Here is a 214,428-nt window from a genome sequence, read left to right as displayed (position 1 = left end):
CCCACTAACCTAACCCTACAAAAACCCCAATCCAATAAACTGTCCCCCAACCATACAGCAACCTGCTCCTCCAAACACCCCAACCCACTGACCTGTCTCCCACCACACACAAAACTGTCCCTGCAAACACACCGCACCGTACTAACCTGTCCCGCCAACCACACACTAACCTGTCACTCCAAACACCCCACCCCCCTAACCTGTCCCCCACCACACACTAACCTGCCCCTCCAAACACATGCTAGCCCACTAATCTGTCCCCTGACCATACACTAACCTGTCACTCCAAACACACCACCCCACTAATCTTCCCCCCATCATACTAACTGGCCCGCCAAACTCACCCTAACCCACTAAACTTCCCCCCAATCACACACTAACCTGCCCCTCCAAACACCCCACCCCACTAACTTCCCCCACCACACACCTGCCTTTACAAAACCCCCAATCCAATAAACTGTCCCCTCACCGCACACTAGCCTGCACCTCCAAACACCCCCCATCCACTAACCTCTTTCCCTCCACTTTAAATTATCCCTCCAAACACCCCACCAACTTGCCCCCCAACCAAACACTGCCCTGCCTCTCCAAACACCTCACCCCACTAACCTGCCCCTGCAAACACACTCCAACTCACCCCACCAACCTGTCCCCCACCACACACTAACTTGCCCTTCAAAACACACCCCAACCCACTAACCTGTCCCTCCACCGCACACTAACCTGCCCCTCCAAACACACCCTACCCCATTAATCTGAATATGCAAGCAAAAAATCGAACGTACGTAACCTCTCAGGTCATATCCCCTCACCACACGCTGCCCTTCTTTAACCTGATCTAAGATCTGTTCCCCTCCATCAGCATACACATACGCAGCTCCTTTCACTAAGCATATATTGGATCCTGCAGAAAGATATGAGTGTTGCTGCATGTTCTGAATGTAGCAGGAGCTGGGCTCAGCCTCCCAACATCTCTGTTGGAAACTGTATGGCCAAGGTGTCTTCCACTGAGAAAGGCTACCCTAGGACTGCTGCTGAGTATTTTACTTTGTGCACTGTCAACCCTGCATCAGGGCTGCATGTGTTCTGTGGACTGTGATTCTTTCACCATGGGATTTGCTACCAACAGAGTTGTGCTCTAAAATCTGAGCTTTCATGTATGTCTCTGTATGCGTTATATCCACAAACACGCTGTATATATATATTTCTAGCCCTTATAAACAATATTATCTTCTTCAGTCTATAGGCAGCCTGAAACAATAGTTTTGAGAGATGCGAACTCATCATTTCACTTAAGGAGTAAGTAAAAAATTGAAAACAGAGACATTGTAAAATCAATTGAGTTTACCATAAAAATGAACAACAGCGGATACTGTACAGATTATTTAATCTCAGGTTTAATTAAAAACCTATATCTTTTACTCTAAATGAATCTGCCACAGAATTTTCATTCTGCCACACTAGAGTACCGCAAAATCTAAGAATCTTGCCGAAGAATTGAGTCCAGTTGCTATAGAGTACACAGGACATTGTCAGCAGTGTCCTAGTTAATATGCCATATATGTGTCTTTAACACAACAAAGGTCCAGGGCCGGCTCCAGGCCACAGCGCGCTAAGTGCATGCTTGGGGCGGCATGCCTTGGGGGGCGCTCTGCCTATTGCCGGGAGGGCGGCAGGCGGCTCTGGTGGAGCATCCGCAGGGACGCCTGTGGGAGGTCCACCGGAGCCGCAGGACCACTGGACCCCCCGCAGGGAAGCCTGCGGTAGGTCTACCAGAGCCGCAGGACCCGCGAGCAGCAGAGCAGCCCCCACGGCGTGCCGCTGTGCTTGGGGCAGCGAAATTGCTAGAGCCAGCCCTGTAAAGGTCTAGCCCCACTGAGAATTTAAAGGTCAGGATTGGAAACAGATTTGAAATTGAACAGGGAAAGCCAGTGTAAGATGCTGGACACCCATGCTGTTTTTAGCCTGTTAGCAGTAATACCACTATCTGAATATATTCAAAGCAGTGGACAAATATTCCCCTTCTCTTTCCCCAAATTCTAACATGTCCAAATTCACATTGCTCCCTTTTTTCATTCTGTTTGGAATCTACTATAACAATGATTCTTTGGTAAGTAAATTTAAATTTAGGGCTAGTTTACATGGGGACAATTGGTAAAATTCCCCTGGAGTAATCCTGGAATAAGGATTTCTTTCAAAATGGCATAAACCCTTAGCTGTAAACAAGCCCTTAGCTTCTGTTTTAATAATAGTCTAACACAGGGGTAGGCAACCTATGGCACGCGTGCTGAAGGCGGCACACGAGCTGTTTTTCAGTGGCGCTCACACTGGCCGGGTCCTGGCCACCAGTCGAGGGGGATCTGCATTTTAATTTAATTTAGAATGAAGCTTCTTAAACATTTTAAAAACCTTATTTACTTTACATACAACAATAGTTTAGTTATATATTATAGACTTATAGAAAGAGACCTTCTAAAAATGTTAAAATGTATGACTGGCAGGCGAAACCTTAAATTAGAGTGAATGAATGAAGCCTAGGCACACCACTTCTGAAAGGCTGATGACCCCTGGTCTAACAAATATTCTCCCAGTTCCTAATTTCTATGTTAACATCTGAATCAGCTCTCCAAGTTAAAATGAACAGATCTGTTGACACAGATGAATCTGTTCTACAATTAATTATAAATATTGGGCACTGATTCTTTAGGAACAGTAGGGAATTCAAAAAACTAAATGTGGGTGGTTGTACTGGGATCTTGCTCTGTTTGAACATACTCTTGATCTGAAAATATCACCAGCATTGCTTCCTGAGTAAATTCAATGTTTCCCATAACTGAGAAAAGGGAGGAGGGACTTGCCCTATAACTCACTTATGAATATCTTTCCATTATTTACCTATTTCCTGGCACACAACAACTTACTAGCCCTGACACACATACTCATGAACCCACATATTGAGTCACTAGCTTTATTCCCACAAAACATATAGTTACTTACTAACCCAACCCTTAAACATCCCGCTCGAATACTGGTTTCAGAGTAGCAGCCGTGTTAGTCTGTATCCACAAAAAGAACAGGAGTACTTGTGGCACTTTAGAGACTAACAAATTTATTTCAGCATAAGCTTTCATGGGCTACAGCCCACTTCATCAGATGCATAGAATGGAACATACAGTAAGAAATATATATGCATATAGATAGGGTGACCAGATGAGAGGGAGAAAATATCAGGACACATGGGGTGGGGAAAGTCCGCCGAAGGAGCAAAAAAAGAAAAAAAGGCGAGTGCTGCTGGTGAAGCAGCAAATAAATAAATAAATAAATAAGGCGAGTGCTGCAGGCGGAACGAAATAACGGGACAAATTGCATTCAGACCAAAGATTGGTTGGGATGTGGGACAAACACCTAAATATTGGGACAGTCCCAATTTTATCGGGACGTCTGGTCACCCTACATACAGAGAACATGAAAAGGGGGAAGTAGCCATACCAACTGTAAGAGGCTAATTAATTAAGAAGAGGTATTATCAGCAGGAGGAAGAAAAAAAAACCTTTTGTAGTGATAATCAAGATGGCCCATTTTAGACAATTGACAAGAAGGCACTTCCACCTTTTCATGTTCTCTGTATGTATTACTCCAATTATTCCTGTTCTTTTTCCCTGAATACTCAGTCACTTATTAGGATTGACACATCACTCTCTGAATACAGTCACTCAGCTTCTCCTTCGCTGAGACATACTATGACATGCAAACACACACCCTCAAGATGTACAGACACTGGAAGATTTCAAGCTGCAATACTGAATACAATGCATGGTCAAGCCAGGAGATCTGAAGCATTGCACTGGTCACTCCTGGTCTTCTAGACTATGCTTAGACACATAAAAGCACACATATGGTTAATGGGAGAAATGCCCCATACTTTGGTATAAATATAACCCAAGGCAAAGGGAGAAATGGCAGTAGACTCTACTAAAAGAAAAAAAATCACTTATTTTAAATCTAGAAACCTACAGCACAAAACAAACAGAGAAACGTAGCATGCCTGTACATGAAGATTATGGTAAGGGGATGATTACCAATGTCCATTCCTGTGGTCAGACATGGGGAAAACATACTGAAACAGAACGTTCAGAGAGCAAGGGTGTCTCAAGTGCCTCACCTTCAGTTTCCCCATATCCTAGACTCAGTTACACCATTCTCATTGTAAATGTGGCCTAAGGATATGAAATTCTCTCTTACACATGTCATGGTGAAAAATAGTTCCTCATGCACAGACAAAGGCAAAGAGAGTTTTGTCTCCCACACATAAACTGAATAGGACATGGTTGAATAAGTGCCATACAAATAGCATACTCTTTAAAATGTGACCATAAATGGGAATGCTTCAGTTTTAAGCAGATTTAAGAAGCTTTTGATACTACTGTATTGTTATCATATAAACTGGTACTGTATCTTACATATGATAGGAAAACAGTGCCATCTCATCCATTTCCTATTCTCTTCAGTTGTATTATACAGACACTGAGCCATATTCCTCCTTGGCATAGCTTCACCCAAGTTAAAGGACTTCGGAGGTCTGTTTGTTCTATGATGGGTATGGGTCCTGCTCTGATAGCTGCTTTTGAGAAAAAAAACTATACTAAAAGTTAGTGAATAAACCACAGCACATTCAGCTTAGATATATGTCTCAAAATCCTTAAATTAAGGGATCAGCAGCTGGGGGGCCCAGGGGGCACTTGAAGACTAAATAGGAAGGAAGAATTGAATTAACTCAATATGAGAAAAAAGTTCAGCATGGTTCAGTTCTGGGGTGAGGGGAAGGTCCTGGCCCATATTAATTGTTTCTAAGCCAATAAAGTGAAAATGTGTTCTCTTCCGTTTCAGCAGGATTTAATCATATAAAAACATTTCAGTCCATTTCATTTTTATAATTTTGGACAGATTACTTTTCCTTTTAAATTAGAGATAGGAGAAGATCACCAGTAGAGCAATTTACATCACAAGAATCTAGCCACCTATATACTTACTTTAGGGTTTTCTATAGACCTGTCACCAAAATATTTAAGTGTTCCCTAGATATATTAGTTTTGTGTGAAACTAGTACCATTATTTATAGGGCTGTTAAGAGATTAAAAAATTAATCATGATTCATCATGAGATTAATCACACTGTTAAAAATAATAGTATACCATTTATTTAAATATTTTTGGATGTTTTCTACATTTTCAAATATATTGATTTCAATTACAATACAGAATACAAAATGCATAGTGCTCACTTTATATTTATTTTTGATTACAAATATTTGCACTATAAAAAACAGAAGAAATAGTATTTTCCAATTCATCTAATACAAGTATTGAAGTGCAATCTCTTTTTCATGAAAGTTGAACTTACAAATGTAGAATTATGTACAGAAAAGATCTGCATTAAAAATAAAACAATGTAAAATTTAAGAACCTACAAGTCCACTCAGTCCTACTTCAGCCAATTGCTCAGACAAACAAGTCTGTTTACATTAGCAGGAGATAATACTGCCAATGTCTTGTTTACAATGTCACCTGAAAGTGAAAACAGGTGTTTGCATGGCACTGTTGTAGCCGGTGTTGAAAGATATTTACATGTCGGATGCACTAAAGATTCATATGTCGCTTCATGCTTCAACCGCCATTCCAGAGGATTTGCGTCCATGCTGATGACGGGTTCTGCTTGATAATGATCCAAAGCAGAGTTGACCGATGCGTGTTCATTTTCATCATCTGAGTCAGAAGGTTGATTTTCTTTTTTTGGTGGTTCGGGTTCTGTAGTTTCCGCATCTGAGTGTTGCTCTTTTAAGTCTTATGAAAGCTTACTCTACACTTCATCTTCGCAGATTTTGGATGCCTCTTCAGATTCTTAAATCTTGGGTCAAGTACTGTAGCTATTTTTAGAAATCTCACATTGGTATCTTTTTTGTGTTTTGTCAAATCAGCAGTGAAAGTGTTTTAAAAATGAGTCATCATCTGCAGGGGCGGCTCCAGGCACCAGCATGTTAAGCGCATGCTTGAGGCGGCAAGCTGAGGGGGGCGTTCTGCCGGTCGCTGTGAGGGCGACAGGCAGGCTGCCTTTGGCGGCATGCCTGCAAAGGGTCCGCTGGTCCCGCGGCTTCGGCGGACCTCCAGCAGGCTGCCGCCAAATTCGTGGGACCAGGGACCTCCCACAGGCAAGCTGCCGAAGGCAGCCTGCCTGCCGTGCTTGGGGCAGCAAAATGCCTAGAGTCACCCCTGATCATCTGAGACTGCTATAGCATGAAATATATCGCTTATGGGCAAAACACAGAGCAGGAGACATACAATTCTCCCCCAATTCAGACACAAATTTAATTAACGCATTATTTTTTTAACGAGCATCATCCGCATGGAAGCATTTCCTCTGGAATGGTGGCCAAAGTATGAAGGGGAATATTAATGTTTAGCATATCTGGCAGGTAAATACCTTGCAATGCCGGCTACAAAAGTGCTATTCGAATGCCTGTTCTCAATTTCTGGTGAATTGTAAATAAGAAGCATCAGTATAAAGCAGCAGCATCTCCCATAAATGTAAGCAAACTTGTTCAACTTAGTGATTGGCTGAACAAGAAGTAGGACTGAGTGGACTTGTAGGCTCTAAAGTTTTACATTGTTTTGTTTTTGAATGCAGTTATATAACAAAAAAATCTACATTTGTAAATTGCATTTTCATGATAAAGAGATTGCATTATGGTACTTGTATGAGAGGAACTGAAAAATACAATTCTTTAGTTTATCATTTTTACAGTGTAAATATTTGTAATAAAAAATAGTAACATAAAGAGAGCTCCACTTGTGAGAAATAGTAGCAGACAGAGTCAGTACCCAGGAAATGTGCCAGAAAGGCTGAGGCAGAAACCAGCTCTGCAGGCTGCTGAGGCTCCAGAAGCTTAACACGCCCCAGGAGATCCAGAGCATCAGAAGCTTGGATTCCCCTCACAGCTGTCTAGCGGGTGGACAGCAGGGATAACTAGGATCTGTGATATCTGAGTCTTTTTATATTTTTGATTTTAGAAGCCAATAATACATTATCTGTCTGTATAATTTAGTCAGGTTCTGTCAAATCATACTTTGAATATACCTGGAGATTAAAAATATACTAACACACACAGCATAATGAGTAGCTCTGTACTAATGAGGAAGTGCAGTTACTCAGTTGAATTCACACAGGCAATATGAATTGTTCAGAGAACTATTTTTTATATTTTTGGCATCTGTGTTTGCACAATTATATATAATGATAAGGATAAGGGAAAAAAGGCAGAACTAGCATAGTGTTCAATCCTGCAGAAATATTTTGCTCATGAAGATTTGTCACTTCAGAATAGCCAAAATGGAATTCACAGTTTGTCTTTCCCATTCGTGAATTTCATTGGCTGTGATTTCACAGCACTGTTCACAAACTAGACTGTTTATTGGCAACCTTCACACTCCAGGCAGGGTGGATTAGAGACATCTGGCCAGGTTATTTTTCTTCCCCTAAAATGTCAGTGACTGGAAGATTTTAGTGCCTATTCCAAATCGTAGTTCTCAGTTGAAAAGGTCATTTTCTTATTGGAAGACCTTGATTTCCATCTCTCATGTCACTCCTTCAACTGTATTGATTCCTTGCTTCAAGCCACATATCTTCTCACTCCTAACACTTTGAGAATCACTTAAATTCACTTCAGGAAGCAAATTTTCTCAAGGGAAAGTAAGCATAAATACAGATTCTGAGTTAATACCAAATAACCTTACTCTCCTACAAGAGTTGTTAGGATTGAAAAGGAGAGGAAGCAACTTGACAAACAGAGAAAGATGGATAGATCAGGAGTGGGCTATTGTGGAATGTTATAAAGCTTAATTGTCAGCCTGTACTTGACTCTCTGACAATGGGGGAAGATACAAAACAGCTGGGAAGGAGGATACAGGATTGAAGAAACTAGATGTGTCCTTTATGTAGAGAAAGCACACCAACTGTAGCGCAACATTTGTTTTATCCTGTGCCTAAAGAAAATCTTCAAATTGTTTTAAGCTAAATAACATCTGTGAAGCATGGCTTGAAAGAGTTAAACATCCTGCAAAATAAATAACCCTCAAAAGATATGTGGGAAGACAATGTTTGTGTTTTTGTATATTTACATATGTCTGAATAGGGTCCACAATGTAATCACCAGTCCCTGTCTATGCTGTATTCTGATAATTCAGTGGTCAAAAGAAGATCCTAGCATTTAAATGAATTGTAAACATGAGATATTTCAGTATTCATCTCTCTTTGAATGAACTGTGAATAGTGGAAGAACAAGCAAATGGCCTTATGGTAATTCGTATAGCTAAGTACCAGTGATGGACTCCTTCAAAGTCATCTTAATTACCTTTTGTTCCCTGAGGAAATTCCAATCTGTCAAAAGACATGAAATTGTATAAAAGATCCTTGGATCCTGATTCTTTCATCTCAGATCTGCTCAGACTTCATCAGGGGAAGTTTGAGTTACAAGACTGAGGCCCCAGTTATGCTGGTGCGCCATGAATATGAGATTTGGACATTGGACTATGAAATATGAACTATTTTTGAAAGAACTCCTTGCAACTACAAAGCTCAACATCTCTGCTGCGAATCTGAACCTCAAGAATTGAACTCATGTCTGTATGTATATTGATCTTTTACCCATACTCCCTCTCTTTTGTTTTGTAATAAATTCTGGTTTAGTTAATAAGAATTGGATGTAGCATATATTTGAGTAAGATCTGAACCATTCATTAACCTGGGAGATAATGTGTCTGATCCTTTGGGATTGGTAGAACCTGTTATTTTATATGATGAAATAAGATTTACTGAAATTTTCATCATATTTGACGTGGGTGCTGGATGGAGGCCTGAGGCTGGATCACTTTAAGGGAACTGTGTTGTTTGGACTTGTGAGTAACCAGTAAGGTAATAAAAAAGCTATTTTATGCTGGCTTGGTAAATCTAAGTATTGGAATATCCACCAGCTTTTTGGGATTGTCTGCCCCATTCTTTCAGTTCACCCTAACTGAGTGACTACAGTTGGCTCCCCACTAGGACGCCGGTCACAACATCTATGTAGGAGAACTTTGAAAACATTTAAAGTGGGACTGTGCTCTGAAAAGTTACTATGAAAATGGCAATTTGGGCCTCAGTCCACTTTACTTTGAGCTGAAATGTCTGATTTCCAAGTGCTCAGATACTGTGTGGAGGTGGTTCCCATACTGTAGTCCACAGACTACCAATGGTTCATGGCACACATGTAGACTATATGAGGCAGTCTCTTCCCTGTTTTCAGTTGCTAAATTGAATTAAAACAAACATGAAATACTTCCCTCCCTCTTATTCGCTTGCCACGTAAGCAAATGCTAGAGCTGCCACAAGGACGTTATTTGGTCTACAGTGAGAGCAGACATGGTTCATGTAATCACGAAGGGGAGGTTCATGTCTGTAGGGGAATTTCTTCATTAGCATGTGACACAGATAGTGAAAAATTTAGATACAAATATTGTATAATCCCAGTGAATTTCACGTAAGGGCCCATTCACCTCTGAAACAATGCATGTGTTTCCCCAATCTATCCTACGTACATTCAGCACATTTACTAAAGCATTAACCTTGGTACAGTTCCAATGAGAGTTTAATCCTTATAACTAACAATAACCAACCTCTTCTGCCAAACAATTAAGAGCTTTAAGTACATTGTGAGCAGGCTGGCATTTTTTTTTCATCAAAATATTTTGTATTTACATTCTTCATCCATTTTTAGACAATTCTTATTTTGAAACCACATGGACTGTTTTCTGATGTGCGAAATCAAAACCTATTCATGCTTCTGTTTTTATAGTCTGAGCTGAAGAGGTTATTAATCCTTTGATAAGTACACTTCAAACCAAATTACAACTCCAGTTGAAGCAAATAGGTCTTTTGAGTGACTAAGGTGTGCTGGATTTGTCCAGTAGTGTTTTTATATTGTCAGTTTAAAGATATACTGAAACTTCAAGAGAGAAAATAGTTTTCAGTGTATTTACAATTGCAGAACTGGCACTATCTCAACTAATCCTTTGGTAGATTTATATGACATCAGCAATTGACCTACCTATGCCCAGTAATGTGAGCATTAATAATAAACCTTATGATTTTTATCTTCATAGATCATAGACTTTAAGGTCAGAAGGGACCATTATGATCGTCTAGTCTGACCTCCTGCACAATGCAGGCCACAGAATCTCACTCACCCACTCCTGTATCAACCCCCTATCCTATGTCTGAGCTATTGAAGTCCTCAAATCATGGTGCAAAATTCCTTCCTGACCCCAAATATGGTGATCAGCTAAACCCTGAGCATGTGGGCAAGACTGACCAGTCAGACACTCAGGAAATAATTCTCTGTAGTAACTCAGATCGCATACCATCTAATTTCCCATCATAGGCCATTGGGCATATTTACCACTAACAATCAATAATCAATTAATTGCCAAAATTAGGCCATCCCATTATACCATCCCCTCCATAAACTTATCAAGCTTAGTCTTGAAGCCAGATATGTCTTTTGCCCCCACTGCTCCCCTTGGAATGCTGTTCCAGAACTTCACTCCTGTGATGGTTAGAAACCTTTGTCCAATCTCAAGTCTAAACTTCCTGATGGCCAGTTTATATCCATTTGTTCTTGTGTCCACACTGGTACTAATCTTAAATAATTCCTCTCCCTCCCTAGTATTTATCCTTCTGATATATTTATAAAGAGCAATCATATCTCCCCTCAGCCTTCTTTTGGTTAGGCTAAACAAGCCAAGCTCTTTGAGTCTCCTTTCATAAGACGGGTTTTCCATTCCTCGGATCATCCTAGCAGTCCTTCTCTGTACCTGTCCCAGTTTGAATTCATCCTTCTTAAACATGGGAGACCTGAGCTGCACATAGTATTCCAGATGAGGTCTCACCAGTGTCTTGTAAAAACAAGGAGTCCAGTAGCACTTTAAAGACTAACAGATTTATTTGGGCATAAGCTTTCGTGAGTAAAAAACCTCACTTCATCAGATGCATGGAGTGAAAGTTACCGATGCAGGCATTATATAATGACACATGAAGAGAAGGGAGTACCTCACAATACACTGTCTTGTATAACGGTACTAACACCTCCTTATCTCTACTGGAAATACCTCGCCTAATGCATTCCAAGACCACATTAGCTTTTTTCACGGTCATATCACATTGGTGGCTCATAGTCATGCTGTGATCAACCAATACTCCAAGGTCCTTCTCCTCCTCTGTTACTTTCAACTGATGCGTCCCTAACTTATAATAAAAATTCTTGTTATTAATCCCTAAATGCATGACCTTGCACTTTTCACTATTAAATTTCATCCTATTACTATTATTCCAGTTTACAAGGTCATTCAGATCTTCCTGTATGATATCCTGGTCCTTGTCTGTATTGGCAATACCTCCCAGCTTTGTGTCATTCGCTAACTTTATTAGCACACTCCCACTTTTTATGCCAAAGTCAGTAATAAAAAGATTAAATAAGATTGGTCCCAAAACCGATTCCTGAGAAACTCCACTAATAACCTCCCTCCAGCCTGACAGTTCACCTTTCACTATGACCTGTTGTAGTCTCCCCTTTAACCAGTTCCTTACCCACCTTTCAATTTTCACATTGATCTCCATCTTTTCCAATTTAACTAATAATTCCCCATGTCGAACCGTGTCAAATGCCTTACTGAAATCGAGGTAAATTAGATCCACTGCATTTCCTTTGTCTAAAAAATCTGTTACCTTCTCAAAAAAAGGAGATCAGGTTGGTTTGGCACGATCTACTTTTTGTAAAACCATGTTGTATTTTGTCCCATTTACCATTGACCTCAATGTCATTAACTACTTTCTCCTTCAAAATTTTTCCCAAGACCTTGCATACTACAGATGTCAAACCAACAGGCCTGTAGTTACCCAGACCACATTTTTTCCCTTTCTTAAACATAGGGACTATGTTAGCAATTCTCCAGTCATATGGTACAACCCCTGAGTTTACAGATTCATTAAAAATTCTTGCTAATGGGCTTGCAATTGCATGTGCCAGTTCCTTTAATATTCTTGGATGAAGATTATCTGGGCCCCCTGCTTTAGTCCCATTAAGTTGTTCAAGTTTGGCTTATACCTTGGTGTGGTAATATCTACCTCCATATCCTCATTCCTATTAGTCATCCTGCCACTATCTCTAAGCTCCTCATTAGCCTCATTAAAGGCTGAGGCAAAGTATTTGTTTAGATACTGGGCCATGCTTAGATTATCCTTAACCTCCACTCCATCCTCAGTGTTTAGCAATCCCACTTCTTCTTTCTTGTCTATCAATCAATCTTGCAGATAATAAGCGTATTCAAATAAATGTCTAACATTTAAAGAAAAATCTTACTATGTTTTCCCACTAAGTTATTGTCTGCAGCAGTAAGTAGTCTAGATGAAATTAATGTAATGCAGGTGCACAACTGGTTGAAAGACATACTCAAAGAACGGTTATAAATGGTTAGCTGTCAGACAGGAAGGATGGCTGTAGTGGATTCCCATAGGGGTCAGTCCTGGGTCTAGTATGATTCAATATTTTCATTAATCCATTGGATAATGGAGTGGAAATTCTGTTTATAAAATTTTCAGATTCAGAAAAAGGGAAAATCAATGAGGAATAACTGTCTAGCTGTAATACTGCTGAAAAGGATCTGGGGGTTATAATGGATCACAAATTGCATGAGAGTCAATAATGTGATGCATCTGTGAAAAAGGCTAATATCATTTTGGGAGTGTTGTAGCTAAGATATGGGAGGTAATTGTTCCACTCCACTAGGCCTTGGTGAGGTCTCACTTGGAGTATTGTGTCCAGTTCTGGGTGCCACACTTTAGGAAAGATGTGGACAAATCGAAGAGAATCCAGAGGAGAGCAACATACATGATAAAAGGTTTAGAAATGTATCCAATGAGGAAAGGTTTAAAAACTGGGCATGGTTGGTCTTGAGAAAAGAAGACTGAGAAGAGATATAAGTCTTCCAATATATAAAGGACTATTATAAAGAAGGTGGTGATCAACTGTTCCCCAAATGCACTGAAGGTAGGACAAGAAGTAGTGGGCTGAAACTGCAGCAAGGGAGATTTAGGTTAGATATTAGAGAAATTTTTCAACGATGAAGATAATTAAATACTGGACTAGGCTTTGAAAAGAGGTTGTGGAATCCCTATCATTGGAGGTTTTAAAGAAAAAGTTAGACAAACACCTGTCAGAGATGGTGTAGGCATACTTGATCCTGCCTCAATGCTGGGGGCTGGACTAGACAACTTTCTGAGATCCCTGCCAGCTTGACATTTCCATGATTCCAAACACCACAGATTTACAAAACTTGAAAACATAGGCATGGCCCAATAGCTAAATGAATACTTTTCATCTATTTTTTCTATTTTACTGCTTTTCACACCCTTCTCTGACAGAATCAACTCAATTCACAGTTCTTCATCAGTCACTCCAAATACTCTGGGTCTCCGCTCCTCAGGGTAACCTCAAGCCCCCCCCTCCCCTCATACCCACCTTGCCTCAGTGGCTACTGCCAGTCATCATTTTGCCCCCTTTCCCTGGGGCAGACTGCAGTCTGTAACGGTCACTCATCACTGGCAAGGGGGTTGGACCAGCAGCCTCTGCCTACCCAGGCTGCACCTCTGCAGCCCCAGTACCTCCTTAGGCCTTTACCAAGGCCTCAGCATGGGGAGTTGCCAGGCTGGAGCTCCCCAGCTCCTTTTCCTTTCCCCAGAACTGCTCTGCTTCAGGTACCCTTGTGTTACAGGCAGCTAGACCCTTCTCTCTCCAAAGCTAGAGAAAAACTGAACGAGCACCTCCCTGAGCCCTTACAACAGGGCCAGGTCTGGCCTGATTGGGTGTGGCCACAGCTGTGGCTTCTTCCCCAATCAACCTATCTCTCCCCCACCCCCCTGGGAGCAGGGTAACTGCCCCGCTACATACACATAATAACCCGGACACCTGCCCCTTCTGCGGCGTGAGGGAGACCCTGGCGCACGTTTACTTAGAGTGCGCCAGGTTGCAGCCCCTACACCGGCTCCTCACAGCCATCCTCTTACGCTTCTGGTTACACTTTTCCCCTCACCTCCTTTTGTATGCACTCCCTATCCATGGCCCCACGAAGTCCCACGACCTCCTGGTCAACCTCCTCCTCGCCCTGGCGAAAAAGGCCATCCACGCGACCAGGGAGGGGAGGTTGGCCGATGGAGACTCCGGTGACTGTGGGGCTTGCTTCCGCTCCATGGTCCGATCACGCATCTGGGCGGAGTTCCTCTGGGCGGCGTCCACTGGCTCCCTTGACGCCTTCGATGAGCAGTGGGCACTGTCCGGGGTTCTCTGCTCGGTGTCCCCGTTAGGTTCCCTCCTTCTGACCCTTTGACCTCACTCCTGTCCCTGTTCTTTTATTAGTTGTCCCCCGCACTCAGTGGGTTCTGTGGCCCTGTGGTTCCTCCCCTTAGGCTGGGGGAGGATCCTTTAGCAGTGGGCGGGCAAAGCCCGCCCACTTCCCAGACACCCAATAGGTACATACACATAATAATATATATTGTGGTATAGATGAAGGATATCTGAGTCTGTGAAGGCTTAAGATCCCTCCTTCTTTCTCAAGATTATTAGGGTCAATCAGTTATCTCCTGGATCTCATGGTTATCTCTGGGAGCTACTCTCTTTGCAGCTGAGAGAGGGAGAGAATTCTCCTATCATCCATCAACACACTCGATCTCATATATGTTCCGGATAAGGAGAGCAATGAATGTCCCAGAGCAACCAAGCCCTGCCTCTTCCTGTCTTCTCTCTTTTCAGAATCCCAGGGTGTGTTTTTCCCCTTCTGGTCAATCAAATATCTCCCCCTGTTGAGATGGGGAAGCTGCCAGTCTACTTCTCCTCCTCCACATGTGAAGTGGTGAGGCCTTATCATCTCCAGCCCCCTTATGCCCCCATCAGCAGCGCTGAGCCAGTGCACCTAAAGAGGAAGTAAGCCATACCAGGAAAAGGGCTAGCATGGCTTACATCCGTTTGAGAGAAAGGGAGAAGCATGAACTGAATTGTAATGCTGGGTCACAGTTTGTTCCCTCACCTGCTCATTCTTTCTCTTATTTTAAGGAAGATTGCAAGGGGCCAGTCTAGCTACAGCATTTTACATCTACAAAGTGCTATGTAAGTATTAACCATGAGTACAGTGACTGTCTTCTATCAGAAGAATGATTAGGTAGCTGTGTCTATATCTCTTCAGCATTCAGATGATTGCCCATATAACTCTTTTACTATTATTTTGGAACTCTCTTAGTCTTTGGGCTGGCCTACATTGAAAAAATTACATCGGTATAGCTACATCTCTCGGGTGTGAATTTTTCACACCTGACAGGGATGTAATTAAACTGACCTAAACCCTCACCCCACCAGATGTAGACCTAGCTACTGCCTCTTGGGGAGATGGTGTGTCTACACTTAAAACACTAAAGCAGTGTAGCTGCAGCAGACATAGCCCCTTCATTTTTCGGTTTTCTTTCACTCTTACAGGGTTTAATCCTGCACTCACTGAAGTGAACTGGACAGTGGCAGTGTCTTTAAAGTGTGCAGGTTCCAGGACTAAGACTGTTTAATTTGATCGATTTAAATCCAGTTTTGTGTCACTAATACAATATGCTACAAGGCTTACTTGAGAGTGTAATTCTGATCTGTTTTATTTATATGGAGTCGTGTCATTAAAGGGGACCCTAAAATGGGGAAAAAATTGCAAAAAATTTTGTGATCCTCTCCCAGTCTCATTTTTTTTCAAAATGTTTTTTCAATGGAATTTTTTTCAGCCAGTTCTTATTATTAGACATGTACATCATAGAAGTCTTGGTAAACATTTTCTCAACATGGGGCAGGATGTTATTAATACTGAGTCACAGTTGAAGCAGGTTTCTATCTGATAAGGTCACTTAGATTAAAAAAATGCAGGAGTGTAGTTGATTTACATTTTACAAAAACATTGTGTTGTGAAACAAAACTTGCTACCTTTGCCTTCCAGGAAATTTTATGTGAAGTATTTCAATAGGCTGTGGAGGAGGCGATGAGTCATTTTAGATTAGACAAGACAGCTCAGTATTCAAGAACAAACTGCAGGGAACAATTGTGGGTTGGCCAGAGGGACAGATAACATGAGACAATATGCTTTCATTTTTAATGTCCATGGTGATGTGAAACTTTGTCAGTGTTAGGAGTTTAGACATACTGTGTAGATGTATGAACGTTTTGTATATACTTAAAAGAGAACTGGATAAATTCATGGAGGTTAAGTCCATTAATGACTATTAGCCAGGATGGGTAAGGAACGGTATCTCTAGCCTCTGTTTGTCACAGGGTGGAGAGGGATGGCAGGAGAGAGATCAGCTGATCATTATCTGTTAGGTTCACTCCCTCTGGGGCACCTGGCATTGGCCACTGTCGGTAGACAGGATATTGGACTGGATGAACCTTTGGTCTGACCCAATATGGCTGTTCTTATGTTCTTGGTATTTTAAAAGTTTCCAAAATGGTGTTTGCACACAAAATGTGTGTACCCAAAATGTGTACAGCTTCAGGGGCTCTTTTGAAAATTTGGCTCTGGATGTCAGATATTATATCGTTATTTTAGCTGCAGTAATTTCATACTTAATAATGGCCGAAATTTCCTTGCTCTCATAGTTTTGCCCCAATGCGTACTTCTACAATACTTTCTCTATCCACATGACAAACACCTTTGCTCTCATATTATGGTTTGTTCATATTGCCGAGGGAGCAACATTATATCAAACAAACAAAATAGTAAACCAGGCTGGAAACATTGTTATTATTTATTGATAAAATATATGGAACAATTTTACAGAAGAAAAGCAAACATGCAGAATTTAACAGGTTTTTTTTACAATTCCCTCTCTTAAAAGGTGTGCAAAATTTCCACAGTTATTACTGTTAAGTGGTATAATAAACAGTGGTGCTCTCTTCTTTGGTTTCCTCCCCTGCCACTACCGATGGCCATGTTTTGTTCATATGCCCTGCTTGAACTATTTTCCAAGATACATCTTTTTTAAAGTCTATAGTAAGGCTCTAGTAGAGGTGTGGTAGCTGAGTGGTTGAGGCAGTTGATAACCATCCTGAAGGTGGTGGGTTTGTGTTTCGCTTACTCTCACATTGAAAGGCAGCCTCTAGTTCACCCACCTGCAAAACAGGTATGTGATTCCCAGGGTTAGACAAGTTAAAGATGATTGGATGTGATATTAGCCACGTCACTCTCTGGTGTACCACTGATGTGCCTTAAACCATGTCAGCCTAATGATCCATCTGTGACTTTGACTGAGGTTCTAACTCCTCCCTAAATATATGGTGTTTGGGAAAGAGGGCTTTTGCCATCGTCATAAGCACAGTATGGTGCCTTTCATCAGCATGTAGTGTTCTTTAGCTGCCTCACGCAAAAATTTTGTGGGATAAGATCCCCATCAATAGTAAAATAATAAGTCAAAAAGCTGGAAAATCTCAACTAGTAGTGGAGGAATTTAATGCTATGTGACAGCAACGAAATTTCAGGGCAGATTAAAAGAAACGTATGAGGTCAGTTTTTCAAAGACTGATGCTTAAGTTGCATCCATAAAAGAACTGCATGCACTCCCTGTATGTGCAAAGTATGCATTTGCATGTTCAAAACGTCTTGTCTGCATATTTGATAGTGTGCATTAGGAATCAATGTAAAAATGTTGCCTTTAATTACAAACAAATATTCATGTTCCAAATACTTACTTAGGCAGGGGTAAATACCCCGTTGATGGAATGGAACTATGACAATTTACACCAGCTGATGAACTGTTCACAAGTTTATGAATAAATGAGGACATAATTAAAAATCCTACATAATGATTATTTTTCTTTGGGTCTACTAAAAACATTATTATTAATCATTTACATTGAGCTGAAAGAGTACATAGTGCTTTAACCTGTGTGATGGACTCATGGCATAAATCCAGTCAATTCTTCACATTTTCAAGTAATGAGAAAATGCACAAGTTGGATAAAATTGGGCCTGGGAGAAATTTTCACGTAAAGTTTCTGATAAGGTACATGCATTTGCAAGAGCTCTGTTCTGTTCATATGTGCATCTTTTTGCCTTCACTTTTAGTTGAAAATAACAAGCAATATAAATACAAAATAGGTTTTGTAGCTAGGATGATCCTGTATGCAGTATTTGATAGAAGATTTGAAAAATTAGGTTGTGCAGAAGCATAAAACTTAAAACATATAGCTCACCTTGGTGCAATTCTTATCCCTGCTCCAGCCTCTGTATGCCAGGCAAAAACACTGGACCAGTGAAGCCAGGCCTCCAAAGCCCTGGGTCCATCTGGAAGACTCCCGTTAGTGCAAGCACTGCAGAAGACAGTCATAAGGCTGCCCACTGAAGACCTCTTTGTGAGCCTTGGTATAGGGTTTGGGATGAGGGCAGGGCCAGCCAGGAGTGCAAGTAGGGTCGTACACTCCAGTATGCAGTACTGGCAAGAGATTTTTAGTGGGTATGGGGTACTGGAAAGACTTGGGGAGGCTAACCCCCACCCACTGAAGCAGAACACAGCTAGCCCCCACCTTAAAGGAGCAGAACACAGCTAGGGAGGACGTTCATTCTTTAATATGGGTTTAACAGCACAATACATTGCTAACAAATTTAAACAAAGACTTTGTGCTGTGTATTGTGCTGTTAAGTTGGCCAGGAGTCCTGGGGGGTGCTGGGACAGAAATTGTTTAAACAGTGTTTTTGATTCCTGCTCCAGACTCTGGACTATGGATATCTGCTGTTGGGAGCATTCTAACTAAGGGACTGAGGACTTCAAGGTAATCTGGAGCCTTCATATTTCCTTTGCAGATGCAGTTATGCATTGTATATGGTACAAAGACTGTTCTAGCCTCATTGATTGTGATTTCTCCCTTGCAATGGACAAAGATCAGACGTCTGCTGACTTTCTCACATGAGTCAGCAGCCTTTGGTACCTGTGATATAAGCAACGTAGCCCTTGCTTGAGTGGTTTTGTTCTTTCCTCTCCAAATGTCAAAGCCTGTTCCCATTTAACTCAATAGTAAAACTTCTTTTGATTTCAATGGGAACAGGATTTGGCCCCAAGAGATCAGAGAATGTGATTTTGATGAATTGCTTGTCTGTCCAGAGACAGTTCTCATTCATGTTCTGCCAGGCTGATTTTGATTGCCCTGCCTGTATGTCATGCTGAGGAAAATAATAAAACAATTTGGGCTGTAGTTCTATCAAGATGCACATGGCACACACAGTTCTATGCCTCTTTCCCATCAAACCCCGATGGTGCAGCATCTTTGCTTTCCTAGTGCCTGGCGGAGAGCAATACTTGGGCCTTGTCTACACAGCCATTTTACAGCACTGAAACCTTCTCACTTAGGGGGGTGAAAAAAACACCCCTTCAGCGCTATGAAGTGGCAGTGTAGACCGTGCACCAGATGCAGTTGTAAAATTTTAAGTAGGGATGGGGGATGTCGGTGGGATGAGGACAGCGTGGGCGCCCCAGGCTGGGGAGGAATCACATGGAGGGTCATGTGGGGAGGTCACGTGCCCCCACCCTTGTGTCCCTCCCATGAATGCAGTATCAATAAGAAATGATTTCTACTTTGCACTACTGGGGCCAGCAGTAGGTGGAGTGTGTTTAGGGTGAGACCAGAGTGTGCTGCACTCCTGTAATGTTGGGCAGCACTGCAGCCTATGAAGACTTCTAAAACATCCTGGAACAACCCAGAACTACAAAAGGGAAAAGGTGGTTTAAAGCAACCTTAGCACTTCTTCCCTTGGGCTATGAGTTCTGTGCTATATCTCAGAGGCACAACACAGAATTTCACCCTTTAAATTAGCCTATAGAACACGAGAATAAATCATCTCTCACTTATCATAGGTCCCTATCCTGAAAGATGCTCTGTATGGATGCCAATAACTTCAAAGGGACTCTGAAGACGAAGGATTCCTTGTGCACAGGACTGGGGCCCTTAGTCTTCTAAAATTGTATTGACCAAAAGCTTGGTATATACACCAGCCCTGATGTTAAACTTTTGTTTTAACAAAAAAAGTCCCAACCCACCAACTGTTAATTATTAGAATCATCTTGCAACTTGCTGCTCCTTAATATGTGAAGCAGAGTATTTTTTTGTAACCTTTTTAGTAGATGCAGAATGTCAGTGAAATGTTTCTGATATTTGCACCCACTGGTTTCAATGGGGTTTTCTATGGTTTGTGTAATCAGAGTAATAGTGTTTGTGTGATGGTGTGCACAAAGATTCTATGGAGTAGAAATGGTGCATTGCTAATGCAGGTTATGTGATAAGGAAGAATTCCATGGCAGTACTTACTTTACATATTATTATGTTTAAATCATTTCTTTTTTTAAATTGAAAATCTAAGAATGAGCAGGAAGAAAGCGCCATGGTACAAACAGAGAAGAAAGGCAACTATATAAAGCCTATTATTGCAAGTATGATGCAAAGTGTGACTAGAATGCGTGGAAATGTTCTGTACCTAGGAAGAGTACTTTAGTACTCTTTCTCTAGGGAAATATACTATATACAAAAACTAACATGGTTGCTGATGCGTATTAGTCAATAACAGCATTGCTCAGAAATTAAATGTAACATTTCATTAAAAATGCTGCTTAACAGATCATCGCAGTTGCAACATGAAGTGCTTAAAAGTCAAGACATGCTATAGTTAAAATTATGTATCTTAGCACTGCCCCATTATATTATAACATATGAATTTTTATACAGCAGTTAATCACAGGTGGGGAAGAAGAATAGCCTTGGGGTTAAAGCACTAGACAGACATTCAAGAGACTGAGGGTTCAGTTCCTGCTCTGCCACAGACTTCCTGTGTGACCATAGGGTAGTCACTCAATCTCTCTGCAAAAATAGGGATAATAGCACTTTCCCCATCTCCCAGGGATGGTATGAGGATAAATACATTAATAATTGGAGGCAGACAGATATATGGCCCTCATCACCATACTAAGTACCTCAGACAGATAACATCATTGCTGTGTGGCCATGTCTATCTACAAAACCTGTATTCCTATAGCGTGCAAACTGGACTGTAGACAATGAAGCAGCTGTTTAATATTTATCTACACTGTGCAATGAGTGGACCATTTCATCATTCAGCTGCTGACTAGTTTCACACTGAATGAAGCAAGAGTTTTTTACATGCCACTTTTTGAATTCTAGTTGCATTTCCATTCAGGTTCTTATATGGTGTCCATCACCACGACAACAGAGCACCTCTGCATCTGAGGGACTTCTGCTCTCAGTTATACCTGTGTACCTTTGGAGTAAATCCATTGACTTTGGTGGAATTACTCTGAATTTCATAAACTCCATGGGACAGCAAAGACACAGTTATTTATAAAGTCTATGTTGAGACTCTGCCACACTTTCTAATGAATTATATCCATTAAAATACTAGACATGGGCAATTCCAGTCAGGCTATGATTGTGCAATCATAATTTTTCTTGCATATGAAAGAAAGTTTACAAACACTTTCAAACTAACTCATACTTGCTATATTAATGAGTCTCAACCCATCCCAGTGACTATCATATAAACCAAAAAGTAGATACAAGGGATTCCATGATTTACTCCCTGATATCCTCTTTCAAATATGAAGCACCTCCTAAATTTCCAGAGCTCTATTTGCCAACATATATAATTCAACCTACGGTCACTTTTTTTGAAAAATAGACACTCATATTAAGAAGTAACAGTATACTTGACAAAACTATTGTCAAAGACTAGAACAAATATGCCTGACGTTATGTTCTTTGGAAAAACTGCAGTGGTTTTTGCATTTCAGTGAAATTTGTACCAAGGAGATGAAAAAACTTCATTGTCTAAATGCTGGGCTACTTTTGGAAGATGAAGGCATATCCACATATGCTCATTCTGTAGAAGGAAGGTGACCCAGGTGAAAGAAAGAGGCAGCTTTATATTAAAAATGATTAGCATTCTAAATGGGTTTAGAGAAATATAATTTTGTATCTATGTTTCAGTGTACTATATAACATTTTAAATCTTTGATACAAATAAACATCATTTGTTAAGTGCTTGGTCAGTGAACAAATTTTGCATCAGTTCTTAAACTTGTAAGTAACAAATGAAGTGTGGTTTGTAATACAAAAAGCTTCTCAGTGCTTTTCTAACTGCTCTTTTGATAAATTCTTTGGTTGGGCACTTTTAACCTACTGAATTAAATAGCTACACAGTAACTGTTCATGGATAGCTCAAGAAGCAACCCCACTGGCTTCTCTAACATACACAGTGAGGGGCAAATTTTCAGGGTGCCTCTAGAAAACACAACACTTACAATATTGCTGGGCACATCAGTTCGTGAGTCCAAAGGTACATGTGCTTATCTGAAACAATGTGCAATCAGCTGTGTTAGTAATTATTGTGAGCAAAATTTTACAGGCCTGCTAAAAGTTAGATTCTGGTTCAGACACTTGTATGACTTAAGGGATCAATCCTGAATAGTTTTGTTAATAGAAATGTATTTCATGGAATGGCCTCTGTACATCTGTATGAACTACATTAAGAGGGAAGAAAAGCCCTTGGAATTGCAAGTTTCATGCAAACTCTGCAGTTGCCCCTTTCCTCTGGATTATCCCTTTGTCAAATATACTTGACTGTATTTGGTGCATGCTCAAGATTTGAAAGCCTGGCTTAGCCAATTGCCAGTCCATTATGAGAAATGACTTTTGAATACTTTGTTCTTTTGAAAATACAGAACGTGTGGTAAAGAGATTATGACTGCTACTTACAACTTGGTTTCTTGCATAATTTGGGCTGAAGAATTACTTAATTTGATAAAAAAATATCAATGGACTATTTTCCCTATGCAAAAGAACCCAGAATTTTAAAAAGGAATTACTCTCCAAAAATGAGTAACAGCTTAAAATACAGTATTTCCTAATATATTACAAAATACTATAGGGTTGTTGTTTTCCCTTTTTAACATCCACCTATATACTTGATTTGTTTGTTATTGTTTTTTCTCTTTTTAAAAAACAACACCTTGATTAGTCCATGATGGAGTTTAGAAAATGTTGTGACCATCACATTTATAACTTTACAGTCATATATTTGAGGCAGACCTGAGAACAGATCATTGTTTAATTGCAACATATTCTCCTTTGGTAGAATTCTTCATTTCTCCATTTTCTTCTTTAGTGGCCTTTTGAAAAATCCAACCTGTATATGGCAGAAAAAAGAGGAAGCAATTCAAATCTGGAATTTTAGAAACATATGAGACAATTTGGCAAAGCTTAAATGTTGTTATTTACTGTTTTAATGCTTACAGATGATACAAATTCACTTATCACTGAAGTACAATGTTGCTTTAATGGATTGGAACAATAATGACATATCTCACACTAACAGACAAACTGAGAGCAAAGTTAATGTACAATGATTGCTGAATCATTGTTATGCTGAGGGAAAGTGTCAAAGATTTGTCAAGTCTTCAAAAAAAAACTAGAAGACTGTTGAATAAATATTAGTTTACTGTTTAAATTCCAGATTTTCCAGTGGCTATACATACTAATTACTAACATACTGAGTTTTGGCTTTGATAAGACTGCCCACTTGTGGCAAAATATTTAAGTACAGCAGTAAAACAGAGTGTATCTGTCTTTAAATTATAATATGAAATTTGAATTGCTGAAGAATATCAAACCTGAAGTCAATAAAAAAATATTTTTATAATGCTACACTCTTCATTTAATTTTTCAGCTAATAAAAAATATAATGTTATATTTTTCAGTATTGATGAGGGCAACAGACAGCTAGTTATACAGCGTATTTATTCCACTCAGAATCACCACTTGACAGGCCAGTTTTTGTTAACCTGCAACATGGCACAGACAAAACCTGCTTTTGTGCATGAAAATCTGGTAATTCCATGTCTAAAATTATCTGTGAATTTTAGATGTGTAATCTTGAAGATGCAAAGGTAGTGGGGGCCACTTTTGAAAATTGGCCCCAACATGTCAAGGTATTTGTTAGTTTTCTATTAGTTCTGCTGATTTTGTAAATATGTAAGCGCTGGAGGTATTTTTATCGTTACTTAATTTTAATTCTGCAATGATTAAGAATCAATTAATAGGCACTAATGACACATAATATCTACATTTTGAAATTCACTAGTGATTTTGGTTGCTAAACTCGACACCTTAAAGGGGCCTGGTTTTCAGATAGTGGATGCATAGCACTTTCTGACAATCAGGCCCCTTTAATGGTCTGAAGTCGGGCACCCAAAAATCACTATTCATTTTTGAGTTTATTGCCTAATTCATATTTTTATACATATATCATAAAAATAAAAGGTTGAGCTCAAAAGAAATAAGCAAAATGTTGTGCCTACCAAGACTGTACATGCAAATCAAGTGACAGTGTGTGTGCAAATGGCTAGCTAAGAATGTAATCAGTTTACTTATATGTTCAAATGACTGTACATGTGCAGTAGTATATCTGCATGGATGAATGTGTGAAATTATATGTGGATTCTTGGATATGGACCTCAAGACTCCCACTTTAAAAAAAAATGTAGTCTAAGGTATACAGTTTTATTGTTAAAAGAGAAACCGGTTATGAATCAGTACCAATACTAAAAATTTACCTGCACCATCTCTCTAAGATACAGCTGTAAGGTATAAAACGGACTGGCAATAGCAAGTGGACTTTATGGAGTTGGACTCTTCTCCCTTTTCATGGTATAGAAATTTTGCTTGGGAAAGTTAGTAACTCTAATCTTAGTTTACTATTTATGGTTACAACAATGGTCTATTTCAAGAGGTATTAGAAATGGCTTTGGATCATTAAAGGTCTTGCAAGGTTTTAAATGCTTATTGTGGGATGCTGAGAAACCTTAATTCCTACTGAGTTGACTGAGAGTGGAGGGCATCCAGCACCTTCAAGAAGTAGACTCATAACTTTTCAGGATCAAACCATACATACCTGGAGTTAATGCATGATATCTGTGAGTAGGTATTTAGGGCCTGACCCTCAGAGATGCTTTGACTTTCCAAATGTTTAAGAAATTTTGAGACTGTATTTCAGCTTAAGCAACCCAAAATTCAAGGAACTCAGGAGAAACCTGGCATGGTTAGCTAAAATTATTTACCATTCTGTATTGTATGCCTTAACTACTTCACTGTGGTGAATCAGTGTTAGAATTCCACAGAGTGGCTCTAAGGTATTTCAGCAAAGCTTTCATTATTTTGATTCTTTGAAGCATGACCAGACTGAACTGGCTTAGAAATGATTTCACAAGATGGAAGAATTTCTTGTTAGCAGGACAAAAGAGCAAATCAGCACTTTTTCTAAGCATAACTGTGTCAGAACCCACTTTTTTTCTGACAAGAACTCTAACTGAATCTAATTTTAATGAAACCTCACTGCTAGAAAACTGGCACATTTTGATTGTACCCAAGTGGTTAGAATTTATTTTACTTAGGGAAAAATGAAATTTAATGAAGTATTTATTATGATATTTTACTAATTTAGTGATTTATTATGTTTGTCAAGTTCTAATGGCAAGAACATAGGACTGAGCCCTTAAACATCTATGTAAAAATCTAAACACAAAAACAAATAAATGTGTAGCTTACCTTCCACAGTGCAAATATAAGAAGTGCAAGAATCAAGAGTCCAGCAAAGGCACTCAGTAAAATGACCCATAAAGGGATGATGCCAGGGTGAAGTTCTTTTGAAACTATAACCATGATCTGTGAAAATTATTCAAAAGGTAAATGGTAAAAAAAATATTTTCTCTTGGTAACAAAGTAGCATAACGTGTATCACCTACTGTAGATACTGTAGTATGACTTTCAAAAGAACCCTATAGTTTCATTTTGTGGTAGAATTTAAAGAAAGAGAGAATTTAACTCTCAGTGTGAAAATTGATATTTATGTAAAGTCTCACAAGATGTGTAAAATTCACACAATGGGCCAGTTTCCTCAAAGACATTACAAGCTTCCTCCAGAAACTCTTCAACATCAACAAACTCCTTCATAATACGATCCCAACCACCATGGATATCATCTCCCTATATACCAACATCCCTCACCATGATGGCATCACTGTTTGCCTGAAATACCTATAAAATAATGAACACTCAGAAATCCACCCCAAATGCATAGCCAAACTCATTATCACCAACAACTACTTTATATTTAACACCAAACACTTTGTCCAAACTATGGGAACAGCAATGACTAGTAAGATGGCAACCTCTTTATGGGACACCTCATGGAGGAATTTCTGAAAAAATGAACCACAAAAATCAGTGATATACCTGAGATACATCAATGATATTTTGATCCTCTGGACAGATGACCTAAACTTCCTCATAGATTTCGACAAAAACTCCAACCACCACCACCGATCCATCAAACTCTCTCTACAACATTGTCACACCAGCATCAACTTCCTGAAGACCATGATTGGATTCAACAATGGAAGCCTACAGACAATTATATACAAGAAACCCACGGATCACTACATTTACCATCACAGATCCAACAACCACCTCAGACATGGCAAGGAATCTGTTATCTACAACCAGGCACTCAGATACCACAGAATTTGCTCCAAATAGGAAGTCTGGGATACACGTTAAACACATTTAAATCTGCCTTCACTAAACAAGGACACGCCACCAAAGAAGTAGATTGTATCATGGAATGGGCCACCCAAATATCCAGAAGAACCTGCTTCAATATAGAGGAAAAAAACCTCACTGACTGCACTTCTCCAGTTGTTACCTATCACCCCACATCATCTAACAATTATAACCCATACTTGATGGGGACCACATCCTGAAAGAAATCTTTCCCAGACCCTGCCTTCTAGCCTTTAGACAACACACAACCTCCCCATGGACCAGGACATACTAACTGAAAGTGTGACCAGACCCTGCCAGAACAACAGATGGAAAACCTGTGGACATATCTCCACTGCTACAATGATTGGTAGCTCCAGAATAAACCTTTCAAGATCCATGGGTCCCACACATGCCTATCACAACATGTGGTATACCTCAGAGTGCATCAAATGCCCCAGCAACAATTATGTAGGTGAAACCAGATAACTGCTACTCTCTTGAATGAAATCACACAGAAAAATGATAAAAGGCAGAAATATTCTATCATCTCTGGGTAAACACTTTTCTCAGAATGATCACTCTGTATCTGACCTTTCAGTCCTCGTCCTCAAAGAAACTTGGCCAAAACCATCAAAAAATGAGCCTTGGAACTTAAATTTGTAACTTTGCTGGACACTAAAAAACAGACTTAATAGAGACACTGTTTTTATGGCCCTTACAACAATTTGTAACACACCCTACTACTTGCTAACTCTTAATTGCTCACTTCATTTTAAGTGGTCTCCTACAGCATGTGTGAATCCCTTATGCTTAGGGTGACCAGATGTCCTGATTTTATAGGGACAGTCCCAATTTTGGGGGCTTTTTTTTTATATAGGCACCTATTAGCCCCCACCTCCATCCTGATTTTTCACACTTGCTGTCTCGTCACTCTACTTATGCTTACCAATCTGTCCCACCTTGTATTTAGCTCAGACACTCTTGTTTTTTCCTCCAAATCTGAGGAAATTCTGAGAAGCTTGAAAGCTTGTCCCTTCCACAAACAGAAATTGGTCCTATTAAAGACATTACCTCACCTACCTGGTCTCTTTCACATCCTGGGACCAACATGGCTACAAAAAACTGCAAAGTACCTTCTAATTAGCAATCACTGTTTTATTTATCACAATTCTGCTATTAAGTGACTGTAGTATTCTAATGAACTATATTTCCTGAAGTGTGATGGGGTGCACAAACCCCAGACTGAGCAACCAGGGGTTAAGGAATTACTCTGGGCTCAGCCAGCTTCACCCTGCCACACCTGTAGCAAATGTACCAACTGGAGAAGGAACTAAAAGGTAGGAAAGCTGCTAATTTGGGGGCAGACTAGGGAGAAGAGCAGACCTGCTACCAGCAGCTCCGGGGAGATGAGCTGAGGGAAAGGCAGAGTCTCTCCCAAAACAACTGCTCAAAGGCCCCTCCCTGAGGGAAGGGAGAGCCTGCTGCAGAGACATACTGAGAGAGAAACATTGTCCTCTCATATGGACTCTGGACTAGACTGATCCCCTTAATTTTTGTTTGAACTATCCCAACAGGGGAAAGCCTTGGACTGAGCTGGCCCAGGAGGCTGGGCCATACCTAAGGAAGAGGCAGTTGCCCTCACGCTGCCTTACCCCAGATGGCGACCTTGGGACAATTGCAGGGAAGTGGCCCAGGGAGGGCTGCCTTAAGCCTCCCCAGCTGTCAGAACACGGATAGCCCTCAAAGGGCCACGGGTTGGAGCCCAGTGGAGTGGGAGGGACAGGTAGTGTGACCAGACAGCAAATGTGAAAAATTGGGACAGGGAGTGGGAGGTAATAGGAGCCTATGTAAGAAAAAAACCCAAAAATTGGGACTGTCCCTATAAAATTGGAACATCTGGTCACCCTAGGGCCAGGGCTCACCTACCAACAACCTCTCTGCAAGTCACTAACCTAACTACTAGGCAGCGCTCCCCTACCAACCAATCCCGAGTGAGGGCTGTCACAAAAAGTTTATAATTCTGGCATAAAATTTCCCTGGTTATCAATGGTTGTGATTCTCAGAAAGGATTTTTAGTAATACAGGGAAATATTTATTTTATTTAAGTTTGTGTTAAGCTCCTAAAAAAGAGATGTGTTCATTCATGAGTACTGAAAATGCATGTGGAAAAGCTTCACACTATGGAGTGTCTACAGTACTTGCTCCATGATTCAAAAGAGCATGTTAAGGGCTTAGCTTCATGAAAAAGTTGCAGTGGTTTAACTAAATTTGTGATTTTTAAACCAATTTAGTTAAATCAATATAAAAGTCTGTGTAGAAAATCTTCTCATTCTAAACTAGACTTATTTTGTTTTTCCAGTTTTATTTGTAATTGGTTTAAGCTGAACTGAAATAATTGTCCACACAGGACCTTTCACCATTTTAAACTTAAATTGGTTTAAAAAACTAATTTAAGTTAAAAGAGTGTAACTCTCTTGTGCAGCAAGGCCTTAAAATTTGTAAACTAAATATTTAATTTCAATAACTTCTTATAATTAAAACAAAGTATTTCTGATTCATATGACACTGTAGAGATAGCTCCGTTTATCTTCAAGAGAAGCCAAACCGCATTTTAGATTATGGTTTAAATTTTAATCTGTGTTTTAAAAGGAATGTATATAGTAAAAGAAAGAAAAAGCTCATGGCTCATCACTGGCATGTAATCAGTTTGTAGTTCTCAAAGCAATATGTACAAGAACTAAATCATTCTGAAGGTCATTCTTTCAGAAATTCTTGGGGGCACTGCACAGAAACATACAGTAAGCTTTTTACCCAGGGTTACCAGTGTAGTTATCTAATACATTATTACACAATCCAGAAATTACCCTAGAAAACAATACAATCAATTTATTTTGTATAGTTTTATGTAATTTATTCTAAGATGTTTTAAAGAGTTAAATAAAAGTTACAAACTTAAAAAGATAGGATAGCAGAGCTGATTATACCAGCTCCCATTAACAGGCAATGTACTTTAATAGAAGCTAATCAGGCCATAGGAGCTATTGCAAATGGGGATTGCACAGCCAGGATAGATGTAGCTTTAGGAAATAAAATCTTATTTTCATATAAATATTCTTAGTAATGAAGAGGAGGAAACAGAATTAGAGGAAAATATTGCATATAAGCAGAATTGTTTCTAAAGGACATTTGTTTTTCCAAGACTACCTAGGACAGCTGCTTTTTAAATTATTAATGTTTTTAAAAGATTCATTTTATGCGTCTCATATCCACATGGATAGGGGAAGCACTAATTTACTGCAATGGTTAGCTTCAGATTAGGTACACTTCATATGTAAATTGATAAATAGCATAGTTTTTCCTATCATTCAATATTATTTTAAGCTAGTTCTGACCTTTTTTTATCCTGAATAGATAGAAAATTATAGACCTCTTCCTCAGAGAAGTGTGGTTCGCTGCGGCAGGTGACATATCAAACATGTCATTAACAGGGTAAATTCTACAATGGGTGTCAGAGAATAGGGTCGCACATACCTCTTGCTTTTGATTGGTTCCTCTCAAAATCAGTGATGAGTTTTCACTCTGAAGTAATGCTCTTACAGTGAAATTTAAACTGTGAATATTTGCCTGGAAGAAAACAGACTCCGCTGTTTATGTTAAATATTTTTAAGACTGAAATTCCAGAGATGAATAACAGCATAGAACTAGGTTCAGTCAGGGTAGTCCTTAGGCATAGGCAACATAGGCAGCTGCGTAGAGCACCTGAAAATTTGGGGCACCACTGGGTCTTAGTGTCCACCCCCTTGTTTTCCTATCCCTGTTCTGACCCTTCCTGCAGGCTCCCACAGATGGCTGTTCTAGCCTGGTGAGTCTTCCTTCTGAGGGAATCTAGTAGTTAAAAGTGAAAAAACCTCCAGCCTGCCAGACCTATTAGCACAACATTGAAACTGTTAAAGAGACATTCAAGGGGTAATAAAGCCATTTAACAGGCATTTGCCAACCCCAAGGTATATACTGACAGGTTTCAGAGTGGTAGTCCTGTTAGTCTGTATCAGCAAAAACAAGGACGAGTCCTTGCTTGTCTACATCAGAAAGTTGCAGCGCTGGTGAGGGAGTTACAGCGCTGCAACTTAGGAGGTGTACACATCTGCAGGGCACCACCAGCGCTGCAACTCCCTGTTTGCAGCGCTGGCCGTACTCCCGTTTTGTCTCGGGTGTAGAGGATCCAGTGCTGGTGATCCAGCGCTGGTAATCAAGTATAGACACTTACCAGCGCTTTTCTTGACCTCCGTGGAATAAGCAGGTATCCCAGCATACCTGAGGAAGCCTCTGGTAATCAAGCTGGTCTCCTTCCCCGTCTTGCTCTCGCGTTCCCCGAACCCCGAGCAAGCAGGTCTCCTTCCCTGAGGTTTGCTGGGTGGTTCCGGGAACGCGAGAGCAAACCGCGGCGAAGCTGGTCTCCTTTCCCGGTTTGCTCTCTCGTTCCCCGAACCCCCGAACAAGCAGGTCTCCTTCCCTGCGGTTTGCAGGGTGGTTCGGGGAACGCGAGAGCAAACCGCGGCGAAGCTGGTCTCCTTTCCCGGTTTGCTCTCTCGTTCCCTGAACCCCCGAGCAAGCAGGTCTCCTTCCCTGCGGTTTGCAGGGTGGTTCGGGGAACGCGAGAGCAAACCGCGGGGAAGCTGGTCTCCTTTCCCGGTTTGCTCTCGCGTTCCCCGAACCCCCCTTGAAGCCGCCCAACAGCGCTGCAGTGTGGCCACATCTAACACCACTTGCAGCGCTGGTTGCTGTAAGTGTGGCCACTCTGCAGCGCTGGCCCTATACAGCTGTACTAATACACCTCAAAGACTAACACATTATTTGGGCATAAGCTTTTGTGGACTAGAACCCATTTCATCCGATGTCCATGAAAGCTTATGCCCAAATAAATTTTTATACTGTCAGTTTCTGACTTTACTGACAAAAACAGTTGTGCATTAATGCAATATTTACATAGAACATGTCAGTCTACAGGACCTTAGTTTAAAATTTGCTTTAAAAATATTTCATTAGTGAGCTGGTGAAGATTATAAAATCACATTTCTAAAAAATGCTTGCATAGAGTTTTAGATGCACAATCATCTTTAGCCTTAAATGCGTGGATCTTCAGACATACAGTTTTTTAAATAAATCCTTCAAAAGACCTCCCTTATCTAAAATACACATTTTAATTACTATAGTTAAAAAAAAAAGTGCTTCCAAGTCTTCCTGTCCTTTCTGTCCATCCCTTCACCACTTCTCCCTCCACTCCCCACTGAAGAGAGCCCTTAAAGGGACAACAGTCCTTCCCTTCCAGATAGCTGGACAAAGAGTTTCCCTTTCTTTACTTCTGACTATCCGACGAACTAGTTTTAAAAGAACCCTCCAGCAAAATCAGTACCTTAGTAAGACAAAATCCTTGTTATACCTAAAATCTTTGGAAACATATTTTTTTAAAGTTGGTGAAATTTCATAACCATGTCTCTTGTTATGGAGATCACACAAAGTAAATTACTGTTCCCTTTTTCTAAAAGCAATGAACATTGTTATGAACACACTAAACCTCTCTGATTAATTTAAAAGAATGTCTTTGTTTCAGTGAGTTAAATATGTAATAATCTGGAATGCTGGCTTAAGATTTGAGTACATTTAAAATATAAATTCAATTTAGAAATACTGAATAAGAAAATGTAAAACAGAGAAGAGCTGCATCATGTATTCCATTATATGTAATGTTGTATTCAGCAGGACAGCTGACTCACCCTTACTATGAAGTTTTTGCAAATAAATCTCTGACAAACTTCAGGGCATATCAAAAAACCTGTGACTGACATTTTTTATTCCCAAATTTTAGTGCTTTTAATTAGGTACTTTCTTCATGTCCATTCTGCATTAGGGAGAGAGCATGGAAGTCTCTGCGGGGAACTGTGACTCTCTGCCACCATGAGGCAGGCCGGGCATCTCATTATCCTTTGCTGTCAAGTCCCTCCTCCCTCTCCCCCACCAGGCTGTGAGCTTGGGCTGCCATCCGGCACAGGGGCACCAGTTTAATAATACTGCGTAGGGCCCCATAAATCCTAAGGACGGCCCTGGGTTCAGTTTGTGAGGTGGTAGGAGAGCAAAATGGACTGATAAATAGAAAAATCGCAGAGAGGAATAGTGGGATGCTACTAGAATAATTAAGTCAAATCTTATTGAACAATTTTATTAATGAATCTAGATAAGTGGGTAAACAGCACATTAATTCTCCACATGATGCTAAAGTTTCAAACAACAGTGAAGACAAAGAAATAATGCACATGGACCTATGGTCTGATCCTGCAACATGCCAGGCACTCTCAGTACTTGTAGGATTGAACCCCAAGTATAGTTAAAATTATGGGAAAGAAACAAAAAAATATGAAATGAAGACTCACATATTTAAAGCCCTGATTCTGCAAAAATTGCACATGTGAATACCTTAAGCATGTAGGTATAACAAATGAGCATCAAGTTCAGTGCATACATAGCATTTGCAGGAGTGGAGCCTAATTCATCTCCAAAAAACAAGGCAAAGCTTAGATATTTAAAGGGAAATGGAGTCTTGAAAAACTGAATTGCTGAAATATGAGTATGCAATGTGAAATGTTAGCTAAAATCTGAATGCTATTTTGGGTCATATACACAGAGGCAGCACATCACATGTAGGTAATAGTTCTTTTCTATATAGCTCTGGTGAAAATGCATTTTTAATTCTGATGTTCTGAGTACCTCAGTAACAGAATATATATAGGTTAATTTCAAGGGAATTCTTAAAATAGTAAGGAAACAATTTCAAGTACTAGAAGACTGAAGATTAAAAAAATATAACTGTCTAAGCATTATATTTGGCTTAATATTGTTTCAAACCCATAGTTATATTGAATCTGTAGAAGTCTTACTTACTTTTATAAAGGTAGGTTTCCATAATCTTAATGAAATGTTCACTTGAGTTATATCAGCTGGGGCCAGAGTACAATTAATGGATGCATAGTTGTATGTAGCAGAGTCCTGTTTAAATGTTTATGGACAGGAATTAGTAATTAAACATTTTAATATGACTCTCTAGAATAAAACATCCTATGTATAGACTAGTGATTTGTAATTTGCTATAGTTTAGTTATATGTGCTATTAACACTAAAAGAATATTGATTACTGGAGCTTGGCTAGACAAAAAAAGTTACACAGAAATAACCAAACTTACTTTTTAATTCACAGTTTTTGGCAGATTGATTTTGCAGAAATTTGCAACAATCTTAAAATGGAGGGCCTAATCACTTTCCACCTTACATAGCCATTTACATCCGGGTAAACTGCCTGGCAAATGTAACAGATCAGAATGCCTCATAGACTTTGCATTTATCAACGCTGATTTTCATCTGCCAATTTTTTCATCTAGTTTTGCGAGATCCCTTTTTAACTCATCGCGGTCTGCCTAGGATTTAACTATCTTGAATAGTTTTGTATCATCTGCAAATTTTGCCGCCTCAATGTTTACCCATTTTTCCTGATCATTTATGAGTATGTTCAACAGTAATGGTCCCAGTACCGACCCCTCAGGGATACCACTATTTATCTCTCTCCATTTTGAAAACTGATAATTTATTCCTACCTTTGTTTCCCATCTTTTAACCACTTACTGATCCATGAGAGGACTTCCCTCTTATCCCATGATGGCTTACTTTTCAAAAGTCAATTTACATTAAATACATTTTTTTAAAAAAATTATATTTTTTTAGAAATCTAGACCTGTTAGGTGGTTTGGCGTAACTTGCATTATCCTTATGTTAAATTTGCATTATCCTAACAAAACATTTACTTTATTTATATCTCTTTTATATATCTCATTGGTCCTGACACACACCACCTGTAAATTCAAACACCCCCCCAAATTTCAATTCCTGGGGAAACCACTGGAAGACACTATCATCATCAACTAGTTCGACCTCCTGCACAACACAGGCCACAGAATCTCACCCACCCCTCCTGTAACAAACCCCTATCCTATGTCTGAGTTATTGAAGTCCTCAAATCATGGTTTAAAGATGTCAAGGTGCAGAGAATCCTCCAACAAGTGACCCATGCCTCATGCTGCAGAGGAAGGCAAAAAACCTCCAGGGCCTCTGCCAGTCTGCCCTGGAGGAAATTCCTTCCTGACCCCAAATATGGTGATCAGCTAAACCCTGAGCATGAGGGCAAGGCTCACCAGCCAGCACCCAGGAAAGAATTCTCTGTAGTGACTCAGATCCCACCCCAGCAAACTACTTTGCATAGTTGGAAATGACTAAACAAAGTGGCCAGGAAGTGGAAGTTCAGGCCTTTAAAATATTACTTAATATTTATTTCATTAGACTAGAAGGATGAGGATAAAAGATTTACACTGATGTAAATAGGCATAGTTCCACTGAAATCAACGGAGCTATAATGATTTACACAAGTCGAAGATCTGGTCCAAGGATGTGTAGTTCAGCTTCATGTGCAGCTTTTGCAGCAAGAGCTAATAAAAATTATAGCATGTTACCTTTAAAGGTAACATCTTTAGCTATTAAAATATACTAGATGAAATTATATGGAGCAATGTCTTAACCGTATTTATTAGAAATATTCTACTCAAAACATTCCAGGTAAATACTGCAATGAATGCACAGATTTTAGACAGGCTTACCATAACTGTATCTTTTGTAGGTTCTTTTTTTTTTGCCAGCTCAAACTGCATCCCAGAGTTGAATGGATTTATAGGGTGACTGGTTTGGCAGACGGCATTCTGTTAGAAAAAATACCATCTCTCTTACTGCCCAAAGGTCTAAAACAATAATATTCAAAAGCTCCAGAAATAGGTCAGTATTCCTAAGATTTGGCAACTGTAATAACAAGATCATTTTATAGTATACCCATTTCTATACATTTGTTAATAACCAGAGTGTAGAAGAGCAAAATGAAGGTGACAGCATATTATTTATATTACCTTTCTCATTACAAATATGACACAGTCTTTTAATGAGGTAATTTAGGCTACATCTAAACTGCACACCATTGGCGGTGGTAGGTATTGTGCATGTAGCTACATGCTTCAGTAAAAAGCAGGATGCTGCTGAAGCCTTTCAGTGCCCTAACCACTACGCCACACTCTTAACAATAAATGAAATTAATCTTGATATCTTCAAATTATTGTTGAAACACCATTAAAAAAAGCTAGGCAGGCATTATTCTGTGAATGGCTACATTTCTAGAAATTCTTTAAGAAGGTTTACCTCTTATTCCAAATCCAGGTTATCATTTAGATTGCAAGCAAAGCTAAATTTAAACACCCATATGTAATCAAATTGAGTCTTTCATTTTCTGACACCAAGCACAAAAAAGGAAGAAAAACATTTAAATTTTAAAATAAAATGAAGGTGAATTCATGTTTATAGTCATAACTTACATCTGAAGATGACAATCCAGTTAGGTAGAGAATGGGGTTTTTGGATGACGTCAAGATGGGGAATGAAATCTGCAGAGTGAGTTGTGGCACTGGAAAGTGTTCACCTTTTTCAATCTACAAGAAACGAGAACAACTCTGTATTTCCTGCTTTCTAGTTAGCACCTTCCTTATCTTATTGGTGTTTGACTGTGGGTTGTTCCCTCCCCCGACCCAGAATCATAGAATATTAGAGTTGGAAGAGACCTCAGGAGGTCATGTAGTCCAATCCCCTGCTCAAAGCAGGACCAACACCAACTAAATCATCCCAGCCAGGGCTTTGTCAAGCCGGGTCTTAGAAACCTCTAAGGATGGAGATTCCACCACCTCCCTAGGTAACCCATTCCAGTGCTTCACCACCCTCCTAGTGAAAAAGTGTTTCCTAATATCCACCCTAAACCTCCCCCACTGCAACTTGAGACCATTGATCCTTGTTCTGTCATCTGCCACCACTGAGAACAGCTTAGCTACATTCTGTTTGGAATCCCCCTTCAGGTAGTTGAAGGCTGCTATCAAAACCCCCTTCACTCTTCTCTTCTGCAGACTAAATAACCCCAGTTCTCTCAGCCTTTCCTCTTAAGTCATGTGCCTCAGATCCCTAATCATTTTCATTGCCCTCCGCTGGATTCTCTCCAATTTGTCCACATCCTTTCTGTAGTGGGGAGACCAAAACTGGACACAATACTCCAGGTGTGGCTTCACCAATAGCGAATAGGGAGGAATAAACACTTCCCTCGATCTGCTGGCAGTGCTCCTACTAATACAGCCCAATATGCCATTGGCCTTCTTGATAATAAGGGCACGCTGATGACTCATATCCAGCTTCTCATCCACTGTAATCCCCAGGCCTTTTCTGCAGAACTGCTGCTTAGCCAGTTGGTCCTCAGCCTGTAGCTGTGCATGGGATTCTTCCTTCCTAAGTGCAGGACTCTGCACTTGTCCTTGTTGAACCTCATCAGATTTATTTTGGTCCTATCCTCCAATTTGTCTAGGTCACGCTGGACTCTATCCCTACTCTACAGTTTATCTACTTCTCCCCCCAGCTTAGTGTCATCTGCGAACTTGCTGACGGTGCAATTCACAGGGGTGGCTCCAGGCCTCAGCATGCCAAGCGCGTGCTTGGGGCCACAAGCAGCGGGGGGCGCTCTGCCGGCACTGCCAGGGCAGCAGGCAGGTTGCCTTCGGCAGCTTGCCTGCGGAGGGTCCGCTGGTCCTGCAGCTTCGGCGGACCTCTCGCAGGCATGCCTGTGGAGGGTCCGCTGGTCCCGTGGCTTCGGAGGACCTCCCGTAGGCATGCCTGCGGGAAGTCTGCCAAAGCCGCAGGACCAGTGGACCCTCCACAGGCAAGCCACCGAAGGCAGCCTGCCTGCCGTGCTTGAGGCAGCAAAATACCTAGAGCCACCCCTGGCAATTCATCCCATCATCCAGATCATTAATAAAGATGTTGATCAAAACTGGGCCCAGGGCCGACCCCTGGGGCACTCCGCTTGATACCAACTGCCAACTAGACACTGAGCCATTGATCACTACTCATTGAGCCCGACAATCTAGCCAGCTTTCTATCCACCTTATAGTCCATTCATCCAATCCATACTTCTTTAACTTGCTGGCAAGACTACTGTGGGAGACTGTATCAAAAGTTTTGCTAAAGTCAAGATATCTCACATCCACTGCTTTCCCCATATCCACAGAGCCAGTTATCTCGTCACAGAAGGCAATCAGGTTGGTGAGGCATGACTTGTCCTTGGTGAATCCATGTTGACTGTTCCTGATCACCTTCCTCTCCTCCACGTGCTTCAAAATGAATTCCTTGAGGACTTGCTCCATGATTTTGCTGGGGACTGAAGTGAGGCTGACCAGTCTGAAGTTCCCCAGGTTCTCTTTCTTCCCTTTTTTTAACATGGGCACTATATTAGCCTTTTTCCAATTGTCTGGGACCTCCCTTGATCGCCACGAATTTTCAAAGATAATGATCAATGGCTCCGCAATCACATCAGCCAACTTTCTCAGCACCCTTGGATGCATTAGATCTGAACCCAGGGACTTTTACAGGTCCAGCTTTTCTAAATAATCCTTAGTCTGTTCTTTCACCACTGAGGTCTGCTCACCTTCTCCCCATACTGCTGCACTGGGCAACACAGTCTGGGAGCTGACCTTGTCTGTGAAGACTGAGGCAAAAAAAGCATTGAGTTCTTCAGCTTTTTCCACATCATCTGTCACTATGATGCCTCCCTCATTTATTAAGGGTCCCAAACTTTCCCTGACCATCTTCTTGTTGCTAACGTACTTGTAGAAACCCTTCTTGTTACCCTTCACATCTCTTGCTAGCTGCAACTCCAGTTGTGCCTTGGTCTTCCTGATTTCACCCCTGCACGATCTAGCAATATTTTTATACTCCTCCTTAGTCATCTGTCCAAATTTCCACTTCTTGTAAGCTTCCTTTCTGAGTTCATAGGAATGGCTTGTACAGACTAACTGGAGCCATTGCTCTGCCTAGGGAGGGGGCTTCTTGCTTCTTTGTTTGGCTCCTTTGTTCAGACCCGGGCTCGGTGTGGGGGGCATTGCCCAGAAATGCAAGACCTGAAGTGGCCAACTAATTAAGCACCTGAGTCATACCTGTGGTTCAGAACATGCCCAGGCATGCCTATGCTTATCTGCAGCCTTTCCCTGCCTTCCCTCCTCCCCTGTATCAAGAGGAGCCAATCAAAAGTACTAGTGGGAAACTGCCTAAGTTTGCCTTTAAAGCCAGACATTTTCTGATCAGACCGCCGAGGAGGTCCTTGCTTTGCCACCTGGTCTGATCAGCTAGCGGTCTTTGGGGGGCCCTTTCCCCGCTCTCGTTTGGTTTTGAGCATACCCCCGTTTTTAAACTCCCACGAACAACGAATTTGTGCCTGGAGATCTCCTGATTATTGTAAGCGAATCGAGTCCTCTCTCCATCCTCCAATGCTACTGCTGTTCCTGCCTCTGTGCTTGCTGCTGTCCTGGGGATTGGTAAGAACTCCCTCTTGCAGACTCCCCCTGTCCTAGCTGCTGGCCTTGTTTCCCCAGCAGACAGACCCAAGCTAACTCCTTGGTCTGTATCTGTAATCTGTTTCTTGCTCCGCAGCACCTTTGCTGCTAAAAATAAGCCTGTGCCGCTGCTAAGCTGTGCCTTCCTGGACTGTATCCTGGGCTGCCGGCTTGCAGCCACCCCACTGCTGCAGCCACCTGCCCTTCCCCACCGGGGGCTGTACCCTGGGCACACACCACTCTGCCCTCTGGAACTGCTCCCCCTCCCAATCAAAGAATCGGCATAGTGTAAGGTGCACCTATTAGAATCAGGTTCTTAGTCTAGATAAGTTGTAATTTCATTTTGCATAGCTGTGGTTTAGTTAGGTTAGGTTAAAGAATTGTTTGTATTGTGCTCTGTAAGTTAGGTTTAAAAAACAATTGTTGCATTGTGTTCTGTTACTTGCTAATTTGTGTAGTCTTGGTTAAGTTAGATCATAAATAAGATTTTGCTGTGTTCTGTATAATTGTGGTTAAGTTTGTCTTCCCGCTGCCCTAACCCCGCTCCCCCAAGCTTGCCCGTGTCTCCCCCCGAGCTCCCCAGTCACTCATTGCAGTCTCTCTGCTGTTTAAACTTGCAGCCTGTCTGCTCTCTGTGTCTCCCTGAGTTTAAATCTCCCTCCGCAGCGCCTCTGCCTTTGGTCTCTGCTCCACCACATGCTCCTCTTCCCCCATCCCCCAACCTCATTCCTGTACCACTGCCTTTCTCTCTCCCTCTCTCTTTTAATCCCTTCCCCCACGTGTTCACCCCGCTCCTACTGCTGCCAAACCTCAATTGTATTACTGAAGTCTAGCATAAAACCCCACTGGTTACCCTTTTTCTCTCTGACACACCTCACATTTTACATTTACACCACTGTGACACATTTTTACCTAGAGTTGTTGGTTATTTAACACATTTTACCCATAACTGTTAGTTGGTTATATGCTGCTGTGACACACCCTTTACATAGAAATTGTTAGCTACCTGTTACATTTATACTTCAGTGTTAATTGGTTACCAACTGTATTGTACCCCACTATTGAAACCCCCTATACTATTTACTAAAAGAAACTCCTCCCCAATTGTCTACCTTAACAAACCCCATACCCCTCACTATTGAATTTTCCCTGTTTTTGCATTTTCTTAATAAAGTTTATTTTGCACCCCACCAGTGCAGTAGTTGTCCCCCAAGATCCCCTACCTGCTGGCAGGGTCAAGTTTAAGTTCACTGAAGATTTCTTTGTTAAGCCAAGCTGGTCGCTTGCCATATTTGCTATTCTTTCTGCACATTTGGGATGGTTTGTTCCTGTGCCCTCGATAAGGCTTCTTTAAAATACAGCCAGATCTCCTGGACTCCTTTCCCCTTCATATTAGCCTCCCAGGGGATCCTGCCCATCAGTTCCCTAAGGGAGTCAGTCTGCTTTTCTGAAATCCAGGGTCCATATTTTGCTACTTTCCTTTCTTCCTTTTGTCAGGATCCTGAACTCAGCCATCTCATGGTCACTACTGCCTAGGTTGCCACCCACTTTTACTTCCCCTAGCAATTCTTCCCTGTTTGTAAGCAGCAGGTCAAGAGGAGCATGGCCCCTAGTTGGTTCCTCCAGCACTTGTACCAGGGAGTTGTTCCCAACACTCTCCAAAAACTTCCTGGATTGTCTGTGCATTGCTGTATTGCTCTCCCAGCAGATGTCAGGGTGATTGAAGTCCCCCATTAGAACCAGGGCCAGTGATCTGGAAACTTCAGTTAGTTGTCCGAAGAAAGCCTCATCTACCTCATCCTTCTGATCCCGTAGTCTATGGCACACACCCACCATGCATCACTCTTGTTGCTTTCACCTCTAACCTTAACCCTTCATAATTATATAGTCAGCCAATGGTGAAAGGGAGCATGATGTGAGCTCCATTACTTTTATTCCAGCAGCAGACAGGTATTAATTCTTCTCCTGAATTAGTAAATACAGTTTACTGTGTGTCTGATGAATAAATAGGCAGATGCAGAAAGAAAGCAAGAGAAAGAAAGAAAGAAAGGATTCAGTCCGAGTTTCTATTTTGAAATGTTCTACATTTCTTGTCATTCCTTTGTATGGCTCATCTGCTTTCCTTTAGGACTTGTATTACATGAGTTCCTAGTGGCTTTTCTTTCTCTTTTGAACTCCGTGTTCAAGTCCAAAACAATGCTCTAACTTGGGAAGCAGCGAAGGAGCCATTGTTGGGAAAAGGAAATGGCTTCTGGCAGCAGTACTGGCTGGCTCAAAGGAACATTCTTCCCCAAAGACTCTTAGTGCAGCTCTAAAGCAATAACCTTCTTGCAGCTCCACTCCTTCCCTATCTCAGCTCAGTCTGACTTGTTTCTGATATCCCCATGGCTTCTCTCTTTCTCAATCTCTCTCTCTCTCTCACACACACGCACACAAATTTCTGCTCCTTCTGAATTGGCACTCTGCAGGAGTGGGTGGGGAGGAGAACTAACACTTACAAGCAGGGTCCCAAGCTAGTAGCAGGGACACTCTAGCAGATCTCTGACTACTCGCTCTGCAGCCCTTCAGCTCCTGCCTTTATTCAGTCAGGTAGGGTTTAGAAATCAGACAATCCCACTTAAAACATTCTCTTAATTTTAACATTAAGACAAAGATTGGAGAATACTGTATCTAAATGTTAATGTTTAAATAGTATGAGTGGGTAACAATGACATAGGTGGGATATAATATAACAGAGGGATAACAATTTCACCTTTGTAATTACTGTATAGAAAGTGTTAATCCTTTCCCAAGGCCCATCTATTACAGACAGAAAGCTGCTGATTCAGACTTTTCAAATGGATAGGACTAATATTCAATGCTAGATTTAAAACTGGGAAACAGGGATGTTTTAAGGATAATTAAAATCAGTCCTGCTACAATGTGAGGGATTTATAACCCACTAAATGTCTTTTCCAGCCCAACTATTCTACTTTGCCATCTTCATTTAATTAGAAATGCAAAGTCCTTAGAGCATTGTACTTCCTTTCTTCAAAGCTGGCTGGTTTCTGGAAATATCAATTCTCAACAATAAATGCAAACTGTAATGAATTAAGGGCAGCTTCTAGTTTCAATGGCACATGTTTTCCCATTGACCATCTGGAATGGCTCCATGGCCCACAGATCACATTTGAATACTGCTGATATATAATATTTTGAAAGCAAAAAGCACAAAATGCTGCTGTAGGAGATTTAATATGTTGCATATGTTAATATGTTGCATACTTAGGTAATAGGTTAGCAAAGAACATAAATGCATTCAACCAAGTTCAAAAACATAGAACTAGTCCCTTTAAAATGCCACTGTAGCTCCTGTTACTTACCGTATAGTTTATGTTAACTTCATCCCCAGTGCTCTGAGTTGTATTAATATAAGCAGAAACTGTATCATTTGCTGCAATTATAATATGGCATTCTTTGGGATCTTTGAAATTACTGTGGGTTAAAAAAAATAACAAAACCTTTGTAATCATGCACTCAAAGTTAATTATAAAGATCTTTTTGTTACTTTAAGTTAATCCTCCAGGGCTACTTTTGTTACAGAAGTGTGCTACTATTTCCATTAATGCAGAAGTTATTGGTTTTCTATGAAGTGCTTGTCTTTTTAAATATTATGTACATTACAAATCCCTTGTTTAGTTAAAACTATATCAGAACAATTCATTCATAAAAGAAAGATGGATTCAAGGCCTGATTCTACACTGCCTTGCTCAAGTTGAGTAGTACTTCATGCCAACCCTAGTGCCATGCAAAATGGGCACAAACCTAGTTAAAAAAATAAGAAAAGAGCAAGGAGGATAAAAACAGATGGGCCAAATTTAGCTCTATTCCATATGGGTAGAACTTATATTCAAAGATAGATTTGACATCCATTTATTAGAGATGATTTAAGTCAATGAAGTAACACAAAGAGCGGGAAATGCTCAGAAACACAAAAGGGAATTAGGCACTTAACTGCCTTAACAATCCCAGTTGGAATGAATTTAGCCTAATCATTTACATATACAAATATACACACAGCACATTCCATATTGATATATGTAGACATACTCTGTACACATATTTCTAAGGATAGAACTCAACTGAATTTCAACTGCTCCTGAGAGCAAAGAATATACCTTTGAGTTAAAAATATATATGTGAACTGATAAAAGGCTTTTGAGAATCTGGAAATTAAGGCTAATTTATGAAATCTTAAAAATAAAATACAAAATGCTAGTTTTCACTGGGAGGGGAAAACTGTGCTTTCTAATACACCTGACACACCTCTGAATGAACAGCAAAACCTGTTATTGCACTAGTCATCTTATAAATCACATGAAAATAAATAAAAAGTGGCTGCAGTCTGCTACGGACAGTGACTGGTCCATTTCAATAAACCCTTTGCCTTTTATTCACGAGGCCAATGTTTGTCTTTTGTGTACATTACCAAGTACAAGCTAACATAGTCTCTTTAAATGGTTTGCTGTATCCCATACTAGAAAATTATGTGCAGAAAAACATTAATACCTGAAAAATTTTAATCCTATTTCATATTTTACTGGGATTGTAATGTCTCCTCCATTGTCAGTCAGGGTCTCAAGTGGTTCTTCACTATCACTAGAACAGAACAACACACACCACTCTGGTCAGATTATGATATTCCTCAGTATACAATACGTATAGTTGGTGGGGAGGACTCTGAGACTGAAATACCTGCAGCTGTGGATATAAAAAACCCCACTGGCCACTTCAAGTTAATTATGGTCTTTTAAAAATAAATTGAAATGGCTCTTTCCAGTAAGTAAAAAGTACATACTGCATTAGGCCAAAGTCAAAATTACACCCTTGTAGAAATGAGAATACAAACTGCTGTAGATTGAAAATAGCTACATTATATCAAGTAGGGACCATCTTTATCACACAATCCCTGTAATTTCCTATGACAGCATATATTACAGGCAGGTGCAGAACAATTTACCCATGCAGCTATAGCAAGGCACCTCAATCTTGACTTGCTGCAACACCATTGCTATTTGAGGCCTAGGCCTCTCTCCTGGGCAGAGACTGCAAATTGTATTACAATATACGGTAATTTTGTGATCAGAACAGATGTCTTCTGTGGTTGAGGCTAGCAAATCTAAGTCACTTGTGTCTCACTGGCCTCTATGAATGAATGTCCATTTATTTAATCCACCTCATCTGATAGCCTCAAACCAACCAATAGTTCTGTACATCTCTAAAGCGGGCCATTCTAGACATTCAATATTCTCTTTTGAACAAAAATAAATAAATAAATGAAATCTCTGTCATACCAGCTGGAGTGCAAGCTATACAGTGACTAAAAGGAAAGCTTGAGATATAAAAGCAGTAATTTTGGTAACTAACCTTGTTACATACACCTGAACAGTAGCATTTTCCAGAAGATAAGAAGCATTGAATTGGAATACTATTCTGAAAGAAATCTGGGGGAGAAAACACATTTTAAAAAGATGCTAAGAAAAGGAGAGTAAAACTCAGCTAAACATTAAAAGGTATTCAGATGAAAACTGGCTAAATTCCTAAGTCAAAAATCTTGGAGTCCATACTCAGTTTTTAGTCTCTGTAACTGAATGAGTAGGACTTCAGGTTTTTGTCCAAAATGAAAAGGAAATCCAATAGCAATCAGATTATTACACTGCAGGGCCAATTTTTCAAAACTGGTGACCCAGAATAAAATTGAATATATAATGTGTGTAAAAAAGGTCGTTAAAATAAAATTCCATATTTAAATTCCATTTTGTAAATTTAATTTCCTTGATTTAAGAATCCTACATCTGTTGATCCTGAGAGCCTGATACAGCAGCTATCAGGCCTTTGCGGATGGATCTGTACACAAAGCTTGGTAGTAAAGCTGGAGTGGGCTGTTCCCCTTCCTCATTTAGAAGAGGCTGCTGGATTTTCATTTGTTCATACTAATGTGATGGCACTTTTAATATATGGCAAAGGTGCCAAGAGTGATGAAAAAGCATTTTTTAAATCTATTGAATAAATCTAAACAAATAAATAATCCTGAATTTTACAACAATTTACTGATGAGTATAATTAAGGCCAATATAGCCTAACATGGTCACATGGAAGGTTTTGGAAGCTCTGTTCTAAATGCATCTTGCAGCATCACTAGACAAATTACACTGTAGCAGTTTTGCTTTGGTTTAATGGAAATGTAGCATTAGGTAATTATGTGATATAACAAACTTACAGTTTGTTAATCTTAAGGAGTTTGAATTCAAGCTCTTTATTTCTCATTGGTTTAATTGTGTGCACAACTTTGGTATAAATGATCCAGAGGACAATGTCTGGGCAATTTGAGCATATAAGGAAGTCAGGAAGAGGCCTAGAACAGGAATTTGCTGGGACTGTTTACCAGCCAATTAGATGAATTAATATCAGAATCCAAAGGAGGGTACGAAACATCTAGGTTTTCAGACTGAGTGGGAATTGAAGGACTCTAGCCACAGACAAACTGGCAATTTCAGTTGGAAAGTAAAATGAGAAGACTCTCAAGCTGTGAATGCGAACACTAAGTAGTGGGTTTTGTCCTGAGTTGTCTACATGGTAAGAACAGCTTATCTAGTTGCTACCAGTCAGAGACTGGAATTGGAAAAGTGTGTATGTTGGTGTGTGAGAGAGACTCTAAAGTAATGTATTATATCTGCACAAGATTTGACGTACCCCAAACAAATAAGATATTTTATCCTAGAGCAACTTAAATGCAATTTATTGTCCTTATTTTAAGCTACTTTACAAACATTGAAGTCCCAATTTAAAATGCTGCATTTGGATATTTGATTTAAACATCAAAGAATACATCTGGGCTACCAGAAATTTATTGGTAAAATAAAAATAAATTGGTTACAATTGTTTAAACATTTTTCTTCCAGGTCTCTAGGCACATTTCTTGTGCAAAATGCTGCGGTTATAGAAAATTTTCTTTCATCTAGCTAATTTATATTTTATAAACTCAGCCAGGTCACTCATGGAATATATGAATATAGTTTTCCACACCACAAACAGAGCAATGGGCTACATCATTAATATAGAGGTTATAAGCTGCTCTGTGCTGGAGAACTGCCTTGAACACCATCTCTAGAATTGATGCTTCACTTCCAAGGAGCCAGGACAAAGTTAGTAGGGACCTGGAGCCAGTGCAGCAGTACAAGGAGTGGGATTCACAAGGTACTAGGGGATTAAATTTCAGATTTAGGTACCTAAATCTCTAGTTCAGGCTCCACTGTGATCCACAAAACTCCTGATGAACCTTTAGGTATGTAAAATTAGCCCTCGTCCAGACTAACCCGCGGCATCGGCGGGTTAAAATCGATTGCTCGGGGATCGATATATCGCGTCTAGTCTGGACGCGGTGTATCGATCCCCGAGCGCGCTTACATCGATTCCGGAACTCCATCAATCCGAACGGAGTTCCGGAATCGACGCGGAGAGCCGCGGACATCGATGCCGTGCCGTCCAGACTGGTGAGTACCTCAATTTTAGAAATTCGACTTCAGCTACGTTATTCCCGTAGCTGAAGTTGCGTATCTAAAATCGATTTTAATTCCTAGTCTGGACGTGGCCTTAGTGCCTACATTTCCAGAGTAAAAGCTCTCTCTGGGCATGTGCACTACTGCCTCACTAGAAGAATCCAGACACCTATCTCTTGAGTAAGCCCCAGAGCAATCTGTGAACTGGGGAAAGTTTGACGTTTGCCTATCTCGCATGTGAGGTCTGATTCAGTAGGTGTGCTCAAAGGCTGATTATCAGGTTGGATCCCATTTAAAATAGAGAAGACGGTGGTGGTGGTGACAATGTTATAACTTTTAGCTCAGTGGTTAGCAGACTCACTGGGGATGTGGGGGACCCAGGTTTAACTCCCCCTCCTGCCTGATGGGGATATTTCAATGTGGAGCTCCTTCAGTCTCTCCCATTGGAGTTTTTTCATTGTGGATAAATTCTTAAAGAAGCACAGGGCCAGAAACAGAGAGAGAATGACTCTGTAGCTTGCTAGCTAAGGCATACACCTGGAAGGTGGGATACCCAAAGCACAGTGCCCTGCTCTTTAATTGAGTGCCATAACCACTGAGCTAAACGTTATAAGGTGGGTGTCACCTTAACCTCCTGTTTTGTGTGGAGTGACGCCCACACCTAACTCATTCTCACAGAAAACAACTTAAGTGGCTACGCTGCCTGATTGCAAGAGAGGGGTTTCTGTTTCTGGTTGACTAGCAAAGCCAGGTATGTCGCTGCATCCTGGAATGAGACAACTATCTCCGTGAGAAGGGCAGGGTTTAGGACACATCTCTCTCACATGGCTTTTGTGAATCACATTCTAAGATACCTATCTCTCCCCATTCATTATAGAGGAACCTAGGCTAGGTTTCTTCTGTGAAGAATTGAGGTAAGTATGCAGGGGTGGGGGTGGGGGCACACACATCATGGCATTTCCTGGATCCCACATGACTATTTCCATAGAGAGACAAGATCAAGACCTTTATTAGAAAGGGGACCTTTTGAGTATTATTTTAGGGAAGCACATTGAAGCTGAGGGCGGGGAGAGAGAGATCTTTTTTCATTGACATGAGTTGTTTGAGATTTAGATTTTAGATTTATTTACATCTAGAAACCTTAATTGGTGCATAAATACATAACTGATCAGGATGGGCAGATACCATACAGGGCTGCTGCTCGCTCCAAAAATATTCCATTAACAGTTTCCTACCTCTTCTCCAGACTTTAGGAAAGGGTATCCCACTTTACAGGTAATATTGTGATTGGATTCACAACTATCTTTCTGTATACCCTAGACAGAAAGAGTCACAGCATTACAAGAGTGATTTCACTTTTATCTGCAACATTTTTTAAAAAGTTTTAATTAAAAATTAAACAGTCCAGAAGTACATCACATATTCTTTGTAATAATTGTCACTTTCCATCATCATCATAATTTAAAATTCAAATTATTAATGGATATGACTTTCTACATTTTTGTTTCATAACATGTCAAATATTTTTATCATAGTATTGTTATATAAAGTTATAGCAGAGTTACTATTATTGTTTATCAGTGAAAATGTACAGAGAACTTCACAAAATGCATAGGGCTCGCGTTTAAAATCTGTCCACATGCAAAAGAATTCTTTTCTCATCCCAGAGCATCTTTACAAATATGGAGAGCAGTACAGTGTCACCATACAGTGATGGGGGACTTCAACTACTCAGGCATCTGTTGGGAAAATAACACAGCAGGGCACAGAGTATCCAACAAGTTCTTGGAATGTATTAGAGACAATTTTTTATTTCAGAAGGTGAAGAAAGCTACTAGGGGACAGGCTGTTCTAGATTTGATTTTGACAAATAGATTTGATTTTCAGCTTGAGTGAAAGTGATCATGAAATGGTGAGTTCAAGATTCTAAGGAATGGTAAGAGGGAGAACAGCAAAATAAAGACAATGGATTTCAAGAAGGCAGACTTTAGCAAACTCAGGGATTTGGTAGATAAGATCTATGGGAAGCTAGTCTAAGGGGAAAAACAACTGAAGACAGTTGGCAGTTTTTCAAAGAGACATTATTAAGGGCACAAGAGCAAACTATCCCACTGCATAAGAAAGACAGGAAGTATGGAAAGAGACCACTCAAGCTTAACCAGGAGATCTTCAATTATCTAAAAATCAAGACTCTTACAAAAAGTGGAAGCTAGGTCAAATTACAAAGGATGAATGTAAACAACTAACACAAGTATGTAGGGACAAAATTAGAAAGGTCAAGGCACAAACAAGATCAAACTAGCTAGTGACATACAGGGTAACAAGAAAACATTCTACAAATACAGTAGAAGCAAGAGAAAGAAAAAGAACTGGGTAGGCCCGTTACCCAATGAAGGGGAAAAATAATAACAGAAAATGTGGAAATGGCAGAGGTGCTTAATGACTTCTTTGTTAAGGTTTTCACCAAGAAGGTTGGTGGTGATTGGATGTAACATAGATACTACTAGTGAAAATGAGGTAGGATCAGAAGAGGCTAAAATAGAGAAAGAACAAGTTAAAAATTGCATAGACAAATTAGATATCTTCAAGTCACCAGGGCCTGATGAAATGCATCCTAGAATACTCAAGGAGATGACTGAGAAGATATCTGAGCCATTAGTGATTATCTTTGAAAACTCATGGAAGACTGGAGAGATTCCAGAAGACTGGCACTATATTTACCCTTTTCCTATCTATAAAAAGGGAAATAAGGACAACCCGGGGAATTACAGATCAGTCAGCTAAACTTCTGTACCCGGAAAGATAATGGAGCAAATAGTTAAGCAATCAATTTGAAAACATCTAGAAGATAATAAGGTGACAAGTGATAGTCAGCATGGATTTGTCAAAAACAAATCATGTCAAACCAACGTGATAGCTTTCTTTGACAGGGTAACAAACCTTGACAGGGTAACAAACCTTGTGGCTAGGGAGGAAGCAGTAGACGAGGTGTATCTTGAGTTTAGTAAAGCTTTTGATACTGTCTCACATGACCTTCTCATAAACTAACTAGGGAAATGCAACCTAGATGGAGCTACTATAAAGTGGGTGCAAAACTGGTTGGAAAACTATTCCCAGAGAGTGGTCATCAGTGGTTCACAGTAATGCTGGAAGGATATAATGAGTGAGGTCCCACAGGGATCAGTTTTGGGTTCAGTTCTGTTCAATATCTTTATCAATGATTTGGATAATGGCATAGAGATTACACTTATAAAGTTTGTGAATGATACCAAGCTGGGAGGGGTTGCAAGAGCTTTGGAGGATAGGATTAAAATTCAAAATGATCTGGACAAACTGGAGAAATGGTCTGAAGTAAATAAGATGAAATTCAATAAGGACAAATGCAAAGTACTCAACTTAGAAAGGAACAATCAGTTGCATACATACAAAATGGGAAATGACTGCCTAGGAAGGAGCACTGGGGAAAGGGGTCTGGGGGTCATAGTGGACCACAAGCTAAACATGAGTCAATGGTGTAATGCTGTTGCAAAAAAACCCCAACCAACCAACCAAAAAAACAAAACCAACCACTTCATTTTGGGATGTATTAGCAGGAGTGTTGTAAGCAAGACACACGAAGTAATTCTTCTACTCTACTCTGTGCTGATTAGGCTTCAAGAGGAATTTTGTGTCCAGTTCTGGGCACCACATATCAGGAATAATATGGAAAAATTTGAGAGAATCCAGAGAAGAGTGACAAAAATGATTAAAGATATAGAAAACATGACCTATGAGGGAAGATTGAAAAACACTGGGTTTGTTTAGTCTGGAAAAGAGAAGACTGAGAGGGGACATGATAACATGATAACAGTAAAAGGTTGTTACAAGGAAGAGGAATAAAAATTGTTCTTCTTAACCTCTGTAGATAGGACAAGAAGCAATGGACTTAAATTGCAGCAAGGGAGGTTTAGGTTGGACTTTAGGAGAAAACTTCATAACTGTCAAGGTGGTTAAGCATTGGACTAAATTGCCTAGGGAGTTTGTGGAGATTTTTGAGAGCAGGTTAGACAAACACCTGTCAGGAATGGTTTAGACAATACTTAGCCCTGCCATGAGTGCATGGGACTGGACTAGATGACCTCTCGAGGTCCCTTACAGTCCTATGATTCATTCCTGACCATGATTTGTACCTCCGCGAAGCCCAGCTTGGTCATGTCCCTGCATATGATGTTCCATCACCAAGTCTCTGGTCATCCTCCAGGTCTCGCTGACCCTGGTTATGTTTTGCATTATTTTCTTTGGCTTTCTATCTACCATTTATCTTGTCCAATGTCCCCACCATCAGAATATTTTTTATTGCAGCCAATCTCATAGCAATCTCCAATTTCACATTCTACTCTCCTCCTAACTTCATTTCTTTTATCATCATCCCACTTTATACCTGCCATCTTTCAAAGAACTCTGATCTCTCCTGCCTAAAGCCTTCTGATATTCATTTCATTTAATGCAGCTTCTTCCAGAGTTCTACTATTAATAAACTGGCTTGATAAATTTTCACTTTGGTAGCCAAAGTACATGTTTTAACATCAGCCTTGATGGAATCATCGACAATGATCAAGCTTCCTAGGTACACACAAGATTTCACTTGTTCTGTGGCTTCACTACTGCTGCATTTCAACACTTCATCTATAGTCCGCTTCATCTTCTTGGCATTTATTGTAAGTCCAAGTTGACTACACCAATTTTCCATGGTAGTGAAGAGTATCATATTTAAATCAAAGGAGTCTGGCAGTTGTACAATGTCATCTGCATAAGCTAAAGAACTTAATTCTAGATCACACAACGTCACACCCTCCATCTCATCTACCATTCTTAACATCTAATTTAGGAACATGATAAAAAGTGATAATTATTCCATGCCCTCTTGTCTTACACCTCTCTAACTTGAATCAGATGCTTAATCTTCCACCAGAAGTACAGGAGACTTCATACATAACCTTTTTCACTGCAGTTATCCTAGTTGGAACTTCATATAGATTTTACTGCTTTCCACAGTGCTTCACTCCAGACCAAATTAAATGCCTTTGTGAAGTTGATGAAAACAGCAGACATCTTCAATTCACATTTCCACTTTTTTTTTCCTATCAACTGTCGGATTGTAAATATCTGACGAATGCAACTTCACCCTAGTCTGAAGCCACATTTCCTCCTTCCTTACCTACTTCCTCTAAAACTTGTCTTAATCTGCTAACTATTATTTTCCACATTATTTTTCCCCAGTACTGATAATTAGCTTAGACCTTTATAATTATTTAGACTGGCAAGTTCTCCTTTCTTCAAGATTGGCACAACTATTGCCTTTAACAAGTCACCTAGTTCTTCCTAATGCTCTGATAGCACTTGTCCCACTGGTTTTAGCAGATCAGCTGTTATTCTGCTCATTTCTGCAGGTTGCCTGTGTTTAAGCTGCTTCACTGCTCTTTCTATTTCTTCTTCTGATGGTAGTTGTGATATTCATTCTGCCTTGCTAGCTGCCCTGTTCAGCTAGCATATCCGTCCAGACTTTCATCACCTCTTTGGCATTTGTTGTTAGTTCACTGAAGCCTTTCTTACAACTTGCATTGTTGGCTTGATTGTGTTTTTATACAACTTAACCTTTTTGTATATCATTTTCATATCTTGCTTTGTTGCTGCTTCTGCCAGTTGTTGAGCCTCTTCATTCCAAGACTTTTCTTGTTCAACATTTGTGATTTCCTCACTGCTTTGTGCAATGCTTTTACTTCTTCTTCTTTCCCAGCTGTCTTGGCTTGTTTACACTTCTTCTGTAATGTTCTTGTTTCGTACTCAGAATGCACAAAAATGCATGCACAATGACACCTACTTGCAGACACAATTACCATGACTCCACATAAATCTAGCATTTACTTAGTACACACCAGGAATTGTGCAATCAAGCACTGGATCCAACTGGCCATTTGCATGCACAAATACTTCATTTGTACACATAATGGTGGAAACTGTACACCACTTAGGCATATAATTACATGCACATTTTTAAAAAGCAAGCCCATGATAAAGAGATGAAAAACATTTTAAATTCTTGGCATCTAATCAAACAGGTCATCTTGGTAACTTCAGAATTGTTTATCATTAACTTTCTATAGCCCTGAGGTCATCATGTTTATTATTATTTGTTTTAACTCATAAGGTGCTTTCTCATACTCCTGACATCAGAATGTCAGCAAAGCACATATTGTTATTCTCTCCTTCCTGTGCATTCCATAAACTCCCTCTTCCCAACTGTTGCTGATGTAGGTGCCCCTTCTTGCTCTTTGACTATGATGACTTGATGCAGAGCCTCCTCCAAGACTGCATTCATGGAAATGATTTCTCCTCTCACTGATATCAATTAATATGGTCCCTTTAAGTCAAAAGAGTTACACTGTCTTCCTGATTTAAGTGAATTTGCTTTGCTGCTGTTGCTGTGTTGATCCCAGGATATAAGAGAGACAAGGTGGGTGAGGTAATATCTTTTATTGGACCCACTTTGGTTTATGGAAAGGATGAGCTTCCAAACTTCACAGAGCTCTTCCTCAGGTCTGGAGAAGATAACCAGGGTGTCGAGGCTAAAGTTGAGGAACATGAGGAGAAGCTCTGTGAAGCTTGAAAGCTTGCCCCTTTCACCAACAGAAGTTGGTCCAATAAAAGATATTACCTCACCCACCCATCTCTCTGGTGTAAGTGAAGGCAGATTTAGGCCTTATGTATCTTCACTTCTCTGACACCATCTTCAATTGAACAGTACCATTTCTCACCCTTTCCTTAAAGACCATAATGGTGCTTGGTTTGCACTGGCCTAAGAAATTTTAGTCCCATGATAATTCTCAAACCGATGTCCCTAGTTTAGCAGATTAATACAGCAACTCCCTCAAATCTCTCCACCAACCCAGATTGTGATAAATTGAAAAAATCTATACCTCAATTCCAGCAAAAATAATGTTTGGAGAGTACTGTACTAAGACTCTGGTATTATAGGCACTGTCTTTTTTATTCCTGACAGACAGTAACACGTTGAACTTATCATTGCTTGACTTTATGATGAATGGAGAGGAACTGTAAAATAAAATAAAAGAGTTGTGTTAATTATCTTTACTTTCCAAACTGATAAAAAAAATTAAAAAATGGAACTTTTTCCATGTTCATACTGTTTTGTCTTTGATTGACAAAACACTAATCACCGGTATTCTATTAGAGCACAGAATCTTTATTGTATTAGTATAGCAGCTATATTAAGTTTCAGTATAGTTACCTGTCTCCAGCTGTTATACTCAGAACCAGATCTGTAATACATTTATTTTTGATTCCACAGTCTTTTGTGAAAGGAATCTGCAACAATAATATTGATAGTTATATTCACATTTGGTTATAAGTATAATCAAAATCTAAGTATCAGCATTTCAAGTCATTATCATATTTTACATTATAAAACACCTTTTGTATGACTGTCATAGAGACCTTTGTTGGTATTAGTTAATGAAGCCTCCCTCCGCCCTGTGAAATAGTTGGGTGTTATTACCCAGCTGCAGAAGAGGGATACCTATAAATGGGTGAACAGAAAGGTTAAGTGATTTACCCAAGATCACAGAGTGAGTCAGTGGCAAAATTGTGAATAGTACAAATGAGTCCTGACACATTCCCCTGCTTTAGTTTGTGGATTAGATATAGCTGCCTCCTTTCATTGAGTGTCCTATGTGGGCAGGTCACTCACCTTTAAAATTCAGTTAGAGCTTCACAACCTGATTCAAATCCCACTGAATTCAAAGTCCCCACCAATGGAGGTTTCATGGAGAATGCATCTCCCAGCCTAGCCCCTCCACCCTCACTGACCAGCCCTAGCCAATTTAAGGACTAAGCCGTCCAGCTCTGGGCCTTGCAGGAGCTGTCTGGAGAGGGGTGAATCTCATCTTAAATACTCTAGATATTAGCAATGAACCTTAATGTCTTACATATTCATACACTGCATTCGGCTGGTCGCTGTCGAGAACGGGACCATTCTCTGGGTCGGAAAAATTGAACTCCAACAAAAACTTTACAGAGTCCTGAAAATCAGGCTTGTCCTAGAAATAAAAGAAATGAAACTGTTATGAAATTTTCCCTTAAAACCATTATTGGTATGGAAGCTGCTAAAAGAGAATAAATATGGAGAACCCCCCAGGTGCAATATTTTTCAGTCATATTCTCACCTGAACCACAGTGTAGGAAAAATATCTGAAAAAGGAACAACTTGGTGTAGTTAGCTAATGAGGACAAACCAGCATGTTTCCAAACAAAAACCTTCAAAATACATGTCCCATGGGAATCTAATAGGTCATCTAGTCCATCCCTTTACCAATGCATGATCATTCAAGATCATCTTAAAAGCATCAACATTTATAGTTACTTTTATTCTTCTCAATGAACCAAAGGCAGCCCTGGAATAGGCAGATATGAGGCCCACTGACATGAATGGAGTGGACTTTTGTGCCAGGGATGAATTTGCGCCCATTATTCTTACACATATTGCACATTCAAGCAAATCTATGTGTTATGCATCAGATACCAATAGGGGTAATTTTTTCAGCAAGCAACTGTGGAGTTGCTAGGATCTGGGTGCGCAAAAGGAGTTAGGCACCTAAGTCCCTATGTTAGGTGATTAGGTCCCAGTTCTGGGATCACTGTGATAACACAAAACTCCCAATGACCTTGTACGCATTTAAACTCACCCACCACCTGAGTTTTTGCTGTAAAAGCTCCCAAGACACCTGTGTTTCTGAGCATGTGCACTGCTGCCTCCCTGTGAGCGTCCAGATGCCTATCTCCCACCTAAGACCTTGCATGATTCACAGACCAGGAGAAGAAAGGTGTTTGGCCCCCTAACTTGCCCAAAAGGCCTGATGCAGTAGACGTGCTCACAGGCTGCCTAATGGATTGGGCTCCCATAGGTGAGCTTACACAAAGCAGCTTGAGGGGTGGAGAGGAGGAGGAGCTGCCACCTCTCAAAAGAGTGCTCTAACCATTAGGCTTTGGGATATTCTGGTATAGGGAGCTTCGCTGTCTCTTCTGTTGAATATGTTGCACTGTGGATAAATAATGAAAGTATCACTGAAGCAAGGGGACTGGATGCTGTGTCTCCCACACCCTGGGTGAGCACTCCAAGCATCAGGCTACAGAGACATTTTCATGCTTGTGCTCTCATTCTTTCCCGAGTAAAGAGTCAGTTGGGCCAGTCACTGGACTCAGTGTCACAATGCCTAAATCCTTTTGAGCAGTGAGCGCTAGATGTTTTAAGAATAGGTATCAAATAGTGTAAATCCCTAATGATTCTATAAAACCAATGATCATAATGGACCTTTCATACTAACTGCTTTACATTTCTTTTTTTATAGTCAAGAGGTCTAGCTCTGGTCATCTCACACATGCTCTGTCCCAACCCTAATTATGGAGATTTAGAGTTACATGTGCAAATTACACATTCATCTCACATCTTCCAGATGACTCTTTTGCCCACATCTAAGTCATCCACCATCCTTTAAGTGGCTGATGAATTCAGCCCAATTGTGTTATTCAGCTTTTAAATATAAATAGCAAAGAAATAAAAATTGAGCTAGGAAAATTTAATATATAGTCAAAGAAATATTAATACACCTCTACCCCAATATAACGCGACCCGATATAACATGAATTTGGATATAACGCGGTAAAGCAGTGCTCCGGAGGGTTGGGGGCAGGGCTGCGCACTCCGGCGGATCAAAGCAAGTTCGATATAACATGGTTTCACGTGGTAAGGCTTTTTGGCTCTCGATGACAGCATTATATCTGGGTAGAAGTGTACTATGAAAATGGATTAATAATGTGTATACTGGCTATTGACAATGATTGTGACTGTAAGGAGCCTTTTTAATCTATCTTAGCATTAATGCACTAAAAATGCACTTAGAGATAACTGTAGCGTAACAATGAGAAAATATAGCCACTTTATATGATTTACTTGCCAACACGTAGAAGTTATGTTTAATACATTCTGACCCTTTGACAGTGATATTTTTTTGTATCTTCCTTTCTTGACTTTCCATGAACAAGCTTCGAGGTATCTGTCTTTGTGAATCAAGTGTAGCCCAATACTGTATACCTGCAAAGATAATTGAAATAATACAACCTATGTGGATAGGATTATAAGCAATAGACATCTCCCTACTCTTCTCTCCCAGTTTGTTTTTGTTTTTTGTTTTTTTAAAACTGTAACAACATTTTAACCATTTTAATTTTGTTATAAATTTTGAATACCAAACTTAAAAAATAATCATTTCATAGTTGCATGCTGTTTTTTTTGGGGGGGAGGAGGGAACCCAAACCAACCTACCAAAACCAAAAAACAAACCAAAACAATAAACAACCCAAAACAAACCCATCAAACCCAAATGCAAATAGAGCAGGTTTTCATGCAAAGATTTGATGACTTGGTGCTGTCTACTTACTGGTTTCATATATTATATCTTCTTTAGACTTTAGTCTGACTTCAAAACAAATTGTGGCATTTATGCATACTGTTTCTTTTTTATCCATATTACAATTTTTCTTTTGGATATTGATTTTGTTGGGTATGAAATTCATGGAAACATTTACTTCAGCTACATCACGAGACCTGAAGAAAACACCAATGGGAAAGAAGACTCTTAAATAATAATGTAAATCTTTTAGCATTTTAAAAACAAAATTGTCAAACTATGCAATACTGTACATTACTGAACATACATGTAATGATATAGGCAGATAATGACATATGCTTTAAATACTATTAAGGTATACTATATAATGAGAAAGGAGCAATTACTGGAAAACTCTTCAGACCTTCCATAGACATGCACAAAGGATAAGATTTTCAGAAGCAGCTAAGTGACTTAGAAGTCTAAGTCCCATTTTCTAAAGAAATTGTTAGGTACTTAGGAGCCTAAATCTCATTGTAAGTCAAAGGGAAATGGGACTTAGGTTGCTAAGTCATTTTGCTGATTTTGAAAATTTTATCCAAAATGATTTTTACTTCTTACTTTTCTGATGTTTGCAAAATATGTAAAAGCCAGCAAATTAAAATCACACTGAGGCAACATAAAATATATTAACAGCAAAAAATAAAAGTAGTTCTAAGTCCAACATTCTGGTTGGTAAAGTCTTGGGAGAAGGATTATTTGTTATGATGATTTCTGTCCTTTGTTTTTAGAAGACGACACTGATTTGTCTATGGAAACTTTCATTGACTTCAAGGGTTAAATCCAGCCAAGTATAAACAGGCACAACATTCATTGGCTTCAGAAGTTGTATCTGCTTTCACTATTATGACTTAACATATCTAATGTTATAGTACCTAGATGCCTCAGCCAGGTCAGGCCTCCGTTGTACCAGGCATATACAGTAAATGACTGTCCCCATGCTGCCAAGTCTTAAGATTTTGTCATGAGTCTTGTGATATTTGGTGTTTTGCTTAAAGCTCCACTCCTGGAGATCACTGATTAGGTAAGAATCTTAGCTGTCATTTAAAAGAAAAAGTAAGTTTCTAATCCTTTTCTAGTCCTAGAAAAGCTTGAAAATGTAACCCAAGGGACCTTAATGGTTAAAAACCCAAAATGTAAATAAGACGACCCCATACTTACCATTTTAAAATGTTCTTATGATTGTTAAGAAAATCTGATGATTTTTGGAGCCTGACTCATGATTTTGAACATTTGGGGTTAACATTGAGTCCCTGCCCCAAAGAGAGACAGTCTAAGGCCCCTGATCCTGCAAAGACTTATACACATGTTTAACTTTACCCAGTGAGAGTTGTTTCATTGTGAAACTGGGGCCTAAAAGACAAGACAATTGGATGAGACAAAGAAGTAGGTTGGAAGGGGGAAGAAGAAGAAAAATGGGAAACAAAACATAGGATCTGCTTAGAAGAGACTAGCTGTCATTCAGATAGTAATCACAACTCATCACCAATACTGAATTTAGTCTCAGGTGTTCATTTAAATTAGAACAGGATTTTATATGTTTAATTACTATTATTACAGGAAGTGCGGGATTTGTTATTTATTATTTGACCTTGGATGTAATGTATGCTTAAGTTTGCCATTACATATTAAGCCACAGTTAGTTCAGTGAAAATGTAAGTTCTATTTTGTCTACATTCTAAAATAATAGGGTCTTTTTGTTTAGATAAAAAATATTTAAAATTATGTTTACTTTTATAATATAGCAAGTTTCATTTTTTCATTATTCCTCCTCTGAGGGAGACATTAAAAATATTAAGATCCATAGATAATACTAAAATATGAGATGAAACAAGTCCAAACACAGGTGAGATACATTGTTTTCCTGCAATAGTCCACCCTTCAATCTGGAGTGTGCATATTAATTAATTAGCAAAAGTTAAGCACCTATTATTATTTTAATGGAGACACACACACACACAACTATAATAATTGGGCCTACAAATTTACCCTAATTGTAAGGTCAAATGTAAAAAGTAAGCGTAAGTTTAAAAGATGTCACAGTAACCTATAACAAATGTTGAACGGAAAAGGTGCCATAAGGCGACAGAAAAAATAAATTAGTCTGAGCAAAAAGACCTATCAATATAACTCAAGGAACATGTTAAGATCCTGTTTGGTAAACAAGAAAAGTGTAGAACTGAAAATCAGTAAACCAAAATTGGTGTGCTAGAAACTAGGCCTAATAAATGGACAATATTGAGAGAAGAGGCTAGTCTGCTCATCATTCCCCTTTTGGGGTCTTCAAAAAGCGACTGTGAGGGGAAAAGCTAGCTATTGTGATGCTGGTTGACTGGGAAAGGAGCAAGCTTCTGTATCATGGCTGCTACCTGTACTGTCTCCTGGGACCCCAACCTTCTTCATACTAATCCTGAAAGCTGTCCTGGCTAGACTAGACTTGAGAGAGGGAACCAGATTACATCATCACCTCCACTGGCTTTGGATTAATCCCAAATACTACCTGGGAGATGTGAGACTTGTATGTTCTTTCCTTTCCCCACCTTATTTCTTCTTTTTCCTATCCCTCTCCTTTTTTCCTTCTGTCTAACAAGAATCTGGCTTAGTTGGTCAACACTATACACTTTGCAACACTGGTCTAAACCTCTGACATGAAACAGGAAGATAAATGCAATGCCCTAAACTGCCCAATGTTGGTACAAGTTTGCCAGGTCTTGCAGTGACTGACAAGACAATGAGCAGTGCTTATGTCTCTCCACCAGTGAGGCTGCAGGTGAGAGAAGTGTATTTTCTCTTTGCTATTTTTTTCTCTCTCATTTTTGTGTGTGTGTCCAACTTGTTGTGTCTTCTAGGAAATGGGAAAGGATGGAAAACAACAGCTCCAGTTCCAGCCCATCTCTTTTCCCAAAGAGAACAGTTATTACTATCTATAAAAATGTCAAACACGGTGTGGAAAGGGGTGGGGTACAGGTGGGAATTCCTTCTAAAGACTCTATCCAGGGAACAAGGAATGTTGTTAAAATGAAAACCTTATTTAATGCTTTGCATTTCAAATGCTTTAACTGCTTTTCCTTATTTTTCTGTAACTTTAATAAGTGGTTTGTTTGCCATTGCACGTACTAAGTAGGCTGAGGTCTCTGTATACCAAACCCTGAACCTTGTTTAACTCTGTTTAATGTTGCAAAGTTTCAGGTCAGATTCATGCCTATGACTCTTTAGATCCTTTTATTCTATCTAAATTAATAAAACGCTACAGGGAATAAGGAAAATAGTCAACATGAAAACTTTAGTCTACCAGCAGAGAACAGCCAACGATCTACAGGTGATTTAGGCTTTTCCCCTTTAAACAAATGCTTTCAATATACATACCAGAAGAGGGCAGCACCACCAAGTCCTCCAATGGTGACATCCGTTAGACCATCACCATTTAAATCCATTTCTCCATGTATAGACTGACCAAAAAATTTCACTTTTTCCCCATCTCCACCTGATGGAATACGCTGTGAAAAAGAATTAATCACTTTATTTAGTATAAAACATTTCATATAAATAAATGAAGGATGCATGAGTTGGGTGTGAATAGGCTTTTTAGAATTTTAACACTGGATTTTCATTATAGACCAGGGGTGGCCAAACTGGGGCTTGTGAGTCACATGCGGCTCTTTTTCCATTAAAGTGAAGTTCGCAGAGCCCCCCATGCACCTTCCCATTCTCCACCTACCAGACTGGGGGGAACGAGGGGGAGAGCTCAGGACCTCTGTCTTACAGTGGGATGGTGGGGTTGGGGCTTCTAGCCAGTGGGGAGCGGAGTCTCAAGGCTTCAGCTCTACAGGGTACACCTGCCAGGGCTCAGGGCTTCAGCAGGAGCAGGGCTGAATCCCCGGCAGGTACCTCCCGCAGGGCTGAAATCCTGAGCCCCGGCAGCTGCACCCTGGCTCTCGAACTTCTGAAGATTGTCTTATGTGACTCAGAGGGTCAGTAAGTTTGGCCGCCCTGTTATAGACCTTCTAAAAGAGTTACCATGGTGATGTGCACTACATACAATATCCAGCTACATCACTGGATCCTTTAGGAATTGTTAAGTGTCTCCTTTATTTAAGTGTCTCTGTATCCATACAGAGCATATTTAGAAGGTTTCTAATGAAAACACAATAGATGACATGATAAAAATAAGAAAAAGTGTTTTATAACAATAGCTCATAATAGTCATATTTAGTAACATCAGAATGAGTTTAACTGTACTTAGCATTCTTAAAAGGAAGCCATCGAGGTTGCTGAGGTCACAATTTGACCCTACTGAAGTTGGTGAAAAAACTCCCATTGATTTCATTGGGGCCTATCAAACTCTGACTGAAGTCAATAGTTACAGTTACAGTGGACTGAGTGCTATGGTAAAGAAAGTAAGGATTTAATCCAAAGTAAATTGAAAGACTTCCACTCATTTCAATAGGAGTTGGATCAAGCTCTAAAGGAGCAGGGCCACCCGGGGGGGAGGGGGGCGGAGAAAGTGGGGCAATTTGCCCCAGGCCCCACAGGGGCCCCCATAAGAATATAGTATTCTATAGTATTGCAACTTTTTTTTCTGGAACGGGCCCCCAAAATTGCTTTGCCCCAGTCCCCCTCAATCCTCTGGGCAGCCCTGTAAAGGAATAATGACTCCACCCTAATGAAAGGATGTCTGTTAAGACGCACTGTTCTTATAACTGTGCTAATCTATATGTTTGACTCTGTAACAGTCCTCACTTGGGGAGTGTAGCCTATTGGCTGCAACTCCTGACTGCCAAGGGGATTGCAGGGAGGAGAGCCCAGGCTCTCCCACTCCACCAGGCTCCAACCCAGCACCATTTGGTCTACCAGTAATCTGAAATCCCAGGCTGCTTAAAGCTGTCCTCCCTGGGCTTCTTCCTCTCATCCCCTCCCGGGATCAGCTTAGTCCAAGGCTTTCCCCTGGTGGGGAAACCCAAATCACAATAAGTAAGAGGGGGTTACCAATGTCCAAAGTCCACAGGATACTTCCCTCACTGGTTGTCTCCGGGATGGGTCCTCCCTTTGCTCAGAGAAGACCCCATTGAGCAGCTGTGTCAGAGTCTTAGACTTCCCTCTGCTCTACTGGAGCTGTGGGCTGCAGATCTGCCACCCAGCTCACCTCCAGATCTGTCACCTAAATGAGTTAATTCTCTGCCTTTTAATTCCTCCAGCAGATGGAGCATTTGCTGCAGGGGTGGCAGAGCGGGGCTGGCTGAGCCCCAAATAATCCCTTAACCCTTGTAGCCCAGTGGGGGGTTTCTACACTCTATCACAGACTCCTACCTGGGCATATTCTTTCCTTATACTACTGCCAGTGCCATGATATATGTACACAGCTCCTCGGTGATCATCTTCTAAAGGAGCTCCTATTACAATGTCATTAAACCCATCAAGGTTGAGGTCCTTTACTGGAGCAATTGCAGTCCCAAAGCGTGCACCACAAGGTTCATTCTTGTGATTTTTGCAGGAGCTGTGCTTTAACAACGAACAGCAAGTTTGCTTCATAGGTTCAAGGCTCATCTGATATTCAAATGTTGTCTGTGAAAAGGATAAATGTAATGTTTAGGGACTGCCATTGACTTTACAGCAAAGCAGGCTTTTAAAAGCAGGTGGACTCAAGACAGATACATTACACAAAGTTAAATTGCTTAACAGAAACCATGTGGTGTTAAAATATTATTCTATATATGATGAAAAGCTGTGGTTCTTAAACTCTGGCTCCCATGCTGACTTTAAGCAGGAAAGGAGAGACGTGCAGTGTATTTGTCTGTCTGTGACAGCTGTCTGAAGTAATGGACCACAGAAAGGCACAGCATCCTAATAGTGTCTGTATGGTACTTTAACTAAACCACTTAACCCTTTATGGTGCTGCAAGTATTCTCTCCAAAATAAGTTCCCTGAACCGGAAAGATACAGCAAGGTTTATTCTGGATCACAAATTCAGTTGTCCTGAATATTGTAATTCCAGTCTTGGTAAGTATGGGTTGTTTACTAGCCCTGAAATAGTCGCCCTATGCATGTAAGATTGGATTCTTTTGGTCATCAGGGTCCATTGGGGCTGTTCCAGGTTCTAGATGTCCTCAAGCCTCCCTCCCCCGCACCACACACACACCTGAGGGCATAAAGGGCAGAGCATGCCCAACCATCCCTCAGTTCGTTTGTCAATACAGAATGCCAGAGGAGTAGGTCTCTACAGCAGCAGGGAATGAGGGAAGGTTGTGGAATCCATGTGGACAACGTATCTCAAAGAGTCACAGTTACTGTAAGGGATGTAACCATGCTTTCTTCTTCAAAGGATTGTTCATATGGATTCCACTTGTGATGGCCATCAAGCAGTTTTCTGTTTGTGTAGAAGTGGACACTAGGAATCCTGCAGGACAGTCCTACCAAAGTAGGTATCTGATTTTGAAGCCTGTCTCAAAGAATACCTGTTAAAGTGTGGACTGAACTCCATGTTGCCAGCCTTATAAATTTCACAAATAGGGAAATTCTTCAGTCAGATAGCAGAGGCTGCGTGACCTCTAATGGAATAAGCTGTAATGTGGCCAGGTGGAGCTAACCTGGATAACTGTAACATACTCTTATACACTTAGAGACCCATACTGATACTTTCTATGATGATATTGTGAGATCCTTAACCCTAAAAGCAAAGGTCACAAACAGCCTACGCATGTTCCTGAATGATTTTGTCTTGACAATGCCCTTATTACATCAAGTATAACTTCCCCTAGGGTGAGTTAACCTCATGGAAGAAAACTCGGAGATTAATAAATTGGTTCATATGGAATTCTGAAACAACTCCAGGCAGGAAGCTGTGCCTGAGAATAAAGCGGTCCTTATGAAACACTGTATAGAAGAACCAACCTATGGACCTGAGTTGCCCCTATCCTTCAAACTGATGTAATGACTACTAAAAAAAAAGTCTTCATAGATAGGTGGTACAGAGAACAGGTTGCTAAGGGCTCAAAGGGGGGAAGCCATCAACCTTATTAATACTATGCTGACGTCCCAAGTGGGATGGAGCTCCTGAACTGTAGAAGAAACATGAAAGAGGCCTGTAAGGAATCTGGTCACTGCAGAGTAAGAAAACACAGTGTGGCCCTGGATAGGAGGGTGATGCAGAGATACTGTTGTTGGATGGATCCCTCTGAAACTAATAGAAGGTCAATTGTTTCAGGGCCAGGAAATAGTCCAATATTGCTGATATGGGCATTGTTGGGGACCTGGTGATGAGAAGCCCAAATAAAAGACTTCTTCCACTTAGCTTGATAAAAGTCAGTCTAGTTCAGGCTTTCCTGCTTTGGATCAGAATGTTCTGAACTTCCACCGAACACTTTCTTTCAGTGGATGTCGGATAGCCAGTTTCCAGGCTGTCAGGTGTAACAATACTGGATCTGGATGTAGGATCTGATTGTTGTGCTGTGTGACTACGTCCAGCAAAGCAGGCAACGTAATCAGTAAGAAAAGATATGAATTTAAAGTGGATTAGCTAAACCGGATTAAACCCCTGTGTGGACACTTTGATTCAGAATTAAAGCAGCCTGAATTTGATTTAGCTTAAGCTAAAGGCCATTTAACTTCTGATTCAGAGTGTTCACAAAGGGGCTTAATGTGGTTTAACTAATAATCTCCTTCAACCATTAATTTAGATTAATTTCCGTGAGTGTCCCCATGTGGACAAGCCCAGAGTCAAGCAGGAAGTATGTGGCAGAGCAAGGAACTGAACCCATTCTCCCCCGACCCAGGCTAGCACTCTAATCATCCTTCCTCTTTAAGCAGGAAGACCCAACCAGTTCCATCCACACTGCAGTTGTAACTACCTCAGGAAACGCAGGTACAGCAAGGTTTTTTCTAATATGTTGACAACCTGGTTGAAAATTGAAGTATGAATGAGGGCTGAACTCAGTTTTCACCCAGCTCTACTGACGATGCCTTTCTTAGCCATATAAAATACTACGTTAGATTCCCTGGAACCACTCTGTATTGTGTGCTGGTAATTTAACTAGATTTGTCATTAAAAAAATATTTTTCTTCCTCCTCTTTTTGTAGGCCACCTCCCTCACCTCCTGTCATTTGAGTATCCCCAAGTCAAGGTTTTAGTCAAATTATTTGTTCAAATAAGGCAGGGGTAGGAAACCTATGGCAAGTGTGCCGAAGGTGGCACGCGAGCTGATTTTCAGCGGCACTCACACTGCCCAGGTCCTGGCCACCGGTCCGAGGGGCTCTGCCTTTTATTTTAATTTTAAATGAAGCTTCTTAAACATTTTGAAACCTTATTTACTTTACATGCAACAATAGTTTAGTTATATATTATAGACTTATAGAAAGAGACCTTCTAAAAATGTTTAAATGTATTACTGGCACGCAAAACCTCAAATTAGAGTGAATAAATGAAGACTCGGCACACCATTTCTGAAAGGTTGCTGACTCCTGAAATAAGGGATCCAAAGAAACTAATGAGCATATCCCTTTTCCCCAGCAAATAACTGAATCGCTGTTACCTTGTTCAAAGAATACAAATACACTTTTCCTTGTTCCTCTTTTTCAGTTCCCATGTACATAGGAGCTCCAACTAGCAGAATGTCTGTAAATGAGTCTTTATTGATGTCAATTGTAGTAATAACACTCCCAAAGTATGACCCAATCTGGAATAAAAACATATGATATATTTATTATAGGTGAGACTGATAGCACTGCCTAATATTTTGGGAGGCTCAACATTTCCCATTATAAGACCCTGTTTTCAGTTGCATATATCTTTGTGGGACATTAACCATTTGAGCTTAAATTTTACAAGTGAGGTTTCTGCCTTAAGCTGAATTTTATGGAAAATTTCAGCTAAAATGGTTCACCAATTTCTGAGAATCCAACTAGAGAAAAATGGTTTTTTGCCCTTTAGAAAAAACGTGGGGACCTTTTCCTTGAACTGCTGTAGCACCCCCCTTGCTTTAGGACAGGGAATTGAAATTTGATAGAGGGTGGCCTTTCTGTCAGGGATGTGCCTTTGGCTCTTCCTGTGAAAATCTGCCCAAATGTGGACAAGTTATAAGCCTTTGAAAAATATCTGTTTTTAGTTTTAATAGAGAATTAGTTTAGTGCTCCACCCTCCATAACTTCTATGTGTGACCAGACTATTCATACACCATCCCCACAAATAAAATGAGCATGCTGAAGCCCAGGGAGCAAAGCTAGACATTCCCTATAATTGCTGCTTCTGTCGCTGTGGAATGGGTTGTTCTGGAAGTGACAGTGAGGAGCCTCTCTCTCTGGTGCTCTCAGTGACCCTCTCTGCTGGTACCCAGACAACATGGAAGAGGAAGTTTTCTGACACAAATCCAAAGGGCACAAAAGCCAGACTAGGGGGAAAGGAAAGGAGCAGCTTAGAACAAGGAGCATCATGAGGCAGAAGAGAAAAAACTATGACTGGGAGCTGGGGGGAGAGTCTGGTATTTGTTGGGTAAGGAGAGTAGGCCTGGAGGCTGGTGTTGGGGGAGCTGGAGGGGAGGCTGGCACTTCTTGGACAAGGAGACAGGGAGACAGTGAGGAAAACTCTGTATGTGTGTGGGGGGATGGGAAGTGGCACTGGGATCCAGTTGGGACAGGTCAGATGTGGAGATGGGAAGAGAGGGGAGCATGGTGCTGGCTTGACAAAGAGACTGGGAATAGCACGAGAAGCCTGAGGAGTGGAGACTGGGAAGGCAAGGAGAATGGGATGGGATGAGGAACTAGGGGTGGCGGAAGAGTAAAGACTGGGACAGGTGCAGATGGGTGGTGAGTCTCATCCCTCTTCTGTCATCAAGTATCTATGACACCCATTGGCAGTGTATGTTCTCATCCCCCTCTGGGGCTGCTCTGCATAGAGGATGACAACCTGCTATTGCTATCCTTTACTCCATTAGTCAAGAGGCTGAAATCTGTACAGTGGATCTAAAGGTCCCAACTCAGCTGATGAACCATGTGGATGTCAATATGATGCCATATGATGGAATTTCTGATTTTTTTTTTAAAACCTAGGAAATCCTCTCTCACTCCCCCCCCAGCCCCCCCCCAAAAACCTGATTAAAGGCTGTTAATAAGATTGCAATGCCAAGCACTTAGAAGTTAGGAAATGCCAGAATTAGGGTTGCCTGTGCACCCTTAATTTGGCCCCTTTGTGCATTTGTATTTTAATATAGTCTTTAATTACATGACCACATACTAGTTTTTCCAGAGGATTCCTGCCCCATTCAGTGCACCAGATGGATCTGCTCTAAGGAAGGATCAGGGTTGAGTAGTGACCCCTCTCTTATTTGCGGCAGAAGTTGGAAGATGTATAGTGAATGAGGCTAGGGATTACAGGATGAGAAAGGAGTGTCTCATGGTTAAGTGTAAGATTTAGCAGTATTTTTAGTAAAAGTCATGGGCAGTTCACGGGCAATAAACAACAATTCTCGGCCCATGACTTGTACTATAAATACCCCTGACAAAATCCTAGGAGTCCTGGGGGGGCTCCAGGGTGTTGCTGCTGCTCTGGGAGGAGGAGGTGCTCTGGGGTGTCACTGTTGCTCTGGAGCAGCAGGGGTGTGTGCTCAGGGCACTGCTGGTGCTCTAAGGCAGGGGTGGGTGACCTGGGCAAAGCTAGTGCTTGGGGGTGGAGTGGCCTGGGAACCGCAGCTGCTCCGGGGAGGCCTGGGCACCGCAGACTACTCAAGCAGTGGCCAGAGTGGCTGGCCCCAAGGCTGCCCAAGCAGTGGCCGGTGTGGCTGGCTCTGGGGCCACCTGAGCAGCTGGCCCTGGGGCTGCTCCAGCAGCAACCAGGGTGGCTGGCCTGAGGTCGCCCGAGCACTGTCTGGTGTGGCTAGCCCTGGGATTGCCCCAGTTGCTCGGGTGGCCCTGGGGTCAGCAGCACCAGCTGCTGCAGAAGTCACGGAGGTCGCAGGAAGTCACGGAATCCGTGACTTCCATGACCTTGGTGACAGACTTGCAGCCTTACACCTGGTTAAAGCAGTTGAATGAGGTCCTGGAAAATTGGGGTTTGAGTAACATATAATAAATAAGATATGGGGCCACACACTGAATGAGAAGAAAACAAAATATTGAATAGCTGTTCATAAAATGAGCGACATCCATCTTGTGCACTGAATGAGGCAGTGTTTCTGTGGAGAAAAAAATGTATGCAATCATGTAATTAAAGACTGTATCACAATGCATATGCACGTAGAGCCTGAATTAAGATTGCACAGATAACCTTAATTTGGATAAGCAGCAAAGAGTCCAGTGGCACCTTATAGACTAACAGACGTATTAGAGCATGAGCTTTTGTGGCTGAATACCCACTTCATTGGATGCAACCCACGAAAGCTCATGCTCCAATATGTCTGTTAGTCTATAAGGTACCACAGGACTCTTTGCTGCTTTTACAGATCCAGACTAACACGGCTACCCCTCTGATACTTAATTTGGATAGCTCTTAAATTTTGAGTGTGTAACTTCGCAACTTAAATGTTCTTTTAATGTAGGGTGTTTCTGTGTTTATCTCTGTGTGTGTGTGTGCACATCTAAAAGAAGATTGCATGACAGACCTGAAATTGTGTATCAAAAATACACTTAGACTGTAGCATTCTACTAAACTAATGTATTACAAGTTTAATCATAATAGAAGTTCATTGTCATGACATGGTATGAAATTTGGATGAGTGTTAAAAAGGTCTCTCTTGCCTTCAATATACAAATATCACAATTCTCAACCACATCTGAGCTGTTCTCAGGCATACTTGACAATAGCAGCAGTGAAGCTGGTTGTGATTCCCTGGTCTCTGGCTGCCCAGTCCTGGTGGCAGTTAAAGCAGCAGGGGGCCTACTTTAACTTTCACCAGTAGTACAAGGTGCTGCAGAATTTGTAGTAGTGGGGAGAATTTAGCTCAGTCACACCCCTGTTCTGCCCTGTCATACCTTCTCCTCTCCAGGGATAGGAGTAGCAGCTAGTGTAGGAGGTGGCTATGCCACCTCCACTAGCTATACATTGGCTGAGATTCCCTGTATGCAGGGAAATCTCCTGGGGAAATATCTGGTTGGTTTAAGTCTATTTTGCATTCCTTAGCAGATAGGAGAATCCTGTGAGCATGTTAACATCTTATACTTCATCAATTTCCCTAAGATGCTTTTCTGATCCATAGTTTTCATTCAAATTACATTGTGAACAGATTTCTTTACTACATTCCACCTACATTTGAACTGTGAAATATATACTTACTTGGTCTCCATTTAACCGCTGTAGTATTTTTACATCTCCTCCTACTATTTTGTAAATGATAACTTGGCCTGTGTGATTATAACGAGGTTGCCCAGCAATGTATAGCACATCTCCAGGTGTCGACGCTGAATTTACAGTGTATCCTAGGAGAAGTAAAATAATTCAAGGTGTAACATTTACAGACTGCATCAGTGATAATTTCTGTGATTCAAAATCAAAATCTTAAGGTCCAATACTGCAAAAACACATACAAGTGTAACTTTGTTTCTTCCGGGGTGTGCTGTTCTGTCCCATCTAGTGGCACCAAGACCACTTAGAGAGAGTTAAATGGGTCTGTTCTACAGTCTTAGCTAACAGCCAGTTGGCTTTTAGCTCACGCTGTAGAGGCTCATGTACTAAGCTCCAGAGCTCCCCTGTTCAGTCCTGCCCGCTGATGATTGGGGTCTGTCAGCATTATATCTACACTGCAGCTGAAAGTGAGCCTCCTAGCCCAGGTAGATGGACTCTTGTTACTTTGGCTCAGCTCCCCTGCGTCTGAGCTCAAGTGGTTAGCCTGAGCCTCTGCTGGCACTGCAATGTCCACACTGCTGTTTTTAGCATGTTAGCTTGAGTCAAACTAGCACGAGTCAATCTGCTCAGGCTGGGAACCTTGCTCTTAACTGCAGTCTAGACTGACTCAAAGGGTTTGGATGTTTCCTGGTCTACACTGACTGCAGAGTTATGGTCATATTGTGTTCTCTAACTCGAGTGGTCATACTCAGATTCTAATATGATAAAATATTATATCTTCCTGGCCACTTGGAAGCCAGGACTGTATTTTGTAGGGAATATCTTTTTGGAAGAGTTTTAGGGGGAACACACAAAATTCATAGGTCAAAGGTTTCAGCAGGATCATGTATCTTACCTAGATAAGCTGCAAGAGGTTCATTTCTTTCTGAAGACTTGTCACGAAATGTATCATTTCTTGGCATTAAAACCATGCTGTTTTTTTGCATGACTACTGTCCCATTCCAGTCATATGCTCCAACTGCTCCAAGCATGATCCAGTCCTTACATACAGAAAAAAAAACATTGCTCTTTACAGGAATCATAATCATCATCTCTGGATTTTCTTTGATAGTCTTTGATTTTTGTTTCACATATACTTGCAATATTTAGCCTTGCATTTCATACATTAGTAGTTCCTCACAATCATAAAGTGAAGTCACTTTTCTTCCCATTTTTATTAACAACTTTGGGCCAAAGGAGTAAAAGCAAAGTAGAACTTATTCCACTGAGGGATGCAGAGCCAGATAGCATAAGCAAGACAGCAAAAGTAGCCAGGGCAAAGCCAGCTGGGAAATGTACTCATTTCATGCCATTCCTGGGTAGCTTCTTAGTACAGTGCTTGTATTGATCTCTAGATGGATTTTAACCCCCTGGGAGTGGGTCTGCTTATATTTTGTGCCTGCAGGAGTCAATCTGGCCTTCCAGAAAAAGTAAAGGTGTCCCATTTCCAGTCTGCTGAAATAGCAACAAATCCATTCCTGCAATGAGGTTCTGATCTTGGCAGTTCAACCCTTTGGCTACTGAAACCATATACAGTACCAAATGGATCTTAAGTCTTCCTTTGGCTGGCAGTCTGGATAATATCTGTGTGCAAGGGCTAATGATCTCTCTGAATCATAATTACTGTGTTATATTTTATATCCCTCAATGTAAAAGTGGAGAGATCATATTTCTGAAACAGTATTTGTGCAAAGTCAAATTAAACAAAGGCTGTTGCTCAGGTTTTCACCAATGCTAAACTCTAACTGCATTGAAACCTGCAGGGGAGGGAAAGCCTTTTCACATGGGCCAGTTTATCTAATGAACTGGCCAGTTCATTCTCTCTCTCTTTGTATTGTTTTCCTTTGCCTCTATCTTTTTTCTTAGGGTAGAAGTCTTTCCATCCGTTGGGCCTAGTATTTCATTGACATTTTAATTTTGTACATTGTCTAGATCATCACAATGGGCAAATTATTATTTTCTAAAATAAATAAAGAGTTAATGATTTCTGGTTACTATCAGTTTTCAGTATCCTGCACTGATGTTCCATTAATATTTACCACTGAGAATTTATGTATTTGAAATAGTCAATGTATTAAAAATACTATACCTTTAGTAATACAGAACTTATATATTTCAGTATTTTATGGTTAAAACTGTTATTTAATAATATGAAATCCTTCCAAGAGATGGCATAACATCTCTTACTTTTAAAATACAATAACAATTTGCATTTATAGAAAACCATTTGCTGATTTCTTGGTGCTATGTGAGCATTAATTAATTTAGATTCACAAAACACTGTGCAGGAAATATTCATTCTTATAAATATTTTTACATCCATTTTACAAATGACTTGAGTTATTGAGAGCTCCAAAATGTGATACAGCAAACCAGTAACAAAACTGTGCACACAATTCAGGAATTCTAATTCCAGATCTATGCATTAAGCAATAAACAGCTGTTTCCCTTCTAAAAATATTTTTTACATCTAAACAGTCCATTTACCTGGGAATAATGAGCACTGAAGCCAGCTTGAGACATTTCCATTTCAAACGAAGCTGCCAGCTGGTCTGTTGTAGCTATCAAACAGGACATTTTAAGTTTTAAACATGTTATGGGTTTCAGTATAAAATAATATAATGAAAATTCTGACCTGATGGGATGAGATGATGCAATTAACTAGACCGTTCACTAAGAACAGTTTACGGTGCATCATTATTTAATGAACATTACAGACTTAACGCCCTGGGTAATTAGTGCTTCTGTTAAGAACAAGAAGCTGTTTCCACTCTAGTGCATTATATCCATTGTAACATATTGTACTGTAATTTGTTTTAAAATAATGTTTGGACTGACCTCAGCCCAATGGTAAATATGTTTGGTATGTCTGATCAAAACTGGTCCAGCTATTTTTCACTTGAGCTAAGTAAACCGTAAAACCCGCATTTGTGCAACCTTTGTTTTGCTCTCAAATACTCAAAAATGGTAGGAAGCTTTAATGAAAATGTAGCAAAGTTGCCACTCCAGGGTACAACTTGTGGCCGGATATAGTAATGCAGCTACGCTGCCTCGTTTTCCCAAGTGCCTTCTTTGGCTTACTCTGGCCAGAGAAGTGTTCTGGCCCTCTGGTCAAATCACTTTATAAATCCAACACCTTCCAGGGCCTCTGAGCCTGTTACCAAAATCCAACAAAAAGATTAAAAGTAGGGCTGTCAAGTGATTAAAAAAATTAATTGTGATTAATTGCACTATTAAAAACATTAAGCTTCATTAATCATGCAATTAAATCACTAATTGTGATTAATTGCATGATTAATCATGCTGTTAATAACAGTAAACCATTAATTTTTTTCTGGATGTTTTCTACATTTTCTAATATTTTCATTACAACACAGAATAGGAGGTGTACAGTGCTCATTTTATATTTATTTTTATTACAAATATTTGCATTGTAAAAAACAAAAAATAGTATTTTCCAATTCACCTTATACAAATACTGTACTGCAGTATCTCTTTATCATGAAAGCTGAACTTACAAATGGAGAAATATGTACAAAAAAAACTGCATTTAAAAATAAAATAATATAAAACTTTAGAGCCTAGAAGGTCCACTCAGTCCTATTTCTTATACAGCCAATTGCTCAGACAAACAAGTTTGTTTACATTTGCTGGAGATAATGCTTCCTGCTTCTTGTTTACAATGTCATCTGAAAGTGAGAATGGGTGTTTGTAAAGCACTGTTATAGCTAGTGTCACAAGATATTTACATGCCAGATATGCTAAAGATTTATATGTCCCTTCATGCTTCAACCACCATTCCAGAGGACATGCGTCCATGCTGATGACGGGTTCTGCTAGATAACGATCCAAAGCAGAGCGGACCGACGCATATTCATTTTCATCATCTGTGTCAGATACCACCATCAGAAGGTTGATTTTCCTTTTTGGTGGTTCAGGTTCTGTAGTTTCCCCATCAGAGCGCTGTGCTTTTAAAACTTCTGAAAGCATGCTTCACACTTCGTCTCTCGCAGATTTTGGAAGGCATTTCAGATTCTTAAACCTTGGGTCAAGTGCCATAGCTATCTTTTTAGAAATCTCAGATTGGTACCTTCTTTGCATTTTGTCAAAACTGCAGTGAAAGTGTTCTTAAAATGAACAGTATGTGCTGGGTCATTATCTCAGACTGCTATAACATGAAATATATGGCAGAGAGCTGATAAAACAACAGGAAACACACAATTCTCCCCAAGGAGTTCAGACATAAATTTAATTAATGCATTATTTTTTTAACGAGTGTTGTCAGCATGGAAGCACGTCCTCTGGAATGGGGGCCGAAGCATGAAGAGGCATACAAATGTTTAGCATACCTGGCATGTAACTACCTTGCAATGCCAGCAACAAAAGCACCATGCAAATGCCTGTTCTTACTTTGTAAATAAGAAGTGGGCAGCATTATTTCTTATAAATATAAACAAATTTATTTCTCTTAGCAATTGGCTGAACAAGAAGTAGGACTGAATGGACGTGTAGGCTCTAAAGTTTTACACTGTTTTGTTTTTGAATGCAATTATGTAACAAAAAATCTACATTTTTAAGTTGCACGTTCACAATGCAGAGATTGCACTACAGTACTTTCATGAGGTGAATTGAAAAATGCTATTTCTTTTGTTTATCATTTTTACAGTGCAAATATTTGTAATACAAATAATAATATAAAGTGAGCACTGTACACTTGAATTCTGTGTTGCAACAGAAATCAATATATTTGAAAATACAGAAAAACATCCAAAAATATTTAATACATTTCAATTGGTATCCTATTTAACAATGTGATTAAAACTGCAATTAATCGCAATTAATTTTTTGAGTTTTAACTTTTTGCAATTAATTGACAGCCCTAATGAAAAGCAACCATTTCTTCAGCCCAGCCAGGCTCAGCCACCTGTTCCTCAGTTTCTACCATTTTCATTACACCTTTTTGCAGGTTCTTGTGTCTCAAACACCACCACTGTCCAGGGGTTAGTACACTCCTCCTCATGCTAGTAGTCCTGGTAGGCTGCAGCTCATCAGGGTTGCTGTCTCCAGGCAGGCTCCTTGCCTTCCACAGGACAGACTGTCTGTACCACTTTCCCCATCAGCCTCTAACTGTTGGGCTTCCCCTTTTTAAACTCTCCTTTCAAGCTTAGTGGCCAACTAAGATGTGATAAGGTATGGCTAGTTAAGCCTCAGATTGCCAGTTAACCCTTTCCAGCCAGGGACAGGGTTTAAATGCCCTATCAGAAAGGAATAATTAATGTTAGAGCCATGTGAACCTTCCACACCAAAACCCTAAACTGGGATAAACACAATGGATTTTGAATCCCAATCCCCCTAAAAGATTCACTGAGCTTCAGGTAAGACTTGGCTGACCTGGCTTCAGACAAGGGCTGGGAGCCTTATTCTTTTCCAACAAGCTACAAGAACACCCCACTCTTTCTTTTAGATGGCTTTGGATAAGGAGCTAATCTGGTGGCCTGGTATGGTGCTGCATCTTTTCAAAAGACCAGGAGGCAGTCAACTTGCCTCATTTTAATTTTTGAAGGACTGCTGTCAGTCTAGCTTCTGTTACCTGCAATGTTAGGGGACTGGCAAATGCCTTTGCTTCCTCACTCTGAGCAGCACAGCAAATATCCTCAGTGGAATAGTCTGTCCGGTCCCCCTTTCATCAATGGCAGGATTAGAAAGGCTTCCTGACCCAATGCTACATTCAACTAATATCTTTACCTCATTCCAAGGGTTGATACATCCCAGAGAACAACTCATGATAACAGAGAAAAAGGGGTTGTAAAACATGAGGTTTGCTTGGCAAGAGCCCCCTTTTTGCCTGTAGTCTGAGAACCTTAACTCCAGGCAAACCTCAAAGAATGGGAAACAAACTCCTTTGTAAGAAACCATCACCACATGCATATTAGTCACCAAAGGCATCAGAGGAAGTTCAGCTTGTGAAGTTCAATGCATAAAACACAGGTGTCCATCACTTGAGCAAAAGGAGTAATTTTTTTTTGTCAGCAATAAGCTATTAATTGCTGAGGTCAGCCACGAGAGGGAGACATGATCATGGGCACTATGTTGATGTATTACACTTGCAGACACAGCCCTGTAGATTGCACAAGACCTAAATATTGTACTAAGTCTGAAGAAAACGGGTAATTTTTAAAAGCAGAAAATTCTAATGTTACATATTAGCTAATATTTAATATTTACCATGGGCAGCCTTAAACTCCCCATGCTGGCCCCTCTGCAGCCAGTGGGGTAAAGTGGGATCCTCCTGTTCTAGTGTAGATGATTATATTACAGTTACCACTGTGAATATAGATTAGAGAATGGTGCCCACTCTAATTTTCCATTTGTTTTTTTAAACTGCAAAACATTCTATAAAAGATGTTTTGTGCAAAAACACTTTGCCAACCTAAAGGTTGGGTAAAACAGAAAACTGCTGTTAAAACCACAGTCCAGGCCATGAGACTTAGAGTCATACGAAAAAGATTATGTACAAAAATGCATTTTCTGGAACAGAATTGAATTGTGCAGTGTTTCTTGGCTTTGTGTTTTGCATTCTCTGTTTTTTTTCTTTGTCATATTTTTATAAACAAACAAAACCCGCAAGAAATACAATGTAAGATTTATGTTAATGGCATGCTGGTTAGACTTAGAATTTAAACACATTAAAGTCAGGCGCTTCAAACATTAAGTTTCATGCTGTGCTGCAGAAGATAACTCAACCATGCTGAGCACATTTAGCAAACCTTTTCTAGCCAGCACCAAAACCAAGAAGCGGTGTTTGACACAGGGAAGCTACCTTCCCCTTCCCTAGCAATATTGAGGCAATGGTTGATGCTGCAGCTCTGAGACTGGACTAACTCCAGCTGTATCTTCGGCTCTGTGTGAGGCAATGACTACAGAATCCACAATCCACCTTGTCCAGCCCCCCCACAGACTACACTGCACATTGGTGCACAGGGATTCCCAGGGAACTGGGCTTAGTGCATATTCTGCTGTTTCTGAGCAACTGCACTGCACTGCTTCTGCTGAGTTTGGGGAACTCCCATGCCAAGGAAGAGGGGGCAGGATTTTGTCCTTAGTATTTTCAAATTCTGGTTTTATTATTAAACATACTTCCTCCAACCCCACAAATGTCTTAGTCAATGTTACTGTAGAACCTTGGTCCATACCCTCAGCCCCAAGCAGGGCTGGCTCCAGGCACCAGCTTATCAAGCAGGTGCTTGGGGTGGCAACTCTAGAGCGGGGCGGCACTTTCAGGTATTCAGCAGCAATTTGGCAGAGGGTCCCTCACTGCTGCTCGGAGCGAAGGACCTCCCGCTGAATTGCCACAGATAGCGATCGCGGCTTTTTTTTTTTTTTGGCTGCTTGTGGTGGCAAAACCCCTGGAGCCGGCCCTGGCCCCAAGCCCAGCTTCCCTAAAGGAGCAGCAAAAGCTTCTCCGTAGTGCAGATGGCATAGAGCATAGCCAGCTCCACTCCGCCATTATTCACCCACCCCACAGACAGGAAAATGCAGCACAACCAGTGCTCTGTCTTACCCTTAGAGGGTATGATGAAGTCCTTAGGGGACTTCGGCAGGTGATGTAACTCAGAACAGGCCTTGGATTTCAGCCTCTGGCCAGCCCAGAATCAGTGGGTTGGAAAGAATTTTCAGAGCCACCTTCATCCCCATCTCTCTAGCTGCACAAAATATAAACCCAGCTCAGATGAGGATTGATTCAATTTTTCAATTCCTGACTTCTTTACGTTTAAATTATTAACCTTAATTTTGCCTGAACATCATTTTTGCATACAAGAGAAAGTTTACTTTTCCTGTGTCAAACAGGAGCTTATTTTAAAAGTCTTTTTGTATCACTTTGAAAACATTCAATATCTTGATCCAATGTACGTGAAATTAGAAAACTGCTGGAGAAAAGGCTACATTTTCTTTGAGGTATGTGCAACATATGATATGTTCTCTTGTGTTTAGATAAACCTTAGCCTTTTGAAGGCCACTATTTCACCTTCCTCAAATAAACAAAGCTTAAAAGTGAGAAAATTAGAAGTCTTCAAAAGCCAAGAAAGGAAAACAAGAAAATATAACACTTAATTGAAAGAAGCTGTCTAATATTTTAAAACAATCCAGTTAAAAATATTGGTACTTTATCCAGCTAAATGCTTTAATAACAACAAGCTGTCTAAATGTGTCTAAATAGTGGGAATTCTAATTTAAATGTTTTTATAAATTATTTCTTGTATTTATATTATTTCTTGACATTAAAGTTAATATCTTTTGGTCTAGCCATAAATAATCTCATTCCAATTATTTGGAAAGTTGAGAAATTGAAATGTGAAGTATATACAGATGTCTTCCCTGCTCTGCATGGCAATGTAATCCTTTTGAAAAGTGGCTATAATTGAAGATGAATAAACAACTTGGTGTTCTGTTACTAGCCACACACTTGAAACACAATATTGACTGATTGGAATAGAGGATGTGGGCTGATTTGGATGGCGGATGTGGCAGCCATTATTACACAAAAGATCTTCTATTAAAAATCTGGACTTCATGAACATTTCCAAAAGGAAAGAATAGTTTGGTGCAGCTCTACTTCCTTGGCCAACTATCTTGTGTGGCAAAGTAATGGCAAAAAAGAGGTGGATGAGGCTTTTTTCAAACAACTAACAAAATCATCCAAAGCCCAAGATTTGGTGGTGATGGGGGACTTCAACTATCCAGATATATGTTGGGAAAATAACACCGCGGGGCACAGACTATCTAATAAGTTCCTGGACTGCATTGCAGACAACTTTTTATTTCAGAAAGTTGAAAAAGCTACTGAGGTTAAGCTGTTCTAGACTTGATTTTAACAAATAGGGAGGAACTTGTTGAGAATTTGAAAGCAGAAGGAAGCTTGGGTGAAAGTGATCATGAAATCATAGAATTTGCAATTCTAAGGAAGGGTAGAAGGGAGTACAGCAGAATAGAGACAATGGATTTCAGGAAGGCGGATTTTGGTAAGCTCAGAGAGCTGATAGGTAACGTCCCATGGGAATTAAGACTGAGGGGAAAAACAACTGAGGAAAGTTGGCAGTTTTTCAAAGGGACACTATTAAGGGCCCAAAAGCAAGTTATTCCGATGGTTAGGAAAGATAGAAAATGTGGCAAAAGACCACCTTGGCTTAACCACGAGATCTTGCGTGACCTACAAAATAAAAAGGCGTCATATAAAAAATGGAAACTAGGTCAGATTACAAAGGATGAATATAGGCAAATAACACAGGAATGCAGAGGCAAGATTAGAAAAGCAAAGGTACAAAATGAACTCAAACTAGCTATGGGAATAAAGGGAAACAAGAAGACTTTTTATCAATACATTAGAAGCAAGAGGAAGATCAAGGACAGGGTAGGCCCACTGCTCAGTGAGGAGGGGGAAACAGTAACGGGAGACTTGGAAATGGCAGAGATGCTTAATGACTTCTTTGTTTCGGTCTTCACTGAGAAGTCTGAAGGAATGTCTAGTATAGTGAATGCTTACGGGAAGAGGGTAGGTTTAGAAGAGAAAATAAAAAAAGAGCAAGTAAAAAATCACTTAGAAAAGTTGGATGCCTTTGCAAGTCACCAGGGCCTGATGAAATGCATCCTAGAATACTCAAGGAGTTAATAGAAGAGGTATCTGAGCCTCTAGCTATTATCTTTGGGAAATCATGGGAGACGGGGGAGATTCCAGAAGACTGGAAGGGGGCAAATATAGTGCCCATCTATAAAAAGGGAAATAAAAACAACCCAGGAAACTACAGACCAGTTAGTTTAACTTCTGTGCCAGGGAAGATAATGGAGCAGGTAATCAAAGAAATCATCTGCAAACACTTGGAAGGTGGTAAGGTGATAGGGAATAGCCAGCATGGATTTGTAAAGAACAAATCATGTCAAACTAATCTGATAGTGTTCTTTGATAGGATAACGAGCCTTGTGGATAAGGGAGAAGTGGTGGATGTGATATACCTAGACTTTAGTAAGGCATTTGATACAGTCTCATATGATATTCTTATAGATAAACTAGGAAAGTACAATTTAGATGGGGCTACTATAAGGTGGGTGCATAACTGGCTGGATAACCGTACTCAGAGAGTAGTTATTAATGGCTCCCAATCCTGCTGGAAAGGTATAACAAGTGGGGTTCCGCAGGGGTCTGTTTTGGGACCGGTTCTATTCAATATCTTTATCAACGATTTAGATGTTGGTATAGAAAGTACGCTTATTAAGTTTGCAGATGATACCAAACTGGGAGGGATTGCAACTGCTTTGGAGGACAGGGTCAAAATTCAAAATGATCTGGACAAATTGGAGAAATGGTCTGAGGTAAACAGGATGAAGTTCAATAAAGATAAATGCAAAGTGCTCCACCTAGGAAGGAACAGTCAGTTTCAGACATACAGAATGGGAAGAGACTGTCTAGGAAGGAGTATAGCAGAAAGAGATCTAGGGGTCATAGTGGACCACAAGCTTAATATGAGTCAACAGTGTGATACTGTTGCAAAAAAAGCAAACGTGATTCTGGGATGCATTAACAGGTGTGTTGTAAACAAGACATGAGAAGTCATTCTTCCGCTTTACTCTGCGCTGGTTAGGCCTCAACTGGAGTATTGTGTCCAGTTCTGGGCACCGCATTTCAAGAAAGATGTGGAGAAATTGGAGATGGTCCAGAGAAGAGCAACAAGAATGATTAAAGGTCTTGAGAACATGACCTATGAAGGAAGGCTGAAGGAATTGGGTTTGTTTAGTTTGGAAAAGAGAAGACTGAGAGGGGACATGATAGCAGTTTTCAGGTATCTAAAAGGGTGTCATCAGGAGGAGGGAGAAAACTTGTTCACCTTAGCCTCCAATGATAGAACAAGAAGCAATGGGCTTAAACTGCAGAAAGGGAGATTTAGGTTGGACATTAGGAAGAAGTTCCTAACTGTCAGGGTAGTTAAACAATGGAATAGATTGCCTAGGGAAGTTGTGGAATCTCCATCTCTGGAGATATTTAAGAGTAGGTTAGATAAATGTCTATTAGGGATGGTCTAGACAGTATTTGGTCCTGCCATGAGGGCAGGGGACTGGACTCGATGACCTCTCGAGGTCCCTTCCAGTCCTAGAGTCTATGAGTCTATGACTCTATAAGTTGCAGGGGGGAGGTTTAGGTTGGATATTAGGAAACACTATTTCACTAGGAGGGTGGTGAAATACTGGAATGGGTTACCTAGGGAGGTGGTGAAATCTCCTTCTTTAGAGGTTTTTAAGGAGAGGCTTGACAAAGCCCTGGCTGGGATGATTTAGTTGGGGATTGGTCCTGCTTTGAGCAGGGGGTTGGACTAGATGACCTCCTGAGGTTCCTTCCAACTCTGATATTCTATGATTCTATGATTCTATAATATGTTATAATTAAGGCTATGCATTAGTGATGAGTATTTTTAGTAAAAGTCATGAACAGGTCATGGCAGTAAACAAAAATTCACGACCTGTGACCTGTCCGTGACTTGTACTATACACCCCTGACTAAATCTTGGGTGGAGGATGGCCTGAGGGGCACTGAAGATGCTGGCAGGGGGGCATCCCAGGGGCACTTCAGGTGCTGGGGGAGGGTGGCCTACGACCCCTGCTGGTGCTGTGGGGGAGCAGGCGGCAGTGCATTGCCCAACACCCCTGCTGGTGCTGGGGGGGCAGTTGTCAGGGCTGACAGGCTTGCTTCCTGGCTCTGCACCTCCCTGGAAGAGGTGACATCACCCTCCCTCAGCTTCTAGGCAGAGATGTGGCCAGGCAGCCCTGTGCACTGCCTCCACCCTGAGCACTGGCTCTGCAGCTCCCATTGTCTGGGAACTGTGGCCAATGGGAGCTGAAGGGGTGGTGCCTGCGGGTGGAGGCAGTGTGCAAAGTTGCCTGGCCATGCCTCCGCCTAGGAGCTGAGGGATGTCATCGCTTTAGGGGAGCCTTCCTGAGGTAAGTGCCACCCAGAGCCTTCACCCTGTCCCATGCCCCAACCTCCAGCCCTGAGCCCCGCTCACACCCAAACTCCTGGTGGGGAAGGAGCTGCTGGTGGGGAGGGAGTGTTGGTGGCCCAAGACTGCCCCAGCAGCAGCCAGTGCAGCTGGCCGGGGACAGCCTGAATGGCACCAGCTGCTGCAGAAGTCCTGAAGGTCCTGGAAAGTCATGAAATCTGTGACTTCTGTGACCTCCGTGACAAACTCACAGCCTTAGGTATAATCAATAACTAACCAACATTTAGGAAGTAGTCAGATACTACTGCGTGGAGAGGCACTACAGAAAAATGTTGGTTAGACAGACATGGTAAAATATTTCACCCTTTAAATCAAAATGCACTCCTTTCCCAATAGTTTCCAAAACTCACCTTGTACCAGCAAACACCAGTGAAATGTAAAATGAGACCTGGAGAAATTTAGAGATCCATTGAGTCTTATATTGTATTTAATACTTCAAACTATAGGTAAAGTTTCAGAGAAACAAATCTAGGAGGAAGAGATTTGGTACTGTTGGTGTGTTATCACAATGGTGCTTAATATAGTGACCTTCTTTACTTATTCCAACTACTGTCTCCATCTACTCAACCTCAGAACATAGCATTTCACATCATCTACCCTTACTGGTATGTACTGCAAGACAGTTGTATGACCAGCATGCTAAAAAATGAACATATGTATTGTACTTTACCCAATAAAATACATCCCCAAGAGTAGGGATGCATTTTACTGGGATTATTTACTTCAGTCATAATGCAAGGATACATTAAAATTTAAAGAAATTTCATACCTTCTAGGGCAAATATTCTCTCTCCAAGTGCTTCAACAATACTAAGAAGAGCTAATTCATCTGAGACATTGAAGAAATGCTTTTCAGTAGGTTCACTTGCAATTGATTTTATTTCCTCCACAAATTTCTCTGTACTTAAATTTCCTCTGCTGTAGCTACCAAGAATCTAAGGCAATAAAAAAATGTCAAGAATGTATTTCACACATATTTTAAAGACACATTTTAGGCAGATTGTCAGTACATACCGGGAAATAGTACCTTAGCTTAATTCAATCCACTTAACACTAGCCCTAGAGTGTCAGAAAAGCACTTTTGGTAATGTGAGATCATGAATATTAACTTTAAAGTTTGTCTAGAAGTTGACACAAACTCTCATGTTCCCTTCAAAACAAACAAACAAATAAACAAAAAACAGATTCGCACAAACGTCAAATTTAAGGGAAAAAAAAAAATATATATATATATATATATATATATATATATATATATATATATATATATATATATATATTCCCTTAAATTTATATATATATATATTTTCCCTTAAATTTATATATATATATATATATATATATATATATTTTCCCTTAAATTTGACATTTGTATATATATATATATGTGTATGTGTGTGTGTATTCAGAAACCTCCGTAGAAGTGTGAATTTAGAGTGGGGTTTTCAAAAAAGCTCAACTGTGTTCCCACTGCTATCTTCAAGGAGTACACATTTAGTTAGGGTGACCAGACATCTCATTTTTAAAGGGACAGTCCCATATTTAAGACCTCCTGGCAGGGGCGGCTCTAGGCATTTTGTTGCCCCAAGCACGGCAGGCAGGCTGCCTTCGGTGGCTTGCCTGCGGAGGGTCTGCTGAAGCCCGCCTGCGGGAGGTCCGCCGAAGCCGCAGGACCAGTGGACCCTCCACAGGCAAGCCACCGAAGGCAGCCTGCCTACCGCCCTCGCGGCGACCGGCAGAGTGCCCCCCGTGGCATGCCGCCCCAAGCACGCGCTTGCTGTGCTGATACCTGGAGCCGCCCCTGCCTCCTGCAGGTGTTCTGACTTTTTCTTAAAAACAGGCAAATTGTTCCATATTTTATGTCTCCCCCCATCAGTACTTGTGGGTCCTGCTGCTGGCTGGAGAGTGTAGGCAGGTGCCACGTGGTGGCTAGTTACATGTTGCCTCTGCTGCCCACTCATCAGCCCTTTACGTGCTCCTCCTCAAACTGTCCTCTCCCTGCTTTGCCTCTTCATCCCTTCAAGCCCCACTACTCCTCCATATCCCCCCACCCCCCACATCTCAGCTGTGCAGAGAACCAGCCCTTGGTCGGAGTGCTCAGCTCACCAACAGCCTGGCAGGCAGGCTTCTTCCTTCCCCCACTGCCTCTGGCTGGGCCGGCGCCCCAGAAATCCCCCATATCCTCTGGCCTGGGGCGCTGGCCTGGAGGAGCCAAGCCCTGCATGTGCCAAAGCCCTGCCCAGCGGTGGCACAGGGAAGCCTCTCCGCCCCACAGCTAAGTGCTGGAGTGGGGGGGGAGGGGGAGTGATTTCCAGCCTGTTTGTGCCCCAACCGTGCAGGCTCCACAGCAGCTCCCCCACCACCCCTGGGCAGGGGCTTAGCACCCTCTTCACCTGCCCTCCCCCTACCCTGGGTCCTGTCCTGTGCCTAGGGAGCATGGGGCTGCTTCCTCCCCTAGGCACTGGGTTCGCTGAAGCCCCTGCAGTCGCAGGGCCCTGGTGCACAAGGCATTCTTAGGTTTAACCCCTTCCTGCCTGCACTGTAGCTGGAGGACCAGAGGCAGCTGGGTTATGTCAGTGGCCAGCAGCAGCCTGGAGGTGTTAGACACTGTGCAGGAAGTAAAGGACAAGCTGTTTCCAGCCACGGGGGAGTGTGTGTGTGTGGGGGAGAGATGAGCTCTGCAAAGACAGAGGCCAGTTCATCTCTTCCTCTCGCCCCTCCCCTGTGGCTGGAAGCAGCTCCCGTCCCTTCCCTTACCTCCTGCACAGTGACAGAAAACTGCTGTTGGCCACATTCTGGTGTGAACCCTGGCAGAAATCTTAGTATAGGGGGCATGCGATCCTGTGCCCCTCCTTCCCACACATGTTGCCTCGGGAAGACACAGAGCCAGGTACCAGGAGAGACGGGTCTGCCCTGGGGGCCCAGCCAGACATTATAACTGCCGTTACCCTCATCCTTCCCTATATCCTATAACATTTCTAAATCACCCATCGAGTTACATCGTAATTTAGGCCACAACCCTACATGGGATGCACAATTTTAGTGAGGTCCTGTACGGGTATAAGGGTCCACCAGCTCATATCACATTGTGGTATCAGGGCCATAGATTGTATGCCCTTTGGGGCAGGAGTACTCTCTTCTATTTAAGTGTCATGAAAAGTTATGGAATTATAAAAATAAACAACAATAAGGGGCACCTCTATGTAGTGCTAATGACTAGATTCTACAGAATGGTACTGTTTCCTGCTCTGTTGCCAACTTTGTGAGGTCATTGTTAATTATGTAACCTCTCCAGGGGCAGCTCCAGGTACCAGCACGCCAAGCCCGTGCCTGGGGCGGCAAGCCATGGGGGGTGCTCTGCTGGTCGCTGCAAGGGTGGCAGGCAGGTTGCCTTCAATGGCATGCCTGAGGAGGGTCCGCTGGTTCCGCAGCTTCGGCAGACTTCCCGCAGGCGGGCAGCTGAATCCATGGGACCAGGGACCTCCTGCGGGCAAACTGCAGAGGGGAGCCTGCCTGCTATGCTTGGGGAGGCAAAATACCTAAAGCCGCCCCTGAATCTCTCCCTGCCTCAGTTTACTCAACTGCAAAATGGGAGACTTCCTTAATTCACAGGGATGTTGAGAAGGTTAATTAACTGAACTTTGTAAAGCACTCTTAGATTCTTGGATAATATTTTCCTCGTGGATTACAGTATTATTTACTACTAGCGATGGGTCAGAAACTTATCTCCAGGTCCTAATTCCTCTGGCTATTGGGGAAGTACAGATCCAGATAGAGACCTGAATTTTGCTAGAGCCCATCAATAACTATTTCAGCTCCACATGGGATTTTTAATTTGATGAACTCTTGCTAAATGAAGGAAACCACCACCAAAGCTTCATGTGTTACCATCTGCCACTATTAAAACACTGGCAGCCTAAAACCAAATATTGTTTTCTTCTTAAAAACCTGTGATTTGTGCCTTTTAGTCACACTGATGTTTAATATTTGAACAATTAGCAGTGAGCTGCTTGGCCTTGCAGGAAGGGTATTTCCTGATAGCATTGTTCATGAGTGGGGGTAGCAGGGAAATGGATTCTTGGATCTGGCAGTTATCTGCTCTGCCTACAAAACCTGGAAGCAATACAACTGTGGTGTTCCTGTTAGGAGCAGTAAAGAGAAATGTGATCCTGAAGAGGGATTAAAAATAAACCAAGTACTTTTAAAAAATCAACTAGTTAAATATAATTAAACTAATTCTAGTGTATAGTTACAGTAGATAATTCACACACAAAAATATTTAAGGACGTCATGTTTCTCTGCATAGGTTATTTTCACATAGGAAATAAAATCTCAGATTTCATCTTCATTCCCGCCTCTATGAGACAGCAGCTTCGGTATCTTAACTGCATAGATCAATGAGGAATAAAATGATTACAAACCTGATAGAGTCTCTTAAGAAGTTGCTGGATGATTCAGACTAACCCACTCAATTCGCTTTTGCTCTTAACAAATAGATTTTACATTCTTCCTCTCCTACACACACACACACACACACACACACACACACACACACACACACACACACACACACACACACATGGATTGATTGGCGTTTTCTGATGTGTTATAAAATTGGAAAGATATATTTTATGTTCTTTAAGTTTCTTTTATTTCCCCCTCTCTCTCGAGCAATTATAGCTCCATAAAGATGCTGTGAAATAAACTTTTTAACAGGCATTACAATTTAAAAGATGAAATATTTCCCTGTATTATTTCACTTACGGCAATAGAAAATCTCTGAATGTTTTCATGTTCACAGTCCTCAATCACGTTTGCTAATTTGTAGTTGTCATGCGATTCCCCATCAGTCACAATAACCATTACTTTCTTTACTCCTCTTCGTGCACCACGAGCCTCAGTGAATGCCTCTTGCCTTTAGGCAACATGCATAGAATATAGAAAAGCAAATCATCACTCTGATTTCACAGAATTTTTAAAAAATGGATCAGAAACTAAACTACTTGTTAGCAACGAATAAGCAGAGGGGAGGCATAAATGCTTAATCTGATCAAATGTTAATATAAACGCCAATTATTATTATAACAGTCTTTAGCCAAAGATTTTTACAAATTAATTAATTATTCATTAATTAATGTTTCATGGTGTAATAAAACCATAGGGACAGCACAGTCATCAACTAAACTCATCTATAGGGGTGCTTGGAAAATGGAGTCAGGACTTCCTGTTCCAAAACCACAGGTTTCTCCGGCTCGTATCAAAGGAGGATATCTAATAAATGCACTGTCCCTTGTTTGCAGCCACAGATTCTTGAAATAGGCGAGAAGGTCACCCAACTATCTAGTAATTACTTGCCAATACTTGGGTCAGGTAATCAGAATGAGATTAATAGTCACACCAGTAGCACAACATGGCTGTCTGAAGATGGGCAATGAATTGTTTTATAAGAATATAGCAATTTTGCTATGACAGAAAAACAAATATCAGACAGAAAGGAGAAGAGAAGAAAGAAGAACATAATGGATGGAATTTTCAAAAGTTCTCAGCACTGGCCTAATTCTGATCCTATTGTATACAATGTATTTTGTTATGGCAGCATTGCTGTATTCTTCTGAGAAACTGCATAATCCATCTCCAGCCAGCTATGTTGTGCCTCTATTGTTATTGTAAATCTGTTTCTAATTACCTGACCCAGACCTGTTGGGCGACCTTCCTACCCACTGTAAGGTATTTGTATCTGTAAATAATATATAACATGTTCACCAGCTATTCTTCTTTGAAGTATGTAGCAGTATCCATTGTCTTCAATGAGAGCAAAGCTAGATCAATGTTGAACACTTTTGGAAATCTCACCCCTACATTATTTTCTCTTTCTTTTAGGTGTACTCTGAACTCTGTCTCTTTCAGTTACCTCACAGCCTAGCCCGATGGATTCACAGTGCTGTTCAAACAGCTGTCCACATCAGTTGTATGAGAGTCTCATTTTGCATTTATTGTCTATCCAGCAGAAGCCAGAATTCATGTATTGCAGGTAAGGGAGGATTCCTAAAGTAGCAGTATTCATAAAAAAGGACTTTAATTCTCCCTGCGTGCTCAGTGCTTGAGAGCCAGTACTTTCAGAAGCTTCTGATGCTCAGCATCCAATGGAATCACAGGCCTTGGCTACACTGGCACTTTATAGTGCTGCAACTTTCACGCTCAGGGGTGTGAAAAAAACACACCCCGAGCGCTGCAAGATACAGCGCTGTAAAGCCTCAGTGTAAACAGTGCCGCAGCGCTGGGAGCGCGGCTCCCTGCGCTGCAAGCTACACCTGTAAGGGATGTGGTTTACGTGCAGCACTGGGAGAGCTCTCTCCCAGCGCTGGCGCTCCGACCACACTCACACTTCAAAGCGCTGCCACGGCAGCACTTTGAAATTTCAAGTGTAGCCATACCCACAGATTCTTCTAAGTTTGGGTCTGAGGGTATGGCTACACTTACAGTTGTACAGCGCTGGGAGTTACAGCTGTCTTCGTACAGCTGTGTAGGGAAAGCACTGCAGTGTGGCCACACTGACAGCTACCAGTGCTTCAGTGTGGCCACATTTGCAGCATTTGCAGCGCTGTTGCGAGTGGTGCATTGTGGGCAGCTATCCCAGCGTTCAAGTGGCTGCAACGTGCTTTTCAAAAGAGGGGGGTGGGGGGAACGTGGGGGAGAGAGAGAGAGAGTGGATTTTTGGATCTGTCAGCTCCCTGCCTTGCAAGTTCTAAGAACTGGAACATACACATCACCAACCTGCAATCAATTTAAAAGTTTCAAGCCCTTCCCCCACCCCTCTCTTATTCACTAAATGCAAATTATGCACTCCTAAATAGCCTTCAGACCACATAAGCAGCTGCTCAACACGGATTCCCCTCTCCCCCTCTGCCGTGTGACTTCTCTTCAAGCAAACAGCTGTGAACCTTCCAAAGCAATTCCCCTGCCTGCCTCCGCTCGATCGAGCAAACAGGAGCTGTGTTTGTTTTTTAGATAAGTAACTCGGGGGAGCTTGGAGTTCAGCCATTCTTCCGGTTTGTTGTGAGCAGGCATTCTGGGATACCTCCTAATACCCTGGAGGCCAATACCAGCGCTTTTGGTGGCCACACTTGATGAGCAGCGCTGCATCACTAGCGCTGCAATCGTTACACCCCAAGCAGGCCAGGTGTACAGCCAGCGCTGCAGCCAGGGAGTTGCAGCACTGGATGTGCCTTGCAGGTGTGGACAGTTACTAAGTTGCAGCGCTGTAAACCCACCACCAGCGCTGCAACTCTCCAGTGTAGCCAAGCCCTGAGAGAATGGCTCTTACAGCTTTCTACTACAGGATTTGTTTTACTGAAGAGTACCACAGTACTGAGCAGAGCAATAGAAGCAGAAACATCAGTAACAAATCCCTCTACCACTCAGCTTTAGAAGTACCCGTGACTGTTGCTATGATCATTAAACCTTCCCTTCAGTGAGGTTGCTTCCTCCTTCCCCCTCTCCCATTTGAACACTTTGATCCTGACTGAAATAGGATGTTAAGGTCTGAGGAGAAGATGACGTCTGAATAAACTACAGAAGAGAACAAAATAATATAATAAATTGCATTGCCAAGGGGCTTTTTGGTAGATTGTGATATTGTTAAATACAAGAATAGAACAATTAAAGCAGATAGTGTCGCTCTGGGAGCAATATAAACAGACTAGTTAGATAGGTAGATCTGTGCCATGTCTGCAGGTAGAGAGGGAGATAAAAAGATAGACAGACAATGAATACTAAGTATCAGTATTCAACTCCCATTTTTTCACCCAAATTCCCTCCACACTTAACAAAAATAAGATATAAAAAACAAAGTTTATATAGGAAAAAATAAAAAGAACATTTACCACAGCATGGGAAAAAATAAAAATATAAATCTTTCATATACACAAAGTTGCATAGGTTAAACAAGCATAAGAATGTGTTAAATAGAGCAGAATAAAATTTTTAGCTAAAACTATTTTTCAATAAATAATGCAGCTCTGGTGACATCACACTATTTTGTGAATTCATGTGAATTTTGCTGACTTGTTCATTTGGAAAAAACAAAATTCTGGAAAAATCAAAATGTTTCGTTTTGACATTTTTTAAATGAAATGTTTTAATTTTTCAGTTTCAAATGCATTTTTGTTTCTAAATTACCTTTAATTTTATTTTAAAAATTCAAAAACCTTTAAAAATGGTCAGCATCAAAACAAAATATTTTCATTTTGTCAAAAATTATTTTTTTTAAATTTCCTATTTACTGAACAAAAATTGTTTTTGGTTCTACTCTAAATTTACTCCTTGTTTAAATTAAATCTACTACTAAAAAACTCCATTATTCATATACCTTTAGTATTAAACCTAAATAGAGAAAAAGCTAGAAATGATCATCATACCAGAAGTAAACAGAACAAACGCATTCTAATAAATATGAAATTTCTCCATCTTTCCGTCCTTCCAAAATTAGGCAAAACCCAAAGCAGCCAGCTAATGAGCAGATGGATGGAAAAAGGGGAGATGCATAAAAGGAACTTTGAACACTTATTTTACTATAGATACAAAGGTAAATTTTCAGCACTATAAAGTATATACTTCAGATGTGAAACCTCTAGACTCCTTGGAAATTGCAGGTTCAAATCCTGGTAGATTCAATTCATCCCTATGTCCTTTTGAGAAAGTTAAATTAACACTACAATTAACCCTGTAATTTACTGTATGGAAGTATTTTAGACAAGACTTTAAAAAACAAATTAACCTGTTCTGCATGGTTATGAAAGATCCCTCTGCACTTTGATTAAGATTAGGGGGTTATTCAGTGGATCTTCTCTGTGCTGGTTCACTGCTCCCCTCTACCCAAGAGATGGCTGCAGTTGTGAGGGACTGCAGGAGAACTGTTGTAAAGGCAGGACAAAATCAGGACTTTTTGTCCATCCCTCCTTCTAAAACTTTGCTAGTACAAATACAATGGAACCCAGATGCAAACTACCCTGGATTTTGAAAATTTTGCAAAATTTTGCAAAATCAAATTCTATACAAACCAAATCTACAAACACATCTGATTGTATTCATCTCCACCATAACTTATCCTCACTTTATCAAATGGTATGCACTTACCTTGCTGTATCTATTCCAAGGGCTGTCATAGTTTGTGCTCCACCTCTTTGCTTTATCGCCTTGGCTGCAATCAGTACATCATCTGTTGTCATGTAAGTATTGAGGTTAAATTCATGGACTACTTCTTGCCCATATTGTACAATTCCAACCTGAAACAAACAAATTCAGTTAAAAAAAATCCCTCAATAATGAACGTTTGTGATTATCAGTCTCTCTCAATGGGTTAAATACATGCCTGTGCTGAAGGCCAGGGCAATGGGTATGCACAATGCAAGCCCTGGGTAGATCTGTGTGAGTAACTGTTTGGCAGACAAAAAAATCAGGAAAAAAATTCATTTCAGGTCAACTCAAAATGAAAAATTTTCAAAATTTCCAATAAAACAAAAAAGGAAAAATAATTATTCAGGTCTAATGAAATGTTTCATCCAACTCCAAATTAAACATTTGATTTACTTTTTTGATGTTTTAAAACCTTTTTTTACAAATAAAATTGAATCATTTTTAGAGAATAATTTTGAATAAAAAATTTGAAACATTTCATTTAGAAAATGTCAAAACAAAACATTTAAACTTTTTCAGATTTTTTTTTGTTTCAGCCAAAACAATTCAGTGAATTTAATGCATATTCATGAGATGTTTAGGTTGATCTGAAGATACTTTTTTTTTTGGCAAAAAAAAATTCATCCAAAAAATTTCATTCGTCCTGGCATGAATTTCTCCTAAGATAAATACATAGTTTGTGTGTGAGTAGATCTGGTTGGAAAACAACTATTGTGTTTCATAAAACATACTGAGGTTTCAAAATTTGATTTTAGAATCTTTCACAAAAGGGGAGGAGGGGATAGTAGGAGCAAGACCCACCCCAGTATAGCTAATAGCCTGGTGATTAGGCCATTTGCCCAGGGGTTCAGAGACCCAGATTCAAGTCTGAAGTGGAATAGAAAAACTTTGGTTTGAATCCAGAGCCAGGCCAGTGTCTTAATTACCACATTACAGAGAGTCTCCTTCTCACCAGTTTTGTTTAAAAAACAATTGTCTAGCTTCAGGGGCACTTTCACAACTGCCTGTGGAGTAAGAGGACATATTTCACATCCAATAATACTATAATGCTTTTAAAATACATTTCAGTTATATCCAATATAATATCTATACTAAAATTAGAAGTATCACTGATGTTTCCAGGCCCCAGTAGGAGATGAAAATCACAGTGATCTTTGCTCTCTGATTTAAGGGACAGCAGGGAGGGTAGTCCAGGCTCAGGCCATTCTCCCAGCAGGAGGTAAACCAAACCAATAGTTTCTTTATGCTTGACATGTGCCAGAGGGGGCTGCTACTCTGAAACCTTGAATAAAATGGTGGCTACTGTAAAGAAGGGAAACCCAGGAAGACCTCAGCTGGACAAGTCTGTGTGACTTGACACACTGAATTACAGCCAATCTGCAAGTGCCTGAGGGAACACACTGCAAAAACAGAATGTAGAATAAAAAAAAGATAAGCAGTATTCCTAAATATTAATTAATTTCCCTCATTCATCTCAGTCTCTTTTAATGTTTTGGTAGGTTCTTGACTGTTTTTCTGGGAAAAATCCACACAATATTCCATTAGCATATTTCAATTTTATGTTAAGCTTTACGATTTATTGGTGTTATTTAGGGTAATGCACTATTATGTGACATATTTATATTTCATCCATCTATTATTAAAAGCGCTGTAACATTTAGGTATTGAGGATCAATAAGACCTCTATAATGTTTATACAGTCATATTACTTTATAGGTGGCTTGGTGTGTGTTTTAGACTTGCTTTATAGATGTGTTTCTGAGACAATTTTATAACATTTTCCTCAGCTTCTGAAAAGTTTTTGTTTACTAGCATTCAGACTGATGATGCTAGTATGGGATAAATATCCTATACTGTGATAAAATAAACACTGACACTGTAATAGTCTCATTAACCCCATGGTCCTGCTAGGGGTATGAATGATTATAAAGGGATATGACAAAAACAGAAAATCCTAACATCACCTTTAACTACTGCATCTCAGATTTGCTTGCTTTTTCTAAAGGAAGAATATACATAAGTTCACCCCATTAAGATAAGTTGCACCCTTTTAAAATTGCCTCTAAAAATGTGCCCTTCTAATCCCATAATGAGGAATATCCTGGGGCTGTGTGTCCCTGTGGATTCACAAGAGACTGAGGCACACATGGCATTTACTGAGGCACACGTGGCATTTAGGAGACGTGAGGCTAAAACTGTATCCCTTGTCAAAGATTAAATTCTGAACCCCTTGTCTCCAATGCACCTAATTTTGTGGCATGTGTTTTAACCGCAGTTGAAGAAGAAATGTGCCCAGTCTAAGGAAGCTGGCTTTCAGTGATTTCTTCTTCCTAGGGTATGTCTACACTACGAAATTAGGTCGATTTTTTAGAATTCGATTTTATACAGTCTATTGCGTATGTCCACACTAAGCGCATTAAGTCAGTGGAGTGCGTCCTCATTACCGTGGCTAGCATTGACTTACAGAGTGGTGCACTGTGGGTAGCTATCCCACAGTTCCCGCAGTCTCTGCTGCCCATTGGAATTATGGGTTAAGCTCCCAATGCCTGATGGGGCATTGTCGCGGGTGGTTTTGGGTACATGTCGTCAGGCCTCCTTCCCTCCCTCCTTCCATGAAAGCAACAGCAGACAATTGTTTCACGCTTTTTTCCAGGGTTCCGTCCTCCGGACCCGCTCAGCCTGCTGCCTGCCTGGATGATCGGAACCCCCAGCAGGAGTGGGCTGAGTGGGGCTGGTCTAGGGCTCCGTCCACTAGCTCCTGCCTGCCGGGGTCCCACTCAGCCATGCTCAGTTGGCAGACCTCAGCAAGGTCTGTCATAAACAGATAGTTAAGGGTTAATGTCTCTTTTACCTGTAAAGGGTTAACAAACAGGGAACCAAAAACACCTGACCAGAGGACCAATCAGAAAACAAGATACTTTCAAATTTCGGTGGAGGGAAGCCTTTGTCTGTGTTTTTTTGAGTATTGATTTGTTCTCTCTGGGTCCTGAAAGGGACTAGACGTGCAACCAGGTTTCTTGCCAATCTCCCTGCTACAGTCTCTTATATATTCAGAATAGTGAGTATTAAGTAGGAAAGGCAGTTATAGTCTTTTGATTGTTTTCTGTATTTGCAAATGTGTAGTTTGCTGGAAGTATTTTAAATTGTATTTTGCTGGGGGGAGGCTTCTCTCTAGTGGCTATAAGCTGAAAGACCCTGTAACTTTTACCATCTAAATTACAGAGACAACTTTTACTTTTTTTCTTTCTTTTTATTAAAAGTTTTGCTTTTTAAGACCTGTTTGATTTTTTTCCCTTGTTGAGGCTCAAGAGAATTGAGTCTGTACTTACTGGGAAAGTGGTGGGAGACAGGGAGAAAGAAGGGAGGGGGAAAAGGGGGAATCCCTTTGTTTAGATTCACGGAGCTTGAATCTGTCTATCTTTCCAGGGTAACCCAGGGAGGGGAAGCCTGGGAGAGGCAACAGTGAGGGAATGGGTTTACTTTTCTTGTGTTAAGATCCAGAGGGTCTGGGTCTTGGGGGTCCCCGGGCAAGGTTTTGGGGGGACCAGAGTGTACCAGGCACTGGAATTCCTGGTTGGTGGCAGCGTATCAGATCTAAGCAGGAAATTAAGCTTAGAGGAATTCATGCTGGTACCCCAATTTTTTGGACTCTAAGGTTCAGATTGGGGAAATATACCACGACAAGGTTGATCGGGGTGCCCGGACAGACATGGTTATCCTCCTCTTAGAGGACCCAATGGGATTGACTCCAGGTCACTCTCTTCTTTAAGTTTCGTCTAATGGCGACTCAGTCCTACCTGAAATATCATGCCAGCTGGAGGCTTCTGCCTCAGGCTGCTCTCCCAGCCGGCATTACCATGCAGTTGCACCTACCCCAGCCTGCCCCTTGCTCCCATGGCTCATGAAGCTGGACAGTAGTAGGGAGCAGTTCAACTTGTGGAATGACAAATCCAGAATGAAGGATTGCAGTCTACGGGCCACATTAAGATTATTTCAGAGTCCTAAATAGCATTTAGTCCCTATAAAAAACTTCATGAAAAATTTCCCCTGCCCCTAACAAAAATGTTAATTTATCAGAGCAGCTGAAAGGGTAAGGAATCCAGGACTATAACTTAGAGAAAGCTTCCATATTATTTAACTCATAATTGATATAATTCAAAGTAAAATTTCACAGTGCGGTCTGTTCTAAGACTAAAAATGCAGGAGGGGAGTCAGAAAAAGGAACAGTGATCTGTTTCCATCTGGTTTTGAACCAGGGACGTTTTGCATGTTAGGTGAACGTGGTTATATACAGGGCTTTTGTGTGTTAGGTGAACATGATAAGTTATAACCACTATGCTGCTGGCTTCTCTTTTTTTGCCACAGACTTTCCAAATGCACTGGAATGTATTCTCTAGCTACAGAAGCTACCTAATGCAATGTCTATATCTACGGTCTTTCTGCTCACAAAGTGGTCATGCCCCCGCCCAAGGCTGACACAGTGTGGAGTGCATGTGACACAGTGTCCTGGCTCAGTCAGGATCACTAGCGAGGCATGGTGCTTTTGGTATTAAGCAAACACAGCAATTCTTTCCTGGCCTCTGCCACTGAATGCCTCCATGCATTACGCTGTGCCCTATCAGCGCATGAGCTTGGAAAACATGTCATTGCGAGTGTGTTTTTTTCAACTTCTAATCTGCAATAACCTCAGGGATGGAGATGATACGAGGAGCGTAGAAATATTCTGGGGGGACTGCATGGTCACCTGTGCTGCTGAGTTCGCTATGCTGGCTTTGTCGTGTGGATGAGTGCAGGGTTAAATCAATCTAACACTGCTAAACTTGACCTGAACTCATAGTGTAGATCAGGGCTTAGATAAAACCATTAAACCCATGATGGAGCTTCATCCTTCTTATCTTTGATTTCATGTAGTAGCAGCCAATAAATTGGTACAGGGAAATTAGTGCTATTCAATCATGATCTGGCTCTTGCACATAAAATAATTTCAGGTACTGTGAATATTTTAACAAGAGGCTCTCAAAACTTTACCCGTTCACCTGTGATAAACTCAAAAAGTCACATCCCTGTTCCCTGCTTGGTTGTATTTTCATTGCTTTAGCAGCACAAAGGGGACAGAGGCTTATTTCAGCAATCAGCTGTGGATTCCCTTGTGTTTTAAGGAATCCCTGAGTGGCAAAAAGCTGGTCTAGTCAGCTCCATGCCATCTGCTCTTGGTCCTTCTAGTGCAGGGGATAGGCCAAGAGCATGCTGGGGCCATGAATGAGTATAGGCAGAGCAAACTGCATTCCAGCAAACCTAGACTGATGGAATGATTCCCAGGAGACCATTACTACCTGCACAAATAAGATCACAGCATTCAAGCATATTGGGCCCTGGCTGCTCTCGGGATCAGGGAAGCTGAAAGGAGGCTGGCTGCCACATATATCACCCCATCCCAGGAATGTCCCATGTATGTGTATGTGCTTGTTTTTGCAGAGAAGAGGGGCAACAGACTAAGGAATTGATTCATTTGTTTTCCCTTTTTAAAGAAAATCATGCCCATAACTATGGAATGAAACAACACCTCTTGAGAAATGTATACTAAGAGCATTTGCTGAAACTGTTTATACTTTGTTTCTGAAAATCACACTGCGTGTGTTGATAGTATAGCACAGCATTCAGCTTGTAAAAATATGAAGGAGGAAGATGTGATGACCTTTTGGGAGTTCAGAGGAATCCTGTCCTGGGAGAATTTTTGAAAAAAACGGTCATCTGGTACCATCTAGTCCAAGATGTCAAGGATACATCATCTCTGGCAGGGATAATTTACTGTTTTTCAAGAAAATTGTTACAGTCTTTGGCAAAGTGACAGAATCAGTTTCACCTTTTAAAATGAGACATACATCTCTATTGTAATAGGAATGGAAGGTTGGGCTTTTGGGGGCCTTTATATTGGGCACACAGCTGACTGATGTAACCTTGCCTTAGTGGGATCATGATCCTGTCCAAACTCCCATACCTCATCAGACTACTAATCCCGATCTCACTTGTAATATGAGTCTTGATTTGCTTGGTTTACATATGTGAACGAGGATCCTATTAGTTAGGGGCCAGTATTTCTGTGTTGCCAGAGAAAAACTAACATTTTTCCTTGTTGCTTTACTGACCACAGCTTATTGAACATGTTTTTTGACTCATGACTTATTGAATATGTCTTTGCCCTCTTCCCTTACATTCCACACTTTTATTTTCCATGAGGGAATGGTTCTGTAATTGTCCCAAGTTCCTGTGCAAAAGCGCTGTGAGACTATTCAAGGAAAAGTTCTATGTTCTGACCATTCTATTTTAAGATAAAACTTTTTTGAGGCAATATATATTATTGTTCCTTCTATTAATAAATACATTCCCTTGTTTGAAGTATGTAAGTTAGCTGTCCTAATAAATATACATGGAAACAATTGTATTCTTAAAAAAACAAACAGTAAAATTTAAAGCAATGAAATGCCAGAACATTCCTCACTGGGATGTGGAGGAGGGAGAGAAAGAAAATAATTGGTTTTAGCCAACTTATTTGAGATGAGATTAAAAACTGAAAAAGCGTGAAAAGCAAAACCAGATGGTCCATTTTTAAGTATATAGAACCAGCTGAACTTTCTTCAGAAATGACAAAGTCTGATTTATTCCATGCCATTTTATTTGGTCTATCTTGCCCCTAATGAGTCAAACACAATGATCTTTAAGCATCACTAAATCTTCCCTTCTTGCAAAAGCTTCTTAATGCCACAATAATTTTTATAAATATAATGTCCTATCTGTCCTTTGGAAATAAAAGTGATCATTAAGATACCATGGGGCATGTTTTATTAGCCCATTGATTCAGCCTGGGGGGGGGCATCATGAGGCACAAATCACTTGCCTATATTCCCCAAACTGTGAATTAACGCAGTAATAAAATAGGCCTGAGAGTCTTTTAAAATCATTGTAATATGGCTCCAAAGTTTTAATGAAACTTTTTTTTTCTGTTCGGCATAGGCTTGTGCCATAGGAAATAGTTCAGACAGGAGAGAAAAAAAGAACTTGTATGAAAAAGGCAGTAATGCTTTTTTCCTTCATTCATGATCCCCATTTTAACTATCTCTTTGCTTTGCAGCTTCTCATCCCATTCCACATTTTAATTGTTTCTTTCTTCCTGTTTCTCTTTTTCATCCTATTTTCTCCATGACCCTTTCCCCCCCTTCTCTCCTCCCCCTATTCCTTCAGTTCTCTCCCCACCATTCAGAAAAAGCAACCACACTTGGCCCAGCCACTTGAGCAGCTCTACTGATTGCATGACCAGCAATAGCAATGTCACCTTTCAATTTGAGTTTTGGGCACCCCCTCTCATGATTGCTTCTCAAGTGGCCAAACTTCAAAGGAGAATGCCACATTTCTCCTTCATTTCAGCTTCTGTTCTCATCAGCCATGACCAAGACAATTGGGCTGCTTTGAACTGCGGCAGCTGGGCTACTTTTGAGCTGAACTCTTACATCTGATGCTGAAGAGGGAAACATACATTACATGTCTGATGTACAAGTACAACTTAAAAGCAGGCCAGTTGCCTGAGAAACTGTGCTGAGCACTCTACTCAGTTAGGGAAAGAGAGGGGAAGGAGGAAGTTCTTGTGGGAAAAACATATATAGCAAACTTTGGCTCTTTGTACCTTAATGTTTTAGCTATTGCTTTAAAATATCATTCTAAAATAGAGAATGGAGGACTTTTTCTTTCCTTCCCCTTTTACTCAATTTCTTTCTTAGTTATAATGAGAAGATGAAAATCATCTACCCGTAACTGTGATGACCATTTTTTCATGGAGGAGATAAACCAAAAAGCCCCAAGCAGACAATCAGAACATGGTTTTGTAAAATGAATAGCCAAAGCCATATTATAAATTCGTTCTAAACCACAGTGTACAGCAGGGACCCAATTCTCCTTTCACTTGTGGAACACTGGCTTGAAATCATTGTAACTCCATGGATTTCAAAGTGCTCAGAAATTATAGTGATGGAGGCAGTTGTACAAATCCAATCAAATAGAATTTAAAGCAGTGTGAGTGAGACTAAAATAAGGCCTACCCTGTTTAAAATAGAGATAAGAGGGGCGGGGGGGGGGGGCCCAGCTACACTCCTTGGCCACAGGCAGCGAGAGAAAAGGAGGAGAGATCCTGGCCACTCTAGGGAGAGGGGAGAGGTGGAGGAGAAGTCCTGACCAGTCAGTCTCTCCAGTGGGAAGTGAGGGGAGAGGTCCCAGCTGGTCCCAGTCTCTTCAGTGGGAGGGGAGAGGAAGCAGGGAGAAATCCTGGTAGTACTGGTCTCTCTAGGGACAGTGGAGAGGCTAGGAGGGGGTGGGGGGAAGTCCCAGACTATCAGGGTCTCCCCAGTGAGAGGGGAGGGGTGGGATCTCAACTGGTCATGGCCTCTCTGATGGGCAATTTAGTAATCTGGAATTAAAATTTCCCATGCTCTCACAGCCTTCCTTGTAGCTCAGTAGTGGGGATGTTGATCTGATGGCAGAGGAAAGACAACTTCTGGTATCCTGAGAAGAGGAAGGAAGAGCAGGACAGGTTTGGCTGCTCTGAGGCTTTCCCTGTACCCAGAATACACATGGAGATGGTGCCTTGATGGGAAAGAGGGCAGAGGCTGTTTTCCTGCTGCCATTGGCTAAGATTGGGAAATAAAGGGGAGGAGAGAGTTGATTGTCTCTCATACCCTTATTCTACCTGTATGTGAAGGCCTGAGGGCAGTAGCCATTCTCCTGGTTGCTGCTCGCCTGCCTCACCCTGTAATAGAGGTATTGTTTGAACAGTATTTCCAAGAAGCTGTGGGTCTGAGCAGGAAGTAACTTTTTCTTCGTGGCAAATCTGACAAAGTGAGGATAAAATAATTATTTGAATTTGACTCCTCATTGTAATAAACTCACTTTAATCTGCATGGACTCTCCTCTTACTTTATTTTCTGTAAACCATATTTTTCTGCAAACAAGAATAATACTTCAGCATCACTTTACCTGTGTTTGTTGAGGACCTATGTCCATTTGTTTCAGAAGACGGTTTAAAAATTCTGTGACACTCTCCCATGGGTAAATACTGTTGGAACCATCAAGAACTATGACAATATCCAGTTGGGTCTTACATTCTGCAACATAAATTGCCAGATGAGAATTGTCACAAACAAGTGTCAAATACATAATCATTGCACCAATAACTGTAGACATCACATTTAAGCCTGACTTTTAAAAATACAGGTCTAAAACAAACTGGTGTTCAGCAATATTTGCCTTGTCATTTTAGCCCCAGAATTTTACTTGTGTGAATAGTCCCATTAACATTAGTAGAACATTGCATACAAAAAGTTAAGCATGCGTTTGTTTACAGGATTGGGATCTTGTTAAGGTAAACCCTTAATTTTCCAATTTCCTACTTTCCTACTCTAGTTCTTCCATTTAAACATATTCTAAGATTTTGTAATATACGTCTTACCAGACTGGGCTTGTTAGATGTCTCAGTAACTTGCTTTCATTATTTAAATAAACTCTTCTGATCATAAGGAAAAGCATCAGGACTATTTTTAGCAATTATGTTTGGACATTACATAGCATTCTAGAGATTGTTTACACTGCATATTTATTCCAAAAGTAGCAAGAAGTTAGCTTATATACTGACAATGAAAACATTTACTTAACTTGGTAATGCTGGTAGCTTGGAAAAATATTTTATGCTTTTTGGTATGCCTGTGTGTAGACATTTGTCTTGTTCAGTGCTTCATGCTTTCAAACACATGAGAACATTACTGTGGTATGCATACCTTGTACAGATGGTGCAATGGCATTTACAACTTCAAATGTGGAACTGACGTTAGAACAGATGCCAGTTGTGTAATGCAAATGTCCACATTGGTAAGCGTAGAGTGGCCCACAAGCCTTTAAGAAATAGAAAGCGTTAAAAGTTAGATAATGAAGCTTTTGGGATATGTATAATTCCCTATCAAACTTAGGAATGTATTTATTTTCTTACCAGAAAGCCTCCTTTTGGGTTAGTCACTAAAGTTGTTCCAAGAGTCATGTTCTCTTTTACTTCCACAACATTAGGAACTGAAGTGTCAGCTATAAATAGATCAAAATGTTAAGTATTTTGAAATGGAAAAGATGTTAAATTATATGTCCGCTAGTATAAAGCTTCTAAACATAAAACACAGCTTGTTTTTGGTTCTATCAAGTATTTTAGCACTCCTCCTCCCTCTGGAACAGTGATTCTGAGTATAATGAACAAGTAAAAATGCAAAAACTGGCTTTCATCCCAGAATTTTGTCTGGGTCACTGTCTCAAGTAGTTTTTCTGAACCACAAAAGAACGTAGAAATAGCAGAGCGATGAAAGCAGGAGATTACTGTTCACACAATTCTGCCAGTTATAACAAATAAACATTATATCTTGTATAGAAGTCTGCTGTTATATAAGTTATAGATTTGTACATCGAAATAAATCACTGATATGCAAGGGGTTTCAGTGAAGATTAAAACTAAATAATAAATCTGGTAAAACTCAGCTTTACAGTAACTCTTTTCCTGTCTATATCAAGGATCTCCCAAGGCCAGCCACAGTTATGGCGGCAATCCAGGTTTACTCTAATTGACATATTAATTGTTTCATCCCTGTTCTGGTGAGACCACTTCTAGCCAGTGATAATCTCATCTAAAGTTCATTGAAGTAATTGGAAAGACTCTCATTGGCTTCAGTGGGGTTTGGATCAGATACTGAAAAGCTAATCCATGACAATTTGGCCCTTGGTCTCTCTGTAGGGACTGCCAGACAGAGTCAATTAGTGCCAGTTGTACTGGTATTTATGTAACATAGCCATGGTTCACCATCAAATGGACTGAAATCACCAAGATATTTCATGCAGACATAGTGCACTAAAGAGACTTCAGAATACTATTGTTATTAATATTCAAATATGCAACTTGATCTGAAAGACTTCCTATTTCATTATCATGAGTTATTTTATCCCCCAGAATGTAAGCATTTAGCTACACAAATTTAGCTATTTTTTTTGGTAAACGATTTTAATACAAAAATTTAGCCATCAACTTGCTAAGATGTCACCTCTATGGGAGCTCCACATACAGGATAAGGATAGTCCTCTGCCACCCCTATTTTATTTCATACCTGGTAGGTTCAGTTTTATGCAAGGTGATTTGCCTTTCCCTACAGGGCATTTGTAGACATCTCCTGTTCTCTTCTTGGGTTGGCCAACTAATGGAGAACCAATAAGTACCCTGAAAATGAAATAAGTTACATGCATTTTCTCCTCAAAGCATATATTTCTTCCTTTTGTTCTATTAGTGGACATGAAAGTCAGTATTGAGTATAATGCACCTTTATAAAACTTATTGGGAAGCCCATCTGCAGCAAGCTCTGCACAAGTGAGCAGGGTGGAGAGACAGCTGGAAAAAATGGCATCATATTTTTAGTTCAGAGACAAAGAAACGTAACCATGTTATCTTCTGCTCCTTTAGAGAAACACAGAAAAGGAAAGAGGTGTGTGAGTGTATGTGTTCATGGATGTGTGGAGGAAAATATAACGCCAAAGGAAAACAAGGACATTTTGAGGGACAAAAGATTTGAACAAGTATCTCCATTTGTCTTTTTTAAAACATCTTCTCTCTCCTCCTCTTTTTTTTTTTTTTTTTTTTTTACATTTTAGCTTAAATTACAATTTATGAATGGTCTACAGCAAGGATCGGCAACCTTTGGCACATGGCCTGTCAGGGAAATGCGCTGGTGGGGTGGGATGGTTTGTTTACCTGCAGTGTCCACAGGTTTGGCCAACTGCAGCTCCCACTGGCCGCGGTTCGCCGTTCTAGGCCAATGGGGGCTGCAGGAAGTGGCGGGGGCTGCGATCAGCAGAAACTGCGGAAGTTAGACTCATAGACTCATAGAGGTAAACAAACCGTTCTGGCCTGTCAGCGCATTTCCCTGATGGCCCTCATGCTAAAGGTTGCTGATCCCTGGTCTATGGAATGATAGATATTTACAGGCATCCAAGGGAAGAATTTGGCCTTAAGTAATTTAAAGAAATAGCGTAAAAGATATGGGTCTTCCCTTTCAGTATTCATATCAAATAATGGCTATGTAGAGATTGAGGGTTAAATCTAACATTTTTAGGATTCTGACAAACTGTTGGGCTTTTTCAGAGTTTGATATAATCATAAACTCTGGATTTATAGTTTTGTAACCTTTCACATCCTATATCTTATAAGCATTTGGAATTAAATATTCACCCTTAGATCCACAATAGGAGTGGAAATTAGTGAAAATGAGAGCTTCTGATCTCCAGAGATGAAGAGACTGCTTAAATAGTTTTATCAGCAGTTTTATCTTCATAAACTTCATACACTGACTAGGGACCTCAAACAAAATTAGAGGTGCATATTTCTGGACAATTAAATTACTGTGGTATAGTTTTCAGAAATCACTTTTCTGATCTTGAGACATCTACCTTTAACCATAAGAAAGAGCTCAGCAGCTTGGGATAAGCTATATGAACTATAATAGGTAAAAGCTAGTGTATGGATTAAAAAGCCTCCCCCTCAAATAAACAAACAAAAAACAACAAAAAAAAAAAAACCAACAGAAAATTTGGCACAGAGGATATGTTCACAGCAATTTACAAGTGCAGTTCCAGTACATTATCCCTAAAGCAAACAAAAGTTGGCATGACTCAATGGGATCTGCGCAGATTGTTTTAACTAATAACTTTTCTTGCAAAATAAATGCTGTGAATACATATTGGATGAGGGTGATATTTTCCTTCACGCTATTTCTTCATATGCCACATTACATGTATTTTCTACAACCAATCTTCTTCAGAAGCAGAAACTATGAGGTGATAAAGTTGAGGACGCTTGACATCTCACAGGTGGTGATCACAACCCAGCAGGATCCTGCCCAGAATTCTTCTTTTCTCATTAATTTTTGTTTAATATACCCTGAAATAGGAACTATAAGCACTTCAATAAATGGTTTGAAGAAAGGCTGTCTTGTTGAATTAGGGTTTCTGCAGGTGATTCTTTGGTTTCCTGACACAAAGATAGATTTTACAGGAAACTCAGAGTGCTAAACATCTTTAACTCTGCAGTACCTAATAAGTGTTTCCACACTTTTATATTATCATAAAACCTTGTGAATCTAGTTTTAAGCAGTGTATGGATCTCCTGTTCTGTATAACATGCTGATGCCATACCACGGACTATTTAAATGCTTAAAGACATACCGCCTCTCAACACACCTACTTTGAACTAGCAATTTATTGAACATCTGTCTTCAGTGGTGCTGCAACAATTTGTATAGTGGAGGTGCTGAGAGGCATTGAACCAAACTGTAAACCCTGAATATGATGGAAACCACGTCAAGCCAGTGCATGTGGCAGCACCTATGTCTAGTTCCAGCACCTATGTCTGTCTCTGAATTTGAACTTTGGGGATGTTTGAATCCAGGGGGTTGTTTTGGGCTTATGCCTTCTTTTAGCCACTGGAAGTTTATCATCTGTGGTTTGTATTTTCTAATTTTGAAAGAGCCTGTTACATCTCCAAGGAGTTGACTTAGCAAAATCCCTATTTCTGGGATGTGTAGGGTATCCTAAAGTCCAGGTCAAGGAAGGACTGCATAGGCCTGGCATTTACCTTAATGTATATTTAAAGAACCCACAAGCCAGAAAATCATGAAGTAGTATTTTAAAAGTGGCATCTGCAATTTCATTATTTTCAGTACTTTTTAGTGATTCTGTAATAGCGAGTGTGAGACAGTAATATTGTACATGGCGTCATCAACAACCTGTGGCTATGTTGTTACATTTGCATGTAAGATTAGTAAAAGCACTACATACTGATGGCCTGATCTAGCAAAATATATATATAGCCAGATGGGCCTCAAACCTGTAGATTGTCCTCGGCTGTTTTCCTCTCTTGTTCAGCAGAAATATTAGACTGCTGCAGAAACCCATTTCAAAAATAGGGACACCTACACAGAATGGTGAATGCTACAGAGCTATGCTTCAGTATTCCCAATTCTTGGGTCATTCGACCCCCAATTCAATCCTCTACTCAACCAGTGACTAGTGTGGGAACAGGAATAATTCTCAAACGTGCAGCTGCTGAGAGGATTAACTCCCTCTCCACTGGACAAGTAATGGGACAGGGATACTCTTATTCTGAATTCCACTCTCAGTGCAGAGGAGATGGTCCCCTCTCAGATTTGAGCTTTCTCATAGCATTGCCATCTCAGTGGAACATCTAGCATGGCATCATTCTGAAGAAGCAAAGACAGCAACAAATCTGGCTGAATAAACCTTTTATTTCAGAATGTAGCAGCAATGAGCAGAGGGTCCAAAACACCAAACAGCAATATAATATCAAAGAAGTCATTTTTAGCCCAAATAAAAGGGTATTGTATTATTTGATATTTTGATCCAAAAGTTTTCCTGCAGGTTGGCATAACCAATGGAGACAATCACTGACAGAACCCATTAAGGACAACTGTACAAAGCAAGGAAATATTTACCATGACTAAAGAAGCCCTTACTGAAATTATGGAACAGAATACAGTTCCAATGTGTGCTATTCCTGTTATTAAATAGTTTACAATTAGGATATTATGCTATTTAGAAAAACAAACTCACCATTTTCCTTCCTCATTTTCATACTGTTGAACCGTGTACCCAAACATGTCCTCCACAGAGCCATTGAACGTCATTGCATTTTTGACATCAACATTGAAAGATGCACAGAGGTGAAGCAGAGCTGTTAAAAAAAAATTCAGTGTAACATGCAATATTATGTAACTATGTATACAATCAAGACCATGAGTAAAGTGACCATTGTGATTTTGATTAAAAGTGATTTTACTGAGGTTGCTGTTGGAGGCAGCCATTTTGCTCAAAATGGCATTTTTTACAGCAGAAATAAATATTAAGCAACTAAATTAAGTTTTAATCTTGGTTAATATTAATTTCATAATTTTCCTTTGTAAAAATTAATCATTAATTTTTAAACAAAAATATATGAGGATTCTGTTTCAGCAATAGCTGAATTGAATGGCTTATTGCAATTAGAGTCTGGCTTGTTCCTTGTGATAGAGTGCTGGGCAATAGTGGCTGTACCTGCACTCTGATCACTGGATTACCAGTTAAACTGCCCCAGAGTAAACTTGAGGGGCAAAGCTGTGTATAACTGATAGACTGAGGATGGGCTGGAGGATGGGCTAATTAACCCAGTAAGTAGAAAGGCACAAGAAGAAAGTGGTTAGGTGGGAAGAGACATTGGTAGAGTTTTTGGAGTCAGAAGAGGTCTCTTGTAGGGAAGATGCCTTCTCCCCTCCTTGGCTGAGTGAGCTAAGGATAGGGTGACAATATGTCCAGTTTTAGCTGGGATAGTCTTTTTTAAGACCTGTCCCAGCTGTCCCAATTTTTTTGGCAAAATTGGGCATTTGTCCCATTTGCTCTTGCCAAATGATCATCAGGTGCTGAAGTGTGTGGGACTGACACACTTAGAAACTACTATCAACAAGAGGAGGTTGTGATGGCTCAGTCATATCAGGGAGGATGGGAAGAGGCCATATCCCCAAGAATATTTTGTACGGTGAGATTCAAGACTACACTAGAAAGTGTGGTCACCCTTTATGGCGGTACCATTATGTGTACAAAAATGACGTGAAGTCATTCAACATCAATGTAGACAGCTGGAAGGAGTTCACAGAAGCCCATTCAATCTGGAGGGAACATCTGGCACTCGGTGCAGCTTAAGATGAAGTGGTTTTGATCCAGAGGATGGAAGAAAAACAAAAAAGAAGAAAGCAGCATACTGTAATCTTGGATTCCAGCTCGGACAACACATAGATCTGTGAAACTTGTAACAAGCAGTGTCACTCTTCAATTGGGCTTCTCGGCCATAAGTGGATTCATCAGCCATCTCACTAGACCTTTTACATGTACACTCTGATCCAGTGAATCGATGGTTGCCAATATATATCCTTGCTCTAGGAAAATTCATTTCTTCTAAAGGAGATAAAGAAAGTACTAGGATATAAATGCCTATTTTCAACTATTTTATACTATTTATTTAAAAAAAATCCCTAAACTGTTTGGACCCATTTCTTCTCTCATCTCCTATCTCACAAGACGTTTCTGGCCCAGCAGAAAATTTCAATTCATTCCCCTTTCATTTCAATTAATTTTGGAATATAGAACAACTCCCAAGCTTTTACACAGGAAAATAAGGTACAAGTGACTGAAAGGGACACAAACTGCTGCTGAAATGATCTCAGTTATCACAACAGATTATGAGGAGATGGTTCCTCACATACGCAGGTGAAATATTATTATAGATTTTACTTATTGTTAGGGTATGGGTGAGGATGCTGATTCTCCAAAGTGTCATTCCAATTGGCCAGTTTGGGCATTTTAATGATATCACACCTGTCCACCAACTCCCAACGGGGTACACCAATGAAACACTCAGAGAAAGTCCCTACATACCTATTATGTTATATGGATGGGAAAATATTGTGCGGAGACATAATGATAATAAAGGACTTTGGAGGGACAGGGGAAAGTATTGTGAGGATAACAGAAACCAAGCTAGCATTAAGGTTGGAGTGACTGCCTAGGCATAAGATTGAAAGGTTGGATGCAAAGCCTTCTCTGCCAAGGGCTTGAAACAGAAATGTTTCCCCCCGATTCACCAGAGAAGATCTATGGTATTCCTCAGGCAGGGCTGGCTCCAGGGTTTTTGCCGCCCCAAGCAGCCAAAAAAAAAATTAAAAAGCCGCGATCGTGATCTGCGGCACTACTGCTGCCGCTTCAGTCTTCGGTGGCAATTCGGTGGCCGCTCCTTCCCGCCAAGAGGGACTGAGGGACCCACCACAGAATTGCCGCCGAAGAGCCGGACCTGCCGCCCCCTTCCATGTGCTTCCCCAAGCACTAGCTTGCTACGCTGGTGCCTGGAGCCAGTGCTGTCCTCAGGGGAAAGCTCAAAACCTTTCTTCCTTTATAGTTTGTGCTGTTTGTTGATTGATTGCTTATTTACTATATGCTGGAGTGGATTCCTTCTCCATTCCCTTTCACATTCACACACAGTTATACATTACTGTACCATTTATCTGTTGTGGGACCATTGTGTCTAAAAATTAGACTTCATTATGTAAAGTTCTTCATCTGCATGTAAATTAGTATCAAAGAGGATCTTAGCTTACAGTCATTTTCATGGGTCTCACCTATCTGCAGTTCTAATGTAAAATATGAAGTCACAAAAGTCACAAAAATTGCCCTCATTAAGCTCAGGAATTGCCAATTTGAATGAAACCTGTTTTCAATATATGTCATAATGTATGCATGAAGGATGATGTGAAGAGTTTTCAGCCAAGTTAAATTTCAGAATGCTGGACTGAAGAAAATGGTTTTCTTGTAATACTACAATTGTGTTGTCTGGAGTGTTTGCAAATATAAACATGCTTTTTTATTTGCAATATTTCATTTATGGGATGAAAAAGTAATTTCTCATACAAGTACTTGTTCTTATCATGAAAGTATTTGTCTGCATTTTCGTGAGCACTGCCAGAATGCTAACCATTAGCCTCTTATGGATTGTCTCTTTGCCACACACACAACTTCATCCTGTTTTGTTATGTCAATGCCACCCGATGATGGAGAATGACTATTCAGATTGACTTCTCCTAGTTTAATTATAAAAGTTTATCAATTCTTAAACATGTGGAATGTTTTCAAACATGAATGTGTAAAAAAATTTAAGCAGACAGAGCTGGTGGTCCACATAATGCTAGTGTGAAATACTGCAATCAGGACCATAAATGAGAAATTATATGTTATCTAGCTCCCTTTTGTGTTTTGGCATTTTGTGTCAATGACCCTACTGATGAATATGTATATGAAAAATGGCCAGGTTGTCAAGATATCAGGTTTACAGGTCAAAGCCAATACCTTATTGCAAAACTAGGAGAAGTGACCTATCTAATGACCAAACAAGGATGACCATTCATTCATACTTTCAGAATCCCCCCACTGTATACAAGGCAGAATTTAGAGGCCAGATTCTGTTCTTGTTGACAATGGTGTAAATCTAGAGTAACAGTGAAAGTTGCTCTAAATTTCAATACTGTAAATGTTGCCCTAGGACTAAAAGGCTCTCTTCCTGCTCCTGTCAATGCCAAAACTCCCACTGACTTCTGTGGTGTGAGATCAGATATTAAGTGTGTAAGAGTAACCTAATGTGAAGGAATCAAGAAAAAGGTAAATGATCAAGAACTATTTACGTGCTATTACAACTATTTTAGTAAACAATTATGCACTTCAACTTAGTTTCATTGCAAAAAGTATTTGATGATTTTAAATATTTATTGAAGTTAAACAACTATGTATAAAAACACATATCTATATGTAACAGTTGTTATAAATCAGTAAATTGTCTAAATAACGAATGGTCATTTAGATACAACTATCTTACCAAGCCTAAAATGAAGTGATGTGTGAACTTTATCATATTCACCCTTGAATATTCAATACTTATTTGCCTTTCCAAAATTCTTAACTTTTGTGGTGTTGAACAAGAAATACAAACAAACTCACAAATATCCTTTTTTGTGGTATTTTTGGCTCTAGCTGGGCAGAAAATAGCCTAAGAATTGCTTTTCTTGTGGTATTTTAACTCTGCAGCTTCCAGACAGTATGAAACAGTGCAGAAGTGTGCCCGCCCCCTCCAAAAAAAGTCAACTTTTAAACCTCAGAGAAGACTCATTATGGCTTTGAGTTGAGGGCTGAGCATAGTTTTATGGTAGGATATTCTGAGGAGAAAAGGACAGGGATTACTGGAAAAAAAAAGACTACTTAGCACATGTCCCTCTCATTAAAATATTAAGGACCAGACTGTGTTACACATATTGATGCTAAGTAGTTCCTGTGACGTTGCACTTTATATGATTTTATAAAAATATGCTAATAAGTATAAATATAATGTAATTGAAATATGCTTTATGCATATTTCATGCATAAGACAAAAGGTCTTTTGTAAGATATTTCAAAACTTATAATCTACCGAGTGTGGTTATTCTATTTAATTAAAAGTATTACTCTTGTATCCAGAAACTAGAAATATAAAATATAACTTTGAGGGCCTATTGTAATTATGCAGTGTGGGCCATTAATGGTGGTTTGGAATCTTGATGGCTTCCATTAACCGGAACAATTAACTGTAAATGGCTCTGTTTTACTTGTAAGTCTTTCTGTATACCTGTGTGCTCGCAAGTGGGTAACAAATTCTTACAGTGACATACAATTATGTCACCTGAACCGAAATTCATCTTTAACCTGGTGCTTTTTCATTGAGAAGGAAGGGGTGGGAACCCAGAGAGGGACAAAGAATTTCTACCTTATGCAAAAAATATATAAGTGGGTGGAACAGAACAAAAGGGGCAGCCATTATAAAAAATTCCCTAGCTACCACCTATGCTAAAACAAGGGCTGTACCAGGGGAAAGGATTGTGCCCAGACTAGAAAGGCATTCAGTCTGTAAAAAAAGAATTATTAAAACATTTTTGAGGGTGAGATTTTATCTGTATTTAGTTTTATTACTGTATTAGGCTTAGATTTGCATGTTATGTTTTATTTTATTTTACTTGGTAATTCACTTTGTTTTGTTTGTCACTATTTGGAACCACTTAAATTCTACTTTTTGTATTTAATAAAATCACTTTTTATTTATTAATTTATCCAAAGTATGTATTAATATGGGGGGGGGACAAACAGCTGTGCATATCTCTGTTGTCAGTGTTGTAGAGGGTAAACAATAAGCTTTATACACGGTAAAATAGATTTATTTGGGTTTAAACCCCATTGGAAGTGGGGTATCTGAGTGTTAAAAACAGAAACACTTCTGTAAACTGTTTTCAGTTTAAGTCTAAAACTGTTAGGGGATGTGTTTCAAAACTGGGTCTGGGTTTGCAGCAGACTAGCGGGTCTGGCTCAAACCAGACAGAGTGCTAAAGTCCCAAGCTGAAAGGGCAGCGAAAGCAGAGGCATAAGTAGTCTTGGCACATCAGCTGGCAGCCCCAAGGAGGTTTCTCTGATCCAACCCGTCACAGTTCCTTACACAAGAAGTTCCATAGAATGGTTGTGGAATCTGCTTCTTAAAGTTCAAGAGCTTTGTGATAGATATAAATATGTTACTTGTTATAAAAATGACTTGTTAAATCTCAAATATTTTAAAATAATCAACTGGTACAATGAATTTTTGACATTATCTTACTATAAGATGAAAGGGGAATCCGGTATACTGCTAAGAATAAGACTGGGATTCAGACTGCCCACTTTTCAACTTTGTTTAACTAGTTTGCTGCTGACTCAGTCTATGGACTTGCATAAATGACCTAACATCTCATGCCTCAGTTAACCCACATGTAAAATGTGGACACCTCACAGGAGTGTTGTAAAGTTTAATTCATGGATGCTTGTATAATGCTCCTTGGAAGAAAGATGCTTCTATATAAATTAAAGCACAACTATAATAATTCCTTTCCCACAGATAATAATAATAGAAATAATAATAGAATTACTGGAATTAGTAATGTAGGAGACATAGGCCCTCTTTATTCCCTGTGTAACATTTAATTTCAACAGTTTACAACAGAGATGAGAGTTGCTCTCCTGTATAAGACTGAGAAATCTAGTGCCCCGCTAATATAGAATTGTTCCTGATAGCATCTTTTGCCATGCTTTGTTTCAATTATCTTCATGGATTAGGCTTCCACCATTATCCTTGAAAGATTATTACAGAGTTTTATAATCGTTATCCACTTGGTGTTAGGGTTCAATTCATTTCAATTAACAAAACAAAGAGGAAGATAAAAGTTGTCTAGCTTCACAATACTGTAGACAATGTTCCTTGTTAAAACAGAATTTTTTGTGATGAATTGGGTCTTTAGAAACTTACTAGAAGAAATCTGAATAGAGTTTTGATACCAGATTGTCCAAATGGAGAATACATTCACATCAGCTATATTTTTATTGTACAGAAAATTAAAGGAAATACATACCTGAGCCTTCTTACAAGTTCAAACTGTGTTCTAATGCAGTTCAGAAAGCTGTAATACTAAACTTCAGCACACAGTCAGTGAAGGGAACCTAGACACCCTAACACTCTCCGTAATTAGTAAAAGTAAGATTATTAAAGATGGTTGGGAATTTTTCAACAAAGCATTTTTTTCGTCAGAAAATACAGATTTATCAAAACTGAAACTGTCCATGGGAAAGGAGTGGTTTCAATGAATTTCTCATTTTGAAAAAAATTGGGATAGTTTCAAAATTGACAAGATCTGTTCATTCTCCTTTTCTCACTCAGCTTTTTTCCTCCTCATTTCCTATTACTTCAGTGACCAGGACATGGGCAGTCATGCCTAGTAGTCAGAGCAGGAGCCATGCCTAGTGGTCAGAGACAACAGTTAAAACCAAAGACAGCGTCAGATGCCCATCCAGGGGCCACAGCCAGAGACAAAGTCAGGGCTAAGGTGGAGAAGTAGGGACCTGGAGTAGGACAGGACAGTAGGAACTGGGAATACATGGAAGTCTGGGTTAGGACGGAGGACAGGAACCAGGAGTCAGGTAAGCAGGAGGGCTCCATAGTAATAGCCAGCAGGGGATTCCTTTACCTGCTCAGACAACTTTCAGGTTTATATAGCTCTCCTCAGCCAATCAGGGGGCTGGATATTTGCCTCAATCAGTAGTGGGGCCCCTGCAAGCTGACCCTTCCCAGTTTACTCAGGTGAGCTGTTGGATAACAATTGTGGCCTGAGCACTGCCTGGGACTCCATGGACCTGGGCATAAAGCCAGTGATCCCTCAGAATTACCCTCTGTGCTTGCCTCCTAGTCATTAATGAAAATATTGACAAGTACTGAAGCGAGGAGAAACTCCGGAGAGACCCCATTAGTTATGTCTCCCAACTTTGACAGCAAACCATTGGTAATTACTCAGAGTATGGTCTTTCAGCCAGTTTTGCACCTACTTTTTAGTAATTTCATCTAGACAACATTTCCATGGTTTGCTTATGAGAATGTCATGTAAGACTGTGTCAAAAGCCTTACTAAAAATCAAGATGTCCCTCCCATCCCAGTAACCCTGTCAAAGAAGAAAATTAGATTGGCTTGGCACCATTTGTTTTTCCAAATCCATGTTGGTTATAACTACAATTATGTCACAGAATCCATGACTGCTATTGACCTCCATGACATTTTCTGCCCTGGGGTTGAAACTCCCAGTCAGCCCCACTCCCGCAGCTCTCAGCTCCTTCCCTGGTAGGGGGACCCCAGGGACCTGGCAGGGTGCTGGTGGACCCTGCAGCTACTCAGCCACGGGGTGGGAGGGTCTGGCAGACCCCTCAGCTGCCTAGCCACGGCAGCAGGATTCCCTGCAGCTGCACAGCCATGGTGGGCAGTGGAGGGACCCCGGCAGCTCCCCAGCCCTGACCATGGCTGGAGGACCCTGCAGCTCTCAGCTGCCCTGAGGGTGAGGGGACCCTGCAGCAGCCCATGGGCTGGGGGACTCCAGAGTTCTCACATACTGCAGTGGTGGGGGACCAGGCAGCCCCAGTAGCAGCAGGTGCTGAACCCACCTACTCCTTTTGCCAGGGATATTTTTAGTGACAGGTCATGGGCTTCCATGAATTTTTGTTTATTAGCCATGACCTGTTCCATGACTTTTACTAAAAATACCCATGATAAAAACTTAGCCTTACTTATAACTCTATTATTCTCTAGGTGCTTACTGGAACAAATTATTAAAGAATTGTCTTGTATCTTTGAAGATATCAAAGTTAGGCCAACTGGTATATAATTCTTCAGGTCCTCTTTGATCTCCTTTTTAAAGATAGGTATTATGTCTCCCGTCTTCAATCCTCTGGGACCTCACCTGTCCTCCAGGAGTTCTCTAACACAATTACTAATGGTTACAAGATTGTTCCAATTAGTTTCATAAGTACCCTCAGATGAATTTCATCAGAGTCAGCCAATTTGAATACATCTAACTTATTCAAACATCGCTTAACTCGTTCTTTCCCAATTTGACTTGTGTTCCTTCCCACTTATTGTTAATATTAATTGAATTAAGTATCTGGTCAGTCTTGTTCTTTCTTGCCACTTCCCTGTTTGGGGTAGGTGACTTTTATAGCCTTCTTCTGAAACATGAATGTATGCCAGATTATCATACAGATTGGACTTTCTGAGATCTGCTGATATCCAATCCAAGTACCAAGTCTTTGATCTCCCTATTCGTTGTCTTCCATCTACAATCATTGCAAGAGCCATCCCACCGAGATAGCTCTCAGGTCACCGCTGAATATGCCCATACCAGTTTAGCATAGCCTCCCTCAATTTTCTCCAATTGAGGCAACCCGCATTAGACTGCTTACAACTTCATTTTGTTTCCTATCACAGAGTATTCAATCATTTGACCATCTCAATGTCTTTGCTTCCACGTTGAAGAGTGTACTGATTTCCTTTCCTGTGGCTGATCAAGTCTGTACATTAGGATGGGTTGAATTACATTTTTATACACGCTAGTTTTTAACTTTATTGGCATCTTTTTGTCCCAGAGAACTGGCTCTCACCATTTGCACCAGGCAACTTTAGTTTGATGCTAGGCACCAATCCTGAGGGCACAGTGATCAGCAACCATTAATCTAGGTATTTAAAGTATTTCATTCTTTTAAGCTCTCTGTCTGTGAAGTGTTTATGGAGAGTCTTCCTCCCTCAGTTATCTTAGCCTTGTTCTTACCTACATTCACTCTAAGTCCATTGTTAACTGTCTCATCTCAATTTACTCTTTTAGTGAAGTCTGATACAAAATAGGCAGTAAACATGTCAGCTTTCTTGATGTCATCTATTATTAGCTCTTCTTCCATGCTAAGTAGAGGACCTGCACTTTCCTTCATCTTTCTCTTGCTCCCAATGCATTTATAGTACCTCTTTGTATTACCCTTTATGTCCCTTACTAGATATAACTCATTTTATGCCTTACCATCTCTGATTTTGTCCCTGTATGCTTATTCTATTCTTTTATAATTATCCTAAGCAATTTGTCCATGTCTCACTTTTGTAGGATTTCTTTTTGCTTTTCAAGTCATTAAACAGCATCTGATGGAATCATACTGGCCTCCTCCTCTTCTTCCTGTCTCTCCTTTGCATCAGGATAATTTGCAGTTGTGCCTTTAATATTTTCTTTTTGAAAAACTGCCAGCTTTCCTGAACAACCTTTTTTCCTTAAATTTTCTTCCCAAGGGACCTTACCTACTAGTTCTCTGAGTCTGTTAAAGTCTACATTTTGAAGTCCATTGTCCTTATTCTGCTGCTTTCAATCCTTCCTTTCCTTATAATTATGAAAACCATCATAATAATTTAATGTTAGTGCCACTCTGTGTGCATGTCCTCTGGGCACATTATCTTCTGCTGAAGTACAGTTGAAAAATGCCCAGATTTTCCCAGAATAGGCTGATGCAAACACAGGCAGAATGATAGTACACAATTGGACACATAGCTGTGCTGTGGAAGGAAAAAGAAATCACCACAAATCACCCAGAAGAGATGCCCTTGGTTACTGACTTAAGCAGCAAAAGGCAGGAAAAAAATTAAAGGTCAGATCTGAAATCTGTCCTATAGGGTACATCTACCTTGCAATTAAACACCCATGACTGGCCCATGTCAGCTGACTCAGGCTTGCAGAACTCGGGCAGTGGGGCTGTTTATGATGAGATTGCCTATAATGGAATGTGGCCCATCTTGTGATTGCTAGGAGCAAATATTTCCAATAGCCGGAGATGGGACACTAGATGGAGAAGGCTCTGAGTCACTAGAGTGAATTTTTTCCAGGTGTCTGGCTGGTGGTTGCCACTGACATGGTCAGGTTCTAACTGATCACCATAGTTGGGGTAGGGAAGGAATTTTCCCCTGGGTCAGATTGGCAGAGAAACTGTGATTTTTTGCCTTCCTCTGCTGCATGGAGCACAGGTCACTTGTTGGTTTGAACTAGAGTAAATGGTATAACATGAAGTCTTTAACTCAGTAACTCAGCCAGAAGTTATGAGTCTATTACAGGAGTGGCTGGGTGAGCTTCTGTGGCCTGTAATATGCTGGAGGTCAGACTAGATGATCATGATAATCCCTTCTGGCCTTAAAGTCTATAAAGCTATGGTTCTAACTGTGCTGTAGGTGTTCAGGGTCAGGCCAGAACCCACCTCTGGAACCCTGCGAGTGGGGAGGATACCAGAGCCTGGGCTCCAGCCTGAGCCTGAATGTCCACACCACAATTAAACAGCCCCGCAGCCCAAACCCTGCAACCCCAAGTCAGCCGTGGAGCACAAGAGGGATTGTCCCTTACATCTAACAGGCTGCATATTGGCTTCATGTTCATCTTCCTCCCCAGCAGCTTGTGGAAAGATCAAATTCATACTTATTTGTATTCAATTCTGGCCCCCAAACACCAAACCGATATGCATATTAGTCTTTGCGCACAATGCTACAAAGGTGCTTAAGGTTTGACACTTTGTAAAAAGAAGCTGAAAACTAAAAGGGTTGAGTGCAATGAAAAAGAACAAAACAGACTGAAACACCTCTTAGAAAGCTAAATATATACAACTGAAAAACCTTAGGAAACTACAAAAAAGCAGCTAGGAAAATCCAACATCTATCTAACCATGATTCTGGGTAATAAAAGACGACAGGGGAATTTAAAATGAAGATTAACATGTTGTACAGAGGATACAAGTTCAATCAGGAACCTTATGCAGGAAAAAAATACTGCTATAACATTTTGCGCAACACATAATGCATCAAATACCATTATAAGGATATTTGAATACCTGAGAACTTATCAACATATTTTATAAGATGCACTCTTTTATAATTAAGTGATACTAGGATGGGTGTCCCATTTTGTGAGGCAATAATCGAGTTCTTGAATGCCTTGTGCATTAGTTTATCCTGATAGGGAACCAAATTATTGCCTTGCAAAAGTCTGCCTATTCCATTAGTGCTCTTATGGTCCATATGAAAATAGGAAATAAATAGGATAAAAAAGAAATTTCCAAGGTATTGACAAATTACTGAAGAGAGTTATTTAGAAATGGCAATAATGGACAGTTGACTGAGAGTGTTTATTTGGGCTTCACTGCTATGATTGAAGTCAAAAAGAAGTCAAAGAAAACCACCAATTTGAACTTACAAAGCACCTTTCATTTGAGGACATGAAGCAACTCTGAAACTGAGGTCCAAAGCTCTTCACAAAAGTAGATGTTGTTATCCTCACTTTATAGACATAGAAAATGATTCACAGTCAGAAGTTGCTTAACCAAGTGAGTTGGTGAAAAGCAGAGCTAAGGATAGAAACAAGAAGGGCCTCTCAGTACTTGGATCCTATCACTAGACCTCACTCACAGACAGGGGCAGCTCCAGACCCCAGCACGCCAAGCGTGTGCTTGGGGTGGCATGCCGCGGGGGGTGCTCTGCCAGTTGCCGGGAGGGCGGCAGGCAGGCCACCTCCTGTGGCATGCCTGCGGGAGGTCCACCGGAGCCGCGGGACCTGCGACCGGCAGAGCGCCTCCTGCGGCATGCCGCCCTGCTTGGGGCGGCGAAATGTCTAGAGCCACCCCTGCTCACAGAAATGCTAATAATTAGCTGGTGTCCCAAGAACACGGAAGTAGACTCCTCCATTGTGTAAGATAAGTGTGAGAAGCTTCACACTTTAACTTTTGCCTGGGTTATGATAGTGTCACCACTGAATTGTATGATCTTGGTCTATTATTTATCAGACTAGTATTCTTCTTAGTGAAAAATATTACTAGTCACAAATATTCCACATGGAAGAAAATATCCATCTGTAGTACGATGATCTTCTGTGAACTTAGGCGACACAGTGCTGTAGCCTACCAGCAGAAGTCTGAGACAGTTATGCTGGGAGTTCACATTATATTTAATTCCAGCTGGCAAAATATCAGTGTCTGTATTTCTGATAAAGCTTTATAAAAAGTTTTCAACTTTTTAAACCTTTCAGTACAGTTTAAATCAGGCTTTTTATTTCTCTGGACTACAAAAGAACCTTTGTATAATATTGCCTCCAACTAGTATTCCTTAATCTTTAACCTTTGAGGAGCAAAAGACTGACTTTCTGGATAGACTCCAGTCCACTGAAAAATGACTTTCCATTATTAAAAGTAGACAATTGTCCAATAAAATAAGGTAAAGAAATATATATTTTGCAAGTTGCTCCAAATTCAGTAGTCATGACTTATTCAACCCCAATAAAATGCTTTGTACAAACCAGAAAATAAAAGCTTCCTTTACTGGCTTGCACAAAATGATTTGTATTGGAACATAGTTTTGTAATGTGGTATCAAGCCTGGAAATGTATTGAATCAAAGCTTTGTAATCTGTCCATGAATGAATAAGACTGTTTAATAGGGAAAACTTTTCTAAATACAACAGAGTTTTAGAAAATGTCACCTACTAAATTGTACGACCATCTGAATAAGCCCATTGAATTCAGAAATTTGGAAACCGGCATTTGTATGTATGCAGCTCTTAACAATGTGCACATTTCCCCTTATGCAAGAGGTTCCCAGAGTGCTTTACAAATGTGAGGTTGTTAAGCGTTATTATACTCTTTTAAATATATGTAAACTGAGGCATAGAGAGGCTGAGTGATATGCTGAAGGCCACACAGCAAATTCTAGAAAACTCTTCAATCCATTCAATGATCTCCCATCCATCTCCTCATATATCCCACCCCCACTGAGTACCATTGACTCTACTCCACTCTCTAGAAACTTAGCTCTCACTCCAGTTTGGACTCTCAGGTCCACTCCCTTCTGCACATCTCACTTTCTCCCTTAGTTCCTGGCATATCATATTCTACCTTATCCCTAAACCAGGCTCCAACTTCTGTCCCCTGACCTTTTAGTTGGACAAATGATGACACATATTTATTTTATATAGCCCTACGAAGCATTTCATTAGAATATCTTTAAAAATTATTAGGCTATAATTTGTTATGAAGAAATATTGAAATCTTTAAAAAAACCAGTAGTGTGGTGGTACAGAAAATTATTTCATGCAAAAGGTTAAGTTTAAGTGAACACTATATGCTTTGCATTTTGCAGCATTTTCTAATCTAGCACTTTCTGTCAGCTATGTTGTCTCTAGAAATAAACACATACACTATGCTTTTATCAAGCCCTAGGCATGTATTACTTCTTCCATGACACTTTTTCACCAAATGCTCCTACTTGTAAGATGGCTTCTTATCTCAAAATAAAAACACATACCTTTACACATCTCTACACAATATCCTAATATTACCCTAAATACAAAGACAGATGTCTGATAAGAGCCTGAGAATTTTTTGAAGTACTACAAGTAGCATTTGAGTATCCAGTCTTATTTTTTCCTACCATGCTTCAATGTTCGTATGTATTATTAATCACATCAAGTGATTTCATTTTAAATAATATTCTTTTAAGAACAGATTTCTAAAATATGAACTAGAACAGGAGGAAGCAAAGAAATATTTTTAGCTCTTACATTAGCATTGCAGTTTTTTGTTATCACACTGAGCTCCCAGAAATATTGTAGTTCATTTTCTGTTATCCATCTGCTCACATCAGTCCTCTCTAAACAAAGGTTTTTTCAACATTGTTCTACTGCTTCATGCTGAAGAGTTTAGCTGGTATCTTGCTATACCTGGCAGATGTAAGTTAGTGAGGCAAAATCATTCATTACCTTCTTAAATTTACCACCAGGATTAAATCTGCTATTACAGCAGTTCTCAAACTTTAGCAACCTGAGGCCCCCCATCTTGATTTAATTTTTTTTCACAGACTCCCAAGCCGTCTGCTCAGCCCCTCCACACTCTACTCCTTCCCCAAGGCCCCACCTTTTCCTACCTTCGCTCCATCCCTGCACCTCCTCTTCCCTGCCTCTTGCCACTCCCTCCCCCGAGCACGCCCCATCCCCACTCCTTCCCCTCCCTCCATAGCAGCAGGAGGCGCTGGGAGGGAGGGGGAGGAGTTGAGGGAGGGAGGTGGGTGAGTTGATCAGTGGGGCCGCGGACTCCCTGGAGTACCCTTGTGGACCCCCAGGGGTTACCCCAGTTTGAGAAATGCTGTGCTATAATATCCTTGATTAGAATCACTCTGCTGCTTTCTGTTGTCAATAATCAACCAGTTAAGAAGATATGTCTTAGTATTGGAGAAATTCTACAATATTGAAGTCAAAGCTCATAACACAAATATGTGCAATCTTTTAGGAATACATCAGTAGGTCTACTCCTGTGCATAAATGTTGGCAGAAGTGGGGCCTTAAACAATGTATGTGGTGCCTATTCTTCACCCAGTGAAGGATTTGTTTCTGTAATTAAATCACAAGCATATAAGTGACTGATAATCTCTCTCCTCACCTAACTCCTTGATGCATGGCTTAATTCCCAACATACAGTAAAAAATCCCTATTTTACTTGTAAGTACAGGATCAAGCCCTAGAAGAATCTAAATTGTAACCTCGCTGAAGCTATGACTTATCAAGATGGTCACTCTTTCAGGTGAGACAGAGCAGTTTTCCATCCATCAGTATTCAGACACACATTGAAAAGATCATAATGCCTATATCTGTGCATTTTAGGTTTCTTGTTGAAAATGTTATTTTGCATACGTTATTTTTCTTTGTCAGCTGTTTTGCTTAGCATTTTATCTTCTAAAAATGCAATAAAAATACTCAACAATATTGCAGGAAAAATTGCTAGAGACAGCAGTCAACTTAATGTAGTGATGAGGCTGGATGCATTGGGACTGTGCTGTGAGCTATAAAAAAATTCCATCTGATTTTAATTTACCAGGAATATGAAGCTATGGCACTAACTGCTCTATATCAGTCAATGCTATTGCACTACACAATTACTCATAGTGACAAAGTAACACCCTGGAACCCTCATATTCACTACTGTCATATAATTATGATATGTTTTGTACGAAGTATGCTTTGTGAGGTATCATTTTAAAAGTCTTGACCTGTTGAACATTAAGATCCTGATGGATTTTACGTATTGTCATTGTATGTGAAGTTATGAAGTACTGCTATATGTGCTATTAAAATATGTTGCAAGGTAGGGAGACACCTACCGCCAGACTTTCTGTAAGGACAAAGGAGCACTGGCCAGATTGGCATTAATGGCCCATCCACTATCCCAGAGGCTCCTTAGAGAAAGCACATATGCAGTGGAGACTGTCTGACCAATGGGGACTGCCTGACCCATCACAGCAAGAATCTTTCTAGCTTCTGGAAGAAGGTAACTCAGTTAGGTATGTCCCTGCCTGTGGATGGCTGTGTAAGTGGATCATCACAGTGTGAGGCATAGCCCAGGCTGGTGGGTTTGGAGGGCTCAGTGGTCCCATGGTCCAGGATGCACCCTGGGGACCCCATTACACTCATTTCTAGAGTGGAAAAAGAAAATATAACAACTCTCTTCCTGCATTCTAGGAAATATAAGTATTGGAGCCCAGTTGTCAAAACTGAGGGCTACCTAAAAAATATTGTTGGCATCTCACTAGAAATGCCCAAGAACCATTTTTGCCCTCTTGACTTGTTCATATCCAGTCCAGGCTACACCATTATTTATCTTCCCAAACAGCTTTCCAGTGGATTTCTCCCTCTCTGAGAAGATCTCCACAAAGCTTGGCTGGCTAGAGGCAGATAGAGTAGAAGTAATTTGAGGAATGGAACTTCAGCATAAACCTTTTCTGAAAATAGCTATTTTTCTCACTTCTTTGATCCTCAATAGCCACAAACCCTTGTGTCTGCCATGCCATGTGCTGAATACATAGACATTCAGGCCTCGTTCTGACTCAGTACAGGCTGAAGGAAAAGACAAAGTCCTCCAAAAGGAATAGCAACCATCCTTATGTGATCCTTCCAAGCCCAGCTAGCCTAGGGAGCAAAGGAATGAATTAGTCTCAACTCCAGGTCAGTTGCACATCCTACTGCAACTAGCTTTTAGAACTGACCTTGGAACAGAATGTTTAAGGACAGACTTGTAATTTGCTATGATACAGCAAAAATGTATGCAGTCATGCAGGTATCCTGAACGCCTCAGTAGTCTTATGTAGGATATGTATTGTGCATCTTAAGGCTCTACCGGGGTTAAATATTAATATCTCAGTGATATGAAAAACTTATCAATATAAGGCTCAATATTGTGCCATGGAATCATTAAGAACAGGGATTGGGACTTCAGGCATCTAACTTTTGTTACAACGTGACATTAATTTCGCTTATGGCATATATGCTGTATAATTAGGTAATAGACAACCCAATTGTAATGCAAACATGAAAGTGGGCAAAGAAAAAGTTTCAGAGTCAAATGGGAAAGTAGCCTCCACTCTTGGAATTTCTTAGCACAAAAGCCCTATTCATGTTTTTTTGCAGGAAAAATAAATGGGTAACTCTAATAATACATTAAGTTTTTCATTTGGAAGATAGTACAATTTTCAGTCACTGTTTATATTCCTGATCCAAAGTCCATTAAAGTCAAAGAGAACCTTTGTGTTGACTTTAATGGCCATTGCAGTGGGTCCCATGTAAAAATATTAAAATGATCTTCAATTCTTTTTTATTCATAATATTTAGTTCATCAGGACTTGAGAAACCTCTATAATTTTAGCAAAATAAACAAACAAATAAAAAAAGCCAACTAACGCTCAAAAGTGCTAAAATGGAAGTCAAGCATAGGTTTTTGGGCTAAATTTGGGCTTGATAAAAAGAAAGCCCAGTAAAATATGAGTGAAGTGAGATGATTTAGAGGCAAATTAGAGATGTTAGGACATAACACCAGCTCATATTGTAAAATGTTATAAATATGTTTTGGTGTTAACAAATGTTTTTAGGGAAATCAGGCCTCATCGACCTATTAGAATTCTTTGAGGGGGTCAACAAAACATCTGGATAATGGTGATCCAGTGGAGATGTGTACTTGGTCTTTCAGAAAGCCTTTGAAAAGTTTCCTTACCAAAGGCTCTTAAGCAAAGTAAGCAATCATAGGATAAGATGGAAGGTCCTCTCATGGATCAGTAACTGGCTAAAAGATAGGAAACAAAGTGTAGGAATAAATGGTCAGTTTTCACAGTGGAAAGAGTAAATAGCAGGTTCCGCCAAGGATCTGTACTGGGACCTGTGCTGTTCAACATATTCATAAATTATCTGGAAAAAGGGGTAAACAGTGAGATGGCAAAGTTTTCAGACAAAACAAAATTACTCAAGATAGTTAAATCCAAAGCAAATTCCAAAGAATTACAAAGAGATCTCACAAAATGAGGTGACTGCAACAAAATAAGAGATGATATTCAGTGTTGATATATGCAAAAAAATGCACGTTGGAAAACATAATCCCAACCATGCATACAAAACCATGGGGTCAAAATTAGCTGTTATCATTCAAGAAAGAGATCTGGGAGTCATTGTGGATAGTTCTCTGAAAACACCTGCTCGATGTGCAGTGGCAGTCAAAAAGGCTAACAATGTCATTAGGAAAGGGTTGGATCAATGGTTCTCATACTTTTATACTGGTGACCCCTTTCACATACCAAGCCTCTGAGTGTGATCCTCCTTATAAATGAAAAACACTTTTTAATATATTTAACACCATTATAAATGCTGAAGGCAAACTGGGGTTTGGGGTGAAGGCTGACAGCTCACAAGCCCCCCATGTAATAACCTTGTGACCCCCTGAGGGGTCCCGACCCCCAATTTGAGAACCCCTGGTTAGATAACAAGACAGAAAATATCATAATGCCAGAATTGGAAAAAGTACAGAGAAGGGCAACAAAAATGATTAGGCTTATGGAACAGTTTTTATATGAGGAGAGATTAAAAGACTGGGACTGTTCAGTTTAGAAAAGGGATGACTAAGGGGAGATATGATAGAGGTCTATAAAATTATGAATGGTGTGGGGAAAGCGAATAAGGAAGTGTTATTTACCCCTTCACATAACACAAGAACCGGGGTGGCCCAATTAAATTAACAGGCAGCAGGTTTTAAAAAAAACAATGGATGTGGGCGGTGGGTGAACCCCTGGCTTGGGGAGGCTAACCCTCCAACTCCACCCCTTCCGCCCGAGTCTGTGCCCAGCAGAATCCAGCCCCCACTGTGGCCACTGTCCCAGGCTAGCGCCACCAGTGCCCCTGACCCCGCAGCACAGGGCAGTGCGGCCGCAGCCTCCCCAGGCTGCACTCCTGGGCCTGACCCCCGTCTGGCCAGCCCCTTCCAGCCCCAAACAGGCGGCATGGCCAGTGTGCCGCCAGCCCCAGTGCTGGGCAGGTGGCACAGCTGGAAAGGTCCCAGCAGTGGGCAGGCAGTGTGGCCCCAGCGCCAGCAGGACGGGTGGCATGGCATGGCACTGCAGCTCCCAGCCTGCCCGCCCAAGCCTCTGGCACAAATGGAACAGCAGGCAGGATGGGGTCTGCGGTGAAGCATGGGAAGAGACACATCAGGCTGTTTGTGAAGGCAAAGCCTTTCCGTGCCTATGATACCTGCCGCTCATGCCAGTGGAAGTACTTCACACAATGAACTATTAGCCTGTGTAACTCTTTGCCAGGGCATCTTGTGAAGCCCAAATGTATAACTGTATTAAAAAAAATAATTAGACAAGTTCATGGAGAATAGGTCCATCAATTGCTATTATCCAAGATGATCAGGGATGCAACCCCATGGTCTAGGTGTCCCTAAGCCTTGGACGGCCAGATGCTGGAACTGGACGACAAGGGAGGGATCACTGGATAATTGTCCTGTTCTGTTTTTCCCTCTGAAGCATCTGGTATTGGCCACTGTCAGAAGACAGGATGTTGGACTAGATGGACTATTGGTTTGATCCTATATGTTATGTTTTTAGACACAATGTGAATGTCTTGGAAGTATCTTGCTATTAGTAGTAGTTATTGGAAAGATACTTACCTAGATGTTCATTAGATGATGTTATATGTTAAATAGCCAATGAGACAGAAGAAAATATATAATTATGGTAGTGGAAATCAAATCTAGATTAACATGAAAGCATCACTGTAAGTGTTGCTATCTTCCATTACTTTTAATGTGCTAATTCTTCACAGAAATCAACTTGCTAAGTAATATTGTTTGAGAAGTTATTATTTTTTTAAATCTTAACATATAACTAGCAGTCACAGCTGCAAGAAGCATAGAGATTTTTAGTGATTACTATAAGCAGTATAGGAAAAGAAAGCAATATTCAATTAGTTCCATTGTTGTAATTTTGCCAGGGAGGAGCCCCAGCTCTTTAAGAAATAGAGCCTGTACTTCTTGTAAATGGAGGTCAAATGGAAGCATCTCCGCATCCCCAATTATCTAGATGCTAAATTCCAACATCGAATAGTCTGTTCTGCTCTGTCAAAACACTGCATGTCTTTAGAAGGAACATGTTTAAATGTGTCATCTTTTGGTAGTAATTAGGTTGATATGTTGAGTTAGTCATAGACAGAAATAGAAGTGTATTAGTGACAGATGTTTTCATATATCGAGTTCTGTATGAAGAATGGTTTACACTATAATGTTTCTGAATTACATTATTTCATTCATTGAGACATATCTGTTTTGAGATATATATTTTTAAATTGACGGACAACTGTCAAATCAATTGAGGCACGCCAAACTTGCTACTACCCTCTCTCACATTTTGTATAAGCACATTCAATTCTATTATGGTCTGCAACAGATAAAATAAAGACTGTAACAAACTCACTGTACTGTATATTAGTACCTGTTAGTTAGTTATCTTCATTTTACTTATAAGAGGAATATTATCCATGTTATATATAGGTGTCAGGTGAAAGATAACCTCCTGTGAATGGATTCACTAATTGGGCTAGGATTTAAGTCCCCCATGGAGCCCCTGAGAACTTAATTTATCAGTTAGACCTCTTAGTTAGCTGAAGTAAGTGCAAAAAAAAAAAATATATAATATATAAATAAAATGATGCAGTGGCTATATCTGAAAATTCTCTTTTGTGTGCTTTATTTGGAGTGCATTATACTCAATAGACATGTACCTGCTATTGCCATTGCAGACTGCAGTTCGTTAGCTGAACTAGTTCAAAAAATATCTTAGGTGAAAAAAATCATTAACACTTTAGAAAGGTGTTCAGACTAAAAATACCATTCATTTTAGAATTAAAATGACGAGGTTTTTAGATTTTTATGTAAAAATGGATTATTTCTCCAAAGAGCTAAAATAATTTCAAGAGATTTTCAATTTGAAGCAGTGAATGTGCATCTTCAGTTGTATGTATAATATATGGCTTCCATAACGTCTATGCCCACAGACTGCATGGAAGTGGAGGCTCTGGCCAGCAGCAGAAGCTTTAAGCACCTTTTGTGTTGTAGCAGGGAAGTTTGATGCTCTGTAGTTATTTAAGGACCTTTTATCTGCAAGCTAGCTGACAGTCTTGAAAATTTAATTTAATTTAAGCTCTGGCTTTTTTACTATAAAAGTTGCTTCACTGTCTAATAAAAAACAAAGGGTAGATTGGCACCAGCCATACAGAGGATTTATTTAAGCTGATTTTTTTTCAAGTTTAAAACCTTAATTTTGATGTTTTGATTTTGAGGACAAGAGAAATCTAGTTTTCACAATTAGTCCTAAAAAGCAGAGCTTTTATACATGGATAATTGCTGCTGTTACTTTACGTTTCCCACTCATGGTACACTTAAGACTCCAGCGAGTACAAGAAAGTTAGTATCCTAGCAGAACATCTAGGTCAGCCTTGCAAAGGTAACTTGAATATTTACTAGTTAGGAAAAAATTTGCATTTTATTCACTATTTTAGACACTGCTTGTCCTGAGTGAGCAGAATGTTGCCAGGCTCATGCAGATTACTCCATTTTTGGCAATGCTCATCAATGGTCTCGTCTTCAGAAGCCAATAGGAGTTATAAGTGCTCAACACCTTTTTTTAAAAAAGCTGTAATTGTCTGAGAGAAGAATTGAGTGCTACCAACATGTACAGGGAAATGAACTCTTGTAAATAAACACTTTCACTTTATAGTTTTATCATATTCTCTTACATCAATAGGCTCACAACTTTATAGCTCCAGCAGTACAAAGGGGCTGGAAACTGGCCAGTTACCCTTTCCTTCCAACCTCATCTTACAGGGTATGCCAGAAGCTATATTGTATTTCAGCTAGTCTTAGCTAGCTGACAGCTCCTTGGAGGATGTTAACAGCTGCCATTGTTTAAGGCAGACCCCAGGCTGTTCTAAACTATGCTGCGGTGAATGGAGAAGAAATACAAAAATCAGGAAGTTGTGTTTGCTCCTTTGTGACCCTACCCTTGCTGTACTGCACAGAGACTAGGTGTAGAAGAGAATGTGGATCTTAGTTTTGTCAAGTTTAGGAAAGTATAGTTAAGAATCTATTTATCTGGTGTATTTAAGGTATTTTCTTACATATTGCAACATTTCCAATTTAATTTAACATTCTAGAACTCCTACTTGGTAGGGGGAAGGGAAGGATAGCACAAGCTATGAGCTTCCACATCCAGCACTTATAATTCCTGGGAAAGCAGAGCAACCAAGTTCAAGTTCCCTCACAAATGTTTCTATGTTTGTAAAACACTTAAAAATCTTCTGGTGAAAAGTCCTGTAAAAGGGCCAATAATTACATAATGATCATTGAGTTACTTTAAACAAGATGGCTTGATCTGTAATAGTGGTTGGTTAATTAATAAGAACGGAAATAATTGTTTACTTTACCGTACTGATTATCATAACCAGTAGAACTGGATTCAGAGAGCCCATGTTCCATAGAGCAGAAACTATTTATTGTAATTCAAAACAATCCATTTCAACCCACACATTCCTGGAATATGCATCATTCTTTAGAAATCACAGTGGCTACACAGTTTAATTTTAACAAAGCAATTCCAAAGTGCCCAAGGTATTAAATTATTAGGTCAACTAGGTATATGTCAACTGTTGCTTTTAACCTTAACACTAAATACTGACCCTGGTCTACACTAGGAATTTACATTTACCTCTCTCAGGGGTGTGAAAAATCCACACCCTGGAGAGACATAGCTATAGCAGACTAACACCCTGGTGAAGAGAGAGGTAGGTCCATGGAATTCTGTGTGGGGGCTTCAGCTGGCCTCTGGAGGATCGGGGGTGTGAGTGTCTGGGCTGGGGAGGGCCCCATGGCTTGACTATGAGGGGGAGGGAATGTGAGTGTCTGGCCTCTAGGGGGAGGGGGCAGAAAAACAAGAACTGGGCTGTCATAGGGTTTCTTTAACTCCCTACTCCTAGGGGAATTTTTGTCTCTCTGTATTGTTGCTGAATATTTGCTGACAAGTATTTTGAAATAAATTACCAAAATAGTTGAAACTGGAGAGATAATATTGTGTTATGACAAATAACATATGCAGAATTTTGTAGCATTTTAAAATATTGTGCACAGATATTTTTATTTTTTTGTGCAGAATTTTTAATTTTTTGGCACAGAATTCCCTCAGGAGTACTCTCAAGGAGGTGGATTACCTACATCAATGCATTTTAAGTGCAGACATACCTTTGGTGGCATAAGTTCAATTACTTCATTGCCTGTAGGGAATCTAAAACAGGAGACTGCAGGTACTAGAGATGGAAATATTAATTCTCACAACAGATGCAGAATAAGTAGCAGAAGTATAAGCATCTTCACACAACTCTCCTAGTGTGCCTCATTCCTAGTCCAGAAGGACCAGCTATAGGGGTAAAAAATGGTCCCTGTCCATTTAATGCCCTTGTTGGGGTCCTAGTGTGATGTAAACAAATGCCCACTAAGAACTAAATTGAGACGACAAATTTATTTCATATAAGGCAACTCAACCTCCAAAATAGTCATGGCTAGGGCCCTACCAAATTCACAGCCATGAAAAACATGTCACAGACCATGAAATCTGGTCTTTTGTGTGCTTTTACCCTATACTATACATATTTCATGGGAGAGACCAGAGTTTCTTAATTTGGGGGTCCTGACTCAAAAAGGAGATGCAGGAGGGTCACAGTATTGTCATCTTTACTTCTGTGCTGCCTTCAGAGCTGGGTGGCCAGGGAGTGGCAGCTGTTGGCTGGTTGCCCAGCTCTGAAGGCAACGCTCCACCAGCAGTAGTGCAGAAGTAAAGGTGGCAATACCATACCAGGCCATCCTTACTTCTGTGCTGCTGCAGGTGGTGGCTCTGCCACCAGAGCTGGGTTCCCAGCCAGTAGCCGCCGCTCTCCAGCTGCCCAGCTCTGAACGCAGCACCTCTGCCAGCAGCAGCGCAGAAGTAAGGGTAGCTGTCTGTGGTGCAGTGTTGAAGGTTCATGTTTCAAACCTTGTTGAACATGCATTATGGGGAGGTTGTAACAATTATACCTAAATGGATTTTTACTTTTGCATACAAAAGGAAATTACATATAAAAATCTGTGTTAAAAGATCTTCCCCATAATAACCTTGTGACACCCCTCATGCAACTCCTTTTTGGATCAGGACCCCTACAATTACACCACCATGAAATTTCAGATTTAAATAGATGAAATCATGAAATTTACAATTTTATGGTATGCTATGACCTGAAATTGACCAAAATGGACTGTGCATTTGGTAGAGCCCCAGTTATGGCTGTCAGTCACTATGCTCCTGAACTGAATTTTTCCTTATGTTCTAGAAGTGAAAGACTCCATATGTTCTAAATTATATATTCTAACTGTTAAAGGTTATCTATCTAGGTTGCAAAGTCAAACACTCAAAAGTTAGGAAATGCCAGATTTACAGTTGTCTGTGCAACATTCAACCTGTGCACTGAATGAAATAGGTATTCTGTGACAAAAAATAGTATGTGATGTAGTTAAAGACTATCATAATACATACGCAGAAGGGAGATGGATGCTTCAGAATGCTTGAAAAAATAATATTCTTTTAATACAGATTTTGTATGTAATTTCCTAGTTTTTTTGGTATGCAAAACTTAAAACCATTTATGTACAACTGTAACAACCTCCCCATAATGAATAATCATCAGGGTTTGAAACATGAACCTTCAACCTACAGCACAGACATCTACCAGTTAAACTACAGGACTAACCATGTTAGCTGGCAGCAGCCTGTTATCCAAGATAGAGGATGGGAACTATGTGCTATATCCAAAAGGTAGCTGACGTGCTCTTCCCCCCTGCCCTCCCCACACCTTAGTTCCACATGGGACAGAAGGTCCCACTTCCTATCTCACAAGAGGTAAAGGGCTGCTGGCTCCATATAATACGGGAGCCCAGCTTGGATTTCGCTATCTTGGGAGTTTGAGGAACTCCTGCTCCATGTGATACCCCTTCCTATGCCCTTCTCCTCCTGCCAAAAGCGGCTGTGGCAGCTCAAAGGTGTTTTCAGCAGTATTGCCCACTAATATGATAGTGTTAGCCTGGTCTGGAGCTAACACTATCATATTTTGATGTTGGCAGGCTGCCAAATTTTTCTCAGGCACACAAAAAAGAAAAAGGAAATAGTGTTTAACACCTTACAAATCAAGTCTTTTCTACATACAAAAGTTGAACATTTGGGGTCTGCAGAAATACATATTAAAAAAAGACAAACTTCCCCCTAAACATTTTTTTGGCTGGCAAAATAGAAGTGCCAGCTTTCTGAAGGTTAATGCTCACTAAAAGACTTAATTAAATTTGTCTTTCATGTGAAGACATTACATATTCTTGCAGCAATATATATTTTGTTTGCTTTGAAGTTCTTCCAGTAAAAAGTCAGTTGAACATTTTCCCAGCACACAAACTTTTCAGTATTTCTATATTGTATGAGTAATTTATTCGAGCTTTATTTCAGCAGCTATATTTTGTGTAGAATTTCCAAAATGAATGACAAAAAATCAGGGGCCAATACTTGTTCAGAACTAAATTTGACAGTTGGGATCAGCCAGAAGCTGGCAGTTCTAAGGAGATCAACTCAGGCAGTACTAGGGAGATCAACCACCTTCTACAGTCCTCAGCTGCAATGAGGAAGGGCAATAATTTTTGAACAATGGCACAATGAGGAAAGAATTTAATATTTTTCTCAACATTATGTTTTACATTAGGAGACTACAAAACAACTTGACTTCATGATATTTCTAATTCAGTCAGTTGAAAGAGTGCACACTCCTGGTTACCTTTGTGTTTATAAAAGGAATGAAAATCTCTTAGTTCATGTAATACAAGTGGCCATTATCTTAAAATCAGAGCCATTGCACACCAAATAAGTCAAAAACAAAACAAAATCTGGCAGCATTAAACATTATTCATTGAGCAATTCTTTATGCAAGTTTCAGACTAGGAGCTCTCCAGCCTGTGTTTATTCCTTCCATTGCTCGGAAAACAAAAGTCTCAACCTGGAGCTTGAATTTAGAACCTAATATAGTACTTGGAAGACCTAACATGATTGGAATTTTCTTTACTTCAGTCCTCACTGAATAAAGATTTCCTTAAGCAGGATTTCCATGTTAACAGTTCTATAGGTTTTAATAAAGTTACTTTTCTACACAAAATTTGAATGTGACAATCTTCTTCAACAAGCTGCGGAAGTAGTCAGAGAATTACAGGTGCTGTGGAACCAGTTATACTGAAGTTATTCCCTCTCAGAGAAACCTAAATTGCACACCTCAAAATATTCACTTTATTACAAAATATTCACAATAAAATGTTTCACTATCTTTAGAGATCTTTATATAAAAATGATCTTCCAAATTCATGTTTGTTTGAATCTACCTTAAAAGTATGAAAGCTGTGTATTTCTAAATCTTTCCCTTACATTTTTGAAAACTACATCCCCAAAGTAACTCAGATTTCTCAGTAAGCCCTCTTCAAGAATTTCGTTGTTTTGAAAATTACTTTCAGAGATCTTGTGTATAAGGAATAGTCCACGCTTTGCAGAGGACAGACTGGGGATAAGATGAACAGTAGCCTAAACCTTTTTGCTATTTGATATATTTTTCCTTCTCAAAATGAGGTAACTTGTGCCATTTCTGTTTAAGAAAGCATAGTTAGAAATATGAAAACTTTAGTTATGTAAACAGTGGTCTAGCTGAGCTAATTCAAAAGTGGATATTAAAAGCCTACATGCATTTGCTCACTTTTTATAAGTAGGTTACATTTTCATTATGTATAGTTCAAAGTAACAGAACAAAATGTCAAATATATGCTAAGTAACAAATTATGAAGAAAAAATTCATATGTCCATCTATATTTTCAACAGTTAAAAATAAGTGGAGTTGGTACTATTCTGTTTGCTCCAAACCTAGGACTTAAGTTTTTTTTGGAGGGTGTCAGACCCAAGAATACAACAATAAAATATAATCCTTAATATCATTACATGGTCTCTAATTAATCAGTGTTGCTGTAACAAAAGGAACTGACAAAACAAGTTTTACATTTCAAGGCTCACTATCATGAATCCCTGAGTCCACTACCACTGTGTCTAGATTTAGTGTCTACCTTTTAAATGGATGTTTCAGATTAGAGGGTTCAGACTGAGGCTCAAGAGTTGCAAGTGGCTCTTTAATATGTGTTGCAAAGAGCTGCAGGAGATGCATTAAAACACAGTGTGATTTAATTATTAACCATTCTAAGTTATTAACCAATCAGGATGCTTTTACTATGTTATTAACCAATTGTAGTTGATAAAATACTTACTCATTTTGCTGTAAGTGTGTGTGTGGTATGCGTATTTTTTATATATATATAAAAATATAAATTATATAATTACTTTATATGGCTCTTTTGGGTAATGTTGATTGCTAATTTGGCTCCTGAACCACTGAGGTCTGAGTAATACTGCTCTAGAAATGTGTTTTAAATTTAGTATAATAACCTTTATATGCCTATAATTAATAGCATTTTATTTGAATGGCCTAAATGAGGGAAAAAAACTGCTCAAAGCTAAATAAAAAGATAAATGATTGTCTGTGTTAATCATGTTCTTCTCCAAAACAAAGCAAATAAAATAAGATATATAATCAAGTGGATTTATTTTTTAGTTGCTGATCATATTATATTTTTATGATAAATTTCATAATAAAAATCCAGGAACACTTGCATGTTGAGATCAGCAGTGGTTCTTCCCAAGTGAATTAATCGGTCCAGGAACAGGGGTTGCTGGATCAAAACAAACAGGACTACTGACAGGCTTAATGTTAAGCATAGGCCAGGTCATAACATACCAATCCTACAAGCAGGCATGCTAGAGCCAACTCCTCTATGTTAAGTCCTATATACTTCAGAAGTGTCACTGCTGATCCGGGGAAATGAGTGATCAATAAGGTAATCACAGCATAAACCGTATTATACAGAGTTAATATAAGTCTATACTTCTCATTCTTCTTTCAGAAAGGCAATACTGAGGTCCTCTTTGTGACTGCTGAAAACCCAAAGGCATAAGTTTAAGGGTGAGGCCCTCCATGCTGGGCCAATCCTAGCACAGGGATCTCTACTTCCATTGCAGTTTTGGCTAGAAAAGGTACTCATGTCCTGTCCTAAGTTGTAGTGTAATACTGCTGTGTTGTTTAACACTTGCTGACTTCTAGTGGTGGATGAAGTATCTCTGTGTATGGTTTATATAAGTTTAAAGCCTTAACTTTGCAAGTACATGTGCCAATATGGAAAGAACTCTTCATCAAATACCTCTAACTACAAAAGGAATCAGCTTCAATGGAACTCTGTCAAGTGTAGGGGGTCTAATTACTGTATCTACTTGGAGGATGATTCCATACACTTTTTCCTGAAACCTGATGCTTTTTTCTACATGTTCCTTTGTATCGTTTATGGGTTTGATTACACTGCAAAAGTGTTTATGAACAAATTTACAGGTGTCTTGTTTTCTGGAAGTATGCATTTCTTCCAGTAAACTAGTGGGACTGCAATAATAGTTAAAAGAAAAATCTATATTTTTATAAATTTCATTCACTGCAGAACTCCAATTCTAAACTTAAACAGAAATATTGTAGAGAAACAAAACCACTATAAAGTGTTACTGAACTGCAAAAATAAGTTCTCATACTTCTGAGAATTATACCTTTCCAAAAAACTGATATATTGGTTATTTATTTGAAGAGCTGTATTTGACAATACAGTACATGTCACACTTAGAGGCACATAGTATAAAAGTGTAGAATTGCACTATTTTTACTTTGTACCTTTCATGTACTACAAAAGGCTAAAAAATTTTGTACCTCTTAATTTTTTTTTTAATGAACTCATTTTTTCATGCATGACACAAACAACCAGCAAGCCCTTCTGTCCCACAATCTAGGACAGCATAATTCAACAAATTATACCAATGCAAAGATATTTTAAGCTATCCATGCCAATTACAAGCTCAGTGCTGCAGTCTGATCTTAATTATAAATAGTGTTATCCTGAAAATGACTGCAATATTTAATAACAACCACCGATGTTTGCTTACCAACATACAGGTCTAATACAGCAAACTCAAGAGAGAAAATACTTATGCAGTATTTAGACACAGTGAAACCATTTAGTGCTATAAAACTAACGTGTCAGATGTAAGATTATTTATTGCAACTTGGTTCTGCCATGTGCTGAGTATCTGTCAAATCACATTGACTTTAATGTAAGCGGAGGACATTCCAACCCTTGCTAGTGGCTCAGGATCTTGCCAGATAAACTACAGCCTTTCAACAAGAATGCCCCCCATCCTTTTTTTTTTTTTTTTTTATATAAAGTGAAACAGCGCTTAATTGTTAAGAGAAAATTTCAGTGATTACTTGTAATTCCTCAAACAGATAAACATTCAATAGAAGTTGAAGGCATTCAAGACCTTGCATGATTGGGCTCTAAGGCCAGGATCTCTATAATCAGATTTCCAAAGTGGACCATTGCAACTCACTGAAAAGTTAATTCAAGTTATAACTCAAGGGTTGCCCCAACTTGAGTTTTAACAGTATTTAAAGAACAAAAACAAAAAAACCTAAATTTGCGGCCATGCCTTGCCTGACATCCTGATAAAAACTGATTTATATGTAAAAATTGCACTATTACTCTTGACACTACCATCACCGCCCTACCCCGCCCCAAACACCACCTTAATTGTGTTTCAGATTCTGAAGATTCCCCCTCCTCAACCCCCCTAAGCTCCCCCAGCTAAACTTTTTTTCAAAACTATAAACTCCAGGAAATATTGGATTACCATCTGATCACCTCAGTTCTGAGCACCTTTAATAAATATGGATAAATAGATTAAATAAAATTGGGAAATAACTAAGTTAACTTTTTCTAAACATTATTACCTTCAAAAAGGCCAAAATCCCGCCTCTAATTAGATCTTCTATTGCCAAGAGGAACTGTACTGTACATACCTGTTTTTAAAAACATCTACATGAGAATACCAGATTATGAGACTGTAATGCAAGCCATTTATCTATTGCCAAAAGGATTACTAGGGAAACTATGGACTTAATTCTGCAAACCTTACTCATGCAAGTAAGGGCTTGCAGCATCAGGCCCAAATTATCCCAATGCTGATTCATTAGAAAACAGTTAATTAAAGCTGGAACATCTGAATTATAGCATATAGATCAGCATATAGTACAACTTTCTGAAGCTCGCATGACAGGGATCTGAGGTACTGCATTTAAAGAAACGTTAAAAGCATGGCACATATAGCTTCACACCTTGGCCTCCAGTTGCCATCATGTCTAAAGGGATACTGTCAATTCAGGGTGTTTTTTTTTAAAAAGTGTCCATTTCTGATAGAACAGTATTAAATATTCCTAAATTCAGCCAAATGGCTGGATTCATGACGAAGACAGATCCATATCTGGTATTCTTCCCATCCCTACTACAATCTACTCCTTTTTACATCAGTAAGGTATAACCTCTGGGTTCCTGACCAAGTTGTCAACATAGCCATTCAGATGGGCAAGCCTTGGACAGCTCATTGAAAAGTATCAGTATACTTTATAATATGATACCTAACACGTTGCTTTCCATACTTTGCAGTACTGTTTGCAAGCACATAATTTAAAGCAGAAAAATGTGACAATTTATTATCCTTTTTTGTACATTCACCAAAAAGGCAAAGAAACTCATCTTCTTTAAAATACCTAATCAGCAGCTTTCAGGAACCAAATCAGAGACTTTTATATGTTTGTTATGCTCTTGGAGATCCAGAGTGTAGTTTGTACAAACAATGGTCAACCCCAACCTATAGTATACCCATCATCATTACCACAGCAAGTGCAAATACATATGGCTATCCAGTAGAGCATGTTGAACAAAACCAAACACCTTCAAAAATATTGTTCTCAAAAAGTTAAATTGCATGCCATGGCACATCTGCTTGCAGTATTTGGAAAGGAAGTGCCGTGACTATCATTTTAGTCTTACTATGCTATGAGGGAAGGGTAGAGTGAGCCATTGTCATCAATCCTCTTCAGAACTGGATGCCTCCTCTTGGTCAGAGAGCTCAGCAACAGGGAAACGCAGGATAGCTGCTACCCCTGTCAGCTGGCCGAGCTGCTCCCCAGACACATGGAGGCTGGAGAATATGCGCACTGTGCCCATGTTCTCCCGCACACTATCTACCAGCCGCACATATCGGCTGCGATAAGCCACATCCTGGTGCCTGAAGAGCTCATCACTGATCAACAGGGTATCAATGGCCATGGCCTCATTGGCTTTTTCCACATGTTTGAGGCCATAAAAAGCCCGGTCAGGCTCATGTTGCAGCATCTTGTAGAAGTCATCCAAGGCTTTGACCTCCCCAGCTGCTTTTGTGTCAGAGAGACGGCTGGCCACAGCTGGGTCACAAAGAGCTTCCTTCAGCGCATACTTATGTCCGGAGGAGGAGTGGACCTACAATAATAAATGTTATAGATAGAAGAAAAAATGGATCATTTAGTCCATGCTGATTATTTAGTCTTATATGTTTCACTTGTGAACTGAAATTTTCCATCATCAGTCTTTTTCTCAAGGTGATTTTTTTTTCATAAATATTGAACAAAATCCCTTCAGCTATCTTTAAATTTAGCGAGGACAGAAAAAAATGTTTCCATCATTCAAGATTTGCTTTAAACATGCTGGGATTTAGAGCACTGGCCTAGAGCAAAATACATCTGAAACTAGATATCAGAGTAATCCTCAATAGGAACTAGTGCTTTTGCTACATTTAAAATCTGTTTTTTCTTATTTTTTTTTCCATTCGCCTTTAAAAAATACCCAGATGAAAAATAATCAGTAAATGAAACCTTAAGGTCATGCAGACAACCAAACCAAGAGAACCTAATATTTAAGTTTTCAACAGCAATGTTAACTCAGTCCTGCCAGTTACAGGTATGTTTTTGCTTGCTTTTTTTACAGCAGCATTAAATCTGTCATTAAACACTCATGATTAGGGCCCTACCAAATTCACAGCCTTGAAAAATGCGTCATGGACTGTGAAATCTGGACTCCCACCGTGAATACTGGTATTTTGTGTGCTTTTACCTTACACTACACAGATTTCACAGGGGAGACCAGCGTTTCTCAAATTGGGGGTCCTGGCCCAAAAGAGAGTTGCAAGGCTATTGCGGGGGGGGGGGGGGGGATAGTATTGCCATCCTTACTTCTGTGCTACCTTCAGAGTTGGGTGGCTGGAGAGTGGCAGCAGGTGGCTGGGCACCCAGCTCTGAAGGCAGCGCAGAAATAAGGATGGTATACCAAAACCATACCATGCCACCCTTATTTCTGTGCTGCTGCCTTCAGAGCTGGATGGCCAGAGAGTGGCAGCTGCTGACTGAGGTCCCAGCTCTGCAGGCAGCAGTGCAGAAATAAGGGTGGCAATATCATACCGTGCCATCCTTACTTCTGCTCTGCTGCTGGCAGCAGCTCTGACTTCAGAGCTGAGCTCCCGGACAGCAGCTGCTGCTCTCCAGCTGCCAAGCTCTGAAGGCAGTACCACCACCAGCAGCACTGCAGAAGTTAAGTAGTAGTACTGCAACCTCCCCTACAATAACTTTGCGACACTCCCCCAACTCCTTTTTGGTTCAGGACCCCTACAATTAGAATGCTGTGAAATTTCAGATTTAAATACCTGAAATAATGAAACTTATTATTTTTAAAATCCTATGACCGTGAAATTGACCAAAATGGACCGTGACTTTGGTAGGGCCTGACACAACAGGACTGAGTTGACATTCATGTAATTTCCCAATTGTTGTTGTTTCTGCCATCTTAATGAGCCACTACCAAGTTTTTGGTTTTTTGTTTGTTTGTTATATTTTTCCGGGGGGGGGGGGGTGAGGGGTGCATTTAATTACCTACTGCTTTACCTAGTCTAGATTTAAATGTCCCAAACGAAAGGACACCTACATTCCTTACTAGCCAATCATTTAAGATCCCACCAAAAATACATTTCTCTTGATGTTCAGCCTAAGTTTTCTGTGTGTTAATGTCACTTTACTTATAACACCTTTTTGTCACATTGTATAACTATTCACTCTTTTTGGATTTCCTGATTTAAGGACTTATCAACTTTACCTGAAGGAATTTTGACCGATTCTCTAGCAGCAGCTTGTTGTCAGTCTTGACTGCCTGCTGGAACATGTAGTCACAGAACTGTTCTCTTACGAACCCCGGGCTGGCCACCAGAACACATTTCACAATCTCAAAGTTGATATGACGCTGGATTGCCTGCACCACCTGCTCATAGAATCTCTCCAGCGCTCGGTCATGTTGACTGCAATTACCCTTTCGTTTTCTGGGGATGTTCACTTCAATCTTGGCCCGGGTCAGTGTCATGCTGGGGGTAACAAGACAGATATGAGCCAGACCCTCCTGCATGACCACTGCTGCCACATCAGCGCTCCAGCTTGGGTCGCATGCCTGCTCAATGCGCTCCAACACCACACTGTCCCACTGCTTCTTGGCTAGCGTGAACTGGCGATTGGGCTCCAGCTCAATGGTGTGGTAGGCTCCCATCTTGACGTACTCATTCTCCTGGATGTTGGTCCCCTTGACCCGCAGCTGGCAGGCCTGCGAGTCGAAGTCGATGGTCTCCACGCAGAGGGTGAGGGTGGTGCGGATGCGGTTGCTGCCCACGCTGCCCGTGGAGGACTCGGTCTGCACCTTGCGGATGGTGGATGCCCGCAGGCTGTCGCCCACCTGCAGCAGATTGTAGGTGTGCCATATGTCCTCGGCATCCTCGGGGATCAGGGTCACCTGCCCCGCGTTATCCTTCTCGATGTCCTTCCTCACCAGCTTCATCCTGCCGCTGCCCGGAAAACGGGATAGCGCGGCACCCCGCACTCGGGGCAGGCGCTGGCTCCTCAGCCCACACCCGGGGACTCACACGGCCTGGGGACCCTGCGTCTTCTCGGCGGGAAGGGGACGGGGGCAGAAGCCTCTCGGAGGGGACACGTGGGACGGGGCCGGCCGGCTCTAGGCCCTGGCAGAGGGCGGCGGAGGTGCTGCCTGGCGCCGGACCCCCTCACGCTAACGGGCTGACCGCTCCACTGAACCTCGCTGATCCGAGCGGCGCTTGACGACACTCCACAGTCAGTCGGCAGCGGCGGCGACACTTAGACGCGCCTGCGCACTGGCTGGGGACAGGATAAGGCAGAGTAGAGAGCAGCCCGGCGACAGCATCGCCCCGCTCGCGTACGCGCCAGCTAGGCAGCTCCTTCCCACAGCGCATGCGTACACTGCCGACCCGGAGGGGAGACGTTGAGATTACTTCCGGCGCACTTACATAAACTGGCTCAGGGAGCCGGCGGCGAACCCTACACGCATGCGCACAGAAATGCTGGCGTCGCCCACGCTGTTTGCACTCTTTCCCCGCCCTTTTAGCGCATGCGCGGAATGTTCCCGGGCCAGTGGGAGATTGCTCGGGGCCAGGGCTGCCGTGGACGTTCGAGGCTGGGCTTGGCTGCTAGCGAGGCAGGGGCGGTGGTCGCGGCACAGACAGAAGTGTGATCAGGGTGGTGCACGCGGCCCTAGCACCGCTGTTCTGAGGGGGTTGCGCTTGGCCGCTACGGGGCGCCTGACCCAGCACGTCCCCCCTGCCTGTGCTCCCAGCCCACTGTGCCCCCAACGCCGCCCTGCAGCCTCCTACCCCTGAGCAGTGCTGGCCCCGCGGGCCGTGTGAGAGCTGCGATACCTGATGGAGGGAGCATCTCTCGCCCTGCTAGAGAGCTGGCCTGCCCGGGTGCACGGCCTTGCTCTGTTCCACTTCCCTTTGGCACAAAGCTAGAGTAACGGCTTGGTCAGTCGGGACCACAAGCGTGGCCACTGGCTGGCACTTCCATTTGATAGTGATTAGTAATAATAGCTACGTTTTATACAGCGCTTACCATCAATAGCTCTCAAAGCACTTTACAAAGGAGGTTAGTATCAATACCCTTATTTCACAGATGGGGAAACAGGTGCAGAGAAGTGATTTGCCCAAAGTTATTCAGTAGTCCAGTAGCAGAGAACCCAAGGCTCCTGAGTGCAGTTCTTGGGCTCCCACAAGCTGCCAATATTACAGTCCCCACAACAAGGCAAATTTAAAGATTAAGGTAAATATGAAGCTAGATTTATGGCTTGTGTTATACAGGCAGTCAGATGACATGATCACACTGGTCCCTTGTGGCCTCGAAATCTATGAGAGAAAGATTAAACTATGTCTTGGGAAATGTTAAAAAGCAACATTGTGCCTGTTAGAGCAGTAGTTTTCAATCTTTTTGCATATGTGAACCCCTAAAACTTTTCAAATGGAGATGGGATCCCTTTGGGAATCTTAAACATAGTCTGCAGACTTCCGCAGCAGTTGAAAGCTGTTTTGCTGGAGGAAGCAAGATAAACTATATTAAGTGCAGATCATTCACATAAGAACTCTGTGAATAAAATATCAGGGTTAGCAGAAGTTAGTTTTTATTTTCTAGCTGTCTTGGTTCTGCCATGTATACAGTGCTGCATTATGCATATATATATACTGAACACGTTGCAGAATTGGGGTGTTTTTTAAACAGTAGTATTGGAAAAAATAGCCAACAGGGTTTCTGCTATGGAAAATAATGTCTCAATCTCTTAGAATGCATCATTAAAGTAGTAGATAAAGAAAAACCACTTGACAATTTATTTAGATGTATCAAAAGACTTTTAACAAGATCCCTCAGAAATGGCTATTAGAGAAGCTAAGTAGTTGTGGTGAAGTAATGTCATCTATAAAAAACTGGCTAGAAGACAAAAAGTATTAAAAGGTCAATTTTCATCATACCAAAAAGTGAATAGTCAGGTGCCTCAAGGTTCTGTACTAGGTCCAGTGTTGTTTACTATATTGAGACCCTGGAAAAGGTAGGGTGACTAGTGAGGTGGCAATATTTGCAAATGACGCAAAATTATTTAGGATAGATCAGGACCAGAGGGGACTATGAGGAACTTCATAGAGACCTCAACATGGTAGATGAATGGGCAACATGATGGCAAATGGGAGTTTTAATGTTGACAAATCAAAGTCATACAAGTGCAGGAGACAATGTAACCTGCTGCACCTTAGAAGGTTCGAACTTAAATGTATCAACTCAGAAAAGGATGCTGTGTATCACTGTAGACATCTGCTCAATGTGTAGCTGCAGTCAAAAATGCAAATGATGTTAGGTTGCATAAGAAATGGGGAGGGAGAGGGAGAACAGTAGAGAAAGTATTTTAATCCCTTTATATACATCAATGGTGCAGAGAAGAGTGATGAGAATGACTAAGAGGCATGGAAAAACTCGTGAAGAGAGATTGAAATGAATGGAATTATTTAATTTAGAACTGAGATAAATCAGAGGAGACATGCTAGAAGTATATAAAATAATGAACAGTGCTTTATTTCTCCCTATCTCCTAACACGAAAGCAAGGGAACATCTAATGAAATAAAAAAGTGGCAAATTCAGAACTGATAAGAAATATTTTTTCACACAACACATAATTAGACTGAAACTCGCTGCTCTTGAAAGTCATTGAGGTCAAGTATCAGACGGGTAGCTGTGTTAGTCTAGATCATTGAGGCCAAGAATTTAGCAGGATTCAAAAAGGGATTGGATGTTTATACAGATCAGAATCTCCAGAGTTATCATAAGGAATAGCAAAAATTCTGAGAGGTTTGTTAAACCTCATGCTTCAAGGTTTAAGCCAATCTCTATTAGAGCTCAGGATGAGACCGAATGGGAGGCAAATTATCCCAGATCTGCTGCTGTGAAGCATCTAATGCTGGCTGCTATTGGAGAAAAATACTGGACTAGATAGACCTCATTTCTGATTTGGTATTACAATTCCTAAGTTCCTAAGACTGAGTCCTAAGTATCACACAAAGGCAAAGGATACAATTTAATGGGGTTTATGAATAAGAGGCCTAACGTTCCATTCTGTAAACACTTACATACGTGCTTAACTGTTAGCATGTTTAATCCCATGGAAATTAATGGCACTACTCACAGGTGTAAAGTTAAGCACAGACATAATGGTTAGGATTGGGTCTTATATTTGTTCATTCTTTTCAATTACAAAACTGTACAATCTAGATGGGGGTTGTGTTCAGTTTTTCTTTAGGAGTTTCCTCTCACCTTTTTTAATATTTATGAGATATCCATTTTCTTGAACCTGGAGGAGAGTTTCTCATTTCCCTTGCATTGCAGGTTGGATATTGCTTCTCTTTTTTACTTTTAAAAATCCTTCTATATTTTAGCATAAGACCTTGTGGGGGCTCTAAATACTTCAGCTAGTCAATTATTTATCCAACATATTGGAGTAGGGAATATTTTCAGAGATTCATTATGCTTATTTTTGTGACACATTTTTCAGACATTGCTTTTGGCAGCTTGTGACAAATCAGGTTCCCGCCTCTGAAGCTGCAGAGGCTCCTGTGCAGTTGGCTTGGTGTGGTTCCACTGTGGCAGAGAAAGGGGGTGTGCACCCTTTGCATGGTTCTGAGCCCTGCTTGGCATGAGGCCTCTGAGCAGCATTCCACAGAGAATATGATGGGGCAAGGCATCTGTGTCCTTCCACCGCTCACCTCCAGAACTAGGTGAAAGCCCTGCAGAGGTCACCTCAATCACTGGGAGTTGAGGACCATGCAAAAAAGTGCTTTTTAAAAATCAAGTTAGGCAACTTGAGTTAATTAACACAATTTGAAACACCCCTAAGCACTTAGTTTAACATCTTTTCAATTGTAATAGCTAGTTGTTTTGAAACCTAAAGAGGCTCCACAACTGTGCTGTGGTTGGGGGAAAAAAATTTCTTCCTTCTCTAACACTGTGCATCTTCTCAGCACATGGCCAGTTACACAGGCTGAGTGCTGGATTTTCCTCTTTGTGCTGCTTAAGATATACACAATTTCAAATGCAAGACTCATGCTGTTCTCAAGTGAAAATTAGCTATAAGTAGCGCTTAACTAACAAGTGTAAAAGGATTTTATACTTTCTTCTTGCTTCATAAATGTAAGTCTTCTCTTTTATTTGACAGCTCAACTATATGCATTATTATACATTTTCAAATTAGAGATCTTTTCTTTACTCTTTGAGCCCAGTCCTGTAATCTTTACTCAGACCAGCAGTCCCACTGATGTCAATGGAACTGCTGCATCTTAAAGGACAGGAGAAGGCCGAATATCTCTAAATAATAGATGAATACTCAGTTCATGCAAGTTTTGACCTGTTCTGTGTCTCAAAACTAAACATTGCTAAACTAAAGATTGCCATGTTTCATAGTGACTACAAGAGAGATTGCAACTCAACACATATACAGTAATCCACTTCTGTTGTGCAGTGGAGAGAAGCAGACATTTCTAGGGATACTGGATTCTTTTTTCAAGCAAAAAACTGAAAACTTTATACAAATTAGGAACAATGATCCATAACTACATTTATAGCGACCTTAAACTATAATGCCATCTACAATTAAAGAGACATTGTCAACATATGTCATATTTCTATCTGAAAATTTTGTGCCTATTCTTAAAATAATCATCTCAGGTTACTATAACTGAAAGAAATATTTTGCTATGTATTTCCAATGTATTTATTTTTTGTATTTGACAACTGTCATCAAATTCACTGTTGTCCCGTAGAGATCCCAATCCTGCAGATAGTTAAGCATTTGAGTAACTTTTTTATCTGAGTAATCCCATTAAAGTCTATAGGCCAGATCCTCACCTGGTTTAAATTTTGAAGACCTATGACAGTTTACATAACCGAGGATCTGGTCTCTTGCAACTACTTGCTTGTGTAAAATTAAGCACAAGCATAATGCCTGTAGAATTGAACTCAGTCATTTAAACAGTTTCCCTGTTATTTGTGTAGGTCTTTTTTGTGGATGACATGGGAGAGAACGATATATATATATATTTTAAAATAGGAAATTGTGATTGTAAAACCACATAAACTGGCAGGAAGACTAACACACACCTCTTACTGTATTTTCTACTCCATGCATCTGATGAAGTGGGCTTTAGCCCACGGAAGCTTATGCTCAAATAAATTTGTTAGTCTCTAAGGTGCCACAAGTATCAGAGGCCTGGTATGAGGCCTAAGACCTGAACTAAAGTAATGGTCAAGACTTTGCTAACATAAAGTAAAGTTAAGCTGTGAGCCAGAGGCAGGCCCTGCTCACAGAAGCTGACAAGGAAAGGGCTGATGCTGCGAAAAGAGACATACCTAAAAGGTATTGAACATCAGATATCAGAACATTCGCATACTTGTACACTCCACACAGATAGCAAGGAACAGGCTGACCCATCTCAATGACATAGCCAAAAGGGGAATATGATGGATAGAGTTGTTCTGTTCAAACCAACACATACAAGGTGAGAGGCGGCACCTAGCTATGTAGAGGGGTTGTACCTTGCTACGTAGAGGGGTTGCACCTCAATACGTCAGGAGTGATATGTAACTTGTTTGTACCTTTGTATAAGAATGCATCCTTGGGGCAGTGTCTTTGTCCAGCCTAGGGGGCAGTGGAAAGTCCCGCCACTGACTGAGCTGAGTCCATTGCCAGGGAGCACATATTCGTAGTATGTCCTGTAGAGTAAAATCTAGAGGGAACTATCATTGTGCTTCGTTTGACAATAAACCTGGCCGAAGTGCCTTCGTACCTTACTAGAATATATGGTCACTGGGGGTTCTCTCGGGGTCTGCTGTGTCAGCTATCTGCGCAGAGCTGGGGCAGCACACAGGGAACACACGTACACAGCTGATTGATATCAACATTGAACGTAGCAGAGCACCACACCGGTAGCATCTGACAACACCTGTTTCTGCAGCATAGGGTGGCAATTTAAAACAGAAGTTGCAGTATTACGATAAAAAAAGTTAATGAGAGGTGCAAAAGTCAGGAGTTCTGCTTAAACTCTGAAGTTACAATGTGACAATTGAACTTCATGTCAATCCTAGAATAGAATATCAGGGTTGAAAGAGACCTGAGGAGGTCGTCTAGTCCAACTTGCTGCTCAAAGCAGGGCCAATCCCCAGACGGATTTTTGCCCCAGATCACTAAATGGCCCCCTCAAGGATTGGGTTCACAACCCTGGGTTTAGTAGGCTAATGCTCAAGCCACTGAGCTATATGTGATAAGCAAGTGCTTGAAAACACAGATCAATACAGCCTAGTTCATTAAGAGCTTCTGTAAGCAATAAATTGCTTCTTATAATAGTTTTGTATAAAAATATACTACAAGCAGGGTATTGCACCCATGATCTGATCCTGCACCCACTGAGCTTAAGAATGTGTTGTTCATTTTAATGGGCAAAAGTTAGAACCGCTGGAGAGATAAATATTATCTCAGTAAGTTTGAGGAACACCTAGCTGAGTTGTATCACACTAGAAACCTGGTCCTGGTCCCAATGAGACATTGAGACTTCAGTAGGGCAGGACCCTATGAGCAAGAAGACTTCAGCTAAGTACCCATTACTATGCATTAGATTTTTTCATGAATCAATTTTATTTTCAAAAATTTCAGAAAATTCAAAATACCAAGAGCTCAATCAAAAATGTGTAGGATTATATGTTGTCTCCCATTCATTCTCAGAGAAAGAAAGAGAGAGATTTGTAGGTGTAGGACCTATGAGATCTTGTTACGCTCACTCCCCTACCCCTACCTTATCTAGCTTTCTGTTTTGTTTTCCTAGATAATTTAAAGGGTTCTATTTTCTTTTTAAATGGAGCAGTTCAGTACTTGATTTTCAAGCTCTCTGAGCAGTACAAAAAAATAAAATTAAAAAAGATAAAGGTGCATATACTTTGTGTTAACATGATTTTCTAAAGTTTCCTGTTTATGATTAGATAATATCTTGTTTGCAGTTGGGTCACCCAAGTTTCCTTTTAGTCAAAGCAAAGTTGCACCATCAACTTGTTTTTCATTGTTTATCTTAGATCAGAACCTGTATGAAGAGTAGCTGGCTAAAGCAGACTCCAGGCAAGACTGAGGTGACACTGGTAGGAAGAAGGGTTGTGACCAGTATATCTTGGGGTTGTGAACTTGCAACAGTCTAGAACAAGACAGAAGGGCCTGAATGGGAAAGAGGTCTCTGAATGCAAAAAGCTATGAGGAGAGCAGCTGAGAAATGATAGCGAAATTGTTATGGACAAGAGGAAAAGAACAGAGAAGAGGTAGTGAAAGGGTAAGAAAAGAAGGGATGAGATAGTTTTGTTATATAACTTTCTCTCAAACTGTGTTTTTAGCATGTCTAGTTAGATTGTAAACTCTCCTGGGTAGGAACTGTCTGCTACTCTGTGTTTTCACTTCTACTCTGTGTAGCCCATTCTTGGTTGGTCCTTAGGAACTACCATAATAAACATGGTTAATAAATAATAGTAATACATTAATGTTCCCATGAACAGAGAGAGCTCCAGTAGAGAGAAGGCTCAGGGGCTATGTAGAAGCAGATTGAGAGTGAGTGAGGATGAAATTTGAGGAAGCCTCATTGTTTTGATATTAAAATAATCTCTGTGTATGTGATGTTGTTATAATTGTCAGATAAAAGTTAGGCAATTAAAGTTAAGATAATCGCACTATTAATTTGTCGATGTTGCACATATACGAAAGAACCTTAACTTTTGCAGTTCTTGACTTCATTTAAATTTGCACTTTTCTTGCTGAATCACCTGTAGCCAATACAAGTTTTATCTGTTCAATTCCAGATGGAAAAGGAATCCAGAAATAAGTGTTTAAAACTGCTGCAGCTGCATATCCCCCCTCCACAAAGAAACACCACCATCACTTGCACAAAACCAAGTACAGTATAAGGATTTGGGAAAGGATCATGTAATAATAGTTTAGGAGATAATTATAATAATATGATATACATTTGCAAAGCGCTACCTGTCAACTGCCTGATAAACCTAGATTACTACTCTTGTTCAGGTTTCTACATGAATCTCGCTTCAGAACAATCCCAAAGTGAAGAAAAGAGTTACAAAATACTTTCAACAATATAAATGACCTTATCGTTTCCCCCACTCCCTGTCACTCTCCATTTGGATGATTTATATAAATCATTTGGATGATTTATTTCTTCGTGCATATTGGTTAATTTCAGACTTTATCAGCTCAATTGTTTTGCCTTGCTCACACTGTAAGAAAACTGTATCCCAGAGAGACAAATCCCACAGTTGTGTGAATGTTTGCACTTCCTCAACTCATTTCCATTTCCTTGAATTTTCTCTCCCTAAATACAAACGCTTTAACCACAACTCCCCCAACCTATCAGAAATTGTTGTCCACACAGTACTTGAATTGCCCACCCCCCCACTTTTGTGCAAAACAAAAGAAATCCCCAACAACATTAAGTCCTTAAATGGAAATACTACATGCTTAATGGCTGAGCTATCGTCCCTGAAACATTTTTTTGCCTTCCTCAGTGTGAACAGTTAACATTGCCCTTTGCAGTCAACCATATCAGAAACCAAGAAAAAAGTTCACACTCATCAATGTTATTCCTGCATAACCCACCCTTCGCCTAGCAGCTTCTACTTGTATTGTTGTCTCCCATCCCTCCTGCTTTTTGAGTATTTTCCTGAGATCCTAGGGTGTAAAGGAGACTGACGCCCAGCGAGATAAAGTTTCTTAAAAACCCAGCTCTCTTAAACCGGGGCATTCTGAGCGGAGTGAGGTTTCTAGGGATGATGGATGCAGAGATTTGAAGCGACTCTGGTGCCCTATCCTGAGACATTCATCCTCCCCAAGAAGGGAGCCGCCCTGCAGAGGAGCGAGACTTGGCAGATCTGGGTCTTCAGAGAAGAGGGAAAGAGAGGGAGTTCTCTCACCTGTCAGAATCCCGCATGGGACAGCGACACCTGGGCTTCTGCTACGGAGGGGCTGGGAGCCCATGGCTGCAGTGGCAAGGATAGCCCGTGAAGGAGGACAGGGCCGGGGGGCAGCAGAGCAGATCCCCTGGGCTAGCTCGGTCGTTCACACGGTGCCTGTTAGGAGGAAGAGCTCAATGCGCTGCAACTGCCTCTGGTCCTCTCTGCATCTGCAAGAGCAGCAGCCGGGCTAGGCATTTCCTGTTTGTTGTTTCAGTCCCTTCAAGTTTTCTCTTCACATCAAGATGAGTTTGCCCCCCACCCACACACACACACCCTCCCCCCTAACCCCAGACGGTTTCTGGGTCTTTGAAACCCCCGCGTGCCAGGATCCCAGAGCTGAGAGACATGTACAAATAAAGTCAGATCTCAGTGTTTAGGCTAAAGTCTGCAGGGAGCAAAGCAAACCTTAAAGGGACAAATGCACGTTTATAATTCCTGGGTGTCTCCTACCGGCCACCCCCCACCCAGGATGGGAGTAGGAGGGCAGTAGGAGAGAGCTGGATGTCCGGCTCCGGATTACAACTGGCCTGTCATTGTTCTCGTGCCCCTTCCTCCCCTCAGCATATGAAACAAATCAAACCAATGAAGAGAAGCGCGTTAAATCCAGATTACAAGACACTTCCAGTCTGAGGATGGCTTTTGTTGGGCTAGTTTTATTTCACTTACATCACTCTTTAAAAATGTGTATGTGTTGTACCACAGTCCTAAAGCCAATCACTTGCTTGTAGGAGAAAATTAGGGAATTTTTCCCCTCCTCCACCAAACTAAATTTTCAACGGCTTCCCAGACAGAGGATGCATGCATTTCCTCCATGCTCTCTTCTGTATTTGCATGTGCTTTGCATTATCATTAAAGCTCAAGACAAAAATTACCTCTGCCCACAACTTCCAAACTCTTTTTGTGGTCCCTTCCATTCTCCCTCAGGAATTTCACAAATTAATCACTGAATAAACCCTATGAATAATGCTAAACTAAGTTCAGGGTGAGCAGTGACTATGTTCAGAATATTTTAAACTCACTGCAAATGTGCCTGGCAATATTTATTCTTTTCTAATGTTCCAGAGATATGTGCAGTTTGTGTTATATTCCATTCAGAACAATTGATCTGAGATTCATCTTTGAACATACTACCAAGTTATTGTATTACTCTGCAAAACAAAGGAAACTGAGATGGTGCATTGCTGCACTATGGAAAGAAAATAGAGTTCAAAACACAATCTGAAGTACTTAGACATTGTGGGCCATTACTGAATTCTCCTCCCCTTTTTGAGCTGGAGCCAGGAGTTCAGTGAATTTTTTTCAGTTCCTCAGACGCTAATAAAATAAGGCAACTAATGACCATTAGCCATAGTTAAAATGTGTTTTCTATTTCTGCCTTAAGTGTTATGAGAACACCTGAACATACCTCCTCTTTGTTAAGTCTGTGGAAATACAGATTTTCAGACGATTGAATAGATTTAGAGCTTAATTTATCAATGCGGGTCTGATCCTGTGAAAATTTGTGCACGTGCTTAACTTTGCACATTGAGTAGTCCTGTTTACTTCAATGCGACTACTCTCAGTTCATAAAGTTTAGCAAGTATATAAATCTTTGCAGGATCTGGACCTTAGATACTGTTGGTGCCCATTTAAGATGCCAAATATAACTTTCTCCAGATATAAAAGTTATGCATAAAATTAAACCAAGCCAATGCTAATCTCGAGCAATAAAAAGACAGAGTTTATGCAAAAGTTATGATAAGTTAGTATTTTTTCTTTTCCGCAAGACAAATATTTACCTTTTAAAGATCTTTTTTTTTTATTGCCTTCTTATCTTTACACATAAACAAAGTAACTGTGGGGGAGTATCTCTCGTTTTTATAGTATATCAAAATATTTATTTCCATTGTATAACTAACAGTTCGAGGCACAATTTGAAAGAAAGAAAGAAAGAAAGAAGCCATTTCAAATATTTCTGTACTACATCTGTGGTCTTCTGTACACATGTGGAAAATATACATACTGGCTGGGAGTAAGACTAATTCTTTGGGATTAGAAATAACCCTGATGATAAGGTTATTCATAATTGCCTATGAATTATTATCATCAGTATTTATTTGTATTGTGGTAGCATCCAAAGTATCTCATAAGGGCTACTGTCAGTGATAGCAAAAAGAACGAGGAGTACTTGTGGCACCTTAGAGACTTAACACATTTATTTAAGCATAAACTTCCATGGGCTAAAACCCACTTAATTGGATGCATGTAGTGGAAAATACAGTAGGAAAATTATATATATACACACAGAGAATGTGAAAAAATGTGTGTTGCCATACCAACTATAACGAGTGTAATCAATTAAGGTGGACCATTGTTAGCAGGAGGAAAAAAAAACTTGTAGTGATAATCAGATCTGAGTAACAGTAGGGGGAATAGCTCTACTTTGTGTAATGACCCATCCACTCCCAGTGTTTTTTCAAGCCCAATTTAATGATGTCTAGTTTGCAAATTAATTCCAATTCAGCAGTTTCTCATTGGAGTCTGTTTTTTAAGTTTTTTTGTTGTATTGTTGCCACTTTTATGTCTGTAATTGAGTGTCCAGGGAGGTTGAAGTGTTCGCCAACTGGTTTTTGAATGTTATAATTCTTGACGTTAGATTTTTGTCCATTTATTCTTTTGCATAGAGACTGTCCTGTTTGGCCAATGTACATGGCAGAGGGGCATTGCTGGCACATGATGGCATATATCACACTGGTAGATGTGCAGGTGAACAAGCCTCTGATAGTGTGGCTGATGTGAATAGGTCCTATGATAGTGTCCCCTGAATAGATATGTGGACAGAGTTGGCAACGGGCTTGTTGCAGAGATAGGTTCTGGGTTAGTGTTTTTCTTGTGTGGTGTGTGGTTGCTGGTGAGTATTTGCTTCAGGTTGGGAAGCTGTCTGTCAGCGAGGACTGGCCTGTCTCCCAAGATCTGTGACAGTGAGGGATCATCCTTCATGATATGTTGCAGATCCTTGATGATGCGCTGGAGAGGTTTTAGTTGAGGGCTGAAATGAAGAAACAAATTGACAGAGCCAGAAGAGTACCCAGAAGTCATCTACTACAGGACAGGCCCAACAAAGATAGTAACAGAACGCCACTAGCTGTCACCTCCAGCCCCTATGAGGGCAACAAAAGGATCCAACACCCAGAAGCACCTTAAGGCTGCCCTTCCTGGGCCACTTCCTACCATCCCTCTATTGTCCCTATTCACAGTCTGTACAGGAAAGTGTGAAGGGGGTCAGTTCACCACATAGTGGCTCTTCATGGCCAGACAGGGAAGGGTAATTTTCTTCCTTTGGAAGGGGCAGCTGCCTTCTCTCATGCCCTGGCCCTCCAGCCAGGTTAGTTCCAAATCTCTCCTCTTCAGGGGTAGCCTATAAACAAAAGAAGGAGAATTAATACAAATAAACTGAGTCCACATGACAGAGAGGAGGGAAATGCCTCCCTCAGTCTCAGGGTATTCCTGAAGCAGGTCCTCCCTTCCCTCAGAGAAGGATCTTTAGGCAGTTGTTGTAGGGAGAGATCCTGCCTTCCCTCAGTTCTTCTCTCAGGTGCTGCAAGTTGCAGGTCTGGTCTTTTCCCTGTTGTGTCCCCAAGTGAGCTGTTCTGCTCCCTTTTGACTCCGCCTTCAGCCTGTGCATCTCTTGCAGGTGTGGTGGGGCAGAACAGGCTGAGCCCAGAGCAGCTCCCTAACCCCTTGTTGCTCAATGTGGGGTTTGTGTACTCATGACAGCTAGGTAATTTTTTATATCAGAACACCACCCTATTGAATGCTGACAGGTTCAGTAGATCAGAGTAGCACAGAAAAAAACTCTTATATATTGTGTTGGCTGGAAAAGAAAAGTAAAAACTAATTTAAAAATAAATGTCAAGATCTTGGAAATTCTTTGACCCTCTTGTAAAATGTCACAAAAATATGCTTAGCTAGGTCAGCCCTACATGTCATGTAGCACTTGCATATTATAGCAATTTCAATCACCTATTGGAGCCCAAGATTGTAACTCATTTATGTGTTTATGTTTACCTACTTCAACCTTGTAAATAACTCATTTCTTTTTCCTAGTTAATAAACATTTAGATAGTTTATTATAGGATTGGTTCCAAGTATTGTCTTTGGTGTGAGATCTGAGGTACAATTGATTAGGGGTAAGTGAATATTGTTGTGAGTTTTGTTGTAAGGGACCATCTATCATAAAGGCAAGCTTGCCTGGGTGGCAAGACAGACCTGATTGCCGAAGGGGACTGTCTGTGATTCCATGTTAAGGCAGTTACAGTGCTTGAGGAGTTCACACTTGATACTTGGTTGGTGAAATCTAATTATAGAACATACATCAAATTTAGTGTTTGTACCCTGGTTTGTAACAGTCTTCTCTGAGGCTGGCACTCACAGTTGTGAGCCACTCCAGACAGCCCGACACATGGATCTTAATAATATTTTGTTTTCTAGCTTGTGATAGTTTAATTAGTTAATGTTTGTAAAACATCTTAAAAGTGGAAAATACTATACAAGTGCTTCATATTCAAATTTCTTCTTCTTATTTTTGATATCACAAAAACTGAACAGCCAGGATTTATTGTTCTCTTCAGTTTATCTTCCTGGCTTGGAATATGAGTTTATATATCAATTGACCTAGAATACTCTTGAGCCAAATTCATCCGTAGTCTGTATCTCTATTGAAATCAAAGGAATAGATCCATACTCCTTATCAGATTCAAAATACTTTCCAACTACTACTATATGATTTTTCTCTCCCACATTTTCCCAAGACACAGTTTTGTTTTCTTCAGCTTTCAACCTGAGTGTGTAGTCTTTACTGTAATTATTACTTCAGCTCTTTCTGGAAAGATAACATGATCTGAAAAATCTAATCAAGCCTTCATTTCTATTGCTGACTTCTTTGTATTCATGGTTATCTTAAAGCAGAAAGGGATGAATGTATGACATAGTTTCTTTTTATATAATGCCTAGTAGGATTTTCACATAAAATAGGATGAAAGGATTCTTACATATGCTGCTTCTATTTATTTGTGCATTGAGTCCCCTTTTTTCATTGTTTTCTGTATAATTCTATTTCTACTAAGTCAACTACTTTTTTAGAGTCAACAGCCGACACTGAAAACCTGATTCACTGTTTCATGTTGCTCATGAGACACTGTTTTAATTCTCTGAAGTACCATAGCATTGCTTTTAACTCAGGTTATGTTTTTTTTGAACTCCATGACATTATACTGGACCCAAGCACGAGTAAAATGTCTCTTTTTGGAATGTAACATATTGAGTGATGTAACAATAGAGAGAGAGCTTGTTTGCAGTGTTGTTGTAGCTGTGTTGGTCCTAGGATATGAGAGAGACAAGGTAAGTGAGGTGATATCTTTTATTGGATCAATTTGTGTTGGTGGAGGGTACAAGCTTTTGAAACCCTTTATGCACAACAATCTAACTCCCAATTGCTCATTTCATTTCAAGTGATCACCTCCAACAGGTGTTACCCTTTCTGCTTAACAGTTAGTCCCAACTTGTGTTTAGCTTAGGCCTGGTCTACACTACGCGTTTCAACCAATTTTAGCAGAGTTAAACCGATTAAACGCTGTACCCGTCCACACAACGAGGTCCTTTATATCGATATAAAGAGGTCTTCAAATCGGTTTCTGGAGGAGTAGCACTAAAATCGGTCTTACCGTCTCAGATTAGGGTTAGTGAGTCCGCAAATTGACGGTATTGGCCTCCGGGCGGTATCCCACAGTGCACCATTGTGACCGCTCTGGACAGCAATCTCAACTCTGATTCACTGGCCAGGTAAACAGGAAAAGCCCCGCGAACTTTTGAATTTCATTTCCTGTTTGGCCAGCGTGGAGCTCTGATCAGCACAGGTGACCACGCAGAGCTCATCAGCACAGGTAACAATGCAGTCTCCTGAGAATCGAAAAAGAGCTCCAGCATGGACTGCACGGGAGGTACTGGATCTGATCGCTATATGGGGAGAGGATTCTGTGCTAACAGAACTCCGTTCCAAAAGACGAAATGAAAAAGTATTTGAAAAAATTTCCAAGGCCATGATGGAGAAAGGCCACACCAGGGACTCAGTGCAGTACAGAGTGAAAGTTAAGGAGCTCAGACAAGCCTACCAGAAAACCAAAGAAGCAAACGGAAGGTCCGGGTCAGGGCCGAAAACATGCCGCTTCTACGCTGAGCTGCATGCAATTCTAAGGGGGTCTGCCACCAGTTCCCCACCCCTGTCCATGGATTCCGAGGTGGGGTTGGTAATCTCAGCCAAGCCTGAGTATTCTGTGGACGGGGAAGATGAGGAGGAGGAAGAGGAGGACGAGCTTGCAGAGAGCACAGAGCACTCCATTAGCCCCAACAGCCAGGAGCTATTTCTCACCCAGACGGAATTACCCTCCCAGCCCTCCCAAGCCACTAGCCCAGACAGTGAAGCCATTGAAGCGACCTCTGGTGAGTGTACCTTTGTAAATATAAAACATGGTTTAAAAGCAAACGTTTTTTAATGATTGATATGCCCTGAGGCCTTTGGATGCATTCGCGGCCAGTACAGTTATTGGAAAAGTTTGTTAACATGTCTGGGATGGAGCGCTTCTGGAGGTACTCCAAAAGCCTTTGCAGAAGATTTCTGGGCAAGGCAGCCTTATTCCATCCACCATGGTAGGACACTTTACCATGCCATGCATATAGCAAGTAATCGGGTATCATTGCATGACAAAGTATAGCTGCGTATGGTCCTGGTGATTGCTGTCAATCAAGAAACATCTGTTCTTTATCTTGCTGTGTTATCCTCAGGAGACTGATATCGTTCATGGTAACCTGGTTGAAATTCAGGAATTTAAGTAAGGGGACAGAGATGGCCATTCTTACTGGTTTGTTTGCCTGTTGCTTAAAAGAAATCTTTCCTTGCAGGTAGGCAAGCGGGGGGCGGGGGGATAGCGCTGAGCTTTTTCGTGTTTGGCTATCAGGGATCTTCCCTGCTACCAGCCACAAGGTGGGGGGGGGGCAAAGGGGGCTGATTAGCAGTGATCTTCCATGATACCAGCCATGGGGTGGGGGGAGGGGTAAAGCAATCATCCCACAGAATTGGAGGTGGGGGGTGGCTTCTGCTGCTGCATGTTAACAGGAAAGAAGCATCACTGAACGGGATTTGCTTGGTATTTGGGAAAGGAGGGCACTGTGTATATGAAGGCTGCAGAAGCCGAAAGACAATGGCTTACCATGGTCGCATGCAAGCTGAATTCTGATGCCCGGGCCTGCGTCTGTGAGATCTGTAACACCAGAGCCGCAGGCACTCAAAATTAAGATGCAAAATGCGACCTTGTAGTGAAATCACATGTGCTATGTAAGGTGAATAGTGTTGTTCACTGTGAAAGAGTATAAGCATTGTTCTGTAAAATGTATCTTTTAAAATACTTCTCTCCCTTTTTTCCCTCCCTCATGCAGCTGCACATTCTTCACGTCTCCCTACTCCATCCCAAAGGCTATCTCAGATAAGGCGGAGGAAAAAGAAGACGCGAGACGAAGTGTTCTCGGAAATCATGGAAGTGACCCGCAATGAAAGAGCTCATCTGATGAGTGGAAGGACGTGGTATCAAGTTACAGGAAAGATGCCAGTGAACGTGAGGACAGGAGGGACCAATGTGAGGAGAGGAGAGATGCTCGAGATGAGAGGTGGCGGCAGGAAGATCAGAAGTGTAGGCAGGAAGATCAGTGGTGGCGGGATGCAACGCTGGGGCTGCTGCATGATCAAACTGATATCCTCCGACGTCTGGTGGAGCTTCAGGAAGAGCAGCGGGGTCACAGAGTGCCGCTGCAGCCCTTGTGTAACCACCCTCACCATGTTCCGTGTCTTCCTCACCCAGAAGTGTAAGAAGGCATGGGGGAAGGCTTTGTGCACCCACCCATTCCACCCCTCTGGACAGCCCAACCAAAAGGCTGTCATTACATTGAAATGTTTTTAGTAGCCTTTTCCTTCCCTCCTATCCGCCTCCCAAACCACACCTGGGGTACCTTGTCATTTCTCTCCCTCTTTTTATAGTGACTTTTTAATAAAGAATACATGACTTTCAAAATGATAGTGACTTTATTTCCTTAAGCAAGCTGTTATCGAAGGGGGAGGGTGGGTTGCTTACAAGGAACGAGTCAATCAAGGGGGGGCGTTCATCAAGGGGAAACAAACACAACAGTTTTTTACCCTGGCCCGTGATGAAACTCATTTTCAAAACTTCTCTGATGCGCACCGCTTCCTAGTGTGCTCTTTTAATCGCCGGTGTCTGGCTGCGCGTAATCAGCGGCCAGGTGATTTGCCTCAGCCTCCCACCCCACCATAAAGGTCTCCCCCTTACTCTCACAGAGATTGTGGAGCACGCAGCAAGCAGAAATAACAGTGGGGACATTGGTTTGGCTGAGGTCTGATCGAGTCAGTAATGTGCGCCAGAACGCCTTTAAACGGCCAAATGCACATTCTACCACCATTCTGCACTTGCTCAGCCTGTAGTTCAACAGCTCCTGACCACTGTCCAGGTTGCCTGTGTATGGCTTCATGAGCCATGGCATCAAGGGGTAGGCTGGGTCCCCCAGGATAAGTACAGGCATTTCAACATCCCCAACTGTTATTTTCTGGTCTGGGAAGTAATTCCCTTGCTGCAGCTGTTTAAACAGAGTAGTGTTCCTGAAGACGCGAGCGTCATGAACCCTTCCTGGCCATCCCTCGTGGATGTTGGTGAAACATCCCTTGTGATCCACCAGTGCTTGCAGCACCATTGAAAAGTACCCCTTGCGGATTACGTACTGGGTGCCCTGGTGCTCCGGTGCCAAGATAGGGATATGGGTTCCATCTATCGCCCCACCACAGTTAGGGAATCCCATTGCAGCAAAGCCATCCACTATGACCTGCACGTTTGCCAGAGTCACAACCTTTTGTAACAGCAGCTTAATGATTGCTTTGACTACTTGCATCACAGCAGCCCCCACAGTAGATTTTCCCACTCCAAATTGACTCCCAACTGACCGGTAGCTGTCTGGCGTTGCAAGCTTCCAGAGCGCTATTGCCACGCGCTTCTCAACTGTGAGGGCTGCTCTCATCTTGGTATTCTGGCGTTTCAGAGCAGGTGAAAACAAGTCACAAAGTTCCATGAAAGTGCTCTTACGCATGCGAAAGTTTCGCAGCCACTGGGAATCGTCCCACACCTGCAAAACTATGTGATCCCACCAGTCTGTGCTTGTTTCCCAGGCCCAAAATCGGCGTTCAGTGGCTAGAACCTGCCCCATTACCAGCAGGATCTCCAAAGCGCAGGGGCCCGCCATTTAAGAGAATTCTGTGTCCGTGTCCTCATCGCTCTCGTCGCCGCGCTGCTGTAGCCGCCTCCTCCTCCTCGCCTAGCTTTGCAGGTCCCGGTTCAGCATAGACTGCACGAGAATGCGCGAGGTGTTTACAATGTCCATGACTGCAGTATTGATCTGAGCAGGGTCCATGCTTGCCATGCTATGGCGTCTGCACAGTTCACCCAGGAAATAAGGGCGCAAAACGATTGTCTGCTGCTTTCAGGGAGGGAGGGGTGAGGCTGTACCCAGAACCACCCGTGACTATGATTTTTGCCCCAATCTCAACGCAGAATTCCAAGGGGTAGGGGAGACTGCGGGAACTATGGGATAGCTACGGGATAGCTACCCACAGTGCAACGCTCTGATAATCGACGCTAGCCTCAGTACATGGACGCACACTGCCGAATTATTGTGCTTTGTGTGGCCGCGTGCACTCGACTTTATACAATCTGTTTTACAAAACCGGTTTATGTAAAATTGGAATAATCCCGCGGTGTAGACGTACCCTTAGACACACTGCTTCCTTCCTCAGAGCTGAAGAAGAGCTCTGTCTAGCTCAAAAGCTTATGCCTTCCACCAGTAGAAGTTGGTCCAATAAAAGATATCACTACACCTACCTTGTCTATCTAAAGATAAGATCAGAAACCCTCAGTTTTATTTGGCTACTCATTCATAACATGAGATTAAAATGTTGATCTTTGACACAAGTGGTGCTGCTTCTGTACTCTGTGAAGCCTAATCCTGCACCAGTAAAATCAATGCAGTTTTGCCATTGACGTCAATGGAAGACTTTATGACCAAGAAGTTGGAAAAAAAAAAGAAAGTGGGGGGATTCATACAACATACAGCCTAAAGCAAGCCTCCTGGGTGCATTTCTGGGACCATTGTATACAATCTAGAAAAATAAATTTATATAAATTGAGACCAGAAATCTGAGACAGTGAATTAATTTTTTATTACTTGTAGGTTTAAAAACATCATTCTAGCTGTATATCCCTTTGCAACATTTTAGCCATTATAGTCTCTCTTGTAAATAGCTACTTAAGTATGTTTTAAAACAAAGATTAGTTATTACTCAGACATTTTCCAATCTTTCATAAAAGTATTTAGAAAACTAATACTTAGCACTGAGAGAGCACTGCGGATTTTAAGAGCTTGAAGAAGCATTATCTAATTCATGACAATAATTCATGACACCCTTTAATGGTGTCTTCAGGGTTGTTACATTCTGATGTGGTTTCTTTGCATTCACAGTAGCACACTATAGTTACTTATAGCTATTTGTATGTGGGAAATGGTGACCGTGAGGGTACAATAATCCTGTTTCTGAAGAGAACTTTTTCTCACTCCTTCTCTCCCAAAACATTCAAAAGCATTAACCCACACTGTAGTGCTGGCAGATCAGGTGCCAGCGCATGCCAAGGCCCCTAGGCCTCAATGAACATTGACCAATGCACAACCAGAGGACACTCTGGCTAAACTGTGTGTTAGTATCATTAAAATAGATATTTGAGTTATAAAAATGTGTTTAGTTTTTAGATTTTATGGGAAGCTTGTAGAATGGGTATATATTAATCTTACAGTAAATCCTTGCTTAACATTGTAGTTATGTTCCTGAAAAATTCTATTTTAAGCAAAATGATGTTAAGCAAATCCAATTTCCCCATAAGAATTAATGTAAATTGGGGGGTTAGGTTCCAGGGAAATTTTTTTCATCAGACAAAAGACTAATACACACACACACACACACAATTTAATACTGTATGCAGCAATGATGATTGTGAAGCTTGGTTGAGGGAAGAGGGTGGAATATTTCCAAGGGAATGCCTTGCTGCTAAATGATGAACTAGCACTCGGTTGAGCCCTCAAGGGTTAACACATTGTTGTTAATGTAGCCTCACACTCTACAAGGCAGCAGGAAGGAAGGGAGAAGACACAGCATGGCAGAGAGTGTGGGGTGTGTGTGTGTGAGAGACAGAGACACACACTGTGTGAGAGAGATGTGCATTGCCCTTTAAGTACACTGGCCCCACACTAAGTACACCGACTATTTAAGTAGATCAGCAAGTTGAGACAGCAGCTGCTGCCAGCAAGCTCCCTCTGTCCTGAGTCTTGTTGTGTCCCCCCCACACCTTCTGTGGATATCAGGTACAGGAGCAGGGGGCAGGAGCAGAGGGAAGGGGCACCCTGACATTAGCACCCCTCTCCCCTTCCCCACCCCACACAGCAAGCAGGAAGCTCCCAGGAGCAGCTCCAAGGCAGAGGACAGGAGCAGAACATGGCAGTAGAGGGAGGCAGCGCTGAATTGCCCAGTAATTGATATCTGCTGGGAGGCTGTTGCATAGGGAACTTAGGGGAGCTTATGGGGGGCTGCCGGTCCACCCTGGTTCCAAGTCCCCACCAGCTAGCTCCAACAGGCTGCTCTTTCTGCAAGCAGTGGACAAAACAGGCAGCTGACAAACAATGTTATAAAGGAGCATTGCACAACTTTAAATGAGCATGTTCTCTAATTGGTCAGTAACGAAACAACATTAACCAGGATAATGTTAAGTGAGGAGTTACAGTACTGTACTGTACTTAACATCTTTACTCCATGTTATAAGGTAATATTTAAGTGTTTGCTCTAAAATTGTAAATCCTCACAGTCAGGAGAAAAGCATTACCAATGTGAAATGCTATTTTTCCACAAGAGGTTACGTCGTCTCCAACAAAAGAAGGTTCATAGTGCAATGTTGTATTTTTTGTTTTTTAGCTGTACCATCAGGAAAGATTGCAGCAATGTGAACTGTTCCATATTGCACATATATAATATTTTATGGCATCAATTTAAAAAGAAAAACCTTACTTCACTGTAGAAGCCTTAGCTTTTGAATTTATTAATTTATACGAAGTGTTCCTTCCTAGGACTAAATTATGGCTTTGCCACAAACCTTCAGTGAGGAGGAATGCCTTGTTACTCCTTACTGGGGATTTGAGGGAAATCCTCTCCATTGACTTAAATGGAGCTATGACAATTTACACCAGCTGCAGATCTTCTCCACAGAGTCACAATCTATCTGGGGGAGAGGAAGGATGAATCTTCTCTGACCCTACATCTTGTGCAGATTAATTCTCCCAATGTATCACTTTGTAGTTTTGTTGGCCACAACATTTAGGGGAAGAGGCCATGACTCTGCTCGTTCCCCACCCGTCTGATAACCCTTCACTGGATGGTATCTGCAGTCAGACCTTAGTTAACAATGCTGTCAATGATGTAGGACCCAGACTAGGATCTAGTTGAATCTTCCATAGTTATGTTGATTCTGAAGAGCTAACAGAAGTAAACCTGGAACTTACATATGTGAAGTATGTAGCTATGACAGAATGCACAGGGAAGGAGAGATAGATTGATGATTTCGATAGTGCCAGTTATTTCATATATCAGAGGGGTAGCCGTGTTAGTCTGGATCTGTAAAAGCAGCAAAGAGTCCTGTGGCACCTTATATACTAACAGACGTATTGGAGCATGAGCTTTCGTGGGTGAATACCCACTTCGTCAGATGCATTTCAGAGTCAATTTTATGGTGGCACATTCTTAAACAGAGCAGTCATGCTATCTGGAGTGGCTCATGATCGTGAGTGCCAATCTCAGGGCAGACTGTTAAAAAGCAGGGCAGAAACTCTAAACTGGTTGCATGTTCTATAATTAGATTTCACTAACCCAGTAACAAATATGAACTCCTAAAGCCTTATAACAGTATTAACACAGCGTCACAGACAGCCTCTTGGGCATTCCAGTCTATCTTACCACCCAGGTAAGTTGGACTATGATAGATGGTCACTTTACACCAAAAAAAAAATAAATCACAATAATATTCAGGTTTCAGAGTGGTAACCATGTTATTCTGTATCAGCAAAAACTACAAGGAGTCCTTGGGGCACCTTAGAGACTGACAAATTTATTTCTTGGGCTAGAACCCACTTCATCTGATGCATGGAGTGGAAAATACAGTAGCAGGTATATATATATATACACACCTAGTACATGAAAAGATGGGAGTTGCCTTACCAAGTAAGAGGTCAATCTAATGAGACAATTCAATTAACAGTAGAATACCAAGGGATGAAAAATCACTTTTGTAGTGGTAATGAGGGTGGCCCATTTCAGACAAGTTGACAAGAAGGTGTTAGTAACAGCATGGGGAAATTAGTATGGTAAAATTAGGTTTTGTAATGACCCATCCATTCCCAGTCTTTATTTAGACCTAATTTGATGGTGTCCAGTTTGCAAATTAATTCTAGTTCTGCAGTTTCACCTTGGAGTCTTTTTTTGAAGTTTTTGTTGTTGAAGAATTACCACTTTTAAGTCTGTTATTGAGTGACCAGGGAGGCTGAAGTGTTCTCCTACTGGTTTTTGAATGTTGTAATTCCTGATGTCAGATTTGTGTCCATTTATTCTTTTGAGTAGAGACTGTACAGTTTGGCAAATGTACATGGCAGAAGGGCATTGCTGGCACATGATGACATATATAACACTGGTAAATGTGCAGGTGAATGAGCCCCTGATGGTGTGACTGATATGGTTAGCTCCTATGGTGGTGTCCGTTGAATAGATATGCGGATAGAGTTGGCACCAGGGTTTGTTGCAGGGTTTGGTTCCTGGGTTAGTGTTTTTGTTGTGTGGTGTGTACTTGCTGGTGAGTATTTACTTCAGGTTGGGAGTCTGTAATCGAGGACTGGCCTGTCTCCCAAGATCTGTGAGAGTAAGGGATCATCCTTCAGGATAGGTTGTAGATCCTTGCTGATGTGCTGGAGAGGTTTTAGTTAGTCGTCACCTACAGCCCCCAACTAAATAAAGGCTGGGAGTGGATGGGTCATTACAAAACCTAATTTCCCCATAATAATCTCCCCCTACTGTTATTTACACCTTCTTGTCAACTGTCTGAAATGGGCCACCCTCATTACCACTACAAAAGTGATTTTTCCTCCCTTGGTATTCTACTGTTAATTGAATTGTGTCATTAGACTGACCCCCTACTTGGTAAGGCAACTCCCATCTTTTCATGTACTATACACACACACACACACACCCCTGCTACTGTATTTTCCACTCCATGCATCTGATGAAGTGGGTTCTAGCCCATGAAAGCTTATGCCAAAATTAATTTGTTAGTCTCTAAGGTAAAGGACCAATGACTTACCCATGGTCACTTGTGTGCAGATCTCAAACTGAAGACAATGCCTGTAGCCAATCCTGTAATAAACTATTTAAAGGTTTATTAACTAAGAAAACAAGAAAGTTATTTACAAAGTTAAAACAGGAAATGTACCCATGCAAATGAGTTACAGCCTTAGATTTAAAGTAGTAACATAAGCTTCTATAATAAGCAGCTCTATGTAGTAAGAGGAGGCCCTGAGATATAAACCTTGGTATCAGAGGCCTGGTATGAGGCCTAAGACCTGAACTAAAGTAATGGTCAAGACTTTGCTAACATAAAGCAAAGTTAAGCTGTGAACCAGAGGCAGGCCCTGCTCACAGAAGCTGGCAAGGAAAGGGCTGATGCTGCAAGAAGAGACATACCTAAAAGGTACTGAACACCAGATATCAGAACATTTGCATACTTGTACACTCCACACATATAACAAAGAACAGGCTGACCCATCCCAATGACATGGCCCAAAGGGGAATATGATGGATAGAGTTGTTTTGTTCGAATCAACATGTTCAAGGTGAGAGGCGGCACCTTACTACGTAGAGGGGTTGTACCTTGCTACGTAGAAGGGTTGCACCTCAATACGTCAGGCGTGATGTGTAACTTGTTGGTACCTGTGTATAAGAATGCATCCCTGGGGCAGTGTCTTTGTCCAGCCTAGGGGGCAGTGGAAAGTCCCGCCACTGACTGAGCTGAATCCATTGCCAGGGAGCATATATGTACTGGCTAGCTGCACCATAGCAGCACCTTGGACTTCGTTTGCCAGGGAGCTGGAGACTGTGCTTCTCTTCGACAATAAACCTGGCCGACGTGCCTTCATACCTTACTAGAGTCTGTGGTCATTGGGGGTTCTCTTGTGGTCTGCTGTGTCAGTTATCTGCGCAGAGCTGGGACAGCACACAGAGGGAACACACGCTCACAGCCGATTGATATCAACATTGAACAAAGGAGAGCACCACACTGATAGCATCTGACAACACTCTATACATCTTTAGGGCTCACTCATGCTAAGCAGTGTGACAAAGTTGCATTTTATCACCCCTTTGTTTCTGTATTTTGATAGACTATAAGAGCAACATCAAAGGGAGACACAGGAATTATGTGCAGTAGAGAAGAACTTGACCTTGTAGATGATATTGTTTTGTTAGACACAAATGATGATACCATAAAAAAGACCACTATCAATATCAAACGTGAGGTCACCAAAGTAGAATTAGAAATCAGACTAAAGAAAACAAGTCAAGATCATCAAAAGAGGAGTCAGCAGTGGTGGTGCATATGTGATTGATAAAGAAAAGTATAGCAAGATTAATTAATCTGTATATCTTGAAAGCACAATCAGTATTGAGGGCCAACTCCATAAGGAGATGAAAGCAAAAATTGGAAAGGCAAGTGGACCTTTTTCAAGATTATCAAATATATGAAAAAATAGGGAAATACATACAAGAATGAAGATAAAGTTATGCAGCGTTCTTCTGATATCCACATTGTTATAAGCTTTGGAAACTTGGCAAATGCTAGAAGCTCACAACTGGAAACTCGACACATTCCATCAGAGATGCTTGTGGAGACCACCTGGCGTCTGCTGATGAGTAACAAAGAACTATCCAACAGACTGTAGAGGCAATGATCTGCAAGAAAAGGCTGGTTTGGGCATGTTGAGCGGTTATTAAAAAATTATATTCATAAAAAAGACCTTGACTGGATGCAACTTGGTGGAAGATGGAAAGGACGGTGAGACAACAGATAACATAAGAAAACCATTGAAAAATGTTGCTGCGATGGATACAATCTACAATGGAACAAGATATGTGGCATTACACAGATGGAGGTGAAAAAACTGGGTTGCCCCATGTGTCGCAAGGCACCAGAGCAGCTATTACTCTAAAAGTGTAATAGAAAACTTTTATTTCCTTAATTTGAATTGTGTCCAACACATTATTGAGTTCCAGCAGAGCAGAGAATTGCTAGGTGATGCCTCAACTTCCCTAGAGCCTGCTGCTACAAAGAAGAGTTGAGGAACAAAAGAAAGGGGATGGTTAGAGTTGGAGAGATCATGGAATCACAGAAATTTAGGGTTGGAAGTGACTTTGAGAGATCATCAAGTCCAGCCCCCTGCACTACAGCAGGACCAAGTCACCCTAGACAATCCTTGACAGGTGTTTGTCCAATCTGTTCTTTAAAATCTCTAATGATGGGGATTCCACAGAGTCCCTTGGAAGATTGTTCCAGATCTTAACTATCCTTCTAATTAGAAATTTTTTTCCTAATATCTAACCTAAATTTGCTTGCTGAAAATTGAGCCCATTACTTCTTGCCCTATCTTCAGGGGACATGGACAATTGATCATTGTCCTTTTTATAAGAACCCTATCATATCTGAAGACTTATCAGTTTTCTTTTTCTCAAGACTCAACATACCTACTTTTGTAACCTTTCCTGGTAGGTCAAGTTTTCAAACCATTTATCCTGTTTGTTGTTCTCCTCTGGATTCTCTCCAATTTATCCACCTCTTTGCTAAAGTGTGACATCCAGAACTGTATACAGTTCTCCAGCTCATGCCCCACCAGCGCCAAACAGAACAAAACAATTACCTCACATGTCTTACAATCCAGAATATCCTTTTTCACAACTCCCCCACATTTTTGACTCATATTCAATTTGTGATCCACTATAACCTTCAAGTCTTTTCAGCAGTACGACCACCTTGCCAGTTATTCCTTACTTTGTAGTTGTGCATTTTACTTTTCTTTCCTAAGTGTAGTACTTTGGAGGACATCAGAATTTAAAATGACCTTGACAAATTGGAGATTTAGTCTGAAATCAACAAGACAAAATTCAATATAGACAAATGCAAAGTGCTTGCAATTCCTCCCACAGTGGTGCCATCTGCAAATTTGATAAACATATTTTCAACTTCATTTTCCAAGTCAATGAAAATATTGACTTGTACCAGTCCTGGAACTGACTCCTGAAGGACCCTACTAGATATATTCCCCAAGTGAACCATCGATAACAATTATTTGGCTATGTCTATATTTATGGCAGCATATACAATACAGACTCTGCATGCCCAGCTAGCATGGGAATAAACCAGAGGTGGGAAAACTACAGCCAGCAGGACTTTCCTGCCTGGCTTCTGAGCTTCTGGCCCAGAAGGCTAGCCCCCTGGCCCCTCCCCTGCTATTCCCCTGCCCACGCAGCCTTAGTTCATCCCACTGCCAGCGCAATGCTCTGGGCTGTGAGCTCCTGGGGCAGCGCAGCTGCAGAGCCGGGGCCTGACCTGGTGCTCTGTGCTGTGCAATGTGTGGCTGTCTCCAGCCAGGTGGCCACCAGCCACCGGTGCTCCAGGCAGCACGATAAAGGAGCAGGGAGCTGGGGGGTTGGGTAGAGGGCAGGGGAGTTCAGTGTGGTGGTCAGGGGGCAGGGGTGTGGATAGGGGTCAGGTCAGTCAGAGGGTGGGCAACAGAGGGGTTGAATGGGGTGGGGGTCTGGGGGGCAGTCAGGAAGGAGGGGGGGTTGGGGCAGTGGGGGGGCAGTCAGGGGCAGAGGTTTCAAGGGCTGTCAGGGGACAGGGAGATGGGGTGGTTGGATGGGGCAGAGGTCTCTAGGGGGCAGGCAGGAATGAGAGGAGGGGTTGGATGGGGTGGCAGGTGGAAGTCGAGGGTGGGGGTTCCAGGGTGGTCAGGGGACAGGAAGCGGGTGGGGGTGGATGGGGCAGGGGTCTTGGGGAGGCCATCAGGGGGCAAGAAGCGATGGTGGGGGCATGGATAGGGGGCAGGGGCCAGGCCATGCCTGGCTGTTTGGGGAAGCACAGCCTCCCCTAACCAGCTCTCCATACAATTTCTGAAACCCGATGCAGCCCTGAGAGGCCAAAAAGTTTGCCAACCCCTGGTATAAACAGCAGTGTAGATTGTAAGGCACTGTTTAGATTAGTAGAGTACAGACACACCAGGACCTTTATGGTATATATCCTATTGGCTTTCTACCCAAGTAGTGCCTCCTATGTCTACATTGCTATTTTTATTTTTAGCAGTGTAGTGTCCTGTTGCCTCCCCGCTGCTGGAACCTCTTTTGCTGTAATGAAAGTGTCTGGCAATGGGGAGGCAGCAGGGAAACTGAAGTGAAAGTTTCCAACTGCCAACTTGAATACACATAACTTATCTAAATATTCTTTAACCTGTTCTGTATGTATTTTGGCTTGCATTCCTTTCTCAGTATTAATAATTTGTCCCAGTACATTTCCAGGTATTGAAGTTAGGTTGATTGGTCTGTAGTTCCCCAGGTCATCTTTGTTTCCTTTTTAAAAGAAAAGTACTATGTGTGTCCTTCTTCAGGCCTCTGGGACCTCACCCATCCTTCATGAGTTCTTAAAGATGTCAAGATCTGATGTACTCAAGCCCATTTTTAAAACCCTGCTCTGTCCTCTGCCCACAATATTTGTGTGCCAAGACCTTCAGTGCTCTCAATGAGGCCTATTTTTCAACCTGTACCCATAGAGCTTTGGAAACCAGGCACCACCCCGTTGGTACAGGCAAGTATGTGTCTCTAAGCACCAGAATGCAGAAAACTGGTTGCTTTGAAAATGTGACTACACATATAAAACTACCAACCCGCAAACTATCTAAAAAGACATGTTTGATACTATTATCAGAGCTATGGCAGTCAAAACTATTTTCTTTGTTGAATGATTAAATATCAGTTGTTATGGTCTATAATGAAGCTGCTAAGACTTACTATACATGATAAATAGATAGAAATTATATTATTGTTTGATTGGAATTGAATTAGACAATTTCCTTGTAGGTATTACAGTGGGAGTGGATTGTGGGAAGAATTTCAAGGAGGAAAGGGTAGTGGTTTTATGGAACAATTTGGCAATGATCTTCCATACATACGGGGTGGTATGGAGGAAAACATGACATAGTATAATATGGCAGGAGAGACAGGGTTAAAATACAATCCTAAATACATTCCAGAAGATTACCAGTGTGTTTATAATGAATGCAACCTAATTTCCTGTTAGCAAACAGTATTCTCTCCATTCCCCAATATAAACAGTACTGCAGGGTACCCATTAAACAAGCCAAGACCAAAAACATCAACTTAATCCACATTAATGTTAGGTTCTATTTTTTTTCAGAATTCTGAATATAAAAAATCTTAAAGGTATTGCTGAAATAGAGTACCAGAAGTGTACATCCCTGATAAAGATTTTGGCCCCGGTTCTCTGGTTCAGCTCAAAGCAGAATTTAACCCATTGGAGCTGACCACTTGGGGATTCCCCTTATGTAAAGTGGCATAGACCCACCACAGCTGCTCTAATTTATGCCAGGGGACTGGTCCAGCACCAGCTTTGCAGTCTCTCTCCTGATCTGCACTGAGGATTGCATCTGGACATAGCATGATGTACTTGGCTGGGGGTAAGCAGCACAGAGACTCTCCCTACCCTTCCCCGTGCACAGCACCCCATGGAAGCGCCAGGCACAAAAGCTACCCTAGTGCTTAGGAAAACACAGGGTCTACTCCCTCCTGAAATCTTGCAGGGATGCAAGTTGCCCCAAAGTGGAAGGGAGGGCCATGCTTTATACCCCTGTTGGTACTGGCCCACAGAACTGGTCATCCTGGGGAAGGAAGCTGCACCATCCAAAGTGATGGGGAAAGGATGAAGCTCATGAGGCATTAAAAGCATGTTGCCTTTTTATATAATAAGCCACAATGTTCAAAAGGGAATAGTAATTTTTGAGTGCCTAATTTTTTTGGTTGTCATCTTGAGATACCTTTAAGGGGCCTGATTTTCAGAGGGTGGATGAATGCTCAGCATTTTCTGAAAAGCAATACCCTTCATAGTGTCTCTGATGGGGCATTTAACAATTGAGTTACTGAACACTTTTAAAAACCTTGGCCAAAATATCACTAACAGGGATCCTTCTTACTCACTACCCATTTACTAGTATGACGTAAAAGAGTGCAGTTTTAATTTTACCAGAAATTTTGAATGACAGAGAATACTGATCAATGATGATGCTGCTGCAAGGAAAGAATGAATATTCTTATATAAAGGAGAGAAATAGATATTCTATAAGTTGGTGGTTCCCAAGTGGTTATTAGTGGACCACTGGTGGTCCATGCAGAGCTGGCTGGTACCATGGCATTGACTTTCCTTCTTGGTTGCAGTTGAGGGAAGCAGAGCAGATGAGAGTGGGAAATGAAATGTAAAGCAAAGTAGACAGTGGGGTTAAACCCTTACCCTACTGAAGACAAAACTCCCAATAACTTCAACAGGGCCAGAATTTCAACATGTGTTCCATAAAGAACTAAATATGTTGTACTAAAGACAGCTAAGAATACTTAATTTTCTTATGATTGCTTTTCTGTGTGAGCAGTTGCTTAGTTGTCACAAGGATATTATGTAATTTTGAGTAGGAGGGGAAGTGGTGTACAAGAAAATCTTCTACACTGGATAAGTGTGAGAATCCTTGCTCAGAGCACTGTTGACATGGGTGGGGCTGGTGGTGGTGGTAAAGAATGAAGTATTTCCAAGAAAGAATAAGCATTTAGCTTTCAGAATTAGAGATGAGTCAGAACTGAAATGTCCATTATGGGAAGGCTTGGAAGGATTCAATTTTTATCGGTAACTGTTGGCAAACAATATCATATACACACAAACTGACAAAAAATATTTCCACTGATAATAAAAAAAATTTACAGTTAGGCAAAGGAAAAAAATGCTGCTTGAGAACTAGAGTTTGATTTAAGCATATTTACTTTGTATATTTTGACATATGATTCTCACATTTTGTGTTTGAAGATTAAATGTTTAATTTTTGAATATCAATGTCTACTGTCATTAAATAATTGTTGTTTGACTTGCCCTTATTTCCCAAAACTGAACATTTAAATGGATAAAAACAGAAAAAAAATATTAAAACCAAACATTGATGTAATCCATAAACATTATTTTAAAAAATATTGAATTAGCCAAACCTAATTATGTGTAAGTATTTATGGTTCTTTCCCCAAATTCTTGCACATAGGTAGATAGGTTGATCCAGCAATTACTATACTCATAATTCTTTGTGCCAACATTTAATACACATCCTTGTTCTTGTCTATGTCCACAGTAACCAGGATCCAATAGATTCAGTTTGTTGGTTGCAGTTTTGGTTATCCTGTGATTACCCTCCAGGGGAATGTGACAATACTGTATCGTACAGGACTCACTCTCTGCTGCTCAGTTGAAGAATATTGTGCCCCCGTTAGATTAAGCTCTGTCTGCACTAGAGTGGTAGAAGCACAGCTTAATCATACCAACAGAATTCTCATAGGCGCCCTGAAGCCAACAAAACTTGTATGTTTACAGTCTTAGCCAATATCCCTCCACCTAACATCCGGCATCAGAATGCAGCCAACAAACTAATCAAAGTACAGAAAATACCACACTGGAGCGTTCAGGGATATATGCCACTGACTGTATAGCAGAAATCCTGTCGGGACAATACTGCATGCTTTCCATGCAGTTGATAACATCTTCAGCTCACTTTGGTGGACAGAATGGGAAAGAGAGCCTCTGCCGCTAACAGGAACTCCCACATCACCACCAGGCCAGATGAGCAATTACCTGGCTTTGGGCTCCCATGTTGCCTCTAGGTTCAGGTGTGGCATGGTTCACTGTGCCATGACCGACTGGGCATCCAGGACAGCCCACTGTGCAACTGTGGTGTTGTGGAGAGTGCGGCGCACATGCTGGATAGTTACTTCTTGTATTGGGCTCCACAGAGGCCTTCCCAAGCTGAACACTGTCTCAGAGACCATTGACTGATTTCAGACTATTTAGTTGGGTTTTTTTAGCCTTATCTTGCTTGTCTTGCTCAAATGAAATCACTAGATATAGGGTTCAAAACTGTCAACTTTGAATTTTACAACTCATCAATAGCTGCCTGTTCCACTTACCACAGGGATGGCACCTTCTCCTGGCTGCTCTGGGAATTAGCTTGTGAAGTAGATGCCCCTTCTGCAGTAGCACACCATCTCTCTGTTTTGTCTGCAGTCCCTCTCACACTCCAGGAACTGCTGCTGCCTCTTTGTGATTTGGCCCACAGCCAGGTCACATAATGGTTTCTCCTTCTTGGCTTGGGAAGTCTCTTCCAACAAACAGACTCAGGCAGTCTTCCTAGTCACTGTCTCATAGTGCCACTCCCTCAGTGGCTGACAGGGGAAGTTTGTGTTCTGGCTCAGGGACCCTCTAGCCAGCAGTCAAGGTCTGTTCCCTCTTAGACATTACTGCCTTTCCTTGATTCCTATCCTACCTTCCTGGTTTCCCCTGCTCTGGGATTGCCAGTCCAAACACACCTCCCTGCAACTGCAGACTTTCCCAACAGCCCTCTCTGCTTCCAATTTCCTGTATTTATAAATCCAGCCCAGCTCGTTCCTCCCCAGCTGGGCTTTCTCCCTTAGTCAGGGGATTGCTTAGCCACCTGATTCCTTTCAGCTGTGGCCTGTTGGGTTAATTAGCCCCTTCTTAATCAGCCTTAACCCTTTCAGGGCAATTGTGGGGTGGACATCCCATCACACAGTCACAACTTTTGGAGGGTCTCTATATGCCCTCACACACAAAGAAAGGCAGTGTTTTCCAATCCTAAAGAGAAATGTGGAAGGGTGGGTTCAGTGATGCTGCAGCTCGTTAGTAGTGGTTACTGCTTCAAGTATGGCAGCCCTTTCTCTGAGTATCTTTCTAAGATATCTATGCCTCATTTGCTCATAACAAAAGAGGCTGACAAGTGGAGTCTGCACATTAATAAACTACCCCTTCTGACTACCTCAGACAAAGCAGCCTCAGATGAAAAGGCAGTTTAAGAAGCACTCTCTGTAGGCTTTCCTATTATGATTCACACAGCTTCCAAGAGTCTCAGAAGTCTTCAAGGAAGAGTAAGGGCCCTCTCTGTTTTCCAAACTCCAGTTCTAGAAGTCTGAAACACAGTAAGTTACCAGGGTGGAAGTTGGGGGAAAACTCATCAACTAGGATTCTGCCTGCGGCGGCGAAGACAAAAACCATTGGCTGAGGGAAGTATTTCTGGCTATGCTGACGTTAAGATTGCATATAGCCAAATGTCATATTTCATCAGGTCACAACAACTTGACTATGCAACAAGATCATGAGTCTCCACAGGGAAGCAAGAGCTGCTACTCCTAAGAGCTGTACTTACTAAAGGATGTCTCAACAAGATTGGCTCAGCAGTACAATAATCATTCATGAGAGTGAAGCCTAAAAACATTGATCGAGTAGTATCTTATCCAGTGATGAGCTTTCTGGAAGTGGACTTTTGTGTCAGTGGATAATGCCAGTTGCCAGTGTTCTTCTAATGGAAAGATGTGAGTAGTAGCCATAAAGCCATCTCTTCACTCCTGCTCTCTACAACGGCCCTGGCGAAAAAAAGAAAATATGTTTGAATGATAGTGGTAGCCCTATTTGGCCAAGTTTCTGGTTTACAGTGATAGAGCTATTCCTTTTCTTTTTTTTTTTTTTTAAGCTTTGAATTTTCTATTTAACTTTTTTTCTTTTAGGGTTCAAAACATGTAAAAAAATTTCGCTTAAAGTTACAGATCTGTATTTTCAACTTTAACTCAACTGTAAGAAAGTTTTTATCTTGGAGTTAACTTTTAACCTTTTGTTGAGTTACAGATGCAAAGAAAAACTCTTTCATTCACAACATCCAATTGTATCTCCTGCATCAGTTTACTGAAATTGTGTGGGTAAATTTAGAAACCAACCAACAGCAACCAATCTATATATTTTAGGTTACTAAACAGATTGGCTTACTAGTAGTAAGTGGGCAGAGTCATAGCTGTGTTGTATCTCAGGATACTAGAGAGACAAGATAGGTGAGATAAAAGTTGGTCCAATAAAAGATACTGTCTCACCCACCTTATCTCTCTAATGGTAAGTATGTATTTTGATTCAAGTTCACATTTTAGTAAATAGATGTAAATATGTTTAAAAATCTCCAGGAGACATCTGTTTCCTGTTCATTATACACATTTCATAGCAAGCTTTTCTGAAGGCGAAAATGACACGTTGTAAACCTAAATCTATCTAATTTTATTTCTAAGGTGTAGTGCTGAAATGAAACTCACTACGTGATATAACAATATCCTGTTTTTGTTTTTAATCTTCTTTTCATAAAAGTTTCTCTTTGATACCAGGACAGAAAATTATACGGGGAACAATTTAATATTGAAATATATAATACATAAACTTGAATCAAGATAATATATTTTTCAACATATATAGGGGCATTTTTTATTCTAACATCATTTCACCATTCTCTTTATTGATTTGACAGAGCTGTAACACTTATAGATGTATGGTATGCAGTACCTCTTGTTACAAACACAAATAAAATGTGTTTCTCTCTCATTAGCTACTTGAAGAGTCCACCTACTAGTTTTTGGTGATGATATTTATATCATGCTTGCAAAGAAACTATAATATATGCTTAGAGATAAGATCAAAAATAAGTTCATAATCTCATGTTTTCGTTTGCGTAAAATATTCCTCAGTTCCAGCCCCCTTACCTAACTATTTCTGCAGCACCCACATCAACTTGGTCTCTGTGCAGTGGAACTGTACTTGTTCTACTGTCTCTGGGATCCTCCAAAGCTCCAGAGATGACATCATGAGATCAAGAAAGCAGGGACATTTTTCATATTATTTATCATATTCATTATCAGGTTTATATCCTATCAAACAGGTCAGTGTTGGAACAGGTGGTACAATAAATAGTTGATGAGATTATATAACCAGCTTGATGAAAAAATATTTTACATCTACTATGCGCTTCGGCTATGATATCTTTCATGTGATCTCAAATTCTAATATGTGTCCACAACAGACACACTTGCCCTAGGGAAAGAAAATATAGACAGATAGCCATATGCCCATATGACGTCAGCATTTTTCTAAGGAGAATCACAACAGACATAGAAATGTTGCAACAAAGCAAACTCCTTGTAAACATAGGTTTCCGGAAGTTATGTGCACAAAAGGCAACCACTCCTTTTCCTGAAGTCCAGGACATGCTGGCTTTTGATGAAACTGATCATGCTGTTTGAGACTACAGTGTAGGATATAACTGAAACTGGAGCTCTTTATCCTACTGCTGGCAATTACTAGGATTTTAGTTATCTTTAATAAATGGAATACCAGTATTTAACATTTTTTAAAGAAAAAAGTGCTGAGAATTTTTATTAACAAGATGAGGTGGTTTTGCAGGAAGCACAGTGCAGGTTAATGCTTCATACAGGATGTCATGTATTCCAGTTTAAGTTAATTTGTTTTCTCAAATGAACCATAGATAAAACTATATTTGTTGCACATGTTCTTCATTTCCACTGTATAGAGAGCCTTTCAAAAAAGTTGAAATGTAACAGCTGGTTTCCAAAATTATATTCATGCAGTGTTTCCCTCAAGAGATAAAATCAATCAAGTGAAAATGTTCTCGTTATGGCTTATACTGCGATTAGATAACATTCATCTTCTATCTTATTCCCCCAAAATGACAATTTAACTAAAAAAGTCCATATTTTATTGAATGGCTACATAATTCCTTACACTGTAAGGGATAATTATCTGTTAAAAAGCATTATTTGACTGCTATAAAATCTCATGAATCTTACCTGAGATTTTATCTGACACAGTAGTATTTAATGACAAAAAATAAATTCCTTTAGACAACCAAATGGAACAAAAACGTTAGAATGACTTAAGGAACTCTAAATGGACACAAAATCCTAAACCAGACCACACATAAATTAGATTAAGCCATTGGTGAAATTCAAAGCCAGTACAAAGTGCATCTCTGGGACTTCCATGACATCTTGCATGGGATTTAAGAGGCAAAGAGGGTCTCACAAGGTCTCTTCTTCCTTACTGCAATATTGTTATATTTCTATCTCCATAGTTAATTCTGCTTTGTAGTGATTCCAGAAATTGAATTACGGGCAATCTTATGCCCACTGAAATCAATAGGAGTTTTGCCATCAACATCAGTAGGATAAGAATTTATCTTACATGATTTTTGTTTATTGCTGGCTTATCCCTCTTCCCCCACACCCCCATACACACTTTGTAGCTCTTCACACTATTTACGTCTCAGGGCTTGTTTCAAGATTCCTTGGAAATTGTTCAAGGTTCTTTCTCTGTGATAACATTGGGTATTTTTCTTTTTGTTCAAGTCAACTAATTTGTAAGTGAAAGTAACTAAACAATAGATGACCTCAAATAGAGTTAACACAAAATGAACCGCACAGTGAACCACTCATCCCAAATAAATAATGTAGCCAGTGCCTGAAAGGAAACCGCACTTGCTGCAAGTAGTTGAAAAATGGGTTGTGTGTGCAATGGCAATATTTAGCATAAACATTCAGGGTAAAAGTGGTTTTCACCTTTTCCCAGGAACTTGAACTCACAGCCAGGCGAAAAGTGAGACATTCCATTGCCTGTCTTTCAACAGGGAGCTGCATTTATTTATTGAATGAAGAGAAAGAGCTTTTAGTTACTGTGAAGTATCAGAATGATGTTATATTTCTTGAAGTTTTTCCAATAACTGTGGCTTTGGTCATACGGGCTGAGGAGGACATTCTGCTGCCGGGACAGTCTGAGAGCTGTTTAAGCAGATAACCAGCCAATCCCAATTCCTGGCTAGAATCACAGTGTAGTTTGTTTGTTTCTTAACACATCTTTTAGAGCCCTTTGCATCTCAGGAATTTTTAATACTATTTTTTATTTTCTTTCAGTTTCTCACTAGCTTTGGCTTCATTTTTTTCTGATATTGACATAATCAAATCTCAGCCTTGTCCAGTCTCAGACTGACTGATGGATAATATGGCACTAAGGATATATATCCTGTTTTGTAATTGGTGTGTCTCTAGCATATGGCAGGCTTATCCTTACAGCTGCTCTAGTTTTTGGTCTTGGAAGGAAATAAAGCTAGAGCCATGCAATCCTTGTCTGCATAGAAGGGGGTTGAGTGCCACCTCTAACCACTGTTCTTCCCAACTTACTGTACAACTCTGTGGAAAGCCCTCCATGGAAAGGAGATCTGTGGGAGGGCAGAGACTTGGACAATAGGTGTGCCATGTGCATTGTTTCACCTGAAAACTACTGAGAGCTCCACTATGAATTTTTTACCATTGGATTGTGTGGAATCCCCTGACACCTCTTAGAGTTGCTTCATAAAGCAAAAGCCCTGCCAATATAGCTCCATCACCATTGTGCTGACATAGGGATGAGGAAAGCCATAGAGTATCAGGAGACATAGGGCTGCCACATGGAATACTCTGGTCTCTGATGGATTCTCAGAAATCAGAATGGATGAAAGGGGAAGTGCAAGTTCCATGGAGGTGGGTGGGTACTGTGACTGGAACCTGGTGGAGTTTCCTCTCCTCTTTCTGTGTGGCTTGTTTTTCCTCTGCAGAAGGAAAGAATCTGGACCCTACAATCCTTACTCAGGCAAAACTATTGACTTCAAACTGAGTAAGGACTTTGGGATTGATTCCATTTACAATAAGTAACCTCTTTCAGTAAATTATGGTTTTATATTCACTATAACAGTCTCAGCCTTTTTTTTAATCAAATTTTAAGAGGTTGCATAACCCACTGGTTGATATGTCCCTCTCTGGGCCTAAACCATAGAGGATGCAGTCATGTCACAGCTGTTAGCTTGAGATAGCCTGGTGTTTTAGTTCAAGCTGTAGACACTCATGCTGTTAGGTCTGGAGGTCCCAAATATTAGCCATCAGTCACACTTGCAGTTGGTATTCCTTGCAAGGCTGATGGCAAGAGCGGGTAGATTTGATACAACTATAGCTTCTGATTACCTGCAGTGGTCTTTGGAACACAACAGGGAGTTCAAATGACTTGTCAGAGCTATTGCAAAACAAAACTTAAAGATCCCATTTCAAACATACTTTTCAGCCCTTGGATATTTTGGGGATGAGAGAGAGAAGCTTAGAGACAAAAAAATGTCTACTTCATGTTTAATACTCACTCAGTTTTTTTGTGAGAAAAGAATGAAGAAGTTATTTCTCAGGTAGTAGGAGCTTCTTCACATTGCACCAGCAATGTCACAACGTCGTTATCTGGAGGTCCAACAGTTATCAGTTTCCTTGTTCATGTATGTGCATGGCCAATCTTCTGACACTCAGGTGATCAGTAAGCAGCAATAACTGATTGTTTTGCTTTTCAATTGCAAATGGAGAGACTGTGCAAAGCAGATTTATGGTGAAGTATTTTAGTAATCATCATCAGTCTTTCCGAATATAGTTGAAAACATGGGACACATGCACAAAAACACCTGAAATAGCACATAAACTTTGGACATGAGAAGAGCTTTTTAGTTGGAGAGTTGCAATATGCAATTCTCAGGTCTACCATTCCAAGTTGATAACACTATGTCTAGTTTTTTTTTTAAATTGAAATTTAATATTAGATGTCAATAGGAAACAAGGTAGTACAGTTCAGGGTAATAATTGCAGTTCTGGAGTGGTTAAAGTCTTTTGACTTTTAGCTTTGCACTATCTATGTATTGCCTCATAATGTCACATTGCACAATTAACAATTACCTTAGGTTTGCAACTGAAATCACCAGTGTCCATCATACAACATAAGCAATACTTTTAAGGCAAACAAGAACAGGGTGGTACAATGTATCTGTTAGTGTTAAGAGAAGTGAGCAAATTACAGATCTTGATGAGAAGCAAAACAGTGTCGCTTGTCCTATTTTTCATTCATAATAGCAAGAATATCTCTCCCACATATTGTGATAGTCTTACAAAAACTATGACTAAGGTCAAAATGCCCAACAACTTGCTCAGAAAACTGGCCTTAATAACATGGGGCGCCAATGACCTAATGTTACGAATTTTACCCTTGGCACTCTGTTATTCAGCAGCGGAGTATTGCTTTCTAGTATGGGCTCGCTCGTCTCAAACAAAGATGATTGATGTACAGCTTAATTCCAACATGCATATTATTTCAAGCACACTTAAATCTACTCCTCTACCATGGTTACCTGTTCTCTGCAATATTGCTCCACCCAGTGTTCGCATAGAGGAAAGTGTAGCAAAGGTCATGATGAAACTGCATGATATGCCACATCTACTATTAATTAAAGAGTTGTTTAATCCATCATCTGGTCATCTGCTCTCACATCGCCCATTGTGGATAAGTTTACTGTGAAGGATTTACAGAACATGTGATGAGCTTCTTGGTCCGCAGAGGAAGTGACAAATAATTATCTCTTCTTGGACCTCACTCAGTGTCAACCCGGATTTGATTTACTGCAAAGGCAATGGAGCCTTCTGAACTGCTTTCATACCGGACATGGAATTTGTGTTGCAGTGGAATTTTGGTGGCATTTTAGAGACAGTCCACTATGTTAATGTGAGCAGTCACAAACCATGACACATATTGTTGAGGATGGTAAAATTACTCAATTTCCGGAGGTTTTTGTGCCTTGAACATTGTTGATAACAATGCTGCGGTTTGGCTTGACTGGTTTGCATCTGCCAAGCAAGAGTTTTAATGTCAAATCCAGTTTGTTTTGTAATAAACAGAATTTTGTACTGCTATAGTGACCTTTTAAAATATTTTCTGTTTTGGCTGGATGGTTGTTCTACCACTCTCTGACTGCTCAGAGAGGAAAGTGAGGGGAATAGGAAAGGCCAATCAAATTATGGAACCTTTAAAAGACCAGTGTAGTAGGCTACCCCAGAGTCTTTCAATGAACAAGGAGGGATTAAAAATCTCATTCTTATGATAATCCATGTAACTAAAATAGAAAAGAACACAAGAGGAACGCATTATCATAATGTTACAAAGTTAATCCTTCCTGATTCTAATCCCACAACCCAATGTTTTTTCTAAGAGTATTTTTCAAAAGTTTGTGCCACTTGTTGAAAGGGAGTAGGTCAGAGAACCCTTGAGACAGCACTCAGATAATATGATAACTGGTACTCCACAAATATGATAAAATTAGATAGGAGTTTCCCACCGCTACGTGGGTTTTTCTGCACTTTTAAAGACGCTAGATCCTAGAGTCCAATCCTGTAGTACTTACGTGGGTGAAATGCCATTGGAAGGTTCTGTAAAAATATGATAGACAGCCCTTCAGAGCTGGACTCCTGTTGGTATGTGATTATTATAAAGAATTCTTATGGCATCTGTTTAAGTTAAAATTCCTTTAAATCCCTGTGTTTTTGTGTTCTCATAACTCTCCAAAAATATTCAAAATTTAGGGTATACATTTACATGATTTTTCTCTGGCTAAAGGCAATTTGTATTTGGAAAATTTGAGCAAAATCCCAGCAGCCATTTTTAATTTTTTTTTTTTTTGAATTTGGGTGAGAAAAATCCTTTTCCTGTTTTTCAAAAGTTGTAACCATAGCCTTTTAGACAGAATCTTGGCTAAAAGAGCTGAGTTTTGAAACAAAACTTGACATGAAAACAGGCCTTTTTCAGGGTGTGAAGAGGTTCATGAACCAGAGCATGCTCTTTCTGGCCACACATTGCATAGCAGCTGCCTGGGGCCCTCTGTCAATGGTCACTCTGTTGATGCGGTGCTCTCTCTTCCCATAACTTGGCCCTCCAGCCAAGTGACAATTTAATCCACCTCCTCCAGGGTTCTCTCTCTCCATGGCAGTCCAAATCCCAGAGCCTGATGCACTTCAGTGGGTGCTTCATGTCTTCCTGGTTTGCCTTCTTCTAGTAAGGCTAGGATCCCAGGACTTATTCTACCCCCTGGGCTTCCTCCTTATGCCCTCTCTATTCCTAGAGAGTGACTGCAGACTCTCTTCCCCAGCTGTCCATTCTGCTCTCAACTTCTTGGCTTCCTAATCACCGCCCAGCCCCTCCTCAACTGGGCTTCATCTTCAAGGAAGCCCCACCTTTTTTCTCACAGGTGCTTCCAGGTATGTTAATTGGCTTCTTAGGCCCACCTTAACCCATTCAAGACCTGTGTGGGGTACATGATCCATCACAGAGAAATAACACTTTTGTTTGATTTTGGGGGCGGGGGAGCGCAAAAACCAAAAACCTTGTATTTGATTTAACAAATACCCAAGCATTGTGTGGATATCCACAGATTAAAATGACCATTAAAATGTCAGGCTTCCTGAAATTTGGCTGAAACATACATGACTGCACAGATAGATATGTTTGCACGTATTTATTCACAGAACAAAAATTCCACTGGCTCCAGATTTTCTTTCTTTTACAGGTTTCCCCTTAAAAAAGTATGACATTAAAAAATTCTAAACCAAATCAAACCAAAAACACATTATTGCAATGTAAGGTTATGAGATCAAGTATTCAAGAGTCAGGATATTCAAAGTTAGAATTACTCCAGCAATGTTAATTTAACCACACAGCACATATAGTATGTAATAGTTTCTCTTTCTCTTGTTAAGGATTCAGTTCTGCAACCTTTCCTCATGTAATCCTTGCTTGAGCAAACAGTCCCATTACAGTCAGAGTTTAAGGCCAGAAAGGATCACCAAATCACCTTTCTGAGTAGTATATCACCGGCCACCAAAACCACCCACACATTAAACCCAATAACTGTAATTAGACCAAAGTATTACAGCCCATGAGAAACTAGAATGTTTTACACTGCAGGCAGAGAATAGAAGGGACTGAGGTGCACCAGTGCCCAAGGCCCCCACAGTGACAAGGAAATCATTAAACAAGAAATATACCCGGATAATCCTGGCAAGTGAGCTGTACCCACACACTGCAGAGGAAGGCAAAAATCCCTCAGAACCACTGCCAGTCTGACCTGAGGGAGAACTTCCTTCCTGACCCCACATATGGAGATCAGTTAGGTCCTGAACATGTGAGCAATAACCAGCCAGCCAAGCATCTGAGAGAGAAAATGTTTGGGGAAACCTCAGAGCCCTGGTCCACCCTGTCCAGTCTCCCTTCTCCAGGTCCAGCTATCCTTAATGCTTCAAAGGAAGGAGAGAAAAAAAACCCCATACAACAGAATACATTGTGGGGGGAAAAGGAAATCCCTTCCTCAGCACTGCAGCTGACCAACTGAAACCATGAAGCATGAGCTTTTAGGAACATAAAATGTAAACCGGAATTGAGCCCCAAGGTTGTTAAGCCCTGCCCCCATCATCACAATCGCACTCGTAAATTTGTCCAGCTCTCTCTTGAAACTAATTAAGTTGTTTGTCTCCACAACTCCTACTGGGAAGCTTGTTCCAGAATCTCACCCCTTTAATGTATCAGAGGGGTAGCCGTGTTAGTCTGGATCTGTAAAAGCAGCAAAGAATCCTGTGGCATCTTATAGACTAACAGACGTTTTGGAGCATGAGCTTTCGTGGGTGAATGCTCATGCTCCAAAACATCTGTTAGTCTATAAGGTGCCACAGGATTCTTTGCTGCTTTTACCCCTCTAATGGCTAGACCTTTTCTTCTAATTTCCAGCCTGAATTTGTTCATGATGCATTTATATCCATTTGTTCCTGTCGCAATATTATCTTCAATGCTTAAATAGCTCTTCACCATCCCTGGTATTTGCCCCCTAATGACAGAGAGCAATCATATTCGCCCTCAGACTTCTTTTTGCTAAACTAAAGCCAAGCTCTTCCAGTCTGCTCACAAAAGACAGGCCCTCCATTCTCCTGATCATTCTAGTAGCTCTTCTCTGTAACTGTTGTAGTCTGAATCCATCTTCTTGAACATGGGTGACTGGAATTGTACACAGTATTTCAGAAACTGTCTTACCAGTGCCTTGTACAATAGCATTAATATGTCTCTCTCTCTACTGGAAATGTCTCGCCTGATACAATCTAAGATTGTATTTTCCTTTTTCACAGCCATATCACATTGAAGCCACTAGTAGGCTCAAATGAGTACAAATTACTCACATGAGTAAGGATCAGGAGTGGCGCCAGGGTTTTTGGCACCCTGGGCGCAGAGCTGGCTCTAGCCATTTCCTCGCCCCAAGCACAGCAGCACGCCGCAGGGGGGCGCTCTGCCGCTCGCTGGTCCCGCGGCTCCGGTGGACCTGCCGCAGGCATGCCTGCGGATGCTCCACTGGAGCCGCGGGACCAGCGGACTCTCTGCAGGCACACCTGTGGGAGGTCCACCGGAGCAGCCTGCTGCCCTCCCAAATCCTGGGGCCTTGGCGACCGCCTAGGTCACCTAAATTGAAGCGCCGGCCCTGGTAAGGATTTCAGGACTGAACACCAGTTGTAAACCTTAATACATTATTTTGTTCTGAATCTATTCCACAAAGTATATAGGATATACAGCGATGGCTGTGTTAAGGTTCTTGGAACAACCTTATCTTCTAGAATTTCCTGACTTCTGACTGTGCTTTCTCACTTCCTTAGGGCTGTATTGACACTACTTTTTTGTATTTATTATAACAGCTTTTATTTACTGCCTCTTTCATTCCAAAGAAACAGTTGTTTACAAATGATGTGCATGTAGGAATCAGTTTGCCATTGAAATGCAGCCACATATGGGGTTAAGGACTGCAGCCAGACCAGGAAGTTTTTGGCTGAGGATGCCAGGACAAGTCTTAACAACACGCTCCACACAGAGCAGGCAAGACAATGGATATGAAGACGTTAGCCAAAAGATTCTCACACTGGGTGTGTCATGGTACAATTCCCCACTCTGAATCTTAGCGTCCAAAGATGGGGTACCAGCATGAATTCCTCTAAGCTCAATTACCAGCTTAGAACCTGTAGCGCTGCCACCAACCAGGAATTCCAGTGCCTGGTACACTCTGGTCCCCACAAAACCTTGCCCGGGGACCCCCAAGACCCAGACCGTCTGGATCTTAACACAAGGAAAGTAAACCCTTTCCCTCATCATTGCCTCTCCCAGGCTTCCCCTCCCTGGGTTACCCTGGAAGATCACTGTGTGATTCAAACTCCTTGAACCACAAAACAGAGAGGACAATTCACCTGCCTCCCTCCTTCTCTTTCCCCCTCCCAGACTCTTCCTGAGAGAAAGTAATCCTGGCACAGAGAGAAATCAGCCTCTCTCTCCCTCTTCCCTCCTTTCTCCCCACCAATTCCCTGGTGAATCCAGACCCAGTCCCTGGGGGTCTCACCAGAATAAAAAAACAATTAGGTTCTTATACAAGAAAAGCTTTTAATTAAAGAAAGAAAAAACAGTAAAAATTATCTTTGTAAATTTTAAAAAAAATGGAATAGGTACAAGGTCTTTCAGCTATAGACACTGGGAACACCCTCCCAGCCTAAGTATACAAGTACAAATTAAAATCTTTTCAGCAAAATACCAATTTGAACTCCTTTCAGCCAAATACACATTTGAACTTCTTCCAACCAAATACACATTTGCAAATAAAGAAAACAACTATAAGCCTAACTCGCTTTATCTACCTAGTACTCACTAGTCTGAACTTTTAAGAGCCTGTATTGGAGAGATTGGAGAGAAACCTGGTTGCACATCTGATCCCTCTGAGCCCCCAGAGTGAACAACAACCAAAACTAACAGCACAGCACAAAAACTTCCCTCCCTCAAGTTTTGAAAGTATCCTGTCCTCTGATTGGTCCTCTGATCAGGTGACAGCCAGGCTTACTGAACTTGTTAACCCTTTACAGTCAAAGAGATATAAAGTACGTCTGTGCTATTAACTTTTCTTATCTGTTTATGACAGGGTGAATTTAATTCATATGTATATGGTGCATAGGTGCTGTATTGGTCCTTTCCACAGAAATGAATTTCAGCTACAGAAAATGTGCATGGAACTGCTTCTGAAGGATGAAGGGCTCACACAGTCTTACCAGGGCCGAAATGCTGGATATGTGGCAGAGATCTGTGAAAAACACTCACCTTTCTTTGCTAATCAGAAAAGAATCAGCTTGCTGGAGCTCTCAGTATGCAGTAAAAGCTTACCATGCAGGATGCCTGACTATTTCTCTTTGTTTATTCTAAGTGCAATTCACTTGTTAGTTATTATGAGTGGTTTACCTCATTGGTAATGGCATTTGCTGCTTTAAACACTCAGTTTTGTTTTTGGCAGACTAGTAGTGGAAAAACCATAGCATCAGCAGCTGGAGTGATGAAAGCTCTAGTTGAGTGTTATGAAGTGAGCTGCAAGGGCAAGCAGTATCTTGTTTGGTGATGAGCACATACATTTAAACTAGAAAATATGGAAAATTTGTATTTGCTGCCTAGCACTGGGGAGTAACTGAAAAAGTTTTGGGAACAAAATTCAGAGTTTCCCCCAGTATCCCATAGGATTCCAAAACTTTTCAGAATCAGATACACAGCTCTAGATATCTCTGGTATAAACCAAAGGGTGATTGAAATCAGAGGCAACCTGTAGGATTTTGGTATCAGGATAAAGCTCCTAGAGTTCAGAAACAGATGGAGCTGAGAACTAGGAAGAGTCTGATCCACTGGTTTGGCCAATCTCTAATAGAAAATACATATCAAATGTTACTAGAACTGTACTTTTAACTAAACATTGAGCCGGAATGTCACGGAGGCACAGCTCTGAGCAGAGGATGGTGTGTAGCTGCCCCATGGGGAACTCTAGGAGGCACTGTGCCTCAGTAGGGCATATTGCTCCCTATAAGTCCCCTGCTGAGCATGGCTGATGTGCCATGTGTTAGGAAATGCAGCATAGGGTGCTGGGCTGCCTTGTGGCCAGACCTACAGAGAGAAGCGTAGTATGAAAGAGGCTTGTGCTCTCTCTGCACCCTTCTCCACTACATCAGGGCCAACTGCACTCTGGTCCTTTGTTTTTAAAACTAAAGTAACTAAAGGACAAAATCATTGAGCTCTTACTCACTTGCATAGTGACATTAATGCCAGAGGCAATAAGGAAGGAAGGAAGAAAGAAGGAAAGAAAGAAGGAAGGACTGCAGCATCAGAAAATGTTGCACTTTTGTGAAACTATATAACATTTAAAGGTGTTTTAAAATGTAGTATGACATTTGTATACAATGATATAACAACTTAAAATATAGCTACTAAAATGTCACCTATGAAGGAGCTCAAGCATTAAATGGAGACAATTATTTGGCTATTTATTATTGTGAGGGTTGGAGTACTGCCTATTAATGTTCCCAGTGCTTTTGAAACATATTTGAAGACTTGGGACCAGATGTTCAGATGCTGTCAATCAACATAGCCCTATTGACATCAATGGAGTTATATTGATTGACATTAGCTGAGGATCTGCCCCTCTGGCTCTGCCTCAAAGAGGTCATGATTCATCTAACAACAAACTTCTATCCATTTCTATTATGTATTTCAGTATAATTTCCAATAAGAACAAACATTATGGGCCAATCCAAAGTTCATGAAAGTCAAAGCAGTCTGCCCATTGAACTCAGTGAGATCAAACCTTGGGAGATTATTGTTTTAGGAGAGGAGTAACATTGTAAGTATGGGCACATGCTGAGTTGTTCTCACTCTTATTTTAGTTGCTAGTTGGAGAGCTACCTTTTATGTACAAAGATATTACATTAGTCAGTTCCCATCAGTTTAACACAAGCCTGTTTGTTTTACTCTTTTAATCTCAATTTTAAAAACTAGAACATTCTAATCCTACTCTCTGGGTAGCTTGAGTTAGCAAAGTAAGAACAAATAAGAAGCTGAAATACTTCTTAAAACTCCAACATTTTTATTTCAGTCTGTTACCACTAATAATTTATTGGTAATATTATCCAGTTTGTCACTTTATAAGAAGAGTGCCTTTTTCAGAACATCTCACACATCAAGAAAAATTCTTATGAATACATTTTTTCCAACAACCCCCAATCCCAATTACTAATCCTATAGAATAGTACTTAGCATGTATATAGTATGTTTAATCTACAAATTTTTACAAATAGAGCTGGTTGAAATCTTTTGTCTGAAACTTTTTTTCACTGAAAAATGCAGATTCAGGTTGACAAAAATGTTTTGTGAATTTGTATCCATGTCACTGAATTGTTTTGGTCGAAAAAACATTCTGAAAAAATTGAAATGTTTTGTTTAAAAATATTGAAATGAAATGTTTCAATTTTTCTATTTGAAACCACTTTTCATTTAAAAATTTACTTCAATTTTATTTAAAAATTGTTAAAGAGCTCAAAAGACAAACACAATTTTTTTTAAGGCCAGAGAACCAAAAAAGAAAAAAAGCCCTACTTACAAATATTGAGAGCCTATTTCTATAACTTGAGCCTCATCTGAGTAAGGCCTATAGGATCAGTGCGTAGGCAGGTCATTTATTTGGTTTTAACCAGGAAGTCCTGTTTTTGTATGGTTTGTACTCTGTCCAGTTTTGATATTCAACTGGACGTGGTTTTCTCTGGTATCATGCATGGAGGATGCCATTTTGAAGAGTGCACCATGTGTGCAAAGTCACAGTGGCAGAAGCAGAGCAACATGCTCTTCAAAATGGCGTTCTCTGTGCTGTCAGACCTCGTATGCAGCATCCCCGTGGTGGGAACATGCAGGCAGGGGCAGGCCCTTGCCATTGCTGGAAGTACAAGAATGCTCAGTATTCTAGGGATGTGTCAGACCCTAGTTAATCATATAATAATAATACCATCTGTCATCATGCCTTACTGGGTCACAGCTGAGAATGCCAGATTCAGGACAAACTGCTGAAAAATAGGGCAGACTCATCCCAAACTGAAGGTTATTTTATCATTAGATATACTATGCCAGGAACAAAAGTAAACTTCTGTCTCCTCACATTGGTTAACAAGAAGTCATTCCAGCCCTAGTTTCACCACTCAGACGCTAGACTTTATGATGAGTAGTTACTGAAAACCAGTTTAATCAAACAAAGGGTTCTTCTGATCTCAAGAGATCAGCCACGTAGCCAGGACCGGCGCTAGGGGTTTGAGCGCCCTAGGCAGACGGCAATTTCACCGCCCCGCACGCTGGTCCCGTGGCTCCGGTGGAGCTGCCGCAGTGATGCCTGCGGAGGGTCCGGTGCTCCACGGCTCTGGTGGAGCTGCCGCAGTCGTGCCTGCGGGATGTCCACCAGAGCCGTGCGAGGAGCCGACCGTCCGCAGGCACCACTGCGGCAGCTCCACCGGAGGTGCCTGCCGCCCCCTCCGGCAAAACGGCGCCCACCATTTATTCTGGCGGCCTAGGTGATTGCCTAGGCTGCCTAAATGGTAGCGCCGGTGCTGCATGTAACCAGGTGAATATGTAACTCAAATCTTACCCAATAATCATGCTGCTGCCAGTCCCTTAGCAACTAAAATCTAAAGGTTTATTAATAAAAGAAAAGAAGAGAGTTAAAAATGATTACTAGATCATTTACATACAATAATGGCAAGGTTCTTATATCAGATTTGTAGCCTTTTAAAGTCTCTGGTAACTTCTAAAAGATGAGAAGGTCCTTAGTCCATAGCCAATATTCTCCTTTTAGTTGTAAATCCACAGTCCAGAGAATCAGAGCAGGAAAGAGGCAAAATGGAGTCATTCCATGGGTCTTTTATGCCCTTTGCCATGTGCCTGGAAATTTTCTGTTTCAAACAAAGCTCACTGCCCAGTCTGTGGAAAGTTACTGTCACGAGATGGATTCCAGGGTTACATGAGCATGTCCTTGCATGGCTTGAGGACTCACAAGTCATTGTCCCCTCGGAGACTGAGGGATCTTCAGGAAGAGCCATCTGGGCAGAATGAGTTTCTTCTATGGTCCATTGTGACAGCTAAGTATCTTTGATAGGCCATCAACACAAAGCTGTTTAGCCTGGGTGCAAATCTTATCTGATGGGCGTTGCCTAGGAATACAGCACATATATAAGATACCAGTGCATAGCCAATATTCTTAAGTTCAGATAAAGATACATGCATATAAACAGGATAATCATATTTAGCAAATCATGACTTTTCCATTGACATCTTACATGATATATTTCTTGTAAGATTTGTTGCAATTGTTTAACAGTGGCAATATCATTGATATAATATTTCATATTTCAATAATACAGCATCACACTACCAACACTTACTGAACACTTTGAATTGGTAAATCTCAAAGTGCTTTACAAAGGAGGGCAGTATCATTATGCCCATAGTCAATTTTTCATGCCTGCTTATTGAGGACCATGGGAGCAATACTGCTCTTATTACTCAGGCAAGACTCTCATGGGCTACAATGGGAATCATCCTTAAGGAAGAACTGAAGGACAGGCCCCACTTAACATGAGGGTACATCTACACTACAGGATAAATTTGAATTAGCTTAAACTGATTTTATAAAATAGATATTATAAAGTCGATTGTGCGTGTCCACACTAGGCACATTAATTCGGTGGTGTGCGTCCATGGTCCGAGGCTAGCGTTGATTTCTGGAGCGGTGCACTGTGGGTAGCTACTGTAAAAGAATGAGGCCAATAAAGTTGATTTGCGTCCACACTAACCCTAAATCGATATAGTAATATCGATTTTAGCGTTACTCCTCTTGTTTTGTAGGAGTACAGAAATCGATTTAAAGAGCCCTTTAAGTCGATATAAAGAGCAGTGTAGTGTGGACGGGTGTAGCGTTAAATCGATTTAACGCTGTTAAAATCAGTTTAACAGCGTAGTGTGGACCAGGCCTGATTCTGCCCCACTTTAGTGTCCAGTCTTGCAGTGGGAGATTTAACTGATTTCAATGGCAGCCAGAATGGGCCCCTGTACCAATGGAAATTAGGAGTAACTGCACTGATGTCAGTGGAATTAAAACAGCATCAAAGGAACCAGTGTGAAAAGAGACTACGGGTGAAATTCTAGCTAAGATTTATTCAGAACACTACTGTTCTTTAAACAAGAAATAGGATGGGAGCTGAGGTTTGTATTCAATAACAGTTCATGAACTGCTGGAAATGTTACACTTTTCATAAATGTTTGCCTGGCTTTTGTCAGATGGAAAGTTCAGGGCAAGGAGTTCATATTAGGAATGGCAAATATTACTACCATGCTCCAGGGTTGAAAATTATATCTATATACACTAACAGTTATATATACATGGAGATATTTACCCAGATTCGCTGAAGCTGGTTCCGCAAGATGTGAATTACACTGCTCTGCAACAGCCTGCCCACATGAATCAAGGGGGGATTCACTCCGAGGGGAAATAGACGGCACAGCCTCCTACCAGATTTCTTGTTGAAGGAGAGGAGCTCAGGACCAGATCTTTGGTTTCTGACCTGACAGCACAAGGGGCAGCTTAGGATTCCCCACAAGGCAGGGGAATCTTGGGTGGTGTACAGCCAGTGAACCTATCCCTATGCCACCGGGCTGCTCCCCTCCATGTCAGGGTAATGCCAGATTGCACAGTCTTGGCCTTCATCTGAGTCCCTGTGAGACTGATGCTGTTGGTGTAACTTTGATGACATATTTGAAATGAACAATAATCCTGAATATATAGAAAGTTAACATGCTGAAGATAATGGGAAGAGAAAACATATAAGGTGGTCTTAGGTTTGTCATCAATCTATGTAATAAGACTCTGTGTCTCTCTGAAGTCTAGAATGTCTGTTGAGTCAGAGTGAAGCAAAAGAAACAGCCACAAGCATGGTTCAGGGCTCTTTTTGTTCAGAATATCACTAGGTTCAATCATCATTGGGTTTTGTGATCTGTTACCATCCAATTTTTAAGTTCTCTGCCATTTTAACTTTACAAATTATACACGTGTGGTATATAGTTACAGTAAGGCATCTATCTATGCCATACCAAGACTCCCATGACCATTGTGATAGAAGAGGTAACTAAACCAATCACTAACCTTACTTTACAGCTAATTTGCATACAACAATATAATTGGTGTATGAGGGAGATAGCACACATGAAGGATTACTTGGCCCAGCTGCCACCCCCAGGTGCTCAATTGCCTCACAAATCCACACAAATCTTCCAGCACAACCCTCCTACAAACAAATTAACACAACCAGCATATGCATTAACCCCAAGTATATATAGCCCCTTGCAACAGCACACACCCTCATTTGCTACCTGCATCAGTCCACACAACTCTTTCAGCACAACACAAGCCACATCCACAATAACCAAACATCGCTTGGAAGCCTAGAACACCTGTTAAGTCAGTGTGCAGTGATGGAAACAGCTACAAATATGGCTGAGATGTCTTTTTGTTTGGACTATCACCAGGTTCAGTCATCACTGGGATTCCCCATCTCTTACTATCCAATATTTAAGTTCTCAGCCATTTTTGGCTTTTTTACACACAAGACTTTATGAACTATACCCATGCTACAGCAAGGACTTTCAGTTACTAGTGGGATAGTAATGCCCACTTTTAGTGCATAAGAGTATTTTGGAAATGCAACTCCATCACTGTCTTCAAGAAATATTTGATTCCACCTATTAATGATAAAAATCAGACATTTTTTACTTAAGAGGACAAAGCCATTCAAGTATAAAACTTTATGAATCTACATCTAAAAAGAGGAGAAGATGAATAGCAAGGCCTTTTTAAACTAGTATGGGAACAAGATAAAAGAAGAAGAAATCAGATAATGAACTGTTAAAATATAACTAGAACAGGGCTTTAAAGCTATAAGGCTACACTAAATGTTGTATAAATTAACCAGATCCAGAATTAGACCAGCCAGTCAGAGGCTGGAGATGTGAAAGGGTGAGAGTTAAGATGCAAATGTATAATGTGGGACTGCCTGGTTATCAAATAGATTGAAATTATACTGCTTTAAAATCTATAATAAACTGCAGTATCTTCTTAGTCCCATTTTGACTCCTGCTAAATGTCTTCACAAATCTCCTAAGTTGAACAAATTAATATTTCAAAATAGATCTTACTAGTACTGATCAGAGCAGGGATTAACAACAATACCATCACCCACAATGCACACAACAGAAAACTGAAAAACACAGTGCAATGCACTTAATTCTAACCTGCCAGTGCTACATTATTTAATGAGTTATTGACAGCTATTATTCTACAATTAAAGAGCTGGATCTTCAGCTGGCCTAAATCCTTGAAGTGCCATTGAGGCCAATGGAAATACTGTGATCCACACTAGCTGAGGATCTGAGCCATTGCTAGCATCACCACATACCATACACAAGACAAAAAAAGAAAGCAAAGTTGAATATGACTTTCAAAAAGTCAGATCCATTATGTAGTACACACTGCTAAAAACAAAATAAACACACACACAAAAACCTAACCAGAAACAAATGTTATTGAAATGTAGATAGATACACAAGTCACATGTACATTCACAGGCTATGATGATAGAATAAAAACATGTGTTTATTGTTTGCAAACAGCAAAGTGGATTGGGCTGGGAGAAGTAAAAGTGAGGGGAGGAAGGCAATAATGAGGGAGGGGACTAGACTGAAGAAGGTCTCAGGGGTTGTCATTAAAAGATTTATATGGGGGCCCAATACTGAAGTGCCAAGGAGTAAAAAAGCTCTCTGCTGCCATCTGTTGGTGAACGGGGGAAGAATGGCCATAGAACGGTTTCATTTGCATGACTATGTACTCAGAACTCCAGAAGGACAGATGCTCCACAGGGAAAGGAGCTCTGTGCTCCCACCCTGTGGTGAACAGGATAAGTATGGTTACAGAGAGCACTTCAATTGCATGACCTTTCTTCCAAGAATTCCTCCAGGGACACTCTGGACACCACCATAGTACACAAACTCAGAACTGGCTGGTTAGTGGAACTGAATGAGGGGGAAAAGGGCTCCTCTCTCGCGGTATGAAGTGTCTCTCCAGAAGCAAGGACTCTGCTCAAAAGTAGGATGACCAGACAGCAAGTGTGAAAAATTGGTACAGGGGTGGGGGGCAATAGGTGTCTATATAAGAAAAAGCCCCCAAAATCGGGACATCTGGTCACCGTACTCAAGAGTCCTACATGTCACCGTTTCACCTCTTCTGAGGATTCTGTGCTGTTGAGAGGCCTTGGTGAAGAGAGCTGACGCAGACCGAGGATTTCAGGATAAGAGACATGACGCAGAAGTGGCTTCTCAACAGGTGCAGCGCAGAGATGCCTGTTTGCTGAAGCCACAGAGGACAGCAGCAGAGCAGTGTGGCCTTTGGTGAGGCCTCTCTTACAGCCACTAAATAAAGTTGAAATCTCTCGGTGGTGGAGTAGATCCTCAGGACAGGATCAGGCAGCACTTCCTAAGGGACTGGATACAGGCCTGCCTGAGTGCACCTCAGGACTCTGGGACTATACTACTTACTGATACCAAACCATGAGTGAGGGATTGAGAACGTGATGTGGTAAAGGGAGATATTTGCCAATTGGACATTCACACTCATGTGTGGAGAGCCAAGCTAATGAGTTACTGTCAAAATTGGCACAGGGGGTGTATTTCACTTTTCATTTATTTACATATATTTTTGCTGTATTCCCTTTGCCCCGTTGTCTTCTCCCTATTTCATGCACAGACTCCCTGCTTGTGAGTAGAGACATATCACCTATTAAGAGAGCACCCAGGATAGGTAGTTCATGATCCCAGAAATTCTGAGTGGGGCTCGAGTCAATGAGGTTTGTTAGTTTTAAGAGCGGACCCTAACTATTTGAACCTGGCCCTTGTTGCTGCCAACAATACCTGACACAGGTACATTTGCCAACAGGCACTACACAGTGGTATCTGTGATTATACTGATTATACTCCAAATTCAGTTCAGTATAAAATGAGACTCAAATTGAAAAAAGGGTTACTGGGGGATAAGGAAATAAGTCAGGCTGAGAGATCCTACTGGTGGATACAGAAGAATGTTGGGGGAGGAATGATCTATTCATTTCCTCTTAAGATTATTCCCTCTCTTGTTCCTCTCTGCTTCTAAAACATTTGGAAAAAGAGACACTGGTGGTCACTATGAGATAACCATTGGCAAATGTTATTGTTTTAATGGCTTTTACTGTGACTTGGTACTGCAAACTGATATCCTGTTCTTGACAATGTTCTGTAATATTAGAGGTGAATGATCTTCAGGATGGATTATTTTGAACATTGAAGTATGCATCTACAGTTAGCGAAAGACAGCTGGAATCAGCTGGGTTCTTTGTACACTCGTCAGCTTGGAATTTGTCCTTGTAAGAAGGACTCTTTATTTTTGTCTCTCCAGATTCTCGCCTTGAAATGCAGTCAAGAAATCTAATGAATTGCTGCTAAGGTCAAAGTTTATCGCTATTTAATTACAGCACATTCCCTTAATGGAGAAGTGCAAGCAAAAAACAAAATAAAAGTGTGAAATACTTTGTGTTCCATTCAAGTCTTCTGAGTACTTTATCCACCCTTAAGTATATACAATTTTCACTGAAAATTTCAGAGCAGTGTGAAGGAGTGAAGCCTCAATGGGATTCATGCAGATAAAATTTTACACAACGCTTAAAGAACAGAAGAGACAAAACAAAACATTTATGTATTTAAGTGCAATATGCAGAAATACTCTATATTCCATTTAAAACAATGTATATGTTTTGCTGATCAGTAATGGTATGGGTTAATAGGACTCATTAGACAAATATAGAAGTGTATCATATTTATATATTTCTCCCTTGTGAAAAATTGAATTAAGAATAGTTATCCTTGCCAGTTTACATACTTCTGGTTTTCTTTTTGAGACTACAGGCTCTACTGTGCAATAGCAACCCTTGCCTTTGTTGTGCCAACAGCAGAGCTATTTATATTTTATGACAGCTTCCTGTGTTAGGAGAAAAATTCAGCCTCTTGTCTGTGCTTGCACAAAGCCCAGCCTGTAGCAGAACCAGTATGGCTGTGCTGTACTTAAGAGGCAGGAGTTGGAGATCCCTATGTACTGTGGTTGTAAAGTACACAGTCAACATGTTTTTGTCCTAAAAAATGCTTATTTGAAACAAACGTCTTGTGTGAAAGAGTTGGATTCAATGAACTTTATTTTACTAGAAATTCTTTTAAAAGTTTTAAATTATTGAAATGTTTATTTCAACATTTTTTAAATGAAAAACTTCAGTTTTTCATGTTCAAATGACTTTTTGTTTAGAAATTTAAGGACAGTATAAAAATTAAATTTAAAGAAAATATTTAAAACTTATTGAAATGAAATGTTTCAGTTGACCTGAACAGATTTTTTTTTAAATTTTCAATTCACAAATATTTTTGAGATTTTGATTTTTCTTCTCAATTTGAAATGGGAAGATTTTTCAGAATCTTACAAATTTTCATGGGATGGGAAAACTGGTTCCCACTCTTATTATGGAATCCAATTCTATGGAGGTTACCTCTGCATTTCCATACTGATGTGTTTTGGGGAAGGCTGAAAGAGGAGCAAGGGGAGGCAGGCTGATCCATTGCTATAGCAAGTTCAAACAGGAGCTGCTGCACATTTGGATCTGCAAGAATAGTCACCTTGTATGTGGGAAGGGTTGCCTTATGCAATCCATCTGCCAACTTCTCTTTCAGCTTTGCACACAAGAGGTTCTGGAGAACTCCCCCCCACCCCAAGCCATATTTCTTCCTACCTGCGATAAGACAGATAAAAGCAATACAGGATCATTTGTACAATTATATAGGAAAGCAGGCCTAAATTATTCTTTCCCCACTGTACTGGCTCTGTGTGGTTCCTCACTGTCAGCGCAGAGGGAGATCACTCCGCCAAGCTACGCCACCTAGTGGCTGATAGCCAACCAGCAGGGGATTAGCATGGTATGTGTCAGTAAAGAGTCTAGGTCTCTGGCCCCTAGGGGCATGGCAATTAGCAGTCTAGAGACCAATCCCCTGTTTGGGCCAGACAGAAAACATAGTCAGGCTCAAGCACTCTTGGCAGGGCTGAGCAGGAGCAGTCTTGAGCCCAGCTCTCTGGCTCAGTCAGACAGCAAACAAACACAGGACATCCGGTCTCAGGTGGGTAGGCTCTCACCCCAGTGATGGGGTTGGCAGCAGTGGATAGGAGGACCCAGGCCCACCCTACTCCACCAGGTTTCAGCCCAGATCCCTATCTGTGGTGAGTGGTCCCACAACTGGGGATCCTCCCCATGCTGACTGTGGTTTCAGCAACACAACCAGACTAATGTCTGGTTTCCCTGGGCTACTTCCTACCCCTACTTGTTTGTAGGGCTCTGTTGCTTACAAGTCCTCAGGCTCCTCAGAAACCAGTAGTCCCAGCAGTTTCTTGGGGTACTTGGCTGATGGCAGCCTCAGAAGCTCTCTTCTCTTGGGGTCCTCCTCCAGGAGCAGGGGTTGGCACAGATTGGTCCCTGATGGAGGGGCAAGCAGCATGACAGAGGTGTCTGACTCCTTCCCTGGTGATGGCCCAACTGAGCTGGAGGCCCCACCTCTTATACTTCCTGTTCCACCCCTCCGCTTATAGCATGAGGAGCAGGTCCGGCCTGGCTCCACCCACCAGAGGGAGGGGAGTGGTTCCTCCCTGTCAACTCAGGAGGCAACTTCGCCTTACTGCACACACCAATGGTGATCCTTCCAGGCTAAGGTGTAGGCATAATGGAAACAAAGCTTGGAGAAGTTTACATAGATGCTATCTGTGCTCTACCTGTTCTTCTGGGGATAGAGGACTCAGGCCTTGATCTGATACTTTTCACAAGCACTAAACTCATTGTAAATTCCACATGTCTTTTGATATTGTCTTTGTACACTGCCCAAATACCTAGCAACAGTTGCTGTGGACCATTGCAATTAACTGTGCGATTTCACTGTACTTGAGCACTCCTGTGACCACTCACAGTGCTAACAGGTGATTATTCTCTCACACATCCTTTGCTTCTGAACACAGTTTAGTTCTTGGAGCAGCCTTCAGGAAAAAAAGCCTCATGTGTAGGGTGACCATATTTCCCAAAGGGAAAACAGGACATTGTGTGGGGCTAGCCCAAATTTCCCCCCGCCCTCAACACTTCTCCCCCGCCCACCGTGTGAGGCTGGCTTGCGCCACTTGAGTCCCCATTCTTACTCAGGGCTGGCCTGAGCCCCCCTCCCTGCATGTGGCTGGCCCAAGCCACTCAAAAGTGGGCATTTGGACCAACTTCTGTTGGCGAGAGAGACAAGCTTTCGAGCTTAATTCTATGACAAACTAAAGCCTCTTATCCAAAATCTCAAATCTGTGCATACATACACAGCACTTAGACTTTGCTCACTCACTATTCAGGCCTAATTTTCAGATTACCCTAGGCATCCACATATGTCTTTGAAAACAGATCCCATTTCCTACATACAGAAGAGTGCTCAGATACAGCATAACACTACATGTGTGTATGCAAAGATTATTTGAAAATGTAGGCCTAAATCATGTACATTTAAAGTAAGTTTTAATATAGTATGAGAAAACTACCCATAAAGATAGTCAGACTGATTCTCCTCTCCTCTACAATGGCTTTATATCAGTGAATTTTCATTGACATCAAAAGGTTACTCCTCATTTGCGCCAAGGGACATAAGGGGAACATAATAATGTAAGAATGGCCATACTGGGTCAGACCAATGGTCCATCTAGTCCAGTACCCTGTCTTCTGACAGTGGCCATGCCAGATGCTTCAGAGAGAATGAGCAGAACAGGTAATCATCAAGTGATCCATCTCCTGTTGCTCATTCCCAGTTTCTGGCAAACAGAGGTTAGGGACACTTCAGAGCGTGGTTTTTCATCCCTGCCCATCCTGGCTAATAGCCATTGATGGACCTATCCCCCATGAATTTATCTATGATAGTTTATTTTTGAAATCTGTTATAGTCTTGGCCTTCACAACCTCCTCTGGCAAAGAGTTCCACAGGTTGACTGTGCATTAGATGAAGAAATACTTCCTATTGTTTTTTTAAACCTGCTGCCTATTAATTTCATTTGGTGACCCCTAGTTCTTGGGTTATGAGAAGGAGTAAATAACACTTCCTTATTTACTTGCTCCACATCAGTCATGATTTATAGACCTCTATTATATTCCCCCCCTCACCTTAGGTGTCTCTTTTCCAACCTGAAAAGTCCCAATCTTATTAATAGCTCCTAATATGGAAGCTGCTCTATACCTCTAATCATTTTTGTTGCCCTTTTCTGAACCTTATACAATTACAATTTATCTTTTTTGAAATGAAGTGACCAGATCTGCACTCAGTATTCAAGATGTGGGCATACCATGAATTTACATAGAGGCAATATGATATTTTCTGTCTTATTATATATCCTTTTCCTAATGATTCCCAACATTCTTTTAGCCATAGGGGAGACTCAGATCCTGTATATCTCCTTTTGTTTCTATCTTTCACACTGTACTTATAAACCCCGCATCTTTACACATGTAGCTGCTAGTTTAGGTCATAGGCAGTGTCTAGCCATTCAAATCTGAAAGGCCTGGGAGGGACAGCTAGCAGTCAGATTTTCAGGCAGCGTAAGAGTGTCTTATTTTAACTCCTTTTCATTTATATTCTGTGCACAGAAATAATATATTCAGTAATCAAGTGCACCAGTTCTTTTCGGAAATGTCAACCTAGTAAATGACAGATCTGGCTCAATTGTTTATTGGTCTTTCAACTTTGAATGGCTGTTTAATTGACTTCCAGTTGGCAACTTGCACTGGAACAGGGAACAAAATAAAGGACATTCTAACTCTAGCAGGGCTGTGGGCATTTGTATTAACCACTCTCCATTTCAATATGTAGTATATATACATGACTTAGCACAGTGAACTTACTGTTTAAGTTCTTAAAGCAGGCCTTGCTCAAGCAAATGCCCCATTGATTTCAAAAAGATATTTTTCTTAAGTAAAGTCTGTTGGATCTAGCTCTAAATGAAAGAGCTGTGGCCGTTCACATGGAACTTTAGTATTAAGGGTGAGTTATGGTGTCATATATTTGTGAATCTCAGCCCAGGTTTCCTAATGGTTCACAAACCTCAGAAGTTGATGATATTCTCCTACCGTCTATAAAGGAATCCTCTCAGGGAATAAATATTACATTAGTCCAAGGTCAGGGACTTATAATGAATCCTGGACCAGCTCAGAAGAATTACCACTAGTTAGAGAACAGTGATCGGTTTAAGGTTCAATGTCTTGTAAATTCTATGCAGTAGAAACAAAACATACACTACACATCAGGGGATTCTCAGTCTTCTGGGGTTGCATAGTATTCATTTGCAGCCCTTGAATATTCCAAGACAGCAGACATAGGAAGACAAACCAGTGCTCCACATGGTCCGGTATCCTCCTTCCAACAGTAGCCAGTACCAATTGTTTCAGAGGAAGGCATAAGAACTTTGAACTAGGCAGCTACTAAATAATCTGCTCATCCTCCGCCATCTTGACTACCACTTTAGCATTTTCCACTTCAGTTCTGATAGTGTCTGTTATCTCATTAAGAGCTGGAGTTAGTCATTGTGCTTTACATTTGAAAGCCAGAATGTCAAGCATTCACTATATATGAAGCACTGGTTTTTAACTCTAGTTTTTCTTGAGATAGTAGTGACTAAATCAAGTTAGAATTTAAATGGTGGGGAAAACAGGATGAGAATCAAATTCTTGTCTTTTTAAAAGGTTCACAATCATGGGATCTACCCCTAGGAATTCTTTAGTTAAAAAGTATAAATATTTTCAGAACCAGAAAAACTTTCTAGACACTGCTGTTGGACCAATGATCAGAAAGGAAAACAATGAATATTTTTGGAGATAGAGGACATTTCCCCTCAGGTAAAATGCTGAGGTCTAGCTAAAATGCATTAGCTGGGCCATATGGAGGCAGATACTGTAACTGGATTTAAATGGTTTTACTGGGTTAATGTCAGATGCAAACGTCAAAGAAAATGTATGAGATTTGGTTTGATGCCAGCACTTGATTAGAACCTGCAGGATTCAGTTTGTGTGGCCCACATAAACTGCAGTGTTTGTACAGTCCTAACACTCATGTACAGGCCATGCCTCCATACATCACACAATGCAAATTAACTTGTCCAGTAACATGACAGGTAACATTTCTGCTTACCACAAGCTGGCATGCCAGTTCATGATAGCTCAGAAAATAATTTGATATCTTCACTGTAAATGCATTGGAAAAGAAATATGGATTGGATTTTTCCACAGATGTTAAGGTGATTTTCTTTTTTAAGAATAGAATGACAGTTTGGAAAAAAACCCTCCCATATCTTGCCATTTCTTGGTTCTAGTTTCACTGTCCACCATTTTACCCTGAACAAAAACAGGTTAACTATATATGTATATATATTTGCTTTTCTGTACACTTCTCCTATATATATGTTGAATGGGGAAGTATATAGAATAGAAAATAATTAAAACATGTAACAAGAATAAAGGTGTCTGCTCCTTTAAAGACATTTTAGCCTCAGTGCCTCTGTGAAATATTTAATGTTTGATTACCATTTCTCTCTCAAAAAACAAACAACCCTCAACACAGTGATTGTTTCCTTGTATTGGCTATAAAATTTTGTTACATTTAATTTTTTAGATAAACTCTGTTATTAGTAACTGCAATGTTACCATGCTGGCCAATCAAATATTTGATTGTTCTTCTTACTTACATTATAGATTGCCAATGGTCCCTAGAAAGGACACAGTTTTGTATAGTTTGCAGAGGATTTTTGAAACAGATTAGTCTACGTTTCCATAAAGTTAAATAATCAAAGAGGAACCCTGCTTCCCAAGCTGGGTGAAATAATAATTTATGCAGTTTTTGACTGTATCAGTAATGTTAAAAAAAAAGAGCGAGAGAGAAAAAAAACTATTCCAAACATCAAACACTAATTACAGTAGAAGACAAGCACCTGAATTTCTGCAACAAAGGGAGAATAGTATCGCCAATAGCATTACAGATGGCCATTCAGAATTCCAGCTGTCGGCCTTCCAGAATATAATCACAGGGTATATTTAAGTTCTTCAGCAATTGCAACTCTACAAAAAAGCTAGTATTCTGACAGCCATCAAGATGAAGGAATGACAGGTAAAAAACACATATGAATATAAATTGCATTCTTCCTGAGGGTGCTTTTTGTATAAGAAATGACTGAATTCACTTTCAAATGAGCTTTTTATTATTTCCTTGTACAATCCTAGAATGCACTTGGTAACAAAGAGTAATTGTTTCACAAGCTATTATGAACATTTTGCCTCAGAACTACCTATAGGGTAAGAAGAGGGGAACTTCTCATTCAGATCATCATGTAACAGTTGGGCATTATGAAAATATGACGCCAGTTTATGGCATTTAGTCACCAGCACATATTGGGTGCAATGCAGAACTGCTCCGCCTCAGCACAGTTCTGGGAGTGATTGTGCCTTTGGTTGATACAGTCTGTTCCCTGCACCATACCCAAGTAATTCCAAGGACTGATCATGAGGAGTAGAGAAGCTATGAATCTGCTTCCATCCTTCCCCTTTTGGGGTACTTCGTGCCCTGAGAGTGCCAGGAGAGCACCATTGTACTAGGCACTGTACAAATGAGAGTGTCTCAAAGAGCTTAGTTAGGAAAGAGTGCTCAAAAGCAGTCAGAACTATCCCCAAATTTGGACAGAGCTGGCCAAGTTTATGGCTTTGTTAGAGCAGGGGGATGCTCTGATGCCATATATCACTCTACCAGTAGGGCTGCAATGGAGACTGAAGTTGACCTCCCTGATAAATACCCTGAGGGAGGGCAGACAACACTACATTGCAGAGTGGGAGGCCACATACCATCTCCTGGGGGCACAACAAGCCGCGTCCACATAGGAAGGTGTATTTTACCCCTCCCTGCACCAGGAAAGATGAAATTAATCCCTGGGCTCAAATTCTGTCACTCAATTATTTGAGCAAGTTCATTTCTCATATCCAGCTGTTAGTTACCAGATCTCACATGGGCCTGTTTGGTATTTATACTTTCTCCTGGGAGAGAAGGGAAAAAATAGCCTGCAAACTTCCCACCCTTTGAAAGCCCAAAATATTAGCAGTTACAGGGCATATTGGCTGACCTCCCCAGATGAGGATGTGCTTCTGACCGGCTTGGCTATTTTCTCACTAGAGATGTCACTATGTGTGCACATGCAATATCAGTGCAGAAAACTTTAGGCGCCTCCTGCTAATGAGCCTAAACAAGCGTACATACCGCATTACAGCAAGTTTCCTTCCAAACTCCAACTGGCAAATAAAGATTTCACATCAGTCTATACCGTTCTGATTGTGTGTCACTGCTGTACTTCACAAGTGCTTTTAGTTCATAAACTAAAGCACATGTTTTATTGCAGCAATGGATCAAAGATGATCCCCCTGTGACAGCAACATGGATAACCATTGCAAGCACAATAAAATGATTACTTCAAAATATGAGTGCACAAGAAAAACTGTTCTTTGTAACCCATCCTATATACTATATGACTGAGCTGTTAGCTGCATGAAGTGCAGCCATTCTCCATGAAGTGTAGGCACTCCGGTACCATGGCAATGAATGTGGTTTAAAAACATAGATAGATTTTGTTCTGATATTAGAACTAATGGAACTCTGCCTTCCCTGAGAACACAACTCTCTTTGGTGACAAATGAGCTAATGATAAGGGTTGGGATCTAGCTGAATGAGACTGTACCATGAAAAGAGAAATAAAAGCATGACAATAAAACTGAAATTAATATGAAAGAAAAATGTGTCTCTCAGCCATATATACTGTATGACTTGGGCATTACAAAATTATTGAGGAAAAGGGGGAGGGATGAAAGAAATAGAAGTGTTTCCCTTCTTTGTCTTTTGCAAGAACAGAAGAACTTTGTTTTACTTAGTAAAGTAACAAGAAAAGAAAGCTCTAAAAGCTGAGTGGAGTAGCTGAACTTATTTATTGGCTACACATGGGGAAACTGACTCATCTAGTACTAACTTTGGGCTAGGAATGGTTAGGACAGCATAACTGTGCAGAAACATAAGGGAGGGATGATAAGGACGTCCCTTACATCTGTGTGTGACATATCCAGACCTTGAATCCAGGTACACAGGAGAAAGGGGGCACATATCATGCAGCAGGTGGGCCAGGAATGAATGGGGATGGGACTGAGTGAAACTTTGGTTTCACTTCCCCTACTTGCTGACCAGCACAGCTGAGCTAGCACATTGGGTGCTATAATTTGCAGCTAATATAGGCCAGTTGTAAGTTACCATTTCCCAGGCACAAGAGGAAGAGGAATTGTAACTTGGAGGTGTGAGGATGTTCAGCTTACACACTAGCCTTTGATGGAGGCTGTCCTTAATGTCACAAGCTAGCCCTTAGAACCAAAATCTGTGGGTGCTGAGTGACTCCCAAAGGGACAAGCACCCTCAGCTGTAACTGAAACTAACAAGAATTGACAGGTTTCAGAGTGGTAGCCACGTTAGTCTGTATCAGCAAAAACAACGAGGAGTCCTTGTGGTACCTTAGAGACTAACAAATTTATCTGGGCATAAGCTTTTGTGGGCTAAAATCCACTTCATTAGATTCATGAAGTGGAAAATACAGTAGCAGTATGTATACATAGTACATGAAAAGATGGGAATTGCCTAATTTCCCCCTACTGTTACTCACACCTTCTTGTCAACTGTTTGAAATAGGCCACCCTCATTACCACTATAAAAGTGATTTTTCCTCCCTTGGTATCCTACTGTTAATTGAATTATCTTGTTAGACTGACTCTCCACTTGGTAAGGCAACTCCCATCTTTTCATGTACTATGTATATATACCTGCTACTGTGTTTTCCACTCCATGCATCTGATGAAGTGGGTTCTAGCCCATGAAAGCTTACAACAAGAATTGAGAGTGTTCAGCACCTCAGTGAATCAAACCATTAAAGGCACCAGTGGGGTCTGAACATCTTATTGGAGCTCTGTTTTCTATAAATGGGCAATCTGCACCTTGTATTACACACAGAAAAGATAAGAGTACTATTGTGCGCGAAATGTTCTAACAGGCCAAAATGAACAAACAGCAAACAAGCCCCACTCACAGATCCATTTTATTAACTTTGTGCTGTTTTTACAGATGGTTTAATTAAAAAAAAGAAAGACATAGGCCTGGGCACCTTTCCTGTGGAATAATCTGTGGTGGGGGCTAGCGGGGAAGGAAAACTCTGCAAAGATCTATCTCCTCCTGGAGATTTCTTCTCAATCATTCAACACAGGGTGGGATTTGTCCTCTTGTGAACTGGCCACAGGATCAGTCTGAAGTAATGTAGATACTGGCTTCAGGGCTGACTTCAAATCCTGGGGGAAACAGCTGGAGACCAGAGACATCTGCTCAAAGGCTCTTTGCCTCCAGGCCATGGAAATGTCTGAGCCGCCTCTGCACATGAGAGAGGGAGATCCACAGACAGAGGATGGGTGAATGATCAGGTGCAGAATCTTTAATACTATAAATAAATGTATGGCTAGAGAGTCCCCTTATATTCATTAACAGATTACATTACGTCAAAGCACACACACACACATACAAAAGAAAGGAAAATAAAAATTGTTTCTTCTGGTTAGAAGATCTATGGAAACTGTAAGAATGTTGCCAGTTCAAACACTTCTTAAGGAGATTTTTCTGAGGAACTGTGTGATTCAATTCAAACAAAGCTGCTTGCAGAAACAGATCTGGCTGCTAATACTGAAAAATCAGAAAAACCAGCACTTAAGCCTCCTAGGCTTTAGTGGGACTTCAATAACTTTATATTACTGGCCTTCTGTACGGGTAGAATTTTAAAGCTAAATTGAGTGTCAAGCATCCAGAATCAAGTATCAGAGGGGTAGCCGTGTTAGTCTGGATCTGTAAAAGCAGCAAAGAGTCCTGTGGCACCTTATAGACTAACTGACGTATTGGAGCATGAGCTTTCATGGCTGAAATTTCCACTACATGCATCTGACGAAGTGGGTATTCACCCACGAAAGCTCATGCTCCAATACGTCTGTTAGTCTATAAAATGCCACAGGTCTCTTCGCTGCTTTTAAGTGTCCAGAATGTTTACTTTGTGGCTAACAGAATTATTTGGTTGGGAAACACTATAGTAATTTGAGAGTGTCCCAACCACGATGAGTTGGGCACCTCAATCTGCAAGAAAAAAATAGACTGTGAGAGATCAAAAGAAAAGAATAAAAAGATTCCTAAAAACAGATAGTAGATAATCCCTTCCTTTTAGTAGAACTTTCTTCCCTTTCACTAGTGATCTATACTGTTTTGTTGCTCTGTGGTTGTCTGCTGAATAGTCTATTCATAACATCAAGACTACATGAAGAAAGAACATCCAGCAATTATGAGTGAGCTAGAGACTGGAAGCCTGCAATTAGTTATGGTGAGCTGCCCATTACACCAATGACAAACCCAGTCATGCTTGCAGTGGATGCTTCTGTCTTTTTGATATGTACTGTAAACTCAGATTCCTCCAAGATGCTGCGTAGCCTTTGCTCCTGTTGATTTAAAATGACTGCAACTCCAGGAATGCTCAGCACTTTGCAGAAGGCATGTGGCTTAGGAGGAAGAACACATGAAGTGACAATGGAGTATCTAAATCATTACCTACTCTCTGACTTCTTTAACAAATGGTTGCCTCTGAGGAAAGGAAACAAGAGGCTTTGGAGTTTGATAAGAGGAGAATATCAGGCCTCCTGAGTTCTCATCTGCTGCTAGAATGGCACAGTGGTCAATATGTAACTCGTTCATAGCATCTTAGGAGCAGTGAGATGTGCTAATTATAAGTCATTACGCATGTACAAGTATGATGTCTGGCTAAAGTGGTGGGCATATATAAAATATACAATACAAAAATTTCATGAACTTTAAAAAAGTTTCCATGAAATTCAGGAGCTTCCAATATAGGTGGGGCAGTGTGTGTGTGTGTATGTGTGTGTGTGTGAATAGCTTAAGTAATAATAAAACCTAGATCTTATGTAGTGCTTTTCATCAGTAGATCTCAAAGTGCCTTATAAAATGTTTAATGCATGTATGCTCATAACGCCCCTGTGAGGTAGGGAAGTGCTATTACTCCCATTTTATAGATGGGAACTGAGGCACAGATTGGCTAAATGATTTGTTCAGTTCACACAGGAAGCCTGTGGTGGAACAGGGAATTGAACTTAGGTTGCCTATGGCCTTGCTAAGGTCCCTAACCCCTGGACCAGCCTTCTTCCCTTTCTTGAGAGGGTTTTGTATTATTTTCCTGTACTTTTCATGAAATTCAGGTGGTCATCAGTTTAATTTTGGGGTATAGCTGAATTAAATGGGAGGACATTGTAACAAATGAGAGACGGATGAGAGCTGCACAGGTAGAGTTTATACTAGTGAATGGGAGAGGAAAAGACAGACATATGGGGGTAATTTGTACAAAACCCCAACACAGTAAGTATAAAGTGACTAAAGTAAGCAAATGGTTGACAGAAAGAAAACAATATTAAGTAGTCAAGCTGACAGATAGGCCTAGAAAGAAAAAGGGAATGTTGAGGGGGAAACAATCAGAAAATTGGGAGAGACCTTGACATGTATTAAGAGAATCAATCATGGGCAATGTTTAAGGTGTCTGTCTTAACAAATAGAATATTGAATATATAGGAATTGAAATTACATGAACTGAATACAGAAGGTATTCCAGCATCCAGGCTTTGGCTAGCAAAAAAGACACCACTGGTGCACAGATAAAATAGCAAGGGAAAGAAATGGTTTTAAATAGAAAAGTGAGGAAGGAAGTTTGGAATGAACTGAGATAAGGAACATTAAAGAAGATACAAGCAAGATCACATCAATATGACTAGAAATAAAAACAACAATAAGAAGGGGATTAAATTGACATTGGTGTTCATTGTAGTTTGGAATAAAACGGAAATGAGATAACTCAGATCAAAGAGATGTGTAGAGGATGAATTACTAGCAGCGGTTGATATCTGCTGCCAAGATATAAACTATTACACTCAAATGTGCTAAATCACATCCCATTTTGGGATGGGCATAGGTGAAGAGGGAATTATTCCAAACAACTAATGCATTTAGTGCCTGATCATGCATTTCTGAGAATGGACCTACCATATAGAGTAGCATGGAGTGGTGGCCAGAGATTCCTTTGTTTCCCCAGATTCAACAGAGATTAGACAATCACCTGTCAGGAATGATCTTGTGGTCTTTCTAGCCGTACATTTCTATGATTCTATGTCTGGCTTCCCCACCCAGAAATGATCATATTTAATAGTGGGGTTTTCAAGGGCTATGTCTATACTATGTTTTCAATCCCATGACAGAGAGTCTCAGAACACAGGTCTAAAGACTCAGACTTGAGGATCTCATGCTGCGGCAGCATTACAGACATTGTGGCTGGGGTTAGAGCTCGGGCTCTGAAACTCTCTCTCTTCCCCAGGCTTCAAAGTCTAAGCCACAATGTCTATACTGAAGTTTTTAGTATTGTAGTGTGAGTCTGTAGTGGAGTGGTCACCTGCTCCTGCCCTGAAGGGCTTGAAATCAGCCCTGGGAGAGGGCTGAGACTGTGAGAGGGCTGCTGCTAGGAAAGCAGCAATCCTAGGCTGATTGGGGAAAGCACCCTCAGCTGGGGGCCATGCTCCAATTAGGCCAAAGCTGGCTTAGTAAGGGCCCAGCTGACCCTTATAAGAGGGTACTGGGCCAGAAGCATACATAGAGTCTCTCTCTACCTTCAGAGAAAGGGGGGCCTGACTGATGGGAAGCTCAGGGTCCCCAGAGTGAGGCAGGGCTGGGGAAAGGCCAGAGGGGCTGGGAAGCTCCAGACTGGCAACTCCCCAGGCTGAAGGGCCTTGTCCAAGGCCGCATAGAGGCACTGGGTTGCAGAGAGAGTCAGCAGGTCCAGACCCAACCTTGCCTATGATGAGTGGCTGACACTGCAGTCTGATTCAGGGTGTGGGGGCTAGTTGGTGACTCGCAGTAGGCTGTGACTGAGGTGAGGTGGGAATAGGGAGTGGGGGTTCCCTGGGGAGGGGAGACCCTGAGACTGAAGGATGTATGGTCAAGGGGCAGCATCCCAGATAAAGGGGCACCAGAGTCCAGGGACAGACACGGGGGCCAAGTGGCAGCGGGATACCAGCCTGCAGAGGGCACTCCAAGGCTGGGAGAGCTAATTCCCGAAATGACCAGCAGGAGGCACCACAGGGGTGAGTCCCGCATGGCTACAGAGCCCCACAAGCCCCAGGTTTTAAAATGCAGTGCAGATGTACCTAACGAGGCCTAAGAGAGCTAGGCACCCAGTTCCCACTAATGCTGTGTCCCTTAATTCCTCCTTCGGGAATCCCAGCTTAATTTACTAAAAGGTTTGTACTTCAGATGGAAGGGTCTTTAAAAGTACACCACCAGTATTAATAATCAAAATGCATTTCTTAAGAAGTTAAGGAAGACTCAAGTGCAACTGCTTTAAAACACACTTCTGTAGTGTCTATCATCATCTGTTCAATGCAGCCCTGTTCTTTTCCACTGATTTAATAAGGACAAAGAGCTCTCTTCTCCTACTCTCTGTTGTCTAATGTTATAACCAAGCAGGAAACACAGAATCATTAGGTCCTATCTCAGAAGTCTATCCATTTCTATTTCTGGACTGACTAGCTGTTTCTGGGTCCAAGTGGGAAGCCAGCTGTGGTCACTCAATTATGGTGAACAGCAAAGAATGGGGCAGACAATCCCCGAAAAGCTGGTGGATATTCCAGTACTTAGAGTCACCAAACTGGCACAAACAGCTTCTTTATTACCTCACTGGTTACTCACAAGTCCAAACAACACGGTTCCTTTAAAGTGATCCAGCCTCGCGCTCCCATCCAGGTATCCACGTCAACTATGATGAAAATTTCTGTAAATCTTATTTCATCATATAAAAGAACATGTTCTACCAATCCCAAAGGATCGGACACATTACCTCCCAGGTTAATGAATGTTTCAAATCTTACCCAAATATATGCTACAGCCAATTCTTATTAACTAAAATAAAATCTATTAAAAAACAAAAGAGAGAGAGTATGGTTAAAAGATGATATACATACAGACATGAGTTCAATTCACTGAGGTTCAGATTCACAGCAGAGATGGTGAGCTTTGTAATTGCAAAGAGTTCCTTTAGAATTCAGTTCATAGGTTATAGTCCAATGTCCAAATCTCATATTCAGGGTATACCAGCATAACTGAAAACTTAGTCTTTTGACTCAAACTTCCTTTGATGAAGTCTAAGCAGATCTGAGATGACAGAATCAGGACCCAAGGATCTTTTATACAATTTCAGTCTTTTGACAAGTTGGAATTCTCAGGGAACAAAAGGTAATTAGGATGACATTGAAGGAGTCCATCATTGATACTTAATTATACAAAGTAACCTAAGGCCATTTGCTTGTTTCTCCACCATTCACAGTGAATTTCAAAGAGAGATGAATACTGAGGTATCCAATGTTTACAATTCATTTACATGATAGGATGCTCTTTTGACCTCTTAATTATCAGAATAAGCATAGACAGGGACTGTTCCTTTCATCATCAGCCCTACTCATACATATGTAAATACACAAAACCACAAACATTATTTCCCCATATGTTTTTTGAGGGTTATTTATTTTGCAGGATGTTTACCTCTTTCTAGCCATGTGTCACACTCCCAACATGAAACTGAGGTTGAAGGGGGAAATTAGAACTCCTGGATATACCTTAAGTATCTTCCAATATTGATACGAGCTATGTTGATGCTGAATTCTTTGTAACACCAAATTATTGACGCATGCTTTGGCCCCAGCCAAAAACTTAGTCCATACTTTGTGAAACACTTTAGTGATTCCAGGGTTTGGTCTATGTGTTAACTTAACATAGCCATTAATGTTCTTCAGAGAATACTTACTCTGGCATTCAGCCATGAAAGCTGTGAGGTGTTGTACCTCAGTTCTCTTTTATGCACAGCAGTTCAAGCTTATAGTTGTTTTTCTGCTGTGTACAGTTTCAATATTAGATATAGATACTAACTGTGAAATATCAGTAGCACCAGGCCTTTTAACATAGTGTGTGTTGTCATGTAATGAAAAAGTATAACCATGAAGGCTTTTACAACATAATGAGTTCTTATGTATTACTCCCAACATGTTCAAGGGGTTTTCCAAAAAACAAAACAAAACCAAAAAAAACCCCCACACAACCCTGCACATTGTACATTTTTACAGTTTTTGGTATCAGCAACAAGTTAGTTACAATCATTAGCAATGATATCAGTTTTATCTCAAGTGTACATTTACAGTTATTTTTGTCATGCCAAGCCTTTGGTTTAGACAAATCATTCTTTAGGTCAGCTTGTTCAATATCCCTTTTGAATCTTGGTAGCTTTTCCTTGACCTCAGGGTCTTCCTTAACATAGACTTTCAGTTTAACCACTTCCTTGGGGTTTTGGTACTTTAGGGTTAACCTGTGGATTTTATTTGCAAGGATTAATCCTTCCCTTCCTCCCTGTCCAGTAGGGTCAAAATCTGAACTCTTTTCTGTAACGGAATCCATTGGCTGGCTGGTTGTGCCTTCCTTGCTAATGGCTATGGGCAAGTCTTTCTCCCCCACAGTCAGTCAGGTAATTTGCATCAACACTAGCTTGTTTACTAGTTTTCAAATCCTCAAGCTTTACCAGTTCCAAGGCTGGACTCTGTCTTAAAGAGAACATCAATTTTCATTAGCATGTTGGTCTCAAGGTTTGTTTGTCCTTTCATTACCAACCTCTGCTTCCACATGGAATCAGATGTCAAGTCCACTAAGAGACTACAAGTCATATTCAAAATATCTAGAGATGAGAGTTTACCTTCCATCTCCTGTATTCTTGAGAGATTAACTGCACACCTGTTGTCCTGCTCTGCAGATTTAGTTGTCCTATCTTGTCTCTGAACCAGAGATACAGACTGTTTACTCAAAGAATCAACATGGAGACAGTCCTGTTCCAATACCTTTGTCTCCCCGACAAGCTGGTTAAGCTTATACTGCTGTTTAAACTCCCTAATATTTTTTATTCCATCTGAAATCGCCTCAAAGCTATCCACATTGGGTCTTGCTGAAGCAAGGCCAGTGAATTTATACATATTTGAAAGACTAACACATTTTCCTCAGAAGAGAGACTGTTTACTATCAACAATGGCCTATTAAGAGTCAATGGAAACAATTCCTTCTTGCAGACTTCGAAGACTTCCCCCAGAAATTCTTTTCCTTCTGCAACATCATGCACTGCAACAGGTTCTTTCTGAGCTTTATTTATGTCCAGAACCAACTTTGGCACAACAAACAAACCATCAAACTCCTGAGTTTCACATACATCCAGAATCACCTCTGGCCCATCAGAAGAATTTTCACAACCCCCCCCTTTCAGGTAAACTGCTAGACTTCATAGTCACAAGATTAGAAGCATTCTCTTTCTTGTTACAAGTTTCCACACTGTCAGTAGGTAACATAGTCAAATTACCTTCATGCTTTTCTTGTGCCCTGGCTATGATATCGCCCTGATCAGACCAGGTTGTCATATCTTTACCCAGCAACACACCAGCAACAGGCAAAATAGAAGCACCAGAACCATTTGGTCTTTGGGAGCTATTTATGACATCAGCTGGATGCAACATAGTTGCAATCTCATCACCCTATCAGACACAAATTTAGAACCACTTCTTTCCTGGGCTTTATTTGTATCAAGAACCAACTTTGGGTCAACTGATTAATTTTCAACCATCATATGCTGATAGGCTTCTTCTGACTGCTTTACAGACAGAGAACTAGAGACAAACTTTTTCTCAGCAGGCATGCTGCTATTTAAAACAGACAAACAATTTTTCTTTGTCCCAGCACCCCTGGCTCATTTCAGACACATACCTGGACATGAGACAGCTTCCTTACCAGGCAAGTTGCCATGCTCAACACATAAACTGCTATTCTCCACAAATAGTGTCTCATCACACTGAGCTACTTTAAGCACATCACTTTTACCTGGTTCAGGCTAACTTTCCCAACCTTTACTAGCTAACATTCCATCACCCAAAAAATGTACCCTTTTCTTCCTGAATTAGGGCTTTAACCTGATCAACAACTTTAATTTGCTCTAGAGAAACTTATCAAATGCCAGATTCACTTCTGAGATACCAGACCGACAATTTGGAATTTTTTCCACATATGCACTGCTTCTTTGCACAAATAAGCAGCTATCTTCCTCATACAAACATTTGGAGAAACCCTCCGTAGGCAAATCCTTGCCCCTAGTAGATGCAGGTTCAGGATTATTTCTTTCCCATGACTAGTTTATGTCATCAGCTTCACAGAACAAAGTTTTAATATCATCCCCAATCAAGATCCTTAGGAAATGACTTCCTTACACCAGCTAAAACTTCATGTTTAACACCATTCCATTCAAGATGGATTTTGGCTAAAGGCACACTTACTGTAAACTCACAGTACTCACACTCTGATTTGGTAAATAACCTTCCTGTTTGACAAAATCTGTTTTAACAAGAGTGATGCTTGTTAAAGAGTTAGATGCTGTAATTTGCCCTAAACAGCTTTTACTATTGACTTTTACATTCTCTGCACAAGTTATGGGGTTACCTTCACCTGAGCTCACAGTAAAAGTATTTACACAAAAGGTGGCAGTGTTGGGGTAAATTTGGTTACACACAGACAACTACTTAGGCCTGCTCTACATTACGCGTTTAAACCGAATTTAGCAGCGTTAAACCGATTTAACCGAGCACCCGTCCACACAAGGAGGCCCTTAATATCGATATAAAGGGCTCTTTAAACCAGTTTCTTTACTCCTTCCCGACGAGAGGAGTAGCGCTGAAATCGGTATTGCCATGTCAGATTAGGGTTAGTGTGGCCGCAAATTGACGGTATTGGCCTCGGGGCGGTATCCCACAGTGCACCATTGCTTTCCAGAGCAGTCACATTCTGAACTCGGATGCACTGGCCAGGTAGACAGGAAAAGCTCCGTGAACTTTTGAATTTCATTTCCTGTTTGGCCAGTATGGAGAGCTCACCAGCACAGGTGACCACGCAGAGCTCATCAGCACAGGTAACAATGCAGTCTCCTGAGAATCGAAAAAGAGCTCCAGTATGGACCGCATGGGAGGTACTGGATCTGATTGCTATATGGGGAGAGGATTCCGTGCTAACAGAACTCCGTTCCAAAAGACGAAATGAAAAAACATTTGAAAAAATTTCCAAGGCTATGATGGAGAAAGGCCACACCAGGGACTCAGTGCAGTGCTGTGTGAAAGTTAAGGAGCTCAGACAAGCCTACCAGAAAACCAAAGAAGCAAACAGAAGGTCCGGGGCAGGCCTGAAAACATGCCGCTTCTACGCTGAGCTGCATGCAATTCTAGGAGGGGTCCACTACCAGTTCCCCACCCCTGTCCGTGGATTCCTAGGTGGGGGTGGTAATCTCAGCTATGTCTGAGGATTCTGCAGATGGGGAAGATGAGGAGGAGGAAGAGGAGGACAACAGCCAGGAGCTTTTTCTCACCCAGACGGAATTACCCTCCCAGCCCTCCCAAGCCACTAGCTCAGACAATGAAGCCATTGAAGCGACCTCTGGTGAGTGTACCTTTGTAAATATAAAACATGACTTAAAAGCAAACGTTTTTTAATGATTAATTTGCTCTGAGGACTTGGGATGCATTCGCGGCCAGTACAGTTATTGGAAAAGTTTGTTAACATGTCTGGGGATGGAACGGAAATCCTCCAGGGACATCTCCATGAAGCTATCCTGGAGGTACTCCAAAAGCCTTTGTGGAAGGTTTCTGAGCAGGACAGCCTTATTCCATCCTCCATGGTAGGACACTTGACCACGCCATGCATGTAGCAAGTAATCTGGTATCATTGCACAACAAAGCCTAGCTGCGTATGGTCCAGGTGATTGCTGGCATTCAAGTAACATCCGTTCTTTATCTCGCTGTATTATCCTCAGGAGAGTGATATCGTTCATGGTAATCTGGCTGAAATTCAGGAATTTAATTAAGGGGACAGAGATGGCCATTCTTACTGGGCTGTTTGCCTGTTGCTTAAAAGAAATCCTTCCTTGCAGGTAGCCAAGCAGGGGGAGAGAAATGGGGGGAATGGCGCTGAGCTTTTTCGCATTTGGCTAGCAGGGATCTTCCCCGATACCAGCCAAGCGGTGAGGTGGGGAGGGGGTGTTTAGCAGTGATCTTCCATGATACCAGCCACACGGTGGGGGGAGGGGTAAAGCGATTATCCCAGAGAATTGGATGGGGGGGTGGTTTCTGCTGCTGCATGTTAACAGGAAAGAAGCAGCACTGAACGGGATTTGCTTGGTATTTGAGAAAGGAGGGCACTATGTATATGAAGGCTGCAGAAGCTGAAAGAGAATGGCTTACCATGGACGCATGCAAGCTGAATTCTGATGCCCGGACCTGCGTCTGTGAGATCTCTAACACCAGAGCCACAGGCACTTAATATTAAGATGCACAATGCGACCTTGTAGTGAAATCACATGTGCTATGTGTAAGCAGAGTCAGGATAAGCTCTACTCTGACATCTGGTGGAAAGAATTTCAGAGAGTGTATTTGCATAGGCACGCCTACCCTATCCCAGACTGCTGAGCGGTGGGACTGCTTGGTGACAAATGACTCACCCTCAGTTGGGTGGTACTTGCTAGACAAGGGACATGGGTTCCAAAACCCAGTGAAGTAGAGAGGCTGGGGACAGGTATCTGTGCCTGGTGGTGCAGTCTCCTTGTGAAGCCAGAAGCACCAGTTGCACCCCCTCCTCTCTCCACTGTGGAATGTCAGAGTTGATTTTTTTATTCCCTCAAGAATCTAAATACAGGTGACTGAGCTGAACTCACTTTGGGCTAATGGTGCACTAGCACTGGGGCTCCCCCACTAAGAGCTGAAATCACAAAAAAGCTGAAATGACTGAGCTGAGAGCACTGAGTACTGTGCTAACTAGTGGGGGAGCCTGAAGATATGCTGTGGAACAGAGCAGCTGGCGGAGTGGAGCAGTTGCGGGGACGGCTGGAGCGGATCACGGGACAGCTGGTGGCAGCAGAGCGGCTGGCAGAGCGGAGTAGCTGTGGGACGGGTGGAGCGGCCCACAGAGTGAGCGGAGCCGAGCAGTTTTGCAGAGCAGCTCATGGAGCAGAGCAGCTGGTGGAGCGGAGCAGTTCCTGAGGACGGCTGGAGGAGCAGAGTGGAGCAGCTGGTAAAGCGGAGCAGTTCGTGGAGAAGGCGGAAGCAGAACCCATGGAGAGGCAGGGCAGTTGGCCCTGGACCACGTAAGGTGCCCCTTTCTACCCAGGCTGGGGGGAGGGACCTCTACAGATAGACTCTCGAACTCTGGGGTGGCATTGACCAGAGACTTTTGGGTTGTTGGACTTTGGGGTGATTGGACTTAAAACCCTAAGCGGAAAAAGGACAGTGCCAAACGTACTTGGAGGTGGGTTTTTGTTTATGGTTTGTGTTATAACCCTGTTTGTGGTGTTTCTCCAATGGGATGCCGCATTGATTCCTTCCTTTATTAAAAAAGATTTTGCTACACTCAGACTCTGTGCTTGCGAGAGGGGAAGTATTGCCTCCTAGAGGCGCCCAGGGGGGTGTGGTATGTGAGTGTCCCAGGTCACTGGGTGGGGGCTCGAGCCGGTTATGCATTGTGTTACTGAAACGGAACCCCTGGATACTGAACTCGGCCCTTGTTGCTGCCAACTAGAGGGGCAGAAGGGTTACATATGTAAGGTGAATAGTGT

General features: G+C 40.9%; 2 protein-coding genes across 2 annotated transcripts; both read right to left on the bottom strand.

Annotated features, from left to right (window-relative positions):
- Positions 1–16,885: 16,885 nt before the first annotated feature.
- ITGA1 (integrin subunit alpha 1) lies at positions 16,886–148,558 on the bottom strand. Its single transcript, XM_050946869.1, has 31 exons — positions 148,228–148,558; positions 105,533–105,653; positions 102,022–102,131; positions 100,872–100,960; positions 100,663–100,777; positions 99,866–99,993; positions 90,785–90,933; positions 86,414–86,564; positions 82,419–82,584; positions 72,093–72,166; positions 70,462–70,606; positions 69,558–69,700; positions 65,827–65,970; positions 62,609–62,863; positions 60,668–60,798; positions 57,293–57,459; positions 56,810–56,946; positions 54,785–54,895; positions 54,088–54,164; positions 53,756–53,891; positions 48,035–48,115; positions 44,668–44,744; positions 43,810–43,899; positions 42,624–42,735; positions 36,214–36,327; positions 35,455–35,553; positions 33,695–33,799; positions 30,290–30,382; positions 25,763–25,879; positions 23,249–23,345; positions 16,886–17,272 (listed from the first exon to the last, which is right to left on the bottom strand). Exons 1-30 carry the CDS (start codon positions 148,289–148,291, stop codon positions 23,301–23,303), a joined length of 3,546 nt encoding a protein of 1,181 aa, XP_050802826.1. The 5' UTR covers positions 148,292–148,558; the 3' UTR covers positions 16,886–17,272; positions 23,249–23,300.
- PELO (pelota mRNA surveillance and ribosome rescue factor) lies at positions 136,083–139,756 on the bottom strand. The gene is made up of 2 exons (XM_050947065.1): positions 138,484–139,756; positions 136,083–136,821 (listed from the first exon to the last, which is right to left on the bottom strand). The coding sequence occupies exons 1-2, from the start codon at positions 139,207–139,209 to the stop codon at positions 136,390–136,392; spliced, it is 1,158 nt and encodes a 385-aa protein (XP_050803022.1). The 5' UTR covers positions 139,210–139,756; the 3' UTR covers positions 136,083–136,389.
- Positions 148,559–214,428: the final 65,870 nt, after the last annotated feature.

Source organism: Gopherus flavomarginatus, chromosome 3, assembly GCF_025201925.1.
Source record: "Gopherus flavomarginatus isolate rGopFla2 chromosome 3, rGopFla2.mat.asm, whole genome shotgun sequence".
In the NCBI taxonomy this organism is placed as follows: domain Eukaryota; kingdom Metazoa; phylum Chordata; order Testudines; family Testudinidae; genus Gopherus; species Gopherus flavomarginatus.
Note: the sequence above shows the minus strand (reverse complement) of the source record. Positions and strands in the feature narration are given on the sequence as shown.

Excerpts from the sequence above, each read along its gene's own strand:
- PELO (XM_050947065.1), bottom strand. The coding sequence starts at position 139,209 with ATGAAGCTGGTGAGGAAGGACATCGAGAAGGATAACGCGGGGCAGGTG. Across the intron at positions 136,822-138,483 it reads ATCGGTCAAAATTCCTTCAG|GTCCACTCCTCCTCCGGACA; the intron begins GTAAAGTTGATA and ends TTATTATTGTAG.
- ITGA1 (XM_050946869.1), bottom strand. The coding sequence starts at position 148,291 with ATGGGCTCCCAGCCCCTCCGTAGCAGAAGCCCAGGTGTCGCTGTCCCA. Across the intron at positions 72,167-82,418 it reads GAGAATATTTGCCCTAGAAG|CTACAACAGACCAGCTGGCA; the intron begins GTATGAAATTTC and ends CCTGTTTGATAG. Across the intron at positions 43,900-44,667 it reads GTTCAGGTGTATGTAACAAG|TGATAGTGAAGAACCACTTG; the intron begins GTTAGTTACCAA and ends GTTCTGTTCTAG.